The following is a 271662-nucleotide window of genomic DNA, read 5'->3' as shown; positions in this document are numbered from 1 at the left end:
CTGCCCTTGGGAAGCGGGTCCAGACACCTCCTCTGGAGAAGGAGGAGGGCTAATTACAGGTGTTGGGGTAGCGTAATTAAAGCCTTTGACCAAGATGATAGGAGAATCTTGGTGTTCTGAGAGTCTGTGAGCGTGCAAGTGTCCATGAGAGTGAGTGTTGGTGTGCGTGAGTGCATGTGGGCCTGTTGGTATGTGTGTGCGTGAGTGCGTACAGACGTGTGGGTGTGTGCGTGCGGATGTGTGTGTGTGTGCATGTGTGTAAGTATATGCGGGTGTAAGAGGATGTGTGTGTGTGAGTGTGCCATACATGGCAAGGGCTGAGAACATAGGCTGTGGTGTCAACCCATGGGTTTTTGGACGTTTCCCTTCTTGAGGCTCAGTTTGCTCATCGGGAAGATGGATAAACCTCCTTCAGAGGGTTATGGTGACGATGGAGGAAGGTCGTGCATGTCAACCACACAGGCTGTGGCTGTGGGACATACTTGTTAAACCCCAGCTGTGACTATGGTTACATGGAGGAAGCGGCATCGTGCTGGGTGGGGCCTGTGGCGAGCACTGGGCGCCTCGATGGCATGTGCATTGTGTGTGTGTGTGTGTGTGCGTGTGTGCGTGCGCAGTAAATGTATGGCTAAGTGTTTTGCATATTGTGTTGGACGCTCTGGGCTGTGGTGAATGGAAGATTTCATGTGTTGTGTGTAGGACCCTGCCCGTACAGGTGTGTTACCTGCCACGCAGGCTCTGTATGTTGGATGTCAGGCCAGAAGATACGCTCCAAGAGTGTGGGGACGTTTGTCTGTAGAACACAGTGTCTGACACATGGGAGGTATTCAGCAAACCCTCACCGAGGGAGCAAATGAAGTAATGAGGGCATGAAGGGGTTGGTAAGCTCTGTGTTGCCTGAGAGTCTCCATGCGTTGCGTTGGTAGGTCCCTTGCATGGCAGGTGTAGCATAGGCTTCCCTGCGTGGCCCCACTAGGTTAGCTCCACGCGCCAGGGGTGCCAGGGGTGCGGACAGGCCCTGCTGGTTGCCCGCTGTGTGCCTGGAAGTATGTGCCCAGCTGGGGACCCAGAGCACAGAGACAGGTGTCACTCATCTATGACCTGTGAGCGGAGGCCTGTGGGAAGGGGTGGTGTGTTCGAGGGCAGGAGGGTGGGGGGCGGGGGCAGCTGCTCAGTCTTTAGTCACTCACCTGGTGACACGCCCTTCCCTCTCTTCCTGTCTGACCCGACCCAGAGTCAGTCCTTCCCGCTCAGGCTGACTGGATGCTGACAAGGAAAGTTCTTTGGTGAGTCTTATGAAGCGGCGGCACTGAAAAGTGGTATTTATTGTGACATAATAAAGCCCTGATGGAGATAGAATTACCCCATAAAGGCCCCAAAAAGCCCACGGGGCCTGAGTGCCACTGCAGGAAGCCAGGCTTCGGGTACAGGAAGGTTGAGGCTGAGTGTGTTTGTGTGCAGCTGCACCGGCCTCCTCACTCACCATCCCTACCTGCAGCCCACCAGCCTGCTCAGGTGTCCCCCTTTGCTAGGACTTGGCTGTGGGCTGGGGACAAGGAGATGACAAAGATCAACATTGAAACAACAGCTTCACCCACCCCACCTCTGATCTGTGCCTGCCTCTGGCCAAGCGTAGCAGGAGGGAAAAAAACCCACTGTAGCCAACACTTACAAAGTGCTTAAGCGCCTGGCCCAGCCAGGTTGGTTCTAGGCCCTTGACCTTTACTGACCCCCTTAGTTCTCATTATAGCCGCACAAGGTGGGCACAGTAACTGTCCCCTTTTGCCGAGGAGCCAAGCTAAAAGTTGCAGCTGGCATTCTAGTCCAGGCAATCTGGATCCGCAGCGCACACCCTCACGGGTACCTGTCTTGTCCCCTACTTCTGGAAGCTGAACTCCACAGACTGCCCCCCCTCGCCCCGAGCCGTTCCCTGGCCTGGAATAAGGCATCTGCTCCCTGTTGCAGGTGTCTCGGAGGCCAGTCTGATGATTCCATCTTCGGTGAAACCCCCCCGGGGATCAGGCCTTCCCCTGAGCCCCTGGAGCCCCCATACCACATGTCCCCCTTGACCCTGGCCTCAGCCAGCTAAGCTCTTTGTTGTCTCCCCAACTAGACTGTAAGCTCTCCAGGCAAGGAAGGAGTCTGACGCCCCTTTGCCTTCCTGGCACCAGCTAGAACAGTGCCCTGCGCCCAGGAGTCACTTAGTAGATGCTCACATGTGATGGTGACATTCCATTTTTTTTTTTTTTTTTTACAATTTTTAACTAATCTCTTCACCCACTCAGGGCTTGAACCCACAACCCTGAGATCAAGCATCTCCTACTGTACTGACTGAGCCAGCCAGGCACCCCAAGGGTGACATTCTAAATCAGTTCCCTCCATTTGTTTCAATTCCCATTTCTTGAAGGCCTTCTATGTGCCAAGCCGCCTTCACGTAGAACTCATTCACCCTCCCAGCAGCCCTGGAAGGAAAAGCTAATATTGTGGCCATTCTTGTGGATGAAGACTGAGGCCCAGAGAGAATGGACTTGTCTAAAGTTACAGCTAGGACTCGGCAGAGGTAGAACTAGAAAGTTAAGTGTGTCTCATCCCAGAGCCCAGTCTCCCTGCTCTTTCCTGAGCACACCATATGTTCTCAAGCCTGCATGCCTTTGTCCAAGCTGTATCCCACATCTCCCTGGCGCTCTGTCCACCTCGGCAACCCCGGGAGAAGGAACACTGGAGCCCCACACACAGGGGAGTGCCTGCTCTACAGTGAGCACCGAGACAGACTTAGTGGGCCAATGAATGAATGAATGGATGATGGGTCCAGCGGACCTGGATTCTGCCGTTTAACCAACACTGTGGCCAAGCCTTATAACCTCAGCTGCCTCATCTATAAAATGGGCACAATAATAATGGTTTCCGCCCTCCAGCACTGCTGCTAGATTAAATGAGAAGACATCGTGTATAGCTCTTGGCACAGTGTCTGGCACACAGTGAGTATGCACTAAATCTTAGCTATTTGTTACCTTCACCATCAGAAGGCACTTCTGAAAAGCCGCTGGGCTCCCCCAGGCCAAATTGTTTCACCCTGGAACAAACCTCAGCTCTCAGGTTATAATTACTTCCTCACCTGCCCTCCCCTTTAGGCAGGGAGCTCCTTGAGGGACAGAGGCCCCATACCACCAGGGAAGTGTATTCCTTCTTGCCATGCCCTATGGAGCCGGGGATGCAGTAGGCGCTCAGGAAATGCTTGTGGGCTGCACACACATGCAGGCACCAGGACTCTTTTTTTTTTTCTTTTTCCAAAATAACACATGCCTCAGTTGCAGCGGCAATTGGAAGCGATGTTCAGGTGAGGTTTTGGTGGTGAACTTGCCTGAACAGAAGTTTTGCTGAGCTCCCCTCCCCCGATGGAACGGTTTGAGATTGGGGGAGGGGGTACTTAAATGTGCGCTCCTCCCGCATTTGGAGCGGAGGTGGGCAGCGTGGGAGGAAGCCCTCCCCCCGCCATAATTGCGGGGCTTCCCCCAATCCCAGAGCTGGGTCGGAGGCTGTGCCGCTTCCTTTGGGGCTTGCTCAAGCTTCCTGGGACCCTTTGAAGTGGGTTCCTGGCAAATCCTGCCCCGGGGCCTGGATACAGGGAGGAGTCTCGGGGGGCGGGGCGGGGCCTCAGCCTGGGCCAGCCGCTGGGGGCCGTCTTCCGCCTGGTGCCCCCGTCCTCCCGACTCTGGCTACATCCTCCTCCTCACCTTCTAATCTCAGCTTGGACCCTCCATTCCCCGAAGCCTCCCCTGACCATCCCGGGCCGCCAGCCCTTTCTCCCTTCTCTGAGGGCCAGTCTTTAACCAGGTGTCTTAAATATCAAAGGAAAAGCAGTGCCCACTTGTGTACCAGTGATGAGCCAGGCGCTGGCTAAGAGCTTTGCAGCGCTGCCTCATCCCAAGCACACAAGCACCCCGAGGAGTGGGGGCTCGACTCCCATTTTACAAATGAGAACTTTGAGATTCAAGAAGGTCTGAGTCACTTGATCAAGGTCAGGAGCCTGAGGGACAGAAGGATCTTCAAAGTCCTTGCTCACACACACACACACACACACACACACACACACACAACCTTGACCATGCTTGGGAAACTAGTCACAACATGTCCTATGGAACGGGATCTCAGAAGATAAAGTCCAACCTCTGTATTTTACAAAACTGAGGCCCACAGGGGGGAAAGGCCTTGCTGGAGGTCACAGAAACAGCATGAAGACTGGAAACCCGGCCTTCTGACTCCAAAGGCTGTCGGGTGCCTGGAAGGTGCCTCATCAACCTTTGGATTGAGAATTTCACAGAAATAGGTAGCCCTACTTTAGGGCCTTTGCACTTACCTTCCCCCTGCCAGGATCACTACCTCCCACACTTCCTTCCTCACCTCCTTCAGGTCCCTGCTGGAAGTCCATTCAGCTCACTGGGGTACTTTACCTGACCATTCTATGTAAAAGGGCAGCAGGCTACTCCACATTGGGCTCACTATCTCCCTTCCTTGCTGTGTTTTTCTCCATGGCACTTACCACCAGCCCCACACTCTACATAGTATTGTTAATCATCTGATCTCTCTCTCTGTGTGTCAAATAAATAAATGAAATCTTTTTAAGATTTATTTAGCCACCCAGGCATCCCTAAATAACTAAAATCTTAAAAAAAAAAAAAAAAGAAAGAAAGAAAGAAAGAAAGAAAGAGTGCCTGGGTGGCTCAGTCGGTTAAGTATCTGCCTTTGGCTCAGATCATGATCCCAGGGTCCTGGAATCTAGTCCCACGGCAGGCTCTCTGCTCAGCGGGGGGCCTGCCTCTCCCTCTGCCTGCCCCTCCCCCTGCTTGTTGTTTCTCTCTTTCTCTCTGTCAAATAAATAAATAAAATCTTTTTAAAAAGTTGTCTGTTGTCTGCCCCATTAGCATGTAAGCTCCAGGAGGGCTGGCGCTGCCCATTTTGTTCGTGGCATTGAGCTTTGTTGAACGAATAGGCCACTGTTGAGCTTCAAAAAACAAACAAACAAAAAAAAGCCAGGTTTTTTTTTTTAAGATTTTATTTATTTATTTGACAGAGAGAGACACAGCGAGAGAGGGAACACAGGCAGGGGGAGCAGGAGAGGGAGAAGCAGGCTTCTCGCTGAGCGGGGAGCCCGATGCAGGGCTCGATCCCAGGATCCTGGGATCATGTCCTGAGCCGAAGGCAGACGCTTAATGCCTGAGCCACCCAGGCACCCCCAGCCAGTTATTTTATCAGTAAAATGGCTTTATTCAGGAATAGCAAAGAATTGCAATTCAGGAAAAGCAAGCCATAGGCAAGTCCAACAAGCAAAGGAGAGGAATGTTACTTTATGGAGAAAAAGGAGGAAGTTGGGAGGGGTTGTCCTGAACAAAAGTCCACTGGAGAGTTCAGGGTGGTGACAGTTTGTCATTGGCTGAGTTGCTGATCAGGGAAGGAAATCTTCCTTCCGGCTGAGTGGTACAGTAGTATTGACTTGCAAGGCACATCTCTTCCTCTCTGGGTCCGTGACTGACCGGTGGCGGAGTGGTACTGCATGAAGGCTCCCCCTTTGGGCCTCCCAAGTCCATTTTAATTAATTAGTTAATTAATTAAGTAATTAATTACTTTTAGCAGTGGATGAGCAGAGGGAGAGAGAATCTTAAGCAGGCTGCACGCCCAGCAGGGGGCTCAATTTCATGACCCTGTGATCGTGACCTGAGCTGAAATGAAATCAAGAGTGGGAGGCTTAACCGACTGAGCCACCCAGGTGCCCCCTCCCAACTCCATTTTAGATGGAGTCCTCTTTTATTAATTTTCACACTTCCCACTGCACTGGTAAGAGAACTCACTCAGTGTGATCTGGGCTAGTTACTTCTCTCTTTCCCTCCCTTTTCCTCACTGCTAACGAAGGCGGGGGGGGGGCGCTCCAGTGGGGTGTGGGGGGAGGTCTTCCTCTTAGAGAGGGGGAAGGATGGCTCAAGCACAGTGCTCAGCCACACCCAGAGCACCAGGACGAATTTGGGAGACAAGGGCTGATGGGACTTGTGGGGGTTTCCCGCTGCTGCAGAAGGTGGGGAATCTTCCCTGAGTTCCAGGGTCCCCCCCTCCCCACTGTGGCCCTGGGGTGCTCTGAGCTTCCAGGTGCTTTTCCTGCATTATCTTATTTCATCCTCATGGCAGCCCCTGTAAGCAGCACGTCCCCCATTTCACAGACAAGGAAACTGAGGCTCAGCCAGTGCAGTGACCTGCCCAAAGTCACACAAGCAAGTGCAAAGCCAGGATCCAAATCCAAGCCCATGGGCTCTATGGTCCCAGCGCTACTGGGCTAAGCATGACCTTTGGAGATCACGCTTGTCTTCCTTCCACCCTGGTCCCCTCCTTGTTGTGAGTTGCGATGGTCCAGCCCGACAACCAGGGTCCCCTGTGCCAGGGGTGGTGAGGGGCCAAGGGCACACTTCTGGTTTCCCACAGCCACCACTGACAGTGAACCCTGGACGAGGAGCTTCTGTTTTCTCTTTGGTCAAGTGGGGATACAAATATTATCTTTTTTTTCTTCTTTTTTTTTTTTCTTTTGTTTCAGGGATAAAAATGTTATAATACCCACCTTGTGGGGGGAGCCATGAAAGTGTGAAAAACTCTTGGCACAATGCCTGGCACATGGCAAGTCCTCTGTAAATGTCAGCTGTGATTATTTTTATCACTGACACCATAGCTGGGGGCCGGGGCTGGCACAGTACCTGCCAGGTGCCACCCCGCATCCTGCATTCTGACAGTCACTGCTGGCCTGGTGGAGGCTCTGATGAGGAAGGGAGGAAGGGCAGGGAGGCCGCTCTGCTGGTTTTCTGAGAACCTCCAAGTCTGACCCCAGCCCCTTCCCCTCCCTGAAGGCCCCATTCCCTGGGAAACCTGCCCCAGGTCCCCTTCTGGCCCTGCCCTGTGGATAAACCTCTCGGGATCCCATTAAGCCCCTAAGGGAAGGGCAGGGACCCTACCCTCCAGGCCCTTATTCCCTTGCCCAGCATCAGGCCTGTGCCCTCACGAGTCTACGCACATATTAGGAAGTGCTGTGACATCTTGTGGCAGTCCAAGACATGCTTTTGTTAGTCCCCTTAATAAACCCTTTCTGGTCAAAAAAAAAAAAAAAAAGAAGTGCTGTGAACACAATCACAGCCCCAGCAGCACACATATCTGCGTGCACATGTGGGCACGCGTGTGCGCGCGCACACACACACAAACCCGTCCAGGCACGTAGGTCTCTGTAGAACCACTGCAGGACAGACAGAAGCTCCTGTCCCACCCCTGCCCCTCCTCCCTATTCTGTCTCCCTCCATCTGTCTATCCATCTCCATCAACCAGTCCCAGTGGAGCCCTGGTCACTCCTTTCTGACTCCCCTCCCCATCTACCCACCCACCCATCCATGAGTCCATCTGTCCATCCTGCTGTCGGTAGCCAGCCCGGCAGTAAGCAATCCATCCTCACCCAGTCCTATGCACCATCTCTGCCACAACGTCCCCAGCAAGACCCTGTCCCCACTCTCAGCAGGGTCTCTCTCATCACTCACCCACCCCCTCCCCCAGCCCTCCTCCACTCCCTCATCTGTCTCCCTCATCTGTCAGTCTGTCCATCTAGCCATCCTTCCTTCCTTCCTTCCCCCATGGGCTCAGCCCCATCCATCACTTCCCAGACAGTCCTGCCTAGCCAGGTAGTCACCTCTTGGCAGCTGCTGTCTGTCTGTCTGTCCACCAGCCCATCCATCCATCCGTCTGCCATCCTATCCATCACCCCACAGCCACTTGTCCACATTAGCCACCGTTCACATAGTCCCTGGTTGGGCCCCCTGAGGTGCCCCTCAGCCAGCCCCGGGTGGGGGTCTGTGCGTGCATCTGGACACACTGCTCACATCTGTAGGGCCTCTGTGACCTGGGACATGCATTGTGCTGAATCCTGTGCTGAGCAGGAGGGCACCAGAGACCTGGACACAGCCCTGCCTTGAAGAGCATGTGCTTGTGTTGGGGGGGGGGGGCAGTAGAGAAACTAGGAACCTTGGTGGGGCCTGGGAGGTTGGTGTGACTCTGGCTGTGTGTCCTTCCTGTGTACTGGATGCATTTTGCACCATATGCATCAGTGAGCTCTACAAAAATAAGTACAGGACTTGAAAAAAGTACCCAGCCTCTAATCTTATCTCCTGCTTGCCGAGGAGGGGCCTGACTAGGGCCCCACGGTTAGGGACCCAGGCTCGCCGCCCCCCCCCCCTCCGCCCCGAGCCTGGCTACTCCCTCTCCATCCCTGGCCCCAGAAGGGCCCTGCCACCTACGCGCCGCCGGCTCTTCCCGCGGCTGAGGGTCAAACTCGGGGCCGAGGCGCTCAGAGCCGACGAGGAGCCGGCGGGAGAGCCCAGAAAAGGCCCGGGGGTGGGGGGCGGCCACGTGGACGGAGAGGCGCTGGAGGCCCGAGAGAGGGGCCGGTGCGCGGGACCGGAGAGCGGGCGGGGCCGGGCGGGGCCTCGGGTCCCTGTCGCGCGGGCGCCCCACCTGCCGGGGGCGGGGCGGCCGAGGCGCGGGCCCGCGGCGGGGGGGCGACGGGGGAGCGGCGGGAGGGACGGCGGCCACCTCCCCGCGCCGTCTAGCGCCCCGCCCCCCGCTTCCGCCCCTGCTTCCGCCCCGCAGGTGTCGCCGCGGAGGGTCTCGGCTCGCGCTTTGCGACCCGACAGAGTCCCTTACCCGCTGCGAGGAACCGCCTCTGCGCCTCCCTAAAGGGGTCGGAGCCTAGGGAGCGGTGGCCCCCGTCGCCATGGAAACAGGGGCGGTCCTGGGGACGACGACAGGGGACCCGCGCGTCTCGGGGCGCGCGGTGGGCGACAGGCGCTCCCCTGTGCACTTTGCAAACAGTTTGCTGGTTCTTCCCCAGCCGTCCCCCCTCACCCTACGTTTAAAAGTCACCTCCTCCAGAAAGCCTTCAGCCACTACCACCTCACCTGGCGGCCTCATTACAGTAATGATTCACAATGACCACAGTGGGCGTTAGCGAGCTCTATCTCCGTGCCAGGCACCAGGCTACCGCTTCTCATTCATCACCTTTTGCCCTCATACCAACCCTGTAGGGAAAGCAGATGAGGACACTAAGGCTGGCTCAAGGTCTCACAGCCAGAAAACTCCATCCTCATTCTGGTCTCAGTTTCTCCATCTGTAGAAGGGGAAGGTTGACCAGCCAAGGGCAGGAGCAAGACCACAGACTTGCCTGGGTGTGGGCTGAGTAACATCCCGGCTTCCAAGGTCTTTAGACAGGCATGCACGCACCAGTTTGCCCCAGCACTGTGCACCACACCCAGTGCCCCCATGGTGAGTCCCACCCTTGTGATCCTGAGTGGGTCTCTCCAGGCCAAACCCCCGGTGACTCAAGAGACCTCTCCAAGGGGCCTCCCAGCTCCCACATTACGAAGAGAGAGTGACCCGCTCTGACTGGATGCTGGGCTGGGGGTGCCTCTCCCATTAGATTGGGAGAGGGTCAGTACATTTCTGCCACTTCTCCAGGTCTGTGGTCACCAGAAACACACAGACCCAGGTGCCTGAAGGTGGTTGACTACGTCTGTCCACGGACAAGCACGTCCTGGGGGTCTGCCCCAGCCCCTTGCCCTGCCCCAGAGATGTGGCTCCACAGGACTGGGTTCCTGATGAGAAAATGCAGGCTGTGCTATGGAAACAGACCGGTCCCAGACCCTCAGACCCTTCTCACACATAGGCTCAGAACAGGAGAAAGGGGTCCAGGGACCACCTTCAGGGCAGCCACCACACCAGAGTCATTAACCTTTCTGCTTAGTGATCTATGGGTCTAGCTCATCTCGTACCAGCCCAGTGAGGTGGTTATTTTCATGCCCATTTTATGGATGGGGAAACTGAGTCTCAAAGAAGGAAAGTCACTTGACTAAGACCACCCCCGACAAGTGGCAAGCCCATTCTTTCCCCCAGCACCCTGCCGCCTCTCTATTCAACTCCCGGCGTAACTCATACTGACTTGAAACTGGCTGTTGACACAAGTCTGCAGTACTGGGTGAGCATCCTGAGGGAAAGGAGGGAACAGGGTTTTGTTTTGCTTTGTCTTAAATCTGAGGCCCCAGTGCCCAGCTCAAGGCCTGGAACTTAACGGGTTTGTTGAATACCCTGATAATATCTGTCATCTTCCCTACTCCAGGCAGGTTCTGCCTCCCCATGGCAGTCCAGGCAGCATTCATTGAGCATCTACTATATCCCAGCACTCTATTCATGTCACACTTGATACAGATCATCCCATGGTCTGTATCCCTGGCCCTGTGATCTCTCAATGACTATTCATATCCCCTTTTTACAGATGGGGAAACTGAGGCTCAGGGGCAGAGTTGGCGTTCGAAGCCGGAGGTACAGGTCTCTCATGCACTATCTCCCCTGAGCCTGGGGACCTTGCCTGGGGACTGGCTGACTTGGGGGTCCACCCCAGAGACAGAATGCGGCTGGTGGGGGTGGTGAGGGCTCTCTTTGGGGTCCTGGGAACCCTGCCATGGCCCCCAACTTCACATCTACGTGTGCATGCAGCTGCGTGAAGGTCTCTGAGCAAGGATGTGTGGGCACCTTGCATGAGAGTGAGTGCAGGCGCTGAGCAGGGCTGCACGGGCATAGGTGAGTGTGTAGGAATGCGTGCATGCCTGTGTCCGTCTGTCCTGCCCTGGTGCAAGGGCGCGGGGTCGGGGAGGAAGGCGCCAGCCTCTGCAGATACTGTATAAACAGGCATGCACGCTGTTACGATCCTCATAATAGCCCTGGAAACCGAGGCTTAGGGAGGTGGGGGGGCTTGCTGTCTGCATGTGTGTGCAGGTATGTGTGTCTGCGCCTGGGTGCATGGGGGGGCGGAGGGGGGGCGGGAGGGCTGCCTACTGTTCCAACCCTGTAATAGAGCCTCCCCGGCTTGCCAGGCCTGGAGGAGCAGGCCGTAATCATTGTTTTGCCTAGGGGCTTCACCTCATGTCACAGCCTGAAAATGTGCCTTGGGGCCAGTCTGAGAGACCACCCCCCTCCCCCGCCGGGGTCCTGACCCCAGGCTGATCCCTGTGGGGGTGGATCTCTGGGCCCTGCTCTGCCTTCCTCACCTTCAAACTGCCTGCCTGCCTCTGTCTTCAAACTATGAACCCCCCAAGGGAAAGGGGCAGGGACTCCTCCAGCCGACTGGGGGCCTTTTCCAGGTATGGAATGTATGCCCTCTGATCAGAGTAGAGACATTCCCAGGGCAGAGGCCAGGCCTTCCCCCATCAGCCCCGGGGCCGCCTCCCCCAGGCCCCCCCCCAAGCCTCACAGACACTGCCCCGTTCAGCCCTAACCCCCAAATCATTGTCTTTGGTTCCAGTCGCCTCCCACCTGAGCCTGAGAGGGGAGCCAGGGCAGTAGGGACAAGAGTGTCTGGGATGGGACTTGCTTCCCCCCACCCCTGCCCACCCTTCCCCAGCCCTGTCATCTCCGCTTTCTTCTCTTATCAGAAACCACCAAAAACACTCAATCAGTTGAGCATCCGACTCTTGGTTTCGGCTCAGGTCATGATCTCAGAGTCATGAGATCGAGCTCCATGTCACGTCGGGCTCTGCGCTGGGATTGAGCCTGCTTAAGATTCTCTCGCTCCCTCTGCCCCTCCCCCACGCCCCCTCTCAAATACATACATACATACATAAAATCTAAAAAAAAAAAAGCCCACAAAACCAGACATGGCAACTCCTGGCCTTCTGACCCCCACACCCCCCCCTGCCCCACCCTGTCTCCCCCATCCTGGCGCCCAGGGTCCATGACCCGCCACTTCTGTTCCAAGGAAGACCCAGGAGGCAGCAGAACTGGCGCCAGCAAGGCCAGCGTCCAAACCCCTCCAAGTGCTAGGCCCTCTCCTGGTGCCAGTCCCTGCACCTGCCCCTTTCTGCCCAGGATGCCCAAGTGGGGTGGGGGTGGGTGGGGGTGGGTGAGGGTGGTGCCCGGGGCATTGCCCATAAAGATAAGGACATCTGAAGGCAGACACCGCCAGATCAAAGTCTGGGGCGGGGGGGGGGGGTGAGACCGACCAGGGGAAGTGACTTGTCCCTAATCAAGGAGGAAGTTGTGCGGCTTCCCACTTTCCTTTCCTTGTCAGGGCTTGGAGAGACACCAGGCTGACCCCGGCAGAGAAGGGAAACTGAGGCCCAGGGGGAAAGGCTAGTCCAGGCTCCTAGAGCCGGGCCTGGCGGGGTCCCTCCCAATCCTGGCCTGCTGAGCACAGGCCTGGTTCAGAGGCCAGTCTGTGCCCTTTACTCATCGAGGACCTGGCTGCACCTCAGTTTCCCCACATGAACAATGGAGGTTATCAAGAGTGAATTCATTTTATTATATGTGATAAGGACACAGACAACACAGCCAGCCCGGCGCCTGGAGCGCAGGAGGCGCTTCACAGAGCCGCTGCCTCCCTTCCCGTCTGACTGAAGTCCTCCTCCCTGAGGGCCCTGGGCCCCACTGCCCCAGTTGCCGGGAGAGCCTTACTTCCCCCATGCAGACCTCAGACGTCCACCCCCACGTCCCCCACTGTGTCCCCAGATGGGAACCCTGGGGCCACCCCCCCCCTCCTCCGAGGGAAGTAGAGCTTCGTCCTCCCGCCTGGCACCACCTTCCTGGTGCTCCGCAGGGAGGGCCCCGGGCTGCCGGGCCTGCTGACTCAGCGCCTGGAGCTGGGCCTTGCTTAGCAACAGGCACCCGCCTCGGGCAAACACGGCCACAGGCAGCCACACCCCCACCACAGGAATGCAGCGGCATTCCTGGGGGGTGCCGTGGCACTGCGCCCACAACTGGGGGGGGGGGCAGGTGGGCACCTTCCTCTGCCACCTAGGCACCAGCAGGGAAGGGGCCTCACACCGGGGCCCTGGGGTCCCACAGCCGCTCAGGCCCTGGGGCCACCCTGCGGGGTCCCAGCCCACAGCCAGGGCCTGGCATCCCAAGGAAGAGAAGGCAGGAATGAGGTCCGGAGGCTCTGACATCTTCCCAAGCTGTGTGACCTGGGCCAGGCCTCCCTGAGCCTCAGTTTCCTCCTCTGTCACGTGGGCAGGAAAGAATAGCAGCCTTCTGGCAGGATTGCCGTGAGGACTGGTAGAAAGAATGCAGGTCTGGAGCTTAGCACCCGCCTGCCTCACCGCAGGGACTCAGGAAAGGGGACCCTGAGTTACCAAGCCCGCATCCCCACCACAGAGTGAGGGAGGTCTTCTGACTCTGAGGGGGCCTACAGGGAGATCGAAGCCCAGAGAGGGATTTGTACCTCCCTGAGGCCACACAGCAGGGCTACGCCTGAGGGCCCAAACTGCCCAGTGTGCTGTTCCCCCGGTCCTCTCTGCCCACCCATGCTCCCTTCTCTCCTGGGCAGGTCTGAGTCCCCAGACCCCACTGCTCACGGGGGCCCAGGGCCCCCAGCGCTCCCCTCAGGGGGCCGGGGGAAGGGACTTCCCACAGGAGGCCCTCTCTCTCCTGGGTCTGTCCCTGTAGCTGGTGTCTCATCTTCCTCTCTGTCCAGTGTGCTCTTCTGTCTCTGCAAGAGGCCGCAGGACAGGGGTGTCTTGAGCACAGAGGAGGCTTGTTCATGGAAAAAGCCCCGAGTGGGAGCCGGGTTACCTGGATTCACACCCTGGTTCTGCCTCTGACTTTCTCTGTGACCTGGGACCAGTCCCTTGCCTTCCCTAGCCTTTGCTTTGCCTACCGTCGGCTACCTTGCCAGGGCCTGTGAGGACTACCCAAGATCAGGAAGAGCCCAGCACATAGTAGGGAGTCCCATGGGAGCGCCTCCAGCCAGAATCCCTGGCCTCCCACAGCCTCCTGTAATCCCCCTAGATCTGCCAGCCTTTGATACTCCTGTCCGGGCTGAGCTGGGGCTCTGAATAGGAAGCTGAGGGCTCAGGGGCTGTGGGGAAGCAGGCAGGAGCAGAGCCTGCCAGGCCGGCCCATGGGAGGGGGCTGCGGGCCCCTCGCCATTCACCACTAAGCCTGGATCCGGACTCCTTTGTGCTGAGAACAAAACCCAGGGGATCAGCTGTTCTCAGACCTGCCTCTCTCAGCTCCGGAAGGGACCGGAGTCTGGGCCTGAGGGTGGACTGTGCCCCCTCCATGGGCCCAGGAATGCAGGGGGGGGGTGGCCCCACACCCAGAAGCTCCCCCACTACCTCGGGGTGTGGGGCTGTGGTGGGTGAAAAAACCTGGGTTCAAATCCTGCATCTTGTGACACTTGGGTAAGGGTATGAGCTCCTCTGAGCCTCAGTTTCATGATCTGTAAAGTGGGCATTATAATGGCCCCAGCCTTGTGGAGACTGAGGATTTGCTAAATGATGCTTGGCAGGGCCCAGGGCCCAGCAGGTGTTCTAGAAACGGAAGCTGCTATTAAAGTACTTTTCTTCTTGCCCAGGTACATGGGGGTATAAGCCAGATCAAATCTTGGCTCTGAGTGCAAAATATACGTGGAGGGGGGGAGGAGATGATGGGGGGCTCTGAGCAAGCCTGGCCAGGCCCTAGATCCACACACCTGCCTACTCTGCCTCCCAGAGCACCCTCCAGAATGCCCAGGGCACACGGCTCCCTCCCAGCCAAGTGCCCTGGGCCTGGGGCTGCAGGCACCAGGGATGGGTCCTTAGAGAGGAAGGGTGGGGGGACTCTGAGCATCTGGGGGATGCCGAGCCCCTGCCGACTGGGCCCCAAGGTAAAGTCGAGCCTGAGCCTGTCCCTTCTCAGGCTTCCTTCTGGCCCGCAGCCCCAGGCCTCACGGTGACCAGTTGCTCCCAGCCTGGAATGGTCAAAATGCTCTGGCAGGGGCAGCCCCCTGAGGTGTAGCTGAGAGAGGCCTTGGGGGCTCTTCCTGCTCCGGGGGTCTCTCTCGGGACCCTCAGGCCTGAGCCGCTGTCAGGGGACAAGGCTGTGTCGGAGGTGGCTGGGGGCGGGCCCCAGGCAGTCATTACTCGGGTTCCCCAGGCAGGGGGCCAGGAGGCCCGTGGTCACACTTTGCCTGGGGCCTGGGCTCCGGCCAGCCATCGGCAGCCGAGATTGTTGGTTCCATTTTATTTTAAATAAGAACTTTGAGTGGAAACATGTGTCTCCCCTTCTCCCCCCTCCCTCTCTTTCTCCCCCCAATTCATTCTCAAGTATTTCTCTTTTTGTGTGTGTCTCCTCTTCTGTTTTACCCTCTCCCAGTCTTCTGTTTCTATCTCTTTCTTTCTCTCTCGCTTTCTCTCCAGCTATCAGGGGTCTGGAGTGGGACCTGACTTCCTCCCCCGGGGTAAGGCCCAGGCCCCTGGTATCCCATGGCTCCCTGCCCAAAGGAATCCCCAGTGGGCGCCCTGGCCCCATGCAGGCGTTCTGCCCCCAGGGAGGGCTAAGAGTCTCCTCCAGGGGAGAGGGGGTTTGAGCAGCCGAGGCTCCGGAACCCAAATCCTCCACTCTCCTCTCCTCCTTCCTAAGCCCCAGCGTCTGCCAGATCTGCCCCTCTTGTATCTATGTCTTATACTAGGCATCTAGGAAATAATTTTGCAGCGAAAACAAGTTTTCAACCACTGATCTGGTCCAAACCTCCCATTTTGCAGCCAGAGCGGCCGGTGTCAAGAGAGACAGTGACTTGTCCAAGGCCACACGGACAACCAGGAGCAAAGCTGGACAGACCTAGGTCCCCACTTTTTAGGCAGCATTACCTACACATCAGGAAGAGGAGTGCCCCACCCCCGGACTCACAGTCACTGCACTGCTCAGGCCCCAGGTCTTCCAGAAGGGTGGTCTGCTTCCTAGGGGGTGAGAGACCTCCCCTGAGGGGTCACCAGCACAAGGGACCCCCCCTAGGAAATGGCAGGCCTTGGCTGGTCACCCCTTCCCTCCAGGATGGCCCTGTTACTGGGCTCCCACCTTCCAGCCCCTTCTGCCACTCACCAGGTAGCAGAGAGATGAACATCCAGACACTGGGTCCATGTCCCAGCTCAGCCTGAGTCCTTGTGTGACTGTGGACATGACCTTTCCCCTCGCTGGCCTCAGTTTCCCCATCTTTGTAGCAGAAGGCTTGTTTTAGTCACTAGGCACCATTTTACTCTTATATTTTATTGTGTTCTCGTCTCTTTTCATGGAAAGAACCTTCTGGAACACCTGTTCCGGTATGCAGTTTTCCCTCCCAAAGTGGGAAGAACCCTTCCCCACATGACCAGCTCCCTTTAACCTCCAGGCTCACCATTCTCTGGGTGCAAATGCCTTAGATGCCACGAGCAAGAGGAGACATGCAGAGTGGGGACTGTCACCATACCTGGCACCCCTTGTCAAAGGAGTGCCCCTTTGGGTGCCTAGGGTCCTGCCAGAGCTCAGGTAGGAACAGGAGGAGCTGCCTGGGTGGCAGAGGGGAATTTCTCTCCTCTCCCAAGGTGCCAGGAGGTCAGCCAGGGTAAATGAGGGGGATTAGCCAGCCGGGGGCAGGTGAGCCTGTCTTTTCAGATTTGGGCAAACTCTGTCATCACCACTGGGCAACTCAGGAATCCCTGCCCAGGAGCCCTGGGCGGGAAAGGGATGAGGGACTGGCCCCCCACCGCTGATGCTCCTTTCTGCCCCCTGGGACCCCACCCACATGCCCCAGCCGGGCGCCGAGAGGTACGACCTTCCACAGTCCCCACTATGACCTCCCACAGTCCCCACCAGTCTTTCGGATCTCCTCACCTCTGGGTTGGAAACGTGGAAATGACTCACTCTACAGATGAGGGGGAAACTGAGGCACCGCGGGGAAGGGAAGTGCCTCCGTTGTACAGACCTAGTGGTGAGCTGGAGCGGGTTCCTACCGCCTCAGGGAGAGGGGCTTGTTCAGTTCTCGTGAATTCTGCAAGCCCCATTTCATTGTCACCTTGAAGTCAGCTGTGGCTGGAAGTATCGATACCACAGCAATGGGCAAGTGACACAAACCAAGGTTTTGTGTTTTATTTTTGTTTGTTTTGTATTTTCCTTTCAGACAGTGGGTGGTTAAACATTTCCCAGCGCACCACTGACTGAAGGCCACAGTTTTTATGTTTCTAGAAGGGTCCCTAGCTTAGAAAGTTGGAAGAGCTCCACCAGACCACGCCCTTGTCTCCAGATCTGTCACTGATCTGAGGCTGACTCCAAAGCCAAAGAAATGCCTTCCTTCCCTCAGGATGCCAAGAGTTAGCTCCTTTCTACTCCACCATAATAACATCCTGTCCAGGGCAGTGGACAGTCCTGGCTGTCCTATGGGGCAGGGATTAAAGCCACTGCAGGGTTCAGAGTGCCTGGCCAGCCCTCCCTGCCCTCTGACCCCACGCAATCAATTCCATAAATATTTACCAAGCTCCTCGCTTAACCTCCCGGGGCCTGTTTCTTCAGCTGGGGGGGGGGGGGGAAGGCTCATCAGCCTAAAGGTGTCCCTCCGTTCCTTCAGCCAGGGGTCCCCATGTGCCAGTCTGGTGGCATCTTGGAAAGATTTCTGCTCAGAGTCCTGGGCTCACAGGCTTCTGGGGTCACCCTGCGCCCCGGCCTTCCCATCTCTACCTTGACACCGTCTGTAAAGTCTCTTTCTAACCTCTCCCCACCTCGGGGCCGTCGCGGGACCCCAGGGGAGGCCCTTGGTGAGAGAACTCTGGGAAATGCAAACATGGCCATCAGGGGACTAGCCAGGCTGGGGGCACAAAGGATCAGCAGTGGCTCACACCCCGGAGACAAAACACACCCGTGTGATTCACGCCAACAGTGGTCCCTGTTTCTGTTTACTTGAATGTAGAGTTCAGAAAGCAGGGAGGTGTGGGAGACTCAGACAGGACTTCCTGATGGGGTAATAAATAACACAGTAACAGCTAATGTTTGATGAGTACTCACTGTGTGCTGGGGCCTGTGCTGAGCACACGATTGATCTCATTCAATCCTTTCAAAAAAACTCCCGAGGCAGGGACTCCGACGATACCCATTTTGTAGATAACAACACCAGAGCCCAGAGCAGGGGAAGGGACCTGACCGAGGTCACTCGGGCATTCAAAAATATTCATGGATGGGGAGTTACCGTTTCACGGGGACAGAGCTTCCGTTTAGGAGGATGGAAAAGTTCTGCCAAAGGATGGTGGTGACAGTTGCACCACAATGTGAATAAAAATGGTTATAATGGTCAATTTTATGTTATGTATATTTTACCATGATAAAAAATTAATTGAAAAAGTTGCTATTGATCCCTAACTATGTTCTAGGCACTGCTGTGCTGGAGCCCGTGGACAGCAGTAAATAAAGCAATTATCTCTGCCTTCATGGAGCTGACATTCTAGAACCTTCTGTGGATGGAAGGATAGACGATGGCAGTGTTCCATATCTGCTCTGTGCAGTGTGACGGCCACCAGCCACAAGCAGCTACTGAGCCCTTGAAATGTGGCTAATGCCCCTGGGGAAGTGGCTTCAATTTTATTTCATTTAAATTAATTTAAATTTAAATAGGCACCTGTGGCTGGTGCTGAACTAGACGGTGCCGGTCTAGAAGGTTAGTCACATGACGGAGGAACCTAACCTACCTGTCTTACTCAAGCTTTCACTGCTTGAATTCCGGCAGCGTGGGCCTCCTGTGTCAGAATGGCCGGGGAAGCGTGCTACAAATTCAGATCCTCAGGTTCCACCTCAAAGCCACTGAATCAGAAGCTCAGAGGATGGGGCCCAGGAGTCTGTATTTTTGTCAGAGTCCAGGACAATTCCAACGCACAGTAGTTCCAGTTTGAGACCCGCTGCCCTTCTTGTTCAAGACTCCCAGCTGGGGCAAGTTTGACAGGTCTGAGCCTCTTGGGCAGGGGCCAGGCCTGCTTAGGGGACCAGGCCCGTGCACAGCTCAGGGCTTCCCCAACCCAGCTAACCCAGCCTTGCGGATAACTAGTCCTGGCTACCAGCTGAGATTCCCTACCACTGTTCCCTGCAAAGAAAAGAGGTGGCTTTTCTATACTGTGTGCAGAGGGGCTGGGGACGGCTCCTGAGCTCCTTGTCTCGTGGCCCACGGTCAGCCAGCTCACGGCTCTGGCCCTAGCCAGTGGGCAGCAGGAAAGAGAGAGACTTGGCCTGGCACCCCACCCTGCAGACCAGCCTGGCCCAGCGAGGGGAGGAAGGAAGCAACGGCAAGCCAGGCCAGCGACCAGTGGGGACAGAGGTGGAGGGTGACGCAGGCCTCAGGAATTTGAAAGCAAACATTTAGCCAATGAAGGAAGAGGCTGCTGTGGGTCGCCGAGCCAGGGCGGGGCCCAGTTCCCTCCTTCCCAGGGCAGAGGGGTGAGTCCCAGCCCTGCTGACAGTGGCCCCTGGCTGAAACCAGTGCCTGGAGGGTTTCCACTCCAGTGGGATGGGAAGGCCTTTGTGGGGGCTGTAGGGACCCCGTGGGCTCTGCCCAGACACCAGAGCATCCTGGCTGGAGTGAGGAGAGGAGGCCACAGAAAGAGCAGGGAGCACTGGGAATACCCAAGAGGACGCTCAGTAGCAACATTTTGCTCACCAAGCGTTTATTGAGCACCCATGGCATACCAAGAATTCAGAGACAAAGGCACTGCCCGACTAGGGAAAGAGGCAGATGCAGGGGAAGATAACACTGACAGAAGCCCAGGAGCTTGTGAGCCCTCGGCAGAGGAAGTCAGAGAAGGCTTCCAGGAGGAGGTGTTACCTGAGCCCTGAAGGACAAATTCTGCCAGGGCAGAACAGAACTTTATTAATCTCACCCCTCCCTCTCCTAAGGCCAGCATTCAGTGAGTGGATAAGTGAGGAAGTGACCAGCAGATATGTGGAATGAAAGAAGGAAGGAAGGAAGGAAGGAAGGAATGAACAATGTGAAGTCTGAAGTCTCAGGGTCCAAACGGCAAAATCCATCTTCCCACCCTCAGCTATTAACTCTCTCTCTCTTTTTTTTTTAAGACTTTATTTATTCATTTGAGACACAGAGATGCAGAGAGAGAGCGCGCATGAGCAGGAGGAGAGGCAGAGGGAGAGGGAGAGGGAGAGGGAGAAGCAGGCTCCCCGCTGAGCCAGGAGCCGGACGGACGTGGGGCTCGATTCCCAGGACCCTGGGATCAGGACCTGAGCCAAAGGCAGACGCTTAACCATCTGAGCCACCCAGGCGCTCGTATTAACTCTCTTTATAGCACCGGGGCTCTACTCCCGCTTATATCCAGAGACCTGAGCCAGCCTGCATGGGTTCAAGTCCCAACTCAGTCACTTACAAGCTGTGTGACTTTGAGTATGTTACTTAACTTCTCTGTGCGTGGGGGTCCGTTCTCCATAAAATGGCAGTAACAATACTACTTCATAAAGTTTCTGTGAAGACTGCGTGCGTTCAGACGAGTAGGGTGCTTAGAACAATGTCGGGCGTGGAGTGAGTGGTATCAGTGTTCGCTAATACGGTGCGCGCACTGGCTTACTCATTCACTCATTCACTCACTTATTCATTCACAGATTCATCCCTCTGTCCGATCCACCACTCACTCACACACTCCTCCCTCTCCCTGTTGCTTGCTGAGCCCTCCCCAAGCCCAGGTCCTCTCCTGCCCGCCTTCCCAGCCCCACTCTGCCAGTCCTGGATGCTGCCCACCACACTGCTAATTACTGTAAAACTTGCATTAATTCCCCCCAAACTCAAAACAAACAAGAAGAAGCTATCTGGAGCAGGGGTGACGTGCTACCACCAGAACCAGGGTATGGGCACAAAGCCTCCGGCATGGGCTCCTGGATAAGGGGCCCTCCCCAGGAGCTGCCCCAGCGATGGCCGGATTCTTCCAAATCCCAGCCTCGCCCACTCGGCACCCACATCTCAGGCCCCGTGAACTCCAGGAGCCCCGGACCCGGTCCTCAAGCCAGCTCTGCCGGAGCCAGGAGCCCATCGCTGCCGGAGCTGGAACCCGTCTCACAAGTGAACAATCAGAGAGCGTGCTGATTAATGTTAGGTGGGCAAGCAGAAGATTCCACGGCTTCCTTCTTTCTCACGGGCCCCGGAAGAACAGGTCATGCTGGGGAAGAGTCTGTAAAGAACATTTCCTGATCACCTCCAGCATGCCGGGTTCCCTGCTCGGCACTTTCTATATTTTGACGGCACGACGTAGGGGGCATGACCACTTCAGTCATCACCGAGGGAAGTGAGCTCAGAGAAGGAAGGGGACTTGCCCAAGGCCATCCAGCCAGAAACTCTGGTCCTAGAAATCAAACCTCTACTGAGACTGGGGCTCCTGGCCTTGATGAAGCCTGAGGTGTGGGTGGGGAGTGGGCACCGCCAGGGGTCCTGACACACCCGCCCACCCCAGGGATGAGCAAAGTTGGCATCTGGGGAGCCGGAGAGGGGCTGGGTCTGGGCAGGAGGGAGAGAAGGGGAGTGAGAGGGCAGGGCCAGGTGCCCAGCAGGAACAACAGTACGGGGCGGGTAACGGGAGCCTGGCCAGGTCTGGGCTCTTGGGCAGGCCCTCCTGGGCCCTGGAAGCAGCAGGCTCATCCTGTAGAGCTGCCAGGCCGATACCAGCCTCGATTCGCCAACTCAGCGATTATATTGGCCGTTTCCTGGAAGATTGCAGACGCAGTGGAGGAGTCCAGAAGGGAGGCACCTGTTTGGGAAAAGGGGGTGTGGGCACCCCGTCCTGCGCTGCCGCGGCTCCACCAGCCAGCCCGCGTGTATTTGCCTCCGGGCGCTCCGCCAGTCCCCCCCTCCCCCGGCATGCGTGGACCCCAGAGCCACTGGATCGGGCCGTCAGAGAGGGCTGCGGGGGCTGCATCCAGGTGCCACCCGGGCCTTGAGTGACCTGTGCTGCCGGCCACTACCTCGGCCAAGCCGTACAGCCTCCGGGGGCCCGTCCACACCCGCCGTCTACAGCGCCTTGTTTCGTTCGCCCCGCCCTGGAAGGGGCAGGCACAGACGGGTGTGAAGACAAGACTGATGTGACACTATTTGGTGTCCTCCTTCTGTGGAGAATGTCAGTGCCGCTCTGCCATGGGCACAGCTTTAGGGGCACCAAAGGCCTCCATGGGATGAGGTGCAAGGCATTCCACTGCCTAGCTGCGCAGAAGACTTCACCTGGAATCCAGAAGAAGGGCTGGGTCAGGAGCACCCCCTGCCCCCTCCACCGCGCCGCCCCCCCCGGCCTCGGCGAGTACCGGGGATGGGGCAGGGAGCCCAGCAGGGCCCGTCACACACTTGTCACGCCTCATAGGCGATAACAGGATCGGGGCTCAGCCGCTGCAAACTGCATCATCCCCACACCCAAGCCAGGCATGAACAAACAGAGGGAGGGCTGAGGCATCAGGAGGGACAGGCAGAGGGGCCCAAGCCTGGTCAGGAAGCAGAGAGGGTCTGTGGGCATCTCGGCATCATCACTCCACCGTCGGCCCACCTCCCGGAGCTGCCGCAAGAACCGTGGCTGGTGGATGGGTATGGGCTTCCTGAGCTGGGAATGGCTGCAGAGCTGGGAGGAGGTGGTTGTTCCAGTAAAGGGCTTCGGGGAGTAAGCTCGGGGTCAGGTGGGCTTGGGTTCAAAGAGGCTCTGCCTCTTGTTTGGCTGTGTGACCTCAGGCAAGTCACTTCTCCTCTCTGAGCCCTAGTTTCCTCCTTTGTAAAATGTGGATGCTACAAACAGAACCTGCTCAGAGGGGTGTGACAGTGGTTAAAGGAGGTGATCAATGCTGACCAAGTGGCAAACAACATTCAGTACTTGGTGGTGGTGATTTTTATTGTCCTTGTCCCATTATGTAGCCAAGAACTTGGCATAGAGCCTGGGACGTCACAGGCCCAAGGGGGTAGTCTCCAGAGCCTCTGGGGATAAGCATCTTTCTCAGTCATAGGACTCCTGCCTTGCCCTTCTCCTCACCTTCCGGGCAGTCTCAGAGGGAAGGGGCTCTGGACTCTGTGCGGACACACGCTCGGGCATGTATTCAAGACACCTTCAGCTGCCCTGGGTGCCCGGCCTGTGCGGGGATCCCTGAAGGAGTCAGAAAGCACTGACTGGCCACTGGGAGTAGGGAGACGGCCACAAGCCCCGTGATGTTGATGCCCGGGAGGCGGGGCTGTGAGGGAAGGAGGGGGCTCCGCACCCAGCCGTGGAGTCAGCCTGCTGGCTTCCAGGAGGAGGTGGCCGCGATCAACCACCGTCGTCTTGCTCGTCAGACCCCTTCCTCTCAGAGTTGAGACCGGGTCTGGGCACGGGCTCTTGTTTTCCGGAGGCTGTGCCCTCCCTTGCCCCCTGCCCGGCCCGCCGCCCCGTGCCCTTACCCACCCGCACAGCTAAGCTTCGGGAGGGCTCATCCCCCGGGGCCGGGAGGAGTAGGCGGGGCGCCCCCCTCAGGACCCCCTCGTCCCAGCCCGGGGCTCTGCTGCCCCCTAGTGTCAGGACTGAGGAGGACGCTGCGCCCACTAGGGGGAACCAGTTCAGGGACAGCAATTACCATAAACAATAAAATGACGACGACGACAATGATGATGATGATGACATTCATCACTTTACAGTTTGTAAAGCGCCTTCTCAGTCAATCGCAGGCTGCACGGAGTAGGTTGCAGGATACTGGCCTGAGATCAGAACCTGAGTCGGGTTCCAACTGGGTTCCAACTGGCTATGTGACCTTGGACAAGTGTCACCTCTCTGAGCCTCAGAGTCCTCCTGTGTAGAATGGGGGACAAAATAGGGCTGTTGTAAGGATTTGGTGACCTAATGTCGGGTGTACGGGTTGTGCTGGGAACAATACCATTGTCATTATCATCATAACACGTGCCCACTCTGCTGGCCGTGCATCACCTCCCCTTTGAATAATGCTTTTCGCAAACTCTTTTTTTAAGGTGTCCCCTTCTTTAACTGGCACTGCTTTTTAAAAGTCCTTTATTTAGGGGCGCCTGGGTGGCTCAGCTGTTAAGCGTCTGCCTTTGGCTCAGGTCATGATCCCAGGGTCCTGGGATCGAGCCCCGTATCGGGCTCCTGCTCAGCCAAGAGCCTGCTTCTCCCTCTCCTGCTCTCCCTGCTTGTGTTTCCTCTCTCGCTGTGCTTCTTTCTGTGTCAAATAAATAAATAAAATCCTAAAAAAAAAAGAAAGAAAGAAAAAGCCTTTAAAAAAATAATAAAGTTCTTTATTTATTTAAGTAATCTCTACACTCCATGTGGGACTCGACCTCATGACCCCAAGATCAAGAGTCACGTGCTCTTCCCACTGTGCCAGCCCGGCGCCCCTAATCTTTACTGTTATTCCCATTTAACAGATGAGGGGATTGAGGCTCAGAAAGGGGGAGTCATTTGCCTAGAGCCTCCTGGCTCATAAGTGGTAAAGCCGGACTCAGAGCCAGATTGGTCTGACTCCAATCCCAGTGCTCACTCCCCACACCCTTCTTTGGAAACCCCCGTTTCCTTATGGCCTCATCTGAATAAGCAGGCACAGCCTCTGCCCCCTTCAGCCTTTTTCTCCACCTTCTCCTACAACCCCAAGCCCAGCTGCTGCCCCCTTCCCTCCTTCCTGACCAGGTCCCCAGCCCTCGGGGCGACTCATGAGCGGAGAGCTTGAGAGTGTCTTCCAAAGGTCATCCTGTCCATCCCCCTGCACCCCGCCCAAGCAGATGACTGTTCATCCTGTTCTTCATGCTGCTCAGGGAAGGAGATTCCATAAATCCACTTCCTCTACCCGCCCAGCGGTAGCAGTTCCCACAGTCGGGAAGTTCTACCATCGGTCTCACCAGAGTCCCTCCTGCTGCCGCATCAGCCCATTTCCTTTTGTTCTTTCCCCCCAGGATTGTCAGAAACACAATCTGGGGAGGACCCTTGAGGCCTGGAGAGAGGAACTCTGGAATGGGGAAGGGTCACTCAGGGACAGGAAGTAAGAGCTGGGCCCAGGTTCAAACCCAGGGCAGGGCGGCAAGAGTGGCCGAGCTGGTCTCCTGATGCGCAGGGCAGCCTCAGCCCAGGTGGGGCAGCCTCGCCCATGACTGAGGGCACCGAGACCCACCCCCTGCCCACTGGCACCGTGTGGCTCATGCGCCCAGCGTGGGAACTGAGGAACAGAGCAGTCTGAGGGCATGTGAGGCGCTCAGGCTCAGGGGCCACCTGGATGGGTGCAAATCCCCTCAAACCCCTCAAGAAACATTTGCTGAGCTTCTCCCCTGTGCCAAGCACCGCATTCAGCACTGAGGCCAAAGCCAAAGGTCCCTGCCCCATGGAGCTCACAGCCCAATGTGGAGGTGACAGGAAGCAAGTCAATAAATGATAAACAAGACATCCAGAGTGGCAGGAGGGAAGGTGGGGAGGCCACATATGTGAGAGTGATCCGCGAGGTCTCCCGAGGAGGTGGCATTTGGGTCAAGACTAGGGTCACAAGAAGGAGCCAGACCTGAAAATCTGACAGGAGAACACCCCAGGAAGAGTGAGTGGTCTGGGCACAAGCCCTGAGGTTGGGATGAGCTTGGCATCTAAAGACCCACCGGAAAGCCAGCCAGGGCAGCGAGCCTGTGTGGGACTCCAGTGTATGGACGCACACACTGCCTTTCTCTCTGAATGTCTGTTTTCTTAGCTGTGAAATGGGTTCAACAATACCCGATTAATATGGAGATGGACATACAGTCCTCATATCAGGGCGTAAGTGGTCATTAAATACTTGATATTCTTTTTCTTTTCTTAAAGAGAGACGGTGCACGAGCAGGTGGGGAGGGGCAGAGGGAGAGAAAGGATCCCAAGCAGGCTCCACACTCATCGTGGAGCCCGATGCGGGGCTCCATCCCACAACCCCAAGACCATGACGCGAGCCAAAATCAAGAGCCGGACGCTTAACTGATTGAGCCACCCAGGTGTCCCTAAACACTTGATATTCTATCATTGCTCTATTAACAGGTCCATCAGTGGTATACTTCAGGTTGTAATTTCAACACCATCCCCCAGCCCCAAACTACCCCCACCACGCACACAGGACTGCCCAACTACGTAATGGGTTATGGAATGGTTTTAGGCCTTGTCCAAGTGCACTGCACTTCACAGTTTATAAAGCACCCCCTCCCACCCTTCCACTGCCCTGCAGAGCGGATTGTTGAGGAACTCCTTGGAGGCATCCATGGCAAAGGGTCCGGCAGCACCTGGCCCACAGCAGATGCTCAGAGAAGGTCAGGTGCAGGTCCTCCCCCTGCCGCCCCCACCATGAACTTTCAAATTCCAAAGGCCTTTCTTACCAAAAGTTCTTCATCTGAAAAAAGGGTTCAGTTTCCAGCCACACAGATCCTTAAGCCCGGATGGTTCTGGCTTACAGCTAAACTGCTGGAATCAGATGGCAACCCTCCATCAAAACCCAGAAAAAATATGGGAGTAAGGGTCCTTGGGCCCTCCCACACGGAAGCCGAGCAGGAGTAGGCCAAGGCCAAGGTCAGGTCAAGGGCTCAAGCCACTGGACTCCTCTCTTCCTGATTGGAAAGAGCTCCTTGTTCCCAGAGGAGGGCAAATCCTGGGTCTCTGCTCTGCTGCACCCTTGTCCTGACACCTCCATGTCAGCCCTCAAGATGTAGCTTGAGTGGCGCTGCGTCCAGGAAGCCTGTCCCGGTTTCCAGCAAGAGCTAGCTGCTGCCTTATTTGCCCATCCACAGCCCCAGGGTTTCTCCTACTGGGACAAAGCTTCTGTTGAAGTTTAACTCACATACATCAAGGATACGGATCTTACATGTGCAGCTCAATGAACTGTCCCCAAGAGAGCAGCCTGTGCAAAGGGCGTCCTCAGACTCCTCCCTCACCGGTTACTACTCTTGCCCTGAGGTAGCCCCACCCTGACCTCTGCCCCCTCAGTGAGCTCTGCCTGCTTTCCTACTTTATGTGAATACAATTATCTGAGAAGCCCTCTTTGTGTCTGGCTTCTCACACATTGTGTCTATAGATTGCGTCCTTAAACATACTTGCCGATGCCTTATTCTCCTTACTGTATGGTGTTCCCCGTGGGAATAGACCACACTTTATCCATTTTGCCACTGATGAGCATTTGGGTCATTTTTAGTATTTTGGTCATTAACGAATAGGACTGCTATGAACATTCTAGTTCTTGTCTTTCAGGGCACGCATGCACACATTTCTGTTGGGCATATACCCCAAGAAAGAAGTGGATTTGTTGGGTCACTGGGTAGGCATGTACTCAGCCTTAGCAGATGCAGCCAAACTGTGTTTCCAAAGTCATTGTGCCCGTTTGAACCCTGCCGACTGTACAGGAGAGGTCCTGCTGCCCCCCACCCTCACCGACTCTTGAGTCTATCTGGGAGCTGTGCGTCCCATCACTTGTCTGTCTCACCTGTTACAGAGAGTGGATGCTTCTGTGCCCCACCCGCTATAGGAGACACAGATGAGAGAGGAGAATGAAGGGGATCAGAAAGAGAGAGACAGAGAGGCAGAGAGAGAGAGAGGAAGGAAGGAAGGAAGGAAGGAAGGAAGGAAAGAAGGGAGGGCGGGCGGGGGGGAGAGAATCAACAAACATTAGGCTGACTCCAGGCTGCGGGGGCCCCACACCCCTGCACACCACAGCCGCCCCAGAGCTTAGTGCCTGCTGCTGGGACTGAAGCTTTGGCTCCTGGTTCACCCAGAAACCTCAGTGTGCCCTATCAATGAACAACTGATAAATTTCTTTCTCAACGGTTTCCTTTCAGGATAAAATCTTTGAAACAATAGTAAAATCTGGGGTGCCTAGGTGGCTCAGTCTGCTGAGCATCTGCCTTTGCTCAGGTCATGATCCCAGGGTCCTGGGATCAAGTCCCCACATCAGGCTCCCTGCTCGGCGGGGAGCCTGCTTCTCCCCCCTCCCCCTCCCCCTGCTTGTGATCTCTCTCTCTCAAATAAGTAAATAAAATCTTTAAAAAAACAATAGTAAAATCTTTGCAACAATAGCCTGGGGTCCACTGAGAGTGGTAGAGGACAGCAGGATCCCCTTGGTCCCTGTCGGGAAGGAGTGAGCCCTGGGTGGGAAGGGGACTCCAGGAAGCCTTGAGATGGCCTCCCAGAGGTCCGGGGCTTGGAGACTGGCTGCGCAGACAGCCTCAGGGGCCAAAAGCCCTGCCCCAGACAGGCCCGCCCTCATCCTCATCTCCTGTCTCGCCGGTCTCACCCCCACCTTCCTCCTTCTCCCACAGCAAGCAGGGGCAGGACCCTAGTTCCCGGGCCAAGGCCAGATACCCAGGCCAGGCCTACGAGGCAGAGGCAGGTACCACTGAGAGAGGGGCTCCCTCAAGATGCCTTGCCTGGATATACCTCCCGGGTAGGTGGCAGAGGAGGGAGGCGGGCCTGGTGGGGCCTGGTGCAGCCCCCGTCTCCCTGCCTGGCAGCGTGGCCCCAAAGCCAGCCACCAAGCATCCTTCCCCCCCGCCCCCGCCCAGCCCCCCGCAGCCTCGCGCAGACTCAGGTGCCGGCCAGCATCCAGATTGGCCAGGGGCAGCCTGAATGGGAGCTCGTTTCCTCTGCTTGGCCAGCCTAGTGCCAACTTGGCTCTCCCCACGCAGACTCAGCACTGAAAGAAGCAGAGAGGCTTCGGTCTTCACTCAGTACAGGAATCCCGTCCCTAGACTTTCTGAGTTCCTTACATCTTCAAGGACAGAGGCTTCGCCAGCTCACAGGGGCCCCCACACTCTGGCTATGCAGCTCCGGCACAGTATAAGCCGCCATTTGTGGCAACTTCTGATGGGCCAGGCACTGTGTCGGCCTTATGTTCGTTTGTTCTTTTTCTTTCTTCCTTTCTTCCTTCCTTCCTTCCTTCCTTCCTTCCTTCCTTCCTTCCCTTTCTTCCTTCCTTCCTTCCTTTCTCTCTTTCTTCTTTCTCTCTTTCCTTCTTTCATCTTTCTTTCTTTCTCTCTCTTTCTTTCTTTCTTCTTCCTTCCTTCCTTTTTTAAGCTTTTATTTATTTGAGAGAGAGAGCATGGGGAACAGCAGTGGGAGAAGCAGACTCCCGGCTGAGCAAAGAGCCCAAAGCAGGGCTCAATCCCAGGACCCCAAGATCATGACCTGAGCTGGAGACAGACGCTTAACCACCCACCAGGCACCCATCTTTTTTTTTAAGATTTTATTTATTTATTTGAGAGAGAGCAGGAGGAGGAGCAGGAGGAGAGGGACAAGCAGACATGGGGCTCCATCTCATGGCCCTGAGATCATGAGCTGAAACCAAGAGCCAGATGCTCGACTCACTGAGCCACCGAGGCACCCCGATCTGGCATGTCTTCTCCCACAGCGGCTCCATGAAGTAGGCATTACTGTCACCATCCGCATTTTGCTGATGTGGTAACAGAGGCTTAGAGCCATTCAGTGTCTTACCTAAAATCACGTGATATAGATCGAGAGATTTCCTACCTCCATCCAGTGGGAGGGCCGAGAAACTGTGACACCTCAATAGCCATGAGCACACCCAGTGCCCAGATCTCGGTTTCTTTCTTTCTTTCTTTCTTTCTTTCTTTTAAGATTTTATTTATTTATTTATTTGACAGAGAGAGACACAGCGAGAGAGGGAACACAAGCAGGGGGAGTGGGAGAGGGAGAAGCCCCTGCGGGAGCCCGATGTGGGGCTTGATCCCAGGATCCTGGGATCATGACCTGAGCCGAAGGCAGACGCTTAATGACTGAGCCACCCGGGCGCCCCCAGATCTTGGTTTCTGAACACTATCTCCAATAAAAGCAACCACGCTCCTTAGAGAAGTGACTGATTCTAGCACTCAGGCAGGTAAGGCACAAGGGTAAACACAAGGCCTACCAGGCAAACACAAGGCAAGCCTGGAGCATCTCATAGTGCCAGAATGTAAGGAAATGCTGAAAGAAACAAAAAGAAAAGGGTATGTCAAACAGACACAGGACGGGCGCCTAGGTGGCTCAGTCGTTAAGTGTCTGCTTTCGGCTCAGGTCATGATCCCAGGGTTCTGGGATCGAGCCCCGCATTGGGCTCCCTGCTCAGCGGGGAACCTGCTTCTCCCTCTGCCTCTGCCTCTCCCCCTGTTTGTGCTCGCTCTCTCTCTCTGTCAAGTAAATAAATAAAATTAAAAAAAATCAAAACCCAAAAAGAGACACAGGAGTGGATAGGAAAAAGCTCCCAAGCTGGAACAATTTGAACAACAAAATACATAACTTAATATTGAATTCTAACCCAAAGGAAAGATACATAAAGGCACGGGTCCTTTATGATAACTGGCTGCTTATGTAAAGGAACAAAAACCTTCCTTACAGAAGAATCCCAAATAACGGGATAAAGGGAGATATATCCACCAGGAAGCGGGAGTGTGCCTGGAGTGTGGGTTCTACTTGCTTCCAAAGAACAGAGTACGGACAGGCGAAGGTAGTAAACTTCACAGTGGGGAAAGCCTGGCAGCCCCCAGCTTCACCATGTAATCAAGGTTAACATCACCAGTAATAAGTCACGTGCACATCACGTGCCTCCTGAGGTCATGTGACGAGAAGGGCACTTGGCCTCTGAGGTATTCTTCCCCCAAACCCAAAACTTCTATCCAGTCATCAGAAAAACATCAGAGAAACCCAAACGGAGGGACAGTCTAACAAAATTCTGACCAGAACTCCTTAAAATTGTCAGGGCCATGGAAACCGAGGGCGGACAGAGAAACTGTTGCTGACCAGAGGACACCAAGGAGACGTGAGAACAAGTCGCAATGTGGGATCCTGGATCGGATTCCTGGACCAGAAAAAGGACATTAGTGGGAAAACCGGTGAAATCCGAATAAAATCTGGAGTTCACTTAATAGTCACGTACCCGTGTTGGTTTCTTAGTTTTGACAACCGTACCACGGAATGGAAGATGTTACCAGCAGCGAAAACGGGCATTTGGAACTCTCTGGGCCACCTCTGAAACGTTTCTGTAAATCTACAATCATTCCAAAGTAAAAACTTTATTTTAAAAAATCACACAGGGGGCGCCTGGGTGGCTCAGTCGGTTAAGCGGCTGCCTTCGGCTCAGGTCATGATCCTGGAGTCCTGGGATCGAGTCCCGCATCGGGCTCCCTGCTCAGCAGGGAGTCTGCTTCTCCCTCTGACCCTCTTCCCTCTCGTGCTCTCTATCTCTCATTCTCTCTCTCTCAAATAAATAAAATCTTTAAAAAAAAAATCACATGGGGGGTCTGGGGGCTGCCCGGGTGGCTCAGTTGTTAAGCATTTGCCTTCAGCTCAGGTCATGATCCCAGGGTTCTGGGATAGAGACCCACATCGGGCTCCCTGCTCATTGGGAAGCCTGCTTCTCCCTCTCCCACTCCCCCTGCTTGTGTTCCTGCTCTCACTGTCTCTGTCAAATAAATAAAGTCTTAAAAAAAAAAAAGATTAAAAAAAATCACATGGGTATAAATATAAATGTCTGAACCAGGATTCAAATTCAAATGTGTCTGCCCCCTTGGCCCATACGCTCCACCCTCCCTGCACCATCTCAGGTTAGAAAGTCATTCCCAAAAGCTTCTTCATGGGTCTGAGCGTCTCCCCCTCTGCCCATGTTTGCCTTCTAGGACCAACCTGGCTCGTTTTCCTTGCCCCATGACCTCCTTTTGAGGGATGAAGGATGCTCTGGTTCCCCCAGGTGTGTTCACATCTCCAAGCTCATTCCCAGGTGCTTCTACTCTCCTGGGTGATTTGGGTTTCAATGAACATTGGCCTCCCCAGCAGCTACCCCTCCTCTGCAGCAGCCATCAGACTCCACGTGGGAATCCATGGGGTTCCAAGAAACGTAAGTCCCCAGCCTGGCTGCAGGGCTAAAGCACATGACCTGGGCTAGGTCTGTCAGCACACACCGCCCCCTGGCCACTGTGATCAGCCCAGAGGTAGCCACGTGACCCAAGCTGGTCTCGTCAGAAAGCATCCCCGGACTTTGACAAGGAATGCTGGGACAAAGACAATCCCCTCCTTTCATGTTGGATGTGAATGAAGAAGCCCCTGGAAGCCTTAGGATGAAGACAATACCAAGGACAACCGAGTAGAAAAAATGGCAAGAGCTGGGTCCTCAGTGACATCAAGGAGCCCCTGGATCAAGCCTTGCTTGAAGCCCACCCTGCCCATATACTTCTTAGTTATGAGAACTGTGGTAGGCTGAGAAAGGGTCCCCTAAATGATATCCACATCCTAATCTCTAGAACTTGTAAATGTTATCTTCTATGATAAACAGGGGAGGGGAGATAGATTTTTCAGGTGGGATTTAAGTTAAGGATTATGAGATAGATTATCTGGGTGGACCCCAAATGCAATCCCACGTATCCTTATCCTTGGGAGGCAGAGGTAGATCTGACACAGACACACAGAGGAGAAGGCCACGTGACCACAGAGGCAGAGACTGAGTGGTGCGGCCACAAGCCGAGGAAAGCTGGTAGCCACCAGAGCTGGAAGAGGCAAGGAACCATTCTCCCCTGGAACACATCCCCGCTACAGGGCAGAGCACGCCCTGCCGACACCTGGATTTGGGCCCAATGATACTGACTTTAGATTTCTGGCCTCCAGAACAGTCAGAGAATACATTTCTATTGGTTTAAGTCATCTCGTTTGTGGTCATTTGCTACAGCAGCTGTTAAGAAGCAAACACAAGAGCCATTAAAGTCTCTTCGGTCTCCAAGCCTAGTTGAATTGGGTATTTTGTCAACTGCAGCCCAATGCTGTCTAATTCATACCCAGCCCTGCTGTCTCCTCCTCTGGTTAAGAGGTGAACTCTCCCCATTGGGAGGCAGACAGAGAGCCTCCTGACCTTTAGTTGGAGGAAGTGGGGCTGGGCTGGGGGCAGCATCAGACAGCCCGCAGACTCCAAGCAAAGGCATCACGGGAGTTTATTTACAGAAAAGTCACAGCCACCAGGGCCCATGCAGGCTCTGGCCAGAAGACCCCAGATATATATATCTATATACATAGAGGTTCCAGCACCCATCAGCACGAGAGCTGTCCCCAGCTGGGCCCCTGCCAGAGGGACCAAGAGTCAGGCAGCGTGAAGGGAGTAGGCCCCAGTCCTTGCCAGCTGTCACAGGTCACCTGTGCAGTCCCTCTGCCGGAGGAAGAAACTGGTGTCGGCCCTGGAGTGTGAGGACGGGCTGTACTCTGGACGCCAGGCCGTGGAACCCCAGCAGTGGCCTGGGGCTTGGGACACTATAGGTCCCTGCAGACCTGTCCAGGAGCTGGGCACGGAGCTGGCGTCCCAGGCCATGGCTGCCCGTCATGCGGGGGGCTCTCCCAGTTTGCTGGTGGCACTTGTGATCCGCTTATTCTCTCGGAGGTTTCGAAGGCGGGCACTGAGGCTGCTGATCTCTTCCACGTAGGCCTGGGGCACCCACCCCTTCTCGCCATCTGCCAGGCGGACCCCCTCCAGCCAGCCTAGGGGCACGCAGGCCAGGAGCAACATCAGTGGCATCAAAGGGACTCCAGGGCCAGTTCTGCCTTGTCTGCACCCCGGGGGCAGGGGTGACATCATCCCAGCACCCCAGTTCCAGGAAGGACCCTGCCTCTGGCCGTCCTGTAGATGAACATCTGACCTGTTTTTCCTGACAGCCTCTAAGAAGGGTATTTCCCATTCTTCCCCATCAGTCACTCTGAATCCTCCAGCTTTATAAGCGGGAAGTTCCTCCTCTTGTTAACTTGATTCCTGCATGCTGTGGTTGATCAACCCTTGCACAACCTTTTCCTGTGATGTCTTAGCCATCTGGCTACCTCCTGCCTGCCCGGTGTCCCATCAGGGAGGCCTTCCCAGGAGGCCCCTCTTACCATCACTGGTTTGGGTCCTCACGGCCAGGATGTCAGTCTTCTCCAGGGTCAGCTCATCTGGCTGCAAAGCCTTGTATGTCCTGACACACTGAACCTGGGGGCAGTCTGACAGCCCAAGGGAGAGCGAGGGAGTCCCCAGGGGGGGATGATTGGGGGCGGGGAGGGGTAGGAGGAGGAAGGAAAGGGGTCGGAGGGTGGTGGCTCCCGCCGCTTCATTTGCTCCACGCCTCCTACTGCCCACCCTGACCACTGTCCTCTTACGCTAAACACAAGCCCTTGGTGAACCCAGTCCCTCCCAGCTTGGGTTATTGCCCAGGGCTCTCACCTCCCCAGCTCAGTCTAACACCTTGATGCTGACCTCCAGGCCAGTGTCCACCTGCCCCCAGACACCCCCCACAAAACAGTAATGGCCCCTTCCTATGCCCCTGCTACTACTCCAGGGCTCCCTCTAATCCATCCTTCTCAACTGGGCCTTCCCACTCCTCTGAGTAAAATCCAAAGTCCTCCCCACAGCCTACAAAGCCCTGCATGGTCTGGCATTGCGTCCTCGCTAGCCTCCCCTCCTCCCCTCTTCTTCCCCTCCCCCTCCCCCCTGCCCCTTGCTCATGAAGCTCAGCAACACTAGCCGCCCTGCTGTTCCCCCAACGTTCTCAGCTCCCTCCTGCCTCAGGGCCTTTGCACTGCCTGTCCTCCTTCCAGGAGTACCTCCCCCAGAAAAGGCTGCCCCTCTTCATCCTTCAGGGGCCTTCCCTGATCACCTCTCTGGAGTGGGACGCTCACCCCACAGACCAAATAGGACTCTTAGCCCAAGCCAGAGAACCTGCTTCGATCTAGGCCCTAGGCTCTTTCTACCATGGTAGACAGGCTGGCAGTATTGCGAAAACCACAGGCTTTGGGGCCAGACCTGGCTTGAATCCCAGCTCTGCTCCCCACTGGCTGCCTGACCTTGGGGAAGTTACTTAACATTTCTGAGTCTGTTTTCTCAGATATGAGAAAATGAGTCTACCTAACAGGGTTATCATGAGGACTGAGTAAACTAAATGCGTATAAAAGCCCCTTACACTGGGCCTGATGCATGGCAAGCATGGGTAGAAACAAGTTCCTTTCCCTTCCCTTCGTTAGCTCAGCCTTAACTCCCCTGCTCAGAAACCTTCAAGAGCAGCCTGGTATCCACTATACCAGGGTCCCTCTCTGACTGGGCAGCACTCTGGCTTACCGGCCTCACTCACACCCCAGAGAGAAGCCTCTATATCAACAGAGCTGGTCCCTCACCCCCCACGCCCTGGCCACTTTGGTTTCTGCCCTCTTTGCAACAGAAGTGAAGGTGGAGACAGACCCAGGCTCCAGCCGCAGGCCTGCCACTTACTAGTTGGGTGAACTTGGACAAGTCACTTTAACCTCTCTGAACCTCTGTTTTCTAACTTGTAAAATGGGTTTCTGTGGGGATGAAATGGGAGCATACAAAAGGCTTTGCCATCTCCAAGGTGTCACCTGAGCACACGGGGGTCGGCCTGGCCTACGTAAATGTTGTCCCTCTTCCAAGGATCTGCCCCTGGGCCCCTGACTGCCCCAGGCCGACCCCTGACCCCAGGCCGGCCCCTGACTGCCCCAGGCCGGTTGATCTCTCTCCCTGCTGGCTCTGCAGGCAACATGGCACCAGGATGCGAGGAAGGGGGAAGAGGAGTGAGGGACCCAGCAGGGGGGGATGCGGGCCTTGAGGCGGGGGCGGGGGGCAAGGGGAGGCAGGCTGCTACCTTGGCCCTCGCTGAAGACCTCCTTCTCCTCCTGGGAGCTGGAGGGGCACATGGCTGAGATCCATCGCTGCTTCTCACTTCTAGGGAGGGGGAGGCTGAGTTGTCACAATGCGCAAAGTGCAATCTCCCAGGGCCAGAGTGGTGAGACAGGGCTGGGAGAATTGGGGTATGATGTCCAGACTCAGGACCCACCCCAGGGCCCGCCCCACAGCGCTGTCGGTCCCCAAGCCGGGGCCCCACCCAGCTCTGAGCATGAGAGAGCAGGCCCGTTAGGCTCTGGACACCAGCTCCACCCGTGGCCTGCCTTATGCCCCCTGTCCCCGCAGGCGGGCTTGAAAGGCCTTGTGCCTGCCCCAGGGGGGTGGGGTGGTCCTCTCTCCCCACACCCAAGCCCACTCACTCCGTCCGGGCCCTCAGCAGGAACTGGTGCTTCGCGTGGGGCCCATGGAGGAGCTGAAGGAGGAACACGTGGCCGGGGATGCCTTGGAGCTTCAGGCTCAGATCCTTCACCTGGAGCTCGGCCATCTTGGCATGGACAAACACGGCAAACTTCCCTAGCCTGCGGGACCGGGGTGACACTTTAGTGAATGAATGAATGAATAAACCAGGAATGAACCCTTCCCATAGTCTAAGAAGTCCTTTCTTCATCACATCCAGCCTTAAGACTTACCTCACTCAGAAAGACTTCTCCCTCATCCCAAACTGATACCAGTCACAGCTAATACTGAGTGAGTGTTCACTGCATGCCAGGCACTGCGCTAAGCTCTTTCCATGTATTATTATCACACTGAGTGTCCCTACATGGTAGTCTCTATGTTACAGATGGAAAATAAGATAATACAATGGTTAAGAGCCCGGGATCGGACACTGGACAGACCTGGCCTCCTGGCTCCTGCACTTACTAGATCCCTGCTCTTGAGAATAACAAGGGAGCCTACTTTCCAGGGAGATGTTAGAGGACTGAAGAGAATAGTGCACACAGCATGCCTGGCACAGGACAGGGGTTCAGTAAATGTCGGCCATTCTCAGGATGAGTTAGGGCGCAGCTGGGACTCCAGGACAGTGCTCTTAATCTCTGCTCTGCAGACAGCCCAGCCCTTGGTTCTCAGGTCTGGAAAACGGACTGGCTTCACATCTCTGCCTTTTCTGGGGGAACCGCCAAGGCTCGGGGTGCGCCAGCAGCCCAGACAGGGGCTCCCAGGCCTAGCGATGGACTGTTTGGGAGCCTCATGGCGGGGAAGAAGGGACCTGGCTCCGATCTACTTCCCGCACCCTGCCCAGACTCACTCCTTCCGCCGAGAGACCAGCAAGCAGTCGTTGAAGAGGTGCAGGTAGACTGCCTTGCTGGACAGCTTCAGCTTGGCTGGGGGCGCTGCGGGCAGTGGTGCCAGTTCCATCAGTTCCCCGTGCCGAACCAGCCAGCGGGCCTGAGAGATCAGTGGGAAGATCTGGAAGGATGGAAGGGGCCAGGGGGAGGGCAGGTCAGGCCCAGGACAGCAGGGCAAAAAGCACAGAACAGGGGAGGGGTGCGGCAGGGGAGCGAGGAACTGGCCTGCCGTGCTCAGGGAAGGAAGGAACAAGAGCAACCCCTTTGTGGCCCCCATCCCGCCAGCAGCAGGCATGCACCTTGCCCTCAAAGTGGATCTTCTTGCTCAGGTGGATGAGCTCCTCTGTCCTCTTCATGGACTGCACACTGGCATTGCACTCTTGCACCAGCTGGGGAGGCCGTGGGTGGGTCACCTGAGGCCCCCCCACCCCTGCTCCCAGAGCCTAGCCTCAGGCTCTCCCACCTGGGGACCAGAGGCTCTGATGGCTGGGGCTCATTTAGAAATATGCCAGGAATCTGGGGGGCCCTGGGGAGCTGAGCTCACCTCCTTGAGTGCATTGAAGGCTTTGGTGGCCACATCTTCGTCTTCAGAGCCCTGTGCGGTCCGCTTCAGGATGTTCTGGAGGGTGGGGTCGGTGCAATGAGGCAAGCCGGGACCTCCACCCATAACCCTGCCCTCCCGTCTTTACCCAGGAGGGGCTGTGGAAGGCACAGCAACATCCCCCCCCCATAGCCCTCACTGTAGCCCAGTGCCCTCCAGGTACCTCCACCAGCATCTTGAGGCGTGTGATCCTCTGAAATGGCAAGATAAGGAAGGAGGTGAGGGGCAGACGTTGGCATACGGGAGACTCCTCCAGGCGAGCCAGGATGCCAGGGAACTTGGGGTTCTCCAGGCTGGAAGATGGGGAGGGGCCTGGGGTCACAGATAGGCTCATCGATTCTATGAACCGCCAGGATCCATGACCCCAGCCACCCTCTTGGTTTTTCAGGTACCTTCTCGGCACATCCTTCCTGCCCCTTGGGGTTAGGTCTAAACTGATCCTAGGTCAGAGAGCCCTGTTAGGGAACCACCCCCCTTCCGGGTCACCGGTCCTCCGTACACCCTTCCGCCTAAGACTCCCTTTATCTTCCCCGCCCCGCCCCCCCCTTCAGAGCCTCCAACCCTACAGCAGGCGCTGGTAGGTGCGCTCCTGGTAGGCCTGGTTGGTGACGTAGGGCAGGTACACTCGGCGGAAGGCTGGACAGTGGTGCAACACAATGTCGCACACGCTGAAACGCAGGACATCTGCCTCTAGCCGCTGCTCCAGGTCCTGCAGAAACCTGAGGGGTCCGGCGAGGGGTCAGCGTCAGGGCCAACGAGAGACCCCAGACCTGGGAGCCGGGCCAATCACAGGCTTTGCCCCCGCCCCCCCACCTGACCAGACCACTCCCACACCTCTCGCTGGTGCTCTTGACCTCGGGTAGTTTAGAGAACAGCCATTGCTTGTCCTGCACCCCCAGACATTCGCTCAGCTCAGCAGATCCTAAGAAGTGGCCCACGGCCACCGACAGGCTGTGGATGTATGAGGCCTCGGACGTGATTAGCTCAAACTTGGCCTGAGTGAGGGTGGAGGCGGGGTTGAAAGGGCCCGACAAGCCCACCCCGGACACTGTGACCTCACTTACCACCCGCCCTCCCGACTCCGCCATTCCTTTCCCCCTCCCTCTGCTGTCCAAGCCGCGGACACCATCTCCTTAGACGCCCCACCTCCGATGACCTGGGGCCTGACGGCTGAAAGGGACCACCTCTAGCCGCGAGCAATTGTTCAAACTCAACTGAAGACCTTGCCTGAACCCCTAGCTCCATCTAGCAGGCCTGCCCTTCCAGTGGGGAGCGCTTCATTTAGCCCCGCCCCACTCAGTCCCTCGCCCACCAGACGTTTTCTCTCCAGAAGGCCCTGCCCCTCCCGGTCCTCGCTTTCGCCGTCCCACCTCGGCCGGCCCAGCCTGACTCCGCCCCTCCGCTGGCCCTGTTGGCCCCGCCCCTAGCCCCACCCCTCCGCCCAGCCGCCGCTCTCGACGGCTGCGGCAGCGCTCCCGGCACCGCTAGTAGCCTGCCCCACCTGGTTAGGTCCGTGCACCCACCTTTCGCATAGACGGTCCCGCCGGCCCCGCCCTCTCGTAGCCCCGCCTTCCCCGCTGGGTCCCACGCCCACCTCCAGCAGTGTGCAGTCCCGCTCGCCCGGTAACCCAGGGCCCGGGGCCCCGCTAAGTTGAGGGACCACCCACACCACAACGTCCTCCTGGCCCCGCCCCTTCTGTGGCCCCGCCCCCTGCGGGCCCCAGGGCCACCTCCCCGGCTGGTAGCCTCGCCGGCCCCGCCCCGCCGGCCCCCGGCGCCCACCTCCTGCAGTTTGCAGTCGCGCAGGCTCAGCGTGGCCAGGACGCCGCTGCCGCGCACGTCGGGGATGTCCTGCCACAGCGAGAAGGTGGAGCCTCGCGCCGAGCGCTGCGCCCGGAAGGAGCTGCTCGGGGAGAGGTTGGCGCGCGGCGGCCCGGGCCCCTCCTCCGCGCCCTCCGCCTCGTCCCCGGGGCCCTCCTCCTCGCGCTGCTGCCGCCGCAGTTCGCGGGCGCTGGCCACGTCGCTGTATTCCTGGTAGAGGACCGCTGGGCGGGGAGAGGGGCGGGGGAGGGCCGTGGGGCGCCCGCCTGCCCGGTCCGGCTCCTGCCCGGCGCCCCGAGAGCCCGCCTCACTAAACGAGCCTTTCGGACGGTTCGGGTAGCGGGATACCGTGAACTCGTTCACTCACTCACTCCTTCCAGAAACACTGCATGCGCACCCACTGCGTGCTAGCCACTGTGCTTGCTACGGAGATTCAGCTCTCTCGCTCTCTCGCCCTCTCGCAAGATCCCAACCTCTCAACTCCCCAAACCCGCAGCCCCCCAGCCCCTTCCTCCCACGTACTGTTAAGGAGAAACCGTGACTGGCGCCGCTCGCTGGCGCTCCTGGACCCCGGAGCCAGCTCTTCCGGTGTGTCCAGCCTGGGAAAGGGACAGGTTCAGGGCCCTTCTTCGCCGGCACCCCTCCTCGGACCGAGTGCGGAGTGGGAGATGGTACCTGGGCTCGGGCCAGCCGCTCTGGCCCCCGCTCGGGTCAACAGGAGCTGGCATCGCCAGGCTGTCCACCCTCATCTCTACACTGCGCGACTCCCTTCCAGATGCTTTTCCTGGAGAGGGCGAGAGCTGAGGGTGGGTGGCTCCAAGAATGGCGCTGGGCACTGGGGTGCCACACTTCAGCTGACCAGCACCCCGTCTCAGGTGTGGGCCGTGCCCCATGCTGCCTCTGGCTCGTGGCCTGCTCTTAGGGCCCAGGGAAGAAGCTGGTACCTTCCCGAGCTGCACCAGTGCCTGACCCTGGGGTCAGCACCCTGGCTGCTGAATTCCGCCCCAGGCGCAGGGAAGAGTGCAGCCGGGTCATCAGCTCAGAGGCTGAGAAGCGCCTCCGCTCAGGCCCCTCGAGGCCTCCTCGGGAGGGTTCAGACAGCTCCAGTGGCCTAGGCTCCTCTGTGCTCAGGGCCTGCTCTGCCGCCTGGCCAGGCTCCAGGAAGACAGCATGGGCTTCAGGGCTGCCAGGGAGCTCTTCACGCTGGTACACCCGCATCTTGCGCCCTACGGGGAAGTGGGGCGAGAGCACACGCTGCATCCACTGGGCGCTCTCTCCACTCCCCGCTGCTGCTACCCTGTGGCCCTGAGCCTCTGAGGGAAAGGTCAGTGTTTTTGCCAGGATCTGGTCCCCCCGCACCCCAAAAATAGGATCCACAAGAGGGGTAGCAGAGAGAGCACAGTGCCTGCCTGCAGTGGGCAAAGGGCCAAGGAGCCCAGGACAGCCACTCATTTGCAGTGCAACCTCCAGCAAGTCACCAGTCCTCCCTGATTTCCCATTCTCTTCTCTCTAGAATCTAACACTTGTCCTGCCTGTTTGGGGAACTCTGGGGCTTATGAGTCTTAAAAGAGCCACCCGACTTCTCCCGTCTGTCCCACTGGGCCACCACCCCCTCACCCAGAGTGACTCACAGGCAGACTTCTTCTCTGAGCCGTGACTGGCCCGGCGCTGTGGCTGTGGGTGCTGGGGACTCCAGGGTCCCTCCAGAGCTGGGGGCTGGGCACTAGGACAGTGTGGCCAGCTGCCAGCCCTGCTAGGCCGCATCCCCCCACCGGTGGAGATGTCGGTGTCTGGGACTTCCGGGGATGGCGGCCATGGCAGCCCTTGGAGAGGAGCAGGGGTCCCCAGGGACCAGCGGCTGCCAGGAGCCCGCAGCTCCTCTGGGGCCACAGGGAAGAGATCCAGACACACAGGGCTGGGGGGCTGCAAGGCGGGCAACTCTGCAAAGGACAGGCTCTCCTGCTGGCACACGGCTACCGGGTGGCGGGCAGAGCCACGTGGCCCAGCCAGGTGGGACTTGAGGGTGGCTGGTGGCCCACAGTCCATTCCTCCTTTGCTCTGCCACCCACCTGGGCCTGCACGGGAAAAGGTATGAGAGGCAGACATAGAACAGTAGGGCTGGCCAGCAAGCCACCTCCGTCTCAGAGGCCTGGACCAACCCTCGTGTGCACACGTGCGCACATTCACACACCTAACTGCATAGTAACAGCTAATACTTACTGGGCACTTACCGAGTGGCAAGTGCTGGGCAAGTGGCAAGTGCTTTATATATATTATTTCATTTAATCCTCACAACCCTGAGTTGATGCTGTTGTTATCCCCATTTTATAGGTGAGGTAGGTGAGGCACAGACATTATTTGGCCTATGGGGGGAGCCAGGATTCACACCCAGGCTGTCTTGCTTCTGAGTCTGCGCTTTTAACCACCTCGTGCATTTTCAACTCTCACTGACCTATGATCAGACACACATACATACATTGTCGCACAATCCATGTATGTTCCAGGCACATGCACACACGTTTTCTTCCAAGTACACACATGGACATACACACTTTCATAGGTACACTCAGACACGTCAAAGCCACAGGCTCACGCATTCACACACTTTTCACACAACTACATATATTCACACACACACACACACACACACACACACACCCCGACCCATCAGATATTTATGTACCCACTCAAGCTTTCTCACACTCCTGTTCCATTCACACTCACACACTGAGATACAGACACAAATACACGGGCCCAGAAGTCCTTGCTTTGGTGTTACCCAACCTCCCCTACCATGCCCAAAGTTGCAGCCTTCAGCGCCGAGTGGTGCCCACACCCTGCCAAGCTGGCTGGGAGGGTCACAGACCGGCACCCGGGCCACCACCCGGATCAGGCTAGGCCCTCCCAGGAGAAGGGCAGGGAGATGTCCTGGATCCCCCACTTGGGGCAAGAGGGGTTCTTCCCTACCCGGGGTTCCCAGCCCCAGGGATCGAGCCAGGCTGACCGGGTCCTCTCTGGGCAGGAAGTCATCCCCAAGGAGTCTGCTGGAGCCTCGGGACAGGCCTAATGATAGAGGGATCCGCGCCCCCACAGCCCTTCTCCCTGGCCCTCCACCGGCTGCCCTCCTGCAGCCCCTCACCTCTCCAGCCGAGGGCCGCTGCTGATCTTGTTCTGCTCCTGCTCCGGCGGGAGAAGCCCTCTCTCTGCCCAGCTGGCTGGGGGAGATCCCACCCAGACAAAGAGTTTGATTCATCAAACCCTGTGGTGAGGCAAGCGGTAGGGAGGGAGGGAGCAGGCAGCGGGCTGGGCGGGGGCCTACCCTAGCCTGGCCTCACTGTGGGCAGGCGGGGCAGCAAGGACGCCCCCCCCAGAGGCCCCCTCTGGCCAGAGGAGCAGTGCCCAGCCTGGCAGGGCAAGGAGACCCAGGGGACAGAGACAGAGATAGAGACCCAGAGATACGGAGACCCTTTAGGCAGCATCTCAGAACAGGAGACCCCAAAACACTCAAACCCAGGAAACCACAGACGCCAAGACATTCAGGGACCCAGAGATGGAGACAGAGACAGAGACACTGAAAATTTCACAGACCAGATACTCAGAGACAGATGCAAAGCCCGGAAAAACCCAGGGAGACAGATGGACAAACTTTTTGTAGCCCACAGGGTTGCCAGTCTAGTGAGGGAGCTGAAAACGAAAACAGTTACAATCCGGGTTGGCAGGAGCCAAGCCAGAGGAACCATCAGCGCTGGGCTCAACTTGATCTGAGCATTCCAGGAAGGCTTCCTGGAGGAAGTAATGGCTAACTGTTCCGGCTGAAATAGCCAGGGACCCAATAAACATCGATAGGGAGAAAATCTTGACCTGAGAGAAACAGTGACAGCGTCAGTGACCGAGGGATGAGGGAGGGATGGAGGAGAGGACCCGGGCGGGGGGGGGAACCACTCTATCTGCAGAGCCACCCAGCTGCTCTCCTGCTCTCTTCAGTCCCTGCCTGGGATGGGGTGGGGCTGCTCCTAAGAGACAGTTACCCTCCCCATAGGGACAGCTTAACTTGTACCTTAAACCTCTGTCCATCTGAGCACGTCTCTGTTTCCTCATCTGGTAAGTAGGCTAGTCCTGCCAGCTTTAAAACACTAATACGAGAATTAATGATAGCACACGTAAAGCCCCTGGCACAGAGTGGGAGCTTTGTCGTTGATAGTCATTCTCCTGAGTATTGTGATTAGTCTTTCTCTAGTCAGCAGGTGGCTTGGGTCGTCACGCGGATGGGGAAACTGAGTCAGTGAGCATGAGACCCACCCTTCTTTGTAGGAGCATGTGGAAGGAGACTTGGGACCACTGCCTGCCAGAGAGGTCTCTTTCTCTCCAGGAATCTGAAGTCCTCAACATAGAAGTCCTACTTGCTTCTGTGGGGACCCATGTGCAAGAATACACACGTGCTTCTGCTCCCTTGTATTCTGGGAGATCCTCTCCACTTGGATTCAGGGAGCCCCTGGAAGGCGGGGAGCACACCCCCCCCCATGCCCTCCTGAGTTACAGGGGTAAGTGAGCAAAAACATGGAAGCCTTGGGGCAGGAGCACCCCCGATTAAAGGCTTAGAGGGAAGCCTGGGTGGATGCCAGGGGAAGGTGGTAGGTTTTCTGTAGAGAGGCGGCTGGAGGCAGGTCCCCAGAGGGAACGTCAGAGGTGAGTCAACCTCCACCTCTGTCCAGACCAAAAGGCAATGGGAATGACCCATCTAGCTGGGATACCAGCCCTGTGGCCTTCCCAAGGTGTAGCCTGCTCAACCTCAGTGCTTGGGACCAAGGAGGGGTTGAACTGTGTTCATACTGTGTGCAGCTCATCTCTGCTAGAAAAAAAAATAAAGGAAAAAAACCTCAGGAAGAGAACTGGCCCCAAGTAGCAGGTCATTCCCTACTCCAGACAGGATCACCGGATACTCTAGTGGCAATGGTCATTCTGGAACCCATAGGGGAAAACCCCTGCCAAGGTTCAACCCCCAGTGTTGAAGTCATAGCCTGTTCCTGGGGCCCAGTGTCCCCATCTGTAAAGTAGCATGGAAGGTCCCTCCTGGCTGCCCCCTCTAGGAAACTCGTGTCATCAGGAGTATCTCTGTGGGCAGAGAAGGACAGGGACCAAGGAGGGCCCCATCCAGTGGACACTGCTAGTCACACGGACAGTGGGCCCACTTGGCAAGGCTGGCAGAGAGGGTCTCTGGATACTACTATGGTTCAGGGAGAGCACCTCTGGCTTCCTGTGCCCAGGATTTCCCTGCCTCCCTCCCTGGTCCCCCTTGTCCCGATGGCCAGAGGGGTAAGGCCCTGCCATGGCCCCTGTGCCCCTTCAGGAACAAAGCCGAGTGGAAGGTCATGGCTGGAAAGGGGATCCAGGCCAAACAGGCTATGGAGCCCCAGGAGGCCATAAGTGGGTGGGAGCCAGGATCAGAGGCCAGGCAGGCAGCACAAAGGACTCACTCTAGGAAGACTGGCGGGAGGAGAACGGGACGGCAGGCAGCAGGGTGGGGCCCTACCTCAGCCAGGGAGCTCTGTCCAGCCTCCGACACGGTCCAGGGCTCCAGACCACCTGGGGGCTCTGGGGTTGCAGCGGGGTCCTCGGGGGGCTATGTCAGCATGGCCCCTGAGCCGGGCAGTGCACGATCCTGGGTATTGTGTGGGGCGGGGAAGGGGGAGGCGAAGGCGGAGGGAACCTCGCAGGCGGGCAGGCGGCTGTCTCAACGTGCCTGCTCCCCGCCCCCCTTCCTCAGAACCGGTTTGGCCAGTCTGGGGTACAAGAGGGGGGCTGGAACAATGGGAGTCCTATGCCCAGGAGAGGCTCTGAAGGACCCCAGACCGATGTCCTAAAGTTGGGGGAAGCACTGCTTTTCCGCCCAAGAAACAGGTCACCCCTCTTCTGAAGCTTCCCAAATGTAAGACGTGCTGGGGGAGGAGAGGCTTCACAGAGAACCTCCCAAGCCTTGGACTCCTCAGGGACCTGGGAACTCTGCAGTTTGCTGACCCTCCCTGAGCTGGCTACAGCACCTATAAAATAGGAACCCTCGTTTCTATGGTGGAGAGATGGAAATCATGAAAGTTGGTGATGTGCATCCAGGACCATCCTGGCCAACCCTTCCAGCATCACTGCTGCCATGAATGACCCACCCTCCCCTGCTGCCTGGAATGACCCACCTTGCCATTTCCAATGGCCTCCTCCACCAGGAAGGCTTCCCAGACTCTAGCGCACACCGAATGAGCCCTCAATAAACCAAGAGCCCAAGTAGAACCAGCCTCCAGTAAGGAGGCTGCAGCAAGCATGCAATCTTCCCAAGCCCATGAAAGGAAAAGCTGTTCTCTTCCCAATACTACCTGCCATTTATTTAAGCACTCGGTAATTGCCAGACACTCAGTGTTAATATCAATATGTACACAAATACCAATACTCATGTTGCTCATAACTTATTGTACACTATGTGCGAGGCACTGTTCTGAGCACTTCACATCTGTTTACAGGTTTCCCCCACTACCCAAAAGTAGAGCGTTCCTACGAAAGCTTTCCTAAGCCAAAATGGCATAAAACAAAGAAGCAATTACCATTAATGTATATGGAAAAATGTTTTTAGCATTTCCATACACCAAAAATAACCTCTCTTAGGCTTTTCCGATACTTGAGGACACATCTTGCTAACAGATGCACAAAATAAATCGAGATAAAGCACAGATGCCCCGGGACACAGCTCAAAGCTCTGTTGGCTTGGTCCTGAGACGCTGAGTGCCGGGCCAGGGAAAAGCTTGGTGTGGCAAGCTCTCTGCTCAGGGTGTGTGCTTCCTCTATAAGGGATTGCTGCAAAACAAATGTTGAACGCTATTTTCCCTTTTTCACTTTTTTCCGTAAAAGCAAAAATTTTCTTTGGATTTCTTCCGGTTAGTGAAAACAGGTACTAATAAATAGAAGTCTTCGGTGAAAGCCAAGTGGTGTAATGCAAACTTTTGAAAAGCAGGGGATACTGTATTCATTCAATCTCCACCACAGCCCTGTTACTGCTCCCACTTATCAGATGAGGACATGAGGTTTGTACATGTTAAATCGGGGGAAGGGGGTTATCCCATTCAATCTCTCATCAGCTCTATGAAGCCTCTATTTTACAGATATGAAACTGAGGTCCGAGGGATTAAATCACGTGCCCAAGGTCATACAGCTAATAGGTGTCAGAACTAATATTCAAACCCAGGTCTTTGACTCAACCACCAACCTCTTTCCTTAGCCACTGCCCAGGACTGCGTCACCAGGCTTTTGGGAGGATCTGGTGAAAAGTGTGTAAACGTCCATTGGGAGGTGTCTCAGCTCTCCTGACTGAACCCTTTTACTATTATTCATACACTGCCGGCCTCCATGAACATATGGGGCAGGTGTCCAGGGCCCAGATCCCAATGTACTCTCCCCCACCAACTGGTGACCACTCAGTACTGAGTGATTAGGGTCCCTCCACTCCCTTGGCCTCCAGAGCACCCAGAAAATGAAGAGACACTGCACAGTGTGTGTGGAAACCAGGTGTCCATGGAGAGGTGGCACACCGGGGTGCAGAGAGAGGTTTATTGCCAGCACTGCACATAGAGCAGGAGACGGGGACAGGGAGAGGGAGGCAATGCAGGACTAGCGGTCTTCAGAGAGCTAATTTAATGCTCTAATCCTCTCACCCCCGTTCCGAGGCCGACCTTGGGGCCGCTGGCCAAGGTACTGCCCAGACCCCCGGCCAGAGCCAGAGGACCCCAAATGGAAGGAAGCATCTGGGGAACCTAGGGTTCTTGAATGGCAGTCCCGCCTCACTCGCGTCTGGTCCTGGGCTCTGGGGACAGCGCCCCTGCTGCAGAGGACGGGAAGCATGGCTTGGTCAGGCTGAATAGGCTGGCCCTGGAGAGCAGAGGGGACTCCAGTGGGGATAATATCATAGAGGGGGCGGGGAGTGGGCGGAGTTTGGTGAAGGGCGGGGCCAGGCAGAAAGGAGACGGAAGGGGGCCAATTCTCCCTCGGGGAGAGGCCAAACTAGAGGGCGGGGCAAGAGAGGGCTGAGCTAAGGCCTGGGGGCGGGGGCGGGGCGGGGCGGGGGCGGGGCGGGGGCGTGGTCAGGGGAGGGGCCAGGGGCCGTTAGCAGGCTGACCTAAGCAGCGCCTCCCCGGAGTCCGCAGGCTTCTGCATGGCCAGATAGCGCTCGCGCTTTCTTTTGGTAACCAGGGCGGCTGGAACGTCGGGCACGAGCCAGGCGAGGAGGCGCACGGAGAACACCACGTGCTGGGGCCAAGGGGGAGTCAAAGAGAGAATGAGTCCCTTAGCTACCTTAATTTATCGAGCGCTTACTAAGTGCAAGGCACCATTCTGAGGTTTCCCGGATATTAATTCACTTAATCCTCACAACAACACTAGGAGGTGAGTACAGTCACTATTCCTGTTTTACAGGTGAAGAGACTGAAGCATAAAGCGGTTGTCATTTGCCCAAAGACACGGATATAATTCGAAACCCGTAACACTAGGGGCCCTGGTAGAGGCAGAGCTGGAGAAAGGATCCTAAGCAAAGCCGGAGGGAGCATGCCTCCTCTCCTTCCTCCAGGTCTGTTGCCCAAAGATAATAGTCGTAGTAGTAGTAGCGCTATTAATTTATTGAGCACCTACAATGTGCTGGACACTGTGCAAGTGCTTGGCACCGAATCTTCATAACGACCCTATGAAGTAGATCCTATTCTATAGCATACCGCCCGTTTACAGCTGGTCGGCGGCAGCGCTTGAACTTGAACCCAAGTCTGTCCGACACACACAAATAGCTGAGCCTACCTCGAAGGCGACGATGAAGCCCAGACGCACGGCCAGCAGCTTCCAGTAGAAGAGGGTGAGGTTCCCCTGTGGGTCGAGAAAGGCCGCGGGGTCCGGCGAGTCTCTCCCGCCGCCCTCCCGGCCCTGGTGCCTGGCCCCGCCCCTTCAGCGGTTCCCCCCACCCCCACCCCCACCCCCACCCCCCCACCCCAGCTCTGCCCAGCGGTCCGCCGCGCAGACTCAGCTTCCTGTCCTCTCAGTTGGGCCCCGCCCCACCCCTCCCACGGGCTCACTGCTCCGCCTCCAGATTCAGCACCCCGCCCCCCCCAGCCAGGCCCCGCGCGTCCCCAGGCTCAGCGGTACACCTCTCCCAGACAGGCCCAGACCCCCCTCCTTGAGGCTCCCACTTGCAGGGCGTGAGGTCCTCCTGGGCAAGGTAGGCTGGAGGTGCGGGCGCAGTTCTGCAGTTGACAAAGCTGCACAGTAGGCTGTGTGTTCCCACTGGTACAGGAGACAGGAGACGCATTAGGTCCGAGGTGAAGGCAAGGAGGAAAGCCTGCAGGGCCAGAGGGACTCCAAGGCCCAGTCTCCCAACTACCCCGACCTGGGTCCAAACCCATTACCGTGGGCAGGATGAGCCTGCGCCCAGAATCCTAGAACCCTACCTCTTATTTCCCTACCTCTGATCCTGGAATTCCGCCTCCATTTCCCTATTCCTAAGCCACCTTTCCCGGTCTCTGATCTCTATTTCTGCCTCTGACCCTGTATGCCCCTCCTTTGCCCCATGCTCACATTCACAATGACCAGAAGGTGGGCCATGGCCTCAAGCAGAGGCAGCCAGATTCCAATGCCCTGTGCCCGCTCAGCCACTGGCCTCCAATCCTCGTACAGGAACTTGTGGGTCCAGTCGGATCTCCATCCAGTTGTTGTTGAGCAAAGCAAGCAGGGGTGCCAGAGCAAGGGCCCAAAGTCCCCTCACCATGATGAGGATGGCTGCAGAGCTGGTGAGTAGGTGAGGAAGGCAATGTGGGAAGTAGGACTCCTTCAAGCCTGTCACTGGGATCTGGGCCATCTGTGGGCCCAGAGTGGCCAACGCTGGACGTGCACACTCCTGTTCAAAGAGGCAACAGATGTACCTCCTGGGGCCCAAGAGGCTGGGTGTCACAACCCTGGGGTTGGGGGAGCCCCCCATCTTTTTCTGCCTGCGCAGGGAGCTCTGGAAATACAGCAATGAGGTCCACATGATTTTTGTTTCTGCAGGGCCTTTTCCCCCAAGGTCCTGGCTAAAAGCCTGTGGATGGATGTATGCATGCATAGGTAGGAAGGTAAACAGAAATGTAAACAACAAGTGGATGCACTTCTGGGAGAGGGCTGGACAGGCTGACGGATGGGCGGGCAGTAGATGGACAGATGGGTGGGTAAACCGGACAGGCGAACAATTGGCAAATCTCGATAAGTGGGTGAGTAAAAGGGCAGATGGGTGGATAGATGGATGGATGGCTAGGTGGTTGGATGACAGACATGAGGATGGATGAATAAATAATGGATAATGGGTAATGTATTAGTTCATTCAATAACTGTTAACTGACTGGGGCACCTAGGTGGCTCAGATGGTTGAGTGTCCAACTCTTGGTTTTGGCTCGGGTCATGATCTTGGGGTCATGAGATCGAGCCCCATGTCAGGCTCTACACTCAGCGCAGAGTCTGCTTGAGATTCTCTCTCTTTGTCTGCCCCTCCCCCCTCTCTAAAACAAATCTTTAAAAAAATAACTGTTCACTGACTCCATACTATTCTGCAGTAGATACTGGATATGATGGGGTGAACAACCTGGACAAGGCCCGGTTCCTGATGGAATCACCATCTAGTTGGGGAGACAGACGTCAAATGAATAAGCACAAATATGTTACTCTGAACAAGTCTGATGAAGGAAATGATGCTAAGTAAGGAGAGAGTGGAGGATCAGTCTGTGCAAAGGCAGGGCCATTCTTTAGGGCACATGAGTTGTACACCGCACTATTCTAGAGGGCACCATTCACATTGACTTTGCTACCTCAATGTTCCCTTTCTGCTTTCTCGGTCCTCCCACATCTATTTAACCTTGTGCATCCCATATGGCATAATACAACCCCCTGGAAGGCTTTAAGGAGGGCAATGCATGATGTAATTTGTGTTTTCAAAAGATCATCCTGGCAGCTGAAAATGAATTAAGTAGGGCAAATGTGGGAGTAGGGAGACCTTGGGAAGGCTACAGCAGCGGTCCAGGTGAAGCAATATGGCTTGGACTGGGGTTGGGGGTGGGGGAGGAGCAGTGGTGGAGATGGAGACAAGCAAACAGAATCAGGTCAATGATTAGGTGTTTGGATAGGCTGGTGGGTGGCTGGATGGATGGGTGAATAGAATGCTTCTCCCCTTCCTCCCTGTTCCAGTTTCTCTTTGAGACCCTAAATGTGCCCAGTGTTTAATCTCACCAAACCTTGTATCGTTCTGATATCAGGGGAGGGTGGAAAAGTAACCCAGGAGGTGTGGGGAGGAGCCAGATCTGGATCTCGGAATGATGGACTCCAGTCTGGGCTCTTCCCAGCATGCCTTGTGGTCTCTGAGAACTCTGGGAAATGGAGTTCTGGACCTGGCGGGGTGAGCTGGGCATCACCTCCTCTTCCTGGAAGCCACTGAGGTCCTAGTGGTGAGCGAAGGGGATGCTCCTGCACTTCCAGTGCTCCACGAAGGCCGTAGCTCAGAAGGACATGAAGATGCTGAAGAACACAGTTGCCAGTCAGAGAAGTAGCCCTACTGCAAGGGAGGGAGAGAGGACATACTGCAGGGCCAGCACTGCTTTCCCTGCAGGCAGGCCCAGATGTCTCAAACACCTACCCATTCCCTTGCTCTTGTCCCTGGCTCACCTTGCCATGGGCCAGATCTTGGAAATATTCCACGTGGCACAGGTGTTGCAGAGTGGGCACATGAGGAAGGCACCTCACGGCCCAGATCTCTTCCCTGGGAGCAAAAGGTGCCCATCGTGGGAGGGGCTGTTCCCAAGCAGCCAGCTGATCCGGCCCACCCAGCCCATCCCCCTACCCCTGGCTCCAGCCACTCATGGTGTGTTGGTGCCCATGGCCATAAGGCCAGAGATAAAGACCGGGGTGCCCACAAGGGCGGCAGACAGGCTAGCAGCCAGGCTGTGCAAAAGCCTGAAGAGGTGACTAAGTCTGCGAGCCACCAACTCTGCACTTGACCCCAGCTCCCGCTCCCCACCCCCCGGTGCCCGACTCACCTAGCCAAAGTAGATGGCCACCTTCTCCCCAAAGTACTCTCATACGAGGTACAGGGGTTGGTGCTTGTGCTAGCATCGCCAGAGGCCCAGTATGAGCACAGCAGTTGGCGAGGGGTCTGCACCAGGCGCCTGATACCTGGGCAGTTCGTAGGGGCCCTAGGCACACGAAAGGAGGGAGGGCTGTATTCCCTTCTGATCCCCCAGCGGTGGAAGAGAGCTGAGCTTGTGTCTTTTCCACTTCATGCAGTGGGAAGGCTGTAGTGTAGACTCCCTCGGCCAGCAAACAGGCAATGGCCATATCTGTGCGTTTCTGCTCCCTATAGACAGCCAAGAGAGAATCCTACATCAGCCCCCTCCCCTTAAGGTCCCAGCTCCACCCTCCCCAGGAAGTTGTCTCTGTGTGTGTCTCCCTTGTCTCTGTGTGTTGGAGAAGTACGAGTCATGGGACTCACTGCCTAGCAATCGGTGAGCAGAGCAGGGGTCAGAAGCCCCCTGCCCAGTGCGAGACCTAACACAATGGGATTGCAGGGTCTAGTCTCTAGGCTGGAGACAGAGGGTGGAGACGTGCCAGTTGCTAAGCCCGAGAGCCCATCTACCCACAAAGCTCAGCCTGGGCTGGTGTGTTCCAGCCAGAGGAGCCTCTGAGGGGGATTGAAGAGGTGGGACTCAGGCACCGGGAGCCTCTAGGACACAGACTGGCTAAGACCTAAAGTGAGCGAGGCGACAGTTGCCTCCCTGCGGAACCTAGGGGCAAAGCGCCCCGCCCCTCCGCGGAAGGCTCCGCCCCGCCTCACGGGGCTGGCGGGGAGCTGCGGGCTGGGAGCGCGTGGAAGTCCAGCGGCTGCGGGGCCACGTGTTGCTGCAGAGAGTTGCACAGGCGCAGGCGCCGCAGCGGCTCCCCCGAGCGGTCCGAGGCCAGGTTGGAGGGTCACCCGCACCAGGCGACACTCCGCACCCGGGCAGACCCCTCCCGGGCCCACGACTCGGTCTCAGTTCCTCCGCGTGAAACCAAAGCAGCGCCCCAGGGCGCGCTCAGCTTGGCGAAGGGCACGGTCCCGGCGCGGCGCTGGGAGGGACCGCGCTCCTGGGGGCCAGGGTCTCCCGGTGGGCCAGAGCCCGGAGCCCCTCCCCTTGCGACCCCGGCAGGGGGTGACAGATCCCGTTCTGAGCGAGGGTCCTTTCGGCCTTCAAAAGGGCTTTGACGCGCGTTTTCTCGTTTGAGATTCAAACGAGGAGGGAACTAGCCACCCCCATTTTATAAACGTGGAAGGACGCAGAGTGGGCCGGCGTCCTAGAGCGGTGGCTGCTCTTCCCCAAGTATTGGGCGCCTGCAGTGTGCCAGGCCCTGGGCTGAGCGCTGTACACACCTCACCTACTTAAGCATCACAGCTCCTCTGGGGGACTGACACGACGGTAAAGCCCATTTTTACAGATGAGGTGGTGCAGTCGCTTGCGCAGGTCACAGAGCTTGTTAGGGGAGCCCGCGCTCAGCCTCGGGTACTGAGCCGGCGCAGCCCGTCTCCACCGCGCGCGGGGTCCGCTGGAACTCACACTGCGAGCACCGCCGCGGGGGGCGGAGGAGGGCACAGCGGCTCATCGGGCAAGAGCACGAAGACTGCCCCACCGCGGGGGCGGGCCCGGGGTGGGGGGAGGTGGACAGAATGGGTCTGCCTCACTCCCCTCCTGGGCGGGAGGCAGGGGACTGGGTTTATCAGTCCCAATGAAGCCAGAATTAAAGGAAACTGGGCTGCAGCAAGAGGGATTGGGTTTAGTTCTAAGGAGGAACTGCCCACTGCCCGTTGCAAGCAATGGACCAGAGATGCCACGGGATTGCTCGCGGAGGGAGAGAGGATTCAGGAGAGGGACTGTCGGTTGGCTACACTGGCCTCGGGTGAAGTGGGGCAAGAGTCCTGTCTGGCCCAAGTCTCACCGAGTTCGGTTTCCCCGCCGCGGAAAAGGTTGCCCCTGGATTCTGAGGCACAAATGCTGACGCGGGACGCGCAGAGATGGTCGTCGTCCATGTCCTCGTTGCCATCGCCGTCCTGGGCTCAACAGGACCGGAGTGAAGGGGCGCGGAGCCCCGCGCAGGCGCAGGGGCGGGTGCCGGGAGTTTGCCCAGTCTCCGTCGCCCCCGGCTGGGCTGCCCCGCCCCCGGCTGAAGGGGCCGTGCAGCAGCCCCGAGTGCCGACCCGACCCGCACCGTCTCCCTCCTCTCCAGCCGCGCTCAGCCCAAGAGCGGCCACCACTACCGTAAGAACAACGGGGAAGATAATAGCCAACATTTATTGTGCCCTTGCCTTGGTGCCCGGTGCTGCGCTGAACATTTTACACACATTTACTTACAACTTCAAGAAGCGGGGGCTGTTTTCTTCATTTTACAGACGAACACACAGGAATTAAAGTGAATGGTCCGAGGTCCTAGTTCGCCTTCACCTTCCTTCTGGACGCCCTCCCCAACCCCAGCCTCAATCAGTCATCTTTGCTCCCAGGATCCACCCCTACTTTCTAGAATAGAGTTGAACACCAGCTTCCCCCACCCCCACTGCCCCAGCCTCTGGGTCTGAGGTCACAGGGAGGGGAGAACCTCCACCCCCCCCCACACCCTTCACTCCCCACCCCCAGCTTGGCCCTCTCGGAATTTGGCTCCACACATCTCCAACTTGTACCGGGCCCCTGAGCCTCCTGCCTCCATCTGGGCACTTCCCCCTCCCCCCAAGCCTGTGCCTGGCACATGGGGATTACAACTGGCACCGGGCTGCCCAGGGAGTAAGGCGATCCACCGCAAGACAGGAAAACCCCGCCCCCACCCCCACCCTGGACTCGGCCTGGGCCCTGGGAGCCCACCCAGCAGCCTTTGCAGGTGGGTTCCTGCATCCCCTTCCTTATCCTGGGGCCAGGTTCCTTGCCAGGGGTCCTCCCAGTTGCCCAGGTGCCCAGCCAGATTTGGCTGGCAGAGGGAAGAACTTGCCACGGACCAGCTCAGTGTGGCCTGGGAAGGGAGCCGGGAGAAGAAAAAGGGAAGGAAAGGGAGGAAGGAGGTGCCAGCACTGTATTCCCTTCCTACGGGCAGCCCCCAGGCTTCACAGCTGGAAAAGCTGGGAGGACCAAGAGAGGAGGGCCTGTGAGGGGCTGGACCCCAAGACAGCATTAGGGGATGGGGGAGGGGTTGAAGGGAGGGGAGTGCCTAGGGCCGAGAGCATCTGAGCTGCTTGGAGCTGCTTGGTGGCTCTGCAACCTTGGGCAAATGCCTGTCCCTCTCTGGACCTCAGCTTCTCGAACTCTGTTCAGGCTGCTATAACAAAATACCACAGACTGAGTGGCTTATAAACAACAGAAATTGGGTGCCTGGGTGGCTCAGTTGGTTAAGCGACTGTCTTCGGCTCAGGTCATGATCCTGGAGTCCCGGGATCGAGTCCCACGTTGGGCTCCCTGCTCAGTGGGGAGTCTGCTTCTCCCTCTGACCCTCCTCCCTCTCATGCTCTCTGTCTCTCATTCTCTCTCTCGCAAATAAATAAAATCTTAACAACAACGACAACAACAACAGAAATTTGTTTCTCACAGCTCCGAAGGCAGGAAGTCCAAGATCAAGGCACCAGCAGGGTCCTTGAGAACCCTCTTCCTGGTTTGGAGACTGCACTTTCTGTGTCTTCACTGGGTAGAAGGGGCTACAGAGCTCTGTGGGGTCTCTTTCATAAGAGCACTGATTCCATGCATGAGGCTCTGCCCTCAAGAGCTAATCACCTCCCAAAGGCTCCTAATACCATCGCACTAGGGATTCAGATTTCAAATTATAAATTTGGGAGGGACACAGTCAGTCTATGGCACTCCCCATCTGTAGGGAAGGGGGTTAGGACTCCTTGAGAGCCTGTTTGGGGTAAGGAAAGGGGCGGGCTGCGGGCTGGTAAGTCCTGACTGGGAAGATCAGCAGCAGGGCTGGACCACAGCAAGCCCACCCCCACCCTCACCTCAGGAGATGGTCCCTCCTCCTACAGCCTTCCCTCCAGAGCCCCAAAGTTCAGTGGCTCCAGGGCCCTGAGCAGGAAGCATGGCTACCCTTTTCCCAAAGGTCCAAGTCGAGGCCCGCCCCTGAACCAGTCTGGGGCATAGTCACTACTCCTTCCTTCCACAGAGCCTCAGGGCCCATGGAGGGGGTGGGGTGAGTGGAGAGGTATTTGCCTTTGAGCTGTTGTGATCTAAGGGTGGAATTTGGGGCACCAAAGCAGGGGGAAGGCAACTTCTTCATGGCCTTGTGACACTTCACTGAAGCGGCCTCTGTCCCCAAGCCCTGAGAGGGGAGTTTTATCTGGAGCCCAGACCCTCTCCCTGGACAATACACACAGGACCTGCTGCATAATCTGTGGTGTCCAGAGTTTCAAGATGGCAACAGCAGAGCATTAAACCAGGTGGGAAGGCCCCTCTGAGTGTGGGACCCTGTGGACTGCCCACGTGGCAGGCCCACGAAGCTGGCCTGAATCCACACATGTTGTCTACACATGCTTCTTATTCTCCATGTGACCCTGCCCAGAGCACACACTGTGGGCCCAGCCACCGGCTGTTACAATAATGGTTTGCGGTTCCTTCCTCCCTCGGGCTCCCAGTTCTGCACTACCATGGAGTAGTACACTGAAGTGGCACAGGGGCAGGGCTTGCAGGGGCTGAGAAAGTGGGGCTGGGATGGCAGGTGGTTGGGCTCCAAGTCCCAGGCCCACCACCCTCCCTATCTTGTCCTTACACAGGGAAACAGCAAAGGGAATTGTTCACCTCTTGGTTTGGGGTGAAGGAGGGTGACAGGGTGATTCTCTGATGGGAGCAGGGCTAACCAGGAGAAAACTGGCCTGCTGGTGTCCAAGAAGGATGCAGAAGCTTCCTTTCTGGGGGAGCTTCAAGCCCAGAGATAACTGGCTGGACATGGGGTAGGTGGTGCTCACAACACAAGTACTGGTAGCTGGGGCGGGGGGGCGGGGTCACATTCAGGTCCAGAGGCTACCTGGGGTCCCACTCCCAAGCTTTGCTGTTGCCTGCTGGGGTAAGGTCTACTGAAGCTAAGAACAGAGAACGGGCTGAACCCACTGCCCAGGAGCAGAGGAAGCCTACAGTGGGAAGGTCTCCGGCCCAGGAGTGGAAGCTAACCTACGAGCTGTACCACTGTGAGGCATGGGGTCCTGCCCAGGGACCTTCATTCTCTGGGGTATGGGATAAACTCAGGTCTCAGCTCTGAACCAGAGTTGGGGGTAAGAAGATGCTAAAATCAGTCCTTTAGGCCCTGGAAGGGGTGACGAACCTATGGGTAGTGCCCAGGGAGGCAGACATGGTAGACGCCGTGCAGGCAATCAGGGTGCCCAGGAGTGTGAGCCAGAGTGGGGAGGTACGAACCTCCTGTGTGTGCCAGTAGGAGTATGTAAATGTGTGGAGGAAAGTGTTTTAGAACAAGTGCTAGTATGTGATCATGCATGTTGGGTATGGGTGTACAGAGTTGCCGGTGCTGCCTTCTCAAGAGGGGGCTCCAAGGGTCAGGTGGCTTCTGGGGTCACACACCTGGGACCCCAGACCCTTCCAGCTAGCTCAGACTCAGGCCAGGCCTCAGCCCACCATTAGGGGGTGTCAGAACGCATAAAGGCCCTCTTCATCAGCACCCCCCCGCCCCCAGATTTTAGCCTGTCTGGTAGATGGGGCAGAAGTGAGACACAAGAATGGGCAAGTTCACTCTTGCTGGCTTTCCACAGGGCAGAGCTGCCCAACAGGGCAACTCACTCCCTGACCCCACCTGGTCCAGTCCCTGGCCCTCTGTATGAGCTTTCTGATTCCCCAAGTTGGCGGGGCCCCTGTCCTAAGCTTAGTCTGACACCTTCACGATGGAGAAAGGTACTGCAGAGAGAGGGCTCGCCTCAACACGATGGTGGACTACATTTCCCAGCATGCTCTGCAGCTCCATGTAACCATGTGACTATGTGTTGGCCAATGGAAGGTGGGCAGAGGCCAGGTCCTAGGAAACCTCCTAGGTAACCTTCCACTTGCACTCATTCCCAGTTGGCGGACTGGAGGCTGATGCCCCAGGGCAAACCTCAACTAATATAGGCTCTCGATTGAAGTCACTTGAGGTCTAGGGCCGGGCTGGGACACCCCCTCTTCCCACTCACCCTCTCTAGGTGCTGCAGAAACGGGGAGGACAGCAGGCAGTTAGGGGAGAAGCTTGAGTCCTGGGCCCCCGCCCCTATAGTTCCTCAGCTTCCAGAGCCTAGACCCCCAGGTCAGAGGGAGAAGGCCAGGGGGCACCCAGATGCCCTCAGACCACTGACCCACAGAGCCTTGCGTCCCCAACTCACTGCCATGAATTCTGCCAGGAAGGTGCTGCTGGGGCAGGAGGCTTCTCAGGACACCATCCTCCCGACAGCCCCTCTGGCCAGTCCTCAGGATGAGATCCATAGTCCTGCCTCAGCCTTAGGACATGGGTGCTGCCCTCTGCCTTGGGTCACCTGAGGGTTGGGAGTAGGGATCAGCAGGGGTGTTCTCAGAGGTGTTGGGGAGCAGGCCAGCTGCCACCTGGTCCTGGTACCACAGCTGTTCCGCCAGGCCATTGAGCACGTGGGCAATGTCGGCCAGCCCAGCCCGTCCATCTAGCGTGCGTCCATCTGCCAGCCGCCGGCCTGGCACACTCTTCACCCGCAGGAGGGGCAGTTTCCAGGCCTGCCGGAAGGCTGTGAGATCCCGCTCAGGCACATCTGTTTGCATGTACTGGTCAAATCTGGAGGAGGGTCAAGGAGCCTGGCTGGATGCCTCAGCTTACCGCCCCATCACACCTAGCCTTAGCCCTCCTCGATGGGCTGGTGGAGGGGAGGGCCCCTGCTGCCTTGAAGATAAAGTCCATGGGACTAGACCCCCACAGCTGGGCAGAGGCAGGGTCCCCGGTCCCCTTGCTTCATGCCTTGCCAAGTGTGGCCTCTGCCCCAGGGGCCACCCAAAGGATACTTGGAGCCGATGACCATCCTGACAATACCAGGGGCCTCGCCGGCTACTCGGGCCAGCTGTCCAGGGAGGTCTTCAAAGGAGGCACGGTCGGTGAAGGAGAAGAGGAATAGGAAAGCATCTGTTTTCTCCTTGCAAGTCTGGGGATGGAGAGGCTGATGTGAGACTTGTACCACAGGCCCTGAGAAGTCTCAGCTCACACCCTCCCTCCACAGGCCCAGTCCCCACTGCCAGCTCAGAGCTCTCCCACCTGGGGCAGCACCCTCAGCCCATGCCCACATCTGGCTCCTGCAGACAAGGCAGGCTGGGCTCAGACACTCGGACTCAGAAGTCCATCTCGCAACCAGCCACTCCCGGACCCTCCCAGGCCCACCTGCCTGCTCACCGGCAGCATGTGATCGAACTTTTTGAGTGCAGACTCCCCACAGTCCCAGAACTCAAAGCGGAACATGACAACACGGTCGCTGGCCTGCAGCTTGGCTGGCCAAAATACCACGGTGGTCTGGATGCCTGGGGAGGGTCAGCCATTCAGCATGGGGGAGGCACAGTGGAGAGGGTTAAGGGGACCAGGAAGGAATAGGAAGAAGACACGTCCTTGGTGGGTCACCAGCCTGACAGGGAAGGCATATTCGCTGACCTGGGAGAATTCTCAGTCTGATGGGAGAAACTGACCTGCCCTAGATGAGCCTCCAGTCTGCTGGGGAGATGCAGCCCTAGCCCTAGCCATGACAAAGCAGTTTCACTTGTACGTATAGGGGGACCCAAAGATACTGGATACTGGACACTGTTCCAACCTGCTGGCCAATCAGCATCCAGTGGAAGGAAACAAGAAAGGAAGAGTAGTACTCCCTGAGCACCTTTCTTGTGCCAGCTCCGTACTAGGTCTAGTACTTTGGGGTTGGTACTATTATCTGTGCTGAACGAAGGAAACAGATGTAGTCTCAGAGAAGTGAAGTGACTTTCCAAGGTTGCACAGTAAATGGTGGGACAAGGGCCAGTGTCTCCTCCACTGCAGGGAAGGCCTCCCCGGACGGACTCACCAGTGGTCTCATGGTGTGCCACGGGTACCTCCAGGCCAGCCAGCTTGGCCACCAGGGCTGTCTTGCCCACACCACTCTTGCCAGACACGAAGATCTTGTAGCTGGCTGTGTCAATGGCCACGGGTGGGGGCAGCACTGGTCGCTCCAGCAGCCCTGGGACAAGAAGGGAGCCAGGTGGGGTCAAGTGGTCAACCTGCACTTGCCCCATCAGACCCATCAACTCTAAGAGCTTTTCAGTGCCAGCCAGCCATGGTTCTCTATGCTCATTACAGAGGCCTGGACACAAGCAGGGTCTCTGGGTGAGCTCTGCTAAGAACACCTGTGCTCTGTGAGCTGCACCACGGCCTACTCCAAATAACATCGAATTACTTTTATTTAAAGTTTGATGCATGAGATTATTTTTACTGATACTTTATCACATGTTCTAGATTTCCCACATGTAAAGGCAAGGTTTTTCATAAGTCTTTCCTCATTGGAGAAATATCAGCAAAAATATTCTCAATTACTATAAATAAACTCAGTAGAATCAATATATCAAGATCTTTATGAATGCTTTTAACTAACTTGAAAAAAAATTTAATTATGATACATCCATAGGCTTAGGACCTTAAAGTCCTAAGTTGTGGGTTGCCCTCTCATTCTCTGGTCTTAAGCTTTCTGATGCTTTGTTTCTTCTGTCCAGAGCTGAGCCCCCACAGCAGATGCCAGGCCCCTCTGCTGACCTGCCAGTCCAACCTTGGGTGAGTTGGCTTCATCCTGGGAAACATGAATGTCTTGTCTTAGAGACAGCAGGATATAGAAGAGGCTTGCCTCTACTTACTAGGCTGGATCTTGGAGAAGTCCGTAAGGTGTACTGTTGAGGGTAATTGGGAGTCTGTTGTATAACGTGCCCAGCAGAGGGCCTGGCACCCAGTGAGAACTCAATCAACAGCCTCTCTGGTGACAGTGGTTCTTGGCAGGGTTTCCGCTGTTTCCATGTTCCTGGTCTGATGATGGAATTAACTCTAAGGTGATTCCGTGGCGGAGTCCCCAGGGATAGGGCTTCCAGGAGTCCCCAAGGCTGAGGAGTGCAGCAAAGCAGGCCCTCACTGCCCTACTTCTTTGCTTCCCCCCCCCCCCCCACCAGGGAACAAAAGGCGAACAGACTTGGGCGGCAGACACTTACCAAACACCCGTCTGCAGTTCTTGCGGAGGATGCAGGCCAGGTACTCCTTGCCCTCGGCGCTCTCGTGCCAGTCTGGAACAATCACCGAGCCCGGGGCAGGTGGTCTGGCCATGGCTGGGCGCCCCGACCGGGTAGGGAGATGGCAGAACGCTGAGTAGGGGATGGGAGAGGGTAACTGTCCCGAGCTGGACCTGTGATCCCTCTCAACCTGCTCTCTGACTCTCCCTTGGAGCCCCAGCTCCCTCCTTGGGGTGGGGGATCAGCTATGGCCCCCCAGCCTTATCTCCATTAGCGCTATTGGAGCCCGAGCTTCCTTTCAGTCCTGGAGAGTTCCACACTCCCCGTCTCCCTCTTATTACCCAGAAGCTGCAATCCCAGAGTCTCTTCTTCCCCATATTGTTCCCTGGGGAAATACTTATCCCACTATTGCCTCGTGGCGGGGGGGGGGGCGATTTACACAGCCCTCCCCTCCTTTGTCATCTCGGGGCGGGGGCGGGGGGGCTGTGTTACACAGCCCTGCTTTTCCTCTGCCTCGATCCCGACTCCCTGGGCCATCCAGCCCTCACCATCAGCAGGTCCTGTCGGCGAACGGGCCCGGGCGGAGCTGGTCCCTTTAAAAGCCCAGCCCGCTCGGACTGCTTCCGCCCTGCCGGCGTCCGGCTTCGGAGCCCCGCCCCACGCCCAGGCGCGCGTGCTTGAGGCGCATGTGCGGAGGCTGTTGTCAGGGAGACGTCGGGGGCGGGGCTGTCCCCTCAAGTTCGCCGCTACCACTGCGCAGCGACACCCCCTGGACGGGGCCTTCCCCATCACTCGGTTCGATCCCCCCAAGCTTTCCTCCAAAACCTGATCAAGTCCCTCGCCTCCAGGAGCCTTCTTTGCCTCTCAGTGCCTTAGTCTCCTTTCTATAAAGTGGAAGTAAAATTTACTTCCTAGGGTTTGTTGTTTTGTTTTTACAACAGCGCTCGGCCCATAGCAGTGCTCAGTAAATTATCGCTGCTGTTACTGTCACTCTATTAATTCTGCTCGGCAGGACATAAGAGATGAGTTAAACACCTCTGGCTTCACAAGTGGGGAAACAGCAGCTCAGAGCGGTTAAGGGACTCGCTCAAGGTTTTAAAAATGAGTCAAGAGGCCCACCGTATTGTACTGGCCAGTCATTCATTATTGATTGATTCATCCCATTCATTCAACAAATAATTACTGAGCACCTACTACGTGTTCCCCCCGTCCTACGCGCTGGCAATACAAAGACTACCCAGAAGTACTCCCCTCCTGGGGCTGACATTTCAGCACTGAGGCCTTGAGCCCCTCTCCACGGTTCCAACAATGGGCACCGGCCTGTCACTAGAAGGTGGGTGCTCAGTAAATCCCTGTTAGTGGGACAGGATGCAGGTGGGTCCTTCCTCAGAGGTTGTCTATTATGCTTGATTTTCACCAGTATCTCCTTCAGGGCCTTCATGTAGGACAAATCCTTGTTTTGTAAGGAATCTATAAGTTAACTTTTATTGAAGGCTAACTAAGTGCCAGACAGTGGAGGTTTTATAGAGGCGACCTCATTTAATTTCGTAAACAAGCCTGTGTAGGAAATATTATCCCTCTTGTCTTTTACAGAAGAGGGAACTCAGAGACATTGTGATTCTCAAAGGTCACATCACACAGATGGTCAGTGGGAAAGCTAGACTTGGAACCCAGGGTTTTTGGACTCTGAGCATCTATCCTGCCAGACTGAGTCTCATGTTTTTTACCCTCTGCCCCCAGCCACTAGGAGGGCTCTTCATAGTAATGCTGAAAGCAGCCAGAGGGCCATGAACCCACAAATCACTGCAGCCCATTATGTCCAAGAGAGTAGAGGGGATGCGGCTGTGTGAGACAGGGCACTTGCTCTCAACTTGCTTCCATGGCAGCCAGGCAGAAACACAACTGAATACCCATTCCTATGAGATTCTGCCCCTTGAAACCCTTGCCCACACTCCCAGGTTGCTCAGCTCCCTTTCCTGCAGTTCTTACCGCATCAGCCCAGAGTCAGGATTGGTCACACTGTGTGGAGCGCTCTCTCTCCGTGGCAGGGCTCAGATCTGACTTACAGGCTTCACATTTAGCCCTGCTCTGTCTTGGCTCTTGGAGGGCTCAGGGAGAGTGTGAGGAAACGAAGCAACTTGGCAGAATGAGTTTGCCGGTTCACCTGGAGGCCAGATGTGAAGGCCTCTTGGAGAGGGAGGCTGGTGATCAGAGTTAGTGGCCAGAGGTTTTAGGGGAATCAGCCTTCACTGCCCTCAGGAGCGCCTGAGGGGACGTTTCAGTGAGCATCAGGAGCCTGTTCAAAACATGGATTCTTGGGGTCCATTCTCCAGAGATTCTGCTTTAGGGGGCCAGATGGGTCTGTAAGCTTGCACATTTAACAAGAGCACTGGGCGGTTTAGAAAGTAGGTTCTGCATCAGCCTGCGGGGGCTGCCATAACAATACCACAGACTGGGTGGCTTAAACAACAGAAATCTATTTTCTCACAGTTCTGGCAGCTGGAAGTCCAAACTCAAGGTACCAGCAGGGTTGGTTTCTGGTGAGGCCTTTCTCCCTGGCTTGCAGGCAGCCGCTCTGTGCAAACACACACCCTTGGTGTGTCTTCCTCTTAAAAGGACACCAGTATTACTGGATCAGGGCCCCGCCCTGATTACCTCATTTAATCTTTACTACCCTCTTTAAGGCCTTATCTCCGAGTAAGTCACACTGGGGGTTAGGGCTTTAACACATGGATTTTGGTTGGTGGTGAAGAGGGAGACACACGATTCAGTCCATAGCAAGTCCACAGATCTCACGTAAACACTGCTGCTGGTGGCAGGAAGCCAGTCAAGGGTTAGAGCCTGGGAGTGAGGTGGTCAGAATTTCATTTCGGAAGGATTCTTGTGGACCATTTTGGTCTGGTGAGTTCCGCTTTCCTGTGCCCCCTCCGACCATTAAATTGAGTGTCCCCCTGAGCAAGATGCTTTTCCCCTTAAGGCCTAAGGTGAAGCAGGTGAACCATCTATCTAAAGGCCTTTCTGGTGTAAAACCTCCTGATTAATCCATTAATTTCTTCATGGTTTGGTCTCTCTCCATCCCCCAAGCTGATTGAGCATCTTCTGGACAAGGCCCTATAAGGCCTAGAGAGGATTTATCAAGGCAGGGAGGGACAATCACCTGCCTGAAGTAGATGGCCCAGGTGGGCAGACACACAGACCTGAGGATCTCGGGGCAGGGGTGAGTGGGACACCCAGGGAGTGTAAGTGGAGAAGGGACAATCGGATTTATGTTTCTCTTCTCTTCTCTGCCTGGACACTGCAGCTGTGTCCTGAAGCGTTTGCCAGCTTGCCTTCTGGAATGCCACAGAGGCACCCGAGTGGTCTTTAGGCAACATAAATCTGGCAATGTTACACCCATGCTTAGAGTTTTCCAGTAGTTTTCACTGCACTCAGAATGAATCCAAACCTTGTGCCCTCAAGGCCTTTTGCGACTGGCCCCTGACCACCTCGTACTTTGAGCGGTCACTCTCTTCCCCTTGCCTACCACACTCCAGTGAGCCTGGCCTTCTCCTGTTCCCACACAGGGCCCCTGCACTGCAGTGCCCACCACCTGGTGCTCTCTGCATCTCCCCCACTAATGTCCCGTGCGTGGCTGCTTCACCTGTGCGGAGACCTGCCTCCTCCCCCACGCAAGGACATGCCCTTACCCGCTAGGCTCACTCCTTCATGGCATCCTGTTCTTGATTCTGAAATTTTACTTTTTAAAGATTTTTAAGTAATCTCTCCACCCAACATGGGGTTTGAACTTACAACCCTGAGAGCAAGAATCACATGCTCTACCGACCGAGCCAGCCAGGCGCCTCTTGCTTCTGAAATTTTAAATTGATTGTCGGTCTCTCTCACCAGAACATAAGCTCCATGAGCATAGGGCCTTGTCTTTTTGTTCTGGTCCAACCCCGTTTCGGTTTGCTCGACCTGCAGTAATGAAGTACCACAGACTACGTGGCTTACACAACACAAATGTGTTTTCTCATTTCTGGAGGTTGGAGGTGATAGATGGAGGAGTTGCTAGGGGTGGGAGGGAAGGGTCTGCTCAGGCCTCTCTCTGGCTTGTAGGTGACCATCCTCTCTCCATGTCTTCACACTGCCTTCCCTCTGTATGAGTCTGAGTCCAAATTTGCTCTTTTTAGAAGGACTCGAATCATACTGGATCAGAGCCCACCCTAATGGCCTCATTTTAACTTAATCGCCTCAGTAAAGACCCTATCTCCAAATATGATTACAATCCGAGGTACTAGGGGTTAGGACTTCAACATAAGAATTCGGGGAGGGGGGCGGAAGGATATAATTCAGCCCATAATAATCCCTACTAGCTAGAGTATGTCTGACACAGTAAAAGCTCAAAAGAAACGTGTCGGCTGACTGGCTGTGGCTGCAGCTTGGGAAATGGCCTGAAGAGGATGTGCCTGGAAGGACCAGTTAGGAAGCTGGGCAAACATTCCAGGCCTGGGTGGATGAAGACGTGTACTTGTCAAGTGTGTACGAACACTCCCAGGCCAGGCCAGACACTGCGAAGACCACTGTGAAGTAGATACAGACCCTGCCCTTGTGGATCCGACACTGGTGGGGGCTGTAATCAAATAACCAGGCAACTGCACTTAGAAGCAGGGCAGTAGGGTAGAGAGGAAGGGCAGATTGGAAACGTCCAGATTCTGTTTAAATAGAAGATTTGGGGCTGGAGCTGCCAAATCATCCCCAGGGAGTTCTTTTGAGCCTGGAATGTGCCAGGCCTGTGCTTGGCAGCCAGGCTAGTGTCCTTGACCTGGACAGCCTCATGCATCACTTCCTGCTTACAACCCTCTACACCTGCACCTAGAGTCATGTCCCCCCACCACCACCATGGCCACAAGGGCCACCTGCACCCTCTGCCTTCACTCACACACTCCAGACATGCTGGCCTTTCCTCTGCTCCTTGAACTTGTCAAGTTCATGCCTGCCTCGGGGCCTTTGTTGTTGTTCTCTCTGCACAGCTGCTCTTATATTCAGGTCAAATGTCAGCTGAAATGTCACCTCCTCGGAAAGGCCTCCTCTGATGAGTCCAAGCCCATCCCGTTATTTTCTTCATGGTCCTCATCTGGAACAACCCTGCTCAGCTCTTTGCACATCTGTCCCTTCTCCCTCACCCCCCACTGAAATGTCAACTCCACAGGCAGGGTCTGGCATTACATTAACGCAGGGGTGAGCGCCAGCCCCCTCCTCTCTCGATCCAGTCAGCCACCAGGGGCTGAGTTTTCTCCCTATACATTTAAACAGCCTCTCGTGGTCCAGACCCCACTCCTGCCTGCCTCTCATCTCCAATGCATTCTCCAGTTCTGCCCTGTGCACTCGGGTCACACTGACCTTCTCAAGGTTCCGGAAGGGCTGGTCACACTTGGATTTCTGTGCCTTTGCGAAGGCTAGTCCCTCTACCGGAATACCCTTCTCCTTTCTCCCTCTGGCACTGGCCACAGCACCTCTCACCCTTGGTTCTTGCGATTCCCTAGCACTTTATCTGATTTCTTTCCTTCCAACTGGAGCAAGTACAAGCTTTTACCTTCACCGAAATAGAACTTTGTTTCCTGACTTGATTTAATCTGTCTGCAGCCATTTTAATCCAATAATTTCCCGGTGAACTTGAATTCAGTTGACTTCTCATTCTCTACAGTTTAAACTCAATCTCCTCAAGGTTGTTTCTTCCCATCTCCCCCTCCTCTGGCCCTGGGGCTCATGTTCAATGTGTAGGAGGGCTTACCCAAATGCCAGGAAAGCATGTCTGGGGAGGGGGGCACCCATTCGTTGGATGTCCTCTGTTCTGGACCCTTGTGGGCCTCCTGTTCCAGGGAGAACTCTCTTCCATAATTCTGCCACAGCCCCATCTATGCTGGCCTCTCCTCCCACTGTGGCTTCTGGTCATAAGCTTCTTTCCCTCCTACATTTGAGGGGATGACCCCTGGTTATCAAATCCATACGGGTCACTCTGCACTGCCCTTGGCTCCAAATACCAGCCCTTCTGGATATGCCAGACCTCCCACAGCTCCTCTGCACCTTTCCTGGACCACAGTGAGTCAGTCTTTCCCAGTGTGAGGCCTAGAGGCCTGCCAACATCCTGCATGATTGACTGCCCCAGGCCAGGCGTGGGATCTCCCAGGAAGGCTTTATTCTCATCTGCCCCTTGCCTCAGTTCAGTGGGGTGAGGCTGGGGCACGGAGAAACCCATCTCTTAGCTCTTTCTGGTTCTGAACAACTCTCCTGCCTGACTGGCTATGTTGGTTACAGACAGTTCTCTATCTCCTTTGTTATCTTCCTAGTCTGGTACCTAGACCGTCTTTGGCTTCTGAAGCTCAGGATTTGTCATCTTTGTTCAGCCTAATGTGATACCTCTCTGGTTTGCGATGAGGCTGTGAGCAACTCTAGGGGCAGGTCTCTTTTCAGCCATCTGTGTCCCAGCACCTCGAGGGTCAGTACCTGCTCAGGGAAAGGTGTGCTGAGAATGAATGATCCTCAGGGCAGTGCTGGGCTCTCTTGGCCTTGCTGATGGGTGGGCAGAAGGTTCTTTCTTCCAGGTTTCTGCCTGGTAAGGCCTGGCCCCCAGCCCTCTTTCTCTTCCCTGCAGTGGGTGGGCAGACAGGTTCCCTGAGGGGGAAATGGCACACTCTGCCAGGCCTCTTAGGCATTTTCTTCTAACATCAGCTCAGCTTTGTGCATGCTGACAGGGCCTGGGCCCAGAGCCCAGCCCGGTGGGGAAAACTGGCTTTCCCACAGCTGGGGGCTGGGGCAGAGAGGGCAGGGGGCCAGCCCGGGGGTGGTGCTCAGAAATGTGGCAGAGTCCAGGGATGGGGTCCTACCCTGGCTTTACCAACGGAGGGAGGGGAGAAATGGGCATTTTTCTCCTCCAGCCCATTCAGTTTCCCTCTGAAGACACCTTCTCATAGAGTGCCCAGGACGCAAAGCCTTTCACTGGGTGCCCCCAAGTGGTGTTTTGGGGAAGCGCACCCATTTCACAGTTACTGCCGGATCCAACTGAATTGCTAACCTGAGAGGCTAGCGCATTGCCGCCATGTTAGTGATAAAACTGAGCCTCGGATGAGGTCAAGGGACTCCTATGTGCTCTTTCTGCCCTTGAGTTGTGGGATGACTTGTCTCAGCCCGAAGTGACAGTACCAGCTTTTGAACCAAGGTCTCTTCTGGGTGAAAGTCAGTCCATGTCCCTGTCCTGCAGCCTCTCTAGGAAGCCCTTTCCGGGTTGAAAGGGCATGGAGGGGTCCCTTGGTCCCATTCTTGATCTGACGCTTATATCATTTGTCATCCCCTCCCATGCAAGTTATCAATCTCTGCTTGGGCCCTTCCAGCCATGGTGGAGTCATGAACTCGCAGAGCATCTGCAAGAGTTCTGGACCGCTGTCGGCAGTGGTATATCGTAGGGGGGAGGGGACAGTTACGGCCACTGAGGGCAGAAAGCAGACCGGAGCTAGAGATGCTCCCCCGTCTCTGGGGAGGTGGGAAGGCACAGAGGCGCAAGGGTGAACACCAGTCCCCCATGGCAGCACCATGGCAGCACCACCAGCCAGCCAAACAGCCTGCAAGATTTTGAGGTGATGCCGCCTGTCCTGCTGGAGGCTGGCCTTTCACGGGTTCCCAGATGATGGTGATGGGAGGCAAAGCCTCCGGCTGCAGGGCTCACTGAGGGTAGTGACAAGTGCAAGGCCTTGGTCTCCTTGCCTGAGTCAGTGATTCCTGCACTGCCTGCCCACAGAGCCTGCTGGAGAAAAGCGGTAAAGGCCTGGGAAGGAGAAAGGGCAGTGTGGAGCTGCCCTTCCCCTGGCTAGGAGCTGTCATTTAGATTAAATGTGCACAGGCCTCTGGCCCGTTGATACCCAGAGGAGTGGCCCGGGAATCTTGTGCTAGGCCTGCATGGGAAGGCAGTGGCTGCCGCCTCCTGCCAGGCCTTGGGGGAATCATGGATCTTCTCTGAGCTGTGTTCTCCTTGACTTTAAGGGTTCTCCCCAAATGGGCACATCCCCTCTTCTCTGCTCCCACACACCCTCTGACCTGAGGCTGATCATGTTGCTGTCTCCATGTTCAGGTCATCTCTGGAGTAGGAGCATGCCCATCAGTGGTTAGGAGCATGGCTGGTGGCAGGGACAGAGTGCATCAGGATGCTGTCTGGGAGGCTTACAGGCCAACCTATCCTGAAGGCTGGGCATGTGGGGGCCCTCCCCAGGCACTGATGTTTGCCTCCTTCCCCAGGACCGCGGATCAGCCCTGGCACCCGACCCACCAAACACTGCCTCCTCTACAACATTCCACAGACTGCCCAGGCAATGCCTGAATTTCCCCAACAGTGCCGAACTGGTTCTATCTGATACATATAGCTCTGACCATAACAGAGTTCTTCCCAAATAGGCGGAAATCTCTTTTCCAGAGCTTCTACCCACTGGACCTTGTTCAGCCCAACAGACCCACAATAAGCACATCCAACCCTTCCACAAGGGCAACTGTAAAAGAATACAAAAGAGTCATTCTATCTCTTGCCAACTCAGTAGCAGCCAGCACATGGCACTGCACCCTTTGCACCCAGGACCCTTCCGCAGGCCACGTTCTAGTTTGCTGTGTCTCTCAAAGTACAGGAAACTGAATAGACGGCATCAGACTACATGCTGTTAGAAATGGAAGTTTCATGCCACAGCTGATCCGTGGTCCTGGGGAAGGAGGCAAACATCAGTGCGTGGGGAGGGCCCCCACAGCACCTGAGCCTGGGACAAAGTCAGTACACAGTACGCGCTGAATGAAAAGAACATAATGGTGCTTGGCACAAAGACCCATGGGTATAAGAAACTGGCACACAGTCAGCAAGTGGCTTCAGCACTGGGGCAGCCCCCTACCCTTGTGGTGCCTATCTCCTCCCAGGCCCCGACGCCGCTGGGCAGACTCATGTCGTCAGTCCCCAACTGACACTTCCAGACTGGGAGCCAACTAAGTGTGCCCTTGAATCCAAGCAGAAGAACACCTTATGCGCCAGAGGCAGAATTCAACTAGCAAACCAAGGAATTGAAGTCCAAAAGGGAGATTAAACAATGAGACAATTCTGACCTGATTTACGGCAGCAGCTGCTACTTACTGCTCTCAAGAGGCAAAAGCCTCAGAGGTTCTCACGCTGACATCTAAAAGATGACCCAGACAACCAGCCAGACACGCATAATCCTTACCAGGGGCATGCTTGTAGCAATGTACACAGTGAGCCCAGCTCTTTCCTTCCCGATCCTTTTTCTTCAAGGGTTCATTATAAATAATAGCCACCATCTACTGAGCACTTACCATGTGCCAGGCACTGTGCCTAGTGCTTTCATATACAACCTCAGTTAATCCCCATGATCCTTTAAGACAGAAACAACTATATCTACAGATGAGAAAACTTGTATCCAAGGTTAAGCAGTAAGCAGGGGAAGGCAGGATTAGAGCATAGGCCTCTAAGGGCTTCAGGCCTATGTTTCTAACCACCATTTGCTATGCTGTTTCAAGATCCTGGGGCCCTGTGACCTCCTCCTTGCTTAGGAGGCCAGCGATGATGTGGTTGTTTTCCTGGTCCCTGGGCCTCTGCTCCAAACTCATCACCTCTCTTGGGTCTCCACTACAGGGTGGTACCTGAGGCTCTGAAATGCCAAGTCCTTCAACCATGACAGAGAGTTGCTTTATTATTAAACGGAACTGTCCCCTGGGAAAGGGCAACTTGCCACCTCTACCCCAAAACACAACCCTCCTAGAGGAGGGGAAGTTTTCCAACTACCTCGCTTCCAACTTCAATCTCCAACCTCAACTGCTCGCCATTAAGGTTGTTTCTTCTTTTCTACTAATAAAAGAGTTAAGACAATTCTGTCCATTTTGTTTTATTTGTTAAATTGCTAAAAAGTCATTGGGGAAAACCTCAACAAAAAATGAAATTGACAGATTTAAATATCAACGAAGTCCACTTTTCATTCCTACACTGTAACGTGCCTAAAATGACCATCTCAGGGTAAGCCGCCAGGGACCCCTGAGTTGTATGGGAAATATCACTCACAGCACCAGCTTCGCCAGGGCACGGCAGGTGTGCGCGGACATGAACCCTTCTTGGTGGGAAGGGAGCAGAGCGAGGAAAGAGAGCAAGGGTGGAGCCAAGGCCTAAGGGTTGCTCTCATATGACAATGAACACAGTGAGAGGGAGCCACTTACTGGTGACCATGCAGAACATGCCTTCTGCAGTTCGTGGGGAGGCTGCCCAGGACGCAGGCCTCAAAGTTCGGCTTCCTTGGCCCTGGGTGTGTTCAGATCCTCCCCACTGACTTGTGCGCTGGTAAGAGAGCACAGACAATGCAAAGCAGAGCCCATCACCATGCCAGGGTCCCCACAAGGACAAGGACAAGGACAGACAAACCCACAGGAACATCACTTTTAAGGGGAAGCAAAGAAGCAAAGCAGAAGGAAACCCAGAAAGATAAAGTTAGAGGAAAAGAAGTATCCCTCTGTTCTCCATCAGCTGGTGGCCTTCTGTTCTCCAAGCCAGGACTTCTCAAGTTGGTTTTCTTTTGTTGTCCTCTTCATTTTAGAGTTCCAACACAGTTCCTGGGACAGTTCGTGGTTTTAGCTCTTGATATAAAACTCAAACATTAAAATAAGATCAATCCGCAGAGGGCTAGGAGGAGAGGAAGGCCAGTATTACCCTTACAACTAAATTTAAGCTTGTTTCGACACCTAATTTGTGCTCCTAAAATACAGAACTGTGTGTGTGGGGGGCGGGGGGTGTGAAGGGGTGTTTGTGCAGTGCACCACCCATGTTTAGAAGAGTAGAAATGTGAACGGAAATACAGAACCCTCTCTGCTGCCCAGCCTGCAAGGTGAGAAAACAGAAGCTCTGTCCAAGAGGGAAGGAAGACACCGAGATTCTCACAGGTCCCCAAGGTGGCCGGGGATGTCCATGTGACAGTGGGGCTCTCAAAGGCACACTTGCAGGAATGGAAGGGGTTAAAGCTTCAAGTAGAAACAAGATGTATTTTAAATACTTCAATACTGACAAATATTTGCTAATTTAGGTGCTCCTGAAGGCCAAAGAAATTTTTTGTCTCATTTTTCTCAGTGAATTGTTAAGACAAAATTGTTATCCCGTCCAAACCAGAGCTGTAGTTAAACGTGCCCTCACAGAAGCACCCAGGGTGCTGGTGGACGCTCTCCGCACATGGGACACCTGAAGTTCCCCTGCACGGATGGCTTCACAAGGGTCTGAGGACACGGCCACCTTGACCGTGTGGAGTCATTCTCCTAAGGTATCTGCCCACAGCGCCCAGGAGCCACCAAGGCCAAAACCACCAGGTGCAGTTGAGGCAGATTTTTCTTAAGGAGCTGGGAACACAGTCTGGTTCCAAGCGGTCTCGGTAATACTGGGTGCCCCAGAGTTCCAAGGAGCCAGTTACTTTCCAAGGGCATCATCACCTCCACTGCCTGCCTGTCTGGGGCAAATAGAGGGAATCCACAAGCCAATAGCTGGCTGAGGGAGGACACAGGACAAAGGGAATTGTCACAAAGTTGAGATTCTGAACTCTCAGGCTTCCAAATACTTTATATTTAAATAGGAACTGAGTTTGGGGACGCTGTCCATGCACATATGCAATGTCATAAACAAAGTTCAGCAATAGCAATAATGTAATACCTAATTTTACAGGCTAAGCTTTCTCTTGTGAGTAAGGACCCCACATGATCTAACAGTCTTTGCCGAAGAAGGACCAGCAACAGCCCAGGAGCAAGGTGTCTAGCAAGCTAAGTGCTGAGCTAGGAGTAGGTGGACACCATAGTAAATAGGCACATGGTAGTTTCATCATCTAAGGGAACAGTTTCTGGAACACAGACCTCTCCCTGTGATCTGGCCCTTTCCTGGGCTTGGCACCAGAGGGGCTTTCCCACCAAGACCACATTGTAAAAGCTAATGGCTAGGGGAAAGAATTCAACATGATGTAATAGGAGAAAACACACTTATCAGACAGACTGCTAAGTGTTGGCCGAAAGCCAGGACCCAAGGCCAGCTGTCGGCAGGCTTCTGCTTGGGAAATGCTATTAAGAAAAACGGGAGTGTGAAAGATGGGAAATGCAATGTTTTAAAATTCAAATCCTAAAGGCAAAGTAAAAATCTTTCCACGGATGAGAAATTACCAAAAATTAAAGTGGTGCCATTTGACTTACTCTAACATCTTCTAGGCTCAGGCCATGGTTTACAGACTGGTAATTTGTAACTTCCTATATCAACCAAAGAAATGCTCTAGTTCGTTGCACTTTATCTCAGAAATGGCGTGACATAAAAACCCAACCTTTATTTGGGTCACATGTGAAAGAGACAGTCACAAAGGAGGGGCCGCTCCTGAGGTGAGCCTTGCATCAAAGAGCTAAGCACCTGACACTCAACCCAATCAGTAGTAGTCAACAGCCAGGCAGAAAAATGCATGTCGCAACAAGGGCAGAAATCACTTCTAGAAGGAAGTATTACTGAGATTACCTTTCAGGATCAATTTCCACATTGTATAAATATGGATGGGTGTGCCCAACGTGCTTTGGAAGTAAAAAGAAGCCCAAAGGGAAAAAACAGTATTTTTTGATGCTTTAAGGATTTCTCATGATACTGACATCTTGGAATTCCCTACCAGGCCCCCTAAGTGATACCAGAGAAGGGGTTCCAAAAATATCTCTAGGAGATTTCCCTAGGCACCTTAGCTTTGTAAAAGAAACAGAAAGTGAGAAAGCTTTCAGGGCTTAAAAAAAAAAAAAAAAAAAAAAAAAATCCACATATGCCAAAAAAAAAAAAAGGAAAAGGCAGCTTCTGAGGATCAAGTTTTAAGGGAACAAATGTGGTTTTTGGCAACTTGCAATCAAATACGATTGTCAGAAAATTCCAAAATCAGACACCAATATGTTTTCTGAGACACGGAGGGAGCACGCTAAAGACCAGTGGACACTAGGTGGACAGGCGTCCCTGTATAAACACTGCCTCATGGTGATCCTGGCACACACACGTGGAACAGAATTCCTGGCTGGGTAACTTTCCTCAGTCCCAAGGGCAGAGGGCATGACCTCAAAGAGAAGTCTGCACAGGTCCCGTGTGGTTTTAAAAGGAAGAGAGGAAGAGTTCTCTACAGGCTCCTTTCACCCTGCCAGCTCCTGGAGCCCGAGGATCGGGAGGCTCCACGTGCACACCTTACACACGCTTTCTCTAACTCCAAGAAGGCCACATAAAGATTTACGGGGGCTCTTCAGTTGCTTTAGGTAAATTCTGACATTAGTCTGTTCCCTAAATTCTGGGTCTAGTTACCAGCAAAGTAGAAAAAGGCAGCACAGCCTCTGCTAAAACACAGCAACAAATTTATCTGAACCAGGACGGAGACGTCTCCCTCTCTGTAAACAGAGTTGGCTATAGAATATATATTTATAGATTTATATATAATTTTTTTCTTAATGGAGATTTGATCCCAGCCTGGAGTGAGTGAGGTTGGGAACTGGGGTTTTGGTTTATGGGAGTATCTGTCCTTTGTTTTCCCAATTCTCAGTCCAAATGCTTGCACGCTGGAAAATTAAAAGCCACAGAAAGGGAAAGGGGTTTAGAACACATTATCTCTTTGCTCGCACAAAGTACAAGGCGTTTGTTTTTGGATAGTACTTCACATTCTGTTTCTTGTCCATGAGTCCTCCAAATATGATGAGTTCACCCCTGCCTTGGACCACTGTATGCAGGCTGGTTTCAGGAGGTCCGACCACAGAACTGCTGTTAAATACTTTCCATTTGACCCGCCCCTTCTCCTTGGTGTCTTTAATGTCTAGCACGTACATCTGCATGGGCTTGCAGTTCATACTCTGGTACAAAGGTTTGCCAACATTTAGGGACTGAGGAGGGTGGTGGCCCAGGCGGCGAGCAATGGGAGGTAAGGAATGTCCATCTCCTTGGGCAGGCCCTGGGCGGGGAACGGGCACTGTTTCTCCACTGCTCAGGTTCTGGCTCCCAGGAGAGCCTGGAGAAGACCCCAGAGGAGGACTTAGTGCTGCGGAGGCTGAAGGGCCTTTGGATGACATTGCTTTGATGGCTTCTAGGCTCCGACGCAGGGCACCTGGGGAGACAGCTCCTGCAAGGGCACTGGCCACATGTGGCGGGGTGTGCACACCATTTGTCTGTTCAGGAGGATGTCTCATGCTTCCCCCAACTGTCCTGTTGTCCACACCATCCATATGATTGCTACTCGGTGTGGGTTTCAGATCCCAATTCAGATCTATGGATCCTAACCTCAGATCTTTCTGATCCGGTAGTGACCCTCGTCGGGGGGCCAGAGAAAGTCCCATTTTGAGGTCATATCCTTCAGTGGTAGATGGAGTGCTAGGAGATACAGCCTGCACAGGGCTGTCCAACGAAGAGCCACCTATAGCTGCTGTTCCTGGAGACAAATTCCCACCATTGAGGATGGGAGAGCCATCTCCTCTGGCTGGGGAAAGGCTCCCTTCCCGGGAACTTGAGGGGGTCTGCCTTTGAGCTCTGGGTCTCAGTGTTCCCCAGCGGCCGTTAACACAAGGGGCTTCATCCATACTCCTTACTGGAGAATGAGAGCGGTACTCTCGGGTTTCAGGAACCAGGGCTGGAGGAGTGGCACTGATAGGCGATGGGCGGGAGTTCAAACTGGGGCTGAGTGGGGCTCTCCCACTAGGAGCCTGGCTGAAGACCACCACACACTGCCCCACCTGGGAGACAAAAGACCTATGTTCAGTTCTGATCATTCATTTAATATCAAACATTTTATTTTATTTATTTTTTTTAAAGATTTTATTTATTTATTGAGAGAGAGAATGAGATAGAGAGAGAGAGCACATGAGAGGGGGGAGGGTCAGAGGGAGAAGCAGACTCCCCGCTGAGCAGGGAGCCCGATGCGGGACTCGATCCCGGGACTCCAGGATCATGACCTGAGCCGAAGGCAGTCGCTTAACCAACTGAGCCACCCAGGCGCCCGTAATATCAAACATTTTATTATGAGCACCTGGGCAGGCCAGGCATTCTGTAGGTACTGGAGACACAGAGGTGAAAATAATGTAGTCTGCCTTCTAGGCTAGACGGGGAGACAGACATAGGAACAATATATGGCTGAAGCATGACAAGTGCTATCATTAGAAGTATGTCTGCAGGATAGGGGTGGGGTGGAGAGAGGAATCAGTTTCTGTCTGGGGACCCTGAGGAAAGGTTCACAAAGAGATGCTTAAGGCTGGCACTGAAAGGACCAGTGGTGGGGGCTCCTTGCTGACTCAGTCAGTGGAGCGTGCAACTCTTGATCTTGGTGTCAGGAGTTCGAGCCCCACCGCTTGGCACGGAGATTATATAAATAAATAAATAAACCTGGGGCTCCTGGGTGGCTCAGTCTGTTAAGCCTCTGACTTTGGCTCAGGTCATGATCCTGGGGTCCTGGGATAGAGCCCCAAAGTGGGCTCCCTGCTCAGGAGGGAGCCTGCTTCTTCCTCTCCCTCTGCCATACCCAACCCCGCCCCCTCCCCTGCATGCTCTCTCAAATAAATATACTTAAAAGAAAAAAAAGGGATCAATGGGGCTCACACAGGTTTCCCATCTAGAGGTTCACAATAAGCAATGCCCAAGGAGCAATGGTTAATGTCCACTTCTTTTATGATATATCAAGGTGTTTTTTATTTCCATACAAATTTGCTTGGAAACCTGACGAGCCAATTTGGCTTTACAGTCAGTGCCCTGCTTACCCGACAAGCTGGGTGGCACCACAGTTCTGGGGCCCCATGGTCTTCATTTTCTACCTTGAGTGGCTGCCAGGCCCAGGGGCCCGAGTGCATGTGCAACAACCAAGCATCCTTGAAGAGCTAGAAGAGAAGGACCAACACCAGGACTCAGGTGAGGTACGCTACAAAACACATACACATACTGGGAATCCCAAAGCTGGGCTGTCTGGTCTAGAGAATGTGTAGGCTCTTTAGAAAGAATAGCAACACTTGTGGTCACTCATTCACTCATGCCCTCATTCATTCACACACTACCACTGGCCCAGAACATGCGATTGTGCTTGTAACCCATGAATCAATTGTAAGTGGTTTTGAATTTTGCCTGTGGTTGTGTGTGTGTGTGTGTGTGTGTGTGTGTGTGTGTGTGTGTGTGTTGGTAGGGGAGAGGGTAGATAATACATATCTGCAACTTTCTGAATCTGCATTCTTAAATAAATTCCATGTAAACTCTGGCAGTTATCAGCCTGTTTTTCTGTCCCACCCCTCCCTGAAAGAAACAATAGCAGCAAACCTTACAGCCTAAAGAGGAAGTGGGAGTAGGAAGAATATAGATATAGATATGAATATTTAAGAGACAAATGTCTCTGATTTAAAGCACCTCTCACCCCACAGGGGGGAAAAAAAGGAAAAGAAACAGAGCAGAGTTTGGCCAGAAAATACCACAGCTATATACCCAAAGTGAAAAAGGTACTCTCTCAATAAAAAGGACGTCATGCTCACAAGGTGAGACAAGGGAGCAAGTTTTGAACCCTTAGCAGCATGTGCCTTGTAATGCCACACCAGCAATACTCACAGCATTGGGACCGCCACACCCTCCAAGGATTAAGATAGTTGCATCATCTATGACAATCTGGGGAGAGGAAGACATTTAAAATAAACCTACAAAGACACAGGCATCTGATCTCCTATGCGTCAGTGGTATATGAAAATAGCCTACCCAGAACCCAAATTAAGAGTATTCCAGTCACCATAAACTCTCCATTCTCCCAAAACCATGTCAATTCTGATCCTTGTGAACAAATTACTGATGATTCACCTGAATGGATATATTCCTTGTTGATCAAACATTAACGTGAGCGTACATAAAGTGCAGGGTTCTCTTGAGAAATGAAACAGCAAAGTAAATGCTTTGGGGAGAGGCATAATATAAAGGCACTAAAAATAAATACAACCCATTAGAAGTTGAAAAATAAATACCAGCAAAAAAGAACGACAAAGTCTCTTTGGCTTATTCATGTTGGCAGCTTACCTGACTCCCTCCTCCCTTTCCCATCCTAACCGGAAGATGCTACAGTGTTTGCTGAATAGTTATTTTAATTCCTGAGCACCTGAGATTGGCCACCTCGAGGATGAGGACTGGGGCCGGAGATGTTCGGCTTGGACCACGCCCACTGCTCGAGGTCAAGGACCCAGACATCGTTGCTCCTATAAGATAAGGACATAAGGTTGAAGGAGTTGGGAGCTCCCAGGGACCACAGAGCTGATATAAATGAAGTTACATTTATATTTTATTTATTTTTTAAGTTATTATTTTTTTTAATTTTTTATTGTTATGTTAATCACCATATATTACATCATTAGTTTTTGGTGCAGTGTTCCATGATTCATTGTTTGTTCATAACACCCAGTGCTCCATGCAGAACGTGCCCTCCTCAATGCCCATCACCAGGCTAACCCATCCCCCTACCCCCCTCCCCTCTAGAACCCTCAGTTTGTTTTTCAGAGTCCATCATCTCTCATGGTTCGTCTCCCCCTCTGACATTAAGTTATTATTTTTAAGTAGGCTCCATGCCCAACATGGGGATTGAACTCATGACCCTGAGATCAAGAGTTGCACGCTCTACCAACTAAGCCAGCCAGGTGCCCCGGAAGTTACATTTATAAAGATGCCTAGCAAAATGCCATGGTCAAAGCTTTTTTTTTTTTTTTTTTACTATTATAAAAGCTTATTTAACAAAAAAGTTCAATATGAAAACGCACACGACCTGATTTTTATATCGTAGTAAAACAGGTACTATGGAGGGGACATGTGGAAGCAGCTGATTTCTTCTGAACACACCCATTGTTTATACTCGCTCCAAGGCTTCTAACATGATGATACCATGTCCTGGTGTTACCGCCGTTCCAGTATCATTCTGTGGCCCACTAGTTGCTATCTCCACACATTCATCTATCACAAGATTCATAAACAGATCGAACCCCCACAATATTCCTTGGACATGTCTGCCACCATTTAATTTCAATGACAATTTCTTGTCCATAAATTTTTTCAACTCGGGAGGGTGAGCTTTGCTCATGGTGTCTACTCGGCAAGCTGAAAGGTGCTTCCAAACGGAATTCGTGGCATCCCTCATGCTCTGGTCATAGCATCCTAAACTATATTTTTCTTCCCCTCCTTTCCCTGGAGCCCATCTCAAGACCTTCAAACCTTTGCTCTTCCCACTGACCCATAAAGCCTCTCTTGAGTCATGTCTGCAGCCACATACTAGTACCTGAAGTACGAGTGAACCAGTGTTAGCAGGAAATAGCTACTGGTCAAGACACAGCCATTCAAAAGCAAAAACCACAAGGAAGAGAAAAAACTGATGTAAAAGGTAGCTCTATCACTGTCCAGGAGATAAAGATTTATCGATTCTGGCTACAAAAAGTAATTTCACCATGGCTAATGAGATCTGCAGTTTTATCAAGGGCAAACTGGCATCTCCAACCCTCAGGGGACCAGTATGGCAAGGACAGACTACTGGAAGGCAGCCTCTATGTTACCATCACCTCGCTAAGGTCATTTACTCATACAGAGGAACACAGGAATAAGAACTCTAATACTGTAAAGACCTAAACTTTCTCATCTGGGGGGCAGCTCAGTCTCTCCACAACTGTTTTGAAATAGGAAGATGGGGAATACCTTGTCTAACAGAGAAGAGAGTTGGGTCTGGAATGCTTTTACTGTTGACAGCTCATCAACTTCCCTCTCATGACCATCAATGCAGCTACCATCAACTCAGATAAAGAGTGATTCCGATGGATTGCTCTGGCCCTTGCCTCTGGCCTGAGCTGGCCAGTTGTGGCCAGAGATGGTAAGGACAGTAGGTAGGGAGCACAGCCTCACAGAAGTGCATCGGACCTGACAGTTTTCTCACTCCTACCCACTCCCCCAACCCATCTCATTTGGAGAATGAATCATTTACAACCTGCCCTGTCAATCTACCTCTCTTCTATAAAGCCCGAAAGGGCATAGGCTGAGACATAAAGGAGAGAGCAAGTAAAAGCACTCTGTGCTTCTTAGAAGGTGGCCTTCTGTGGGCACAGGTAGAAACAAACAAGGTGGAGGCTATATAAGAATTCGATCCCACCGAATGAACCACATACCAAATAAAAAGATTCTACACAGCTCTGATTTTGTGGAGGAAGTTTTCCAACCTATTGCTCTGTGATTAGGGGATCAAAAACTAGAATGCTAGGAAGCAACAACTGGTTGGATCAACCAGAACCAGGCTGAGGAATACTGACCTGACTAGTTCACTCTTCCGACCTGTTATCCCCAGGAGTATTTACCTTCAGGTCGATAGGCAGCAAACCAAATATACTTACATTTGCCGGGATCCTAAGGAGCCACCGAAGACAATCATTTTGTCATCTATCACACAGGAGGAATGGCCAGCCATTGGAGGTGGCCCATGGGTTGTCACAATGCAGTTCCACCTAATACAAAAAGAGAGGAGGAAGCCAGCAAGTCAGCACCACCTGTATCTGGTCTTACGTGTTTAAGGTGGAAACAGTAAGTAGGAATGCCTTTAAAATGACAATCCTATCACCTTCAGTAGAGATACTGTTAGGATAATAAATGGAAGATGGCAGAAGGTATTACGCCTTTCCTACAAACCTGCTAAAGCTATGCTCACTTTCAAGTTCTCAGTGTGTATGGCTTAGAGGTGGAGTGTAGAGGTGACCAGAGACGCCATCATGACTCCTTGGCTGCTTCAGCCTAATGTGCTAAAGAAGCACCACCTTCCACTTCTTTCTACAGTCTTGATCAGACGCAGCTGCCAAGAGCCCTGTACTAAGTAGTCCATTACAAGGAAAAAGGAAAAAGAGCGTCAGGAATCAGTCTTCGAGACATAGCAGGGAACAATGAATCATCTGGATCCACAACACACCTGAGGAATGAGCAGCCAAAACTGAAGAGCCTCTATTCTCCAATTGGCACATTTATTTTTCTAGGAAGTGGAATAAACCTCTTCCACTTCTTCTCTTTGGAACAGGGGTTCTTAGCTTTAGTTTATTTTTTTTTAATTCTTTTTTTTACCTTTTAAAAAAACTTCTTTAAATGTAAGCTCTACACCCAACATGGGGCTTGAACTCACAACCTGGAGATCAAGAGCCACATGCTCCACCAACTGAGCCAGCCAGCCGCCCCGTAGCTTTAGGTTTTAAGGGGGTCCTGTAAACTTTCTGAAACTGTCAGCAAATCTGTGCATATGTAAATTTGTTTCCCGGAAAGAGTCCAGAGCTTTTACCAAATTCTCAGAGATTCCTGGACACAAAAAAGGTAAGTCGTCCATTCATCTGAAATCTGTTATTAGATTTCAAGGATTGAAAGGATCTTATCTTTGTGGCTTACCAGTTTTTAGAAGGTGAGTAAGTGTGTATTTCATCAAAGAATCTCTCTGGTTGGTGTAGGGGATACGGGCTTGGCCGCGTCCAGCCACCAAACAGCACCAGTAGGTCCTTGTACACGACCAGAGTTGCTCCAGCTTTAGGGGAAGGATAGGACCCTAGGAAAGGTCAATAACATCATGGTTAGGATTCAGGGTCTCACAAGCCATAGGCAGGTTGTCTACAGATCACCTTTCCCTGAAAGAATCACAAAAGGGGAACCAATATTATAAAACATAAGGGAAAGGGGGAGAACAAAACTGGTTTGAAGTCTGACAGAAAACCATCACCAATTTATACAACTTTTTTTTTTAATATTGATACACAATGTTATTTTAAGTTTCAGGTATACAACATAGTGAATCCACAAGTTTATGCATTATGCTTAGTTCACCACAAGTGTAGCTACCATCTGTTGCCATACACCACTATTATAATATCACTGGACTTATACATCATTTATAATTAAAAGAGAGAAACCTGAGTTAGAGGAAAGTTACTTATTTTGCTTACCTTAAATTAGGGATGAGAGTACCTATTTCATAAGGCTGTTTTGAGTATTAAAGAATACATCTGAGGGGCACCTGGGTGGCTCAATCAGTTAAGAGCCTGCCTTCGGCAGGATCCTGGGAATCAAGCCTCACGTTGGACTCCCTGCTCAGTGGGGAACCTGCTTCACCCTGTTCTCCCCTGCTCGTGCTCGCTGTATCTCTCTCTCTCTCAAATAAATAAATAATCTTAGGGGCGCCTGGGTGGCTCAGTTGTTATACGTCTGCCTTCGGCTCAGGTCATGATCCCAGGGTCCTGGGATCGAAACCTGCATCGGGCTCCCTGCTCCATGGGAGGCCTGCTTCTCCCTCTCCCACTCCCCCCGCTTGTGTTCCCTCTCTCGCGGTGTCTCTCCCTGTCAAATAAATAAAATCTTTAAAAAAATAAAAAATAAATAAATAATCTTAAGAAAAAATAAAAAATACACCTGAAGCACATACACAGTGCCTGGCACAAAGCAGGTGTTCAATAAATGTTGACTCTCTTGCCCATCCCTTTAATCAGCTTACTAGAACCCACACAGGAAAAGAATGTAAGGAATCTAGCGAGTACACATACAGGCTAGTACCTGGATGCAGCATAAAAACGGCTGCTGTTAGCAAACCTGGGTAAAACAGGTGGCAGCCTGGAGTTCTCCATTGTGTCGAGTCACACGTTAGCATGGTGACCTCTAGGCCTCTAGCTGTGGGCCTCACTAGCACAAATGGGGGCAGAATTTCAGGCTCAATAATGAAGGCATTCCAACGGAGCTGCAGGCCTGATACCAGCAGTGTCTATTAAGGCCATCCAGGCTGGACTTCTGAGCTATGTTGACCAAATCTTGAAACAACAGAAATATGGCTTATGCTAGAAAACCTTAGGGATAACAAATGTCACATAGAAACAGGATTTTTCAGAGCCTTTTCTGTCTTTTAAATAACAATTGCTATTTCTCCCAATCTCTTACTCTACGTGCCACATTCAGTTTGCTAAAGATCAAAGAAATTTGTCTCAATACCCAGGTGTCAGTAAATACTGTAATATTCAAGAAAAAAAATTTTTGTTACCACCGCAGGATCCATTAAAAAAAAAAAAATCTTAAGCAGAAAGAATCCCAACAGTATATTAAGCTAATAGCAGCTGAGGTGCTCCCATTCAGGTAAAGAGCTGGGCCCCTCCCCTTCAGCAAGGGGTTTTGGGAACATGGTTTGAAAACCCCTCTTAGACTGCTTTAATGGTGTTGATGACAAAGTCTCAAGGCTGAAAAAGTGAGCAAGTGGCTGTCTTCCTTGGGCTCCAACTTAACAGGAACTTCCATGATCTACTGGGAAGGTACCAATCCTCAGACAGTGGAGTGAGCATCTAAGAGTACTATGTGGCATCAGCTATTTTGAGCACTCTCCTAACAGAACAGACATCAATCCAAACAGGATCTGACCAAAGAAATGAGTTTTCTCTAGGAATGATTCTGCTGTCAATGAGCAGCACTGACTGAGGGAACACTGGCTGAGGTACTCCATGAGCTTGCTCCTGCTACCCTCATACCCTTCTGGAATCATGACTAAGGGGGCTGTTGTCCTTCACAGAGTCTTGTGATCTCTACTGAAAACTTTTGCCTTCCCATAGGACACCTGGGTGGCTCAGTCAGTTAAGCATCTGCCTTTGGCTCAGGTCATGATCCGAGGGTCCTGGAATTGAGTCCCACATCGGGCTCCTAGCCCAGCAAGGAGCCTGCTGGTCCCTCTGCTTATGCTCTCTCTCTCCATAAACAAAATTAAAAACAACAACAAACAAACAAACAAACAAAACCCTTGCGTTCCCAGGAGGAAGCCTCCTAGAAAACTTAACTAATATAGTGGTCTAGTTAAAATGCTAGTATTTCCCCAAAATGATTTAATTTGTGAAATACCAAACAATGCTTCAAGTTCTTGCCCTAACTTTGGAACTCATAAATACTATGAAAAAGTTGGAAAAAACAAATAAAACACATAACAGATTCAGCAGAGTAGTTACTTAAAAACCTTCGAGACTAAAATTTGGTTTGGGATTTGAAATACTAGAAATCCTGGCTTTTAAAATCAAGTGTACAAAATGAAACAGCACCATTTGCAATGACGTGGATGGAGCTGGAGTGTATTATGCTGAGCAAAATCAGTCAGAGAAAGACAAATGCCGTATTTTACTCATATGTGGAATTTTAGAAACAAAACGAACAAGGCGGGGGTGAAGAGGGATAAACCAAGAAACAGACTCTTAAATACAGAGAACAAACTGATGGTCCCCAAGGGGAGGTGGGAGGGGATGGGTGAAATAGGTGATGGGGATTAAAGGAGGGCACTTGTGATGAGCACTGGGTGGTGTACGAAGTGCTGAATCACTATATTGTACACCTGAAACTAATATTACACTGTATGTTAACTAACTGGAATTTAAATAAAAACTTAAAAAAATAAAATGAAGCAGCAGACCAAGGGTCCCCAAAACAAAAAAACATGGAATCAGGAGCGCCTTGCTGGCTCAGTTGGAGGAGCATGCAACTCTTGACCTTGGGATTGTTGAGTTCAAGCCCCATGTTGGGCCTAGCACTTACTTTAAAAAATAAACTGATTAAATTTTTAAAAAATCATGGAAACGATCAAACAGAATTTTTAATTGGCCATTTGTATCAAATTTACATCAAAAAATTTTAAGTGCAGGGCACCTGGGTGGCTCAGTTGGTTAAATGTCCAGTTCTTGATTTCGGGACAGGTCAAGATCTCAGGGTGGTGAGTTCAGCCCCATGTCTGGCGCTGCACTGAGTGTGGTGCCTGCTTCAGATTCTCGCTCCCTCTCCCTCTGCCCTTCCCCCCACACTCACTCGCTCACACACTCTCTCTCTCAAATAAATAAATCTCAAAAATAAATTTTAAGTGCATATGCTTTCAATCAGTAATTCCATTTCTAAGGATTATCTAATGATAGCTGGAAAAAATGAAAAAAGAGATACATACAAGGATGCTCATTTGAACTGTTAAAGTAGACCAAGGAATAGTTATATAAAAAAACACTATGTGGCAATTAAAAATTATGGGGCTCTTTATTTGTCTTAGAACAATCAATGTCCATTCTTTATTAGGTGAAAACTAAAAGCAGCAACTGACCATGTGCCTATGTTTAGGGGTTATGGGGAAGGTGGTAGGAAAGGATGGGTGACTTTTTTTTTCCATAAAGATTTTATTTATTTATTTACTTACTTACTTTAGAGAGAGAGCGTGGGAGACATGCATGAGTGGGGGTGGGGGGTGGGGATGAGAAGCAGCCCGGAGGGAGAAGGAGGGGCAAAGAATCTCAAGCAGACACCGTGCTGAGCACAGAGCCTGACGTGGGGCTCAATCTCATGACCCTGAGATCATGACCTGAGCTGAAACCAAGAGATGGATGCTCAACTGAGCCACTGAGGCACCCCAGGTGACTTGGTTTTTAAGAGAAATTGCAATTACTACTATTAACTACTGCTACTACTAATGATAATGACTAATATGTATATTTATCATATGCTAGGCACCACCTAAGTACTTCGCATGCAAAAGCTAATTTAATCCCTCCCTTTAAAACAAAACAAAACAAACCTCCTAGTTTTATTCCCATTTTACAGGTGAAGAATACTGAGGCACAGCTCATTTAAATAACCTAAGGTCACAGACTAATAAGAATTCTAATCTTATTTAATCGGGATTTAAAGCTCATTCTTGGGGCACCTGGGTGGCTCAGTTGTTAAGCGTCTGTCTTCGGCTCGAGTCATGATCCCAGGTTCCTGGGATCGAGCCCCGCATAGGGCTCCCTGCTAGGTGGGAAGCCTGCTTCTCCCTCTCCCACTCCCCCGCTTGTGTTCCCTCTCTCGCTGTCTCTGTGTCATATAAATAAATAAAATCTTACAAAAAAATAAAACAGAACTCATTCCCTTAGCCATTTTATTAAACTGCTCTTCATGCATATACATACATCCTTTCTGAGTAGTTGCCACAAGCAAGTCAGATACTTTATTTTTTTTTAAGATTATTTATTTATTTATTTGACAGAGAGAGACACAGCGAGAGAGGGAACACAAGCAGAGGGAGTGGGAGAGGGAGAAGCAGGCTTCCCGCAGAGCAGGGAGCCCGATGTGGGACTCGATTCCAGGACCCTGGATCATGACCTGAGCTGAAGGCAGACGCTTAACGACTGAGCCACCCAGGCGTCCCAAGTCAGATATTTTAAAAGGTGGGAGTGTTTCAAAGCTGAAAAAACACTTTCCTAAGTCTTAATTAATTAGGTAAGCCACAGAGAACGAGTACACAAGAGAGGTAAATAAACTGAACAGAAGGCTATTCTTAGGACCTCTTTTTCCCCACAAGACTTTGGGTCACAACCTACTGCTGTTACAGGACACTTTACTTGTTCTCTGAACTCTCCAAGGAAGAGTAAACTGGGGCCAGTGACAATGACATATCAATCCTTAAGAATCACCTTAGGTAAGGACTTTCCAAAGTGACTTCTTGGAGCGCCTGAGTGGCTCAGGCGGTTAAGTGTCTGCCTTCAGCTCAGGTCATGATCCCAGGGTCCCAGGATCTAGCCCTGCTTCTGGCTCCCTGCTCAGTGGGGAATCTACTTCTCCCTCTGACCCTCCCGCATCTTGTGCTCTCTCTCTCAAGTAAATAAAATCTTAAAAAAAAAAAAAAAAGTGACTTCTCAAATATCTTGACCTTTTAGAAAGCCAAAATCCTTCCCTCTACTTCCTATCCCAAGGAGTGGGAGAACTCCCTCATCCAGCATTTCCAAGGCCTATTTCATGTCACAAATATATATTTTAATTTCAGCATCTTAAATATTTTGATAACTAAGTAAGGTCATAAAGTTAACTGTGTTCCTCCACCTAGATTTGTAAGGAAGGTAGGAAAAAATTACCACACAAGAACAAATGAAGCGGCGGGGGGGGGGGGGGTGAGGAGGGCACAGAATTCAACATACAGCCCCTATTTAGTTAGTTCAGGTAGGAGAAGTAAAAAATACTAATGTATCAGATTTTCTATGACCCAATTATGCATATAATGTTTGTATTTATTGCAAATTGGATACTTTTAAATTCTTGTTACTTTAAGAATCAATAGTGAACCCTCTGTAATACAAAGTCCCTAATTTGATCATTTCTAAGAATTTACGTCTTTCTTTCTTTCTTTTTATTTTATTTTATTTATTTGAGAGAGAGCAAGGGCAGGAGGGGGAGGGGAGAAGGAGGAGGAGGAGGAGTAGAAACAGACCCCCCCCAAGCAGGGAGCCCCACCCCGGGGCTCTGTCCCAGGACCCTGAGATCAGGGCCTCAGCTGGAGGCAGACACGGACGGACTGCGCCACCCAGGCGCCCTCCTATTTTTTTTTTTTAACTTTTATTTATTTATTTTATTTTATTTATTTATTTTTAAAGATTTTATTTATTTATTTGACAGAGAGACACAGTGAGAGCAAGAACACAAGCAGGGGGAGTGGGAGAGGGAGAAGCAGGCTTCCCGCAGAGCAGGGAGCCCGATGTGGGACTCGATCCCAGGACCCTGGGATCATGACCTGAGCCGAAGGCAGACGCTTAATGACTGAGCCACCCAGGTGGCGCCCTCCTATTTTGAATTTGTTTAAAGCAGAGGGTCTTTAACTCCCCTCCCAGTGATCTTAATTCAAGGTTCACAAATCAAATGAATTAAATTTATCGTGAGGTCAGAGACTGCGGGGTCAATGAACTTTGGCAATTTCTATAAGTTGAAGAATAAACGGTCTTTTTAGCCAAGCGGAGTTCTAGAAAGCAAACAAGTCTGTACTAGAATTCTGAAAAAACAAGAAAACTCATATTCAAATTACACACCTTTATCTATGTTTTAAAGTTCCAAGAAAAGCAAGCTATTTCAAGAGCACTTAAAACTTTATTAAAAACCCAAAACAAACAAACAAAAACCCTCAAAACATGACCACACCGTTAGATAAGGGAAATAGCTTTTATATGAACTAGCCCTAGACAAAATGTGGGGTCCAAAACTTTGAAGAACTGTACATATGTGCATCCAATTCCTCCCATACGGTAGCTAGAATGATACCATATTTGTTTAATAATTTTTTATTAACACACACCTGCCTACCATGCTAGAAACTGATTTATTGGAAATCTGGTACATTATAAAGTACTTTGACAACAGCAGACCCTCCACAGTTAAGAGGCTCATCATTATCATCATGGTGACGTATGATGAAATAAATCCCCTTCCCTTAAGAAAATTTATTTATGAAGAATTTATACTCATTAGGACATCTCTTGGCCTACCTTCAAAATAACGTGGCTACTAAGCCTCTAGACAGTCTAAATATCATTGTATCATAAAAGTAGAGGAAGAAAGGGTATCGCTCCCATGCAGGCTCTTGTCAAGCACCACAGGACCGAATGTGCCCATATCAAACCATGTTACTCGGGCCTGTTCCTCCCCCAGAGCCAATAGTTAGCCTCACAGGGTTCATTCCCCAAACATAATCACACAGATCTGATCAATGGAGCAAATCTCTGAACAAGGCACAAACCAAAAAGGCAGCTGTGGGAAACTGGATAATCAGACAGGCACCCTCTACACAGAACTAACATTCCCTAAAATTAGTTCAGATGCTTCCCAAGGTTCCTATGAAATCAGGGAATTTCACATGTGAAAGACAGTGGCAGAATTACAAGGCATTCTTGTTTACTTTTGCAAAGAAGACGGTAAAACAGTGAAGCAAGTTCAAATTCTGGTTTGGTTTCTTTGCCACTTTCCCACAACTGTAGTTTCTATTCACACAGAACGAAGGACTAGAAGAACAGCTCAAATGTTTGATACAAGATAAAACAAGTACTGGTTTTAATTAGGGATGCGTATAATTTTATGCATGGCTAAAACATTATTTCTACATCTCTATTCCAAGATCAGTCTTTATTAATATTATCGATTTATTATTAAGGTGTTATAAACAATAGCCACCGTCCCCCTGGAGCGTTAATTCTCAAACTCCAGCTTATGTTAAGTTAAAAGCAGCTGGAGGACTTGTTACAATACAGGTTGCTGGGCCTCACTTCTGCCTTTCCTATTTAGTAGGTAGGGAGTGGGGGCCCAGAGGTTACATCTCTAACAAGCTTCCAGGTGATGTTCATGTTTGGGGACTAGACTTTGAAAACCATGTTGCAGAGTTAAACCATCCTTGAGTGAGCATGTTAGGTAATGCTCCTAAATGACATTAACATGGAATATATACAGCCTGCCTTTCTTTTCTTTCCTTCCCTCCTACCTTCCTTCCTTTCTAAGATTTACTTATTTGAGAGAGAGAGAGGAAGTGAGCGCATGTGTGTGTAAGGGGGCGGGGAAGGCAGCGAGGGCAGGGTCCCACATGGGGCTCCATCCCACCACCCGTAAGATCACAACCTGAGCCTAAACCAAGAGGCGGACGCTCAACCTATTGCGCCACCCAGGCACCCCATACAGAGTTTTTTTCTAGGCACACTCAGTATATGACTATATGGAAACCTTCATTTTGGTTAATAACGTAAGGACAAGGGTCCAAAGTGGGCTTTCCTCAACAAATGCTTTGCTCACAGGGGTGGTGAAAAGAACCCTCACATTTTCAGTATACAAACATTTCTCCTCATCTACAGGTCACTTAACTTACACTTTGCAAAATAAATAAAAAGGAAAAAAAAGTTCTACCTACTGGCTTTCAGGCAAACAGCTTTAAGACTTATTTACAGCAACATAGGTTACCTGCTAATAGTTCTCCATGACTCTGAAAACAGAAAGACTTGACGACTAGGAATTAGGGACTTACAGGAGGTAAAGTTTGAAAACGACTATGAACATGAAAAATTTAACCATGGGACTCATGAGCATACTAATAGATCCAGAAGAAAAGTACTGGATAAAAATCTTTTATTTTGCTCATGGAATTCCAGAAAGTTCTGCTATATGATTTGCTTTTTAGAGGGGGCTTGGTCTAAACTGGTTCTTAACTGGCAATCAAAAGATTTTCCTCTGGATGCTTTCAAATATTTTACAGTAATGATGCCGATGGGGATGTTAAAGCATGAGTAACTGCTGAAGTTCCAGGTCACAGTCCCCACTTCGTGTTAGCAACTCTTCACATGCACTCACTTTCACATGCAGGGTAGGTCCAAAGAAAGGCACTCCCTCGCAGCTCCACAGGCAGCACCCTAAGTCCTTCCCACGCCTCCAGGGCAAAGGAAGACCAGATAGACCAGACTGACCTACAATCCTACCTCACAGCTTCTTTTGTGTGGGGTGCTCCTTCTCTGTGGTAGCCAGGAGCCTCGAGTTGGTGTGTGCACAGGGGGTAGGAGAGATGAATTTTGCTGAGAGAATCGAAGCTGGGTCTTGGGAAGCTGACCAAGCCTTTGGCTTGATAGAGCTGTCTTTATGGTAGTGTGTGAAGTGACTGACCTTGACAGCAAGAGTTCAGAGGTCAGGAAAAGAATAATTTCGAAAGGCATTTCCCAGAACACCATATTAGCATCTGAATCAGAAAACCGAGAGGGTACGAGGGGACAGGCTAGAAAGTAAAGGCAAGATATCCCTCAAAGAAAAACTGCTGCAGTTATAATTTAACTGCTTCTATCTCTAAACTGTTGGTTTTATAGGTAATACTTTGTCACAGAAACAAGGAAAGCATGTTTCACAGTTTTATCGTTTGAGGAATGGAGAGACAAAAGGGAAAACTGAGAACATTGTACAATTTCTGAGTATAAAATCTGTCTTGGGCTGTAAACACCTGGAAGACAAATAATTATTCCGAATGGTCTCCAAAGTACACAGCCAAGGTCCACAGGGGTTCTGTCTGGAACAGATAACAGTCTCTCTCCTGATAATGAAAATATTTCCAATTTACCATCAATGTGGCCAATAATAATTACAGTAAGTCTTTGCATTTATAGAGATGCCCTCAGAAGATACAAAAATACAGTGCTTATTTTACAGAAACAAAGTAGGAAGCAAATATAAAGTTATTATTTGGCTAAGTCACTAGAGAACCCCTAAACAGCTTTCTAGAACTTGGTTCTAGTCAAGTATGTTGTTTAAACAGTCTAAGATAGAGATTTAAGTTACAAGGAACATGGTACTGGATGCAGAACACTAAATTCTTCTGCACAGGCATGGCCTTCTTTGGGACCTCTGCCAGCATATCCCTCCCATGCTGAGCTAAAGAGCCTCCTGGAAGAGGAGGGGTACACAGGGAAGGGACATCCTGTATCTACTTCAGTCCCAAAACTTAACACACTGTGTTGAAATTATCCATTTAGAATCTCCCAGTAAGATTTTACTATCCTAAGGGGCAAGAACTATTTCTTATGAAAATGCTGAACTAAACCCAACCCTGGAAACCAAATGGTTAAAGATCCCTCCTGAGTTGGGATAAAAGTGGCTCCAGTTAATCACAGCCTACCCTGGAGGCATCAGTCAGTCACTCGGCAGGGGTAAGGCCAAACACTTTTTGGGGTGTCTCCCTTACACTGCCTTTTTTTTTTTTTCCTATTTCATTCTTCAGTTGCAAAATGGCCAGAAAGTTACTGACTGATATCAAAACAATTCACTGATATTAGACAAAGCCTGTCTGGATCTCGGGCTTTAGGGCATAGATTTTCATTACTATAATTATACCCACATCAAAACATCACTCCTTGGGTCACTTACAGAACATCCAAAACAAGAGGAACTTTTATAATGAGCATGAGAAACGTTTAGATCCTGTATGCCCGCCACAGGCATTAACAAAAAGAAATTCCCTATTGGCACGGTTTTCACTTCTAAATAAACGCAGGAGAAAGGCCACTTGATGAATAGGATAGCACTTATCAGCTAAAAATTGACACGAAACCAATAATAGTTCCTTGTTACCATTTCAAGTAGTCTTTTTGATTCAATTTCTCCTGGAAGAGAAGAGGTCCACAGTCTGCTTAATCTGATAACTTGTTAATTGCAGTTCTAATGGGGGTTGGAGAGTGGGTACCCTTTGAAGTGGCTCTGTTTAGAAGTAAAAACAATGTTGCTAGTCATAAAGTTTCTGGCCTGGTGTCAAAACAGGAAAATCCTAGTCAGGCGGGAGAGAGCCAAACTGAAATATGGTATAATCTTATTTATTCTCTCTCCTGGAAGACTAGGGTTTACCCAGATTTGTGCTATGCACATTTTCCCACTCTTCTCTCCAGCAGGAGAGAATGTGTACCCACCTTAGAAAAGCATGTATTCTGGAAAAATCCCAGGTTCTGAACTTTATACATAAACAGGAAGGATTCCTTCCTTTCCTAGGGGAACCCACTGGCTCTGCTCTCATGCACATCTCCCGAGACCACCACAGATCCAGGTTGTTTCCAGGACTGCAAATGGCTAGAGCAGACAAGGAGAAATGACCAACTCATAAAGAAGATTAACCAGGAACGGGTCCAGGGATCAGGAAGTTGCTAATATAACAAAGAACTTAAAGTAGTAGCTTAAGTAATATCCTATGCCTTCTTCACAGAGATTATTAACACTTGGAAGTGGTATCTGGGCACCTGGATGCGTTCCCTCTATGAAAACAGAAAAATGTTTAAAATACTTCACAGTCATTTTAATCAAAAGCAAATCATCTTAATAAAAACACACAACTGGCCTTAAAAATAAATTGTAACAAATTGTGAAAAGAATCCAAAATTCATTACTGTGCTACTTCTTTCTTCATAAATCAGATTTCCTTCAAAAATCCATGTGTCCATACAGAAGTCCTGACTCGACACAGTTTAGAACTTATTTTTTTAAGATTTTATTTATTTATTTGAGAGAGAGAGAGAGAGAGAGAGAGAGAGAAGAGCGGGGGGAGGAGCAGAGGGAGAGGGACAAGCGGATTCCGTGCTGAGCAGAGTCTGACACGGGGCTCGATCCCACGACCCTGAGATCATGACCTGAGCTGAAATCAAGAGTCAGATGCACAGGCATGGCCTTCTTTGGGACTCCTGTGTGACTGAGCCACACAGGCGCCCCTATAACTTATTTTAAACATGCCATCTGCTGTCTGGAACCACCAGTTATTCTATTCTTAGTGCTTTATGTTCTCTCTGGATTGACTGATTGGTTTATTGGCTGTCCCCAACAGACCCTGCATCTTGTTCACGTCTGTACCTGCTATATAGCTAGGAAAGCACCGGCCATAAATGCTCAATAAATAAAGGCATGAAAATGAATACAGACAGATGAATGCAATCACTTTTCAAGCTCTGAGAACTTGAGGATAGCTTCTGACTACTCCCCACTCCATAGCTAGTACTTCAGTATATGTAAAGGTGTCAACTTCATCAGATTCTATATCCCCTCTCCAGCTGAATACCTTAATGGGATATAATCTGAATATAAACTAGGAAAGGTAGGTACTACCATCTCTACTCTAAAGGTAAGGCAAGGGGCGCCTGGGTGGCTCAGTTGTTAAGTGTCTGCCTTCAGCTCAGGTCATGATCCCAGGGTGCTGGGATCGAGCCCCACGTTGGGCTCCCTGCTCAGTGGGGAGCCTGCTTCTCCCTCTCCCACTCCCCCTGCTTGTGTTCCCTCTCTCGCTGTGTCTCTCTCTGTCAAATAAATAAAATTAAAAAAAAAATAAAGGTAAGGCAAATGAGATGTTAAATAACCCATTTAAGGTCGCCAGTTACTAAGCAACAGAGATCTGATGCAAACCTGTGTCTGTCTGGCACAAAAACCAAGCTCTTAATGGTGTTACCAACCAGCCTCCCTCCCTCTTCCAACACATTCCTCCCATCACTTTAGGTGGGGAGGCCCTCATTATGAGAGTATCTTTAATTATTAGACAAGCAGTCGTTCCTCCCCAATCCTCTATAATACTTAGTTACATCATCAGATCTTCCTACTTAGAGCAGGAGGACTAAGTGAACAGAGAACTCTCTGGGATACTCACCATATCTAGAATATTCCTTTTTTTTAAGGTTTTTATTATTATTATCTTTAGGTAATTTCCACAGCCAGTGTGGGCTCGAACTGACAATCCCGAGATCAAGAGTCCCATGCCCTACAGACTGAGCCAGCCAGGCGCCGCCCCTAGAATATTTCTTAAAGTTGACAAGTAGGTCTTAAGTAAGTAAGAAATGAATGATATGTCCACAAACTTATATGAGAATGTTAACTGCAACTATATTCAAAATAGAAATATCCCAAGTATCCATCAACAGGAGGATGGGTTAAAAAAAATAGTATATTCACATTATGGAACACTCAAAGCAATGAAAAGGAATAAACCACTAGTAAATGCAACCACACAGATGAATCTCAAACAAACCAAGATGAATCTCAAATCACTTAGATGTCAAAAGGTGGTTACCTCTGTGGGGAGTGGTATTGACAGGAAAAGGCATGAGGGAACTCTCTGAAGTGACAGAAGTATTTTGTATCTTGACCTGGGTGATAACCACATGGCTGTATACATACTTTTTTTTTTAATGAGGTTTATTTATTTATTCAATTTTTTAAAATATTTTATTTATTTATTTGACACAGAGAGAGAGACAGTGAGAGAGGGAACACAAGCAGGGGCAGAGGCAGAGGGAGAAGCAGGCTCCTCACCGAGCAGGGAGCCTGATGTGGGGCTCGATCCCAGGACCCTGGGATCATGACCTGAGCTGAAGGCAGACGCTTAATGATTAAGCCACCCAGGCACCCCTCAATTTTTTTTTTTAAGAGAGCACACATGTGTTGGGGGGAGAGGGGCAGAGGGGTAGGAAGAGAGAGAAAATCTTAAGCAGGCTCCACGTCCAGCACAGAGCCTGACATGGGGCTTGATCTTAAAACCCTGAGATCATGACCTGAACTGAAATCAAGAGTCAGGGACTTAACCAACTGAGCTACCCAGGTGCCCCTACATACTTTTTTTTTTTTTAAGATTTATTTAAGAAAGAGCGTGGTGGGGGGAGAGGGAGAGAGAGAACCTCAAGCAGACTTCCTGCTGAGTGCGAAGTGTGTGGAGCCTGACGCAGGGCTCGATCCCAGGACTCTGAGATCACGACCTGGGCTAAAATCAAGAGTTGGACTTTCAACCAACTGAGCCACCCCACCCAGGCATCCCTGTATACATGCTTTTACAAGTCGGAGTTGTGTACTTAAGATTTGTTCATTTTACTATATATAAATTACGTCTTAAAAAAGTATTGTTAAGAAAAAAAGAATAGCTAACGTCTGAGCTGACAGAGTGAACTATCAACCATGTTTGTGCCACTGTCACATGGCATCACCCACCGCTTTAACCAGTAAACAGAAAGACTATTGATCCACTGCCAGAAAATTCATTATGTGAGGTCGTCAAGAACATATTCCTCAAATAAAATGCAATCATGCTATAACTCACACATGTAAATCAAACAAACAGCGAGAAACATTTTAAGATTGGGCAATGGATTTCAGAAACCTTACTAAAATGGGAAAGAAGGTAAAAAAGGAACAGCATAAAAGCCAACAAATCAAATATAAAATCCATAGCCCATAACCACTTCTAGAGAGAATTATGGAACAGAGGAAATTATCCGGGGCACTGCTTGTGTGAAAAGTAGGATTCGTTAAAGCAACAGTTTAGGAGTTCATTTCCCAAAGAGATGAGAGGTAGCTTCTAAGCTTTGAAAGGATAAGGTAGTATCTAAGGATTTAAGTTGCTATTTCAAGTTAATAAATGACCCATCACAACCCTCACCCACCAAGAAAGACCACCCAATAGATCGTTTATAAATCTTCTCAAAGTTACAAGAGCTGGAAAGCTTGAGAAACTGGACCAATCCTGACTGTATAGAGAATAAACAACCAAATAATATGCACCTGGCAGGAGCTGGTATGAGACACTGCTGAGTGTCCTAAAAACCAACAGTGTCATCCATGCGGCAGGAGTCAGGAACGACTCTAGGATAGTATCTTTTGTGTTCCCCCCACATAAGATTAGGCTTCTGCAATTTCATTGAGGACACAAAGTAAAATCAATAAATCTATATAGCAATGGAGATACACAGGGATAAGGCATCATGCAAAATGAAGTTTACTGTGCTCATAACACATCAAGTGCTGTTGGGGGGAGGGGAGGTTATGTGGATACCTGAGAAAAACAGAAACCCTAGATGGTCTGAGAGTTTTACTGCACAGGACACCCAAGAGCAACCAAAAACTGCTTGTCAAGATGGTAGGCAGACAGGATAACAGTGTGCAGATATGAAAGCCCAGAATTCTCTCTCTCTTTTTTAAGATTTTGTTTATTTATTTGATGGGGGGTGGCGGGGGAGGGCAGGCAGGCAGAGGGAGAGGGACCAGCAGACCCCCGCTGAGCAGGGAGCCCAATGCAGGACTCGATCCCAGGCCCCTGGGATCATGACCAGAGCTGAAGGCAGATGCTTCACCAGCTGAGCCACCCAGGCGCCCCTGATGACCTGTTTTCAGAACAGAGAACAGAAGCTTGGCGTGTATTTGAAAGGCATATGTGTTCTCTTGTTATATGGTACAATATTTACCAGTTGATAAGCATCCACCTCTCTCTCATCTCCATAGAACTGGCATTCTCAGAACACATTTGCATATAATGGTAATTTAAAAAAACGTATAAAGTGTTTAGATGCAAAACAATACTAAAAAGCAGAATCTCATGCCTATGAGTAAGTACACTAATACATTATTTTTAAAATTCCACATTCAGCTATTTCAATGTTAACACTGACACCTGGGACCTACACCGAGGAAAGGAGTGTGATCTTTTCCAGAACAGACTCTCCTGGTTAGCTGTTTTAGTTATACCTGGTGCCAGGTATCAGTCCCACACTCCCTTACTTGTTTTGACATTTCCTGGACACGTTACCACAGGCTTAGGAAAAGGCAGTAGAGAACCTAAGACTAAACTTTTCTACCAGACACAGGACAGCAAAACATCAATGGATCCAAGAGCCCTATGTGCATCATTTTTAAGGTATCATTTACATAGTAAGAGAAACAATGACACTCTGGGCAATTATTTCTGGACAGTTCCAGAACTTTCCAGCTTCTAAGGCTATCCTGGCCTTCCCACAGACATCTGATACGACCGATATGACCAATACTCTTTCTTTTTGCTATCCAACTCCAAAAGTAAACTAGCTTTTCGGCTGGATTACTCAGTGATTTTGGAAGATGTTGTTATTCATTTAGGGAACAGTCCTAATGAAACAAAATTATTTCCAGTAGAGCTTTTGGCTCTGGGCAGCTGGAAAGATCCAGATGTGCTAGGTCATAATAAAAAAGATGTTGTCTTCAGCATTCTGCTCCCCACCAAAAAGTTTTAAAAAGTCATGTTGATATTTAAAAATTTCCTAAGCTGTGAAAATTTTTCTTCAAATGACACACCCTCTGCTCATTACCCTTTCCTGACTCTGATGATAGACATAACAGCCAGATAGCTTAGTTATTCCCCCCAAATTCCATGGAAGATCAAGGACCAAGGACAACTACAAATAAAGGGAATCACAGGAAAAGAAAGAAAAATAACCTAGGAAAAAAAAAATTTTTTTAAGTAGGCTCCATGCCTGGCATGGAGCCCAACATAGGGCTTGAACTCATGACCGTGAGATCAAGACCTGAGCTGAGATCAAGAGTTGGAGGCTTAACCAACTGAGCCACCCAGTGCCCTGAAAAAATTTTAAGAAAGGGCAAAAAAAAAAAAAAAAAATTTACAGTAGAGCAATCAAAGATACACTGTCTCAGCCAGGTGATCAAGGTTATCAAAAGCAATAAATCATGTTCATAATACGGCCTCTTGATAGCATGTGATGAGAAGGATGCTCTACTGCTGTGGCGGTTCCTCCTCAAAACCCCGTAACTAGCGGCGCCTGGGTGGCTCAGTCAGTTAAGCATCTGCCTTCAGCTCAGGTCATGATCTCAGGGTCCTGGGATCGAGCCCCAAATCAAGCTCTCTGCTCTGCAGGAAGCCTGCTTCTCCCTCTACCCTTCCCCCCTGCTTGTGATCTTTCTCTCTCTAATAAATAAATTAAAAAAAAAAAACCCATAACTCTAATCTAACTGTTAGAAAGACCTCAGACAAACCCAAACTGAATGAAGTCCACAAAATATCTGACAGTACTCCTCAAAACTGTCAAGATCATCAAACAAGGAAAGTCTGAGAAACTGTCATAGGCAGGAGGAATCTAAGGAGACATAAAGACTAAGTGTAATGTATCCTAAGATGGGATCTTGGAACAGATAAAAGACATTAGATTAAAATAATAATAGTAAGGGGGGTGCCTGGGTGGCTCAATGGGTTAAGTGTCTGCCTTTGGCTTAGGTCATAATCTTGGGGTTCTGGGATTGAGCCCCGAGTCCAGCTCCCCGCTCAGCGAGAGTCTGCTTCTCCCTCTCCCTCTGCCACTCCTCCATTTATGCTCTCTCACTCTCTCTAATAAATAAATAAAATATTTTTTAAAATAATAAGGAAATCAGAGTAAAGTAGGGACTTTTTATTTAATAATAATGTATCAGTACTGGTTCATTCATTGTCATAAATGTACTATACTAATGCAAGATATTAACAATAGGGAAAGCTGGGTGTGGGTATATGGGAACTCTGTTCTATTCTAAAACACAAAGTCTATTTAAAAAGTTTTTTAAAAATAGGTAATATGAAAAAAATTATAGAAAAAAAATAAAACTAGGGGAGCCTGGGTGGCTCAGTCGGTTAAGCATCTGCCTTCAGCTCAGGTCATGATCCTAGGGTCCTGGGATCGAGCCCCACGTCGGGCTCCTGACTCAGCAGGGAGCCTGCTTCTCCCTCTTCCTCTGCCTCTCCCCCTGCTCGTGCTCTCTCTCTCTCTCTCTGTATCTCTGTGTCTCAAATGAATAAATAAAATCTTAAAAAAAAGAGAGAGAGAAAAGAAAACTACTCACAGCATGGCAGAGTAGAAAGAACACAGACTTTAGAGGCAAAATCTTGGGTTTCAATCACTGCTCCATCATTTATTGGCTGTATGATCTTAGGTAAATTACTAGGTGATTTTCTGAGCTTCAGTTTCCTCATCTGTAAAATGGGGATAATAGTAGTGCCAACCTAACTGGGTTGGTTTGAAGGTTAGATAGTATGTTTAAATAATCTGAGACCACCAACATTCCACCCCCAAAACCCTCTCAAGGGTGTCCATACACATTTCCTCAGACAGCAGGCCACTCCTGACTAACCAGGGTGTAAAAGGTAGCTCTTTCTACAAAGAAGCAGTTTAAGAGAGCCATCCTTCCTTAACAACAGTTAGGGAGTGTAGCTCTGCATATTACACATTCACCTAACAGACTGTGATATCAAAGTGAGGTCACAGATTGCACATGAGAAAGCCAAAAGATTTTGCAGGGATCCAGGATTTCCAAATTTAGCTAGGTTTAGAATCAACCAGGACATTTTTCCGTTTTTTTAAAAAGATCCACCACTCTATCCCTAACCCCTTGAGATAAGGTGAGTCTGGTATGAGGTTGAGGAATCTATTATTTTTAGTATTTTTAGATGACTTGGATAAAAGTGATCTGCTATGGGATTTTTAGAAACAGTGATCCTGTCTCTTCTTCTTTCACAGAGAAGGAAATCGAGGCCCAAAGAATGCAGAAGTGATTAAGGATTTTAAGTTCAGAGGCAAGCGGTTCAGGAGTGGCAAGGCCAAGACCAGAACACATGGCTCGTGGCTCGGTTGTGTATCTCTGTCCTGAGTGTTTTCTAAAGCAAAGGTCCCGAACCATAAGCTGTCACTTGGAATTGCATGTGTGACTGACAGGGAAGAAAACGAAAAGCAAAAGGATTTATTGGGCAAGAAGATTCTATGGGGAGAGTGTAGTGGGAAAATCTACTGTGCTCAGGGACTAGTTAACACAGATGACAGACTGGGCTTTAAATCTTCCCCTAACATTTACCGACTCTCCTACCTTTGGAAAATTCGAATACTGAAATTCATTCCCCTTTTGTAAATGGGTATGAGCTAATGTTTAAGAAGTTTGGAAAAATCAGGACACTCCAATTTAAGTGTAAAAATGTATGCTTGAAAATCTCTACCGTGATTTGCAGTAACCAAAAAAGGCTGTGACTGATGAAATTATTATATATTAAATAGATGCCAAAATTAGCCTGTCTGACGAAAGGGTATTTTAGAATCAGTGGTTTAAACATCAGCCTTCTGAAGAACCTATCCCAAGAACTGTGCAGTTGCTTTGGGAATCAAACACAGGCTGATTAAGAATTAAGGTGTTCCCTTAGTACAACACCAGAAGGTGGAACATTCAACTTCCTAGAACCGTCTGGCAAAGACTACAACGTACACAACTGTGCATTCATAATCACCCGCCAGGATTTCCAAAGGATTCTGTTCTGTCCCACCCTCAGCTATTTTATGTGAGTGGTAAAGCAATCAGTAAGAACTTCCACCAGTTCCCACATCTACCCATCCGCCAGCATCTGCAATCACACAACCCTTCCTGTTCCTTTGGATAAACGGTCAATGCTCCCATCCATGGCTAACCCCTCTGCCTTTCTCACGACAGGAGGACACAGCTCTGACAATCCTTCCTCTCCCTCCACACCCATTCCTCCCTCTAGATCATTCCCATCAACATGAATATGCTATACAATCTGTCATCTTAAAAATAAACCTCTCAATTCTACATTCCCTCCACTTAGCATCTCATTTCTCTGCTCTCTTTTACAGCAAAACTTCAAAAACTGTAATGCACTATTTATACTTCCTGTCTTCAATTCCTCTCTTCCCATTGTCTTGAAACCTTTCCAAATACACTTTCATCCTTATCGCTCATCGAAAATACTCTTTACTAATTTTAAGGACAATCCTAAGTCCTCAAATGACTGGACCTCTTCACTGTGTAGGACCTAGCTGATTATCTCCTCTCTCCTGGAAACACTTTCCAGTACGGTGACTTCTAAGATGCCACGTCCTCCTGGCTTTCCCCCACCTCCTTGAGTGTTCCTTTTCTAGTTTTTTGCTGTTTCCCCCTCTCCTCCCTGATCTCCAAATACTGCTATGTCCCAGACTTACCCTCCTCCTCTACTATCTTCACTCACTCCCCTGGCAATCTCACCCTGCCTCGTGGTTTTCAATCCATCCATATGCTAATAACTTCCATTTGACTATCTAGACAAATGTCTCTAGCCTACATGTCTCCCAGAACTCCAGACACATCTCCACCTGGATGTCCAAACGGGTGTTTCAACGCAGTATGGTTCAAATGGCATGTGTCACTTCTGCACTTTGCCAACCTTGACCACCCACACTCTTACCCACCTTAGCTAATGGCAACGCCATTCCTTCCAATGCCCAGGCTGAAAATCCCTACGGCTGTCCCTGACTCCTCTCTCTCATACTCCACATCCAAGCCATGGGCAAACCCTCTTCCCTCTGTCCAATCCATCCAGTTCTTAACGTCCTGACAACACCCTAGTCCCTGTCACCATCATTTCTCGCTTAGATTACTGCTACCACTTCTTAGCTGGCCTCCTCATTGCCACACTTGTCCTCTTACAGTCTTGTCAGAACCCTAAATGACCAGTCACTTCACTCAAAAAAAAAAAGTGAAAAAGCCCCTACAACAGCCAGGAAGTCCTACATGTATGACACATTTCCCTCCATTATTTGCCCAACCCCCTCTGCTAGTATACTCTCCTTTCTTCACCAGATGCTAGTCACACTGATTTGTCATTATCCCTGGACTGTCCCAAGCACACTCCCGCCTCTGGACCTTTGCACTGGATATTCCCTCTGTTTGTAATGTTGTTTCCTTAGATATTCATTCGGTTCACTTCTTTTACCCAATCAAGTCTTTGATCTAATGTTGCCTCCTCTGTGAGGTCTACCCTAGTCACCCCAGCTGCAGTCCCCCTATCCCTGGCCCCCTTACCATGCTATCATTTCGCTTCAGTAGCTTAATCATCTTCTAACATATTATATTACATTGTCATTTATTTATTATTTTTTTAAAAGATTTATTTGAGAGAGAGAGAGAGACCGTGCGCAAGTGTAAGCGGGGGAGGGGCAGTGGGAGAGGGACAAGCAGCCTCCCCCCTGAGTGCAGAGCCCAACACGGGGCTCAATCCCAGGTCCCCAAGATCATGACCCAAACCAAAGTCAGACACTCAACCGACCGAGCCACCCAGGTGCCCAACATTACTTGTCATTTTAAATATCTGTCTTCCCTCATTTGGATTTGATCTCCATTACGAGTGGGATTTTTGTCTGTTTTATTCATTCATGTATCCCCAGCATCTGACACAATACCAGACAGAGTAGGAAATCCATAAATATCTGCTGTCAGAACAAATGAAGGATGAGAGTAGAATTAACCAAACAAAAGGGCGGGCTATGGCGTCATTTAAGGGAAGGCAGGCACTCTATTTTAAATGTCAAACTCTCACAACAACTAATTATGGGATACCACCACTTAAATGTATAAAGAAATCAAAACTTAAACTTCTTCCAAATATGTATTCTCCATTTTAGCAAATGGGCCAAACCTGAAACCTGACTCAGCCTTGACTAACCCTCTCACCCTCACAGAGCCAATCCACCAAGAAGTCCTGTTGATTTTATTATAAAATGTCAGCTCAAATTCATATGCTTCCCTTTCTCTCTACCACTAGGACTCTAGTCCAAGTCATCACTTCCTCTCACCCACACCACTGTGATGGCCTCCTAGCCGGTCTCTGTTTTGTTCTCGTGACTTCTCCAATCCATTTCCTAAATGGCAGCAAAAGTGTTCTTTAAAATGTAAACTGGATAATATCCCTCTGCTTACAATCTCAAAATCTCCCAGACCTTGGGGTGGGAATGAACTGGCCCGTCTACATCCCAACCCCATCTCCACCACTCTAGCCCTTGCTCACCGTGCCACGCCCACAAGGTGTGTCTTCAGGCCCTCGGTGTATGTCCTATTCTTTGCTGTTGTAGGGTCTTTGCACATGTGGTCTCACTCTCTCCACTCATCCTTCAAATCTCAGCAAAGAATGTTGCCTCCTGTTTAAAGTAGCTCTTCCCCTCTTATTCTAACTCATTTCTTGTTTTCTTCATACTTTCTGTTTTTGTTTCTCCCCCAATACAATATAAGCTTCATGAGAGGAGGGGCTACAATATTAGCTGTAGAGGGAGGAGGAGGTACCTCACTGGAAATGCCTGAGAAGCACTAGCTGTAGGAGGGTGTAGCTGTGGTAAGTCTCACTCAGCCGTTTTGTGTGTGTGTGTGTGTGTGTGTGTGTGTGTGTGTGTTTCTTTTTAAGATTTTATTTATTTGGGAGAGACAGAGACTCTAGAGATGGTGAAAGCAGGGAGGAGAGGGAAAAGCAGGCTCCCCGCTGGCCCGGAGCCTGACATGGGGTTCGATCCCAGGACCCTGGGATCATGACCTGAGCCAAAGGCAGACCCCAACCGACTGAGCCACCCAGGTGCCCCTGTTTGTTTGTTTGTTTAAGTAGGCTCCACACCCAACGTGGGGCTAGAACTCACAACCCTGAGATCAAGAGTCACATGTTCTACCGACTGAGCCAGCCAGGCCTCCCGAGGTCTCACTCGGCCATGAGAGCTGTCATTCTAACACTAGTCACTACCACGCTCCCTCCAGATGGAGCACTTACATCATTTCAAAAGGAACTAACAAGGTTTCAGGGGCAAGTCACATGAACTCCCATGGCTATGGACTGAATTGTGTCCTATCAAAATTCATATGTTGAAGCCCTAACACCAATGTGATGGCCTTTGGAGATGGAACCTTTGGGAGATAATCAGGTTTAATGAAGTTATAAGGTTGAGGCCTTTATAATGGGACTAGTGCTCTTATGAAAAGAGGATGAGACACCAGAACTCTATCTCTGCCAGGTGAGGACAGAGCAAGAAGGCAGCTGCCTGCAAGCCAGTAAGACAGCCCTCACCAGCACTGTGACTTTGGACTCCCAGCCTCCAGAACCATGAGAAATAAAGTTGTGTTGTTTAAGCCCCTAGTCTATGCTACTTTGCTATGGCAGCCTGAGTGGGTTAGGACACCACCCAAAATGAGAAGGCTCCAGTCTCACCTGCAGTATCAGCAAATAAACAAGGAAAAAGACACCTGATGCAGTAGCACTCTCCAGAAAGACTCTCCACTCCAAATGAAACTGCCCCCTCCTGCTTGTCTGATGCTCTTCTTCGTACCGCTACACTTTCCCGAAGACTGAACCCTGTTTAGGCTATTGCTTTGAATACTCACTGCTGACGAATGCTCACATGTGAGAAGACTTCACAGCTGGCACCAAAGGGTGGCAGGCACCCTCCGGAGGCTTCAGCCACCTTCCAACCTACCCACCTCCAAGCACTAAAATGGGTGCGTCAGGCACACCAAGGCACATCAACAACTGTGTTTTGTTCAGAAAGACTCACTGATGTTTGTTACGAAGTAATTTTGGTTGGGACTCATGACAGCCGACAGAAACATTTCCTCAGGCAATCTTCCCATGGGATTTCTGCCTGAAGGAGAATCTCATAGCATTCTTTATTAAAAACCAGTGCTTGTTTGTTTAAAAAGGAGACATTTCAAATAGCTGTTTTTCCCCCTTTAAAGCTAGGCTTTAATTGTAGATTCGAGTGAAGTGGCCAGCAGATTCTTTGAGACACTTTGTTAGAAAATTAAACCTTCAGGAGTTTCTATGTTTTATAAAAGGAAATAGTCTAACACCGCATTTTTATTTTTTTGAAAGATTTATTTATTATTATTATTTTTTTAAAAAGATTTTATTCATTCATTTGGCAGAGAGAGAGACAGCAAGAGAGGGAACACAAGCAAGGTGGGAGACGGAGAAACAGGCTTCCCGCCGAGCAGGGAGCCCGACGCGGGGCTCGATCCCAGGACTCTGGGATCGTGACCTGAGCCAAAGGCAGAGGCTTAACGACTGAGCCACCCAGGTGCCCCTTTTTGAAAGATTTATATTTGAGAGAGAGAGCACGCGCATGTGGGCGCGCAAGAGCAGGGGAGAGGGAATGGGAGAGACAGAATCTCAAGCAGATTCCCCACCGAGCACGGAGCCTGATACGGGGCTCAATCCCACGACTGTGAGATCATGATCTCAGACAAAACCAAGAGCTGGATACTTAACTGACAGAGCCACCCAGGTGCCCCTGACATTGTATTTGTAAAGTCAGTTATTTATCTGATACTTCAAAACATAGTCTTAGTGGTTTAAAAGAAAAAAGTCCCATGTCTACCTTACAGGGAGAAATAAGGGAAAATAAGCACAGTAGTTAGCAATGGGTTATGAGGGTCCCACAGTTCAGAGCTTCACTTCTAGAAGAAAGAGCAGTGCTTAGCTCAAATTATCAAAGGCATAAAGCTTGGTTACAAAATAGAGGAAGAGAGTATTAGTATTTTGTGATTGAAATAATCAAAGCTGCTCTGAAATGGGACCTGGACACCAAGTACAGTGGCAACAGGATGCTTAAGCTGAAGAGATAGTCTACATTGTCTACATTTTAGAATCTGTGATCCAAACACTAATCAGTATTACACCAAGTGCAACGGGGACAAAGGGTTAGAAGAAGAAACTCTCCGAAGTACACAATTCTGAGGGCCCTAAAACAGCACCGACTTCCAAAATTTTTAAAAGATTAACACTCGGTCATCTTTCTAATGATTTTAATAAAGAATTTCCTCCATGCAAACCCCAACCCCACCTGTGAGTACCTGCTGTCGGTAGGCTCCTGCCTCCTATGTTTGCCTATTGCAGGGGAAGGAATAGGAGCTTACAGCTTTGGGGGAGCAAAACACAGCGTCGTCTCATACAACAGTTTTAAGTCCCTGGCCTAGACAGTCATAGCAGTCATTACAGAAAAAAAGGTAAGCTAAACTAGCCTTCCCAACCCCCTGGAAAATCGCATCATCTAGTCCCACTCCATATTTGTCCCAGAGAGATGAAGTCACCTGTTCACTGATATAAGGAGAACTGGCTACTGTGCCAGGAAATGAAACTCAGGGCCCTTTCTACTATACCAAGTAGCTCCCCATCTAGTAATCAAAGTAGTAAATCAAGACCTAAATAAGTAAAGCATCTACTCAAGGAAAACCTCAGTTTCCTTAGTCCTAGTGTGAATTCTGACCTTGAAAAGCCAAATGAATGTCTGGGAAAAGCTTGCCAACAAATCTAGTAGAGTACTTTATGCTCAGTGGACTCTTTCTCCATCACACTAGCTCCTTCAATCTTATGGTTATGCCTTTTCAAATTGTCCTGCCTCAAAAGTGCCAAAACAAATCCCCCACCCGCCCCAAGAAAGGTTAGGTCAAAAAGGAGAAAACAGTTTCTTTTTGCTAGAATTTTGGCATAGTGGGGCTGTGCAGTAATGTACCTACTCGAGAATCTTCCCACACTCCTGAGGTGTTAAGAGTAACCAGTAGAGGCATGTTCCATACACTCCCCAAATATCTGAGCTGGCGACAACAAAAGATATTCATTCAGAGATCTTAGCCCTGGGACAACAGCTTCTGTCAGTCAACTACAGTTCTCACGATGCTGTGTTTCTGCTCTTACTTCAACTTCATACCAAAAAGCGTATCACACCAGTGCAAGCACTTGAGAAAACCACACAGATGAATTCACACAGTAGTACAGCAATTCTGGCAGGGCACCAATAGTCAGGATAAAGATTTTTTTTTTCCCCCAAAGACCTTATACAAGCACATTACTTTTGGCATTTACAAAGCAGATCTGACAAAGGGCCTGGGTCCCCAGTACCAGAGACCAAAACCAAAACAGCCAGATAGAATTACCATGCAAAGGGAGTTACCTGGTACGATGGCAAAGATCAGAATTTTATTTCTTACCTGAAGCCAAAGGTCGGATCCACTCCTTGCTATTCAGGTCAAGTCTCCAGAGGTCATTGAAGGCAGCATTGCAGCTGCTCTGGGTACAGCCTCCAAACACATACATAGACTGATTAGCATCGTAATAGCATGCACCTAGAAAGAAAACAATAAGTTCATAGCTGATGTTTAACTCTGAAGCCCCTCTAACACCATAATTATAGCCCATATCTTTCAAAGATCAATTATTTCACTCGTTTTGCAACTCTGTTGCCAGGTACCATCCTTCTATAACCAGCCTCTTGTCTTCAGATTGGTTAATATCACATCACTCTTTATTTTAAGATTTTATTTATTCATCTGACAGAGAGAGAGAGCACAAATGGGGGTAGTGGCGGAGGGAGAAGGAGAAGCAGGCTCCCCGCTGAGCAGGGAGCCCGAGGCGGGGCTTGATCCCAGGACCCTGGAATCACGACCTAAGCCAAAGGCAGACGCTTAACCAACTGAGCCACCCAGTCGCCCCTGGAAATGTTATTTCTGAGCACACTAAGCAAAGTGACAATGTCGTCATCAAATAAGACAGTATCATTCCAGCAAGAGCACACAAGAATTCAGATTAAGGGTGCTTAATGAGTAAAATTTCAGTACAGCTGCATAATTCATCTAAATCTGCATCATTATGGTCTAGGGCTGGGCAGAGTCAGTGATAACAGACGCACTCAGTCCTCCCACTTCTTACCTGCAGCCCTCCTCTGACCGTTTTTGCTTTCAAATGAAACCTGAAGCACATCTTTATATGAAGAAAATGACAGAAGACATTTTTAATCAATGCCATGAAGTAACAGCACATAAAGATCAATGTAGCTCGGGGATCTTAGAAGTAGTACGGTCCCAAAGCAACTGAGAGAAAAGCATGGAAGTTATTAAGTCCCTAGGTGCATCCAAAAGCCACCAACACAGGCTGGTTGGTGCCGAATGGAAAACCAGCTCAGTAACATTTACAAAGCACCAAAGTCTTTCAGAAGAGCCTTTTCAATCAGATGATTATATACGCCTCACTGATGGGCACCATTCCAAAGCAAAAGGGCAAGGACTGTAAGAAGGGCTGGGCTGTTCCCCCAAAACCAGGAGGACCAGAGCCAGAGTTTAGATGAGAGGCACTGCCACCTTGCTTGGCACTAAAAAGCTCATTAAGTCTCTATCCTTTGGAAAAGATGACCCCACTCCTTACAGTCTTGCATTTACCATCTTGGCTCACAGGAAGAGGACCGAGCAAAACTTTCCTTTCCATTCATTTCATGCATACTGGTGGGGGAAAAAAAGACCTCTTAATGTTCATGTGAAACTAGGCTGGAACAGTAAGTGTCCCATATGAGGCAGGGGAAAGGGAAAAGAAGCCTGAAGATTCAATCCACTAGAGCATGGTTTCAGTGATTGGCCAGCTTATTTGTGGGTCTAGTGCAGTTTAGCACACCTCTGTTTGTAAGAACCCTTCTGAACTCTGCCACCACTTACTCACGGTCAGAAAAAGGGAAGTGCCACTGCTATCATTACCTCTGTGATATGCACTAGCTCTGCGAATGACTGTCCTTTTTTTTTCTCAACCCAGCCCGCTTCACAGGCCCTTTAAGGAATCTCTACACTAGGAAGGCCACATCAGAAAACTGCAGGAGTTATGAGGTACTACAAGCAGTGTGTTCCGTCACTTACACTTGGTCATCTCAGCCAGTGGAAGGCAGAGATCCAAATCATCTGACCTCTGACACTGTACGATAATGGAGGTGCAGACTTTTCAAATTAACAAACACTACACAATGGTATATGAAGATTTAAGTGATCTTGCACTTTCCACTAACTTTCTTTGCCTTTGAAAATAATTGCTAATCTATATCAGTTTTAAAATCCATACCGCAACAAGAAAGTCTATTAAGAAGTAACCCTCCCCCACCAAGAAGTAAAATCCTACGAAACTCTACTGCACTGCACTGCTCGTATTTCAGAGTGTTAAGAACTGCAAATAACAATAACAAAAAAAAAAAAAAAAAAGAACTGCAAATAACAAAGGACAGAATTTAGCTGACATTAGACAAACAAAAAGCATAACTGCTGGAACCACTAAAGAAGCTGAGCTTCAATATCTTGGGTCTTCTCATATCTGTCTTCAACTAGCCACTCCAACAAATGGGACTGAAATTTTGAACTGAACCAACTGGTGCCAGGAATGAAAGAACATTCTTTTCCTCTTGGTAACCCATACTTACAGAACAGAAATTAGCAGTGTCCTATGGCTTCTGAAGCCTTAATTTGTGTCCATTATAAGAATGTTTAATAAGACAAATCCATAACTAAGAGAGTCAAGGGCTCATTTATGTCTCACCACTCTTCAAAGATCAAATCTCGGCAGCTGTTTCCTTCATATAGCAAAAGAGCACAGTGCCTTTATTTTTCAAAGAGGTAGCAAACATTCTTCTTCTCTATTTGGATTGAAAACCCAGCCAACAGCTGGGCCCCATGAGGTCCTTGCCACATGTATTTTAATCCTACACTAAAATAAGGCAATCAGTATTTTCCTGCTTCTCTTTGAGCAAACAAAGGTTTCTAGAAGAGGAAGGCACAGCCCAAACTCTGCAAAACTAGCAGGACTGAAATGACAAGTTTCACACACACTGTATTCTCAATGCCTATCAGTTAATTAGCAACAAAGCCTGGAGAGGAAGGGAGTCAATTCAAGCAGCTATGTTTAGAACTCTGATATAATGGAATGAGAAAATAGCCATCATAATAATACACTCAAATATTTTAAGCATCCTATTAAACTTTTGTTTACTGTCTATTTTTATTTAAGACACCTACATGTTGGTATGGGTGGGGGTGGGGAGACCCAACAAGTTCAATGGGCCTTTTAGAAAAACTAAGAATTTAAGCAAATGCCAGTGCTCAAGTGGTCATTTCCCTTTTACCAATGTTCTCCACCCAAACAGCACATTTTCTTTTCAGAACATCTAGACCACTGGGATGTGCCATACAAAAGATATAGTTCACAGTATGAATATTCTGCTAAGAAGTAACATTAGGAATGTTTATTCTAATTGCTAAATCTCTTCAAATTTTCTGAAGTGGTTTGATTGCTCCATGAACAACTATTGCAAGACATCTATTTCCAGTTAATATCTAATAATCCCTACTCAAAGGCAAGTCAAATATTCACATTAACACCCAGCAGGCAAGCAGTTCTTCAGCATCCTGAACACTTGCCTACTGTAGTATAATCCTCTCTAGGGCAAGGTCTCCCAGTTGTTTCATATTTCCTATGATGCCTGGGAGTCACTCAGGCAATGTCCACTGAACTCCAACCTTTGCTCATTCAAACGTTAAATTCTCTTTTGTTTTCCACTTGTTTCCAGGGAAAGGTCCTGAGGCATTTATCCCATGCTTAAAAAGACAACGCTGTCATGTGTCTCAGTCTACAAGCCAGGACAGATTTGATAAGGCCTATAATTACATAACTATGGAACAAGCAAGGCTGGTGATCCAGTTTGGGCCTGCTAGCTACTGCAGGAGCACTACTAGCATGGGTAGGAAATGACCGGACCCTATGTGCAGCCTAGACCTAAACACTAAAAGCATGATGCTGGGGGCTCTAACAGAGCCCTACATCAATCTGAAAAGGACATTCTCTGTTAGTCAAGGTTTCATGATTGTTCATGCACACACCCGCCAAAAAACTAGGAAAACTGGCTTCATTTTGGTCCCAGGCTTCTACACCGGAAAGAAGCTGTACTGATCCATCTTTGTGATACTTAATTTCAAAGAATTCAGTAGATTTCAACTACGAACCACGTGTTGTGAAAGGTACATGGATGTCTAAGACTTGGAACCTGCTTGTCCTCCAGTAGACAACCACTTGTGGAGGAGACATCTTCATCACCCTATCACTTTGCAGTTTAAAAAATATTTTTACAAGTGTTTCCTTGATTAAATTTCCTAGCAACCCTGTGGCATAAACAGAATTTGTTACACACTTTTTACAGATGAGAACACTGGGTTAGAAGAACCAAGGAGGGGTGCCTGGCTGGCTCAGTCGGTGGAGCGTGTGACTCTTGATCGTGAGTTGAAGCCCTATGCTGGGGTGTAGAAATTACTTAAAAAAAAAAATAAAATGTTAAAGGGGCACCTAGGTGGCTCAGTTGGTTGAACGTCTGCCTTCGGCTCAGGTCATGATCCTGGGGTCCTGGGATGGAGTCCTGCATTGGGTTCTCTGCTCAGCAGGGAGCCTGCTTCTCCCCCTGCCTGCTGCTCTGCCCGCTTGTGCTTCCTCCCTCTGTCAAATAAATGAAATCTTTTAAAAAAATTTTGTGAAATAAAAATAAAAAAAGAAGAGCCAAGGAACTTGCTTCTCAAGTTTAAAGTGCTTTCATATTCAGCCTCTCTGAAAGACAATTATGGCGAGAGATGGTAATAAACAGTACGAGAAAGATAAGAAGAGTGTTTTAAGGGGGTACAAGTAGAGGAAGAAAAGAGTTTCATCTCCATGGCAGAAAATCTGAGAGGAGTTTATGAAGAATGTGGCTTTTGGCTTTATCTCTGAGATGGGTGTTAGAGGATGGAACATTTTCGGAACACTTTCAGTCCATTAACAAGGGACAAACAAGTCCATGGACGAAAAAGGAATGAGAGGGAAAGGAAGAAGGCAATAGGGGCATGCAAGCAAGGCCATGAAGTATGGAAGTTTAGGGGCACCTGGGTGGCTCAGTCGTTAAGCATCTGCCTTCGGTTTAGGTCATGATCCCAGGGTCCTGGGATCGAGCCCTGCATCGGTCTCCCTGCTCAGCAGGAAGCCTGCTTCTCCCTCTCCCACTCCCCCTGCTTGTGTTCCCTGTCTCGCTGTGTCTCTATCGAATAAATAAATAAATCTTTATTTAAAAAAAGATCTTATTTATTTATTTGACCGAGAGAGAGAGAGAGTACCAGCAGGAGGAGTGGGAGGGAGAGGGAGAAGCAGGCTCCCGCTGAACAGAGAGCCCGACATGGGGCTCGATCCCAGGACCCTGGGATCAAGACCTGAGCTGAAGGCAGATGCTTAACTGACTGAGCCACCCAGGCGCCCCTAAAATCTTTTAAAAATTAAAAAAAAAAAAAAGTAAGGAAGTTTAAGACATAACAAGGAGTCTCATGTGGGTGGAGCCTAGCTGTGTGAGGATGCAGCAGAGATTTAAGCTGAAAGAGTATGCTGGGGCCTTGAAAGTCAGAGGGAGGGGAAACTTCTGCATGCAGTGTGGAAAGACTGCAGTTTTCTGGCAGAGGAGTGACAAGACTGGTTTGAGGTTACAGACTTGCAGTGGTTCCAGACACAGGCTCCCGTCATTTTAGGCAAGTCCATTCTCTTTGTGTAGGAGCATCCCATTCACTGCAGGACGGCGAACAGTCCTGGCCCTTGCCTACTAAATGCATGCAGTGCTTTCCAGTCAAGCAAATGAACAATGAATGATCTTACATATCCAAATGCCCTTCGAGGTGGCACTGTCCCCAGTTTCAGAGATGGGTGCCAACAGTGTCTAGTGCAGGTTTAGATGAAGAGAGAGAAAAAGAAGACCAGTTAGAAAAGATTTAGGAAAGAAACAATTAGCACATAAACACGAGTAATGGGAAAAATAAGGAAAGATAGAGATTGCAAAAATGGACAGAATCAACAAGATTTGACTTTTGTTGCTGAAGGAAAGAGAAGAACTGAGGATAAATCCAAGAATTCAAGCCTGTGTAACTGAAAGAACGATAATGCCATTAACTAAATTATGGAAAGCAGAACATCTGGGGGCAACTACCAAATACCACCAATAGCTGGCGAGATAGGAAACGTCTGTGTATCTCTGGGGCAGTAGGAGCAAAGAGCTGGAAATGCAGACCTTGATCTCAAGGTGAGTCAGGAATAAGAAATAAAATTGGGCTCTGGGGAGAAACACACAGTAGGAAGAGAAAGGAGCTAAGGAAAGACACTGAAGGAATTCCTGGTTTTCAACCTATTCTGAAAAATGCCCATTTCCGTGTAACCGTCTTCCTTCAGTCTGCCAGTTAGCACACAGAGAGAAAGGGAACAATGAGAGATGCGCTGAGAGGAAACGAGACACAGACACCCCCCCCCCTTTTTAAAGGTTTTATTTATTTATCTGACAGAGAGAGACACAGTGAGAGAGGGAACACAAGCAGGGGGAGCGGGAGAGGGAGAAGCAGGCTTCCCGTGGAGCAGGGAGCCCGATGTGGGGCTCGATCCCAGGACCCTGGGATCATGACCTGAGCCGAAGGCAGATGCTTAATGACTGAGCCACCCAGGCGCCCAGACATAGACCCCTTTTTAAAAAATCTATGGCACCTTTTCTTGCCTTTCAGGTGAAGATACGAAAAAATTTCAAGGTAAAAACACATATCAAAACCCACCAAACTCCGAATTTCTGTGAGCTTACTCACTGTACTTTTCCTCTCCATTTCCCCTTCAAATAACTCTATTTTGTGGTGATGCTCTTTCCAAAGCTGTTAACGGAAAAACATTTTTTTCTTCTCTCATTAGAAAGCTGAACTGTTACTGTGATAATTATTCACCTCTGAATACTTGCCAGTTTGGTTTCTACTTTCCCCAGATTTCCCTCACCTAGGGTTCTAAAGCTACTTGTTTCAAAAAACAATCTGAAAACAGCCTTTGGAAACCCCGTCTCCCCTTGTTATTCCAAATTATCTGTAGGTCACTGAAGTTAACTCCCCCTCAACAATAAATACTGGGCCTAACATGGATTCTTCTGTAATTTCATTAAATATTCTTGGCAAGAATTCATTTACAGTCTGTACTCCTGAAAACATTCAAGACCCTTTGAAAACGATGTCTAAGGGACGAATCCTGGGAAGGGGGAGAGGGGGAAGGGAGGAGGAGGAGGAGGTAGTGATGGTGGTAATAGTACCACTAGTAGCACTGGTTGTACCAGTCTGGGTTTGCAGTATTTTTCAGTAGTTGCTGTTAATGGCTCTTTTCACTATGTTGATGTTTGCACTGATGGTGCAAGAGCAATGCTAGGTAAAACCGCTGCAGCCTGTGTAAGACTCAAGGCAGGGGTATTAAAACAAAACCAGTTCTGACTTCACAGACCCCTAAAAGGGTCTCACCGATGCCCTCCTCCCCAAAAGTCCAGGAATCACACTTTGAGATCCACTGTCTTAGGGGGTTTATAACAGGACAAGTAAAAATAGCTCCTCAAAAGAACTGAAAACACAGGAATAGTCTGGCCTGTTCCTTTGATCTATTTAGACCCAGTTCAAAGATAACAATAAATTATAATTATGGAGTGAACTCTCCTCTGGATATGAGTACAACATATGGTCTGGGGCAGCCAGCCTCCAAGATGGCCTCCGATGGTCCTCACTTCCTGGTATTTACACTGCTGGCCAATCTCTGTGTGACCAATAGAACCAAGCAGAAAAGTTGGTATTCACTTCAGAAAGGGGCTGGAAAAGACACCATGGCTTCTGTCTTGGTATCTGTCTCTTTCTCTCAGTTCATTCATTCTGTGGGAAGCCAGCTACCAAGTAATTAGCAGCTCTATGCAGAGGTCCAAGTCCTAAAGAACGGAAGCCTCCTGTCAACAGTTACTTGAGTGGGGTTGGCAGCAGATCCCCTGGGCCCCAGTCAAGCCTTCAGGTGACTACAGCCCTGGCTGACAGACTGATTGCAAGCTCATCAGGGACCCAGGGCCAGCTAAAGCACTCCAAATTCCTGGCCCTCAGGAACTCCGTAAGATAAGAAATGTTTTAAGCTGCTAAGTTTTGGGGTTAATTCTTATGCAACATGAATAACCAATACACTCTCCTTCTCCTCAAGAGTTCAAAATATATACACTTATCATGATGAGCACGGGGTGATTTACAGAATTGTAGAATAACTACGCTGGACACCTGAAACTAATTAACTATACTGGAATTAAAATTAAAAACTTAAATTAAAAAAAAGAGTTCAAAATTAGTATTAGTATCAAAGAGTATCAAAATTAGTATTCCAGACAAAAACACAGGCTCAGAACAGGAAAAACTTTTCTATGAGCTAAAGAGTTGAGAGGTTTCATGAGGGAGCTAGAACTTCAGCTGAGTCTTCAAGGAAAGGCAGGCTTCAGCTAAGTGGATGGGAATACTGAAGCAAGGAAGAAACCGGTACAGCAAAGTGACAGCCTGAAAGAGGAGAGCTCCTGGGAGAAGCTGGGAGATGAAGGAGTAAATCTGGACACAGATCAAATTAAAGAAGGCTCTGAATATAACACTAAGTTTAGCTTTTATCTTGTAAGCAAAGGACAGGTACTGAAGCTTTTTGAACAGGGAAGTAATATAATTAAAGCTGTAATTATGAGAAACTTCCTAAGAGTCCCCCTCCAATGACCTTTCTTTATGCAGAACTATTAATAATACACCTTTACTGGCCTAAGATATACCACATCTCATTCTGATGAAGGTATGAATCTCTAATAGAATAAAATGGTGTCTACAAAAATAAATTAAAATGGAGAGTCAATTCTAAAATAATTTTTAAAACTCTAAATTACATCCAAATTGCCAGAGCATTTATAATTTTACTATTTAAATTTGTATTTATAGTTAATACCCTTCATGTTCAAAATTTTTGTATGACCCCAGTCAAAATCAGTATTTTCTAAACATATACTATGTTAAAATAAAGAATTATCCTAAGACTTACTGCTAAACTCTGGCTACTCTGGAAGTAGGATCTCAGAAATACCCTCATGCACTCCTTTCCTTTGTTTTCCTCTGACATGATGTCAGATGTTCAAGTCTAAGATAATACCTTGACCTCTTTGGAGCAGATACTAGAAAAATCCAAATATAAAATTATACCAAGGTACCTACACTGTACCTAGGCTCACAGCCTTCCCTGATTCTAATTATAAAATTAATATAAATCCTCATTTTGCATTCATGTCATTAAAAAGTCAAACAAAATACATGCTTCCAAAGTAATTTTTAGAAATACGACCACAGGCAGGGTGGCCTCTGCTCTCACGGTGAATACTTACTGTGTGAGAACCGCTGAGTGATCGGGGTTCCAGGGTAAGGGTACGTCCGACTCTCCCACTGAATGTGTCCTTCCTGGACAGCCTTTATGAAACCATGATAACACTGGTGGGCTACACCTAAAGACAAAAAAAACAAAGGCCTCAGCCTGGATACTTCACTTTTCAATCAAATTATTAAAACTGCATCTACTGGGGCGCCTGGGTGGCTCAGTCGTTAAGCATCTGCCTTCGGCTCAGGTCATGGTCCCAGGGTCCTGGGATCGAGCCCCGCATCGGGCTCCCTGCTCTGCGGGAAGCCTGCTTCTCCCTCTCCCGCTCCCCCTGCTTGTGTTCCCTCTCTTGCTGTGTCTCTCTCTGTCAAATAAATAAATAAAATCTTAAAAAGAGAAACAAAACTGCATGTACTAACTGTCTTATCACTTTCATAAGACCTAAGTTTCTTAGTGGAACTCCAAATTTCTCTGATTTTTCAAAGAAAGAAAACAGAATTTCAAAACTAGAAGATCCAATCCTTCTACTTTACCAGGGTTTAGGGAGGTTAAATGTTACAAAGCTCAAGGTTACAAAATTAGCTCGCACTGTAACTGCTCTTTACATCGCATGATGAGGCAACACATTATAATAACTGGTAGGGGCGCCTGGCTCAGGCAGTAGAGCGTGCAACTCCTGATCCTGGGGTCATGTGTTTGAATCCTATAATGGGCGTAGAGTTTACTTTAAAAAATAAATAAATAAATAAAAATAGTATAAAATTAAAACAATTGGTATTATTTACTCCAAAGCAAAGGGGCTGGGGAATAATTTAGCTTTATGAGAAAGAGCATGGTAAAACTGTCTGGAATGTAAATTACAGGCATTCATAAATATCTATGGTTAAACCATGGCAACCAAATATATTCCATCTTAAACAAAGAGATTATTAGCTTACAGGGAATTATGAAATGATGAATTTACAACTAAGGAAAGCTGTTTTTTAAAGGTAAGAGCTTTTACTACAATGGTGGATACGTGTCATTATACATTTGTTCAAACCCACAGAATGTGCACCCTAATGCAAACTGTGGACTTGGGGTGATGATATGTCCATGAGGTTCATCAACTATAACAAATGGACCACTCTGGTGGGGAATGTTGATAGTAGGGGAGGCTGGGATTTGGGGAGGACAGGGGGTATATGGGAAATCACTGAATTTTCTGCTCAATTTTGCTGTGAACCTAAAACCACTCTAAAAAATACAGTCTATTTTTTTTTTTTAAGTGAGAGCTTCATGTTTCTGGAACAATCTATCTTTTTAACTCATGAAATGATTATCTTATTTCAAAGAGCAACATTCTGAATGAAGAGAATAACAAATTATGTTACACTTTGAAAGAACATATCATTTAAAAAATTTTTTTTTGAACATATCATTTTTTAATTCATATCACCTTAGTGGATCCTTAAACGGGATCAGAGTACTTATACATGTTTTCTAAAGACGATTACTATCTCTTGGCTGAACTCACAATTAAAGATTAAATATTAAGGGGTGCCTGGGTGGCTCAGTCATTAAGCATCTGCCTTCAGCTGAGGTCATGATGCCACGGTCCTGGGATCGAGCCCTGCATCGGGCTCCCTACTCAGCGGGAAGCCTGCTTCTCCCTCTCCCATTCCCCCTGCTTGTGTTCCCTCTCTCGCTAGCTCTCTCTCTCTGTCAAATACATAAATAAAATCTTTAAAAAAAAAAAAGAATTAAATATTAAGGGGTGCCTAGGTGGCTCAGTCGGTTAAGCGTCTGTCTTTGGCTCAGGTCATGATCCCAGGGACCTGGGATCGAGCCCCACATCGGGCTCCCTGCTCAGCAGGGAGCCTGTTTCTCCCTCTGCCTCTGCCCCCCAGCTCGTGCTCTCTCTCTCTCTCTCTCTCCCATATAAAGATATAAAATCTTGGGGCACCTAGGTGGCTCAGTCATTAAGCATCTGCCTTCGGCTCAGGTCATGATCCCAGGGTCCTGGGATCGAGCCCGACATTGGGCTCCCTGCTCAGCGGGAAGCCTGCTTCTCCCTCTCCCACCACCCCTGCTTGTGTTCCCCCTCTCGCTGTGTTTCTGTCAAATAAATAAAATCTTTAAAAAAAAACTTAAAAAAAAAAGAAATATTAAAAAGACACAGCCACTCAATGTGTGACAGCACTGCCAATTATACATTGATGAAGAAAGTAACACAGATTTATAAACACTGAAATGAGGTAAGGCAGCAAGGAATAAAAGACAGATACTTAATGATAGAAAAGGACAGGGGGGAAAATGTCTTGGCAGTGACTTACTTCCCCCAGAAGATTTAAGACTGTGAGTACTAGGTTAGGGGTAAGAATGCCAAATAAAACTAAGAATAAATTCATATATTTGATTTGATCACAGTCCCTCATCTGTGATTCTTCCACTTCTATTTTAGAGATGAAATCATCTACTTCCACAGGGTAGGCAGCCAGTCTCTCCTGGAGAGTCCATTAAGTCTACAAATAGAAGCAGGCTGTGCACACCAGTATTACCAGTTGTGAGCAACTGACCTCACAGTAACAGGGCCTAGCAAGCAGTTTCAACACAGCTGGTCTTCAGTCTTCAGGCTGGAGTCTGAGCAATTGACAACGACCCCATGCCTCACGAGAACCACCCTGATGAAAAGATTTTAAGACTCAGTCTGATCTAAAGGTTTTTCTGTCATAACTCTGTTCCCACCAGGAAAGAACAAATTGATACAACCCTTGCTTTGACCAAAGATTATTCAACTGGCCTGATTATCTTCATTTAAAAAATGGGCCCTTTCCACTTAAAATGTAATGAAGCCAAGGGGCACCTCGGTGGCACAGTCGGTTGAGTGGCCGACTGTTGGTTTCGGCTCAGGTCATGATCTTGGCATCGTGGGATCAAGCCTTTCACCAGGCTCTCACGCTCAGGGTGGAGTCTGCTTAGGACTCTCTCTGCCCCTCCCCTCCCCTCCCCTCCACTCTGTCTCTCTCTCAAATAAATAAATAAATCTTAAAAAAAAGTAATGAAGCCAATTAACTATCCATTAATTAAAAATACAGCACACCTAGTAACTACAACAGTTGGCCAAAGTTGAAATCTTGATTAGAAATGATGGACAAACAGGAGAAACTCATTTTTAAATGTAAAAGATATGCACAGGGCCTGTACTGCTTGAGAGAAAATTAAGCAGTAAATGCTTGCACAATCCCACATTTGCCACAATTAGCTACTTTAAGAAACAAAATGATACCCTCATAAAGTACATGGACTCGGAAGCCAGACTGCCTGAATGCGAACCTTTGCTCCCCCATTTGCTACCTGTGTGACCTTGGGTAAATTACTTAACTATGCCTCACACTCTGTTTCTTCACCTGGTCCAGAGTCTGCCGTGAGGACAGGAAAGCAGTCACTACACTGCCCGACAACAGTGAGAGGTATATTAACATTCATCATACCGTTACTCCATATCCATCCCTGCTTCTCCAGTTCTAGAACAATACGATTTACCAGATCAACGCTGAGAATATGCAGAAAAAGAATCTTCGTTTTAAAATTGCAAGTTGGATTAAATATCACAAAATTCAGGATGTTCATAAAACTAACCAGGATTAAGAGAAAAGGAAAACGTACAGAGTTAATGTCTCACACTAAATTTTAGAACATAACACATTTAAGGGAGAAAGGGGAAAATGAAAGTTCAAAAATAAATCATTAAAACAGATTTTAAATAAGCCCTTCCGCTGTCCCCAGTACCTTTGATGAGTCGGTACCACTGTTTGCAGACAAGGGCCGCGGTTTTGTGCTCCTGGTACGGCGAGAGGAAGGATAGGATATACTCCAAAACCTCCTCTGGCAGCTCAGACATGGACCTGTTAGGTCTCGTCTCCTCAGCCTCCAGCGCCGGGCGGGGCTCCTCCTCCTGCTCCATTGTCCCTTCCAGCAGAGCTTCTTCTTGGTCCACAGCCATGAAACTGTCATCTTCACTGTCCGAGGAGCTGGCCATGACATTCCACTCAAACACCTTCGGTGGGAAATGAACAAACATCAGGATACACTGTCAGAAGCTCTGAAACAACTCAGGTACACACGTCTAAGCAGCACATGATTTCTTTTAGACCCTCAGTGAAATCTGTTCCTCGGTACTTGCCCACACTAACTGTGAGCCACCCCCATTTGACAGATAGAGTATCTGTTCAAATACCAAGCCCATCCCAAATATCTAACAAATCCCTAAAGGCTTCTGATTGTATTTTTTCTCTCTGCTGTAAACCAGAATGACTGCTGAGTTCCAGTATAACCATAAAGCTGGAAGATTGTTCTGTAACAGCTACTCTAAGGCAAGTTTCTGACTGACAGACAGCAAAGGGGACAGCAACTAGATTCCCTTGGCATGATTCAAGACCTCAAACTTCAAAGGAAAAACAAACTGTGGGTCCTATAAAGAGTAGTAAGAACACTCTGAGAATGCGGATTAAGAAAAGTTTTTCTAGCTTCTATACAATTCACTTAAGAGGAAAACAAATGTTCCTAGAATAGGCTTAACTAGCTAAAATATCACATATAAGGCAATATTTATATTAGAAAGCATCAAAACAGATCCAAGGAGTAAAAAAACAATATTTATGCCCATCAATAACATAACAGATATACTATGGTACATTCACACAATGAAATTAACACAGTGGAATACAGCAAGGAACTACAGACACCCACACAGATAAATCTCTCAAACATAATACTGAGCAAAAGAATACAGAAGAGTACATACTACATGACCATGCTTATATCAAATTCACAACTAGGCAAAATTAATTCATGCTATTGCAAGTGAGTGCTGCAGGGGTGCTGGTAAAGTTGTTTCCTGACTGGGTAATGGTTACACGGATGTGTTCAGTCTGTGAAAAATCCACCAAGATGAGTACTTAATGTTTAATGCACTTCTTTCTCTAAAGCTTACCAAAATGAGCCATTATCAACAGTTACCTCTCGTGAAGGTAATTAATTTTAAAAAATCATTATGGATGATTTTTTTTTTTTAAAGATTTTATTTATGACAGAGAGAGACACAGCGAGAAAGGGAACACAAGCAGGGGGAATGGGAGAGGGAGAAGCGGGCTTCCCGTGGAGCAGGGAGCCCGATGCGGGGCTCGATCCCAGGACCCTGAGATTATCATCTGAGCCGAAGGCAGACGCTTAACGACTGAGCCACCCAGGTGCCCTATTATGGATGATTTTCAACTTCTTTTTCTATATTCCCTAAATTTTCTAGAAAGAGCACAAAATATGTTAAAATACACACATAGAAGCAGGCAACTCATTTATATCATTCTTCTGATGTTTCACGCAAAGCCTGAGATAAAGACAGTAAAATGAAGGGAATAGGGTGATTTATGTAAGAAGTGTGTCACAGGTTCGATTCTCCAGGAAGCAAATGCTAAAAAAACAAAAATTAGGAATGAAAAAAGATTTAAGGTGGGGAACTCTTGTGAGAAGAAAAAAAGAGGAAGCAGGACTGAGCAGGAGGAACACAGCTCAATGTACCCCTGACAGGGCCTGTCCAACAGAGCTCAGGAACAAGGATAGCCAGTTAGGGGGCTCCACTACTGGGCTCATCTATAATTGCTCTGCTCTGGCTGGGGGCTGCTCCAAAGCTGAGGCCCACCCTGAAGGGACTAAGGGATTTCTTCAGTTATACTCCTTACAGATGGGCAGGAAGTCCTTTCTTGAAGGGACATCTGAGTTCATTTTCTTATTTTCTAATACATCTATTCTCCTTGCCCATACACATCTACCCAGATCACTCACAGGCCATTCATCTTAAAATTTCCAGCATTCCCTCTAACACTGATGCAAAGAATTAAAAATAATGGGAAGAGAAAAGTAATCTTGAAATATACTTGTGGCTTTGAGAAAGATCTGAAATGTTCCAGGGATGCCTAGCTGGCTGTCAGTAGGGCATGCAACTTTTGATCTTGGGGTTGTAAGTTCGAGCCCCACATTGGGCACAGAGATTACTTAAAATACATACATACATATATATATATATATATATATGTATAAGAGAGAGAGAGAGAGAGAGAGAGATCTGAAATGTTCCAAAAGATGAGGGGGGTGGGGAGAGCAAAGAACAGAAACTTTCCCCCCTCATTTCTACCATTCCTGTAATTTATATACAAACTATGTACAACATCTTAAAAACTGGAAGAAGGATCACATTAAGGAAAATGAAAAAATGCATTAGCTCATAAAGTCGCTTCCAAGAAACTCATATATCAAATTAGTTCTTGATATTGCAATGTGTCCTAGCAAAGTGGCTGCTAGAATCTTGATGATGGTGAACAATAGGTGGCTAACTGGAAGTAGTGGAGTAGCCTAAGTTCTCCTAGCTGGAGGAGGAGGGACAGCAGAGGAAAGGTGGCAGCAATCCCCTCCATTCCCCAAAAGTAGGTTTACTGTAATTGTATTAAATTATCCTAGATAGTTACCCCCACCTTGGGTGAGCTGTTTTTCCACATGCTTAACTCACTAAAGGAAGGCCTTTCCATTTCCAGCCCTAACTCCTACCCTAAAGAGTAATCATATAAAATATAAAACAAAAATAAAATTTTTTTTTTCTGGCAAAAAAAAAGGTACTTTTTACTACTGGGAAAAAATTACTTCCCATATTCCCTCTTATTCTTTCCCCTGTAAGTTATCATTTCTCACTTCCCACTGGCTATCTTCCCTAATTTGTTGACTTTCTCATATTTTTAACCCCCACTCAGCACGCTGAAATTCACTAGGGAAAAGAATCCAAAGAAACAGATTCCTTGGGGCGCCCGGGTGGCTCAGATGGTTAAGTGTCTGCCTTTGGCTCAGGTCATGATCCCAGGGTCCTGGGATCGAGCCCCACATCAGACTCCTGGCTCAGCGGGGAGTCTGCTTCTCCCTCTCCCTCTGCCTCTCTCCCTGCTCATGCTCTCTCTCTCTCTCTCTCTCTCTCTCTCTGTATCTCTGTGTCTCAAGTGAATAAATAAAATCTTAAAAAAAAGAAAAAGAAACAGATTCCTTGAGTTTGGCTGCATCTTCCACATTTGAATTACACATCAAATCTCAAATACAGTTGTTCCTTTACTCAAAAGCTTGACAGATTGTGAGGCTAGGGTCTTCTTCAGAACAAACTAAATCAGTAAAGGCTGCAAGAGCTTATTTATAGAATACTATTTTTTCCCCAAGCAAAATAAATGTTTGGCCCAATAAAACAACTTCTTAATCCCTTCCCAAATCTTCTCAAAGTACAATTAGCAAGCAAACATAAAGGGACTCACACTTTTGTATACCCAGTTTTAGGTTATTCTCCCAGTCAACCATTTCTCTGTCCACAAAAGCATCAAACCTGATGCTCCTGAGGCATGTTTGCAAACTTGGCCCTGAGCAAAGATGCCAATGAGAACACACAGGGATAGGCTCAGATGCGATTCCTCTGTAATTACACGCCCAGTACCAATTTGCACAGTCCTTCATTTTCACTTCCATGATTAGGTAATGAAATCATCACTCATATTCCCACAGGATATGGAGGCATTCTGAAACAGTTTTTGTTTTCTTCATGCCAAAAGAAGCCCTACAAAACAATTCGCATGTAATTGTTGTTAACTCACTGAATGTGGTTTTCATGAAAGTCTTTTTTTTTTCCAAGATCTTATTTTTTTTTAAGATTTTATTTATTTATTTGACAGAGAGAGAGACAGTGAGAGAAGGAACACAAGCAGGGGGAATGGGAGAAGGAGAGAAGCAGGCTGCCCAAGGAGCAGGGAGCCTAATGCGGGGCTCGATCCCATCATGACCTGAGCTGAAGGCAGACACTTAACGAATGAGCCACCCAGGCGCCCCTCAAGATCTTATTTCTTAAGTAATTTCTACACCCAATGTGGGGCTCCAACTTACAACCATGAGATCAAGAGTCACAGCCTCTACAGACTGAGCCAGCCAGGCGCCTCAGTTTTCCTGGTCTTTATTATTTTTTTTAAGTAATCTCTACACCCAATGTGGGGCTCGAACCCACAACCCTGAGATCAAGAATCACATGCTCCACTGACTGAGCCAGCCAGGCATCCCATCATGAAGTCTTTAAGAGAAATCTTCCTCACCCTTCACATTTGTGTTAGACCTTCTTAGTTTCCTCAAGTTTTTGGGAGAAACCACAAACTAAAGTCATTTACTGGAATCTGAGCTCCTTGAGGGCAGAGACCATGTCTAGCCATCTTCTCTTGCTAGAACTAGAAATGCAAATGAGCACAAGGTCTACTGAAATTTCTACTCACACCACCCTTGTGCTGACTTTGCATTATTTTATACTAGGAATTACATCATCAGTATATCCGAGAATAGCAGACCCTACCCTTATATGTCACTGGATGCTGCCAAGATATTTCATTGGTCAGAATGAACATATCTCTCTGGTTCCTTGAATTTTGACCTTTTAAGGTGTACACTGGCCTGAGAGTCTGCACCAGACTCTGGAGCCATACCCAATGAACTTTTGCTGGGTCAAGATGGGCGGTACTAAAGAAACCATTTATTTGGCCCAGTGGTACCACTACTATACTATACTATATATAGTATACTACGAGACTACATCCAACTAAATACAAATTACTTTTAAAAATCCAAATACCTTGGGGCGCCTGGCTGGGTCAGTTGGTAAAGCATGTGACTCTTGATCTCAGAGAGCTCAAGAAACACCCACACTGGGCATAGAGCTTATTTAAAAAACAAAAATCCATATACCTTGCCCATCTGAAGTATAAATTAAGTTTAAGATTTTGAGACAAGGAGATTTGGCTACTGTTTCTACCTGTAACACTGTGTGACCCAGGATAGGTCACACAGAACAACATGGGAAAACCTCTTTACTCTAAGTAATGAAAATTCCCTACCTACTTTATAAAGATTCTGTAAAGGTAGCAGATATCAACAAACTACTCTGAACTCCTTGGAGGAAACTGATTACCTTGTGAAGAGTTAAAATCAATTCAAAGAAATTCAGGATGGGAATGAAACTGTTATCCACATACAAGTTTTTACCAGATCCTAGTACAATATTTGATTAACTGTGCCTTTGATTTCTGTACAACTAGACATCTGACAATCCTCTTGGAGTACACGTCTTTATGAAAATCAAAATACACTTCACTAAAAGAAAGTTGAAGATTTAAAATGCAATCAAGATTATTCTTCACAATTTCAAAAAGCTAAAAAAAAAATGCAATACGGGAACCTCTCAGTGACAGTAAGATAAAGCACTGAGACTTCACTGAAGAACATGTGGCTGGACTGAATGGAAAAGCACCCACAGTTATCCCTCAACATGAGGGCTTCTGAGGCTTCAGGAGCAAAGCAGCAACCTTGCACAGATGTCAGCGTGAACTCATGAAGTTACCCACTTCAGCAGCACTCATGTTAGCTAAAAGGTATTGAATACACTCTTGAAAATATAAAATACGGTTAAATGAAGACCACAATATGATTCAATCTAAGATGATAACAAGCCTTCTTATTAATATACCACATTATCATTGTACTAAGTCAAATGAAAAAGTTATAGAAAATGGTAAAATATAAATTTCTACCTTACGTCATGCATTCAACAAATATCAATGGGACATTTACTATACGTGAAAATACTGTGCTTACATCCCATGCGAGTGAAAAAGAAGAGGACATGCCGGGGCTCCTGGGTGGCCAAGTCAGTTAAGCGTCCGACTTTTGGTTTTGGCTCAGGTCATGATCTCATGGGTCGAGGATCAGGCCCTGTGTGGGCCTCCATGCTCAGCGGGGAGTCCGCTTGAAGATTCTCTCCCTCTGCCCCTGTCCTCACTCGCACACATGTTCTCTCTCAAATAAATACATAAATCTTAAAAAAAAAAAAAAAGAAAAAAGAGAATATGCCACTATTTCCTCTCAAGGACATTAACCTGGTAAGAGCCAAAGACACATAAATAATGAATACTAACACAGGACAGACCTGTGGTACAAACAAGAAGCTTTAGCAATTCAGGAAAGGAGGAGATGGCTTCCAACTAGTCTGATCAGGAAATTACACAAAGGCAAGCATTTCCACGTTGAAGAAAAAGTAGGAATTCAGAGAATGAAATGGGAGAAGGTGGAGGGATAAAGATCTTCAAATTACTATCTCTTGAAATGATATTCTTTGCTACTTATGGAATTACCTTTAGGACAAAGGGAAAACCTATTTTTTATTCGATGGGTGTTTTACCATTTGCACGCACTACTTAATATTTTACCTACATTAACAGAAGCTCAAATCTGAAGATTCCTTAGTTCCTCACAGTCAATGTTTTGACAAAGTCTAGAAATAGAATCATTTGGCATTAACTACTGTTGCTATTAGCAAACTGTGAGCTATTTTGACAAGCAAATTCAGAGTTGTTTCTATAAAGCATTCCAAACCTAGTAAGAGATATCAGCTGCGGTAGTGGTTAACTTCATCAATGTGTTATCTAATTAAGACTCACTTTAATGAAATTGAAAAATATTTTGCCAAACTACCCACTTAGAATACTTTTATCTTTACAATGACTGATACTAAATGAAAGCACTTTATGACTTTTCCAGAGCCACCCATATTCATATGTAGATTTGTTATTACTAAGTATATGGTCAAGAAAAATGTGCTCGTTTCATATCATGAACGGAAATACTCTAGGTTCTGAAAATTCCATATGGAGGAACTACACATTCTAGGTTCAACAAAATGTTTCATTTGGTAGAAAGAATACAAAAGAACTTTAGTACCCAAATTTATATTTTGTGAGAGCTTGAATTTTTAGATTTTAAGACAATGATAGTGTACAAAGTACAGAATAATTAGGATTGCAATAATTTAACATATAACAGTGATTTTATTTATTTTTTTTAAGATTTTATTTATTTATTTGAGAGAGAGAGAATGAGAGATAGAGAGCACGAGAGGGAAGAGGGTCAGAGGGAGAAGCAGACTCCCTGCTGAGCAGGGAGCCCGATGTGGGACTCGATCCCGGGACTCCAGGATCATGGCCTGAGCCGAAGGCAGTCGCTTAACCAACTGAGCCACCCAGGCGCCCTAACATATAACAGTGATTTTAAACAAAAGGCTTTCATCTGAAGTACGGTATGAATCAGAGGAGTTAGAGGAGAAAAAAGGTGCATTAAAGGGTACATTGTTCTGGGTTTGGAAATTTTTTCCCCTCTCAAAAATAATTATCTAAGGGCACCTGGGTGGCTCAGTTGGTTAAGCATCTGCCTTCGGCTCAGGTCATGATCCTGGGGTCCTGGGATCGAGTCCCACATCGGGCTCCCTGCTCCGCGGGGAGCCTGTCTCTCCCTCTGCCTCTCTCTGTCTCTCATGAATAAATAAAATCTTCAAAAAATAATATTTAAGAAAGAAAAATGCAAAAGGAGGAAATACTCATACTGTAACAGTAGTAAACTATATTAACTCGAAATTGACTGCATCAGACTACAGAAATGCTCAGAACATAGCTACCTCTCCCTCTCTGCTCCCACAATACTAAGTACTGCCTGAAGTACTAGGAATTACTACACTGCAATTGTCTGTCTGCCTCCTCCTCTCCCCTTAGGGCACAAAAGAAAATTATATTCTGCATCCATATAAGAGCTCAGCAAAAGGCTATTGAATGAATAAGCAAATACAACTTTATGAATTAATTTTAGAGTCAATGACAAAACCTAAATGTTAATTCCTACATATTCTAATGGAAAAACACTTCATATCAAAAAGTAAAATAAAAAAAACAAGAAGAAAATTCAGATGGCTAAAGACTAATAAAACTAGAGGATAGAGGGTAAAAACAGGCATGAAGAAGTGGGAATTTTTATTCTTTTTTTTAAGATTTTATTTATTTATTTGTCAGAGAGAGCACAAGCAGGGGGAGCAGCATGCAGAGAAGGCAGAGGGAGAAGCAGGCTCCCCACTGAGCAAGGAGCCTGATGTGGGACTTGATTCCAGGGCCCTGGGATCATGACCTGAGCCGAAGGCAGACGCTTAAACAAGTGAGCCACCCAGGCATCCTGGGAATTTTTATTCTTAAATTAAAAATGTACAGTATCTAAACAAATCATTATTATTTTTATTATTTTTTAAAGATTTTATTTATTTATTTGAGAGAGACAGAGAGAGAGATCACAAGCAGGGAGGAAGGGTAGAGGGAGAAGCAGACTCCCCACTGAGCAAGGAGCCTGATGTGGGACTCGATCCCAGAACCCTGGGATCATGACCTGAGACGAAGGCAGACACTTAACCGACTGAGCCACCCAGGCACCCAAATCATTACTACTTTTAAGATGTTCAGATTTTTCTGTCATTATGCACCTTTCTTCTGATAACAAGAGAGGAGTATGCAAAAACCACTGCAGGCCAGGATTCTCTTAGCCTTTTGTGGACAGATTCTATCACAATGGTTCCCAGACTTATGAATTTCACAGATCAGCAATTTTTTTAGACTGACATAGGGCCAACAAATTTTTATTTTCCCAAGTAAGGACAAGGAAAAAAAAGACACCACAGACACAAATCCTACCATCTAAATATCATAGCTTCACAAAGGAGATTTAAAAATCTGAACAAGGTAGAAGATCATAATCTTCCAATAAAAGCTTTCCCCTCCAAGAAAGGAAATCTTACACACACACACACGTGCACACACCCTCAAGACAATGAGGGTGAACAAGTATTTTTGGGAACCACTACTGTGTCATGGTATTTCATTTTAACACTTTGCTTTATGGAAAAAAAAATCCCATAATTAAAATAAGTTCTAATCTGAATTTTATTTTATTTTTTTTATTAAGTTTTAGTTTTAATTCCAGTATAGTTAACATACAGTGTTATCTTAGTTTCAGGTATACAATATAGTGACTCAACAATTCTATACATTACTCAGTGCTCATCATGGTAAGTGCACTCTTTAATCCTCATCACCTCTTTCCCCCATCCCCCAACCCACCTCCCCTCTGGTAACCATCAGTTTGTTCTCTACAGTTAAGACTCTTTTTTGGGCGCCTGGGTAGCTCAGTTGGTTAAGCAACTGCCTTCGGCTCAGGTCATGATCCTGAAATCCCTGGATGGGGTCCCGCATTGCACTGGGCTGCCTGCTCGGCGGGGAGTCTGCTTCTCCCTCTGAACCTCCCCCCTCTCATGTGCTCTATCTATCTCTCAAATAAATAAATAAAATCTTTAAAAAAAAAAAAGACTGTTTTTTGGTTTCAACCCACCTCCCCTCTGATAACCATCAGTTTGTTCTCTACAGTTAAGACTGTTTTTTGGTTTGTCTCTTTTCCTTTGCTCATTTGTTTTATTTTTTAAATTCCACATGAGTGAAATCATATGGTATTTGTCCTTCTCTGATTTATTTCACTTAGCATTATACTCTCTAGCTACATCCATGTTGTTGCAAATGGCAAGATTTCACTCTTTTTAATGGCTAATATTGCATTGTATGTGTGTGCATATATATATACATGCACACATCTTCTTTATCCATTCATTATATACATACACACATACACACACACACACACACACACACGAACACACCACATATTCTTTATCCATTCATCTATTGATGGACACTTGGGCTGCTTCCATAATCTGGCTGTTGAAAATAATGCTGCAATAAACATAGGGGTGCATGTATCCCTTAGAATTAGTGTTCTTGTATTTTTTGGGTAAATACCCAGTAATGCAATTACTGAACAGGGCAGTTCTATTTTTAACTTTTTGAGGAACCTCCAACAAACTGTTCTCCAGAATGGCTGTACCAGTTTGCATTCCCACCAACAGTGTAAGAAGGTTCCTTTTTCCTTCACATCCTCACCAACACTTGTTGTTTCCTGTGTTTTTTATTATAGCCATTCTGACAGGTGTGACATGATAGCTCATTGTGGTTTTGATTTGCATTTCCCTGATGATGAGTGATGTCGAGCATCTTTTCATAAGTCTCCTGGTCGTTTGTATGCCTTCTTTGGAGAAATGTCTAGTCATGTCTTCTGCCCCCCTTTTTAATTGGGTTATTTGTTTTCTGAGTGTTGAGTTGTATCAGTTCTTTATATATTTTGGATACTAACCCTTTATTGGATATGCCATTTGCAAATATCTTCTTCCATTTAGTAGGCTGCCTTTTAGTTTTGATGACTGTTTCCTTTGCTATACAGAAGCTTTTTATTTTGTTTTGTTTTTTAAAGATTCTCTTTATTTATTCATGAGAGACAGAAAGAGAGGCAGAGGCAGAGGCAGAAGCAGACTCCCCGCAGAGCAGGGAGCCCATGCAGGACTCGATCCCAGGGCCCTGTGTTCATGACCCAGGCCAAAGGCAAACGCTTAACTGAATGAGCCACCCAGGCACCCAGAAGTTTTTTATTTTGAAGCAGTTCCTGTAGTTTATTTCTGCTTTTGTTCCCCTCGCCTCAGAAGCCATATCTAGAAAGATGTTGCTTCTATGGCTGATGTCAGAGAAATTGCTGCCTGTTCTTGGATTTTTATGATCTCGGGTCTTGCATTTAGATCCTTGATCCATTTTGAGTTCACTCTTGTGTGTAGTGTAAAAAAAGTGGTCCAGTTTCATTCTTTTGCATGTAGATGTCCAGTTTTCCCAACATGTTTGTTGAAAAGATTCTTTTTCCCATTGCAATATTCTTTCCTCCTCTGTCAAAAGTTAATTAACCATATAATTGTGGGTTTATTTCTGAGTTTTTTATTCTGTTCCATTGATCTATGTGTCTATTTTTATACCAGTACCATACTGTTCTGATTGCTATAGCTTTGTAATTATAGTATCATGTCATCTGTAAATAGGGAAAGTTTTACTTCTTCCTTACCAATTTGGGTGCCTTTTATTTCTTTTTGTTTTCTGATATCTGTGGCTAGGACTTCAGTACTATGTTGAATAAAAGTGGTGAGAGTGGACATCTTTGTCTTGTTCCTGACCTTAGGGAAAAAGCTCTGTTTTTCCCCATTGAGTATGATGTCAGCTGTGGGTTTTTCATATAAGGCCTTTATTATTTTGAGGTGTGTTCCCTCTGAATCTATTTCGTCGAGTTTTTTTTATCGGGAATGGATGTTATACTTTGTCAAATGCTTTCTCTGCATCTATTGATAAATGATTATATGGGGTTTTTTTTTTCCCCCTAAAGATTCATTTATTCTAGAGAGAGAGTGTGCACACAGGAGCATATGCAAGCTGAGGGAGGAATAGAGGAGGAGGGAGAGGGACAAGCAGACTCTGGGCTGGGCGTGGAGCCCATAGCAGGGCTCGATCCCATGACCCAAGCAGAAACCAAGAGCCTGAAGCCCACCAAGGCACCTGTTTTTTTGTTTTTAAGTAGGCTCCACTTAAAAATTCCCCATCGCAGGGCTTGAACTCATGACACTGAGATCAAGACCTGAGCTGAGATCAAGAGTTGGGTGCTTAACTGACTGAGCCACCCGGGCGCCCCAGGATCATGTTTTTTTCCTTTCTCGTATTGATGTGATGTATCATGCTGATTGACTTATGAGTATCAAACCACTCTTGCATCCCAGGAATAAATCCCACTTGATCATGGTGATTTTTTTTAATACATTGTTGGATTCGGTTTGCTAGTATTTTACTGAGGATTTTGGCACCAATGTTCATCAGAGATACGGCCTGTAGTTCTCTTTTTTTGTGGTGTATTTAACCAGTTTTGGAATCAGGGTAATGTTGGCCTCATAGAATTTGGAAGTTCTCCTTCCTCTTCTACTTTTTGGAATAGTTTGAAAAGAATAGGTATGAACTCTTTTTGAAATGTGTGGTGGAATTCACCTGTGAAGCCGCCTCATCCTGGACTTTTGATTACCGATTCAATTTCATTGCTGGTAATTGGTCTATTCAAATTTTCTTTTTCTTCCTGCTTCGGTTTTGGTAGGTTACATACTTCTAGGAATTTATCCATTTCTTCTAGGTTGTCCAGTTTGTTGATGAATTTTATTTATTTATTTGGTGAATTTTTTTTAACAAAACTAGCTGTTCCCAGTATGCTGGGAAACCATTTCCTAATGCTACAAAGACAGAGGGAGTGATGGCTGCTGGCAAGAGTACATGAAAGATGAATGCAACCTGATTTCTTTTAGAAATATCTTAGCTGCTCTTGGGGAACCTGGGTGACACAACTGATTGACTGTGTGACTCTTGGTTTCAGCTCAGGTCCTGATCTCAGGGTCGTGAGATCAAGCTCCGTGTCCAGCTCTGCCCTCAGCACAGAGTCCACTTAAGATTCTCTCTCTCTCTCTCCCTCTGCCCCTCTCCACTCCCTTGTGCGTTCTCTCTCTCTCAAAAAAAAAAAAAAAAAAAAATCTTAAAAAGCTATCTTAGCTGCTCTTTTCATAATGCTTTTTAATTTACAATGTTTTGTGGTTTTTTTTAACTCATGTGCTTTCCCCACTAAATTCTTAAGGCCTTTATTTTTAATAAGATTTAACTATAGCACTTTTTTTCTTTTAAACTGCAACTGAATATATTAGTCAGATTTTATTACTGTTACTGGGAGTATTACAGGCATAGTATAGTTTCAAAACTTTCCATAGAAGCTAAAGTTTTAAGCATCAAGTTCTCACACAAGATGCTATGCCGTGCTACGTTCAAACAAACAAAAAAAGAACAAGTCTAAAGTTCATTCCAAAATTATGTAAGCTAGTAAACTCTTCAAGATCCAGTAGAAAGTATCAAATAATAAAGAAAACAAAGTCTCCCCTGCATTAAGGATTGACTAAAGCAATCACCACTTCATGGCTTCAGTTTTAAGAAAGGCTAACAGCTTTCTGGTTCACTTACCCATTGTAGATCTACTTCAGTGGAAGGAATAATTTTTTTTTTTTAACAAATTCATTTTACTTTATACAAGTAAATACTTGTTTAAGCATTTCTTTCAGAAGGAGAAGTTCATACAGAAGAAGTTCAAGAATGTATTGGATTTAGCAATATTTATCAATTTAAAATGTTCAAACCTGGGGCACCTGTGTGGCTCAGTTGGTTAAGCATCCGACTCTTGGTTTCGGCTCAGGTCTTGATCTCGGGGTCATGGGATCAAGCCCTAGGTCAGGCTCTGTGCTCAGCAGAGTCTACTTGTCCCTCTCCTTCCCCCCTGCATGTGCACGCATGCTGTCTCTCTCAAATAAATAAATCAAATCTTCAGGAAAAAGTAAATAAATAAAATGTTCAAACTCTTTGACTCAGCAAATTTTAATTTTCAGGTCTCTTTCCAACACAAACATCCATACACATGCACAAAGATGTATGTACAAGAGGAGGTCTGTGGTATCTTCTTTGTAATGACAATAACTTGCAACTACTTAAATGTCCATTAATAGGAAAATGGCTAGGTAAATAATGCTGAACCTAAATTACATAATTATAGCAGTTTTTAAAAATGTTGGGTAGTTCAATTGTGGGCTTATTTCATATACTGACATGAAGAAATCTCCAAGATAAACTATTATGCAAAAAATGCATAATACCATAAAGAATAGATCAGGGGCCCCTGGATGGCTCAGTAGGAAGAACATGTGACTCGTGACCTTGAGGTTGTGAGTTCAAGCCCCAGGTTGGGTGTAGAGATTACTAAAAAAATAAATAAATAAAAACTTAAAAAAAAATCAGTGGCTGCCAATCAGAAAATCTTGAAAGCTATTAAAATTCAGATTCCTAAGACCATTCACACCAACCAAATCAAAATCTCTGGGGCATGCACTGGAGGGGTGGGAGGGGTGGGTGGAGGCAGGGGTTGGATCTCAGTCATTTTTATCTTTAACAAAGCACCCAAACAACTCTTTCACAGCCAGTCCAAACAAACAAACAAAAATTATACATCCACCTAGTCTCCATATATATAAATGCATAGAAAAATTACCTAGAAAGATACACATATCAAATTTGAGAGTATAATCTCTGAGGAGGTAAAGACGGAGTCTTTGCCTTTTTAAAATTAATTTTTAACAGCCAAAAATATCATATATATAAAACTGTATAGAGGTGGAGCTGTGGAAAACAGTATGGTAATTCCTTAAAAAATTAATCAAAATTACCATATCTTACAATTCCTTTTCTGAATATATATCCCGAAGAACTGAAAAGACAGACTGAAAGAGATTATTTGTATACCCATGTTCACAACAGCACTGTTAACAACAGCAAAAAGGTAGAGATATCCATCAGCTGATAAACGGATAAAGAAAATGCAGCACATAAGCACAATGGAATATTATTCAGCCTTAAACAGGAATGAAATTCTTACACCTGCTACAACATGGAAGAAGCCTGAAGACATTATCCTGTACGTTACCATACATTATCCTGTACTGCAGGATTCCACTTACATGAGGTACCTACAGTAGTAAATACATATGGACACAAAGCAGAATGGTGGCTGCCACAGGCTGAGGGGAGGGGAGTACGGAGGGTTATTATTTAATGGGTACAGAATTTCAGTCAAGGAAGATGAAAACATTCTGGGATGGATAGTGTTTGATAAGCAACAATGTGAATATATACAGTGCCATTTAACCACACACTTAAAAATGATTAAAATGGTAAATTTTATGTATATTTTACCACAATCAAAAAACTGTACAGAACACAGATGTACAATTCAAAAGATGATAAAATGAACCACCGTGTACCCACATCCAAGTTAGGAATGCCCCCTCATTACCATCCACCTCTGACTCAACCAGAAGTAATCACTGTGCTATTTTATCACTCCCTTACTTTTCCTTATACCTTTACCACATAAGGATACGACAAAGAAATAAATTCCTAAGCAATATATTGTTTAGTTGCTGGATGTAGCTGTAGTTCATTTTCACTACAATATAAAACTGTTGTACAAAGATATCACAATTTATCCATTCTACTGTTGAAAGAAATCAGTGTCCCCAATGTTTGCTCTTATGAAATCATGAGCATTTTTTAGTTTCTGTAGATTAGGAGTTGCTTTCAAACTTTCCTGACAGCAAACACAGTAAGAAAATACATTTTACCTCACAAATCAGTTCACCTACACATACAGATATATAATTGGGAATAAGTTTCTCAAAATAATACCCTTGGGCGCCTGGGTGGCTCAGTTGGTTAAGCAACTGCCTTCAGCTCAGGTCATGATCCTGGAGTCCCGGGATCGAGTCCCGCATCGGGCTCCCCGCTTGGCGAGGGGCCTGCTTCTCCCTCTAACCCTCCCCGCTCTCATGTACTCTCTCTCCCTCTCATTCTCACTCTCTCAAAATAAATAAATAAATCTTTAAAAAAAAATAATACCCTTATAATGAAGTACACAAATATTTTCTGTTGTATTTAACACTTAAGAAAACTGTTGGTCAAATGCCATTAAACTGCCCTCATTCTTACTACTGGGCTACAAGCCATTAAGTTGAAAACAATGCTGTAGAATACATGTTTAGGAGTGAAATTGCAGGATTGCAGGATGTAGGTACAGACGTGTACATCTCTACAAGGTAATGTCAAACTGTCTTCAAAAATCATTCCAATTTACACTCCTACAGTGTATGCAACAACTGATTTTAATTTAATTTTTTAAAGTTTACTTATGTTTAAGTAATCTCTATATCTAACATGGGGCTTGAACTCATGACCCTGAGATCAAGTCGCATGCTCTTCCAACTGAGCCATCCAAGTGCCCCAATTTGATTTTATTTTAAAATCATAAATGAGTTTTAAAAGTTTATCAAATGTTTTTGCTGCAGTTACTAAAATATATGGTTTTCTGTTAGTTTACTGAAGCAAATTATATTAATTGCTTTACTAATGTTAAAATAAGCTTGCATTCCTCATAAACTAGACCATGATTTACTGTATTTTTTATAATGCTGGATTCAGTTTGCTAACGTTTGGTTTAGAATTTTTCTATCTATGTTCATGAGAGAGACATGGCCTATAATTTTTCTTTCTTGTACTGTCTATCTCTGGTTTTGGAATCAAAATTATGCTAGTTTTATAAAATGATTTGGGGACTGTTCTTTTTCCCCCCATTGTCTGGAAGAGTTTAAATAAAACAGGGAGGGTGCCTGGGTGGCTCAGTTGGTTAAGCATCTGCCTTCGGCTCAGGTCATGATCCCAGGGTCCTGGGATCGAGTCCCACATCGGGCTCCCTGCTCAGAGGGAAGCCTGCTTCTCCCTCTCCCACTCCCCCTGCTTGTGTTCCCTCTCTCTCTGTGTCTTTCTCTGTCAAATAAATAAATAATCTTTTAAATAAATAAATAAATAAATAAATAAATAAATAAATAAATAAACAGGGAATTATCTGCTCATTGAATATTTGGCAGACATCACTTGTAAATCTATATAGGCCTAGAGTTTTCTTTGTGAGATTTTTCTGTACCCAGATTCCATTTCTTGTGTAATAGGACTACTTGAGCTTTCTGTTTTTTTCTTGAGTCAATTTTGTGATTTCCTATCTTTTTCTAGAAATTTACACTTCATTTAAAACACACCAGCCAGAATCAGCTACAGCTTTCATTACCCATATAATTTAAACTTAGACTATTGACAAAACACAGAAATGAACTACACAGATGTCATCTAAGTGATTGGTAAATGCCCTTAAACAAGGTATATATCCTCCAAAAACTTTCCAATTTATGATGTGCATTTAACTTTTTCTAATCTGCAACAGATGTCACTAAAAGTCCTATTCACTTATACAGCCCTCATAGAAAGCCCATCTTTCTATGGTCTGCTTCTAAATTCCATTTTAACTTCCTTTCTTCTCCACTACATGGTACACTACTTGAGGAAAGAGTCCAAGTCATTTTCGTCTTTGTAACATCTGGCACATTAGCAGGTACCTTATCAACATAAAAACTTTTTTTAAAGATTTATTTATTTTAGAGAGAGAAAGAGAATGCAAGTGGGGGGAGGGGCAGGAGGGAGAAAGAATCTCAAGCAGACTCCCCACTGAGTGTGGAGCCTCACATGGAGCTCAATCCGAGGACCCTGAGATCATGACCTGAGCCAAAATCAGGAGTCGGATGCTCAACCGAGCCACACAGGCACCCCTAAAAACTTTTTTAATGAATGAAGATCACAAGGTCCCTTACTGAAGAGGTTAGTGTTACTCACCTCTGGTTGCCACTCTTAAGGTATTTAGTGCTTAATGTGGAAGGACTCTACTGGATTCTACTTTCACATAGCCCTCCTTGTGACCAAAAGCTCAAAGCCATCTGTAAGACAGTCTGCCTTACTTGGGAGTAGAACATAAAACAGGTTTTTCTTCATTGATAAAGTTACTGAATTAAAAATAAATCTTCAACTACTTGCTGTACCTAACTTCTTGCCAACCAAATGAGTCAACCCCCTAAGAATAAAACGATAAAATGAATAATAGGGATAACACCCAAAAACAAGGGTAAAGTGTCAAGATACTGTTCAGTGCCAGATTCTGAATACCTGGATTCTTTGAAAATATAACTATTACTTTATGAAAATCTGCATGTTAGATTTAGGGGCTTAGCTGATAAAAAAACTAAACAGGCACCCGACCCCAAATCACCATCTTTTTTTTGTTGTTGTTTTTATTTACTTATTTGAGAGACAGAGAGCACGAGCGTAGGGGGTGAGCAGAGGGAGAGAGAGAAGCAGACTCCCCTGCTCAGTGGGGAGCCCGACTCAGGACTTGATCCCAGGACCCTGGGATCATGACCTGAGCCCAAGGCAGATGCTTAACTGACTGAACCACCCAGGTGTCCCTTTTTAAGCATTTTAACATTCTAGTAAAATGATCCCAATCCACATTTGTCAAAACCCACAGAACTTGACAACACAAAGAGTGAAACTTAATGTATGCAAATTATGGGGCACCTGGCTGGCTCAGATGGAAGAGCATGGGACTCATGACCTTGGGGTTGTGAGTTCAAGCCCCATGCCGGGTGCAGACATTACTTAAATAAACTTAAAAAAATTTAATGTATGCAAATTAAAAAACTTACTAGGAAGGAATGAGACTATGACAAAAGAATCTAACTGTATTACAAATACATAAGACAGCTGTGGGTGGAGGAAACCATGTAACCTAAGTAACTTTGAAAATAAGTGACATCTGTAAGACTAAATGCAGAAGGCACTACGAATAAGCACTAGACTCTATCTGATGAAGTTGTTTCCTACAGGAGCACAGTTAATAATTCTAATACAGCTATACACGTATACTGGACTCGAACAAGTAAGTAAATGGATGGTTGATGGCTGGAGCCAAGTTTCTCACTTTTGGGGTGGGAATTCATAGATAAGCAAGGGGAAGATGTAATGATCATATGAGAGTGCATTAGACAGGCATTAGTATGAACTCATGTTTAGCTTAATATAGACACAGATTATTAGATACAGAAATATTTACACTTATGTATATACACGGGTTAGTATATACACATATGGATCCTTGCTCTGTCAGCTGAGGCGGCCTAGAAGCAACAACACCCTCAAGTAGCAACAAGCATACGTTAGCACCCAGATCTTGATTTCTTTTTTTTAAATTTATTTTTTGAGAGAGAAGAGGGGCAGAAGAAGGGGGAGAGAAGCATGGAGCCCGATGCAGGGTGTGATCCCAGGACCCTGAGATCATGACCTGAGCCAAAACCAAGAGCTGGACGTTCAGCTGACTAAGCCCCCCAGGCACCCCCGCCCCGGTCTTGATTTCTAACACCACTCTCTAATAAAAGGAAGCTGGGCTCCTTGGTGAAATGGCAGAATTCAGGACCAGGACAGAAACTATGAAAGATGCGCTTGAATAACCCTATTGTGTCAGGAAGTAAGGGTACAATTCAAAAACAAAACACTTATAAGATCATGTCAAAAGGACAGAGGAGACAAATGATATGGCCAAAGATGAGCCATCGTGAGCACAATATCCATGAGTTCATACTAACACAAATGACTGAATAAGTTAAAAAAAAATAAATAAAAGACAGGAAACAAATCTCCCTTGCAGATTTCCAAATAATTCATATAGAGGGGCGCCTGGGTGGCTCAGTCGTTAGGCGTCTGCCTCCGGCTCAGGTCATGATCCCAGGGTCCCAGGATCGAGCCCTGCATCGAGCTCCCTGCTCGGCGGGAAGCCTGCTTCCCCCTCTGCTGCAGCTCCACCTGCTTGTGCTCTCGCTCACTCTCTCGCCCACACTCTAATAAATAAAATTTAAAAATAAATAAACGTAAGGCAAATGAGATGTTAAATAACCCATTTAAGGATGCTGTGTCTCTGTTAAATAAATAAATAAAATCTTTAAAAAAATAATAATAATAATTCACATACGCATACTTCCAATAGGTGGGGCTTAATTTTCCCCATCTTCCTAACTTGTCTCTATCTAGGTAGAATTCTTATTAGCATACAGTGTAGCTAGACACTAAGCTAGTTTTTTACAATACATAAAAAATAATTTCAACCAGAAGACTACTGCATAGCTTCACTCCTCATACCCTGGGTAATGTGTTTATCTATACCAGGAAATTCACAATGGGGAAATGGAGGTTAAAAATAAAGAAATGAAAACCAGTAAGTACTTTCCATTAAGAGGCATCACCAAGGCACTCGAGACCTCATTTCCAACTATCATGATTTCCAAGTTGTGATTACCTCCCAAGTATACCTTCATATTTGCACCCCAAGAACTAGGCTCTGCTAATTTTGGTAGCTGACTTAATAACAGTAGCTAACTTAATAATCATCATCACAAAACCCTTGCTTACAAGTTATTCTTCCCTTTAGCTAAAGTGAACTATCAATATTTATTAATATATATTCAGCTTCTGTGCAAATGAAAAATAGAAATGGTAAAAGAGCTGTATGACAGAAGCACAATCTTAAGGAGGCCAGTACTCAACTGACCCCCATAACAGGATTTTCTAAAACACAGTTTCTTTTTTTTTAAAGATTGTACTTATTTATTCATGAGAGACAGAGAGAGAGGCAGAAGCAGAGGGAGAAGCAGGCTCCCCGCGGAGCAGGGAACCTGATGTGGTATTCGATCCCCGGACCCTGGGATCATGACCTGAGCCGAAGGCAGACACCCAACGACTGAGCCACCCAAGCGCCCCAGCCACAGTGGATTTATAGCACAACAAACTAACATTTTTTTTTAAGATTTTATTTTGAAGCAATCTCTACAGTCAACATGGAACTCAAACTCACAACCTGAGATCAAACTGCACGCTCTACCAACTGAGCCAGCCAGGCGCCCCAATAAACTAATACTTTAAAGAAAGTATATAGGATGGGTTACTGGTTATATTTCATTACCTTTAATGTTTAGTCACTTATGATGCAGCATATTTTTGCCTTAGAAAAGATCTATTGATTTAAGCGATGCCCTTTTATATTGTGTTCCTTTGTCCTCCCAAAAAAGGTATTGATAAATTGACTGATTCTGGGATAACAAACAGGTATGGGGAGGCAGGGAAACAAATGAAATTAAAATGTCACTACCCCTTAGCCACCTTCAGTAAAATTTACCACATATACTGAGAGCTTTGTTTATACTTAAAGATGGTATCGCGGTACACCTGACTGGCTCAGTCTATGGTTATGCGACTCTTGGTCTCCAGGTTGGGGCTTTGAGCCCAATGTTAGGTAGAGAAATTACTTAAAAATAGTATCTTTTTAAAAAAAATGTTGTACTTGGGGCGCCTGGGTGGCTCAGTCAGTTAAGCGGCTGCCTTCGGCTCAGGTCATGATCCCTGGGTCCTGGGATCGAGCCCCACGTCCGGCTCCCCGCTCAGTGGAGAGCCTGCTTCTCCCTCTCTCTCTGCCTGCCGCTTTGCCTACTTGTGCTTTCTCTCTCTGTGTCAAATAAATAAATAAAATCTTTTTAAAAAATTAAATAAAAAATGTTGTACTTATATATTAAAAATTTTAAATTTCTCCAACACAGTAGGAAAGCAGATAATTATTATTGAATGAAGAAAATCAAACATACCTATTTTTATCCCCAAAAAAAGAACATTTATGGAATAGATGAAAAGATTTCATGGATTAAACTTTGATATGTCACCTGGGCAGAAAGTAAATAAAGTTTACCTTCCTGGACCCTAGAAAATATAACTTTTTTTTTTTAAAGATTTTATGTATTTATTTGACAGAGAGAGAGACACAGCGAGAGAGGGAACACAAGCAGGGGGAGTGGGAGAGGGAGAAGCAGGCTTCCCGCTGAGCAGGGAGCCCAATGTGGGACTCGATCCCAGGACCCTGGGATCATGACTTGAGCCGAAGGCAGACGCTTAACAACTGAGCCACCCAGGCGCCCTAGAAAATATATCTTATTTGGTTTAATTCTTCCAATCAACAATACGAATGTTTTGATAAAATGAACAAAATTACCAGACAATAGCTGCCAAAACATTCCAAGGATTTAATAATAAGATTAATGTCTCTTCCTCACAAATTTCAATTCAGTCATTTTGAGCTACTTGTTCCTGTAATAGACTCAGCTCTTTTCCCATCTCTGGTCTTTCTTCTTGCTGGCTACCCCACCTTCCTAAAATACCCTTCTCCTACTTGCCAGCTTGGCAAATTTCTACTTGTTATTTAAGAGTTATCTCTTTTGTGAGATCCTCCCATTCCCTCCAGCTCATTAAGTATTCCTTCTGGCCTTCTATTAATTTTGTACAGTATCTTCATTATCTTAGAGCTGTATAAATATTTGTTGAGTTAGGTGGCCTACAAGACTTAAGCCAACATTAGATAAATAACACAGATAGTTCCCACTTTTCATCACTTCAAAAGTTACAATTCTACTCATTAATAACTTGCCTAATTAAAACCCCTATTTCACTTCTTATTGCTATGGTTTCCAATAAAGGCCAGACAAAGGCAACAGCACAAAAGGTAATCAAAATTCAACATACACAGCCGGAATTCTGCTTTCAGGCAGACAATATGCATTAAGATAGGGTGTCTAGGAACATGTGAAATGACCAAATGCCAACTGCACTTTTCTATGTGCTGCATCATACTGTACTTCAGATGGGTAATGTGATGGCTGAAAATCTTTTAACACCCTAATTTAAAGAGTCCACATTTAAAAGGATGGAGTCAGGAAAACTGATTTCCATTTTTGATCTTTAAATTTGCTGTGATCTGAGGGAAACTGATTTTGCATACTGTATCAATTAGCTGGTAAAAAAAAAACAAACTACCAGAAATTTCAAAATGGGTCATTTTGTATCATCTGTATAAAAATAAGTGAAGATTGTGCAGAATATAAATGTATTCAAAGAAAGCTTATTAATATTGAATTCAGCTAAGGCACCAGGGCGGCTCAATCAGTTAAGCATCTGCCTTCATCAGGGTCCTGGGATCGAGTCCCGCATCGGGCTTCCTGCCCAGCAGGGAGTCTGCTTCTCCCTCTACCCTTCCCCCCTGCTTGTGATCTCTCTCTCTCACACACACTCTCAAATAAATAAAATCTTTAAAAATATATATATTTATATATATATACTACCAGACAGAAATATGTGAAGGCAAAATTTTGTACTTACTTAAAATTGATTCTACAGACAAAAGAAATGCCCTCAGACAACACCTTACTGGTGTTTGGAGTTAAAGGATAATTGTATGGTTTGTTCTAAACAGCTGACTTTTTTTTTTTTAAAGATTTTATTTATTTATTTGACACCGAAAGAATGAGAGAGAGAGACAGAGAGCAAGCACAAGCAGAGGGAATGGCAGGCAGGGCAGAATCAGGCTCCCTGCTGAGCAAGGAGCCCGATGCGAGGCTCGATCCCAGGACCCTGGGATCATGACCTGAGCCAAAGGCAGACGCTTAACCAACTGAGCCACCCAGGCTCCCCATAAACAGCTGACTAAATTTAAATATTCTTTAAAAGAAACCCACAAGTAAGAACACAATATAAAACAAAATACTCCTAATTTCACTGCTTCACATGTTCTATTCTCAATCAGTTTACAAACTCTAAAATCAAACTGACATGCATTTATAGAATTCCCACTCACACAGTAACACTGTCATACAGAAGAAAGATGATACTTATGTTATTAAGAGTTATCTACTTCTGGGACGCCCGGGTGGCTCAGTCGTTAAGCATCTGCCTTCGGCTCAGGACATAATCTCAGGGTCCTGGGATCGAGCCCCGCATCGAGCTCCCTGCTTGGCGAGAGGCCTGCTTCTCCCTCTCCTGCTCCCCCTGCTTGTGTTCCCTCTCTCATTGTGTCTCTCTGTCAAATAAATAAATAAAATCTTAAAAAAAAAAGTTATCTACTTCTCTGTTACTTCTTTTAAGCTGCAAACCATAAATCCAAACTTCAGGAGAAATGTTAAGTAGAGAGTGCATAAAGATGAACTATATAGGCAAACAGGTATACAGACACATTCAAATTCTCTTATTCTTGGGCGCCTGGGTGGCTCAGATGGTTAAGCGTCTGCCTTCGGCTCAGGTCATGATCCCAGGGTCCTGGGATCGAGTCCCACATCAGGCTCCCTGCTCCTTGGGAGCCTGCTTCTCCCTCTGCCTCTCTCTCTCTCTCTCTCTCTCTCTCATGAATAAATAAAATCTTTAAAAAAAAAATTCTCTTATTCTTATACACCGAAATTCTCTGAATGAAAGCAAACCCTCACTAAATGGGAGTTTTAGAAAGGTAAACAGTGATCTTGATGTATTATCAAAAAGAAAAGAAAAATTTTTAAGAAATAAATTACCTAAGTTTATATCAAGTTGGTGGTATAACACCACAGAGAAAGGATTAGTTCAAGCAGCTTTAAAATACAGCATTTTTGACTATATATCTTCTGTGAGTTATATTTTAAGTACAAAAGCATAGGGCACTTGGCTGGCTCAGCTGGTAGAGCACGTGATTCTTGGTCTCAGGGTCATGAGTTCAAGCCCCATGTTGGGCACAGAGCTTAAAAAAAATTAAGTACGAAAAAAAATCCATATAAGAAACAATAAAGCTATACTTAATAGTCTTATTGTTGGTAACAATACTATCATTATTATTTTGAAACTAATATAGGTAAAGTACAGGATAAAGCCAACAAAAAATTATGTTAACTATTAAAAACCAAAAAAATTTAGCATAAATGGAGAGCTATAAGTATAAAATTAAAGAGAGTAAATAAAAACCCTGTAACTGGGGAACCTGGGTGGCTCAGTCAGTTGGGTGTCTGACTCTTGGTTTCAGCTCAGGTCATCATCTCGCAGTCATGGGATCAAGTCCCATGTCGGAGAGCACTTGGCATAGGGTGGGCTTGAGATTGTTTCCTCCCCCTTCCCCATTCTGCTCCTCCCCTTGCTCGTGCTTTCTCTCTCTCAAATACATAAATTTTTTTGAAAAATAAAAACCCTGTAATTGTACATTTGAATCAGAAGTATCAGTGGGAACTCGTTTTTTTTTTTTTTTTTTTTTTTCCATTTCAACAGTGTATTAAAAGGATTATGCACCGGAGAGACGGAGCAAGATGGTGGGGTGTAGGAGACCAGGATTTCGTCTGGTCTCAGGAAATCAGCTGGATGGGGATCAAACCTTTCTGAACACCTACGAACTCAACAGGAGATCGAAGAAGAGAGTAGCAACAACTCTCTGAACAGAGAAGCGACCACTTACTGGAAGGTAGGACGTGCGGAGAAGTGAATCCAAGGGGATATTCGGGAGGATAGACGGCGGGATAGGGGGTCTCCATCGGCCGCTTCTGGCAAGTGATAAAGCCCCGGAGCACAAAATCGGAACTTTTAGAAGTCGGCTCCGCAGAGGGACGTCGCTCCAGTGGCTAAGCGGGGGGTGGAACCCTCACGGGACAGGGTGGTCTCAGGACCCTCGGGGTCACAGAAAGACCGGGGGTGCCTGAGTGCAGCAGAGCTCCCAGGGATTGGAGCGGGGAAGCTGGCTGCGGAGACGGAGCCGAGGCGCGGGCTCTCAGCTCGGGGTGGCCATAAACTGTTCCGCGGCCCAGTCGGGCCACTGCTCCTCCAGCAGGGACCCAACAAGCGGCAGAGCCGGGGAGACTCCCCTTCCTCCCCCGGGAGGAGTGGCGCGGGAGCGCACCGCAGGGATCTGCTGGGTTTGGAGACTCCACACCGAGTCGGGTGCCAGAGATAGAAATGCTCGGTCACAGGCCGGGTGAGCATGGAGTGCGGCCGGAGACCAGGGAGACGGGAGTGACTGCTTTTCTCCGGGGCGCACTGAGGAGCGGAGCCCCGGGGAACTCGTTTTTTTCATCTCCTGGGGTGGTAGAGCGTAAGACTCTTCATCGAGTCTAGATCTCGGGGTCATGAGTTCAAGCCCCAGGTTGGGTGGAGAGATTACATAAACAAAAGGAAGAAAAGAAGAGAAGAGAAAAGAAAAGGAAGGAAAAAAGAAAGAGAAAGATTTCTCTAACCCTGTCTACTGAAAAAGATTCGAAAGCAATGAGTAGCAAAGAATATTCCAGAACCCCGACTGCAGTCTTTATATCCTATTTTCCACTAAAAAGATAAGTCTCCTTGGAGAAATGGCTATTTCTAAAATTGGGGCAGGAAATGTGCAAGGTGAGCCTGGAACATCTTCTTGTGCCCAAAGCAAGGAGACTATTAAAGACTAATACAGTCCTGTCAAAAGGTCACAGGACCCCCAAAAAAGGCACTCCCACAGGCCTAAGAGGAAACAATTTGAGCACCAAAACTATGGACTCAAACATATGAAATATATAAAAATCTGTACATTTATAATGCTACTAAAGAAAATTCATGGTCATCAGGGCAGGCTGCTAAAGGGACTCATTCATGATTACTCTCAAATTACTTGAAAAATAAGGGAAAGAATCAAATCCCTTTCCTGCCTTTCCTATACTAATCAACAGGGTAACCAAACAGTTAATGTGGTAAAATTCTTTCTGAGGAATTCCACTTATATAAAGAAGTAAGGACAGAATAAGAAAAGTACCATTTTGCAAGCCCTAATAATTTATAATCAACAAAAGGTACTAAAAACATTACATGAAAGGCTGATAGAAAACATTCTTTTTTTTTTTAAGATTTTATTTAATTGACAGAGAGAGAGAGAGAGCGTGAGAGGGAACACAAGCAGGGGGAGTGTGAGAGGGAGAAGCAGGCTTCCTGCTGAGCAGGGAGCCAGATGCAGGGCTTGATCACGCTGGGATCATGACCTGAGCCAATCACGCTGGGATCATGACCTGAGCCAATCACGCTGGGATCATGACCTGAGCCAAAGGCAGTCACTTAACCAACTGAGCCACCCAGGCGCCCCGAAAGAAAACATTCTAATGGAGAGATCAGGCTACTGTCATCTGAACCCAGAGCCTGATCTGAGGATGGTTGAAAGTGAGACCTCTAGAAATTACGCATCATGAGCCAAACAATGGGAAGTATGCAGCACTGCCTGTGAAGCACTCCTGCTTTTAATTTTTAATTTCATTATTTAGCCTCTAGATTAAGCTAAATGATACCACAAGAAAGCCATCATACAAATGCAGACTATGGGACATTCTGCTATTCAAAAGATTGATTGGGGCGCCTGGGTGGCTCAGCTGTTAAGCGTCTGCCTTCAACTCAGGTCATGATCCCAGGGTCCTGGGATCGAGCCCCACATCGGGCTCCCTGCTCTGTGGGAGGCCTGCTTCTCCCTCTCCCGCTCCCCCTGCTTGTGTTCCCTCTCTCACTGTGTCTCTCTCTGTCAAATAAATAAAAAAATCTAAAAAAAAAAAAAAAAAGACTGATTACCTAGGCTGTCTGCCTGGAGGCAATTTTTGGATCTCAATGAAGTGAAGAGGGAACCAAAGGAGCCCAACAACCTCTCCTGAGTTGAGAAGACAGATAACGGTTCAGGGAGGCTGAAGAGGCTAGAACTTCAGGGCAAAATTCCAGAAAGGAAGGAAGCTACACAGAAAAAGAACTACAACAATCTGCATAGTATCCCCTTGAATCTTTTCTAAGTATTGTGCAACACTTGCACGATGAGTCAGGGTATTGTACGGATGGAGGTTTCTGTGATTTGTCCTGCATAACCTACCACCCAGATCTACACGTATGCAGGCGGCCTAAAGAATGTTGTTTGTGAGACTTGTGCTGCATAAGTGATCTTGGGAGCCTGATTAGTTGACATTAGCTGGCCTCCAGGTCAGAACTGGCCCTTCTAGTCTGCATGCCAAGAGCTATAAATTTTGCCTTGCATCCCCTCCGGCTCCAGGCTGCGCTGGCCCCCCAGAATGGAATCTGGGAAGGGAGGCATACACACCTAGCCCAGCCTCCTTGAATATGTAAGACATGGTAACATAGAAACACAGCTCGCTCCAAACTGCACGTAGGCAAACAAATGTTTAACTTCAGACCCCATCATTTGCCCTATAAATACCACCTTTCTGCGAATGGCGCTTCACCGGGGCCTCTCAATGGGGACTCCAGCCTGGCTGTCTCTATGGGGCTTCCCCAGCTGATGAGGTTGGATGTTATTAAGTCCCCAATTTGATGCAACTCTGTCTTATTCTCCTTTACTGCTTACTATTGTCCTGACCTATACAAAGATTTCCCTTTTCTTCAAGTTTCTGTTAGATTTTTATAATTATCAATAAAATGTTTTTTCCCCCTTTAAAACTAAGAGTACAGCTGCTGTGACTCTTTTCTTCAGAACAGTCAGGCAAAGAATGACAGGGAAGTTGTAAGCCGGTCAGTTCTCATAGCTCACAAGCACAAAAACATTCAAGCTCCAGCAAGTTGGGGTAAAGAGTCCTTGGTGATCACCCGAGATATTCAGTAGAGACTCTATACAGGATTCACCCCTCAGTATACTGCTCAATTGTCCCTGCAATGAAGGCAACTCTAGATCTACTGAAGCAAAACATAAAAACAGAGCTCAAAACCATGAAACTGATCAGCAGGCAACCTAATTAGCTGCGAAAACACTCTAAAGAAAGGCAAGGAAAGCCAGATACTCATCCAACACCCAACCAGAAATTACTACATGTGCCAACAGACAAAAACAAAAACAAAACCATACTAAGAGAAAAGTTAGTCAACAGGAACAAACTTGGAAATGGCAGATGGAACTGAAAGGCAAGGACATTAAAACTTTGAGAATGTTATTATGTTCAAGGACTTAAAAAGAAACAAAATTGTAATAGCGAAAGAAATGGAAAATATTTAAAAGAAGAAACTTCTAGGAAGGAAAAATACAATATATGAAATGAAAATATCATTGTGTGCAATTAATGGCAGATTAGAGCATGCATAAGAAAAATTTCAGTTGAAATGTAAGATCCAGCAACAAAACTACCCAAAATGAAACACAAAAAAAAAAAAAAAAAAAGAAAAAAATTAACAAAGCCTCAGTAACCTTGAGGACAGTATAAGAAAGTCTAGCACACATGTAATTGGAGTCCTGATGGAATAGAGGGTAGCGGCCAGATAATCAGATAAAGTTTTTAAGAAATAAAGGAGGGGCGCCTGGGTGGCTCAGTCGGTTAAGCGGCTGCCTTCGGCTCGGGCCGTGACCCTGGGGTCCTGGGATCGAGCCCCGCATCGGGCTCCCTGCTCCGCAGAGAGCCTGCTTCTCCCTCTCTGCCTGCCTCTCTGCTTACTTGTGCTCTCTCTCTATCTCTCTGTCAAATAAATAAAATAAAATAAAAAAAAAAAGAAATAAAGGAGAAAAATTTTCCCAATCTCGTAAAAACTATAAACCCAGAGAGGCAAGAATCTGAACAAACCAAGCAGGATAAAACACATACACAGAGACAAAACCACACCAAGGCATATCATAACCAAACTGCTGAAAACCTGTGATAATGACTGTCAGAAACTATGAACGCCAGAAGACAAAGAAACGGCATCTTTAAAGTGCCGGAAGAAAAAAAAAATCAACTTGGAATTCTATATGCACGAAAAGATCTTTAAAGATAAAAGTGCAGGGGGCGCCTGGCTGGCTCAGTCGGAAGAGCATGTGACTCTTGATCTCATGAGTTTGAGCCCCACATGGGGTACAGATTACTTAAATTTAAAAAACTTAAAAAAAAAAAAAAGTGAAATAAAAATATTTTCAGACAGACAAGGTGGAAAGAATATAACACCAATACATCTGCATGACAAGAAATGTTAAATGTGGAAGGATGGTATCAGCTAAAAATTTGGATATACACTAAGAAATGAAGAGCACAAGAAATCATATATGATTAAATATAAAAGACTTCCGTTTTCACACTTTTAAAATTTCCTTACAAGGTAACTGTTTAGGGGCACCTGGGTGGCACAGTCAGTTAAGTGTCCAACTCTTAGTTTCAGTGCAGGTTGTGATCTTGTCGTGAGATTGGCCTTGTTTTGGGATTCAGAGTCTGTTTGGGATTCTCTCTCCCTCTCCCTCTGCCCCTTCCACTCATGGTCTCTCTCAAATAAATAAATATTTTTTTTAAAAAGTGACTGTCTAAAGGAAAAATAAGGGGCGCCCAGGTGGCTCAGTTAGTTAGGTGTCTGCCTTTGGCTCAGGTCATGATCCCAGGGTCCTGGGATCAAGTCCCACATTGGGCTCCTTGCTCAGCTCTGCCCTTCTGCCTGCTCTAATAAATAAAATCTTTAAAAAAATAAAAAATAAAGCAAAAATAATAGAGTTTAAGGTTTACAACATATATAGAAATAAAATGCATATTATAGGGGTGCCTGGGTGGCTCAGTCAGTTCTGACTCTTGATTTTGGCTTGGGTCAGGATCTCAGGGTCATGAGATCAAGACCGCATCAAGTTCCATGCTCAGCATGGAGTCTACTTATCCCTTTCTCTCCCCCTCTGCCCCTATTACCCTCTTGTGCACAAGCACACACTCTCTCTCTAAAGAAATAAAATCTTTTTAAAAATTTATATTCCAGGGCACCTGGGTAGCTCAGTCAGTTAAGCAGCTGCCTTCAGCTCAGGTCATGATCCCGGGGTCCTGGGATCGGGTCCCACATCGGGCTCCCTGCTCAGCAGAGAGCCTGCTTCTTCCTCTCCCTCTGCCTGCCTCTCTGCCTACTTGTGCTCCCTCTCTCCCTCTCTCTCTCTCAAATAAATAAACATCTTTTTGGAAAAATTTATATTGTATATTGTAGACTGTGATAAATTATATATTGTGAACCCTAAAACCACACACACACGAGGTGTAGCTAATAAGCCAATAGTGAAAATAAAATGGATTACTAAAAAATACTCAGTTACTTAATACAAAAGAAGGTAGGAAAAGATAAAAGGAACAAAGCACAGGTGGTACAAAGAGAAAATAGAAAAACAGTAAATTAAAATCTGTATCAAAATATATTAAATATATATGGTCTAAAGTCTCCAATTAAAAAATAGAGATTACCAGACTGGCTAAAAAAGCAAAACCTAATTACACGCTATCTACAAAAAATGTACTTTAAATATAAAGGTGCAGAGAGGCTAAAGGTCACAGGATGAGACAGAAAGGAAACACCAAGGATTAGAAAGCTAGTGTCTGGGATCCCTGGGATCCCAGTCCCAGCATTGGGCTCCTTGCTCCACCGGGAGCCAGCTTCTCCCTCTGCCTGCCACTCCCCCTGCTTGTGCTCTCTTTCTCTCTCTGAGAAATAAATAAGTAAAATCTAAAAGAAAAGAAAAGAAAAAAGAAAGCTACGGTGTCTATATTAATGACAGACATCATAGGCTTCAAAACAATTATTAACAAGAAAAAAAGAGGGACACTTCACAATGATATTTCACAATGACAGGCAAATTCATCAAGAAGAAATAATCCTAAAAAATGTGTATATTGTCAATAAGAGCTGCAAAATACAGGAAGGAAAAAAGAAAACAAAAAACAAACCCAAGACCCGAAAATCAATTGAAGACGAATATGTATTTATTTGTGAAATGAGAGGATATGTAGAATCTGCTTCAAAACACTCCACCATGATGTAATGTATGGTGATTAACATAACATAAAAAAAAAAAACACAACACTTCACTACACCCCAGCCCAAAAGTACAAAGACAGATGAAATAAGACAGGTAACATGTAATTTTCTGAGCTAAGTGAGGAATACAGAGAGATACACTACAGTAGCCTATTTATGAATATATTTGAAATTTCCCCTTACATAAAGTTAAAGAAGGAAGAAAAAGGTTTGACCAAACTCTGTGCACTAATTAAGGGCATACTTAATGAGAGGTTGCTGAGAACAGTGGCAAAACTGTGATGCTGCCAGAAGAATTCTCAAAACAAAGGTGCCACAGTAGTTGGGAAAATGGTACAGAAATACTTTTGTATGCATATGAATAAAATTAGACTGGCAAGGAATGTATATCTTGGAATCACAATTGCCTGCAAAAGCTCTATTTAAATTTTTGAATTCTATTTAAGTATTTCTTTTAAAAGCCTTCATTTCCTTAGCTATAAAATGTGAGTAATAATAATACCTATCTCATAAAGCCATTATGAGGATTAAATGCTTTAATGCACGTAAATTCTTCGAAAAGAATAAGACATATATACAGTAAATACTCAAATGTTTTTTGCACTTTATTTTACATTTCTATTTGCAGAAGTATGTTAAAGTACATTTTTTTAAAGGTTTTATTTATTTATTTATTTGAGAAAGCGAGAATGAGAGAGAGAGAGAGAGCACATGAGAGGGGGGAGGGTCAGAGGGAGAAGTAGACTCCCCGCTGAGCAGGGAGCCTGATGCGGGACTCGAACCCAGGACTCCAGGATCATGACCTGAGCCGAAGGCAGTTGCTGAACCAACTGAGCCACCCAGGCACCCGGTTAAAGTACATTTTAAACAAGCCAGTAGTGAGAGTAAATTGGTTTTACCATATATACCAATTTTTTAAAAAGATTTTATTTATTTATTTGACAGAGAGACAAAGAGGGAGGGAGAGAGCACGAACCAGGGGGAGAGGCAGAGGAAGAAGCAGACTCTCCACTGAGCAGGGAGCCCAACACGGGCTCGATCCCAGGACCCTGGGATCATGACCTGAGCCGAAGGTAGACACTCAAACGACTGAGCCACCCAGGCGCCCCATATATACCAATTTTTTACCAGAAGATGTGTTTCCTTTGAGGAAAGCAGTTGTATATTCTACAACAATAAATTAGATGAATCACTGTTCTTAATAAGCACAAAAATGTAAACATAGGGGGCTTTATTTCAAACTGATTCGGAAAATAGTGTTCCCTATATTGTTACATAGGATGGCAAACATTCAAAGAAAAAGTTGCAGTTACAATCACTTACACCAAGAGTTCTAAGCCTAGCAAAGAAATTTCCATTGAAAGCAGTGCCACATATTACAGGTCCAAAAGGAGATAAAACAGTCGGCCAGGATCAGTTGGTTTCCCTTGATTTTGGTTTCCAATGAGCATAATGCTTTAGTCAGAGCTCCTCTGGAGATGTCTTTGCACACACAAAGCACACAGAAAAATAATAATATATGTGTGTATATATTCTGTATCTCTTTAATGTCAAGTAATATCCCACAATTAAAAACCTCATACTGTTGGGGCGCCTGGGTGGCTCAGTCGTTGAGCGTCTGCCTTTGGCTCAGGTCATGGTCCCGGGGTCCTGGGATTGAGCCCCACGTCGGGCTCCCTGGGGGAGCCTGCTTCTCCCTCTCCCACTCCCCTTGCTTGTGTTCCCTCTCTCGCTGTGTTTCTGTCAAATAAATAAATAAAATCTTTAAAAAAATAAAAATAAAAAAATAAAAACCTCATACTGTTATCTTTAAAATTTCCTGAAACTATTTTTCATCATGTAACATGTATTGCTTGATTTCCAAATCATTTTAGAAGCTCTGGTTTCACTTTGATAGAAGAGTTACTGTCACTCCGTACAAATAATATTCCCACTTCTGCCAGAGTAGAACTTTTTTTTTTTTAAGATTTTATTTATTTATTTGAGAGAGAATGAGAGAGAGAGCACATGAGAGGGAGGAGGGTCAGAGGGAGAAGCAGACTCCCCGCCGAGCAGGGAGCCCGATGCAGGACTTGATCCCGGGACTCCAGGATCATGACCTGAGCCGAAGGCAGTCGCTTAACCAACTGAGCCACCCAGGCGCCCCTAGAACTTTTTTTTTTAAAGATTTTATTATTTATTTGACAGAGAGGGAGAGAGAGCACACAAGCAGGGGGAGCAGTAGAGGAAGAGGGAGAAGCAGGCTCTCTGCTGAGCAGGAAGCCTGATGTGGGGCTTGATCCCAGAACCCTGGGATAATGACCTGCGCTGAAGAGAAACGCCCAACCGACTGAGTCACCCAGGCACCCCAGAGTAAAACATTTTGTATGTAAATAAAAAATACTTTCTTTTAAATTTACAAAAGCAAACAATTTTCTAATTATGGTCCTTTACAAATGATTAGTATGGAAACTATACTGATAAAGTAAATCTAGGCAATTTATTTATACTAATGCTCATTTGCTTATATTACACTAGGAGAGAAAATATATTCTCTTATTATCCTCCAAAATTATCTATAGTTGACTTCTTGAATTCAGGAAGCCCTAATACAACAAAAACCTTTTAAAATCAGCTTAGCCACAAATTCTGTTTATAAAATGCAGCACTACTTGAGGGAAGCCTAGAGTTACTGTTCTAAGTGTTTAATTTTATAAAGAAAAGCCTACTTAACTAAAACAGATTACCATAATTATCTTCATTATTATTTCCTATTTACATAGTGCTATGGCCAGAACCAGGAGCTATTTGCAAACTTAAAGAATTGAAGGAAAAAAAGTATTCTTCAGACTTTAAAAAACACAGTTACACCAAATTCTACAAGTGTTTAGTGTCTACCAGAATCTGATTAGGAAGAAATGCAAAATCATATGCATGCGTGTGTGTGTGTGTGTGTGTGTGAGTGTGTGTGTGTGTACACACAGAGAGAGGGAGGGAGGGAGGGACACACACATATATTTAATGGGGAGTGGGGAAACACTTAAGATTTAGATGTTACAAGAGATTATTACTAACAACACTCACCCACAGTGGTACTGATTTCAAATTTGTAATAATCAAGATGTTAGTCATTTATATGCAAAGATGCAAAGAGTCACCCGGACTCTTCTATTTTTAAATTTTCATGTTTTCTAGTCAGAATGGACATTGGCAGTTTTTTTACATTGCTGAGCCCCCTCTGCTGGTTTAGCAGCAGTAGTTGTCCAAAAATTAGTTGCAGCACTAATGAAAATACCTTCATTAAATTAATGAAATAAATTAATTGGTATTTCATTATATACATATTTCATAGAATGCATATTTTCAGTTTAAAGCAAGTTGCATTAACTTTAGACCTAAAAAGGGAAGTTGTTAGTAAAAAAAAAAAAAAAAAGTTATGTACATTAGTAAAGAAAGACATGCTTCACCAACTCTTTTTTTAAGTTTAAGTAATCTCTACACCCAACATGGGGCTTGAACTCAGACCCCAAGATTAACAGCTGCACACTCTACCGACTGAGCCAGCCAGATGTCCCTTCACCAACTCATTTTTTACAGTCACAAAGATGAGTACATAAAACTAAATCTAATTTGTATAATATTGCCCATTTAAAAATAAAAATTATCAGTTATATTAATACCTACACAATACTATCACTACATAGTGTTATGAATACATGAATATACAGTAAAACATACAAACATGCCTGGGAATAATGAACAAAAATCATTAAGGTTATTTTAGAGAGTGCTCAAGGCAATTGGAAGGGGAACACAGAGGGTTTCAACTGATACCTGTGTCTTTTATTTTCCTTTTTATTTTTTTAAGATTTTATTTATTTATTTGAGAGAGAGAATGAGAGAGAGAGAGAGAGAGCATGAGAGGAGGGAGGGTCAGAGGGAGAAGCAGACTCCCTGCTCAGCAGGGAGCCCGATGTGGGACTCGATCCCGGGACTCCAGGATCATGACCTGAGCCGAAGGCAGTTGCTTAACCAACTGAGCCACCTAGGCGCCCCTTTTATTTTCCTTTTTAAAAAAATCTGAAGCAAATATGGCAAAAGGACAAACCTGATAAAACTAGTTGAAATGTTAAAAAAAAAATTTTATTGCCTCTGTAAATGGCAATTTATTTTCTGTAAAATGTGGTATAAAACACTGCATTTCTTTAAAAAAGAAAAAAGAAAAAACTAGGAAAATGAAGTATCACTCTTGAATCACTCTAGTGGATACTTTGAATTAAGTGAGTTAAATATTAGAGTGAAATTAAACCTCAAGAAGAATCAATTTTATGTGTGGGAAAGATGAAAAATTGCTAGGAAAAAGGTTTGTTTTTTAAAAAGCAGTAAGAATACGGGGTGTCTGGGGGGCTCAGTCATTAAGCGTCTGCCTTCAGCTCAGGTCATGATCCGAGCGTCCTGGGATCGAGCCCACATCAGGCTCCCTGCTCAGCAGGAAGCCTGCTTCTCCCTCTCCCATTACCCCTGCTTGTGTTCCCTCTCTCCCTTTCTGTCAAATAAATAAATAAAATCTTTAAAAAATAAATAAAAAGCAGTAAGAATAAAGAAATATATTACTGGTTACATAAAAATGTGAATATACTTAATGCCACTGAACTATCCACTAAAATGGTTAATTATACATTATGTATATTTTACCACAAGAAAGAAAAATATCATGAATCTGGCCAGTTTAAATTGAAGGAAGACAGTATTTTATTTACAGGTAAAAACTAAGGAAAAAAATTCCAAGTGGGAATTTCTGCTTAATAGCAGAAATTCAAAACTGAAAGCACAGCAGACTAGCACACTAATGTAATTCAATAGCAGTCATGGATCAAAAAATATGAAAAATGGCACAAGAGAAAAAAAGATTTTTAAGATTACATTGTCATCACACCTATGGACAAACAGAAGTGAAACAGCAAACCTTAAATTTATTCTGAAAAACAAATTTCTGAAAATTTCCAACTTCATCTGTTATCACTATTTTGATTCCTTAAATTCAGTTTAATTCTTGATGACTATATATTCCCATTGGTCTGGTCTCTACTACCTCTCTGACCCCTCATTCTGAGGTTCCTTTTTCCTTTCACCCTAAATGTGGATGTGGCCCCTAAAATTCCATTTTGCCTTCTCTTTCCTTGCTACATTTTCTTGTTAGGCAATTACCTGGTTTCAAATATAACTGCTAAGAGAATGATTCACTAGATCATGAGATCCTTGGTTATAGACTGTCATGTTCATATAATATGTCCAGCAAAGGCAGATTTGATTAGACATTTGTTCAGATGGACAGATGGACAGACAAATCACTCCACAACTCATCTTTAGGCCTGACTCTCCTGAATTACATCTCCCCATTTTCATATTTTTAATGCCTTCTGGAGAGGTGATGCCAAATTCATATTGAACATTCTTTCAGCCAGCTGCTTATCCTCTGGTTTACCTAACTCAAAACCTAGCGGTCATCTTTTATTTTTCCTTTTCTCTTTCCTCCCACACCTAATCAGTTGTCAAATATCCCACGCATTCGGGGCACTTGGATGGCTCAGTCGGTTAAGAGTCTGACTCTTGGGCGCCTGGGTGGCTCAGTTGGTTAAGCGACTGCCTTCGGCTCAGGTCATGATCCTGGAGTCCCTGGATCGAGTCCCGCATCGGGCTCCCTGCTTGGCAGGGAGTCGGCTTCTCCCTCTGACCCTCCCCCCGACTCATGTGCTTTCTTGCTCTCTCATTCTCTCTCTCTCAAATAAATAAAATCTTTAAAAAAAAGAGTCTGACTCTTGACTTTGGCTCAGGCCGTGATCTCAGGATCATGGGATCAAGCCCCACGTCAGGCTCTGTGCTCAGCATGGAATCCGCTTGAGATTCTCTCTCCCTCTCCCTCTCCCCTCTCCAAAATAAATAAATAAATCTTTAAAAAACAGAGCAGGGGCACCTGGGTGGCTCAGTCATTAAGCGTCTGCCTTTGGCTCAGGTCATGGTCCCATGGTCCTGGGATCAAGCCCCACATCGGGCTCCCTGCTCAGTGGGAAGCCTGCTTCTCCCTCCCCCACTCCCCCTGCTTGTGTTCCCTCTCTTGCTGTGCCTCTTTCTGTCAAATAAATAAATAAAATCTTTTAAAATAAATAAATAAATAAAGCAATCTTTAACCCAACATGGGGCTCAAAGTCATGACCTTGAGATCAAGAGTCCCATGCTCCACTGACGAGCCAGCCAGGCACCCCCTCCTATTTGTTCTGTATTTTATTTCAGGATTAATTTTCATGCAAACCTGGATCAAAAACTTTCATCAAGTAGGGGATGGGTGAAATAAAGGGATTAAGGGATACAAACTTCCAAAATACAACAATAAATAAGTCATAGAGATGAAAAGTACAGCGTAAGGAATATAGCCAGCAATCTCTAGTAGTAGTTTTGTATAGCTACAGATGGTGGTGACTATAATTACTGTGGATGAGCACTGAGTAAGTACAGAATCATCAAATCATTGCTGCATACCTGAAACTAATATAACACTGTATGTTAATTATACCTTAGTAAAAAAAACTTTCATTGATTACTAAATGCCTTTTCTTTAATATTCAAGGTCTCCAGCATTGCATTTTTCTTGTTTATTTCTATTTGTATTGTAAAACACATATAACATAAAAAACAATTTTAATCATGTTAAGTCTATACTTCCATGGCATTATGTGCATTCACATTGTACCAACATCACTACTATCTCCGAAACTTCTCAAACAGAAACTCCAAACCCATTAAGCACAAACTCCCCATTTCTCCCCTCCCTCAGCCCCCAGTAACCCCTACTCTACTTCATCTCTATGAATTAGACTGCTCATATAGGTAGAATGACACAGTATTTGTCCTTCTGTGTCTGGCTTATTTCAGTTAATATAATGCCTTTAATCTTCATTCATGTTGTAGTATGTATCAGAATTTCGTTCCTTTCTAAGGCTGCATAATATTCCACTGTACAGAATATCGTAATTCTTACCTCTCAATGGACATTTGCGTTATTTTCACCTTTTGGCTACTGGGAATATGCTACCAAGAATGCTGACACACAAGTACCTGTCTAAGTTCCTGCTTCAAAGCTTGTAGATATATACCTAGAAGTGGAATTGCCGCGTCATATGGTAGTTCTATCTTTAATTTTTTGAGGAACTGGTTTCCACAGCTAGCATAACACTTCAAAGTCACCACACTCTGGGTCAAACCTCACTTTCTGTGTGCCTCCCCCACCCCAACCTAGTCCCCTGTCACTCTAACAAACTAAATTGTCCACAGAGCCTCTTCCTCTTACCTCTGTGACCCTGTCCTTGATGCGCTGTTTGGGATACAATTTCGTACGTGCAAACCTGCCTATCCTTCAAGGCTGGCTCAAGCACCACCTACTCGAGAAACCTTCCCTGATTTCTCCAACTAAAAGGAATCTCTTTTTCTGAATTCCCTTTAAATTTCCTTCTCACTTTCCACCGTATATAATAATCAGGTACACACACTTCTCAGTAAGTATGGGTTATATGTCTAATCATGTATATACTGCCTTTGGTAATTAGCAGGTAGCAGACAATGAATAAATGAACAGAATGGATCAATGACGAAAGAATAAAGATAAAATATAACTCAAAATTTCCAATCAATTGAGGACTGTGAAGGAAAACTAAACCATACCCATCAAAATCTTTTAAAAACTGTTATCTGTCGGGACGCCTGGGTGGCTCGGTCGGTTAAGCGGCTGCCTTCGGCTCAGGTCATGATCCCGGGATCCTGGGATTGAGTCCCGTGTCGGGCTCTCTGCTCGGTGGGGAGCCTACTTCTCCCTCTCCCTCTCCCCCTGCCTGTACTCGCTCTCTCTCTCTCTCTCTCTCTGACAAATAAATAAATAAAATTAAAAAAAAACTGTTATCTGTCAACATTTTAAGTGCACATGCCAGATGACCCAGATGTTCTACTAGAAATATGTCTGAAGTAAACTTTGGCACAACTGCAAAATGGATGGTCAGTGCAGTACTTTTTCAACAGAAAAAAAGAAAAAAGAAAAGAAAAGGTAAAGAAAAGGAAAGAAAGAAAACAAACTAAATGTCCATTCACAGGGGAGTAAATTATGACACAATCATAATCCTAAGCAGCTGTTAAAAAGGAGGTAGAACTATATGTACTAACTTTATATTCTACAACATACTGTAAAATTCAAAAAGCCATTTCTGCCTAAAAATGTGAGGATGAATTTTTTTGTAACCACAGAAAAAATTTCATTTCAAACTGTTAAAAGTAGTTATCTATGGCAGTTTGTAAAAAGGATTCGCTTATGTGAACTGGTTACAGCAAGCATCTGTTCTTTAATTTTTAAAAACGTCTTCCAAATTTTCAGTAAATCCAACTCCGTTCCAATTTTAAAATGTAAAAATGCATATTTAAAAGTAGAATATTCTATAGTCTAATTTAAAAAAAAGACACCCAGGAGATTTTATAATATTCCTGCCAAAAATAAATATAAGAAAATTAGCAATTTTGTAATGTTCAGAATCAAAGTGCTGAGTGGTTTACATATTACAACTGTGTATCTTTAAGTAGGGGGAAAAACAAACTCTGCATTAATGGGTGTTCTCTAGAGACAACTAAACATCAAGGTTTAAGGCTATAGCTAAAATTATTCTAAAATTGTTCGAAACTTGCCAGACTTTTTTGGGCTTCGCTACTTTAAAATTGAGCAAAAGACGACAACAAAAGAATACATAAAGTATGGTTCCATTTATGTAAAGCTGACAAACAGGCAAAACTAAACTACTGCTTAGAGATATACATGCAGGTGATAACAGTATCAAAAAAAGCAAGGAAATTATCACAAAAGATGAACAGTGATTACTTCCAAGAGACAGAAATGGATGTCATTAAAGAGGAGTACATTGGAAGTGCTTCTGAGGCACCAGCAATATTCTATTTCTTGACTTGGTTGGTGGTTACACAGGTGTTTGCTTGTAATTATTCTTTAAACACATACATTTTATGCATTCTTCTGAATGTCTCACAATAGTTAAAAATCTAGCTGAACTTAACCTTTAACACTATTTAATCGTAACATGTAAATATTTCTGCAGTTGAACTTTTACTCTTAAACATCTGCTCATATGTTTCATCTAAAATAGTTTCAGGGGTGCCTGACTGGCTCAGTCAGTGGAGCTTGCCACTCTTGATCTTGGGGTTGTGAGTTCAAGCCCCACGATGGGTGTGGAGATTACTTAAAAAATAAAATCCTGGGGTGCCTGGGTGGCCCAGGTGGTTAAGCGTCAACTCTTGATTTTGGCTCAGGTCATGATCTTGGGGTCCTGAGATAGAAGCCCCATGTCGGGCTCCAAGCTCAGTGGGGAGTCTGCTTGAGGATTCTCTCTCTCCCTCTATCTCTGCCTCTCCCCCCACTTGTGCATACTCTCTCTCTCAAATCCTTTTTTCAAAAAAAAAATTAATTAATTAATTAATTAAATAACTTCAGCTAATAGTGCATAGCAAAACCAACCTGCCAAAGGTAAAAAGAACAACCCTATCATTAGGAACTCAGGCAAAAAGGAGGAAATCTCTCACTGGGAATCTCTTAAAGTTCCAATGCTTCTTGAGTTTTAATGTGGATCTCATTAAACTACAGATTTGGATTCAGTAGGCCTGGAGTGGGACCTGACATTTTGCATTCTAACCCTGGTGATTCCAATGCTGCCACTGCATGGACTCAGAGTATAAAGTTCTTTTTTTTTTTTTTTAAGATTTTATTTATTTATTTGAGAGAGAGAGAATGAGATAGAGAGAGCATGAGAGGGGGGAGGGTCAGAGGGAGAAGCACACTCCCTGCTGAGCAGGGAGCCCGATGGGGGACTCAATCCCAGGACTCCAGGATCATGACCTGAGCCGAAGGCAGTCACTTAACCAACTGAGCCACCCAGGCGTCCCAGAGTATAAAGTTCTTAAATAGCCATTAAAACGTGGCTGGTGTCAAGATGATAAAATAAAAGGGAATTAGAGAGGGAGACAAACCATAAGAGACTCTTAACCCTAGAAAACAAACTGAGGGTTGCTAGAGGGGAGGTGGATGGGGGGATGGGTAACTGGGTGATGGGCATTAAAGGAAGGCACTTGATATAATGAGCACTGGGTATTATATACAACTGATCAATCACTAAACTTTACCTCTGAAACTAATAATAAACTATATGTTAATTAACTGAATTTAAATTTTTTTTTAAAGGAATCAACAGGTATTGAGAGTATGTGCCAGCTGCCTTATCTCATTTAACCCTTACCTCAACTCTATGAGGGGCATTTTATCAGCCATGTTTTACAGATAAGGATAACAGGGCTCAGGGTGCCTGGGTGGCTCAGTTGGTTAGGCGACTGTCTTCGGCTTGGGTCATGCCCAGGATTGAGTCCTGCATCGGGCTCCCTGCTGAGCAGGGAATCTGCTTCTCCTTCTGACCCTCCCCCCTCTCATGCTCTATCTCATTCTCTCTCTCAAATAAATAAATAAAATATAAAAAAAAAGGATAACAGGGCTCAAATAAATTAATTTGCTCATGATTACATAGCTTTGTAAAAAGAAGAGGAACCACAATTTGAATTGAATTCTGATTCCATTTCTTAAAAAAGAGGCAGTATAAATCAGGCTTTGAAATTAATTTAAAATAATTCTCAAAAAAATAACTATAACATGTTCCATTTCATAGTATCTTGCATACAGACTTTTACCTTCCCCCTTTGGTTCATTCTTCAAAATGGCCTTCCCTTTACTGTTATTCCCTCTGCTATGATGCTGGTCATTGTTACTCACATTTAAACTAGCTAATACCTATCTAATATCTAACTTCCCTGATTCCAGTCTCTGGCCCCATCAATTTACTCTGAAGTCTCCAGGAAAGAATTCACTAAATGTGAGCAAATGAGAAACATGGGGAAATGGTGTTTCAGGAAGTAGAATTCAAAGTACTCTACAATCCCAAGATAACTCTTATCAAATCTCTCAGTTTGCATATAGAACCAGCTTCCTCACTGACACACAAACACATTCTACAAAGAACATAATACATTTTGACAAGATGCTTTAAGGGAATGGAAATTTTTATTTCTACTTCTATTTTTTTTGGTGGTGGTGAGAGCAAAGGAATTCATAAAAGGTGAATAATCTCTGTTTATTCCCTATCCTCCAAAAAACCTAAAGGACAATAGCATGTACACATAAAGTAAATCTTTGTTTCACAAGCTCACTTGACCATTAAAGAAAAAAAAATCACCTAGTAAGTAAATTTCCCAGAGACTATCCGAAAATAGGGAAGGGTCCAGGAATCTTTTTTTTTTTTTTAAACAAACACTACAGTAGATCCACGTTCAGAAAACCCTCGGTAGTACTTTTAAAACTTAATCTGCTGTTCTCATTTATAGTTTTCCTATGTGTTGCATACTTTACTAAGCAACAGGTTTAAAATATGGCTAATAAAATTTCCAGAAAAATATAGCCAATAAAATTTCCAGAAAAGTATAAAATATTATAACAGGAGATCTTAAAGATTACAGAGCAACTGAACCTTTATTTTACCAATGAGGAGAAACTGAGGTCAGAAAACATGCAACTTCCTAATGTCGTGCAGGTAATTGGTGGCAAAACAGAACCTGTGTCTTTTGTTTTTCAGCTCAATGTTCCTTCTAACACACCATACCCAAATCTACTTTCAAAAAAAGAGTGGTAGTAAAGCATTACTCATTGATGTTTATCAAAAACTGACTAGATGAACAAATCCAGCACATCCACACAAAGAAGCTGAGAAAAAGATGGATTACTTCTGTTCCAATATGGCACAATCTCCAAGATACAGTAAAAGAGAAAGGTGCAGAACAGTGTTGTAGAGAGCAAACTGGAGTCTTTCATGTCAAGCAGGGGCCTGTGTCAAGCAATGACACAAGCAGTTAAGGTACTGCAGCTAGGAGATATCATGGGGACAAGCATCAGCTGACACCCTAGAACCAATAACGAGCAGAACCAGAAGTCTGCAGACCCCAAACCAATTAAATCCCTTTAAAAAGGGAAGGATTTTGGCAGTAAACTGTCAGATTCTTCAGACCTGACCCCTCTATGACCACATAAAAATGGCAACTGCGGCCAAAGGCTCTGCCTGAAGGATCTCCAAACAGAACCGAAAGCCTTCCCCGCTTGAACATAAGCAGCAGGAAGTGCCGAGAGCTGAGCCAGACCAGACTGAGGCCTCATCTCAACTGCGCGCCCACAGGCTGCCTTTGAGTTTGGTTTATTAACTTCCTGCACCTTTCTGTTATCTTGTTTGTTGTACGGCTCATTTTCTTTCCTGCTCTGTATACTGTGTAAGAAGCCAGGTTTAATCACATGGTGAACTGTCATTGAGTTTGGAATCCTGAACCTGCTTTATAATTGTGATTTCACTCTGCTTTATGATCGAATAAAGCTGACACCGTGGAAAGACAACTTGTGTGTGCACCTTCATAGCGTGCTCATGACGACAGTATACATACTATGGCAACCTTTCGTGTAAGAAAGGAGAAAAATGAATATATGCAGATATTTGCTTATTCTTGCAAAAAGAAACACTGAAAGGATAAACCAAAAGTTAATAAAAATTAGGAGAGTTCAAGTACCAGTCATGTGGCACATCTTGGCAACCCTTCCTCATGGTCCCAGCTCTGAAAGTGGCAGCCAGTGCTTGAGGTGGTGACCCTCCTCCATATTCTTTTTTTTTTTTTTTTTTAAGATTTTATTTATCTACTTGAGAGTGAGAGACAGCAAGTGCAAGAGAGCATGTGCGGGGTGAAGGGCAGAGGGAGAAGCAGACTCCCTGCTGACCGGGAGCCCAATGTGGGGCTCAATCCTGGGACTCTGAGATCATGACCTGAGCCAAAGGTAGACACCTAACCAACTGAGCTACCCAGGCACCCCCTCCTCCATATTCTTTAAAAGTTCTGGTAATACCATCTAACCTTTAGGTTCCCCCAACTTTTTTTTTTTTTTAAGATTTTATTTATTCATTTGACAGAGAGACAGCGAGAGAGGGAACACAAGCAGGAGGAGTGGGAGAGGGAGCAGCAGGCTTCCCGCTGAGCAGGGAGCCCAATGCAGGGCTCGATCCCAGGACCCCGGGTTCATGACCTGAGCCAAAGGTAGACGCCCAATGACTGAGCCACCCAGATGCCCCTCCCCCAACTCCTGAGATTACAGTTTCACCCTATAGTTATGATTTTCTAAAGTTACACCCTCCTCTTTTTTTACTGTCCTGCAACACATATACTACCAATTCTCTACACTAAATCTCCATTTGAATATCTAGTACATTTTTCATTCTCTTGAATGGATCCTGACAGAATGTTAAGGGTAAAGAGAATCACAAAGGAATCTTAAATTTGCCTCCGTAGGGCGCCTGGGTGGCTCAGATGGTTAAGCGTCTGCCTTCGGCTCGGGTCATGATCCCAGTGTCCTGGGATCGGGTTCCGCATCGGGCTCCCTGCTCCTTGGGAGCCTGCTTCTCCCTCTGTCTCTCTCTCTCTCTGTCTCTCATGAATAAATAAATAAAATCTTAAAAAAAAAAAAATTTGCCTCAGTAATGTGGTTAGTAGTAACATGGATACTATATTTTTAAAATTTATGTCTACTGTAATATAAAATAAATAAATGTGAACAGTACTTAAAAACCAAGACTTCCAGTTAAAGAGAGACAAATACGAATTCTCTTAGAGAAAAAAACCTGCAATATGTTCAAATTAAGCTGGAAACATCAATATGAAGTTTTTATTTCTAAAAAACATATTTTCCAATTCTGCCCATTGAAAGGACCTAGAAATAATGAAGACCCAGTAGCGATGAGCATTCCTAACACTCAGATCGTAGGTTTCTAATGACATTACCTATAAAAGAAACTAGGTCTTCCTAGAAAAAAAATGACTGATTTCAGTCAAGGTCAGGGAAAGTACAAGGTGAATCTAGGATATCTTGTTGTGACAGAAAACAACCCAAAGACCAATGGGGGCATGTCAGAAGGACACAACATCAGCTTAAAGAGATTTACACTAGCCAAAGTTCAGTGTCAAAAAGACTAATGGCTGCAACTACGTGTAAAATAATTAATATAAAAATCATGTACTTACAGTGATACAGAAAACAGCAAAGAAACTTATTTGCCACCAGTGAGGTGACCGATTCTTTACTAAGAAAATTTACAATGAAAAGCAAAGAACTAAACACTCTACCTTATTAGGAGAGATTTCTAGTAGCTCATTCTCAGTTGATCATATCTTGCCAGCTACTGTGTGTGGAAGGAAGAGAAATAATCATCATCCTTCTGCAATATCCTATGAAATAACTGATCCTGACAAGAATCATTAATGGATGCTAAAACCAACAAGCGAAAGACAGTTGAGAAATAGCATAATTGTGTTGTGTTAAATTGCTACCCCACAGATTACTTGATCACTATAAAGGGAAAGCTTTATAATAGAAAGACCAAGACTTTCATATTAAGCAAGTGATCAAATTTAGCATCATTATAATGGAAAAATATGACACCAAGTATGATACAATATGAGTATTCAGTATCACAAAGGATTGCAAATACGAATACAATCAAGCCTGAGTCCTCTCAAAAGGGGATAAAGGGGCTAAATGACACAAGGAAACTTTGAGACAAATCATGAATGTGAAAGAGTCTACCAGAGAGCTAGACCCGTACCTTCAAAAAGTCAATGTCATTTAGGGAAAGAAAAAAGGGGAGTTGGGGCAGAGGGCTGTTTTAGATTAAGAAGCAAAAGCTAATTAAAGCCAAATGCAATTTGGGGATACTGGCTGGATCCTGGTTCCTACGTCAGTCCTCTGCACTTGTTCTCTGTTCCCCAAACTTGACATTGAACATTGAGCCTTGTGTCAGCCTGAACACAACCTCCTCATAGAGGCCTCTAAACCGTCCAATCTCAGCCATCCCCCTCTGCTCCATGTTATTATCACATCACCCTGTTTTATTTTCTTCCTAGTACTTACTACAATCGGAAATTTTATTCATGCATTAATTGCTTTCTGCAAACTCAAAGGTAAGACCCAGGAAACGAGATACCTTGCCTATTTTGTCCACTGTATTCCTAATACCTTGAACCATGCCTAGCACATAATAGCGTTCAATAAATATCTGGGGTTTTGGAGTTTTTTTAAAAAAGATTTTATTTACTTGAAAGAGAAAGCACAAGCATGGGGAGCAGCAGGCAGAGGGAGAGGGAGAAGCAGGCTCCCCTCCGAGCAAGGAGCCCAAAGTGGGGCTCCATCCCAGGCCCCTGGGATCATGACCTGAGCCAAAGGCAGACGCTTAACCAACTGAACCACCCAGGCACCCCTCGATAAATATTTGTTAAATAAATGGACCAACAAAAAGGCAACAAAGATTCAACAGACACTTGAGATCATACAATATCTCAGAAAGCTCATGAGGAACATCAATCTTTAAGAACTGAAAATATATACTAAATGAATACCTGAGTGCCTAATACATAAGCACTAAATGTGCCTACAAGGCACTAAAAATATTACATATGAATTACACTGCATGATATATCCCTTTTAAGCTATTTGGCAGAAATTAATTAGCAAATAATTTTCTTTTTGAATATTAACTTTAACCTAATTGTGCAAGGACGAGTGGCTAAGTGGTAGAGTATACAGGAGATAGTATACAGAGCTGCAGAGTAGTTAAATGGGAAAAAAAAAAAAAAAAGGCCTGGGCTGCCTGGTTGGCTCAGTCAGTTGAGCGTCTGCCTTTGGCTCAGAACATGATCCCAGGGTCTTGGCGGCAGGCTCACTGCTCAGCAGGGATTCTATTTCTCCTTCTGCCTCCCTGGCCCCCCATGCTCTCCCCCACGCGTGCACGCATGCTCTCTCCCTCAAATAAAAATAAAATCTTTAAAAGAAAAAAGGCCCTCTACCTAGGAAGACGCATGTTCCAGTTGTACACACAAGCATAATATACATGAGGCAAGGCAAGGTACAATGAAGGTCATACAGAGAGTTCAAAAGATAAGCAGGGAACTAGGCACTTAACAAGTTACCATGGGTTCTTGATCAGAGGAGAAACATTCGAACAATATCCCTTAAGACTATTCTGTCAAAATACTGTCACCTCAATCTTAACCATTTCCAAAGATTACTGAGAAGAAAATCTCAAACAGCAGCAGCTTCTGTTTATTGAGTGTTTACCATGTGTTAGGCATTTAGTTAAATATTTTACACATATGTCATGAGATAGGATTTGTAATTGCCATTTGAAGATGAGGGAGACTGAGATCATAAAACTACCAAATGGCAGAGCCCTGGCAACAAGAGCAGCTAAGAACTCTAACACTAATTCAGTCTGCTTTCAGCTCAGGAAAGCCTGGTCTAGAGTCACAGCAAAGTCAAGCAAACCTAATGGATACTGAAGAAGAGTATATAGAACTGCATGGCAGGATACAGGAGACGAAAGATTAAAAAAAAAAAAAAAGATTCCTAGTTTTATGGTCTACCAGACCACAATAATATTATTCTACCTACGGATATGGGAATATTAAGAAGGGAACTTGTTTAGTGAAGGTTTTTACCTTAACAGAGGAGAGAGATGAGATAATGGACTCAGTTGTGAACACCTGCACAGCTGAGTTAGAGAATATGCTCTACAAAGTCCCTAGAGAACCAAGAAGCATAAAAGAAAGATCACATCTAGATGGATTTAAGAGACATCAGGGCAGTGGTGTCAAATGAAGCCATGAATAAGCCCAGTTCTCCAATCAAGGGTAGAAAGGGAAAAAATAAAACATGCATTCCTGCGACAGGACAGGTATGCCACTGGGACTACACTATAAAGAAGTTAGGAGAGGGGCGCCTGGGTGGCTCAGATGGTTAAGCGTCTGCCTTCGGCTCAGGTCATGATCCGCATTGGGCTCCCTGCTTAGCAGGGAGCCTGCTTCTCCCTCTGCCTCTCCCCTGCTCATGCTCTCTCTCTATATATATCTCTGTGTCTCAAATGAATAAAAAAAAAAAATCTTTATAAAGAAGTTAGGAGATTAAGTTCCCCTTGTCCCAGTTTTATTTTTTTAAGTTTATTTATTCATTTATTTTTAAGATTTTATTTATTTATTCATGAGAGAGAGAGAGGCAGAAGCAGAGGGAGAAGCAGGCTCTCTGCAGAGCAGGGAGCCCAATGCGGGCTCAATCCCAGGACCCTGGGATCATGACCTGAGCCAAAGGCAGATGCTTAACTGACTGAGCCACCCAGGCGCCCCTATTTATCTATTTATTTGTGTAACCTCTACACCCAACGTGGGGCTCAAACTCACAAACCCACGATCAATCCACCGACTGAGCCAGCCAGACACCCCTTGTCCCCAGTTTTAATGTTCCATAAAAATAATATAATAACATCTAACATTTGGATGTTTATATGTGCTACACAATGTGCTAAGAAGGTCACATACATTCCCATATTTAATTGTCCCACAACACAGGCATCATTATCCTCATTCTTTTTTTAAAAGATCTTATTTAGGGGTGCCTGGGTGGCTCAGCTGGTTAAGCGACTGCCTTCGGCTCAGGTCATGATCCTGGAGTCCCCGGATCGAGTCCTGCAATGGGCTCCCTGCTCGGCGGGGAGTCTGCTTCTCCCTCTGACCCTCCCCCCTCTCATGTGCTCTCTCTCACTCTCTCTCTCAAGTAAATAAAATAAAAATCTTTAAAAAAAATAAAATAAAAAATAAAGATCTTATTTATTTTTTGACAGAGAGAGACACTGCGAGAGAGGGAACACAAGCAGGGGGAGCAGGAGAGGGAGAAGAAGGCTTCCCGCCAAGCAGGGAGCCCAACGCGGGGCTCCATCCCAGGACCCCGGGTTCACGACCTGAGCTGAAGGCAGATGCTTAACGACTGAGCAACCCAGGGGGCCCCATTATCCTCATTTTATAGATGAAAAAACTGAGACTTAGAGAAGCTAAGATCCATACTAGGAAAGAGAAGTAGGGTATGAGCCTCGGTCTACCTGGGGCGAAAGCCTAGGATCTTTACTATGTTAAAATAAGTGGTTTTCAAGCCATCCCACAGAGGATATATAAACCATTGTTACTTTTTTTTATTGTGGTAATATATACGTAACAAAATTTGCCATCTCAACCACTTTTAAGTGTGCACTTTGGTGGTCTTATGTACATTCACACTGTTATAAAACCATCCCCCCGTCCATCTCCAAACTGAGACTCTTTTAACTTTAAACTATAATTCCCCAAACCCTCCTCTCCCCAGCCCTTGGCAGCTACCATTCTACTTTCTGTCTCTATAATTGGACTACTCTAGGTACTTCATATAAGTGGAATCTACAGTCCTTGTTCTTTTTTGTCAGGCTTATTTCACCTATCATGTCTTCAAGATTTGTTACCATTAAGTTACTTTTAAGGTAAATAAAATGTGAAATTTTAACCCACAGGTCATTATACATCTCTAGAGAATTACATTCCCAAATTCCATATGATGTATGAAACACACTTTTGGAGGAGAGAATTGCATTTCGTGAGAAAAAGGGGAGAGGTGAAAAAGGTAGACAAATCAAAATATGAAGGACCCACAGGGAAGTAAACCTTTAGATTCAGTAATAAGGAAGAGGGCAGCTTGCTTGATCCTGACTAGACCAAAGAATCTATTTGGGAAGACGTCATTAAGTATTAAATCAAAAGTTAAGAAAAACAGTCCTGCACAACACAATGCAAACACAATACTGTTTGATCCCAAGACAAGAAGATGTTCCTTTTTGGCAAGAGCTAGCAAGACTACTAATAAAAAAGCTTTAGGGGCACCTGGCTGGCTCAGTCGGTGGGGCATGTGACTCTTCATCTCAGGGTTGTAGGTTTGAGCCTCATGTTGGGTGTGGAGGTTGCTTAAAAACAGAATCTTAAAAAAAAAAAAAAAAGCTTTAAAAAGAAACATTGAAATAGAAGGATAAATTCCATTTCCCTCTGACTTCCATTTGAAAAGCCAGGAGATGGGAAAGGCAACACTTTAGTAAAACTGTATTTTTTTTTATTATGTTAGTCACCATACAGTACATCATTAGTTTTTGATGTAATGTTCCATGATTCATTGCTTGCGTATAACACCCAGTGCTCCATGCAGTACATGCCCTCCTTGATACCCATCACCGGGCTAACCCATCCTCCCACCCGCCTCCCCTCTAAAACCCTCAGTTTATTTCTCAGAGTTTACAGTCTCTCATGGTTCATCTCCCCCTCCGATATCCCCCCCTTCATTTTTCCCTTCCTTCTCCTAATGTCCTCCAGGCTACTCCTTATGTTCCACAATTAAGTGCAACCATATGATAAGTGACTTTGTCTGCTTGACTTATGTAAAACTGTATTGATGAATTTATAATTAACATCAATCTTTCTCCAAACAATGCACTAAGAGGTTTATTCTGGAAAAAAATTCCTTGTTCTCTATTAGCAACATGAAGCAAGCATTTTAATATATGTGCTGCCGAAGCGAGCACTTGAACCAAGCATTTAAAATGAGATTAATAGGGGCCCCTGGGTGGCGCAGTAGGTTAAGCATCCAACTCTTGGTTTTGGCTCAGGTTGTTATCTCATGGTCCTGAGACAGAGCCCCATGTGGGGCTCTGCAGTCAGGGCAGAGTCGGCTTGCAATTCTCTCTCCCCCTCTCCCTCTGCCCTGCCCACCCATGCATGCTCTCCAGCTCTCTCTCTAAAATAAATAAATAAATCTTAAAAAATTAATAAAACAAGAATAATAAAGGAAACACAAATTTGGAAAGTATGCCCTACTAGTGAATTCCTTAAAATAGCTGAAATAAAAGTATTCAAAATAGGGGCACCTGGCTGGCTCAGTCAGTAAAGCATGTGACTCTTAATCTTGGATTCGTGAGTTCAAGCCCCACACTGGGCATACAGCTTATCTTAAAAAAAAAAAAAATCTTATCCTAAATATTAAATATTCTAAAAAAATATTAACAGCTGAAACTAAAACCTGTTCGCCTTTATAGAAATTAACTGAACTACCTCAAATTTATGTATTACTAGAGGATAAGTTACTGTAGTAATATTTTACAAGTGACTACTACTTTATATAATACCTCTACATTTTCAGATTTATATATATAAATAAGCATCAAAGCACCACAAGATTATTTCCACTTTGGAAACAAAACACAGAACAGTGACACTGGAAAAAATTAAAAACTTGGGGGAAAACTTTACAATTAGAAACTAGAAGTTTAGGGCGCCTGGGTGGCTCAGATGGTTAAGCATCCGCCTTCGGCTCAGGTCATGATCCCGGGGTCCTGGGATCAAGTCCCGCATTGGGCTCCCTGCTCCTTGGGAGCCTGCTTCTCCCTCTGCTTCTCTCTCTCTCTCTCTCTCTCTCTCTGTCTCTCATGAATAAATAAATAAAATCTTTAAAAAAAAGTAGAAATTTAATACAGAAAGAATCAAATTTCAAAGCAAATTTGCTTTCCAATACAACCATGAGTAAGGAAGAATTTAAGCTATAGGAATACCACTAAGTTGTAATTTTACAAGACATTTAGAGGGTCACAAGAAACAATTTAGTTCTTTTTTTTTTTCCCTCTTCCAACACTTTTTTCGTTTAACGTAAGCTATACTCGGGGCACCTGGGTGGCTCAGCAGTTAGGTGACCGACTGGTCATTCCAACTCAGGTCATGATCTCATGAGTTGAGGGATAGAGCCCGTGTCAGGCTTGGTGCTCAGCGGAGAGTCTGACTGAGGATTCTTTCTCTCCCGCTGCCTATGCCCTTCCCCATGCATGTGCTCTCTCTCATACTCTAATAAATAAATCTTAAAGTAAACTATATGGCCAACGTGGGGCTTGAACCAACAACCCGGAGATCAAGAGTAGCATGCTCTATCAACTGAGCCAGCCAGCACCCCCAGGTCACAAAAAACAGCTTAGAAAATAAGCCGGGGGCGCCTGGGTGGCTCAGTCAGTTAAGCATCCACCTCTTGGTTTCGGCTCAGGTCATGATCTCGGGGTCCTGAGATCAAGCCCCACATGGGGCTCTGTGCTCAGTGTGGAGACTGCTTGAGATCCTCTCTCCCTCTGCCTCACCCCCCATTCGTGATCCCGCACCGCACTCTCTAATAAATAAATAAATAAATAAATAAGTCAAGAAAGAAAGAAAGAGAGAGAGAGAAAGAAAGAAAGAAAGAATGAATGAATGAAAGAGAAAAGCTGAACTGTGAGCACAATACTGGGCAATTTTTTTTTAAGTTTATTTATTTACTTAAGTAAATAAATACACCCAACATGGAGCTCCAACTTACAACCCCAAGATCAAGAGTCACATGCTCTTCCAACTGAGACAGCCAGGTACCCCAAGACTGGGCAATTTTAAAATGACTTGTCTGTATGTCATATCCTTCTATATGTAACAAACTCACAATATAGGAAAATAAACAGACACATCACCTTCATTTTTCTGTCAACCAACACCTTAAAGCCCTCATTTTCAGTGTTGAATGTTTACATGGTAACATGTAAACGTGAGTGTTACCAAACTGTAAATGTTCTACTAATATTGCACCACGTAGATTCTACACATCCAAAAACTCATAAAATGTTTGCAATATAGGCAACAACATGCTAAATTAATTATAAAACTACCACAGCACTAAGATGAGGAACTTGTATTGGGATACAGAAGTTCAATATCAGAGATGCTAAGCAACCTTCATCTACATGAATGGATTCTATGAAGTAGTTTAGTGTAGTCCTGGTTTAAATTGTCAGCTTCACCCAAAGAAAAAGGACCTTCTTGTTCGATTATTGGGAGAAACGAGACAGTACTAATAACTACTTATAGTCAACATTCTAAGGGATTGACAACTAAACATTAACTAAATGTGATCAAATTAAAATCATACGTCGCTTCTTATGCCAGTTTACAAAACAAAAACAAAAACATCATCACTCTAAAGTTGTCACCATTTAGTAATCTGAGATATTTTCATTGCAGCTGCAATGTTTTTGTTTGTTGCCTGGCATATGACTCACTCTCAGGTTCTCCCAAGACTGTTGGATTTTTGAGAATGCAGAAATCATAACGGGGGCATACTGTGTGGGAAGTGTCATGACAGTGAATGAATAAAAGGGGGAAAGAACTCCTGATAAAAAAATTTTTTTTAAGTTCTTATAAAAAGCAAGTCACTCACAAAAGGCAGATTTTTCTGCAGAATAGGAAAGGCTGTGAAACCATCCTGGCTCTAAGAAGCCTTCCTTGATTCCCTTGGTTGGATTCTGTGCACGTCTTACTTCTTACACTATAACATACTTAACTGGTTTCCTTGTCTGGCTCCCCAACCAGACTGTAGGCAACTTGAGACCAAAAGGTGTCTTATCTTAGAATCATTAGTACCTACTCCCCCAAATGCCCTGCGTATATAGAGGGCCCTCAGTAGGGGGTTTTCATAAAACTGATCGTTGAATAATCAAGTTAACATTTACCTGTTATTTTACAAAGGACTCTCACAAAACATTACCTCTTTTGACCCACATAACAATGTTGAAATAGAAAAGGCATTAGTTAATCAGCTTCTGGTTTTGTAAAGAGTTGTCAATTCACTAAAACGACCTTGAAATCACAAAAGATAATCACTTATTTGTTCATCTTTGATATAACTTCTCCTTGGGACCTCAATGTTCTTGTAAAACCCAGCGGTTTTTACTAGTATTTTCTGTGCCTGCTTTTCATAAAGGTAGGAATCACACACAGCTCTGAATCTTACACGAGTAACTACATAAAGCAGTGTCATATGAAGGCTCTTTTAAGAAATCAGACAGTAAGGAGCATCCTAAGCTATTTTTCCTGATCCTCTTCTTTCAGTGACTCTGAGAAAGTAAGGAATTGCAAAGGGCAAAATGCTGGAGAGTGAATGATGTCATGGATGTCATGAAGTTGCATCAATACCTGATGATGATTTAGCACAACAATGCAACACATTATGCCAAGAAGCATACTTGCTTCTTGGATGTGAACCGCCCTACTTGAGGAGAGGGGCCAGGTTCACTCCCATCCTCAAACCATCAGGATGTTTTACTGCATTATTTCATGACTTGTAGCAAATTGAAATTTAAGGTGGCTCTCCAATTTTCTGTGAAGCTATTTGTTCAGGTTTACGTCTTTATGAAAGGCACTAAGAAAATCTACAAATCTCTATGGGAAAAGCTTTAAGAAAAGGTCAAAGAATTAGCTATTATTAAACCAAGCAGTTGTCATTTTAACAATTAAAAGCTTTTTGAAGCAGACAAAACATCCGTTGGTCAATGTAGATTGAGTAATAGATTTATACTGGGTTTGTCAAAAGCAAACAGTTAGAGGGTATAAAATGACAACATACAATAGAAAGGACACCCAATCAGATTATACACATGAATATGCTCAAAAGTTAGGAATTTGACACAGTCACTATTCACTGTAAAAGCTACATACTGAATTTTAAATGTTCAACTCAAAATGATGGTATTTCTCCTCTAATTTCCTTACCCCCTTAAACCCATGTCGTCATCATTGCAAGCACAAGGAAAACAAATTTAAGTTACAAAGATACTCGGTGTGTCCACGCCAAAGCCATTGCCTCAACATTTTCCCCATAGCACAATTCCAACTGATTCCATCATTCTTCAAGGAAGAGATCACAAGGCTTCAAACCGGCTTCCCAACGTGAGAAACGAAATCAAAACCTCCCAATTAGCAGCTGAACAACAAAAACTTATTCTCAAAAAGGAATAACAAGCACAGTACAATGTCCTTGCCAGCAAGTGAGAACTGGTAAGGTGCTTAAATCTTCACCCAGAGTAATCAGAATCCCACCACAGAAAAGCCCAAAGACTTTGGCAATTAAGGAAAGCTTTTATTTTCTTAATAAAATTCGGGAGATTTAACACAAAAGCAATTAGCCATTCCGAATCTCAAAAACACAAAGGTTTTCAAACAAACGAAGACTTCATTAGCACCGAAGTTACTCTGCAGAGACTATCAAGATCTCAGAATCGGTTTTTCTCCGTTTACAAATTCGTTCCCACCCTCCACCATTCCCTTTGCACAATCAATTCTCACAGCCACAACGTGGATTGCTGTCTCAGTCAAGGAGACCCGCAGTTCCCACTTGGCCAGAGGAACACTCAAAAAGCTAAGCGGTAAGACAGGCTGCTTGTGTTTTATTTTTTAAACCAATTCCAAAATCTGCCCCTTTGCAGCTACAGCTTCCCAGATGCTGGCCCCTCGCCGCAGCCCCAATTTTGGAAGGCACTGGACTCCGGCTCCTCAGCGCAAGACGTTAAAGATCCGGAGGCTGAGTGAAAGATTATTTGACACTCTGAGAGCCATCCTTGCCCTAGTCATACACCCCTTCGTGGACCCGGTGAGGGAATGTGAACCGCCCTACTTGAGGAAAGGGGCCGGGTTCACTCCCATTCCAAGGGCTGGGTGGGAAGGGGCACTCCTCCTCCCTGCCTAACCCAGAGAGGCCGAGGATGACGACAGCAAGGCCCCCAGGCCAGCCGGCACCGACCCCCGCACAGGTTGCGCGGCCTGCGCGGGGCCAGGGACGCCCCCTTTGCCCCCTGCGGGCCTGGGGCATAAAGGGCAGAAGGCGCCGGCTCCCCGCCGCGGCCCCAGGAGAGGGAGAAGCCTCACCTGGCCCAGCCCGCGCCACGCTCTCGGGTTCGCTCCGCTGGCGACGGCGATGAGGGAGCCAGGGACAGGGCCAGAGCAGAGGCGCTCCGCCTCAAGCGGCGCTTGCCGCACTGGGGCTCCTTACAGCTGGCGGGACCCAGAGCCGCCCGGAGCCGCCATCTTCCTCCACTCAAACGCCGCCGCCGCCGCTGCTGCTGCTCTGGCCGGGAGAAGACAGTGTGGAGTGCGCATGCGCCGGGGTCCAGCGCGGAGGACGCGCTCGCACATACGTCAGCGCGGCAGGCCCGAGCGAGGCGGCCTGGGGATGGCGCCATGTTGGGAAGGGATGTGGTCCAATGCAGAGGCTCCCCAAAGGCTGGAACGCCGCCCGGGGCAGTGAAGCTGGGGTGGGGAAACGTCGCGCTTCTGCGCCCGCCTTCCTTGAGTCCCTAGAACCGACCTCAGGGCTGCACCCACCCTCCTTTGCACTTAGGCCTAGGGGCAACCGGGCAGTTTTCCCAATGGCTTGAGACTGTATAGACCTAGGGCTGGGAATCAACTCTAACTCATTTGGACCCCCGGGGGCCTGATGAGCACAAGGGAGGGCTGTGGTGAATGGAACTGCACTTGGACGTCAACTGAAGAAGGGAACCTCAGTGCCTTGATTGTGCAATCGAAGCCTCCCTTAATGGAGGTGACCACTGTGTGACTTGTTACTAGCTCCATTTTTCAGATGAGGAAAACTGAGGCGCAGAGTATTATCACTATATTTTCCCGAAGCCACACATCTGAGGGGCAAGATGGGGGTGGGGAAGACGGCAGAATTTGGACTTAGGCATGTATGATTCCCAAGCTCCAGTACTTTACGGTATCACTATCACGAGGCGGCGGGGTCCAACAAAATACCTCTTTCAAGGGGGAAACCTGGTGTGTAGGTGAGAATCTTCATGGACTCATGAGTACAGCAAGTGGTCTAAGGAAATGCCAGAGATACAGAGCCCAGGGGCTTCGGTCTTCACCGTTTGCACCCGAAACTGAAGCGCTCGTCACTGCCAGCCCACCGTTCAGGAATAAAGGCGACCTTCTGGGGTATCTCTTGGGACATAGGTCTGGGTCAGAACCCAAGTCCCCTCTCAAGTTGGGAGGGCAAGGTGCTGTTGAGGAGACATGGGTCAGCCTCACTCCAGAAAACACCGGATCTGTGGTCCTCAAACTTGAATAATGCAGAGGCCCCAGGGGATATACTCATGGAATCCCAGTATGAGAAACTCTGATTTAAGAAACTCAAAGTCTTTCAGTTAGGAAATATCATTATGAAAGAGAAACTTGACAACTGTAACTGGCAAAAGAAATACTAAAAATCCTGGGGCGCCTGGGTGGCTTAGTCGTTTAGGCGTCTGCCTTTGGCGCAGGTCATGATCCCAGCGTCCTGGGATCAAGTCCCACATCCGGCTCCCTGCTCAGCGGGAAGCCTGCTTCTCTCTCGCCCACTCCCCCTGCTTGTGTTCCTGCTGTCTCTGTCTCTGTCAAATAAAAAAAAAAGAAAAGAAATATTAAAATCCTGTCATTAAAAACCCCAAGCATAGGGCGCCTGGGTGGCTCAGCTGGTTAAGCGACTGCCTTCGGCTCAGGTCACGATCCTGGAGTTCCGGGATCGAGTCCGGCATCGGGCTCCCTGCTCAGCAGGGAGTCTGCTTCTCCCTCTGACCCTCCCTCCTCTCATGTGCTCTCTCTCTCAAATAAATAAATAAAATCTTAAAAAAAAAAAAAACCCAAGCATAAAAATTGCCATAGAGCTTGTGACCAATCCCATCACCCACCAAAATACTCTATGGAGCTCAATGTTAGAAACACTGGACCAGCTATTAAGTGCTTCCTTTTAAAAATGCAGGTTCCAGGGCCCACCTTAGGACACCCCACCCCACCTCAGACTTTTTCTGAGACTTTGTAGGACTTCTGATGCTCAGGTTGGTTTGGAACTGCTGGATCATGTTAGAACAAGTTCAAATATAGAACCACTCCCCCACTCAATTTCCTAAGTCAGACATTCTGTTTTGTTCACTGCTATATCATCTAATATAGACACTGGCACACAGTAGAGACTTACTAAGTATGTGTTGAATAAGTGAACACATTGGGAATTTGACAACTAAGAGGGCATCTAGTCAACAAATATTTAGTGAGCACCTATATGTGCCAAACCATGTAATATGTATAGTAACATTTTTAAATAAAACTAACAAAGCCCTGTGCCCTTGTAGAGGTCCCCTAGAGTTACTGGGAGAGACAGACAATAAACAAGTAAATAAGCCAATATAAAATTATTAATTGTGATAAGCATGACAGTATTATTATTAAAGCAAAATCTTTGATAATAATCATAGCTGATGTTTATTGTGTGCTCTTATTATGTATCAAACTGCTAAGTAGGTGCCATTATTGTGCTTATTTTGCAGATGATGAAACTGAGGGGCGCCTGACAGGCTCAGCTGGTGGAGCATGTGATTCTTGATCTCCGGATTGTGAATTTGAGCCTCACATTGGGTGTAGAGATCACTTAAAAATAAAATCTTTTTTTAAAGATTTTATTTATTTATTTGACAGAGAGAGACACAGCGAGAGAGGGAACACAAGCAGCGGGAGTGGGAGAGGGAGAAGCAGGCTTCCCGCAGAGCGGGGAGCCCGATGTGGGGCTCGATCCCAGAACCCTGGGATCATGACCCAAGCAGAAGGCAGACACTTAACGAATGAGCCACCCAGGTGCCCCAAAAATAAAATCTTAAAAAAAAAAAGGGCAAAAGAAACTGAGGCACACAGGGATTAACTAGCTCAACCCAGGATCACAGGCAAAGGTTTGAACCCAGGTGGTTTTGCTTCAAAGACTTTGTTATTATTATTAATTTTGTTCATTATTTTTTCCAACTTTTTTTTTTAAAGATTTTATTTATTTGAGAGAGAGAGAATGAGAAATAGAGAGCACGAGAGGGAAGAGGGTCAGAGGGAGAAGCAGACTCCCTGCCGAGCAGGGAGCCCGATGTGGGACTCGATCCCGGGACTCCAGGATCGTGACCTGAGCCGAAGGCAGTCGCTTAACCAACTGAGCCACCCAGGCGCCCTTTTCCAACTTTTTTATTGTGGTAAAATACACATAAAAAACAAACAACATTTACTATCTACCCTTTTGAAGTAGCATTCATTGCTATTAAGTACATTCATATTGTTGTGCAACCATCACCACCATCCATCTCTAGAACTTTTTTTTTAAAGATTTTATTTATTTATTTGACAGAGAGAGACACAGCAAGAGAGGGAACATAAGCAGGGGGAGAGGGAGAGGGAGAAGCAGGCTTCTGGCAGAGCAGGGAGCCCGATGTGGGGCTCGATTCCAGGACCCAGGGATCATTACCTGACCTGAAGGCAGATGCTTAACGACTGAGCCACCCAGGCGCCCCTAGAACTTTTTTTTTTAATGAACTATAGTTTGACATACAATATTATATTGGTTTCAGGTGAATGATATAATGATTCAACATTAATATACATTTCAAAGTGATCACCACAGACATATCTACCAAAGGTTACCACATAAAGTTGTTACATATTATTAACTGTATTCCCCATGGTGTACATTGTACACAGCGAGTACATGATCCCATTGTACACTGCTGTGTCTTTTTTATTTTATTCATTTATTTATTACATATTTATATTCATATATTTATTATTTATTTATATATTATTTTTATTTTATGACTGGAAGTTTGTACTTTTCATCTCCCTCCCCTATTTCACCCATTCTCCCACCTCCTCCCTCTGGCAACCACCACATTGTTCTCTGTATCTATCAGTCTGTTTCTGTTTTGTTTTGTTTGTTCATTTGTTTCAGGGTTTTTTTTTTAATTTTATTTATTTATTTATTTGAGAGAGAGAGAATGAGAGAGAGAGAGAGAGAGAGAGAGAGCACATGAGAGGGGGAAGGGTCAGAGGGAGAAGCAGACTCCCTGCTGAGCAGGGAGCCTGATGCGGGACTCGATCCTTAGACTCCAGGATCATGACCTGAGCCGAAAGCAGTCGCTTAACCAAATGAGCCACCCAGGCGCCCTCAGGTTTTTTTTTTTTTTAAGTTTAGTTATTTATTTTTTAAAGTAATCTCTATACCCAATGTGGGGCTTGAACTCACAACCCTGAGATCAAGAGTTGCATGCTCCACCGACTGAGCCAGTCAAGCACCCCTGTTTTGTTTTTTTTAGTTGCCATATATGTTAAATTATACAGTATTTGTTTTTCTCTGACTTATTTCATTTAGCATAATACCCTGTAGGTCCATCATGTTGTCACAGAGGGCAAGATTTAATTCTTTTTTATGGCTGAGTGATAACATATATCACATCTTCTTTATCCATTCATCCACCAATGGACACTTAGTTTCCATATCCTAGCTATTGTAAATTATGCTGCAATAAATATAGGGATGCATGTATCTTTTTGAATTAGTGTTTTTGTTTTCTTTGCGTAAATACCCAGAAGTAGAATTGCTGGATGTTATGGTAGTTCTATTTTTGATTTTCTGAGGAATGTCCATACTGTTTTCCACAGTGGCTGCACCCATTTACATCCCCACCAATAATGCACAAGGATTCCCTTTTCTCTACTTCCTTGCCAACACTTGTTTTTTCTTGTGTTTTTGGTAATAGCCATTTTCACATGTGCGAGGTGATATCTCTTTGTGGTTTTGATTTTCATTTCCCTGATGATGAGTGATGATGAGTACCAAAACCTATGGTATTCATCTCTATGCAATGTTCCTTCTGACAAACAGGAGGAGATAAGATTGAGGCCAGTTTATATATGATCTGAAATATCATCAGGAAAACTGGGTATTACCTTCTAGGTCATGGAGATTTGGGGACAGGGAGGATATATGATGAAAATAGTATTTTAGAGGGGTGCCTGGGTGGCTCAGTCGGTTAAGCATCTGCCTTCGGCTCAGGTCATGATCCCAGGGTCCTGGGATCGAGCCCCACGTCGGGCTCCCTGCTCAGCATGAGCCTGCTTCTCCCCCTCCTCCCCGCTTGTGCTCTCTCTTTGCTATCTCTGTCACTATCTGTCTCTCTCTCAAATAAACAAAATCTTTATTTTTTAAAAAGATTTTATTTACTTGACAGAGAGAGACAGCGAGAGAGGGAACACAAGCTGGGGGAGTGGGAGAGGGAGAAGCAGGCTCCCTGCTGAGCAAGGAGCCCGATGCGGGGCTCGATCCCAGGACCCTGGGATCATGACCCGAGCTGAAGGCAGCTGCTTAACCGACTGAGCCACCCAGTGTCCCAGTACCATGTATCTTTTAAACAAAAGCTCTAGAGATGGACATTTGTCTCTAGTGTTTTGTGACTATAAACAAAGTAGCAAAGAATATCTTTGTACTTTTCTTATTTGCCTATGGGCAAATGTATCTACAGGAAAATTTCCTAGAAATGCAATTGCTGGGTCAAAAGGCATGTACCTTTAAACATTGGTAAGTTTGCTTACTCTTTCTTTCTTTCTTTCTTTCTTTCTTTCTTTCTTTCTTTCTTTCTTTCTTTCTTTCTTTTTCTTTCTTTCTTTCCTCCTTTGCCATTTATTTCTTAACACAATTGCCTCAGCTTGTGCATTAGATGGAAAGTTTTCTCACTGTGGGTTTTGCTCCTTTTTGGGGGGGGGGGGAGAGGGAGAGAGAGAATCCCAAGCAGGCTCCAGGCTCACCAGCAGAGTCCGATGCAGGGCTCAATCTCACAACCCTGAGATCATGACCCTGAGTTGAAATGAAGAGTCAGATCCTTAACTGACTGAGCCACCTAGGTGCCCCTGGGCTTTGCTCTTAATTCCTATCACATCTCAGTGTTTTATGTGGTGTATCAAATGTGCCTGCAGTTCTGAAAGCAAGTCCCAAACATGAGTGGTATATCAAACGTATTTCACAGGAAAGAGAAACTCATGTTTTAGGATATCCGTTAATATATATATGTGCCCCTACTTCAACTTTTGGGGCTTTCCCCCAGTGGAAGAAAACCACCACCACTTCCTCAATTTTATTTATTTATTTTTTTAAAGATTTATTTATTTATTTGACAGAGAGAGACACATCAAGAGAGGGAACACAAGCAGGGGGAGTGGGAGAGGGAGAAGCAGGCTTCCCGTGGAGCAGGGACCCCAATGCGGAGCTCGATCCCAGGACCCCGGGATCACGACCTGAGCTGAAGGCAGACACTTAACGACTGAGCCACCCAGGTGCCCCCACTTCCTCAATTTTCGAGCTTATTTGGTCCCATCTCTTCATTTTGCAGATGGGGAAGGGACCTGCCCAAGGTCACAAGGGGCCTATATGATTAACTAGGGCCGGTCTCCTGGTAGCCCATCTGTTGGAACAAAAGCTATTTCCTTTGCAGGATCCTCCAATGGTCTCCAAGATCTCTATCCTTCTGTTCTCCTAGAAAATTCAGTCCCAGGAATGCCCAACTCGTTCCTTCGTTAAGGCACGTTGCCAAATATAACAAAATTATAAGGAATTATCTCCCTCTGCTGGTAACATGCTACAACTACAAAGCCTTAAAAAAAAAAAGTGTCCGCTGCCTTGAAAAACTAATCACATCCCAAGAGACTTACCTGAGGCCTGATAGACAATCTCATACCCCCCTGCTGTCCCTAAGGCTTAGTCAGTATAATTCATTTAAGAGAACAGGTTCACAGAAGAATATATTCAAAATGAACATAGCTCCACACAGTGAGCAAGACAACACTTTGAAGTTGGTCAGCCTGTTCATAATAGTTATATTTTAGAGAATTTGAGCTGCTAATGGAATATCCATGTGGAGATGCCAAGAAGAAGCCTAGCTATATGAATCAAAAACACCAGGGGAGGTCAGGGCTGGAAATCAACTTTAGGAATCTTTAGTGTTCAGTGGGTGGCTCACACCATGAGCATTTGGGTAAAAACGACCGACTGAGGACACACCCAGAGATGATCCATATTTCAGAGACAGAAAATCATGAAACCAGAGAATTAATAAGCACGTCACTTTAACTTCTAAGGACTAGTAACATTTAATACATGATTGCAGTTTATAATAATAATTATTAGGAATACAATTGCAAAAATTCTCAACAGGAAGCTGTTACTTTAGGAAGATTAATGGCATGCTAGAAACATGAGAAGAAACACATTCCAGGTTAGACAATTTGATTACAACAGCTAAATGCAACACTACCAAATGACAGGGTTTAAATACTTAGAGGTTTATAGGAACACATCGGTGAGAATAAAAATACATGATGTTTATTTTTCCTTTGTTTTTGTGTTTTGGGAAACTGGATGATTAGAGAATTTCAAGTCTTAGGGAGCCAAGACACCCTTATGATGATAATAGCTAACCTTTGGAAGTCTTACTGCCGGTCAATCACTGTCCCACGCTTTTCCGCATAGTAACTAGTTTAATTCTGACGATCTACCTTTGAAGCGTCTACTACTACTATTATTTCTGTTTTGTACACTCGGGGAAACAGAGGCACAGACACCGTAAGTTACCTCATAAGATCACAGGATCTTGTTCGAGTTGGAAGTGTCCGAAGTCGAACTTTAAAGTTGAAGGTCTCTACCTCTGTAATGGAGAAAAATAAAACAGGAATACCGTTTAGGAAGACGCGTAAGTAAATTTTTAAGGAAATGCTAATGTATGTATCTGTTATTAACGACTCAGGAGAACTTTAGTAGTGCTGGTTGTCCAGCTCGTGTGCCAGTATTATCAACTAACGATGTTTTTACTGAGGATCCAAAGGAGGGTTAAGAGATGCTTGTGATAGTGCTTTATGTGCAGGAAAAACTAAAAAATTTCCACCCTATCACACAGAAATAATAGAATGTCTTATGCATCAGCAGATATTTTTCATCCTCTGGTGAGGTATAAACCGTTTTCAGAACGTTGAAGAAAACGTAATCTGCAGTTTATAAAGATTACGACTCACTTAAAAAAGTTTTCAGGGATTGCCTGCCCTTAGAAAACATGGCTCCAAAGAACACACTTTCCGTACTCAAGACGATGACTTCAAAGGGGCTCTCCTCTCCAGTACGAGAGGTAACGTGTTGCCCTTAAGAAAAATGGCAGCTTTCTGGTTTCTCTACCCTTTTCCAAGATGGCTTTCTCGATGCTAGTGGGTCCTGGCTGGGTGCCTCTTCCGGGCTTGGCAAGGGGCGGGGCCCATTGAGTAAAGCCTTGCGTGCCGGCGCCCGCGACGGAGGCGCGCTTCAGGGCGCAGGCGCGGGGAGGGGGTGGGGGAGGAGGGAAAGCGGCGAGTAAGATGGAAGATGAGGAGGTCGCTGAAAGCTGGGAGGAGGCGGCAGACAGCGGGGTAAGGAGGAGCCGCCGCCGCGGGGCAGGGCCGGGCGGGACCTGGCGTGAGGGAAGCCTCCGGGGAGCGGGCCTGGGGATGGTTCTCCCCAAGGAAGGGCCCCACACGCCGGGCCGGGGGTGGAGGAGAGGCCCCCGGTCCCTGAGCGCCGTGAAGGCCTCTTAAAGGGGCCGCGTTCCATTTCTCCCTCCACCTCTGCCTGGTGCGCTTTCCTCTGTACCCCCGACGTGCGCGTCACCCAGGGCGCCCCACCCGCCACCCAGGGCCTCTTTCCCTGGCCCCCGCGCCTGCTCGCTCGTCCCGGGACTCTCTGACCCTTCCTCTTCTGTCGCCGCCCCCCCCGCCCGAGGCACCATTTTAAAGTTCATGTGCTCTGATGAGGAGCGACATACCATGTGGGGGGGGGGGTGCGCGGACCGGGGCGGCGTGCCCGGCTCCGGAGAAGAGCTGCGGAGGGCCGGAGGGGAAATTGAGTCGTCTCTGGGCCCCTCCACTCTGCGCTAAAATCCCCTATTGCTTTGCGCCTTCCGCCACTGTGGGCGAGTCTGGGGTTTTTTTCTCTTTCAGTTTTACTCTGAGAGCCCATTGCAGGCTGGTCTCCCGGGGACCCCGCCGGAACAACCGAAAGCCCGGCGGGCAGCCCCTCTCCCCGGGGAACCACCCAACGATCTGAGCCCCGGGCGAAGGTCTCGGAGAGTGCTTGCGATTTGTAAAGTAGCCACATTCCTGGGAGAGGAGGGGGTGGAAATGGACCGTTCGATTTTGCTTTTGGGGTTTTTATTTGACTTCCAGAAGCTGTAGGAAAAAATAGCTTATCCCAAGCTGGAACAGCCGGAACCAAGTTTATTAGGTTTGTGATTAATTTGGATCTTATCAGAGTTTGTGGTTCTGTGGCGACCCTCGTGAAGATGGGGAGATGGCCTTTAGGCTTCCCCGTGTTCGTGTCTGTTCAGTGCTCGCTCGAGTGACAGCCACCTTCAAGGTTTATGTGTTGGGAGTGGGGCGTGGAGAGCCGAGTGTGCCAGGGTAGAACAGGAGCTGGGTTCCTCCTCCCCACCCCCAAGCGCCTTTGAGGGTGCTCGTTAGAGCTGGAAGAGGCCAAGAAATTGACCCTCGCAGCAGTGGGTGTATCTCTGCGGGAATGTTGAAACTTGGCTTCGCTTCGAAGTTTTTTCCGGTGGTTCAGCATTTCTTTCATGGTGTTTATGTTTTTCCACTTAGCATAATTAAAGTTTTGAAGAAGTAATTCGTTCAGAAGGTGTTTGGTACAGTTCTTATGTGCTGACCATCTTTCTTGGATTTTGACTTGAGTAAGGAGACCAATTGAAAGATTTTGTATGGAGCAACAGGTGTCATCTGGGTATTTATTCAACAAACATTTTTTAGTGTCTCTCTGTGCAGGGTAGGCAGTGTGCTTAGCAGTGACTTTGTGCCAGAGAATGCAAAATTTCCGGGTACAGGCATTTTATTGCCTACCACTAATATGAGTGCATCATTCAGACACCCTTCAGGTACACCCTCCTGCAAAAGAAGCCTGGCCTGCAATTTGAGTGACTCAAATGATAAGTTGCTTGAGCATCTTGGCCTTTCTTTGATTTTTCTCACCTGTTTACAAGGGACATGAGTATTTCTTTTTTTTTTCTTTTTTTTTTTAAAGGATTTTATTTGTTCATTTGAGACACAGAGATACAGAGAAAGAGAAGAGAATGCATGAGCAGGGAGAGAGGCAGAGGGAGAGGGAGAAGCAGTCTCCCCACCGAGCCAGGAGCCCGATGTGGGGCTCGATCCCAGGACCCTGGGATCATGACCTGAGCTGAAGGCAGATGCTTAACCATCTGAGCCACCCAGGCGCCCCTGGACATGAGTATTTCATGTTAAAGAAGAAGAAACTGAAAAGAATGAATGCAGGATTCAGAAACTGGGGATTACTTTTGTTTTTCAGAATGTGAAATTCACTTAGGGATCAGCTAGCCCAATCTCAAATTTTACAGCTGAATGAACCCCAGGGATATAAGATTTAACTTAGATCTTTCTGATGCTTTCAGTGTTCTTTCTACTGTACTTCAGTAAAACCCTTTAAAACTGCCAGGTACAAAGATGGAACCCAAACCTTGCCTTGTCAACGTAATGAGTGGTAACTGCCAAAATGTACGTTTCTTCTATATCTTTTAATTGAACCATTGAAATAACCTGTAGAGTTATTGTCCTTTTATAAACAAGGAAACTGAGGTTTAGGGAGTAACCTGTCTTGCTCAAGGTCACACAGATAGTAAGTAGGGAGCTGGGATTTGACACCAAGCCTGTCTGACTCCAAAGCAGAATTCAATCTGTAGCATTTTGCTGTCTCTTTACCTGGGACCTGGGGAAGACGTGGGAGTTGGGCATTACTTTTCTTTTTTAATATGTTTGCTTTCTGCTTATATTTGAAAACTCTTTTGAATTTGATTCCCTTTTTGAATTTCACAAAGGGTTTTGTAGATGTGCACTTTTGTGGGAGGGGAGCCAGGGAGGGGATGAAGCACTATGTCCACATCACTGGGAGACCAATGCACTGTACATGTCTTTCAGATGTAGCATCTGAAAGTCTGCAGTTGCATCTGTAAGTTTTAGCTTCTGTTTATCCTGTCTTCCAACTGATACATAGTAATGAGTGTTAAGTACCCACCGTCCAAAGAAGCAACCTGGATGGTGAGAAGACTAGCAAATGGGGGTTGGCTAATTTCTAAAGTGAACACTCTAACTTTATATAATCTGGAGGTAGTTCTGATCCTTGAAAGTAGAGGCTTTTGGTGATCCCTGCCCTCATCACTACAAAAAATTTTGACATCATGCTGGAATGTCTTATGTGTCAGTACATCTGAGGTCATTTTTTCTTGCATATCTTCAAAATACTCAATATTGAGTGCTATTGTGTCATTCTAGGAAGGCTTTGAGAAACAGTCCAGATGTTCTTTAAATAGGCTGCTTTTTGCTTTTAGTATGGCGAACATTGACCTAATATAGAATTTTTCCTTTGCCTGTTTCCTCCCAAGGAGTTACATCCCCAGTCAAAGGACAATTCAAGGAATATAGCTTATATTCCGCTAAGGAAATGCTTCTTTAAAAATACACTGCCTTGGGGCGCCTGGGTGGCTCATTCATTGGGTGTCTGCCTTTGGCTCGGGTCGTGATCCCAGGGTCCTGGGATCGAGCCCCACATCAGGCTCCCTGCTCCGTGGGAAGTCTGCTTCTCCCTCTCCCATTTCGCCTGCTTGTGTTCCCTCTCTCGCTGTGTCTCTCTCTGGCAAATAAATAAATAAAATATTTTAAAAAAATACACTGCCTTGGGCGCCTGGGTGGCTCAGTTGGTTAAGCGACTGCCTTCAGCTCAGGTCGTGATCCTGGAGTCCCAGGATCGAGTCCCACATCGGGCTCCCAGCTCAGTGGGGAGTCTGCTTCTCCCTCTGACCCTCTCCCCTCTCATGCTCTCTCACTCTCTCTCTCTCAAATAAATAAATAAAATCTTAAAAAAAATACACTGCCTTTGGGAGAAATGAAAATATAAATTGAGTTAATGTTGATTCAAACTCTAAATTCTGTCCTTTGTCTTAAGCACATTTCAGGGGACAAATAGAGCATTTTGTAATTGGAAGACATCTTTGTGCTCCAGGAAAGAAAAATCAGATCAGCAGTTTGCTCAGTTTCTGATAGTTTGAAGTCTTATATATTCACTTGTTTATTTTTTATTTTTTTTTAAAGATTTTATTTATTTATTTGAGAGAGAGAGAGAAACAGCATGAGAGGGGAGAAGGTCAGAGGGAGAAGCAGGCTCCCCGCCGAGCCGGGAGCCCGATGTGGGACTCGATCCCGGGACTCCGGGATCATGACCTGAGCCGAAGGCAGTCGCCCAACCAACTGAGCCACCCAGGCGCCCTATTCACTTGTTTAGACAAAAAAAAAAAAGACATGACCTAGTCCATCTTGTAGGTAATGGGCTAATCCGAACCTAAGGGAAGATAAATGGTACACAAATGGAATTGGACTTATTATAATGCATTGGCAACCTCTCTGGGATTTTTTTGCATCTCAAAAGTTGCATTTTGTTTTTGGCAAGGGCAAGTCATATAGCTAATTGAAAGGAAATATATCTTAAGTTAAAGGATGACTGGTCTTCTGGACTAGAATTCAAATTTATGTTTACTTTTTACCCTCTTTGAGCCTCTAAACATGACCCCATCAGTGATGCTGGGTGGCATACAAGTCTGCTGTAGGGAGGTGTCAGTAAACACTGAAAACTTACTGCGTACCAGGCACTGGATGGGGGGGTCAAATGGGTAAGGCAGCGCTTTCTTTGGAAGAGGCATAGATGGGGTACCATGGCTGGGATCAGAGACAGTCCTGTAGAGAAGGTGATGATTCAAAGGACCACTAGAATTAAGTTGTTTTAAGTCTGGAAGAGGTGGGTAGAGCGCAGGGCCAGTGTGCATATAGGCAGCAAGAGAAGAATGTGCCGCCTTGGGAGAGCTACAGATACTCAAATCGTCGTCCTGGCTGTAGGGTCGGCAGTGGGCAGGGCTGCATGGAAACAGACGAGGCCAGAAAGGTACGCAGGGGCCAGACCTGGAAGGGCCTCGCTGTACTTGGTCCTGGGGAGCTTGCACTTTGTCCTGAAGCTTTGAAGCCTTTTGTTTTGTTTTGTTTTAAGCAGAGTGCTGACATAGAGTTTAATTTAAGAGGTAAGAACTTTGATTAACTTCTTATTCTTTAGAGAAGAGGCCATTCTCCCCAAAGCATGGCTTCTACCTCACTTTGATGTCTTCAGCATTTCCTGTAACTGCTGTCATTATGGAATATTTACAGTGGCTGTGGGTAGTGGGCAAATAACAGTTATTTTGGAGCTACCTGGTACCGATTTCTTTGTCTATCCCTATAGTAAAGAAGGCATTTAAAACTCGTGGTATGAGAAAGCACAAATCCCGGTGTACTATGCCTAAAGGAGCCATTTCTAAGCTATTCCGGTCTTTCTGGGAAGATTGGGTCCTAAGGACTGTGATGTGCTCAGTGCGGACTTTCTGTAAAGCAGTTGGCCAGTTTAGACATGATCATGCTGTGAGCAGTCTGTCCCTGCGACTCTGGAAAAAGATCTATTTTACTGTGGTTTCAAAGAAGGTACGATAATGAGCTTTTCACTATAACTTCTCAGCTCTTTTCATTGAAGCTGCATGGGGGGCCTGTTACCAGCATGCTCTGGGTGTTTGAGAGAGCTGCCATGGTTGCTGTGGCCTGGAAATTCACGCAGTCACAGGCCTTCTTGCTTTTCCTTATACAGCAGGAGAGAACTCAGTGTATCTCTCTGAAGCTTTCAGTAAATTCCTACAAAGAGAAAAGGCACTGCTGTCTCGATCTGATGACTTAAACGTATTACTGGGGCCAGCCCTTTCTTTCCAGTTTTCACCTTTATACTGCGGTGGCTTCCCCACAGTAATATCCCTTTCTGGCTGTACCAGGTAGAAGCCTTCACAAGGTATGGTGTGTTCTTTCCTGCACACTTGCCCCACAGGAGTAGAAATTTTTTTTCTGTTGGGACAGTTACTGACTTGTTGGTTTCCTAGGAGAAGACTGAGTTTAGCTACTTATAGCTGTGGCCAGAATACAGAATGCATTTTTTTTAGGTAGTAACCATAGAGATTTCTCTTGCTGAAGTGTTTTTAACTGCTACCCTCTACCAAGCATCCTTCTCTTTAACATTCAGCTCTCTGCAGGATGTTTGTTGGGAAGATAGAGGTTAAGACCCACCACCTCAGAAATTAGCAACAAGGGGCGCCTGGGTGGCTCAGTTGGTTAAGCGACTGCCTTGGGCTCAGGTCGTGATGCTGGAGTCCCGGGATCGAGTGCCGCATCGGGCTCCCTGCTCAGCAGGGAGTCTGCTTCTCTGGCCCTCTTCCCTCTCGTGCTCTCTATCTCTCATTCTGTCTCTCTCAAATAAATAAATAAATAAATAATCTTAAAAAAGAAATTAGCAACAAATCCTGACCTCAGTCCTTATGTAGATAAAGAATCTTATCCCTGGGGGTAAGACATTTCAAAATGTCCCTCCCAGGGCGCCTGGGTGGCTCAGTTGGTTGGGCGACTGCCTTCGGCTCAGGTCATGATCCTGGAGTCCTGGGACCGAGTCCCACCCACATTGAGCTTCCTGCTCAGTGGGGAGTCTGCTTCTCCCTCTGACCCTCCCCCCTCTCATGCTCTCTCTCTATCTCATTCTCTCTCTCAAATAAATAAAAAATCTTTAAAAAAAAATGTCCCTCCCCCCCCCAAAAAAAAAGTCCCTCCCAGTAAGTCATCCCCTCCCCACACCCAAAACTCTTGCCCTTATAAAATGAACACAGGAAATAACAGTCATTCTTTTCTAAAAGGAATAATATGTACATTGAAATTGCATTCCTTAGGGTTGTGATCCTTAGATGTGATTGTACAGGATAGTTATGACTCGAATCTGGAGAGGTCAGGATTGTCACCACTCTTCCTAGACCATGAGAGCCAAATTCCCAGCCCTCATGCTCTGGCCTTCTTGGCTTGTACAGGCATTTGTGACCCTCCAGCTGTCAGTTCTGTTTTTGCTACCTGGCTGCATGACTCGCTCGTGAATGGACTCTGACCGTAAGCCTGCAAACTCCCAAATCCCACAGTCCCCTTTTGGAAGGGCTTGTTAGCATCTTAAGTTCTCACTACAGGCTGGGTGGAGTACATTTGTACATTCATCTTCCCAGTCAGTCTCTGTGACTTACTGATGTGGAGGTGTTTTTATTCCTAGTGTCCAGGAGGGGAAATCACTTGGTCCATCTCAGCTCAGCTATTGGCATCCTGAGCCCACACTCTCAGGGAGCATTCTGGACTGTTTACCTTTGCTTTTCAGCAGATAATTAACCAGTTCAGTGCCTTAGGATATTTAGTTGCTGGTTCCTTTGAGGTAGTTACTTGTCTCACCGGGGATTGACCTTCTGCCTCTGTAACCTGATGGTGAGGTACTAAATTTCCTGTCCGAGAATCTCGAATTTGGTTCTTGAGAGCCGAGAGGATGATGCTGCTGTTAGTTGTAACACTAAAAACAGTGAACACTGATGGCAAGTGACATGCTGGTTGAAATCTCGATCATAAGTGGGAAATAACTTTTTAACATCTGGGCAGGTGAAAAGAGATAATATAAATAAGTTTTGCTCAGAACTCTTGAGAAGATTTAACAACTCTGCCTGCTGTCTTAAGGATCTCTGTATCCGTAGTTGCAAACTGGCAGCTCTTGGGTATTCAACCTATATACTCTTTGGGATGCACATTGTTTTTTATATATTGAGTTTGAATGCCTTTACCTGGGTCTTGGTTGATCTCCTCTCCTCTCCTCTGGAGTCCGCACTTTATGTATTATGTAACCTCTTGTGTTCTGTCCTGCTGGCTTTATTGGCTTGGCCCTGGAGGCATTGTGTTTGCTGCCCTTGCTTAGTACCATGATTCTAACTAGCCTTTGATGACACTGCCCTTGGGTGTTTGGATAAACCCTTGTGGTGGTGTAGAGGGGAGGTAAGAATGATTTTGTGCCATTCCCCAGAGTCCAAATGCATATTTCCTTTGGGAGAGGAGCCTTTCTGTCTTCTTTAATAAAAGGAAGAAAGAGTAGTCACTTCTGTCAGTTAGTGACCCACTTCCTCCGTCCATGGCAATAATAACAAAAGTCAGAAGGCTAGGCTAAAGGTTTAGGTGCCAGGTCTGGTTTTTGGGCAAATCACTGCCTATCTTTCTCTCAGCTTCATTTTCTTCTTTTGTAAACTTAGGTTAATAAAATCTTGCTTTGCCTGATGGTAAGAGCTGAGTGAAGCACTTAGTAAAGTGTCCTGCAAAGGCAGATGTCAGGGCACAGAGTGCCATTGCTGTGAACGGGAGGACGTTGTTCTCCAGCTCCCCAGCCACTCCAGTACAGCCTCTGTCTGGGAGGAGTGGGAAATTCCTGAGACTGGCTGAGGGGTCTCTTTTATTGCTGCGCCTGAGGACTAACACACTCTTTTCTGTACAAGTTGGAAGGGAAAAACAGTAATAAACTTGGAGAAAGGGGAGCCCCGTTAGATTCTACCCGCTATTTTATTCCAAGGATAGGGCTCACCACCATTATTCCTACTGCTGCCTGTTCTGCACCTTTAAAGGAAAGGGTTGCATGGATTCCGCCCCGCCCCCCCCCCCCCCCCATGGAGCCCTTTGAAGAGGTACTGGAAGCAGAAGGAAACAGTGTCTCAATATGGCAACTCATAGTTTCTGAGATGTATCCAGCTTGAGATACATCTCAATTGTAAGGCTTGTTCTCTGTTGAAGAATTACTTCTTTTTGGGTACTTTTTCACAGATTTAATATCTGGACTTTGTTGTGATCTGCCACTGCTGTAGTCCTTCCGTAGGAACCCTGAGCTTGCACTAACCTGGCCTGAGGTGTAGGGGAGGCAGGTTGGTGTTCTCTGTCAGCCTTTATCCTGCTTGGTAGTTCCTGTGGCCACCCACTAGCCAGCTCCTGAACCCTTTTGCTTCCTCCTCTTGAGATTTAGGGTTCAGTTTTGTCACTTACTAGATGAGTGGCCTTAGGCAAGTCATTTAACCTCTGAGTGTGTAGCAAGGCTGCTGTACATCCCTTGGATTGTGCTGAGTATGAGAGGCGGTGAAGGGAGGGCACAGTGCCTTCCTTACATGAACCTGCGGCAGGTGCTTGCAGAATGCTGCTGCGGCCACCACTGCTGAGAAAGGCCTACAGCGGCCTTAGCTCTTATTTTTTTTTTGTTTGTTTGTTTGTTTCTGTTTTTTAAATAGTTATTTATTTGAGAGAGAGAGATGAGAACGAGTGGTGGGGAGGGGCAGAGGGAGAGGGAGGGAGAGAGTCCCGAGCAGATTTCATGCTGAGCATAGAGCCTGACTCGGGGCTTGATCTCACGACCCTGAGCCAAAACAGAGTTGGATGCCCAACCAGCTGTGACATCCAGGAGCCCCCTTAGAGCCTTAGAATATGGATGGTGTTGCTGCCTTTGGACCCAGATAGACCCATTTCAAATTCTGGCTCCACTCCATACTAGCAATGGAACCATGGCTGAGTTAAATAACCTCTTGGAATCAGTTTCTAAATCATTTGTGAAATGGGAATATATCTCTAAAATCCTGTTTCAGGGGCACCTGGGTGGCTTAGTCAGTTAAGTGTCTGCCTTTGGCTCGGGTCATGATCCTGGGGTCCTGGGATCGAGCCCCATGTCAGGCTCCCTGCTCAGCGGGGAGCCTGCTTCTCCCTCTGCCTGTTCCTCTCCCCCTGCTTGTGCACGCTGTCTCTCTCTCAAGTAAATAAATAAAAATTTTTTTTCAAGATTTTATTTATTTATTTGACAGAGACACAGAGAGGGAACACAAGCAGGGGGAGTGGGAGAGGGAGAAGCAGGCTTCCCGCAGAGCAGGGAGCCTGATGGAGGGCTCAATCCCAGGACTCTGGGATCACAACCTGAGCTGGAGGCAGACGCCCAATGACTGAGCCACCCAGGTGCCCCAATAAATAAAATCTTTTTTAAAAATTATGTTTCTAAAATCCTGTTTCATAGGATGGTTCATTAATTCATATGTTGGATACTATTTTAGGCACTATGGACAACTGTAGTGAATGAAGTTTCTTCTCATAAAGCTTGCTTTCTAGTGGAGAAAGATGGACAGTAAAACAATAATATTTTATACACATACACAATGAAGAAAAATAAAACAGATAAGGAGCATAAAAAGTGGCTGGCAGAAGTGCCGTTTTGTTGTGGGGGGGGGGGAAGGTCAGAGAAAGCCTCTCCATAAAGATAGGCAGAGAGACCGAAGGAAATAAGAAAGCAAGTGTGCAGACACTGGTGGAAGTGCATTTCGGGCAGAGGGAACAGCAAGTGCAAATGTCCTGAGGCTGGAGCATGCTTGTTTTATATGAGGAACAGTGGGGGCTAATAGTGCAGAGTGGTAGGAGAAGAAGTCAGAGGTAGCAAGGAGCCAGATCCTGTAGAGACTACTAGGCCATGGTGGGTATTACCTTGAAATAGGAAGCAATATGAGGGTGTTGAGCAGAGACTGACTTGGTTTTTAAAAGGATCATTCTGGCTGCTGTGTGTAAAATAAACTGTAGGGGAAAGAGTAGAAACAGACTGATGAGAATGCTATTTCAGCTGTCCATTCAAGGACTGTGGTAATTTGGACCAGGGAGGTCATAGCAGCAGAAGTGTTGAGAAAATTCAGGACATGTTTTGGAAGTAGCATCAACAAGTTCTGATGTGGGGTATGAAAGAGGCATCAGAGTTAACTCCAGAGTATTTGGCCTGAGCTGTGGGAAGACTGGAATTTCTGAGATGGGCTAAGTGGAGGGAATGTGGGAGAAGCAGACTTGGGTGAGTGAATGAAATCAAGAGTTTGGTTTTGGACCTGGTAAGGTTAGGTCCCTTGTGAAATTAGGGTGGGCATATCGAGTCAGCAGTTGTATATTGATGTCTATAAAGCTGTGGAGGGGCGTCTGGGGGGCTCACCCGGTTAAGCATCTGCCTTCAACTTGGGTCATGATTCCAGAGTCCCCGGATCGAGTCCCACGTTGGGCTCCCTGCTTAGCGGGGAGTCTGCTTCTCCCTCTGCCTCTGCTTCTCCCCCCGCTCATGCTCACTCCCTCTCTCAAATAAAAAAATCTTTAAAAAAAAAGAAAATGTGGAACTAGATGAGATCACTGAATAGGCCAGCAGAGCTATAGAAGAGGAGAGGGGCAAACTCTCCTACCTCGGGAGGTCTGGATAGGAAGAGGAGCCTATCCTGTTGCAAAAGAAATCAAATACGGGGTGTGAGAGGAGCTACCAGGGAGGTAGGAGGAGACTGTGGGAGGTGGGATCTGGGAGGCTGGTATAGAAGATGCTTTAAGAGGGGCAGCTGGTGGTGCAACCACTCTGGAAGTATGGAGGTTCCTCAAAAAGTTGAAAATAGAGCTACCATACGATCCAGCAGTTGCACTACTGGGTATTTACCCCAAAGATACAAATGTAGGGATCCAAGGGTACGTGCACCCGATGTTTATAGCAGCAGCGTCCACAATAGCCAAACTGTGGAAAGAGCCAAGAATGTCCATCGACAGATGAATGGATAAAGAAGATGTGGTGTATACACACACACACACACACACACACACACACACACACACACACACACACACACAATGGAATACTATGCAGCCATCAAAAGGAAATGAGATCTTGCCATGTGCAACGACGTGGATGGAACTGGGAGGGTGTTATGCTGAGTGAAATAAGTCAATCAGAAAAAGACATGTATCATATGACCTCGCCGATATGAGGAATTCTTAATCTCAGGAAACAAACTGAGGGTTGCTAGAGCGTGGGTGGGGTGGGAGGGATGGGGTGGCTGGGTGATAGACATTGGGGAGGGTATGTGCTATGGTGAGCGCTGTGAATTGTGCAAGACTGTTGAATCACAGATCTGTACCTCTGAAACAAATAATGCAATATATGTTAAGGAAAAAAAAAAGAAGAAGATAGCAGGAGGGGAAGAATGAAGGGGGGGAAATCGGAGGGGGAGACGAACCATGAGAGACAATGGACTCTGAAAAACAAACTGAGGGTTCTAGAGGGGAGGGGGGTGGGGGGATGGGTCAGCCTGGTGATGGGTATTAAAGAGGGCACATTCTGCGTGGAGCACTGGGTGTTATACGCAAACAATGAATCATGGAACACTGCATCAAAAACTAATGATGTAATGTATGGTGATTAACATAACAATAAAAATTAAAGAAAAAAATTTAAAAAGGGCAGCTGGGTGGCTCAGTCAGCTGAGTGTCCAACTCTTGATTTCAGCCCTAGTCATGATCTTAGGGTTGTGGGATTGAACCTTGTGTCGGGCTCTACACTTACTGTGGAGCCTGCTTGGGATTCTCTCTCTCCCTCTGACCCTCCCTTCACCCCCTAAAAAAAAAAAGAAAGAACATGCTTTAAGGAAGGAGTTTTGAGCAGTGTTGGATGATGCGGAGAGGTTGAGTGAAGTGAGGATGTAGAATTTACCATTGAATTTGGCAGCAGTGGAGGTCTTTGGTGACTCCCAACAACAGCAGTTTCAGAGCTAGTTTGACCCAAGGTGGTGAGTGTTACTCAGAGCTGGGCCTGGACCAAACGTTGGGCACTGGGTAAGTGCTAGTTGCTGTCATGCCAAAATGACAGGACTCACCAGAGTAGGTTTTGCACATCAGTAAACAACATGCCCCTTGGGTCTCTAAGGAATTAAGTTGCTAGTTGCTGAAAGATTAAACGTATAACAGATAGATACATCTTATTCTAAAGTTAGATCTCAAGCAGTGTTGTCCAAGGAAGTACCATGCAAGCCACACATGTAATTTAAAAATTCCTCAAAGCCACATTTAACCATCTGAGCCACCCAGGCGCTCCTCAAAGCCACATTTAAAAAGTAAAAAGAAATAGGTGGGATTAATTTTAGTATTTTTTAAAAGTTTTATTTACTTAACCTCTATACCCAACAAGTGGGGGGAGGGTGGCTCAAACTCACGACCCTGAGAATAAGAGTCACATGCTCTACCCACTGAGTCAGCCAAGTGCCCCTAATTTTAATATTTTAAACGGAATGCAGTATACCCCAAATAGTATCATGTCACCATGTAATCAATACTGATAATAGGTTAATGAGCTATTTTACACTATTTTTGGACTAAGTCTGGGAAACCTGCTGTGCATTTGGCACTTACAGCACAGCTCTGTTGGGACTGGCCATGTGTGGTGGCCACTGGACGGGGGGGGGGGGGCGGGGGGGGGGCGTAGCTGGAGAGTATGCCCAAAGGATTTCCTCTTCCTGGGCAGGTGCAGAGAGATCCTGAAAGCCCCAGTGAACTTGGGAAGGAAAGCAGGAAGCAGTTTTCCTTTCCAGGGAAGTACGATTTGTTTTGTCTTTACACACACTCCGCCAAAGCCCTTCACGGTTTTCTGGTGCCCCTGGTTTCTTCAAATTCTTACCTTGCTGGCCCAGTGAAGTATAGCCGACTTTCTGCAGCAGCTTTTTGAGTAGTGTTCATATCAGCTAATAAAAGCCATTGCCTACTTCAGCTCAAGTAATCTCAGAAGTTTTTCAATTTAGGAAATCTCTTATTTGGGGTCCCTTTCCTTTTTTCCTTTCCTTCTCTTCATGTTTTCATCTTTCCGCTCGATTTTTTTATACCCCTCCCTTTTCCTTGACACTTTTGTTCTTTAGGTCTCTGCAGTTTTCCCTGACTCCTCGTTGCAGGATCACTTGCTCTCCATTTCTCTTCCAAAAACACTGTTCGTACAGCTGATGTAGCAACTGTGGTTCCCTTATCTGTCTTCTCCCTCCTGGCTGGGCTCTCCTCTTCCAATGATGATTGCCTGACCTCTGGGGGTCCAGCATCTGACACATCTCCTACCTTATAGTAGATTTTCCACAAATGCTTCTTTCCAGCTTTTTGTCACAGTGAAGCAAAAGGACACCTTTGAGATACATTAGCAAAGCATGGACTTCCTTAGGGAGGGAATTTTAAAACTATATCCTGTGCCCCCACAGTAACCCACTTAAAGTGGAATCTTTTTCCTTGCTAAGGGAATAACAGAATGGAAGAGTGTATTGTGGGAAATAGAACCTTCCAATACACTAATGTGTCTGTATTAAAAAGGCAGCCAATGAATTCATGGCCTTGATGGTCTTGTGTCTCAACTTCTGAATGCTGCCTTTTTAAAGATTTTATTTTGTTTATTTTAAATAGATCTTTGTTTTGTTTTTGTTTTTTAAGGTTTTATTTATTTTGACAGAGAGGGAGAGAGCACTGGGTGGGGGAGGGGAGGGAAAAGCAGACTCCCATCTGAGCAGGGAGCCCGATGTGGGGCTGGATCCCAGGACCCCAGGATCATGACCTGAGCCGAAGGCAGATGCTTAACGGACTGAGCCACCCAGGTGCCCCTATTTTTTTAAAGATTTTATTTATTTATTTGACAGAGAGATAGAACAAGTAGGCAGAGAGGCAGGCAGAGGGAGAGGGAGAAGCAGGCTCCCCGCTGAGCAGGGAGCCCCATGTGGGGCTCAATCCCAGGACCCTGGGATCATGACCTGAGCCGAAGGCAGCTGCTTAACGGACTGAGCCACCCAGGCGCCCCTAAAGATTTTATTTTTAAGTAGTCTGTATACCCAGAATGGGGTTCGAACCTACTACCCTGCGATCAAGAGCCATATGCCCCACTGACTGAGCCAGCCAGGCGTCCCACCTTTCAGGGGGGTTTTTTGTTTTGTTTTTGACTTAACCAATAGTGTTTGCCCAGGAGTTGAGTTAATGTTTTGATCCTGATGGTGATCCTGAATGAAACATGGGTTTGATCAAACCTGGCATGGTAAAACTTTGAGGGCTTCTCTCCCTGGAGTTAGCCAGCGGCGGTAGAGTAAGCACTGTCACTCTCAAGCCACTGACGGAGAGAAACAAGGCAAGCGGGGCTAAAACATACAGTTAACAGAGTTGGTGTGGGACTCAGTTGGTTCAGTTAAGCATCTGCCTTCCGCTCAGGTCATGATCTCTGGTTCCTGGGATCGAGCTCCCACATCGAACTCCCTGCTCAGTGGGGAGTCTGCTTCTCCCTCAGCCCCTCCCCCGCTCAGCTCATTCCCTCTCCCTCCCTCTCTGAAATAAATGAATAAAAGCTTAAAAAATGAAATTGTTGGGAACAAAAAAACCAAGAGTTGGGGTGGGGGTGGTTTGGAGAAGTGTCTGTGGATTACACGCCTGGATTTGAAATGGCCAGTGGTGTCCTCCAAAAGTACAGAGACCTTTTTATCTGATAGTTTTAAACCAGATTTTGCTGGCTCTAGCTGTAAATTCTTGTGTTTCACTCCTAAGTGAAATTGGGGCCCTTGTAAGAACAGGCAGAATCTCATGCAGATGTGTGGTATGGGAGACATAGGTGCCTTGCTGGGGACACAGGAGGGAGTGGATGCTGGGGTCGTGCCCAAGACATAGAGAGATCAGGCCCAGCCTGGCGCTGTCGCTGGTGCTGGGAGTTCAGGGCCAGAAATGTTGGAATGAAGGCCTGCTTTCTCCTCCTTCCCAGCATCTCCTGTGCTTTTTTCTGAAACGGTGGCATTGTGTTCATCAGGACCTGTCAGGCTTCAGTTCTGAGAGAAACCCTGTACGTGTGGGGTTCCTGTCTCTTTTTAGATTCCACCCAGTGTCTGTCTGCAGATGTGTGCTCCCCAGTTTGGGGTAGCTGCACAAGACCAGACAAATCTGTGGTACATGGTCACAAAGAGTCCAAAACCAGTCGTTATTCCTTGAATTTGAAAGTCAGAAAGTGTCATCTTCTGAAATGGAAACTGACAAAGAGAAGCAAATTATCTGAGAAGAGTCACTTAAATAGTAACTTCTGCTGATAAAAAGAGGTTATTTCCTAACTTGGAGTCAGGAATCTCCATTTGATATAAGATTTCTTGAAATCTTAGGAATTGTGTTGATTGTGTTGGTGACCGGGGATTCTGGTTATCAGAGGAGAGATGCAGTGGTGGAGCAGGGTAGTCCGCTCCTCTGGCACTATGGCGGCGGGGGGCGGGGGGCAGCAGAAGGTCAGGCACCAGAAAGGGTGGCCACCCTCTCCACCCCCACAGTGTAGCAGAGGAGGATTTGGGTTTGTTCACTCTGCCTCTTGTGAGTTTGGCTAGTTTGAATCAGTCCCCCAGGGTGTCATCACCCCCAGGTAAACCGATAGTCTGTTTCTTGAATGTTCAGGCCTGAGGGTACAAATGGGGCCGAGCTGTACTTTGCACCGAGGCCCGGAGCAGCCCAGTTACTGCTCTTCTTTGCCTTTCTGCCTCTTCTCTCCGCTTCCCACTTTGGTTTTTTTCCTTTCTCATCCACCTCTTCCTGCTAATTTGCCTCCCCTTGCAGATTCATCCCTTTCCTCTTTGTCTCCTTTAATCCTTTGGAAGATGGTGGCTGTGTAACAGAATAGGCTGGGACGGCCCCGTCCCTGCTCTTTCCCTCGTGTGCCTCCATCCCCCAGCTTTCTGTGGGAGCTCACAAAGACAGTCACTGCAAGGTTAAGGGCATCAGCAGCCAGTGAAGCTGTGCTTCTTCCTCAGATGAGTGGAATTTGCAGATGTTGCTTCGTTGCATCTTGACTTCATTCACCTTGTGGCTGGGGCCTCTCCTTTACCTCCCATAAGGGACTGGCCCTGTCCAGAACTACCTTGCTCCCCACTGTGGTTCTTCATGACCTCCTGCCTTCACTCCTTCCTTCTGGTTTTGCTTGTTCTCTCGGACCAAGAAGGGTGTACCTCATTTTGTAGAGATGTAGCCCCACTGGGCAAGTGATACCTGTATCTGTTAGTAGGAACAGAGCTTTTGCTTGGGTTTTGACCCAAAGAGGAGACCACGGACCTCTTAACAGAGCACAGGGCATCATCTTCTGGAGTCTGCTCAGTGCTACTTGACCAAAAATAGCTAGCCTTTCCAGGAACAGTCATGGGAAATCAAACTTTTCTTAGCACTTCACCTCTGATGTGCTTGTGCCCTAACACCTGCTTGTGTCCTGGTGACCTCTCGTCGCTCCGAGAAGTCATAGAGTGATGAGCTTATATATGGGTTTCTTTCACTGCGTGTGGAGTTTGGACCTCTAACACAGAAGTCTTGACCTTGGACCAGGGTTCTGTTCATCCTTATGAAAAGAGAAGGTGCCCTTAGGTGATAAGGTTTCTTGTTGGGGCCCACATCTAGATGCTTCCTCATGCAGCATTCTGAGACCTGTTTAATTCCACTGGGCTCCACTTGTCTCTGGAGGAGACAAGCATTCTCCTTGTAGTGCACCCCGTAGGAAAGTTTTGGCTTGGTGCAGCTCTTCAGAGCACGAGACTGAGAGCAGCTCAATTGCAAGGCCTTGTCCCAAAAGAGAATGTTCTGACTCATGATACCTGGACAGACGCCAGAGGGAGCTGCAGCGCTCTCTCCATTTGCCAGCAGGGCACTCCCTCTTAGCGGGGCCAGCTCTGGGCACACTGGTGTCCAGCTGGCCGTCCGGACATGGTCAGGATCAGCTTTCTCCCAAAGCTGTTGGATTTATATCCCATTCTCTAATCTGATGGAAGGATTCCTGCTCAACTCTGATAAGCCATCCTGCCTGGTGTGATGGAGTTTGATGGGAGCGCTAGTCATTGGAGCGCCACGGAGCGATGTGACATTCAGGGGAGATGAGGAAGAGATCAGGATCTAATGGCTTTACCATCTCCAGGGGGTTGAACAGCTGTGGAGCTGTGCTGGCGTCGGGGAGGGCCTCGAAAGGCCGCAGTTCTTGGGCTGCCTCTGTGGTTTACTTTGTGACACTGGGTTTGTTTCTTAACCTTCCTGAGCCACATTCCTTCATCTGACAGAAAGGGGTAAAAGCTCTTTTGTCTATCAGACAGGGGTGGTGTGAACAGAAAATGAGTGTCTGGGGGAAGTGTATTTGACAGCCGTAAAGCATTATATTGACGTAAGGCATTATTTTTAAAGCCAGCTGTTTATATGTCAGGTATATCTAGTCTGGGGACAGAGGCCCCTTCACTCAGGTATGGTCCATAATGCCCTCTTAAAGGACTTTTCTCTATCCAGTCTCCATTTGCTGGGCCTGGGCAAATTCTCTATCTTCCCTCAGGCCCAACAGAAAGAAGGAAGCAGTTTGCTCTCCTGAGAGAAACCTGGATGGGACTTCTCACATTCAGCTAAAGTAATGTGTATTTTACCACCATTAAAAAAAAAAATTGACTCATGTATTAGCCCATTTGCCTAAATGCCTTATTTGGCTATATCATAGTGATATGAAAGTGAGAATTCATGTAATGAAGTTTAAAAATGTAGAGCTTTCCCATAAAAATCTTGAATTTGTTTTTTATTTTATTTTATTTGAATTTTAAAATACCAGCTCTGGTCATGTCAGCCAAGGCTCTGCTGCCTGTCTGTAGGCAGGGCCAGTGCCCTTTGGTGCCTTGCAGTCCCTTCAGTTCCCCACTGTGCTTCCTGCAAAAGGAGTTTGGGTTACTTGCCTGGCCCGTGGAGGCATTTGGTTCTGACCCTGTGTGAGGGCCTCTAAATCCCACAGATGGTAAACTTTGCATTTATGGTGGAGAAACTTGAGTAAGAAGTGTCATTTTCAGATGGGAACAAAATGATACAGTATGGAGCTTTAAAACTAAGTTATTTGTGGAAAGCCCTTACATGGTAACAGGCTTTAGACTAATGTGAGACATAGGATCTACTCAGGCCAAACAACCGGTATTAATTTAAAAAAATTTAGAAGAATTACAATTCTGATACAGTCAGTGCTGTGGGCCTAGACTCTCTGGGCGTCTGTCAGTTCCCAGAAACCATCCAGGTCATGCCTGTACTCTTGGTGCACCTTTGCCAGTCAGTCATCAAACAGTTGTTGAGTGTCGGGTAGGTCATAAAGACAAACAATGTTAAACACAGCTCAGCACCAATCAGAATGAATGTCGGTATTAGACTGGATTGAAATCTAGCTTCATATGCTGAGTCAAGCTTCATATTGTTTACAGGAGACAAAAATAAGAAGAGGGAAAGATGAGAAGGAAAAGAGAGAAACATTCTGGGGAATACTAACCAAAAGAAAACTGGCACAGCTTTATTCATATTAAATAATAAATTTTAAGGCAAAGAAGATCATTTCATAATGATGAACAGTAATTTACTAGAAAATAATCTTTGATTCTTTGCATAGTCAGTAAACCTAACAAATGAGTAAGAATGTAGAGGTTCTGAACATTATAGTTAACCAGCTTGAACTGTACTCATCAACTGTAGAATAGTCATTTTCAAGACATTTGAAACATGAAAACTGGCTACCCACTTGGCCCTGAGGTGGATCTCAGCAAATTTCAAAGACTTTACTGGCAGTTAAGGCAGTGATTCTTAACATTTTGCAAGTTCTAGACTCCTTTGAAAAATCCCATATATCCTATAGGTCAAGATTGTCAACTTCAGCACTACTAACATTTGGGGCTAGGTAATACTTTGCTGTGAGGGCTGTTCTGTGCATTATAGGATTTTCGCAGCATAGCGTCCCTGGACTCTACCCACTAGCTGCCACTAGCACCTCCCCTCTGGCAGGGACATCCAAAAATGTCTCCAGACATTGCTAAATGTTCCCTGGGGGGAAAGCCAGTCCTCGTTGAGAACCACTGTTACAAGTCTTTTCTTCAGAGAAATAATATAATTTTTCATACACCTTTTCCTACTCCAGTAGCTAAATGTTCTTGTCCTCACTGAGGACAGTTGAGTGGGATGTTTCGTATGAAAAAGCAGTGGGGCAGCCAAGGAGCCTGAAGGTTTGGTCTTTGTCCGCACATAGCTTCCCCCCGTCCAGTGTGTGGACCCTTGTGCGTGAGGGTATGGGAGCATCACAGAGTTCCTGGTGCCGAGGGCCTGAGGGCTCACTGCCAACCAGTTTCACAGATGTTAGGCTTCTGCTTTGTTCTAGACCTTTGGTTAGGTAAAGGTGCCAGTCACAGAGTTCAAGTCCATAACAGTGGGGGAGAAGAGGCTGTAAAATAGGTGATAACCTGTGCTCATGAAGGAATGGAAAAGGGAGAGCTTAATGTCTGAGATGAACTGGGTATGGGGTCAGGGAGGATTTCACCACGCAAAGGCTGATGTCAGTGTGGGGTTTGCAGGGTCAGTGGAAGTTTGCAAAGGGGAGGCTATTGCGGGCGGGTGGATCAGCATGCTGGGTTCTGGGGCTTAGTAACATCTCAGTTTCATAGTCATGTAAAACAGGAACAGAAGATAAAGGAAGCTAGGGGCGAGGCGTGCTTAGGAGCTTGGACTTAACCTGGCAAGCAATTGAAGGGATTTCAGTGGGGAAGTGACACAACCAGATTTTTGTGTAGGAAGTTGATTTGAGTGGCTCTGTGGAGGACAGATTGGAGGCCAGGAGACTAGTCGGAAGCTATACAAAGAACCCAGCTGCATGCTGAGGTCTAGAACTATCACCGTGGCCATGGGGATGGAGGGAGATGAACCTTTAGGGAGTCAGGTTTCCAAACCCAAGTCTAGTAAAGGGAGGTCTGCATCCGTTACCTCAAAGGGCACACTAATGTCCCTGCTCAGAGGACACCATCCTTAGCTCTGAAAATAAAGACATAAGTTTTTATCTAAGAGAGATTTTTTTCCACTTTTTATATACATTTTTTTCCTCTAGGAAATAGACAGACGGTTGGAAAAAAAACTGAAGATCACACAAAAGGAGAGGTAAGGCTGCTGTCTGGTCTGAGGGCTCATGCACTCTGCCAGTTGAGAGCTGGGCAGTCATTGGTGTTCTCCAGGTGGCCGTTAGGGTTAGCAGGGCAGGTTCCTGAGCGTGTCCCTCCAGGATGTGGCTGGAGGCTTTGAGAGTGAGACTGGACTGTTGCATCTGCCTTCTAACTTAGTAGGTACCCGGTGTGAGGTGGTCTGGTGGAAAGTGGGGAGGTGACAAGTCAGAAAACTTGGGTTTTAGGCTGGCTCTGTTCCAGTTGCTCTGAGGTTTGGGACAAGCTGTTTTCCCCTCTGGACATCAGTTTCTTTCTCTGTGACATAAAGAGGTTGGACAGATGATTTCTCTGGGCCCTCCATGACGTACATGGTGGCTGAGGGCATTATGGGGGTATTCTGGAAGAGAAGATTCTCAGAAATTCTCAAAGACCTTTTTAAGGATATTTTCCCCCACCCAGACAGCAGAGAAAGTGGTTTTCAGAGCATGTGAAAGTTGACCTCAGCCGTCTGTCTTTGGACTTAGGTAACCTGTGGGCTTCCCACAGGGACAGTGAAGGGAGGAGGAGGAGAGGACCTCTCTGGACTTGCTTATCATTCCCCAGGGGACGCCATGGTGCCCTGCCCACCCACTAGTTTCCTGGCTCCCTGCCTCTGATCAGATTGCTGGCTCCTTGTCTGTCTGCTTGTCTCAGCAACTGCACTGATGTCTGGTTACAGTCCCTTTGCCACGCCATTCCTGTCCCACGTGGGACTTGTTCCAGTCCCCCTGGCAGCAGCTGAGTTGCTCCAGCCCCTTCCCATCCTGCCAACTGGGACTCTGAAAACAGGCCCCCGTAGGCTGTTGGCTTCTGAAGAGAAGCTAGTTGGGGCTGCTCTGGGGAGGGTCTTTGTGGCTGTTGAAGGGCCGTCATTCCTGCCTGGATCCCTTTTTCCCTGGTGGCTTTTGTTTCTCTCCCTTCCTGTGTGGTTTTCCACCTCTCCTTGTGGACGCATTGTCCGGTGTGCACATCCACCAGCCTTGGACAATGCTTCTCCTCTGAGCACTGCCAAGCACTGTTTCTAGGATTATCCTTTATCCCAGCCCCGCCGCGTCCAGCATCCCAGGGAGCCATGGTGAGGGAGGTGTCTCTGCTCAGAAACTCTTCTGAAGAGATGATCCAGTTGTCTGGAGTAGCTTGTCTCTGGGAGGCACAGGTCACTTACCAGAAGGCTGAGGCGGTTTGGTAAACCCCGTCTTGGTGCCAGGCAGGGATGGTGGAGTGGGCTCCTTTGTAGTGTTTGACTGGTGTGAGCACCTGTGCTGGAAGGCCATGGCTAGAGTGAACACTTTGCTGACCCCTCAGCTAAGGGGTCCCACTACACCAGCCTGTTACACTCTGGTCTGTGTAGGGAAGTTGGGATTTTAACTGACGTCATTGGATTCTGGGCACGAAATGTTTTGCCACAGGGGCCAAACAGTGGTTGATGTGACTGTGAACCGGGGGATAGAAGTCCCAGAATGAGGTGCTGTTCCAGCCCCCCTTTGCCTGGGGTTAGGTCTGAGGAGCAGACCTGAGGACGACATAAGCTTATGGCAAGGTTGCTCTTTTGGGAAACCCCTCTTGAGGAGTGAGAGTTTTGGTGTCTGGTCAGAGGCCAGAGAATAATGAAAAGAATTAGGAGGAGGGAGGGGAAGTGAAGGGGGTGGGTGAGGGACATGGATGGGGCCTCTGGAGTCAAGGGTAAGACTTGTGAAGCTGTATTTGCTCTTTGTCAGCAGGAAATCCAAATCTCCTCCCAAAGTGCCCATTGTGATTCAGGACGATAGCCTTCCCACGGGGCCCCCTCCACAGATCCGCATCCTCAAGAGGCCCACCAGCAATGGTGTGGTCAGCAGCCCCAACTCCACCAGCAGGCCAGCCCTTCCTGTCAAGTCCCTAGCGCAGCGTGAGGCGGAGTACGCTGAGGCCCGGAAGCGGATCTTGGGCAGCGCCAGCCCCGAGGAGGAACAAGAGAAACCCATCCTCGACAGGTGAGTGCAGCCAGCAGGGCTGACCATCCACCACTCCGCCAGGCAGCTCCGAGGTGGAAGGGGGAGTAGCCTCGCTGCAGGCAGAGTAGTGAGAAGAGGGCAGAATCAGCTCTAGAACCGTGGCAGCTCCAGCTGCCAAGCCCGACCTGGTGGGCAAGTTCAGGGTCTGCTGCTTCGGCTCAGGACTGCAAGCTTTGAGGTCGTGGCTTACTGCTCTGCCACCTCTGCAGGCGGGCACGGGGGTGGGGAGGGCGCAGTGTGGCACAGAGGTTAAAGACACAAACTCTGAGTCAAAATCTGCCATTTGCTTCCACTTCCGGCTGCCTAACCTCTCTGTATCCTCATAGCCTCATCTGTGGGGGAAATGGGATAACGATAGTACCTCCCTTGTCAACTCGTTGTGCAAATAAATGTGTAGTGTTCTGAGAACCCCGCCTGGCACAGCGGATGGTACCCCACGAAGTGCTTAGATGTTATCTTCCGGGTCTTACAATAGCTCTCTGTGATGTTTGGTGCATTTTCTAAATCCTTTTTCGTTCCCAGCACTTTTTTTTTCTCTGCAGTCCTAGAGGTTGCATTATGTAAATTTGTCACCTCCTGCTAAAGCAGTATTTGTTAAAATAGCCTCTTTCTGACTTTGAGAGGCCTCGTTGGGTTTGCTATTCTGGGACTTGAACTAATCTATGTACCTTCTTCCTGTCCCTTCATTAATTTGATAGACTCCCATTCTCCTCTAAGCCTTCACTTGGCAGCCTAGAAAAGGTCTGTTTCCTTGTAGTCTTCCATGTTAAAATGAGTCAACCATTAGCCACATGATTTGGAGAGAAGCAGGAGGGTAGCCATGGCCGATGCCTGGTCCCTCTCCTGAGCTCTGGTTAGGGGTCTCTACCTCTGCCCGATACCCTGAAGGGTCTGCACCACGCAGTTCTGTGGAGGCTGAACTTGTCCAGAGGCTCTGTGGAGCCTCTGGACAAGCTGGGCCCTTGAGCACTCCCCCTGCCCTCTAGATTCAGGGGAAGAGCGCTGCCACTGCTCAGGTGAACATAGACCACCTGCCTCACCTGCCTCACCTGCCCACAGGGGCTTCCCAGCTTGCAGATCCCGAGTCTGCTCATCGGAGAGGGAGCCAGAGCTGGCTGACGGCTACTTTGCCTTGTGCTCTAGCTGCAGTTTTAAGATCTGGGGACCTCTTTTATGTCCTTTTTCAGGCCACCCTCTGATCTTCTTCCCTCCAGGCCAACCAGGATCTCCCAACCTGAGGACAGCAGGCAGCCCAATAATGTGATCAGACAGCCTTTGGGTCCAGATGGGTCACAGGGCTTCAAACAGCGCAGATAAATGCGTGTGGGAAAGGATGCCGCCGCTGCCGCCGCCGCCTCTTGGGTCGTCCGCCACGGGTCGCACTGCTGTGGCAGACAGCTGGACTTGAGCAGAGGGAACGACCTGACTTACTTGCACTGTGATCCCCTTTGCTCCGCCCACTGTGACCTTGAACCCCATGCACTGTGACCTCCCTCCTTCCCCCCCCTTCCCACTGTGATTGGCACGTCTACAAGGGCTGTCCCAAGTCAATGGAAAGGGAAAGGGTGGGGGTCAGGGGAGGGTTGGGGGGACCCACGAAGGACTCAGAGTAGAGAGTCAGACAGTGCCACTTGGGGTAAAGCCAGTGCCAGCAATAACAGTTTATCATGCTCATTAATTTGGGATTTCAAAACACAGATGAGAATTCCCGTCCACCCACCTGCAAGTGCATGTCTTCATCACTTAAAAGCAAGTTCCATTTGAAAGTATCCTTTCTTTTTTTTTTCTCTTTCCTAGTTTTGTTTGTTTATACAAATACCTGATTTGCAAGGAAAAGTGCATGGGAGGGGTTTTAGCAGTTTAATGAATTTTTAATTGAGAAAGGGTAGTTTGGTAGTCTACTTAAAAATGTTTCTGGGAAATTCACTAGGAACATTAACCAATAGGACTTTGGTGAGCTTAGCTTCTGTATTCCTACTGCCGCCCAGAGAAGGGGCAGGGCTCCGCAGCCCCCTGGACAGATGAGCACCCCATGCCTATATCTCCCTCCCTCAGCTGAGTCCCGGGGCATCTAGGCCCTACGTGGAGACTGAGCTAGCTGTACGGGCTCAGAGAGCCTGGGGAGGGTGCCAACCCCACCTCTAGTATTTTGGGAAATAGGGAAAGTGAACAGACTTCCCCTTCCCATACCCCTCAGGGTGGTTCCCTGCCAGCCAGGCTTGCTCCTTTTGGAAGAGAGCAGGGAGTGAGATGCACTCCGGGCTCGGAAGTAAGGGATGTGAGACTTGCTCAGTCTTGCTGAGACTTGCTACTCCGAGGAGAGCCAGGAGAGAGTGGCTCCAGGACTCTGAGCCTCCTGCCCAGTGTGCTCAGAAGGTGGCTAGATCTTCCCACTCCAGCAATGCTTAAACTCTCAAGGGTCTGTGGAGCACCATCTCTGTTGATGGCACCAGCTTGGTAACCATGCCTGGTACATTTCCTTTGTGAAATCATTACCTTGGGAGCTGACCATTCATTTGGGAAAAGGCAAGCTGTGCATTGCAAAGATTGGTGGTGACAGACTGGTTCCCCATAGACCCAGGCTACCCTTCACCCATTTTTCCAGAGCGAGGGCCTGGAATGAAGGCAGTTTCCCCTCTGTCCCTAGAGCCTAGAGATTTGCTTTGGCTCTTTAAGGTGGAAGAGGCTAAGGGCAACTGCGCAGAGCAGCTGTGTGTGTGTGTGTGTGTGTGTGTGTGTGTGTGTACAGTCGGGGTCCTCTCAGGCTTTCTGGTCTCTTCCGTTGCACTGCGCCTTATCCCTCAGCCAGCCAGATAGCCTCCCACTCAGCGGATGAGTTTGGGAGTGGATGGAAGGACGTTTTGTGATTAGGGCAGCTTGCGGTGGCCAAGGTGACAAGCTCGGTTTTGCAGGCTCACTCCACCTTCGGTTCATCTGGCTTTCAGCCTTGCCCTGTGGGAATGTAGGCCAGGCCCAGCAAGCCGTGTCCCACTGCAGCTCCCACTGAGGAGGAAGGGCCAGCTGCCGTTGGAATCGCAGCTAGTCCATAGCACAGCCTTGTGACCGTGAGCAGCCGGGAACTTGTACGTGTGCAGAGCTCGGACGGAGCTTCGGTCATGAGGAAGCCACAGGCTGCTGGGTTGTACCCAGAGGCTGTTGTGAGGGGGTGACCCCCAGCAGTGGGCAAGGAAGAAGGTCGGCTACTGTCTTTATAGCTCCGCTGCCCTGTGACCAAGTTTCCTCCTTCTGGATGCAGTGTCCAGCCCTCATGTAATAGTGGTTTCTGGCCCGAGATGAGACTGTCCTTTCAGTTGGAGAAGGGCACAGAGGTAGGCCAGGTGGCATGGCCAGGAGTACTGATTGCTCAGCCAATGGGACCACCTGTTCTTGCCCCCCTCTCCCGTAGCGGGAACCAAAAGGAAGGTCAGCTGATGGGTGTCTGTGGATTGAGGATGTAGTAGGGACTGGTGTTCCCACCTCCCTCTGGCCAAAGATGGGGCTTTGCCCGCTGTGTGCCTGCCACCACCCACCAGCAGTTGTACCCTTGGCTTCCCAGATGGAGAGGTGGCAGGAAATTTTTAAAAAGAAAGAAAGAAATGAAAACAAGGAACTGTATTATGTTGGGGGGAGGCGGGAGGGGAGATGGGAGAATGGTTTGGATTTTGTGTGTCGGGGGGTTTTTTTTTGTTTGTTGGTTTTTTTTTTTTTTTGGTAGTTGTCTGTAACTTTCCTTAAGTGCGCCTTTTTTTTTTTTTTTTTTTTTTTTTTTTTTTTAAAGTAAGCTGCAGGCTTTGGCTTGGAAAACCCCAGGGGGGTGGGGGTGGGGCAGAAACCTGAGGCTGCTGCCCCTTTATCTGCCTTCATGGTACTGTCCCCTTCCCCCAGCTCCTCCTTGACCCCATGAGCCAGGCCTCAGACCTTCCAGCTAACCGCTTCCCATGAGCCACTACTCTGATGTCAGCCTATAACCAAAGGAGCTGGGGGTCCAGGCCTGGTGACCAACCCTTCTCAGCCCACTCAATCAGGGTGCTCCCCACCTGCAGGCAGGAGGCAACACCCTATCTGCTACCATCAGCCCCTTCCAGAGCCCACTGCCCCGCCCCGCCCTGCCCTGTCCAGCCCGGCCAAACCCTGCTCTGCCCCATGTGGGTATGCTCTGCTCAGGGATGGGCCGGCAGGGCTGCCCCAGCCTCCCTGGTAAGCAGAGACTCTGGAAACCTCTGGGGTCCTGTTTTCTGGTCGTGTGATCCAGGGGTGCACATGGGCCCCTTGGGTGTCTGAACAGAAGGGCATGGGAGGGAGGGCCGCATCCCTGCAGTCCTGCTCTGCTGGTCTAGCGGGCAGCTGCCTACCCCCCGCACCCCGCACCGCGGGCTCCTGAGTCGGCAGATTAAGCATTTTATAAATTGTATTTTAAATACATGTTTTAAACTTGTCAGTGCCTTGTCCTCATTTCAGTCCCTGGCCTCCTAACCTCTTGCTGTGCCTGCTTGTTTAACCACTGGGGGAGCTACCTCTGCTCAGTCCCAGGGAGGGGCTCTCCCTTTGTTAGAGAAATAGGCCTGGGGTGGTGTGTGGGTTGTGGGGGGCAAAGACCCACACACCCTTAGGTTCCAAGAGAAGGGCCCCCATGGGTCCTGGGGCTGTCTTGGTGAGAGCATGGCTGAGACCCCTTCTGCCCTTCTGCAGGGTCTGTCTACCCCTTTTAGGGTCCAGAATCTTCCCCACCATTCCCTTCGAGCAAGTGGGGAGAGATGCTCTCTGCCTTTGGGGGAGACACTTATCTGAAGAGAGTCCCAGCTCTGTGCTTTGAGAGTGCATAGAAGGTCAAAACTTTGCACCCAGGGTCCCTCTAGCAGGATCCCCAACCCCGGCAGGGTTTCAAGGTGTGTCTTGCCTCAGGGTTTCCTAAGCCTGAGGGAGGCTGGGGCCCTGCACTCTGAGAGCCAAGTGGAGGGGTGAAAACCTGGGGGCCTCCCCTGGCACTGGACACACAGGCCAAGGTTCTTGGTGTTTATTGGCTTACCAGGCCGCAAAAGCAAAATCCAGCGGCGATACCTGCCTAATGACATGTCCACCTGCAGGTCTTGAACAGCTGCTCAGAGTCAGGACTCCAGAGGTCAGTGGGTTTGAGCCGGCACAGAGCTGAGCCACTTTCTGCTCTCAGAGCTGTGTTCCCTAGGGAGAGAGGTGAGGAGAAGGGTGGGAGGAAATGAGCCATTCCCAGGTGCCCCAGGGGAGAGGTGGCTTCCTTGGGAAGCAATGGAGCCACGTAGTTGGGCTCAGGGGACTGATTGCAAGTCCTGAGTTCTTTTGCCCCCAAAGCGCCTAGAAGAGGACTGGCAGGGGAAGCTTCCCTCCATCCAGCAGTCAAGCCTGTTTCCTACCGCTCCTATGTGGAGTCAGACTCGGTCAAAGGACTTGCGAGCTAACCCCCTACGTGGTGGTACCAGCCTGAGAGAAAGACGGTATGTGCCACTGAGTCTGGGCACAGCAAGGCAGAAGTGCCCTAACTTAAGCACAGTCGGTGCAGCACGTGGGCCCTCAGTAAAGCTTAGCTCCTTACTGCTTCCATCCTTTCCCCCTTCTCCCCCTTTTCCTCCCTGGAGCAGCAGTATCCCGGGCATCATCTCCTGGAAGGATGGATTCCCCTTGGGTTAGGCCAGGGCCTTGTGAAAAAAGGAGGTGGGATGGGCCTGGGCTGGAGCTCCTGCCTTCTGGGCACCCACCTGCTTCCTTGAGATCCTGACTGGAAGAGGAGTCTCCGGATGTCAGGGCCCAGGCTGGTGGGGGTGCACGGGTCCAGCACGCAGTGGCTACCCTGCTTCCGACGGGTCATCTTCTTTTCCAGCCGAGGGCAGAGTGGGACACAGGGCACCTGCGTGTAGGGGCTCTGCAGGTTGGCATCTGGCAAGGGAGGAAGGAGGAGGCAGGAGCGGGGAGTGCCTCAGAACAAGCCCAGCCTTGGGAGGCAGGCAGACCCAGCTGAAATCCCAGCTTTGCCACATCCTGAGCTGGGTGGGTTTGGGGCAAATCGCTTAACCTCTCTGAGCCTCTGTGTAAGCTGGGGGTGAGTACCCTCCTCACAGAGCTGACAAGGAGGATTAAAGGGATAATATGTGTGCAGCGTGCCGCTGAACGCCAAGCACAGTGTAAGGGCTCGTAACAGCTTACACAGGAACACGTATCTTTGTGCTGGGTCCTGGCAGTCTGGTAGGCACACTAGAGAGACTCTGGAAAGCTCCTAGCCTATCACTTGGCACACAGTAGGACTCCTAGTTTAATCAATGGCAACTGCTCTTACAGGGAGGCAGCCTTGCCCAGTGAAAAGAGCACAGGTTTTGGAGTCAGACCTGGGTATAAACTGCCCTTTCTTGACACAGGTTAGCTGTGGGTCCCTGGGCCTTGGGCTTAAACTTGCTCAGTTTCACTGTTCTCATCTGTAACATGGGGTAAATATGTGATCGTGAGCACTAAATTCTGGCACATCTACAAAGGGCCTAGCATGGGCAGTGACCCCAGTGGGTATTCAGTAAATGTGGAGCTGTGATTGCTAATCGCCCTCCCTGCTCGGTGGAGGCTCTCGGGACCAACGTGTGCTCAGGGCTGAGCCCCAGGGAAGAGTGCAGAAGGCCCTTGTCAGAGGGCTAGAGGTGGGGTGGTGATTTTCAGACCATTGACTAATGCACACAGTTAAGCCCAAAGTGGGAAACCATGTCTCTCAGCTCCTGGGTCTGGCTGTGGGCCCAGGGAAAGAGGCGGGGGGGGGAGGGTGGAAGGAGAGCAGAGTGCTCACTGTGCCCAAGGCCCTCACCATAGCTCTGCTGCTTCAGCCGGCTCAGGATCCTGAGGACCCTTCGTTCTGGGACTTCCAAGTATGACTGCTGGGGGTTGTAGGGAAGCTTCTTCTGGGACCGCAGCCAGCCAGTGGCCGACTCCATCTCTCGGGTCTTAGAGGTGCCTTCCTTCAGCTTCTTCTGGTAATAGCTGGGGAGGCAGTGCCCGCCCAGCTCAGCCTGGCTGTGTTTAATTCACGCCCTCTCCCCCCACCTCTTTCTGAGCCCCTGTTCTGTCTGGCCAGCTCTGGGACAGGGACATAAGCCCAGGAGTTAGGAGACCTGGGTTTTAGTCCCAGCTCTGCCATTAACTCCCTGTCACTGCCTTGCTTTGGACTCCAGTCACCCCAACCCTATCTCTGCAAGTCACATGACTTCTCTGGGCTTCAGGTTTCCCTTGGGGGAAATGGATCAAACAGTCTTCACGTTCTAGGAATAAATAACAAGGCCCATCAAGCACTCAGCAGTGTGGCCCATGGAAAGAGCCTGGTCAGTGTCACCTATGCTTTCCATCACTGATATTTTTACTTAGATGTACAAGTGCTCTGTAAGACAGCTGTGCGATTAACCTGCTCATCTTCCAGATTTGAGTTTTATTTTCTTGACTCACGGCTACTCGCCCGCCCACTAGACTGCGGCTCCGCTCATGCATTCAGCAGATACTCAGTGGGTGTTTACTGCAGGCTGGCCATGCATCTAGGTGCTTGGGAAAGCAGTGCAGGAGATCTCCATAGAAGGTCCCTGCCTCCTAGTGTCCCAGCCCCTCTCTCACTCCGGCCACTGCCACAGTGACTACTTCCACATGGACTTGGAGCAGCTTTGCACAGGGACAGTCTGAGGTGGCCTCACCTCAGAAGCCGCCTGCCTGGAGCTTCTCTGAAACCACGGTGGGGGCCACCCTTGACCAAAGAAGCTAGCAGCCGAGGTATACAGGTTTCTCTTTCTTCTCCTGACAGAATTCTGAACCACTATCCCTAGACTCCTCAGAAGATCCTGGGAGTGGTTGACTCAACACATGCTTGTATTGGCCCTCTGTTCCCATTCCTTCTCTCGCTCCTCCCTGGAATTCCTTTCTAAATCGACCACCTAGGCACGCACCTAGTGGGAGAGTCAGACCATGAACAAATAAATACAATACCATGTTGATAGTGGTGGGTGTAATGAGGGCAAGTAAAAGCTGGACAGTGGGTAGTGATGAGGGGCTATTTTGCTCACAGAGGTCAGCAAAAGTCTCAGAGGTGGTGACATTTGAGCAGAATGAGGGGAGGGAGCAAGTCAAATGGATATCTCTGGAGGAACAGTCTTTCAGGCAGAGGGAATGGCATGTGGAAAGGAGGTGGGAAAGAGCTCAGTGAGCTCTAGGAATGGCAAGGAGGCCAGAGGGGCTAGAGCCTGGTATGTGAGGAAGAGTGGGAGATGTGGGCAGCAAGATGGCAGAGCCAGACCATCCAGGGCTTTGAGGCAGTGGTGAGGGGTGGGCATGCTACTCGGTGCTGGGAAACACTGAAGGCTTAAGTTGCTGGTTCTGCTACGGTCTTTGCCTATCTCTGGGGCCTGGAATTTGGGGTTTTGATGAGCTTCACACATAGAACACAGAAAATGGATACCAGAGCCTTCACGTGGAAGTTGGATCTAGACCCCTGTGTAAAACTAGTAAATGAAAATGTAACATGTTGAGTAAAAAAGATGACCAAGAAATAACTTCACTCCACAAGGGCCAAAGGACATGAGCAAAATGTGTGCAACTTTCTTGGTCACAGTTTTAAAGGACATTGCTTGCTCTCCACTTCTCTCCCCTTCCCGCGGTCTTGAATTCAGATGTGTTGCTGGTAAATTGGTTTAGGATTGACCTAGGGATTGGTGGGACAATAAGTTAGAAAGAAACAATAAGCTGTGTGCTGGGCAGCCTCATCTTCCTGCCTGCTTCTTCTGGACTGTCAATATAAGAGAGAAATAAACTATCTTGTTTGAACTGTAGTGCATCGGGGTCTGTTCCTGAACTAATATAACAATATAGAATTCTATACCCAGCTAAACTACTCAGTGGGAATATAAATAAACTTTTGCAGACACATAAAATCTCAAAAATTTTGTATCCCCTGCATTCTTTCCTCAGGAAGATACTGGAGGACATATTCTTCTAAAATGAGGGCATAAACCAAAACAGAAAAGGAAGATATACATATAGAAAACAGAAATTCCAACACAGGAGAAGCAACAGTAAAGGAAGATGGTAAAGGGAGATCCCATGTTGGTAGTGCAACTGTCATAAAGGACGAGTTTAGATTAGATCACTATAGTGTAGGAGACAGAATAGGGGTGGCATTCCTGCACTAGTTGTTGAATCACTTCCTTTCTAACCCAAACAAAGCTACTAGGGAAAATGCCTCCATTATTTTTTTAACTAAACCAAACAAACCAAGAAGGATTAAGCAAACCAAGGAAGAGTAAGGCATGTAATCTAACAAACAGAGAATCCTAATCAGAGGAAAGGAAGAAAGAATTCCTAGGATGACAACAGACCCCCAAGATGACAGCTCAGCAACAGGCTTAAAAAGAAATTAATCCAGAAGTGAGAATAATGGAATTATTTAGAACATGCCTCCAAGAAAAAGAAACTCTAAGAAGGCGGCACAGGTTAATGAGTACAAAGAAAACAAAATCAAGGCAGTTGTCAGCTTCAGGAACTAGAAAGGCAAGGAAATGAAATCATAGTATAATAAAATACTCAGCTGTTAAAAATTGCATAGCCATAATAATAGAAACCCCCCCAAATTATTTAGTAAAAAATGATAATATATTAGAATAGGTAGAGGGGAACTTAGGGGATGGTTGTATCAGACAGCTAAACCCATACCATAATAGGAAGTCAATAGATACAAGTCAAAAAAATCACTAACCAAAATATTGTAGTACATGCATATGTTTTCGAAGTAAGGAGAGAGTCAAAGTATTTGTCTTGGGAAGGGAGACTTCAGGGAGTGGGGAGCATGGTGAAGGGTGGTGTGGGGAACTACAAGGGTTTATTATAAACCTTTTTGGACTATTTGGCTTTTTAAACAACGTACACATTAAATTTTTAAGAATTAAAGGATAAAGTTATGTCAGCTGAATACTAAGCAAAGGAAGTTGGTATAACCATGTTAATATTTTAAAAACTAGGCCTTAAGACAAAAAGCATTACTAGAGACACAAATGATTACCATATAATGATAAAATGTTCAGTTCATCAGGAAATACAAAATTCTAAAAATGAAATATGAAGCAAAATCTGATAAAACTACAAGGAGAAGTAGACAATTTCATTATCACAGAAGTGATAATGGATACTCAGCTTTGCCGGTATAGCATCAAGGAATCCATATACTGTATGTGTGGATGAATGGATGTGGCTGTGTTCTGATAAAAGTTTTAACTGTAAAAACAGCGAGCAGAATGTGGCCTGCAGCCCATAATTTGCTGACCTCTGCCTGCTATAGACCTTACCTAAAACTAAAATTCACAGGAGAAACAGAGTTTGGAAGTTGAGTCTACCAAGTTAGAGGGTTTAGGTAACACCTGGGCCTTTCACAAATATGTCCTAACAAAGTAAAAAACCAAGTTGAAGTGATCAGCCAGTAACTGAACTGCCTACAAGAAAAAAAAATTAACACTCATCAAAGGAAGAGTCTGGTTTCCAAACAAAACAGAATCCAGTCTCTAAACCAGATCATCTAAAATATCCAGGACAGGGGCGCCTGGGTGGCTCAGTCGTTAAGCATCTGCCTTTGGCTTTGGTCATGATCCTAGGGTCCTGGGATTGAGCCCCGCATGGGGCCACCTCTTCCACGGGAGGCCTGCTTCTCCCTCTCCCACTCCCCCTGCTTGTGTTCCCTCTCGCTGTGTCTCTCTCTGTCAAATAAATAAATAAAATCTTTAAAAAAATAAAATGTCCAGGACACAATAAAAAATTATCAGCCATGCATGGGGTGCCTGTTCTTGGTTTCGGCTCAGGTCATGATCTCAGAGTCCTGAGATCGAGCCCCGTGTCAGGGTCTGTGCTTAGTGAGAGTCTGCTTGAGATCATCTCCCTCTCCATCTGCCTCTCTCCCTGCTTGCTCTTGCTCTCTCTAAAATAAATAAATAAAATATTTTCAAAAATTATCAGACATGCAAAGAAACAGGAAAATGTGGCCTATAGTAAGGCCCATAAAAATAAACTCATGGAAAGCAACCTTGAGGAAGCCCAGACATTGGATTTAGCAGACAATGGCTTTAAAAGAGCTATTAAAGGGGTGCCTGGGTGGCCCCAATGGTTAAGCGTCTGCCCTCAGCACAGGTCATGATCTTAGGGTCCTGGGATTGAGCCCCACATCAGGCTCCCTGCTCAGTGGGGAGTCTGCTTCTCTTTATCTCCCTCTGCCCCTCTCCCCACCTGTGCTCTCTCTCTCTCTCTCAAATAAATAAAATCTTTTTAAAAAGATATTAAGATTATATTCAAATAATTGAAGGAAAATGTGATCTTAATGAATAGAGAAACAGAAACTACAAACATGAAACAAATGGAAATTCTAGAACCAAAAGTTACAATAACTGAAGTGAAAAAGTCACTTGTAGCAGATTGGAGATAGCAGAAAGACAGACCAATAAAAATCATCCAATCTGAAGAACAGGAAAAAAAATTTGAAGACAAATGAACAGAATTCTGTTTCTGGCCATAATGAAGGAACTGGTACGAACTTGTCATCCTGCCATAAATAACTACACATGGACAAAATATATGAAACTGTTGTCAGATATTGAGCAACAGGCAGCACAAGACTATAATCCCTGAGAGAAACCAATGAGGTGAGCTTAATGATCTCTAGAGAACTTTGCCTGGAGGTGCTTTTTGGACTGTGGTACCGGAAGTGGCACCCAGGCAGAACAGCAGACTCACTGAGGGACAGACATTGTAGTTGGTGAAGATGGAGGCCACTGGGATTAGTGTATCAGGATATCAGAGAGAGAGGAGCCATGCAAAAGAAAGAGTTGCAGAAATATGCATGGGGTATTCTTGAGTCTTTGGTTGCATACTAAGCAGTACACACATAGTGTGAAATTTCATAAAGCCAGACAAAGAACAAAAAACAATTACCAGAGTTTACCTAGGGCCGAGAGCCACATGAGTTTCAAACAGCCAGAGCGGAAAGACTTTGTTGAACACCTGTGGGATTAGTAGAGCTCTTAGATGAGTCCTCCTTCAGTAGTTGGGACTAGCTCAGCCCTAGAGGAGAGACTATACTCGATCTTCCCTAACAAAGCTTTAAAACCTTGAAAGATGGGCACCTGCCTGGCTGAGTTGGTACAGCATATGGCTCTTGATCTCAGAGTCATGAATAGGAGCCCCACGGTGGGGGTAGAGTTTACTAAAATAAAATAAAATAACATAAACCTTGAAAGAAAGAAGACTATCCTTAGTAACTTAATCACCTGCCCTCTAGTTCAACATTTTAAAGAACAAAATCCAGACAAAACGGCATCCAATCAAAAACTAGCAGACATGAGAAGAAGCAGGAAAGTGACCAATAAAAAAAGAAAAATCAGTTTATATAAATAGACCCAGAAAACACAAAGATGATGGAATTAGCAGAAGAGGACCTTAAATGAGCTATTATAAACATGCCCGAGGATTTAAAGGAAATACGAATATGAAGAGAGAAATAAAACTATGAAATAGAACCAAATGAAATATTTAAATATGAAAAATGCAATAGCTGAAATGAAAAATTCATTGGTTAAGCCTAAGAGGAGATTAGACACAGCAAAAGAAAATATCAGCAAACTTGAATGCTTAGCAATATAAATTATTCAAAGTGAAGCACAGAGAGAAAATTCAGGATACAATGATCAGAGCACCAGTAACCTATGAAACAATTTTAAGTGCTATGGAATTGGGGGCACCTGGGTGGCTCAGTCATTAAGCGTCTGCCTTCAGCTCAGGTCATGATTCCAGGGTGCTGGGCTTGAGCCTGGCTTCGGGCTCCCTGTTCAGCGGGGGAGTCTGCTTCTCCCTCTCCCTCTCCCACTCCCCCTGCCTGTATTCCCTCTCTCGCTGTCAAATAAATAAATAAAATCTTAAAAAAAACAAAAACAAAAACAAATGACCTTTACAGAGTCTTTTAAGTGTTATGGAATTGGAGTCCCAGAAGGAGAGGAGGGGGGCATATAAAAATATTATGTATGGAAAAATGTACCAAAAAAAGAGAAATATGATAAAACTATAAATTATAAATCCAGGAAGCTCAATGAACCCAAAGTAGGATGAATACAAACTGAAGGGACCACTGAGCCCGTGAACTATGGGACATCATGCCTAGATTTGTTCTTTTCTGCTTGTTACAATCTGTTTTTCTCCCCTTTTTACAGGTATCTTATATCACAATTTCTAACTCAAATTTCTCCCTGTAGTCACTAAGCTTTTAATATATGAGATTTACAAAGAAGTTTCAGGTAGGTGGGGAATGAAGGAGTTTAGGGCATGCCGCTACCAAACAGGCCACTTTTGGCATATGGACTGAGGGGCGCCTGGGTGGCTCAGTCGGTTAAACGACTGGCTTTTGGTTTTGGCTCAGGTCATGATCTCAAGGTCCTGAGATGGAGCCCTGTGTTGGGCTCTACGGTCAGTGGGGAGTCTGCTTGAGATTCTCTTCCTCTCCCTCTCCCTCTGCCCCTCCCTGCTTGCTTGCACACACACACTCTCTCTCTCTAAAATAAGTAAATAAATCTTTTTAATTTTTTTATTATTTTTTTTTTAAGATTTTATTTATTTATTTGACAGAGACACAGCAAGAGAGGGATTACAAGCAGGGGGAGTGGGAGAGGGAGAAGCAGGCAGGGAGCCCGACACGGGGCTTGATCCCAGGACCCTGGGATCGTGACCTGAGCCGAAGGCAGACACTTAACCAACTGAGCCACCCAGGTGCCCCAGGAAGAAACATTCTTATCACAAGAGATGGGAGCCTTGGCTGGGAGAACTCCGTAATAGACCTCGTTAAAATAACTCTTGTCTTCCTTTAGTCTGCCCATGTAGTTTCATTACTTCTCCACATTCACTACTCTCTGTTCAACCTAGTATAGGAACACTCAGGCCGAGTCATTTCTTTGGGTCTCCATTTTTCTTATGAGGCCGCCCGTTTACATATAAATAAGATTCATATGCTTTTCTCCTGTTCATCTATCTTTTTTTTAAAGTTTTATTTATTTATTTAAGTAATCTCTACACCCAATGTGGGACTTGAACTAATGACCCTGAGATCAAGTCTCACAGTCTACTGATGGAGCCAGCCAGGTGCCCCTCCTGTTCATCTATCTTATGTCAGTCCCAGTTGGAAATTCTAAGAGAGAAATGGAAAATTTTCCTCTCCTGGACATCAAATGACATTTTTACTTGAACGAAGGACAAACTATGGTTATTCAGCCTTTGGTATTTGGTGGATATTTCTCTAAAAGTGGACGAAGTTAGCCCATCACTTCAAGGAGAACAACTGACAGCATTTGTTGCCTCCAATAAAATGAAAGCTTTCAAGAAAAAGAATTTTGGGAAACTTAAATCCATTAACATTTGCATATACATGTCCTGATACAAAATAGTTTATTTATTTTTTAAAAGGTTTTATTTATTTATTTGACAGAGAGAGACACAGCGAGAGAGGGAACACAAGCAGGGGGAGTGGGAGAGGGAGAAGCAGGCTTCCCGTGGAGCAGGGAGCCCGATGCGGGGCTCGATCCCAGGATCCTGAGATCATGACCCGAGCTGAAGGCAGATGCTTAACCGACTGAGCCACGCAGGCGCCCCTACAAAATAGTTTATAGCAGTGAAAATGAATGAACTATAGCCACACACAACACTTCTAATACTTAAAGACTTTTCTGATATTAGTGGTGATATTAATTATACTATAATATCATAGTATATATATATACTAATTAATATAGTGTCATATATATACTAATTATATAGTGTGTATATATATACACTAATTAAAATGAAATGTGTCAACACCTGGGAGATACGCAGTATTTTCCAAATGACCAGTGCATGTTACAAAAACATTCGTGGGAGAAGGGCCATTCAAACTACAAGATAGACCAATAGACTTTAATATTTATTTATTATTTTTACTTTTTTTAAGATTTTATTTATTTATTTGACAGAGAGATAGAGAGCACAAGTAGGCAGAGCAGCAGGCAAAGGGAGAGGGAGAAGCAGACTTCCCGCTGAGCAGGGAGCCGACGTGCGCGATCTCAGGACCCTGGGATCATGAACCGAGCCGAAGGCAGATGCTCAACTGACTGAGTCACCCAGGTGCCCCTAGACTCTTATATTTAAACAGGGGCTTCTGGCTGGCTCAGTCAATACAGTGTGTGGCTCTTGAGTTTGAGCCCATGTTGGATGTAGAGAGTGCTTAAATAAACAGACTTTAAAAAAAAATAAAAGAGTACAGGGGCACCTGGGTGGCGCAGTCAGTTGAGCATCCGACTCTTGGTTTCAGCTCGGGTCATGATCTCAGGGTCATGAGATCAAGCCCCGTGTTGGGCTCCCTGCTCAGCTTGGGAGTCTACTTAGGATTCTTTCCCCTTCATCTCCCTCTCCCTCTGCTCCTCCCCCTGCGCTCTCTCTTTCTCTAAGAAAGAAAGAAAGAAAGAAAGAAAAAGAAAAAGAAAGAAAAAATATTTTAAAAAATAAGCAAAAGAGTACAAAAAGTTCATTGATATGGTTTCAGATTACATATTGCAACCACATAAGGCTCTACCACTTATCAAGTCTGGTGTCGTCTCAAAGAAAAAGATCCACATGATGTGTGGGTATTAAATGAAAAGACTATTAAAATACTTCCTTTTCCAGTTACATATTTGTGTGGGTCAGAGTCCTTTATATACTTCAACCAAAGCAACATATTGCAACAGATTGAATGCAGAGCAGATATGAGACAGAAACCTGTCTTCCTTTATGCCAGACTCTGAAGAGATTTGCAATATTGTATAACAATGCCATTCTTCTCATTAACTTTTTTTTGAAACTACAGTTATTTTTCATTTAAAACGGTTTTTTATGTTAACATGTAATGGGGTTATTATAGTTAAATAAATTAATAAGTAATTTAATTTTTTTCTCAGTTTTAAGTTCAAATATAGAAAATATTGACAAAGGTTCCTTGGTGTCCTCAAAAATTTTTAGGAGTGTAAAGGGGTGGGGCACCTGGGTGGCTCAGTTGGTTGGGCGTCCGACTTTGGCTCAAGTCCTGATCTCAGGGTCCTGGGATCGAGCCCCGCATTGGGCTCCCTGCTCAGTGGGGAGCCTGCATCTCCCTCTTCCTCTGCCTGCCATTCCCCCCTGCTTGTGCTCTCTCCCTCTCTCTGTCAAAATAAATAAATAAAATCTTTTAAAAAATAGTATGTAGCAGTGAGAACAATAAATGATTGATAATTACTCACAAGAATGTGAATGAATCACAAAAACAAAACATTGAGGAGAAAAAACAAGTAACAAAAGACTTACTACAGTAGGAGTCCACTCTGCCAGAGTCTGGCATAAAGGAAGACAGCTTTCTGTCTCATATCTGCTCTGCATTCAATCTGTTGCAATATGGTGCTTTGGTTGAAGTATGAGTCCACTCATATAAAGTTTATGAAAAGCTAAGCAATAAAGTATTCAGGAATACAAACAAATGTGAGTGAAGATCAGAAAGCGCCACTCCGTATCTACCAGAAGAAAGACTGACAGTACCAAATTTGCACAAAATATGGAGCAACTGGAACTCTCCTATTAATGGTGGGACGGTAAAATGGTACAACCACTTGGGAAAAGGTCTGGTGAGTTCTCAGAAGTAAAATACACCTACCTGCAATTCCCTTCTGCATATTCGCCCAAAGAAATAAAAGTATGTGTCCACAGAAGGACTTGTACAAAAATGTTAATGGCAGCTTCGCTCATTATAACCCCACACTGGGAACCACAGAGAAATCCATCAGTAAAAGAATGGATGAACCGACTGTGGTAGATCCACAAGTGCAACACTACTCAGCAATAGAAAGGGGTGAACCCTGACGCCCACAATGACATGGACAAGTCGCAAAAGCATTGTGCTGAGTTCAAGAAGCTGACCCTAGGATTCCATACTGTATGTTTCCATTGATGTGAAGTTGCCAAAAGGCCAAACCTATCTGGGATGGAAAACACATCAGAAGAGTGCTTGCCTCTGTGGGAGTGGGTTCAGAAACCGACTGGGAAGGATCATGAGGGCACTTTCGGGAATGATGGTCAAGTTGTATATAACTTGAGAGGGGTTCAGGTTGCCCAGGAGTCAGCAGTGGCTGAGATTCACACACTAATGATTTATGTGTTTCACTGAATGTAAGTTATACCTCAAATAATGGGGGAAAAAAGCTCTAAATAAATGTCGATCTCTAGTTATTGGTATGTATGCTGAAGTATTTAGAGGGAAGTGACTATAATTTATTTTGAAATGAATAAAAAACCAATATGGATCAATGAATAGAGGGATGGGTAGACACAAGATTAAAACAAGCATGGCAGATTGGCAATGGTAGAATCTAGGTGGTGAAGATATAAAACGTTCACTGTGAAATTCTCTCAACTTCGCTGTATGTTTGAAATTTTCAGTAAACAAGGGGCAAAAACAAGTAGTGGAAATTTAAAACAGAAAGCAAGGGAATAATGGTTCTTATTTGGGGAGAGAGTGTTTTGTGATTGGGGTAGGGCACACAGGGCTTTGAAGTTATTGGAAATGACCTATTTTTAAACTGGGGAAATGGAAAAACATGGGAATCTTAGGGTCCACACCAGGACCCTAAGATCATGACCTGAGCCAAAGGCAGACACTTAACCAACTGAACCACCCAGGTGCCCCAAGCCTTGCTGGGCTTGAAACCAGGGTACAGAGATAAGTAGGAGAGCTAAAGCCTTAGTGGTATCTGGTCTCCTGGATCCAGCCATTCCTGAGGCCATGATCTGTTATGTGAGCCAATATATTCCCCTTTTGCTTAAGCCAGTTTTATTTGGGTGCCTTTCACTTGCAACTGAGAGTCCTAACTATCAAAATTCCTCAGCTGCCAAAATACTAGGTGCCATTTCTGTGTCTGCAACCCTCTACCCACAAACACCAGCCGCACTCACTTGGTGATCTCCTCTAAGGCTGCCTCCGGTAAGGCCAGCATCTCCACCAGCAGGGACAGGATCTCAAAGAGCAGAGTGTGGGGGTTTGGGGGAGCCATGTCCGTCAGGGCGTTCTGCTCTGGGGACATGGGATGATGTCTGCCGTTACCATTTGGTAGTTCTGGATGCCCACTGTCCACCAGCCACCAGACCTCTCCCCGAGCTCTGACTCCTCTGGGCTCATCCCTACTCACCCATGGAGCAGAAGAAGCGCCTGGTGTCTGTCATCACAGCCAAGAAGTCCTTGAAGCCTACATGACCATCTCCTGTGGAGGCCAAGGGTATAACAGTGAACAGGGGCCTGCCAGAGTGGGCCCAGGCATTGCAGCCCCGCATGGTTATTAGCATTTACGCAATGGGTTTGATTATAAAACACATAGAAGACACATATTCAACACATATGTAACATGTATTCAGTGCAGCAAGTGTGGTGCACACAACAAAGTAGAAGGTGGAAGTTAAAATCTTCTGGGTTGGGAGCTCCTAGAACTCGGGGCAGCAGTCTGAGTTCACATCCTTGGTCCACCATTTACTATCCGTGTGACCTTGGCAAAGCACCCAACCCCGCTAAGCCTTAGTTTTCTCATCTAGAGGGTGAGGATAACCATGATACCTATTTCATGGGAGATTGAATGAAGCAAAGTGCTTAGAACAGAGCCGTATGTATTATACAAGCTCAGTAAATGTCAGCCACTATTATTATTACCATGTGCTAGTCACTGCATGAGAATTATGTACCCACAAGATTCCTACCGCGGCCTTCAAGGCCCCGCAGGACCTGCCTGTTATCTGTCTCCGGCCTCACCTGGTGTTAAGTGCCCCCCGCATGAACCTGTTCTTCCACGGGGGGCACCTTCCCTGCCCCGGGCTTTTGCACATGCTGCTGCTTCTTCCTAGAATCCTCTCTACCGCCCTCTAACTCTTTAGTAAACATCCTAGGCATGCTTCTGCTTCATCATCCCTTCCCCAAGAGAAGTCAGACCTGACCGGGTCCGCTGCCCCCCTAAACACTCTCATAAAACTCTGTACTTCAGCCACACACTCGGAAGATCTGGAATTTAATGGAGGTGCCAGAAGACAGGGACTGGGTCTGTTTTGTTCTGTACTGTGTCCTCAGGGCTTAAGACAGGTAGGTCTCGGGGGCGCCTGGCTGGCTCAGAGGAACATGCGACTCTTGATCTCAGGGTTGTGAATTTGAGCCCCACATAGCGGGTAGAGATTACTTAATAACAACAACAAAAAAAGTCAGGTAAGTCTTAGCCGATGTTTTCTGAGCTACTAGATGAATGAATGAATGAATGAATGAATGAATGAATGGATAGTCTCTAATCCTGAAAACCACCCTCTGGAGGTGCCTAATACTCTTATCCCCACATCACAGATGGGGCCTAAGACACAGAGAAAAGCAAGGTTTTGCCAAGAGTCATGTAGGGGCAGAGCTGGGGTCAATTCCTGGCTTGTGTGTGTGGATTCGCCCCTGTGCGGTGATGGAGGAAGTACGGTCAGACAGGTAGTGTCCAGGAGCCCAGGCCCCTTACAGCTCCACTGCTCCCCACGCCCGGCATCTAGCCAACCAAACCACGTGGGATTCCCCTCACCCTGCATCCTCCTCCCTTTGTCTAGTTTATTTCTATCCCGAGGAATGCCCTTCTTTCTTTCTCTCCCTGCCTAACCGCTATTTAATCTTTCACAATTTGGCTCAGGCATCACCTCCTCCAGGAAGCCTTCCTTCCTGACCCCTTCCTCCAAGCCACCTTAAGTGCTGCTTCCTTTGGTGACTCTTACTTCTGTGTCACTATCTATGTGAGCACCTCAGGAGCAGGGCTCATGGGTCTTACACATCTCTTTATTCTCAGTGCCTGGGTCAGGAATGGGCACACAGTGGGCATTTAATAAATATTTACTGGATGAATAATACTAGCAGCTCAATATCTCCTGGACACATTCTGTGCACCAGGCATTGTGCTCAACACTCTGTCTGGATTATCTCATTTGCTTTTCAGCAGCCTGGTGACATGGATACTGCTATCAGCCCCGTTGTACAGAAACCGAGGCTTGGTGACTTCAGTGACTTGTCCAAGGTCACACACCTGGTCAAATGAGTGACCGAGTCATGGGAGAATGTCCTGTGAAGCACACACACAGGCCTAAAAGGGAGGGATCTCAGACATCACCGACTACATCACGGGGTCAGGAGGTAGGTCATGGTCATCTCTGGGTCCCCAGAACCTGGCACTGAGTAGGTGCTCAGAGAGCATTAATGTTGGGGGCCAGGATGAACCACATAGTTTGTGGGCTCCCGTGGAAAATGAAAATGCAGGATGGGGCCCCTCACTCAAAAATTTGTGAAATGTTTCCAGACTGCAATAGCAGAGCATTAAACCACATGCAGGCCCCTTGAAGCGGGGAGCCCTGGGGGACTAGAACGGTCTCCCATTGCTGGCCCTGCCTGGGACTCAGAATGACGCCTCCCCCCACTCACCATCTATGTCAGCACTCATTAGGGCGTCCTCAACCTGCGCCGGCGAGAGGGAGATGCCCACGAGCAGCAGGATGTTCCCCAGGCTCTGGGCGTTCACCTCGCCATGGCCACTGAAGATCTCAAAGTAACTGCGGAAGGCTGCAGTGGGGCAGCAGGGGTGGGGTGGGGTCACGTGAGGCGGGGACATGCCTTGTTCCCACCATCCAAACTGTCCCCCCGCTTCCAACCACCCTCCTGCCCAGCACCGTTTACCACCATGGCTGGATGGAGGGGCACAGGCAACTAAAACAGCTCAGTCCCACTAACTCACCCCACTCTCCATTCCAAGGTCAGGCCAAGGGTTCAGCTGGTGTGCCAAAAGCTAAGCTCCTTAGTGACCTTCACTTTGTACCAGGAGCACACCCACTTTAGGGCACCCCTATTATGTGCCAGGCACTGTGCTAGGCTCTTTACAGCCACATTCTCATTAAAGTCTTACAACAGCCTCGTAAGAGTGGGATGCTTGTTCCTTTTGTCACGATAGGGAAACTGAGGCTTAAAGGTTAGGTGACCAGACAGGTCTTTCTGACCCTTAAGTCTGTGCCTTTGACTTTGGTGCTCTGTGGTCGCTTATCTGCATGGACGTGCCTTCTAGGATAGCTTGATGCCAAAGCTGTGCCTGGCTTCTCGGCCTGCAGCAAAATGCCGGCAGAATCAGCAGACTGAGGGAGGGGGCTGGCTCTGCCATTTAATAATAAGCTGGGTTGCTGCTGTGAGCTGAGCTGCATCCCACCGAAATTCTTATGTTGAAGCCTAACCCCTAGGCCCTTAGCATGTGACTGTATTTAGTGACAGGGCCTTTAAAGAGGCGGTTAAGTTACGATGAGACAGTAGCATGGGTCCTAATCCAATCTGACTGGTATCCTTACAAGAAAAGGAAATGCAGAAACACGAGAGACAGCAGGGATGTGTGTGCACAGAGGAAAGGCCACGTGAGACCATGTGAGGACACAGGTGGCCACCTGCAAGGCGAGGGGAGAGGCCTCAGAAGAAACCAAATCTGCCGACACCTTGATCTGAGAACTGTGACCTCCTGAACTCTGAGCAAAGAAATGCTCAGCCACCCAGTTTGTGATACTCTGTCAACGGCAGCCCAAGCAAACCATGCAGCTGCCACGGGGCAAGCCCCCATACTTCTCTGAGCCTCTGATCTGTGAGATGGACAGAGTGGTACCCTGCTTGTACTCTCTCTCTCTAATAAAAAATAATTTTTAAAAATCTTAAAAAAAAAAAAAAGCAGATGCGAGCAAAATGCACCATAGTTTGGACCATCCGAACAGGGCAGCCAGACAGGGCTGAGGGGCGTGGTGGGAACCCCGAGTCTCTAAGCCACAGCAGCACCTTGTCCGTGAACTCTGCTCAAGGACATGGGGCAGAAGAAGAGCCTCTCTGAAAACGGCTAGAGAGTTGTAATGCTAGAAGGAGTGAGCTCCCGGGAAGCCGTCCCGGGGAGCCAGAGAGCGCATTCAGGGAAGTCAGAAGAAGGGGCCAGTGGAGAGAGTCACAGACCTTGGGGGAGGAGTGAAGAGTGGAGGGAGGACAGACGCGTGCTCTTCTGGGGTGGGGGCAGGGTGTGGCGGGGCTGCAGGCAACCTGTGGAGCACATGGAATCAGTGCTCCCTCCTCCCCCTCCTTCTCGGTGCAAGTGGAGTCGTGGGGCCCAGCCCCAAGAATGATGGAGACAAAGACACAGTGCCTCCCCCAGGTGGGGGCTCCGAACTTTAAAACTTTTTGGAGGGGGTGGGATGCGGTGGGAAATGGGATTTGTCCAGGGCAACTGGTCTTGGTAAATGGTGAGGGATGGTCTAGGGCGGACAGGGCGGACAGGGCGGGCCCTGGAGCCCTGCCTCCCATCCAGTCGGCCTCCGGAGGCCCAGGAGAGTGGGGCTTGGGTTGAGGGAGGCAGAAATGCCTCCAAAACCTAAAGAACTTTGCCGGACTTGCTCCATTTACTCAGAGAGGCGGCTGCGGAACTGGAAGAGGATTGGACCCCAAGGGAGAGGGCCCAGCAGGGGCTCTGGGTCTCCCAGACAGCTGCCACCCTGCCTTGTCTCCCTAGCCAGGAGGTCTCCCCTGGGCCCATGACATGGGGCTGCAGTGGGCATCAGGTCAGCGGTGCGGTCCGGCCCCTCCCACCCCAGGACTGAGTGAGACTTCTGCCACGGGAGGGGCTTCCCCGACAGGCCTGCCCTCACCTTCCTCTTGCCTCAGGGTGAGGTGCTCCTCGAACCTCGCATCCCAGTTCTGGTCCAGCTTGAGGAGGCGGCGCTCCTCTAGCTCCTGCCTGCAGAGGACAGACCCCAGACACGGGGCACACATCCAGCCACCCTTGCCCGGGGCCACCCCCAAAGCCAGGGGAGGGCAAGGGCGAAGGTGGGGCAGAGGAGGGCAGGGGAAGGACCCTGGGGAGGGGGGCTTTGGGAGGTCGTGAGAGTCTCAGAGTGACCCTGGGTGGGACAGCGCAGAGGTGAGGGGACCTGAGGGGAAGGGACACGCCCGTTGGAGATTAGAAAGAGAAAAGCTCGCAGAAATGGGGAAAAGGACCTAGACATGGGGGAGGGAGGGGGGCAGAAGTGAGGAGAAGTGCAGAGGGGACAGGTGCAGTGCCGGGGACGAGAGCCTGGACAGGAGACGCCGGGGACACCGGGACACAGGCTCTGACCTCGGGCGCCCATCCCGGGGTGGCTCCTACCGTGTCCTGGTGCTGCTCAGGCTCCTCTCTCCGCTCGGGTGCAAGAGTTCAGCCCTTCTCCAGCCCACGTCCAGGGTGGGGGCCGGCAGGGCTGTGACCAGCCCCGAGGCCGGGGCTGGGGATCCCACGGGGGTGGGCGCGGGGACTGGCCCGGGGGCTGGCAACAGGGCCCAGGATGGGGCCATCGCAGGGGCCGAGGCGGGGGTCTGAGGCAGGCTTGGGGCTGAGGTGGGCACGGGGGTCAGCGTCCTGGGGGACTTCCGGTTTGGCAGGGCCCGGGCCTTGGCAGCCCTCCGATGCGTGGCCTCCTCCTCCTCCACCTCCAGCAAGCACTTCATGAAGCCCTGCCGAAGGTTCCCAAGGTTCTGGGCCCCCGTGGCTACCGTGGGCTTCTGAGGCTGCTTCAGCACAGGGTCCGGATCCCTCCTCTGTCCAATGCCCCTCACCTCCTGGGGACAGGACCGGGGAGAAGATCCAGCCAGACTGCCCCACAAAGCTTCTCCTGCCACTCACTCTCCATCCTCACACTGTTCTACCTCTTTGGGCCCCTGGAGGATGTCCTCCGAATCTCCCATGCGCCCCACGAGCCTCCTCCCTGCACTTGACCTGGGCTCTGCCGCCTCCCAGCGCTATGAACCTGGGTCTTAAGTGAGTCGCTCCCCACCCCACCCCTCCTTTATTTCCTTCCCTGGGATGAGCACAGCCTCAGTGGCCTTGTCAATACCTGTTGTTTGCCGACCTGACCAGAAGGTAAGCCTCATACGGGCAACACCTTGTTTGCCTTTTTTATCCATGAGTATCCAGTGATGACGCGTGGTAGGCACTTAATAAATGCCCACTCGTTCATCCAACAAATCTAGCCATCTCCTGCACCTCCTATTACGGGGATGGGCCGTCCCCAGCCTACCTCCAGCCACAAAGCCGTGCCGCACAGACCCCTCCCCAGCCCTTTTTCCCACGTGAGATGCAGCTCTTGTCCCTAAAGCACCAGCTCTATTTTGTCCATCAGCATAAACATGCTATATTATCTTCCTTCTAAAAAAAAAAAATCTCCCCTGACAAACCCCTCCAGCTACCAGCTACCAGCCCAGGGTTCTGCTCCGTTTTCCAAGCTCCAGAGTCCAAGGGCATCCTTTGCCCGCCACCCAAGATGCACACACACTTGTGCATGCACACACACAAACACACGCACGTGTATGCACATCCATGTGCGCACTCACAGACACACAGTCACACTCACACTCACACCTTCCCCAGTTGGACTCCAAATACCATCCCAGCCCCTCCTCTGCCTCCTTCCTCCTCCTGATTCCCCACCCACGCCCTCCCCACCCCCACTGTGGCTCTACTTACTGGTGGAGGAATAGGCCCTGGTGCTGGCTGGGTCTCCACAGCCTTGACCCTAAACAAGGGAGAGACCCCGGGGTGGCAGAGGGGCTCAGCTCAAGGCTCGTCCTCTGCACCGACCTTCCCTCAGCCCCCGGGACACTCAGGTGCACTACCCCAGCCTCATCTCTCCAAACTTCTGATCTCAGAGGGGCCCCTCATTCCCTCACATCCCCACGTCGGGACGAGGCCCTAAAAGTACAGGTTTGCAGAACAAAGAATTCTGGGTTTTAGAGCTATCCTACAGATGGGGAAACTGAGGCCCAGAGGGGCATGCCTTGCCCGAAGTCCTATATCAGGTCAGGAGCAGTCAGGACTAGAATCCACCTCACCTGTAACTTAACAGAAGCGTGATCCTTTTGGGTCAGGGAGCCGGGTAGGGGATGGCATCAGAAGATGGCTTACCTTCCTTTGGGTGGGTCAGGTCCTGGCGTGGATGGCGGGAAAGAGTTGGCTGTATTTTCCTCCGGAGTTGCCAAGGGCATTAGGGGCCCTGCCTCCTGGGCACTGTCCTCCTGTGGCCTGATATGTGGGGTGTCCACCTCCTTGGGGAGCTTGTCTCCCTGTGGCTGCCCACCGCTGTCCAAGGTGCAAGAAATCCCCACTGGTTGCACTGTGTCTGCCCCATGAGCGGCCTGGTGACCTGGGGTGGGCTGACACTCCTGGCCCTGCCGAGGACAGGACACCAAAATGAGGAGCCTGAGCCTGGCTCCCAGGTGAACCTCAACACTCGCCTGTCATCCCAGGCTTACTGTGATCTAGGCACTGCAAGCATCCTCTTACTGAGTGCTCTCAGCACCTCTAGAAGGTAGCACAGACTCATTTTTCAGGGATGAGGACACTGAGGCCCACAGGAATCACGGCCTACCCAAAGTCATGGTCCATGCTTCTCTGCGGACATAGAAGGGGAGCTTGGCTGAGGGTTCTAGAGGGGAGGGGGGTGGGGGCATGGGTTAGCCTGGTGATGGGTATTAAAGAGGGCACGTTCTGCGTAGAGCACTGGGTGTTATGCACAAACAATGAATCATGGAACACTACAACAAAAACTAATGATGTAATGTATGGTGATTAACATAACAATAAAAAAGTTAAAGAAAAAATTAATAAATAATTTTTCTTAAAAAAAAAAGAAGGGGAGCTTGGAAGAACTGAGGTGTTTCCCTTTAAGTGGGATTTTCCAAGGAATGTTCGAAGTACAAGGATCCATCTTGATGCTCCCTAAAAAAGGGGTGTTACGTTAACTGGTTTCAAGACTTATTGTAAAGTAAGTGACTTATGATCAGGACAGCGTGGTATTGGAATAAAGATAAACATATGAGTGGAACAAAAGAGCCCAGAAATCAACTTACACATGCATGCTCAACTGATTTGCAACAAAGGTGCAAATTCAGTAGGGAGAGGGGAGTCTTCAGCAAATGGTGCTGGAATGGTTGGATGACCATATGCCAAAACCTGAGCCACGATCCAACATGCCATGCACAAAAATTAACTCAAGATGGATCATAAATTTAAATGTTAAACCTAAAATTACAAAACGTCTTGAAGAAAACATAGGCGAATGTCCGATGTGACCTTGGGTTAAGCAAAGATGTGCAAGAAACAACACCAAAAACTCAAGCCCTAAAGAAAAGATTAATAAATTCGGCCTTATCAAAATTCAGAACTTCTGTTCTTTGAAAGTCACTGTTAAGAGAATAGAAAAGACAAGGCACAGGGTCGGGGAGAACATTCATCAATCACATGTCTGATAAAGGACTTGTATTCAGAATATGTAAGAACCCTCTAAACTCAATAATAAGAAAACAAAGAACTTCGTTTTTTTAAAAAGGCAGAACGTGAAAAGATGATCCATAAAATGGAAGAAAAAATGTGCAAATCATATATCTCATGAGACTAGTATCCAGAATAAAGAACTCCTACAACTCAACCATAAAATGACCAATCCAATTAAAACAATGGGCAAAGTATTTGAACAGCAATTTCTCCAAAGAAGATGTACACATGGCCCATAAGCACATTAAAAAATGTTCAACAGGGGCTCCTGGGTGGCTCAGTCGTTAAGCGTCTGCCTTTGGCTCAGGTCATGATCCCAGGGTCCTGGGATCGAGCCCCACATTGGGCTCCCTGCTCAGCGGGGAGCCTGCTTCTCCCTTTCCCACTCCCCCTGCTTGTGTTCCCTCTCTCGCTGTCTCTCTCTGTCAAATAAATAAATAAAATCTTTTAAAAAAATAATAAAAAATGTTCAACATTGGGACACCTGGTGGCTCAGTCAGTTAGGCTTCTGACTTCGGCTCGGGTCATGATCTCAGGGTCCTGGGATCTAGCCCAGGGTCGGGCTCCCTGAGCTCAGTGGGGAGTCTGCTTCTCCCTCTCCCTCTGCCCCTCCCCTGGCTCATTTCCCCCACCCCAAATAAATAAATAAAATATTTTTAAAAGTGCTCAACATCATTAGTCATCGGGAAAATGCAAAATAAGGCCACAATGAGAGTCCTCTAGACACCTATTAGAATGCTTAAAATTTGGGGGTGGGGGAATGGGTTAGCCTGGTGATGGGTATTAAAGAGGGCATGTACTGAATGGAGCACCGGGTGTTATACGCAAACAATGAATCATGGAACACTACGGCAAAAACGAATGATGTACTGTATGGTGACTAACATAACATAATAAAATAAAATTTAAAAAAAAATGCTTAAAATTAAAGACCGGCCCTACCAAGTTTTGGGGAGGATGTGGAGCCACTGGAATGCTCATCCCTCTGGTGGGGATGGAAAATGGCACAACCGCTTTGGAGAAGATTTTGGCAATTTCTTAGTAAGTTCAACATATGCCTACCACATGACCCCTTCTACTCCTAGGTATTTATTTGCTCAAGAGAAATGAAAGCTTTTGTTTCTGCAGACACGGAACTTTTGGAGAAGTTTTGTTTGTCATAGTCGAAAAGTGAGAACCAAATGGCCATCGGCAGGGGAAGGGATGAAGACATGGCGGTGTATGCATGCAGTGGAATATCAGGCCGCAACAAAACGTACGAAGTCTTGAGACCTAACAGCATGGGTGAATCTCAAAATAACCGTGCTGAGGGAAAGCAGCTGGGCAAAAAGAATGTACCTTGTACCCATCTGTTTGTGTAAAATTCCAGGAGATACGAACAAATCTGTAGCAAGAAATGCAGATCAGAGGTGGCCTGGGGATGGGGTCAGGTGGGAGGAGGCATGACAAGGGACATGAGGAAACTTCTAGGGGGGTGACGAATATGTTTATTCTCTTGATGGTGGTGATGGTTTCATGGGTGTGGATGTATGTCCAAGACATCAAACTATGCACTTGAAGTATGTGCAAGTGTGTGTCCATTATGCCTCACTGAAGCTTTTCTTTTTTTAAGATTCTATTTATTTGAGAGAGAGAGTGCACAAGCAGGGAGAGGAGCAGAGCGGGAGGGAGAGGGACAAGGAGACTCTGCGCTGAGTGTGGAGCCCAATGCAGGGCTTGATCCCAGGACCCTGAGATCATGACCTGAGCTGAAACCAAGAGCCGGATGCTTAACTGACTGAGCCACCCAGGTCCCCCCTACCTCCCTGAAGCTTTAAAAAATTTAATCCTAAAATGAAAATAAAAGGTATTTTGTAGTCAGATAGCTTTAAAAAGGCACCAAGCTCTAACCACCTCTTGCAAGGTCCCGCAAATCTCAGCAACTAAGAAACAGCTTCGAGGATATCCTAGCATAAAGAAAACTGTTGAGCTTTGTGAAATCCAGCACGTCCCCATTTTTATTGTACAGAGAACCCCTCAACTCCTCCCCGCCTCCAGCATCCGTGGGCCACTCCGATAACAGGTTGTAAAGTCTTGCAATCAAGAACATCCAGAGGGGCGCCTGGGTGGCTCAGATGGTTAAGCATCTGCCTTCGGCTCAGGTCATGATCCCGGGGTCCTGGGATCGAGCCCCGCATCGGGCTCCTGGCTCAGCAGGGAGCCTGCTTCTCCCTCTCCCTCTGCCTCTCCCCCTGCTCATGCTCTCTCTCTCTCTCTCTTTGTATCTCTGTGTCTCAAATGAATTAAAAAAAAAAAAAAGAAAGAACATCCAGAATATCCCAGTAGCCCACAGAGACTGGACACTTGACATCTCCAGGACGCGGAGAGAAGTAGACACAACTGTACCGAAATGGGGGGCACGGGGGGGAGCTCCTTCGTCTCCCGTGTGGGGCAGTCATTCTGTACCCTCCTGCCACATCTCCACGGACTTTACCTGGTGGCTCTGGAGGGCCTGACCCTTCACCATCCCTGGGTTCTGCTGTCTCCCCTGCTGGTGCTCGGTCTCTTTCCCTTCATGTGCTGCAGGGACCCTGGAAGGCAGCACCCCCAGCTCACTTCCTGGCTTGGCTTGACTCCGGCCTGCTTGCAGCTCCCTGGGTCCTTCCTGGGGGGCCAGAGTTGACTGCTTCTTCCTGGGGAGAACAACAAAGCGAAACCTCAGCTCCTGGATTGGGCCACAGTTTTATATTCTTAGGCTCCTATGTGGTTCTCATAGCATCTGTGCAGAACTAGGCACACCATAGGTGCATACTTAATGCTGGAGAGGATGAATGAAGGACTGACGTGAATTCCCCAAATCCCAAACATTTTGATGTCAATGTTTAGGGGAGTTAGGATTTTATTATTATTATTACTATTGTTGTTGTCGTTGTTTAGAAAAAAAAGAAAAATCAGGAGCACCTGGCTGGCTTGGTTGGTAGAGCATGTGACTCTCGATCTCAGGGTTGTGAGTTCGAGCCCCATGTTGGGTGTAGAGATGACTTAAAAATAAATCCTGGAGGGCGCCTGTGTGGCTCAGTTGGTTAAGCGACTGCCTTCAGCTCAGGTCATGATCCTGGGGTCCCAGGATCGAGTTTCACATCGGGTTCCCTGCTCAGCAGGGAGTCTGCTTCTCCCTCTGACCCTCTCCCCTCTCATGCTCTCTCTCTCTCTCTCACATAAATAAATAAAATCTTTTAAAAAAATAAAAAATCAATCTTGGAGCACCTGGGTGGCTCAGTCAAGCATCGGACTCTTGATTTCCGCTCAGGTCATGATCTCAGAGTCCTGAGATCAGGCCCCATTCTCAGCACAGAGTTGGCTTGGGATTGTTTTTTAAGGCTATAGCTACAACATCTTAAAAATCATGCAGATGAGGGTGCCTGGGTGGCTTAGTCGGTTAAGTGTCCGATTCTTGGTTTTGGCTCAGGTCATGATCTCAGGGTCATGGGATCGAGCCCCCCATGTCAGACTCCGTGTTCAGCAGGGAGTCGGCTTGAGATTCTCTCCCTCTGCCCCTCCCCCCGCTCTCTCTCACTCTCAAATAAATAAATCTTAAAAAAAAAAAATCAGAGAGAACTGGGCTGTGCGGAAGTTGAGACTGAAGACTTGAGCCTAGGGTCGTAAAGCTGCAGGTGACAGCTCAGGATTTGAATCTGTGTCAGTCGGATCTCACTTTCATGTTCTGGAATACTTCCCCCAGGCTTCTTCCTATGGGTGTGCATATGTATTTGTCGTGGGGATTTATTTCATTACTATCTTCAAATAATTGCCCGGTTTTACATAGACCAATCATATTTCATAGGTCGTTTTGCAATCCTTTTTCGATGATCATTATAACCTAAATTTTTCCCTGCCAAAACATTTAAATAAACATCCTTTTTAAGTGAAAGTATAAAATTCCATATTTTATTTTCTTTATTATTTTTTTAAGTTATCTCTACACCGAATGTGGGGCTCGAACTCACAACCCTGAGAACAAGAGTTGCACGCTCCAGCGACTGAGCCGGCCAGGGACCCCTAAAATTCCATATTTTACATATATATTTTATGTATAAACATACTTGACTTTACCACTCCTCTATCGTGGACAGAGAAAAAAAACTTGCATAAAACTTTGCTTAATTATTTAGGGGCACCAGGGTGGCTCAGTCGGTGGAGCATGTGACTCTTGATCTCGGGGTTATGAGTTTGAGCCCCAGGCTGGACATAGAGATTACTTAAAAAAAAAAAAAAAAGATTAGGGCAACCCTCTTGGGCCCTCTCTCTCTTCGGAAGCTTTGTACTATTGCTCAATAACCTTTACTATCGCTCAATAAAAATCAATCAATAAAAAAGATTACACTCTCACTGTAGACAAGTTTAAAAATATACAACATTTAGAAAACAGTCACCATAATGCCATGTAAATGTGTGTTTCTGCCTCTCTTTTGTTCATTCTTCCATTGATTCAGTGAATACATATTTACTGAGCATCTACTATGTGCCAGGCCCAGTCCCAGGCATGAGGGATTTGAGGCTGAGCAGGACACGTCAAAGAAGCTTGTGGTCTAGTAGGGCAGTGCAGATGAGAGGTTCCACGAGTAATTATGTGGCGTGATTTGTGCTGCCTGAGCGAGAAGCAAGGGCACCTCTGCCTTAGGCTGGGAGCCCTGCCTCATCCTTGTCTCCCAGGTGTCTCACGGAGTTCTCTCCTGGACCTTCTCTAAGAAGTCCCCAGCTCACCTTGGTCCTGCCGGATGCGTCTGCTCCTGGGTCCTGAGCTCCAGAGGACCCTCCTCTGAGGATTCCCTGTGTCTAGGTCCCTTTTCCGGCCCTCCTGGAGTTGATGAGGGCGGCTTCCCACTGTCCATCCCTGTAGCATCAGGATACTCAACCTGGAACAGAGATGTCCATGGCGCTGGCCCAAGGGATGGCCACAGGTACCCATTCTGGAGGGCTCCTCCCTCTCCCTGGGTATTGTCCTGGCCTCTGACGGAGAGAGCTGAGGAGGAGGAGACGGGGTGGGGGGGGGTGGCAGAGAATGTGGCTGGGCGTAAGACCTGGCCCGGCCCAGAGGCTGTCACTCAGTACTAATGGCTCTAGCACAGAGCTGAAGTCCAGAGCAGCACCTGAGCCAAGGGGATTCCCTGAAGTCAGCCCCACAGGGCCCCCTGGGGGACATCAAGACCCTGAGAAGATCCAAGAGAGGTGTCCACAATTTCCACTGCTTCAGAGCTCAGGCTCTGGAACTGGGTTTTGATGCCCACCTTGGTCTATCAGTCCCTAGTTGAGCCAGTGACTTAGAGCTAGCTCCGAGACTCACCTGAGTCAGCAGACTCCAGGTGGCCGGGCTCGATCAATCGATGATAACTGTTCTACTGCAAGACTGTGCTGGAAGCCAACACTAAGGTCACCTACCCCAGGGGGCAGGACCTGTGCCCATGCCTCCAGGGATTGAACCCATGACACACACAAGACAGTGGGGTTCAAAGGGGTGCAGTGGCCTGCCCAAGGTCATACAGATGGTTATGTGATGGGCCTGAGACCCATGACTTTGCTCGTTGAAAAAATAAACTAGGGGTAGAGGTGAAAGAAGTCCTGAATGTCTTCCCCAACCTCCTTCCAAGCCCCCCCCCACACCTTCAGGTGCTCTCCCTGCCCCCCAGGGGAAGCCATGACTTGTAACAGAAGTTACAGGGAGAGGGCAATACTTTACCCATGGGAATGTTGACCTTTTTTTCATGGTGACATTTTTGGCTCTGGGGAAACTAGATGGGAAGGAAGGCCTTCTCTGTGCTCTTCAGTTCATGCCACTTGGCACTTAGGATGGATGGAAAGAGGCTGAGAGGTGTGATAAGATCTTAGGGTGCAGGCTGGGGGGCTGGGGAGGTCATGGATGGAAGTCTGGAACAGCTGCCAGGGGAATAAGGGTTATAAAGGGGGCTGGACGCCACAGAAGGCACATAGTAGAGAAAGTAGGAATTCTTATTTTACTCATCCAGCATCTATCCTGGTAAAAGAAGCCAGCATTTTGTGTGTGTGTGTGTGTGTGTGTGTGTGTGTGTGTGTGTGTGTGTGTGTGTGGTGGTGGTCATGGGGCCCACGGGGTTCAGTGGAGCCAACTGAGTAGCACCTCTGCCTTCATTATACCAAGAGATCCGGGCCACTCTGCTCTTCCATGGTGACTAATTCAGGGATGAGCATGTGACAGTGGGCCAAAGACAGTGGTATCAGAGACTTTCTTCAACTATTGCAAAGAGGCTTTCTTCCTGTTGGGGATGCTATTCCAGAGGATGCAAGATGAGAAGATTTAAGTCTGGAGTGGCCGTCTTTCAGGGAGAGTGGGCCAAGGAATGGCACATTGGAAGGCAGAGCCAAGAGACACTCATTTAGCACCTTGATCCAGCCATACCTGAAGTCTACTGATAGATCTGTCTGTTACCCAAGCTGACATATTCTCATTCCTGCTTAATCCAGTTTGAATTGGGTTTTATGTCACTTGTAACTGAGTTTTAATTAAAGTAGTTGGGGAGGAAACCTGGGCAGGGGAGGTGAAATATGCCTGCTGGAAATAGCAGGGTCAGAACATGAGGTGCAGGGCCCTACCTGGCTGACTCCTGACATGGTGGGTTCAGCACCTGGCCTCTTGCTGGTGGTGCTTATGCCAGGACTTGGCTGGGCCCCAGGAGCCTTGATCCTTCCCTCCATGTACATTCTGTTGTCCGTTGTGCCACAGCCAATGGGGGTACCAAGGGAGGGGCATCAGTTGCTGTGGTCCCACAGGAGAAATCCAATCAAAGTTCCACCAAACCCATTATATAAGCACCTCTTCAGCAGCCCACGTGGAACCTGTAATATAGAGAGCCTGACTCAAGGGAAGAGTCAGGGCCAGGCCTGGCACTGAGGGGCATGCACCAGAACCAAAGAGTTAGCCACATGCAATTTACGCACAAATTCTTCCTGATTCTCACAATGACTCTGAGGAAAAGGAGGCTCTGGGAAGAAAGTGACTTGCCCAAGGTCCAACACCAACTGGGCCACAGAGCAGGAATTAAACCATGGCCTGTTGGATCCCAAAACACACATAATTTTCTCCTACCACAGCATTTCCAAACGGGTGCTCTTTGGTCCTAATATTGGTCCTACGAGGTATATCGCAAAAAACATTCTGAGACCAGATGTGTTTGGAAAGAGCAGAGTTAAAATGGAACAGGCTCTGCGCTGCAGGACTTCTCAGACCCTTTAATAACATTTTAGATAGGCATTTTAAAGAGTGCCCGAGAATGTCACGGCTGCTGCTGTTATAGATGAAAACTCCAAGTTCTTCTTGGGCTTCAGGAACAGCAGTTGGGGACATCTGTCTTGAGAACCCCAAGGTCTCCAATGGCATATGTAGTTCATCAAAACACTCCCCCCCCCCCCCCCCCCCGCCACCCGCCAGCTGCCTCTGCCCGGATACAACCCTTTCTAAAGCCTTTCTTGGTGTCTCTCCTGCCTCTCCCATCCAACCTCATATTAGGCTGTACCACCATCCCCTACACAAACATGCTGTTTTAACCTGGGCAGCCTCCTGCAATCCTAATCCCAGGGACCTCCAGCCTCTGTGCCTGCAGCCCACTTCTCTGCCTCTCCAACCCCCACCCCCATTCTTCAGCCTCCCACCTCTTCTCCAAGCTTCCAGCCACCTCAGCTCTCCCCCAGCCTCTGAGTTCCTCGGAGGCAACATTAACGCTATTTCTATGGGTGCATCACAGACCCCCATTTTACTGTGAATGAGTTTCTAGGGGGTAAATCCTACCCCTCCATGAGACCGTGGGATCTTGGAGATCTTGATGGTGTTTTCACTTTAAATCACGGCAGGCCAGCCAACAGACATGGAGGAACTTCTATTTGCTGGGCATGTTTGTAAGCGGTGTGTTCTCCTAACCCCCCTGTGAGGTCAGTGGGTTTAGCCCTGAGGCTCAGAGGAGCCCCGTCTCTTGTCCAATACAACACAGCTAGCCTGCAGATCTGGATTCAGACCCAGGATGGTGAGGCTTTCGAGACTGCTTGTCTCACCATATGATCTTGCCTCCAAGCCACTCATTCTCATTCGTTTACCTCCGCAACCAGCTGTTTCACAGGACCTGTGCCCAAGCTAGGCACAGCACCAGGCCCGGAGGGTACCCTGGGTGTTCGGAAGGCTCTCACTGTTTATCGGGGGCACAGAGGGGGTGCCCGCCCCAGCCACGAACTCAAATCCCCGCTCCCTCCTCCTTTCCTCCCACCCTTGCCTACCCTCCAGTTCTTCCCACAGCTAGGCCAGCACCCCCACAATGCAAACAAGATCTCCATTCCTGTGGGATGCCCACCCCAGGCGCAGTCCCCGCCTCCCAAAAGATCTAGTCTCTCACTTGGCACAGGGAAGTCAGCACTGCGACCAAGTCCCTCCCTCTCCCTGGGGAGTTCCTCTCTCCTCCTGTCTCTCTCCCATGAGACTCCCTGCGGGTTCCCCTTTCCTCCAGGCCTTCCTGCCCCAGGGGTGGATGACCCATCTGGAGGAGCCCCCTTGAGACCCCTTGAACACGCCCCCCATTGTTCACTGTCTCCACCTCAGAATCCTCAGGCCCCAATATTCCACAAGCTGAAATTTTAAGGGGGCAGAGGCTCCAGAAGGGATCCAGCCACCTCTCTGTCCCCATCTGGAACTTACAAACTCTGTGAGCATCTGAACAAGGGACGCCCCCAACCCTAATAGAAGGGCATGGAATCTGAGGACAGAAATGAGGGGGTGGCTGGTACATACAGATGATGTTCTCCTTTTGGAGCACTTGGTGCCTTTTCTTTTTATTCACAGCTTTATTGAGATTTAATTCCCCTACCATACATTTCTCCCATTTAAAGTGTATAATTCAGGGACACCTGGGTGGCTCAGTTGGTTAAGCATCTGCCTTGGGCTCAGGTCATGATCTTGGGGTCCCGGGATCGAGCCCGGTGTCGGGATTCCTGCTCAACAGGGAGTCTCCTTCTCCCTCTGCCTGAGCCCCCGCTCATGTCCTTTCTCTCACCCTCAAACAGTGCACAATTCAGTGGCTTTTAATATATTCACAGAATTGTTTGACCATCACCCAATATTAGAACATTTTTATCACCCTAAGTAGAAACCTCACACCTTGCCGCCATCACCTCCATCTTCCCACCCAACTTCCAGCCTTAGGCAACCATTAATTTACTCTCTGCCTTTTAGATTTGCCTATTCTAGACATTTCAAATAAATGGAATCATACAATATGTAGTCCTTGGTGACTGGCTTCTTCGCTCAGCAAAACGTCAAGATTCATCCATGTTGTAACCTACATCCATCATTCCCTTTTATGGCCAACGTATCCATTCATCAGTTAATTGACATTTGTATGTTTCTACTTTTAGGCTATTATGAATAATACTGCTATAAACATTCATGCACAGATTTTTGTGTAAATATATGTTCTCATTTCTCTTGAATATGCATCGAGGAGAGTAATTGCTGGGTCATATGCTCACTCTATGTTTAGGCTCTTGGGTAATTGCCAGACTGTTTTCCGAGGGAGCTGCCTCATTTTACATTCCCAGATGCAGTGTATGAGGGTTTCAACTTTCCCACAACCTGACCAACACTTGTTATTATCTGCCTTTTTTAATTCTAGCCATCCTAGTGGGCGTGGGTATGAAGTGATATCTCATTGTGGTTTTTTTTTTTTTTAAAGATTTTATTTATTTGCGAGAGAGAATGAGAGAGAGAGGGAGAGAGCATGAGAAGGGGGAGGGTCAGAGGAAGAAGCCGACTCCCTGCTCAGCAGGGAGCCCGATGTGGGACTCGATCCTGGGACTCCAGGATCATGACCTGAGCCGAAGGCAGTTGCTTAACCAACTGAGCCACCCAGGCGCCCCTCATTGTGGTTTTGATTGACATCTCCCTGATGGCTGATGAAATGGAGCATCTTTATTTCTTTATTCATTTTTCTAAAGATTTTATTTTGGGGGCACCTGGGTGGTGCAGTTAGTTGGGCATTCAACTCTTCTTTTTGGCTCAGGTCATGATCTCAGGGTCATGAGATCAAGCCCCCCATTGGGCTCCGCTCTCAGTGCGGAGTCTGCTTGAGACTCTCTCTGCTCCCCCTCCTCACCGGCACTCACTTTCTGTCTCCCTCAAATAAAACAAATAAATCTTTAAAAATAAATAAATATTTGTAAGTAATCTCTGTGCCCAACATAGAGCTTGAACTTACAATTCCGAGATCAAGAGTTGCATGTTCTATTGACTGAGCCAGCCAGGTGCCCCATGATGGAGCATCTTTCCTTGTGCTTATTGGCTATTGGTATATCTTCTTTGGGAAAATGTCTACTAGAGTCCATTGTTCATGTATAAATTGAGTTGTCTTTTTACTGTTGAGTGGTAAGAGTTCTTTATATATTCTAGATGTAAGTCCCTTGTCAGATATATAATTTGCAAAAATTTTCTCACATGATGTGCATTGTATTTTCACTTTTTTGTCCTTTGAGGCACAAAAGTTTTAAATTTTCTTGAAGTCTTATTTGTCTATTTTTTCTTTTCTTGCTTGTGCTTTTGATGTCATTTCTGAGAATCCATTAAGTTATTTTTTATTAGAAAATAAATCCAAGGTCATGAAGACTTAGGTCTATGTTTTCTACTAAAAGTTGTGTAGTTTTAGCTCTTACACTAAAACTAGGATCCATTTTTACTTTTTTGTATATGGTATGATGTAGGGATCCAACTTCATTCTTCTGCATGTGGATATCTCAGCACCATTTGTTGAAAAGATCATGGTTTCTCTGTTGAATTGTTTTGGCACACTTCTGGAAAGTCAACTGACTGTAAATGTGAGGGTTTATTTCTGGATTCTGAATTCGATTCCATTAATCTATACGTCCAGCATCATTTCAGTACTATCCTGTCTTGATTAGTGTTGCTTTGTAGTAAGTGTTGAAACTGGCAAATGTGAGTTCTCCAATTTCATTCTTTTTCGAGATTGTTTAGTTACTGAGTGCCCTTTTATAAGTGGTTTCCCCATCTGAGGAATGGGGGAATTTCTCTTAGAAATGTCTATGATGGAAGAAAAATACAGCAGAGAAAAATAAGTGACCTATAATATATATTTCAGGAGGCCACCAAGGACCGCGGTCCGCACCAAACCCCCACTCTGGCCCTGGACCTACCAGAAAGCAGCTGGATGAATCAGCAAGACTTTGCCTCTCTGCTCACCTCCTCATGCTTGGGACGGGCTCTATCTGAGCCTATCCTCTGCCTGTTGGGTTGAATTGAATTCTTTTGGTAAATAATGTAATTAACCTGGGAGTAGATGATAGGTCCAATTATTCTCAAGCAGAGGTCTAGGAATGCCTTTTGGGCAATGTCCAACTATGAGGTGGAGGTTTGAGAAGAAGTCCAGGGACTGTCTGACCTCCTCTGACTGCAGGACAGTGTGGAAGGAAGGACATTCACGAAGGGCCCGGGAAAGTAAAGGCCAGAGGAGAGATTTGCTACAGGGTGAGCTGTGTAGGTAGATACAGCTTGTCACAGTTTCAGTGGCCTCCATTACACAATGGAGATAACAATCTTTGCCCTGCCTACCTCACAGGTATTATTCTGTCACTGTAACCTCTTCTGGAGAGCCTTCCCTGACTGCCCCAGGCTAAGTTGGGCCTCTCTTCCCTTGGCACCCATAGCCCCCGGGAATTCCTCCATTCTAGCACTTCCCGCCCGTGCCCGTGCGTTGTAAAGATTCTTCCTCGCTGTGTCCTCTGGTTTGTGAGCTCGATGAAAGCAGGAGCTGGGGGGCGCCTGGGTGGCTCAGTCGTTAAGCGTCTGCCTTCGGCTCAGGTCATGATCCCAGGGTCCTGGGATCGGGCCCCCGCATTGGGCTCCCTGCTCCGCGGGAAGCCTGCTTCTCTCTCTCCCACTCCCCCTGCTTGTGTTTCCTCTCTCGCTGTGTCTCTCTCTGTCAAATAAATAAATAAAATCTTAAAAAAAAAAAAAAAAAGCAGAAGCTGGGTTGGTTTCATCCCTGTGGCGCCAGCATCCAACACCCAGCACCCAGCACCCAGCACCCAGCGTATGTTAGACGGAACTGACCTGCCGGTGTTGTGACACGCTGGCAGGCCAGGCTGTCCCCTGGCATGGAGTGATGACTCCCTCCGAAGTTCACGAGGGGAAGGCTTCCTACCTGCGGCAGCCACATGGCGAGGCCAGTCACCGCGTGCTGCCTTCACACTGCTTGGCTTCCAGAGTGGACGTGATGGAGCTTGGTGCTGATTGTGGACGCCACCCCAAAGTTCAGCTCTCGAGAGCTGGTCCTAGATGCTCTCCCAGCTGGAAGTTCTCTCACTCTAAATGAGTCCAGGTGCTTTACTCCTTGGATACCCTCTCTTCCCCTGGGTTGTTCAGCACGTATTGATGCAAGGAGTCAGAGCGTGAAAGAGAAAACGCGGTGGCACGTCCCCAAATTGCCACTTGGTTTTGGGATGTAGCCAACTGAAAACACACATTTACTTACTCATTCACGGAGCACTGACTCTGTGCCAAAACCTGTGCGGCTGAATACTGGCTCCCGCAGATGACAGGGACAGGGTCACAGTCTGGGGCACCTGGGTGGCTCAGCCGGTTAAGCAGCTGCCTTCAGTTCAGGTCATGATCTCAAGGTCCTGGGATGGAGCCCCACATCGGGCTCCCTGCTCAGCGGGAAGCCTGCTTCTCCCTCTGCCCCTCCCCACCCCTGTGCTTTCTCTCTCTCTCTGACTCTCTCTCTCTCTCAAATAAATTAATAAAATCTTAAAAAAAAAAAAGAAGCTCCCAGTCTGGTGGGAGAACAGTCATATAAACCCAATGGTGGGAATGTGAGGGGATAAGATTGTCGGTGTGGGGGTGTGTCCTCCCCGCCCCTTTCGATATCTCCCCCCTCCCTTTAAAGGGGAGTTCTGTCTTCACCACTCCAGGACTTTAGGAAGATAAAGAGACAGGATCAAAGAAGAAGGAAGAAGAAATCTCATTTTCTGGGTCATTTCTCAATTTCTTCTTTGTTGCAGAGAATCAGGGCAATGAGAAAAGTTGAAATTAGAGGTTAAATCAATTCACATAAAGAGAAGTTAACTTTACACCCACCAGGATGGCTGTGATCAAAGAAATGGAAGAGAGGTGTTGGTGAGGAGGTGAAAACATCAGAACCCTTGTTCAGAGCCGGTGCGAACGTTACATGGTGCAGCCACTAAGGAAAACAGTTTGGTGGTTCCTCGAAAAAGCTAAACATAAAATTACCATTTGGCCCAGTAAATCCACTTCTAGATAGATACTGAGAGAACTGAAAACAGGGACTCAAACATAGCAGATTATTCCCAGGAGCCAAAAGGTGGGAAGAACCCAGAAGTCCATCAACAGAGGACTGGGTAAACAAAATGTGGAATATCTACATGGTGGAATATCATTCAGCCATCAGAAGGAAATGAAATTCTGATAGCTGCTATGACAGGGAGGAACCTTGAAGACATTATACTAAGTGAGATAAGCCAGATACAAAGGACAGATACTGTATGATTCCACTTATATGAGGTTTCTAGAATAAGCAATTTCATAGACACAGAAAGCCCAGAATAGAGGATACCAGGGGCTTGGGGAAAGGGGGAAATGGGGTGTTATTGTTTAATGGGTACAGAGTGTCTGTTGGGGAAGATGAAAAAATCCTGGAAATGGCAGTGATAGTCATGCAATATTGTGTATGTACTTAATTCCACTGAATTGCACTCTCAAAAATGGTTAAAGTGCTAAAGTGTATGCTATGTATATTTTACCACAATAAAAAAAAAGATCTTTTAAGAGGTTAGATTAATTCTATAATAAAGAAGTTATACAGTGTGAGTACAGGGGAGAGAGGAGAGAGGAGATGCGGGAGGAGCAAGTTTGGGAGCATTCAGTGAAGTAAAGATTTGGGATCAGCTGTTCCCCACGGAGGACCTGGCACATTGTAAACAATAAATAATTGCTTAGTAAATAACCGTGGAACGAATGAGAGGATGGTACAGAAGGGATTTTGAGAATTAGAATTTGACTATGGTTGGACAAAATGTATCCCCTATGACATTCTGTGAGAAATCCAAGTTAGGACTGGGAGTCTTTTTTCATGACTTAAATTAGTCGACTTTGCTCTTTTTGTCGAGTCGAGGCCACACTGGGCCCTGGGCACGTGGTGGGTGAGGATAAGGGTGGCGCCCCACTTAGGGGTGGGTCTGGTAAGCCTCTCTCTACGAGGAGGAGCCTCAGTGGAGGCTTCTAGAGTCGGGAGAAGGAAGGACATTCACGAAGGGCCCGGGAAAGTAAAGGCCAGAGAGAGATTTGCTACAGGGTGAGCTGTGTAGGTAGATACAGCTTTGAATCTCAGCCAACTGGGCCTCAAGTGTAAGCGCTGAGGGGATGGGGATGACCCACAACCAAACAACGGACTACGGTGGGGTCTGCACCGACGTTTCCTCTGCTGCGCACGGAGCCTAGCGGGAGGGGGAAGCTCCCCAAAAGCGCTTGTCCGTAATCACGTGGCTCCAGGATCCGTCCGCCGCGTGTCTTGAGCCAGAGCCGCCAGCAGAGGGCGCGCGGGAGACAATCGTGCTGAGGCCCGCAAGCTGCCGCTCTAGCCTGACCCGGGTCATAGAGTCGCGTCCCTTCCGACCCCGAGGCGGGGAAGGAGCCGGAAGTCCGGCTAGCTCCGGGTGTCGAGATGGAGGAGGGCGAGTACGAATCGGTGCTCTGTGTCAAGCCGGAGGTCCACGTCTACCGCATCCCGCCGCGAGCCACCAACCGTGGTTACAGGTGACCGCTTGCCGCAAGGCCAGACTAACCCCGATTTAACCCCTTCCCCGTCGCCCGACACGCCCACCGCGGGAGCCGAGGACGGCCCCGGCCGGTATTAGGGGAGAGGCGGGAGGTAATGCTGCGGTTTCTCCCAGTTTGAGGCCAGAGCAGGGAGGGAGACCCAGACTTGGGGCTGTCTCAGTCTGCCGCACGGGGCTCCCAGCGCGGGGAAGGCGTTGGCGCCGTGTCTAGCCGTGTCCCCAAGCGTGGTTGGGGGTGGTGGTGTCACAGGCCCTTTTCTTTCAGCCCTAATTGGTGGCCTTCAAGGGAACCTTGAAAAGCCTGAAGGGGGAGGGGGTCCTATCACGGGAGGAAATCCCCAGGGGAAGGAAAACAGCCCAGAACTGGCCAAAAGGGCCCGTCCCAGGAGCTGTGAGCGGATGGCCAGAGCCCAGGGACCCCTCCCTGCCCAGCTCCCTCGCACGAACCTCAGGCCTTATCACAGCTTGTGGCGGTGGGGAGGAGTCCATCTGCGCTTCTCTAGTGAAATGTTCCCCTGAGAGGGATAAACAGATGCTTGTAGGGTCTGGAAGGGAACGCAGGAAAAAGGGCGTTGCGGGCGGGCAGTGGGGGTTGGAAGGAGACTTCCTTTTACGGTATGCTTTTTTGTGCTGTTTGCATTTTGTTACCAAGCCTATGTGTTACCTATGAAAAGAAAGGAAAAAAAAAAGATGTACCTGTTACAGACAACCTGGTCTGTAGCTATTTTGTGTCCCTGGGTCGGGGGTGGGGTCGCTTTTGAAGGCAATGTTTGTCTCTTGATTTGGAAATACAGGATTGGCCTGCACCACAAGAACGGTGGAGTGTCCACATATCTGGCCTCTTGTTACTTTCCAGTTGTGTTAACACAGACTTGTAGCTGATTTTCTAGATAACAGATTATTTTATTGAACACCTAGTACATGCATGGTGTAACTTAAAAGTAGTATGAAAGCAACAAGAGAAACAATTACAAAAACACGTTTGCTTTCTGTTATCAAACTGGAGATGGGACACCAAACCCGGGATGGTCAGTCTACTCTGATCCCCTTCAGTAGGATGGGTTTGGTCCCTCCTGGCCCCCCGAGAGTGAGGTTCCCAAGTGTCAAGGCTGGCTGGTTTGGCATAGAGGAAACTGGCAGCCCCTGCCCTTCACCCTCAGAGCTCCTCTTAGCTTGGATCTAAGGCCTGTGTTGCCCCACTAGGAGGAACTGAAACTGAGTCTGATTGTGAATTGAGAGTCTGCATTTGTGTGGCCTTCAAACAATCTGTGTCCATAGTTAATGGAGTCACTTGGGGACTTCCAGGAAAACCCTCTTGAAAACACCCAAGGTTCTTGCTATTTGGGGGTTTTACTGAACTGCTTCTTAGAAGTAAAATGTGAAGTTATCGCTTTAAAAGTCCCCAAAGAAGCTATTGTGATAGGTCCATGGTTTCCTGGGGTTCTTTCGGCCTGGGACACCTTTGGGGTTATATTTGTTGGACACCCATCCACTTTCCTCACATGAATCGTTGCTCTCCTGTTCTCTTTCTGCTATATGATTGCTCCCGCCCGCCTTTCCTCCGAGGTCATCTCACTGGTCCCAAATGGTCACTCTGGCCCCCTCAGCCCAGCAGTGTCTGAAACAGCAGGCCCAGGAACTGCTTCCTTTACAGAAAGAGAACTGGAAGTCCTACTTCTGGGAAAAAGTCTCTGTAGTCTAGAACTGGGGTCTGCAAACTGCGACCCACCGTGTTTTTGTATGTCTCACAAGCTAAGGACGGTTTTTACGTTTCTAAATAGTTGGGGAACATTTTAAAAGGAATATTTCTTAATGCGAAAATTATATGAAATTCAGGTTTTTAGTGTCCAGAAAGTTGCGCTGAAATACAGTCACATGCAGCAGAAAACACTCCTTTCAAATACGTAAAGCGCCAGCACGTTCCTGTACTGTTGATGACTGCTTTTGCCCTACAACCGCAGAGTGGGTAGTGGTGACAGGGATGGGATGGCCCTTGTCAGAGAAAGTTTGCCAGCCTCTGGTCCTGAGCAAGCAGCCCACATGCCCTCCCCATTCCCGTCCCCAGCATGGTTTTTGTCCCCTTAGGGCCGCGGAGTGGCAGCTGGACCAGCCATCATGGAGTGGCCGGCTGCGGATCACTGCAAAAGGGCAGGTGGCCTACATCAAGCTGGAGGACAGGACCTCAGGTAAAGGCAGCGGAGGCCCTAGTGGGGCTGAGATGCCACACCTCCTACTTTGTGAAGGGAAAGGCGGCCCTGGCCAGTCCACTCAGGTCATGGGAACCGAACCTCGAAATCAAAGGCCCAGCTGTACCTCTAAGTCGCCTCCATTCCCCCCACCTTTAATTGTAGAAAGCACTGTCTCCAGGTGTAAAAGGGAGTATTTCCTGTCCAGCACCTGTCTTTGGTGGGGGGCATCCTTAAGAACATACTAATTTTGGAATCCAGGAAGAGGAGACCTACAGGTTGGTCACAGGTAGGAAGCCCCAGAGTTTGCTTTGAAGACCAGCTTTGGGGGGAAGATGCACAACCCTCTGCAGTTGAGCTCTGCTTCTTACTCAGGAATTCTGTTTATCAACTAAATGGGTAACTCCCCAGACTGACCACGCCCATTAACTGAAAGAGCCGGAAGCTGTCCTACTCAGCTCTTTGGTGAAAGGGCAAGCCAAGCCGGCCTGTGTTGGGGTCAGCTGGCAGATGTCACCTTAGGGGAAATCTGTCTGGAAGTCATGTGCCACCAGGGCTTCCGGGTGAGCTGTGGAGGGCAATGCGATCTGAAAGAGCCCCAGCCCCCAGAGCAGGCATTGGGCACTGTGGCATTCGGTCATTTATTTTTCTAACATGTAGAGATTTTCCTGGGTGGGATGGGACCAAGTGTAAAGCGTCATAGGCAAAACCGGCTGCCTCTGAGAACTGCATCTCTTGTGTCTGAGCTTTGAGACCTTGGGCGAGCCACACATGACCTCTAGTGCCTTGGCCTCCTTTTTGAAATGGGGATCCCATTAGCTCATACTTCACAGGATTGTTGGAAATACGAAGTGAGCACACATTTATCCAGTTGCTTTGTGAACTGCAAGGTGACCCAAAGCATTGATTTGTTCTGGAACATGGGGCCGGCTGGGTATTGGCTGCAGAGGAGTTTGAAAAGACAGCTGCTGTGACTAGGCCAGAGAACTCTGGCTTTTAGATTTGCTGGGTGATCTCACAAGGCATGGCAACACCTGTTTTCTGGGACCCTTGGGAACGGACTTTATGGTGACAGCCTAGTGGAACAGCGACTGCCCAGAGCTGAGCCTCCCCTGCAGGAGCCACCCCAGCATGCTCTTCGCTCGGGGTCAGGCCTGCTGGGTCCTCTTTGTCTCTCGCTCTGCACTCCTTCTCGGCCAAGGCTAGTGGCATTTGGGCCAGGGGAGTGTTGTGGGCTGTCAAGTCAAATTTCAGATATGTAGCAACACCCCTGGCCTCTGTCTACCAGATGCCAGTAGCACTGCCAAAGTGTGAAAACCAAAAATCTCTTCACACATTGCCACATATCCCTGGGGGCGGACAGGGAGCAAAACCACCCTTGGTTGAGAATCACTGCTCTAGGCTGAAGGTGTCCAGGTGAGTCCCAGATCCCTAGGGACGAAACTAGGGGGGCAGAGAAATTATCAAGAAGCTACAGACTTGGGGTCCACCGATTTGGATTCAGTTCAGCCTTGATTGCACAGTCACCTGTGAACCCCAGCATTGAGTAGAGAAGCCTTGGTCAAGTACTGGAAGCGCGAACAGAGGTCAGCACCTGTGGAAGTGATGCGAGTCCAGAACGCCCCCAAAGGTGTGCGCTGCACTGGGGCCTAGAGACCTGGAGTGACAAGGGATGCATTCCACAGGGGCCCCTTTTAAAACCGGTGGTCCTCTTAGCCTAACTCAGCTGCTTCAGATCCTCCTCTTTTTTTTTTTTTTTAAAGATTTTATTTATTTGTCAGAGAGAGAGAGAGCGAGCACAAGCAGAAGGAGAGGCAGGCAGAGGGAGAAGCAGGCTCCCTGCTGAGCAAGGAGCCCGACGCAGGACCCTATCCCAGCACCCTGGGATCATGACCTGAGCCGAAGGCAGACGCTTAACCGACTGAGCCACCCAGGCATCCCTGCTTCACATTCTTCTGTAGGTGCCCAAACCCTCTTTCACTGGGTTCCACGGCTCCTCTACAGTCCTGCCTCAGGTCCCAGGCCTTTTCTGAGGTTGTGCTGTACCTGGACCAGGGCCTGCCTGATCCGGGGCCCTCGGGTGTGGGCAGGTCAGCTCTAGCTCAGCCCTCCTGTGGGAATGGAGTTCCAGCATTGCTAGAGCTTTGGATTGTCAGAGAAGACTAGAAATCTGGATTATTTTACATGTAATTTGATTTTGAAAAGTTTGGCAGTTAAATTAAGAATATTAACACTGGGCTGTATCTGACTTGCAGGCCACTCCTGACTTAAACCTTTCCTTGGTTATAGGTCTGTGTCTTCTCTTCCATCAGAATGGATTTGTTTTGAACCCCAGAGTAAGGTTTGCCTCTCTGCCTTTCAGGAAAAAGACCCTAGTGGTGTGATAGAAATGTTAGGCTGGAAGGGGGCTCAAGGCTCACCCTAACTTGTGCTTCCAGGGGAGCTCTTTGCTCAGGCCCCGGTGGATCAGTTTCCTGGCACAGCCGTGGAGAGCGTGACGGATTCCAGCAGGTACTTCGTTATCCGCATCGAAGATGGAAACGGTAGGTGCGGGTCTCGGGGGGTGGGGGGTCCTCCTCATGAGAAGGGTTTCCTCTGCCTCTGGCAAGTGGGATTAATCATGTGTTGTCCCCCAGGGCGCCGGGCGTTTATTGGAATTGGCTTCGGGGACCGAGGCGATGCCTTTGACTTCAATGTTGCATTGCAGGACCATTTCAAGTGAGTGGTTCGAGGCCACAAGTGCTCATGCCTCCTCCCTGCTTTCCCTGGACAGAATGGTTTCCCAGCTTAGGATACCCAGCTGGTTGTGTGGGATTCGTCTGCTAGCAGAGCCTCCGGGAGACTCACTGCTCCTGTGGGGCAGGCTGCCTTCTCTCCTTTCCAGTCCTTTCCCTTTCCCCTGGCCCTGTCTCTCACTGGTCAGCGGACCCAGCCTCTGAGCTGCCATACCTCTTCCCTTACTGGCACCAGAGGAGCCGGAGGCCATGGGAGGCTCATTCCTGAGCCTGTTCCTCCGTGATACAGTAAGTGGTGGCAGGTGGCCACCCGCCAGATGTCCTGGGAGTCCTTTCTAAAGCTGAAAGACAAGGGCAGGGAAGACTGCTCCCCTGCCACCTACAGGCCTCCATCTCTGGCTGCTGGGAAGTTGGAGTTTGTGCAGCAACTCACGTGGGCACCTCTGGCCCTTCCCTGGCCTGCTGTCCAGGCCCGGGGGCTGCTAGATGGGTATTGCGTGGAGGGTGGGGGGACCTTTGTGTTGCTCTCTATTTCCTGGGCATCTGTCTTGTCTCACCGTCTACCTTACGAGTCCTTATGAGTGGGGCGTGTGGTTACACTCTCCTAGTCCTCATGCCAAGTGCTAGGGGGGTGAGGGCCAGGTTCTCAGATTTCCTGAAGCCCGGTGTCAGGACCTTCTTTTACATCCATGAGCTCACTGAGTTCTCATAGCTGTCTTTAACACATACAGAATTGTATTTCCATTTCGTTGATGGGGAAACTGATGTGCAGCTACTTATGTGGCAGAGTCAGGATTTGAATTCAGGCCCAGCTCGCAAGCCTGCGTGCGCTTTTTCTACCATACAAAACCTCTTCCTGGAGCAGTGGCCGGTGGAGGCGGAGTGAGGGCGGGAATGCAGGGCAGCCGGTCTCTTCCCCACCTTTTTCTTGTCCCCTACCCAGGTGGGTGAGACAGCAGTGTGAATTTGCAAAACAGGCCCAGAACCCAGACCAGGGCCCCAAGTTGGACCTAGGCTTCAAAGAGGGCCAGACCATCAAGCTCAACATCGCGGTGAGTCCCACCCTCACTTGGCTTTGTTGGCCAGCACCCAACCCCGGCCCAGAACCCACCCCTTTTTTCCCCAGCCTTCAGTTCCCCATCAGTTGAGTAGATGTTTGTGGATCAGCGGCCTTTTGCCAGGTCCTGTGCCGGGTGGTGAACGAGAGAGCTCTGCTCTCGTGGAGCTCAGAGTTAAACGGAGACGGGCGAGACAAGATGTGACCACATCCTGGCAGGGGAGGGGATGCAGCGCGGTGCCGTGAGCTCCTAGAGGAGGGGCATGCAGCCCATGGTTAGGGGAAGCAAGGAAGTGTTCCTGGAAGAAGTGACCTGTAAGGAAGGGGAAAGAGGGAGATCAAAAGGCGGTTCAAGCAGAGGGAACAGCATGTGCAAAGCCTCTGAGTTGAAAAGAAGCATCAGTCACTTGCTCCCAGGGCTGGCATTTCTGACCAGGCTCTTAGAATGGGGGTCAGCTGCATCCTGGCCTTGCACCTCGAGTAAGGAAGATTTGGAAGAGCTCTGGACAGGAAGGTGTTGAGGTGGGTGCTGGGATCATGGGCAGCTTCTGCTGGTGGGGGTGGTGTCCTGACACCCTGTGTCTTCATCCTGAGCTGCCCTGCATCTGGGTTTCCCTTGTTAGCTCCTGTGGAGAATGGGAAAAGGTAGGGCTGGGCTGGGTGTCCAGGACTCGGTCCTCACCGGACTATAGGGAGTGGGGTTGGAGTGATTTGGGGGAATCAAGAACCACATGGAAATGTTTTGTGAAGAAACTTTGTAACCCTAAGATAATGCTCTTCCTCTTTACTTACTCTTTATTTACTATCTCTTTCTCCTCTTTTCTGCTTCATGCTGGTGATGATTTGGGACCCTTGACGTTGGCCAGCTGGCCCTTAAGAGAAAATACAGGTCATGTCCAGTGGACTGGTTGGGATGTGAGTCCTCTCTTGCTGGGAGGAAACTAACATTTAATGAGCATCAGCTGTGTGCCAGGTAGTGTTTTTAGGCACTTATATGAATTAAGCGTTCTCCCATTTTACAGGCAGGGAAATAAAGCTTAGAGAGTTTAAGGGACTTGCCCAGGTCATAGAGCTGGAAATAACCAGCACAGCTGGACTCTGACTGAGGGCTTTGAGGCTTCTGGCTTTAGGGCTGTGGTCTTAGCGCTGGGTTAAGCTGCTGCTTCTCACAAGGTGGGAGCTGTGTCTTCCTCTTTGTAACTTGGCACTGGTTTCTGGCTCCCATCGGGGCTCAGGTTTTTGTTTTTGTTTTTATTTATTTATTTTATTTTTTTAAGATTTTATTTATTGAGAGCAGGGGCAGGGGGAGAGAGAAAGGGAGAAGCAGACTCCCCACTGAGCAGGGAGCCCGAAAGAGGGCTTGATCCCAGGACACTGAGATCATGACTAGAGCTGAAGTCAGATGCTGACTTGGCTGAGCCACCCAGGCGCCCCTTTTTTTTAATGTTCTATGGAAGTATGATATGCATACAGAAAAGTGCACACATTATAAATGCAGAACTCTGTGAATTTTTGAAAACCAAATGTACCCACGCAAACTAGCCCCCAGATCAAGAAGCAGAGATTAGGGGCGCCTGGGTGGCTTAGTTGGTTAAGCGACTGCCTTCGGCTCAGGTCATGATCCTGGAGTCCCGGGATCGAGTCCCGCATTGGGCTCCCTGCTCAGCAGTGAGTCTGCTTCTCCCTTGGACCCTCCTCCCTCTCGTGTTCTCTCTCTCTCTCTCTCTCTCAAATAAATAAATAAATAAAATCTTTAAAAAAAAAAAAACAGAGATCATCCGCATTCTGGAAGCCCCTCTCCTGTTCTTGTCCGCAGGACAGAGTCACCACGGTCCTGAGTGGAATGCCCTAGATTTTGTTTTCAAAGAAAATCTGCCTCTGTTCTGTTGCTCGTAGCTTGTCCATTGTCACTGCAGTGGTGTATTTCATTGCGAGAATGCATCACAGTGGTACTCTTTGCGGGTATTGTTTTCAGATTTATTTATTTATTTGAGGTGAGGAGGGGCAGAGGGAGAAGGAGAGAGAATCCTCAAGCAGACTCCCTGCTGAGCGCAGAGCCCCACGTGGAGCTCAATCCCACGACCTGAGATCACGACCTGAGCCCTGAGATCATGACCTGAGCCGAAACCAAGAGTCAGACGCTTAACCAGCTGAGCTCCCCAGGCGCCCCCCGGTGTTACTCTTTAACTGACAGTGAACACTGGGGTAGTTGCCAGTCTGGAGCTATTACAAAAAGTAACGGCTGTGAACGTGCAAGTGCATGTCTTTCAGTGCCATGAGTATGTGTTTCTGTGGGGTCTGTTTCTAGGAGGGAAATTGTAGGGTCATCAGTTCACGTGTTCAGCTTTATAGATTCTTCCAGACAGTTTCTCCAGGTAGCGTTCCCTGTTTACATCCTCCAAGCAGTGTGTGAGTGAGCGTTCTGGTTGCTCCACATCCTTGTCAGTACTTGATAGTCTACGTTTTGGCCATTCTGGTGGGTGTGTAATGGTATAGCACTCGTTTTGATTTGTAGTTTTAATTTGTATTTCCCTGATGCTTAATGAAGCCAGGGCTGAGTTTTCGAATTAGATGTGTTTGGGATAGCTCTGGAATTGTGATGCTTTGAGCACAGCTCAACACAGTGAGTGCTGGGCAGCTGTTGACCATCTTTTGGTTATACAGACGTTTGGGGCTTGGGGACCCCCTGGGCCCTCTTGGTGGGGTTTTCCGATAAGCAGGGGGACCTTAGCAGAACTGACTGGTTTGCATCCCTCGCCTCTCTTCAGAACATGAAGAAGAAGGAAGGAGCAGCTGGGAGTCCCCGAGCACGGCCCGCCAGCACAGGAGGACTGAGCCTGCTTCCCCCGCCCCCGGGGGGGAAGTCCTCCATCCTGATCCCCCCGCCTGTGGAGCAGTTGTCTGGGGGGGGATCCCTCGTCCAGACAGCAGTTGCTCCCAGTTCAGGTCAGTGCTCGGGAGTCACTGTACTTGCTGCGAAAGCTGCACCTGCGGGTTCCTCTCCCTGCAGGTGCAGCTGGGGCCCCGTGGTGCTTCCTCCTTCACTCACACTGTCCATCATGTGGTACCTGTCTGTGACACCACGAAGCTCATTCTGCCCAGACTGGGTAAGGGGTTCCTCTCTTCCCTGATACCTGCCACGTCCCCCCCTCAGTGCCTCTGTCTACCCCCGATGGGTGGGGGCTGCAGCTTGTTGGTTGTGACACCGATTTGCTATGAAAGCATCAGCATGTGGGTTCCTGGTTCTTAGAAGCTGCTTAGTGTTTGTCGAGTGGGTGGGTGGGTGGTAGAGACATGGTCTGCTCATATCTGGTAGGAGACAGGAGTCCTGGGCACAAAGACCAATTGTATGGGTCCACATATGACCAGCCAGGATGATGTGGGGAGGCTCCATGGAAAAGGTGGCATTGGAGGTGGGCCTTGAAGGAAGCAGATGGGGGCAGGGGACGCTTGGCGTTCCAGACAGAAGAGTGTGAATAAGGCTCAGATTTTTAAACACCTGGTGTGTATAGGGAAATGGATGTAGCATAAGTATGCCAAGGTGAGTGGTAGAAAATAAAATCGGGGATTTAGTTTAGAGCAAGGTCCTTGGTAAGGCCCTCAGGAGGCTAGCAAGCCGAGAGGCAACTCGCCCAGCACGCTATGCTGGTGCTTGTTCTAAGGTGTAAAGGAATGCCTTTTGGTGACCCTGGGATTCCAGAAGTTAGTGCCCAGTACCAGCCACCGATAGAGATGGGGAGCTAGCCCATTTCCTTGGCCTCCCCACCCTACCCGCCCAGCCTAGCCGATGTTCCAAGCCTTCCCCAGGCTGGGTGATTTCTCCATACAGATCTCACTAGGTTCTAGAGGACAGGATTGCAGGAAGCCTGCTTTCTTTCCCTTTTAAGGGTGTGGACATAGGCTTCCCCATCTGCCGATCAGGCTTCCAACCTCAGCCTTGTGGGGGATTCCCAGCCCAGGAGTGGGCAGGAGTAGTGGTCAGCCAGCCTCTGCCACAGAACGAGGAACCATTCTTCCAGCATTGTTTCTCAGAGTAACAGGACCACCTGCCTTGGCATCACCAGGAACGTGGACAGGAATCTGTGTTCCTAACATTATTTGTATGCTCACTGAGGTCTGAGAGCCACTATCTTAGGCCTTCCCTCGGTTACTGATGCATGTTTAACATCTAATATGGAGTATCTACTATGTGCCAGGCAGTGTTTTAAGCCCTGGGAATGTTGCAAGTACAGCACCAAGTTCCCGCTCTCAAGGGCTTATGGTTTGTTTTGTTTTGTTTTAAGATTTTATTTATTTATTTTGAGAAATCGAGAGTGATGGGGGCAGAGGGAGAGGGAGAATCTCAGGGAGACTCCACTAGGAGCACAGATCCCAATGTGGGGCTTGATCTCATGATCCTGAGATCATGACCTGAGCCAAAGTCAAGAGTTGGACACTTAACTGACTGAGCCACCCAGGCGCCCCAAGGGCTTACATTCCAACGTACAAGACAGGCAGTTAGGATGTCTGCACAGACAAAATGGTGTCAGATAATGAGCCACGAAGAGCTACCATTTCTTGAGCACTTAGTATATCCTGTAAACCAGACTGGCTGAGTTCACATTCTGGCTTATCAATCATGTGATAGTCAGAAGATTGCCTGCTTCTCTGTGCCTCAGTTTTCTCGTCTGTAGGATGGGGGCAGTCATGATAGCCTATGGTGTGGGTTTCTTGTGAGGATCAAATGAGCTGATCCGTGAACAATACCTAAAACACTAAGTGCTTGTGTTTGTCAGGTCTCGTTCCACTAATGTCATTATCACCACCGCGTGCTGGGCCTTCTCCAAGCATTCACTGTATTAGCTCCTGCGGCGCAGACCGGTTCTGTGAAGTAGTCACTGTCACCGTCCGTCACCCCCGTTTGAGAGATAAGGAGACAGACTCGAGGGATGCGTGTCAAGTCACACAGTTGGTTCTGGCCTGTCCTCCCCCACGGACTGTGATGGGTCTGAAGGAGACAGTGCACGATAAGCACTTGGCGAGCTACAAAACTAAATCCTTGAGGGCCCTCGGGATGCTACCTGGTCTCCTGGCCCAGAGCAGATCAGAAATAGCAAATTGGTGGGAGGGCGGAGGGAGGAAGGCGCCGGGCCTTTAGCAGGGACAGCAGCACAGGGTGAGGTGCTGGCAAAGCACAGAGGCGGGCACAGTAGCCCCATGTGCCCCCACCTTGATGAAGAGATACACACAGATACTGGCTTCTGTGTTGCTGCTTCTGGAAGGCTCGCCGCAAACCCTAACCACTTTGGGTCCCAGCACTTGGCACATTTCTGGAGCATAACTTTTTCATTCAGTTGATCCAGACCCTGGACTGAGGGCTTTATGTGAAGATGACCTTGCGTCGTCGGTGGGCGGGAGATTCAAGAAGCCAGGGCGGGAGAGAGTGAATTTTAAACAGATTGCCAACACATAAGCAGTTGGAAACAAGGTCAGCTTCAGGCATGAGTGATGGATGGTGTGTGACTCGTCCTCACTGGCACCCTGCCTTCCACCTTGTATGTATATGGCTTTCCACTTTTCTCCAGGAGCCCCCAAGGGCTCATGAACAGGTGGAAATGTGGCAGCTTGTTTGTTTGTTTGTTTGTCCCAGAGCAGGTCTCTGTGTGTCTTTCTCGGCCACCCGGAATCATGAGACTGATTTCAGGGTCACTGAGACCAGCAGAAAGAGAGACTTCTGACTCCTTTGTCTCCTTTTCTTCTCTCCCTGCCTGGCGGATTTGGGGACATCAGTAGGAGGTGCCACCATGTCCTGGCCGCAACCCAAGCCTGCCACGACTGCCACCACCGACATCTGGGGAGACTTTACCAAATCCACAGGGTGAGGAGAGGGTCACATTTTTGTGGCGGGACTGGGGCCAGGGCTGTGTCCCTAGAAACCTGGGGTTGTTCCAGATGCTTTTCTTCTGGCGTTTGGAGCAACCGCTCGGACTTGGACGTTTTCAGGCCAGCCAGAGGGCAGAGCCCCAGAGTGCCTGCTTTGGGTGGCATACGTCTCTCCATGAAGGCTTTTCACTGCTCTCTACTGCTAGGTGACCTGGGGCTACACTGTAACTCTTCCGGGTCTTCCAACGACCTTTGGCTTGTCCCCAGTAGCAGCTCCCCTCTTCCCCGACGCCACACTCCCCACCCCTGCCCCAGCTAATCCCAGAACACTGGGCAGAACTAGCCTTGGTGCTAGCCTTGGCCTGTCCATGGTCTCTTGCCTTCTCTGCCTCAATAAAACTTCACGCCTTTCCTTGGAGTCGAGGTGAAGAGATGCTAAAAACTCACTGCACCGTTGTTTATAGGGGTAGTCTGCAGGACAGGACTCAGCGCGGGTTTTCCAGAGAGAGGTCGGTTAGACGCTACAGACCTTATGGCCTCTGCTCGCTCAGTCTTGCTTTTGTGGCTCAAAAGCAGCCATAGATGGTGTGTAAAGGAACGGGCATGGCTGTGTGCTAGTAACACTTTATTTACAGAAACAGAGAACTAGATTTGGTCTCTGGGCTATAGTTGGCTGACCCCTGCTCTAGAACATTCAGGGACTGACTTCTTGGAGCTCTTTTTGCCCAGAGAGAAGCCACATTTTATCGACTTTGTATTTTCAAACATCTAAACTCTCCCACCCCTCCCTTTTTTCCTTTTACAGGTCGACTTCCAGCCAGACTCAACCAGGCACAGGCTGGGTCCAGTTCTGATCTGAGTGCAACCCCTCTTTCTCCTCATACAATTTCTGGAAAGGAGCCACCTCACCTGGGCCAACGGAAGGGGGACGAAGCACTCCCAGCCAGCCTCTGTTTGGAGCATGACTCCTCTCCTCCTCGCCCGACTTTCTTGACAGACTGGCATGTTAGGCAGTAAATTGGCACAGTGTCACACTGTTTGCTGGGACTCGAGCGTGCAACCACAACACAGGAGGAGGAACGCTCCAGCATCCCCGTCCCTGTCCGTCTCTTGACGTGAGAGACTCTGAGACTGCTGCTTCCATCGCAGTGACCCATATTAAACACAAGCCCCCAAAGCAAAAGAAGGGGTTGAGCGTGCTCCCTGGCTTCAGCTGGGCCCTTCTCAGTGGTTACAGGCGTCCCGTGATCACTGTCCAGAAGGAGGGCCTTCTGCACTCCCATTGGCTGTAGCCACTTCATTCAAGGTGCCTTCAGAGGGGGGGAGTCCTTCCTGATTTCTGGCAGGTTTATAGGCTGCAGCTCGAACAGCTAATCAGGAGGGAAATCAAGAGTATTAGTCAGCTTTTAAAAAATCTTTAATGTTTGCTTTGCTAACGTGCTGATCTGCACTAACTTGCCTTTGCAAAAGGGACTGCTCCTGCAAGATGCCCCAGCAGGGGCCTCGGAGAGTATTCCACCCTGTCTGCCGCAGGAACTGCTCTGAGCTTCAGAAAGCAGTGTTCGTCTTGGCCAAGTGGCCTGGCTGCCGGGTCTTCTGAGCCAGGTGGGCAGTGCCGGGCTGAGGCAGGCGCCAGAAGCGTGTTTGGGCCTGAAAGCCGGCACTGTTCTCGTGGAGGTGGGGGGTCTGGCTGTCCTGTCCACCGACAGCTCTCTGGGTTCACAGGCTCCCAGCACAGTTCCCAGGGGCCTTGGGTTTTCTCCTTGCTGTGGTTTCTGAAGTGCCTTGTCTGCAGACAGCCTCCTATTTTCGTTTCTCCTTCAGAGACTGTACATGACAGAAGGAGTTCTGAGTGAACTGGAAGCCTGGGGTTGCCTGTATTATGGTTTATGAGAAATAATTTTATCTGAGCACACCTCGAAATTTGCTTTTCTCAGCATTCTTTACCTCTTAATTGAAAAATCGATTTTTTGAAGGGTCAAGACAATGAACTGAAAAAAAAAAAGTGTTGGCCTTTTTGTGGGACCAGATTCCGAAGATAAAAAAATAAATATTTTTACTTTTGTCAGTGTATGTCAAAGATGAACATGTTTTTGGCAGCATGGCCACTAAGCCGTCCAGGGTGCCACAGCTAGACTCATAGCCACCTCTCACCACTGATCGTGTGTCCAGATTTAAAGTCTGGTGTGAGGGTGTCAGATTAGCCAGAATAAGAGAATTGGGTCTTGTTGCCCTAAGGCAACCAGTAACTTCTCCCCTGTGCATCTGGAAGAGCACCGTCTTTTTAGCTTGTAATGTGGGAGGGGGCCCCTGCCTCCCCCCAAGACCTCTCCATGGAAGCATCTTCCTAAATAGTAAGGGTCTACAGTCATGCAGAAGCCAAAAACGAAAGGCCCCAGCACTTACCAGGCTCGAGGGTTCGGTAAGAAAGCTGCAGTTTTTGTTAGTTATGGAAACCGCTGCTCTGGCTAATAAACCGTGTTAAGAGGGGGACATAGAAAATTAGAATGAAGGGTCCTCTGCCCTTGGAGTAAGAGTAAGGAATTTGCATCAGAGGAGTCTCAGGAGTAGTAAACTTTATGTCTGTTGCCCATTACATCCCATCTTCTTCCTAAGTACTTGAAGGCTGGAAAAGGAAGCTTACCTTGAAGGAGCCCTTCGTTGAGTGGAAGAACCTCCCCTTGGAGGTGGGCTCTTGGGTTCTGGAGATGGACCTGGGCTTTGGGTCTAGGCTCCCTCCTGGTTAGGTGGTGACCGCAGGCTCCGTCCTTAAATGTCACTCACAGGAGGCATAGATGGACTAGCAGGTGCCCATATCCCATAGTTTGGCCTTAATTACCTTCATCTAGAATCAGATAACTTACCCTGAACCATTACTCAAAATGGTGGTGAGGCCTCTGGTGAAGCAGCCGTCAAGGATCTAACCCGAAAAACACCTTGACAGATCTGTGAGGGGTGGGGGTGAGGCAAGAAACATTTTGGTGTTCTCCATCACCAACTGGAATCCTGGCTGGGAAAAAAAAAAAAAAACCCTGCTGTGGGACTAGGGTCCCCAGGAAAATCCCCACCACCAAACCAGGCTTCTCTTCACTCAAGACACCTGACTGGAGCTTCCAAGTTGGTGGGGGTTGGGGGGATGTGAGGCCTGGGCTGCGCTCTACAGAGCAGGGGGATTGAATGCCCTGACAGACGGAGGTGGCTCCCACAATTGCCACCACCAGGTGTGCACATCTCATGTAATCTCCTTCCAACGTAGGCCAGACCCGTGACTTCTGAGCAGCCTGAGAAGGGCAAAGGTGGCAAGATGTTTCCATGATCACGTTACAGAACATGACATCTGTCCTGCTGTCCGGACATCTGTCCAGAGACAGACCCTCTCTCCCTGCCTTTGGAGAAGCAAGCTGCCATGTGTGTGCTGCCCCAGTTGGAGGGTCAAAGAGGCAAGGAACTAGGGCAGCCTCAGGCTGACCGCCAACAGGGGACCAAAGCTCCTGGTCCAGCAGTCTGCAAGGAACAGAGCACTGCCCGCCCAAACCACGGGAGCCTGGGAGCCTGGAGGCCGGTCCTTCCCCAGCTGGTCGTTCAGATGAGACCCAGCCCTGGCCAAGGCTTGACTGCAGCTGTGCAGAGGACCCGGCCAAGCTGGGCCCAGACTCCCGACCCAGAGAAACAGCCAGTAAATATTTTAAGCTGCTAAGTTTGTGGGGATACTGTTACATGGCAATAGATGACTAAGAAGTGAGCAAAACGTATTTGAAGCGGGAGTCTCAGAGAAAAGCATCTGGACAGATTCAAGGCCTCTGTGGCCTTGGCAGCTCACTTCACATGCTCCTTTGGGCCTTGTTGACAGCTGTTGCTTGGTGACGCTTACTCCGTGCTAGGCACTGTTCCATGCACTTGGCATAAAACTCGTTTTGCCATCACATCAGCCCTACAAGGTAGGTACTCACCTGTTTTACAAACGATGAGACTGAAGCAGTGAGATTAGGTAGTTTGCCCGAAGTCACGTGGCTGCTAAATGCTGGGTTAAGAGCTGGTTTAGAACCCGGGCGTCTGGCTCCAGCATCCATGCTTTTAATCAGGTTGATCTGCGCAACCAGGGCTGCCTCTAGGGCTGGCTCAGAAGACCTGGTTAATCCGTGGAAGTTCCCATTCTCCTAGTAGATCAAGAAAGCCACAATATTGCAGGTATCAAATGGCAGGCCAAGGGTGGGGCTTTGCCTCCTAGGTGATCAGAAGCCACTGCCATGCATCACGGCACATAGTAGGCTCTCAGTAGCTGTTGATTCCTCTGAGCGGAGAGTGACGGGAGGATGCCGTGCTCTGTGGGCAGAATGGACCGGAGTTGGGAGAAGGCCAGTTTTTCCTTACTGCAGCTTGAACATGGATGTTTTAATGTTTTCTTCCAGATTACAGATGTAACCCAGGTACGAAAACAAAACCACAAAGAATATTAGCGATCATCCCAAGCATTCCTTGGTTTGTAGGAACATGGGCCCACATCTGCCTCTGTCTTCATGTGGCCTTCTCCCTGAGTCTCTGTGTGTGTCCTCTCCCTTTCTTGTAAGGACACCCTGCACTGGATTTAGGGCCTTAGGTGTATCGGTGGACCTTAAACCCAGGACGATTTTATCTCAAAGTCCTTAATTATATAATCCTTAATTATATCTGCAAAGGTCCTATTTCCAAATAAGGTCACATTCACAAGTATTGGGGGTTGGGACTTGAACATATCTTTTGGGGGGACACAATTCAACTCGCCACAGTCTACCCACTCCAAGGTCCATCAGTAGTAAGGCATGGGTTATATAAATTTAGATACATCCATATAGTGGAATACTAGATTTTGGGGGGAAAACGGAATGAAAAAGCTCTTGATAGGGGCGCCTGGGTGGCTCAGTTGGTTAAGCTTCTGCCTTCAGCTCAGGTCGTGATCCCGGATCCCTGGGATCGAGCCCCACCTGCTTCTCCCTCTCCCTCTGACTCTCCCCTCCACTTGTTTTCTCTCTCAAATAAATAAAATCTTTTTTTTTTTCTTAAAGCTATTCATATAGAGGTAAGGAAGTATTGCTGAGCTCTATCAAGGGCAGGCAGGAAGGTACAGAATAAGGTGTAGATAGAATATGTTATTTTGCATAAATGGGAAGGAAAGCTACTTTTATGTGCATAAAATGTCTCTGGAAATGTACACAGGAAATAGCACCCCACAAGTTGCCTGCAGGTGAGAACTGGGTGCCTGGGAGACGGAGATGCTAGACACCAGGAGATACTTTTACTTGATAGCTTTGTTTGAATCTGACCCATGTAAATGTACCACCTTTTCAAAGCAAGAAAGAAAAACTACATTTAAAAGGTCATCTGTCATATCAATACTCAAAGATACGGAGCAGGGTGAGCATTTTAGTGTCTTTTCATCTTACTATATATAAGCAGTAAATAAATTGTATTTTTTGTTTTTTACAAATACGGGCTTAGTGTTCTGAAACACTTCACTTAATAACATAACCATTTCTCCAGGCATTGACTGTTCTTCTCTAACATTTGGAATGACTTCATGGTTTTCCATTAAACGAACCACCCAAGATTATATATGTTATTGCTGGACCTTTCAGTCTTCCCAATTTTTTTGCTATTCAAGTTGGACCTTATAGAAAGACTTTGCAAGTAACCCTTAAGATATCAGTGAATCCAGTTAATCAGAACGCCCCGTCCTCTAAGCTTCCTGGTTAATGTGGTTTTACGGATGGTGGGCAGAGTCCAACCCAGCCTAGCACCCGGATTTGGCAGGCATTTGGCCTTAGCAACCCTGGGGTGGAGATTCCAGTCACTTGTTTTCCAGTTACCTGAGCTGCGGATTTAGAACCCTCTGCAGTGAGCAGGTGAGCCCCTCGTGCGACTCGCTTCGGGTGGCTGGTCTTGGGGTCGCTGGGCGGAGCACCATCTAGTTATGGGGCAGGGTGGCCAGTGGGCAACAGTTCTGGGGACTCAGTTGACCCACTGGTCAGGCTGAGCTGAGCAGAGCCACTGACTCGGCACAGCAGGGACACAGCCTCGTCATAGAGAGGGGGGCCAGAGGCCTCCCGAGGAGGCCTGGGGTACATATGCGACTCCCCTGCAGCAGGGTCCTGTGGGCTCTGGGGTAAGAGGGTCAGGAGAGAGCTGCTGTGTTTGCTGTCCCTCCCAAAGTCTCACATCAGGGAGCATAGTATAGAGAGGAAAGAAGGGGGGGATTGAAAGCCAAAGAACTCACTGCCGTGCGCATCCTTGGGCGAGTGACTGTACCTCTCTGAGTCTCGGTTTCCTCATCCATAAAATAGAAATAATCCTAGAACCTGCTTTGCAGCCTAGATCCTGTTTCACAGAGCGTTCAGAGGGGACTGAGGATAGCATGAGAAAATGGAAGCCACGGCAGCCCGCACAGTGTGGCACGCAGCCGGTGGAGGCTGCCTTCAGGTGCAGGTGCTGGTAACCAAGGGACCCCTGGTGGAGGCAACAGGCAGGTCTGCTGGCAGGAGGGACAGGGATGGGGGCCTGAGCCTGGACCCTGGTGCTGGGAGGAGCTCTCTGGAGTGAGGGCTCTGCAGGAACGCAGGATCAGCAGTGGACTGGTGAGGCCATGAGCCTGTCAGGGCCTGGGTAGGGACCCAGCAAGTCTGGGGACTCCAGACAGGGTGACACAGACCTGGGCCATGCTGGGGTACCTGGGGGCCAGCTGTGCTTACTGGCAGATGTCAGTCAGCCCTCCCTTGTGCCCTTCTCCTCCCAGCCTCACAGCTCCACCTCCCCATCCCCAAACCCCAGGGATTGACCCAAACCTTTCTCGACTCACAGCCCTGGCCCAGGCCACAGCCTTGCCCGCACCATCCCAGGGTGTCAGGGCTTGAAGGCCACACTGGCAGCCTCAAGTGCCGTTTCTCAGATGTAAGACCCAGGCCCTTCTCTGACAGATAGAAAACTCCCACTCACCCCCTCCTACCCACCTATGGCTGCTTTCCAAATATAAAATCATAAAATTAGGGGCGCCTGGGTGGCTCAGTCGGTTAAGCTACTGCCTTCAGCTCAGGTCCTGATCTCAGGGTCCTGGGATCGAGCCCCGAGTGGGGCTCCCTGCTCAGTGCAGAGCCTGCTTCTCCCTCTGCCTCTGCCACTCCCCCTGCTTGTGCTCTCTCTCTCTCTCTCTCTCTCTCTCTCTGTTAAATAAATAAATAAAATCGTAAATCATAAAATTAAACATGCTTTTTCAAAACAAGCGCACCCCTTTCTCTGCCCTAGAGATTCAGAGCTGCCTCCTCCTTTGAAAATGGATGATTTGATTCAATGCTTTGGAGAACAGAGGGAGACTGAGGCCCAGTGTGCGGATAGAATCTAGCTTACTGTTAAATGACAGATCACGGTTTAGTTTCGAAAGCATGGTTTCCTCGGAGTGCCTGGCTGGCTCAGTCTGTGAAGCTTGAGACTCTTGATTCCGGGTTTGTGAGTTTGTGCCCCACTTTGGGTGCAGAGATTCCAACAACAACAACACCAACAAAAAGCACGGTTTCCTCTATGGTCTGATCCCTATCCCATCTGGGCAAGGCACATGAGTTTGAGAGAAAGAGTGGGTAGCAGATGGAGTTCCGCCATTTCACAGATGAGCAAACTGAGGCCAGAGCGCCTCAGGCTAGGTTGCAGGGCAAGCAGGAAAACGTTCTCCTGCGGGTGGCAGTCATCGAAGCCTCAGTACTGTTACATGGTGCGCTCCGAAGGCGCGGTCAGGGAATAACCCCTCAGTCTGGCTGGCGATGCGTGGAGGCCAGAGCTTGAGTTTTAGACCTTCGAGGCCGGGCCAGGGAACACAGGCGAGACCACAGCGGGACTCTGCAGCTAAGCGTAGGCATTTCCCCTCATGCAAAAAGGAGCGAACAATCCCTGTTTGCTGCGTTGTCTGGAGCAGCAAACGAGACCGTGTTGGAAAAACCCTCAACCCAGTACCCGCCACCAGCAAGCGCTCAACAGTTTCGGGGCGCTGCATTTGTCCCTGCCGCCGCCACGCTGGGACCCGGGGACGCGACGCGCCCTTCACCCCGGGCTACGCGGGACCGCGGGCGGGGCGGGCACTGGCGCTGGCCCCGCCCCCAAAGCAGACTCCGCCTCCGCCCCATCCAGGACATGCCTCCATCATCTGTCCCCGCCCCCCCGTTCACGCCCCGCCCCGCCCCTCCCGGCCCGTGTGGCGGCGGCGGCGGCGGCGGCGGCGGCAGCGGCGGCGGCGGCGGCGCGCGAAGGTAGGAGGCCGCGGGCGCGCGCTCCGGCGGGCGGAGGCCGCGGGGCTGAGGCGGCGGCGCGCGCGGGCGGGAAGGCGGGCGCGCGCCAAGGGGCGGGCCGGAGTTGCCGTCCCCCGGCCCTGGGGAAACCGTGCGCCCTCGCCGCGTCCCCGCACCCCCGGCTCTGCGGGCGTCCTGCGTGCCCCCCCGCTCCAGACCCTGCCCCGACTCTCGCGGGCTGGGGGCCGGGCGCGGCGGGGGCCTGCCGGGCTCAGCGGCCTGAGGCCCCGATGTGGGCCCCCGTGCCGGGTGCCCTCGTCCCGCCGGCTGGGCCGCCGCGGGAGGCCCTTCCCCAGCGTCGCCACAAACAGCAGCTCCCGCGCTGCGTCTTCCTGTGGGCCCGACACCGTCCTTGCTGTCCTCGCGCGGGAAGGCATTTCGCCCTCGCTGCGGCCCGACGGAGTGCAGAGTAGCCCCATCTTACCGATGAGGAAACTGAGGCCCAGAGCGGTCAATTGAGTGGCCCAAGATGGCACAGCCTCTGCAGGGATTTGGGCCCTCCTCGGGTTTCTCAACGTGGGGCCTACGGTTGGCATTTTGAATGGTCTCCGTCTTGATTTTTATGCAAACCCAAGAGGACTGTGGTCTGGGCCAATGTCTGCTCCCATGGTGGCCAGTCTCCCCAGCTCCCCCTGGGACTGGGACTTGTCTGGGGGATTGGGACACTGTGGGGCAGTGTCCATCAGGGTACCCTCTGTCTGTTTTCATCTGAGATTTCCTCTTTTCCTTAGATGGGCTCATAGCAGGTGCTTAATAAATAAAACAAGTCCTGTGTTAGGAGCAGACCGAGGCTAAGGCCAGGCTGGGCTCCTTAGTTAGGAGCAGGGTTCAGAAAAGACCTCAGGAGTCAGAACTCCTCGATCTTGAGGATTTGCCTGACTTAGCTCCTCCTCTCCCCAGGCTTTCTCTCAAGCCCTGGAGATGAGGGCCAGCCCTTGGACACTAGGCACCCCTCCCACTCAGGGGTCCCCTGTGGGGGATGCTGTCAGGTTTTTACCCTGAGCTCCTGGGGTGTTCCCTGGGGGTCCTTCTGGGGTCTGTGGGTGACATCTTTTATGGCCAGGACTTGCCCAATGTGACGCCCACCAAAGCTCAGGGGAATTGTTTCTTTTTCTTTAATTTCTTTCATTTATTTCCTATATTATTCCTATATCATTCCTAGTCTCTTAGCATTCATTCATTCATTCATTCATTCAACAGCTGTTCATGGAGCGCTGGCTGTGGAGACAGCATTGAACAAGGCCAACTTGGTCCCTGTCCTTGGAGGAGATAGAGAACATACATGTTAGAGAAAATAGTGTATGACTATGGGCAGGGACACCACTTTAGTTGGGAGGTCAGGATTAGCTCTCTCAGAAGGTGATACTTTTGAGTCAAGATCTGGTTGACAAGCAGGAATCAGCCATGCAAAAGAGGGAAGAGCATTGCAGGCAGAGAAGTGGCAGGTGCAAAGGTCCTGAGGTGGGAGCGTGCCTGATGTGTTTTGATGAGAATCAAGGCCAGCATGGCTAGGGTGGCATGAGCAAGGGGAGAGAGGGAAGGGGATGATGAGGTGGGAGAAGTGGACTGGGGCCAGATTGGGCAAGCCTTGTAGGCTGTGGCCAGACTTTGAATTTCGTTATTTTATTTTGAGTGTGATAGGAAGAGTGTGTGTGTGTGTGTGTGTGTGTGTGTGTGTGTGTGTGTGTGTGTGTGTGTGGCGTGGGGGGGAGGGACATTGAGCAGAAGAGGGATGTGATCTCCATTGCATGAGAATAGACTGGAACTGAGGGACAAGAGTGGAAGCAGGTAGACCTATGAAGAACCATCTCAGCAGTGCAGGCAAAAGATGGCAGCAGCTTATATAATACACATCCGAGACCCAGGGTGGTGCTTGGCACACAGTAAGCGCTACATAATGGTAGCCATTGCTGTTATTGTTCAAAACTTTGGAACCAGGCATGCCTGGGTCTCACATGTGGCTCCAGCTCTTCGTGCTGGGTAACTTTGAGCAAGTTATTTAACTTCGCTGGGCCTTAGTGTTGTCATCTGTAAAGTGGGTAGAACAGTACTGGCGTCACAGGGCTATCAAGAAGGTTAAAACAGACAAGGTACAGATGCAAAGTTACGGACAGAGGGCCGGGCTCATGGTTGGTTCAGTGTTTTTGTTCTAATTTCTGGTCAGCTGTAGGAGAATAAAGGCATAAGTGGGTAAGAACACGGATGTGTTTGAAATGCATGAGTAATCTCTGAGGGATTTTTTTGGCTGGTTCCTGCCGCTAGATCTGGCAAACTGCAGGCTTGGAGGGTGGGCAGAGGCCAAGCAGGCTGGGAGGGAACAAGTGCAAAGAGTGTCTCCTCTGTATTTATTCGCCAAACAATGGCTGACGTACGCTACTGTGTACCAGGCACAAGGTTCTAGAATGGGTACTGGGAAGAGCCAATAATAGCAGTGGTAGTAATGATGACACTTAATAAGAGCCAACACTTATACACTCCTTAATAGCGTGTAATCATTTGTTTTTAAGATTTTATTTATTTGACAGAGAGAGACACAGCGAGAGAGGGAACACAAGCAGGGGGAGTGGGAGAGGGAGAAGCAGGCTTCCCGTGGAGCAGGGAGCCCGATGTGGGGCTCGATCCCAGGACCCTGGGATCATGACCTGAGCCGAAGGCAGACGCCCAATGACTGAGCCACCCAGGCGCCCCAAGGGAGTCCCATTTCTTTCTTTTTTTTTTTTTAAAGATTTTATTTATTTATTTGAGAGAGAGAATGAGAGAGAGAGAGCACATCAGAGGGGATAGGGTCAGAGGGAGAAGCAGACTCCCTGCCGAGCAGGGAGCCCGATGTGGGGGGAGTCCCATTTCTTAAGAAGAATTGGAAATATGTTTTGGGGAACACATAGCAGTCTCTGCCACACCACATCCAAGCACACAGCTAAGCAGAGATCACCTTATTGAATCCTCATGACAGAAACAGTCACCACCATTATCATCCCATTTTACAGATGAGGAAACTGAGGCTCAGAGAGCTGAAGTCACTGGCCCAGGTCACGCAGCTGGTAGGGAGGCATAGTCAAGACTGGAGTTGGATGCTGAAGCTATAACGTCCAGACGTTTTCTATGAGGAATTCAATCACTGTTTTGAGATTTGACTGCAGATGTGGCACACACAGGGTTTAGATGTGATTTCTTGGGATCTAGAGAACCCAGTTGGACTCTAGGGGGAGAACTCAGGGCAGAGCCAAGGGTTCTGGCATTCTGCTCCCTTCCCCTAATCCATTAGGGCACTGGCTGGGGGAAGGCACAGGATAGTTCAGTTCACCAAGCACATCTGGGGCCCCCTCGGTGCCAAGCTGGGCAAGCAGGGGTGGAGATCCTGGCCTAGGGGGCGTTTGTGACCTCCCCGCTGCTCAGGTTATGGGTGTGCAGCCTATAGAGGGGACTTCTGGAGGGTGTCTGGAGGTGGGAAAATGGGAGTCCCAGAGTTTTGTAGTGACAGCTCTCTGCCCCTGGCCGAGTTCACTTCTGCCGAAATTTGGCCTTGGTTGCCATGGCAACTTGGTGGCCCTTACCTTTTTGGCCTGGTGCCCTGTTTCCTGGTTTTCCATTTGCAGAACTGATTTCCTGGTTGAGGTGAGGGGTGCAGCCTGACTGATGTGCATTTATGTAGCACGTGCTGCATTCCTGGGTCTGACCTAGACAGAGTAGTAGAGTCTTAGAGGGAAAATGCCTGGCCTCGCCTTGGAGCACTTATTGGGGGGCTGCCTGGCCCAACTAGAATGAGCTCTGGGTTTACCCCTTCCCTGGGGCATGTCACTTTGAATGGGTGAGAACTCTAACCTCTCTAAGCCTTGGTTTTCTCATCTGGAAATGGGTTGTGGTGGGGATTTAATGAGATAATGCAAGTACGCCTCCTCTGGGACATGGCACTTAGCGGGGCCACAGATAGCGGGACTGATGCTAATGGAAACAGGGACAGCAGCTGCGGTCTGCTCATCGCTCACTCCGAGCCCGCTGGGGTTCAAACCCCTTTACACCTTTCAACCCACTGGATCCTCAGTGACTCTGTGTGGTAGAGGCTCTCAGTCCCATTTTAGAGATGAGGAACAGAGGCTCAGGGAGGTGTCTTGTCCAAGGTCATACTGCTGAGGAGTGAGGAGCGCTGGGACAGGGGAGATGAACAGTTCCATGGGCGCTGGGACTCCCACGTGACCGCAGATGATGCGGCTCAGTCCAGAGTTTCGGGCCTAACCGCTCCAGGCCGCCTCGTTGCTGCAGGGCAGGAACCAGGGGAGGTGGTGGGTGGACCTCTGGCCCTGGGGTACAGGGACTGTCCATTTTGGATTGTCAACGGAGTGAAGTTGATATTTATCGAATGCTCACTGTGAACCTGGCACTGAGTCACATGCTCTTTGTGCCCACGCGGTTTTTGGTGTAATCTCCCAGACAACTCCACGAGATGGGTGCCAGGTATTATCCGCATTTTACAAGGGGGACAATGAGGTTCAGAGAGGCAAAGTTGCTTTCTCAGAGGCACACAGCCTGTGTGTGTGGTGGGGGGTGGGGCGAGGGGATTCCGATCGCTTGGT

General features: G+C 47.9%; 6 protein-coding genes across 10 annotated transcripts; 2 read left to right on the top strand and 4 right to left on the bottom strand.

Annotated features, from left to right (window-relative positions):
* Positions 1 to 32742: 32742 nt before the first annotated feature.
* ARHGEF19 (Rho guanine nucleotide exchange factor 19) lies at positions 32743 to 41223 on the bottom strand. The gene is made up of 16 exons (XM_088023045.1): positions 40794 to 41223; positions 40107 to 40388; positions 39838 to 39946; positions 39685 to 39761; positions 39072 to 39386; positions 38498 to 38511; positions 38176 to 38336; positions 37908 to 38060; positions 37505 to 37634; positions 37285 to 37359; positions 37040 to 37129; positions 36701 to 36861; positions 35814 to 35972; positions 35414 to 35493; positions 33660 to 33764; positions 32743 to 33272 (listed from the first exon to the last, which is right to left on the bottom strand). Exons 1-16 carry the CDS (start codon positions 41206 to 41208, stop codon positions 33115 to 33117), a joined length of 2484 nt encoding a protein of 827 aa, XP_087879171.1. The 5' UTR covers positions 41209 to 41223; the 3' UTR covers positions 32743 to 33114.
* A 12279-nt stretch (positions 41224 to 53502) lies between these two features.
* Positions 53503 to 61046, bottom strand: CPLANE2 (ciliogenesis and planar polarity effector complex subunit 2). Its single transcript, XM_028108552.2, has 6 exons — positions 60968 to 61046; positions 60402 to 60551; positions 59237 to 59389; positions 58582 to 58706; positions 58200 to 58336; positions 53503 to 57975 (listed from the first exon to the last, which is right to left on the bottom strand). The coding sequence occupies exons 2-6, from the start codon at positions 60511 to 60513 to the stop codon at positions 57672 to 57674; spliced, it is 831 nt and encodes a 276-aa protein (XP_027964353.1). The 5' UTR covers positions 60514 to 60551; positions 60968 to 61046; the 3' UTR covers positions 53503 to 57671.
* Positions 61047 to 70305: 9259 nt separating this feature from the next.
* On the bottom strand, positions 70306 to 175200 carry FBXO42 (F-box protein 42). Its single transcript, XM_028108354.2, has 10 exons — positions 174997 to 175200; positions 119087 to 119354; positions 115326 to 115442; positions 106285 to 106419; positions 80848 to 81001; positions 79818 to 79928; positions 77558 to 77654; positions 77023 to 77079; positions 76194 to 76310; positions 70306 to 75176 (listed from the first exon to the last, which is right to left on the bottom strand). Exons 2-10 carry the CDS (start codon positions 119334 to 119336, stop codon positions 74061 to 74063), a joined length of 2154 nt encoding a protein of 717 aa, XP_027964155.1. The 5' UTR covers positions 119337 to 119354; positions 174997 to 175200; the 3' UTR covers positions 70306 to 74060.
* An 8073-nt stretch (positions 175201 to 183273) lies between these two features.
* Positions 183274 to 214500, top strand: SZRD1 (SUZ RNA binding domain containing 1). 4 transcript variants are annotated; one of them, XM_028108213.2, is made up of 4 exons: positions 183274 to 183354; positions 203603 to 203652; positions 205415 to 205666; positions 206902 to 214500. In XM_028108213.2, exons 1-4 carry the CDS (start codon positions 183304 to 183306, stop codon positions 207002 to 207004), a joined length of 456 nt encoding a protein of 151 aa, XP_027964014.1. In that variant the 5' UTR covers positions 183274 to 183303; the 3' UTR covers positions 207005 to 214500. The 4 variants fall into 4 exon arrangements, with proteins under 4 accessions (XP_027964014.1, XP_027964013.1, XP_087878720.1 ...); XM_028108212.2 differs by having other exon boundaries at positions 205412 to 205666; XM_088022594.1 differs by lacking the exon at positions 203603 to 203652 and having other exon boundaries at positions 183277 to 183354; positions 205412 to 205666.
* SPATA21 (spermatogenesis associated 21) lies at positions 210808 to 236963 on the bottom strand. The gene is made up of 12 exons (XM_028108330.2): positions 236836 to 236963; positions 234566 to 234764; positions 230725 to 230987; positions 230287 to 230335; positions 228934 to 229382; positions 228437 to 228525; positions 226203 to 226340; positions 223915 to 223986; positions 223682 to 223799; positions 212502 to 212674; positions 211417 to 211594; positions 210808 to 210865 (listed from the first exon to the last, which is right to left on the bottom strand). Exons 1-12 carry the CDS (start codon positions 236961 to 236963, stop codon positions 210808 to 210810), a joined length of 1914 nt encoding a protein of 637 aa, XP_027964131.2.
* Positions 236964 to 246792: 9829 nt separating this feature from the next.
* On the top strand, positions 246793 to 259739 carry NECAP2 (NECAP endocytosis associated 2). 2 transcript variants are annotated; one of them, XM_028108260.2, is made up of 8 exons: positions 246793 to 246925; positions 249034 to 249134; positions 251573 to 251677; positions 251771 to 251852; positions 252813 to 252921; positions 255695 to 255872; positions 258696 to 258783; positions 259594 to 259739. In XM_028108260.2, the coding sequence occupies exons 1-8, from the start codon at positions 246834 to 246836 to the stop codon at positions 259640 to 259642; spliced, it is 804 nt and encodes a 267-aa protein (XP_027964061.1). In that variant the 5' UTR covers positions 246793 to 246833; the 3' UTR covers positions 259643 to 259739. The 2 variants fall into 2 exon arrangements, with proteins under 2 accessions (XP_027964061.1, XP_027964062.1); XM_028108261.2 differs by having other exon boundaries at positions 246794 to 246925; positions 258699 to 258783.
* Positions 259740 to 271662: the final 11923 nt, after the last annotated feature.

The sequence above is a fragment of the Eumetopias jubatus genome, unplaced genomic scaffold (assembly GCF_037043125.1).
Source record: "Eumetopias jubatus isolate StellerSeaLion01/CBP00866 unplaced genomic scaffold, mEumJub1_p1.0 scaffold_4, whole genome shotgun sequence".
NCBI lineage: Eukaryota > Metazoa > Chordata > Mammalia > Carnivora > Otariidae > Eumetopias > Eumetopias jubatus.
Note: the sequence above shows the minus strand (reverse complement) of the source record. Positions and strands in the feature narration are given on the sequence as shown.

Coding starts and splice junctions, on each gene's coding strand:
- ARHGEF19 (XM_088023045.1), bottom strand. CDS start 41,208: ATGGACTGTGGGCCACCAGCCACCCTCAAGTCCCACCTGGCTGGGCCA. Junction 38,061..38,175: donor GTCAAGAGCACCAGCGAGAG/GTGTGGGAGTGG, acceptor CGGACCCCTCAG/GTTTCTGCAGGACCTGGAGC. Junction 35,494..35,813: donor CTGCTGAGGGCCCGGACGGA/GTGAGTGGGCTT, acceptor CCCCCTCCCTAG/AAGTGAGAAGCAGCGATGGA.
- CPLANE2 (XM_028108552.2), bottom strand. CDS start 60,513: ATGGCCAGACCACCTGCCCCGGGCTCGGTGATTGTTCCAGACTGGCAC. Junction 59,390..60,401: donor GAACTGCAGACGGGTGTTTG/GTAAGTGTCTGC, acceptor TTCTTGTCCCAG/GGCTGCTGGAGCGACCAGTG. Junction 58,337..58,581: donor AGTTCGATCACATGCTGCCG/GTGAGCAGGCAG, acceptor CTCCATCCCCAG/ACTTGCAAGGAGAAAACAGA.
- FBXO42 (XM_028108354.2), bottom strand. CDS start 119,336: ATGGCCAGCTCCTCGGACAGTGAAGATGACAGTTTCATGGCTGTGGAC. Junction 79,929..80,847: donor TACTCACCTTCTAAAAACTG/GTAAGCCACAAA, acceptor TTTTTGTATTAG/GTGGAACTGCATTGTGACAA. Junction 77,080..77,557: donor CTCGAGGTGGCCAATCTCAG/GTGCTCAGGAAT, acceptor TCCTCTCCCCAG/ATTGTCATAGATGATGCAAC.
- SZRD1 (XM_028108212.2), top strand. CDS start 183,304: ATGGAAGATGAGGAGGTCGCTGAAAGCTGGGAGGAGGCGGCAGACAGC. Junction 183,355..203,602: donor AGGAGGCGGCAGACAGCGGG/GTAAGGAGGAGC, acceptor TTTTTCCTCTAG/GAAATAGACAGACGGTTGGA. Junction 203,653..205,411: donor AAGATCACACAAAAGGAGAG/GTAAGGCTGCTG, acceptor GCTCTTTGTCAG/CAGGAAATCCAAATCTCCTC.
- SPATA21 (XM_028108330.2), bottom strand. CDS start 236,963: ATGGACAGTGGGAAGCCGCCCTCATCAACTCCAGGAGGGCCGGAAAAG. Junction 234,765..236,835: donor ACGCATCCGGCAGGACCAAG/GTGAGCTGGGGA, acceptor TGTTCTCCCCAG/GAAGAAGCAGTCAACTCTGG. Junction 211,595..212,501: donor GCTGAAGCAGCAGAGCTATG/GTGAGGGCCTTG, acceptor CTCCCTTGCCAG/ATGCCAACCTGCAGAGCCCC.
- NECAP2 (XM_028108260.2), top strand. CDS start 246,834: ATGGAGGAGGGCGAGTACGAATCGGTGCTCTGTGTCAAGCCGGAGGTC. Junction 246,926..249,033: donor GCCACCAACCGTGGTTACAG/GTGACCGCTTGC, acceptor TTGTCCCCTTAG/GGCCGCGGAGTGGCAGCTGG. Junction 258,784..259,593: donor GACTTTACCAAATCCACAGG/GTGAGGAGAGGG, acceptor TTCCTTTTACAG/GTCGACTTCCAGCCAGACTC.